This window comes from Cynocephalus volans, chromosome 8, assembly GCF_027409185.1.
Source record: "Cynocephalus volans isolate mCynVol1 chromosome 8, mCynVol1.pri, whole genome shotgun sequence".
In the NCBI taxonomy this organism is placed as follows: domain Eukaryota; kingdom Metazoa; phylum Chordata; class Mammalia; order Dermoptera; family Cynocephalidae; genus Cynocephalus; species Cynocephalus volans.
In genome coordinates this window covers 134,911,734-135,161,740 of record NC_084467.1, presented here as the reverse complement: position 1 = coordinate 135,161,740, position 250,007 = coordinate 134,911,734, and the positions used below count along the sequence as shown (strand labels likewise).

General features: G+C 39.1%; 3 protein-coding genes and 1 pseudogene across 11 annotated transcripts; 2 read left to right on the top strand and 2 right to left on the bottom strand.

The window, feature by feature from the left end:
- The first annotated feature begins 7,110 nt into the window (after positions 1 to 7,110).
- Positions 7,111 to 7,620, top strand: LOC134385049 (large ribosomal subunit protein eL22-like; annotated as a pseudogene).
- A 48,937-nt stretch (positions 7,621 to 56,557) lies between these two features.
- On the top strand, positions 56,558 to 169,087 carry ABL2 (ABL proto-oncogene 2, non-receptor tyrosine kinase). Of its 6 annotated transcripts, none has more exons than XM_063106220.1 (13): positions 56,558 to 56,971; positions 139,869 to 139,931; positions 141,150 to 141,320; positions 145,046 to 145,341; positions 147,970 to 148,242; positions 149,302 to 149,386; positions 150,547 to 150,724; positions 151,480 to 151,664; positions 152,610 to 152,762; positions 153,653 to 153,742; positions 158,803 to 158,976; positions 159,511 to 159,744; positions 160,054 to 169,087. In XM_063106220.1, the coding sequence occupies exons 1-13, from the start codon at positions 56,815 to 56,817 to the stop codon at positions 161,232 to 161,234; spliced, it is 3,240 nt and encodes a 1,079-aa protein (XP_062962290.1). In that variant the 5' UTR covers positions 56,558 to 56,814; the 3' UTR covers positions 161,235 to 169,087. The 6 variants fall into 6 exon arrangements, with proteins under 6 accessions (XP_062962290.1, XP_062962293.1, XP_062962287.1 ...); XM_063106221.1 differs by lacking the exon at positions 56,558 to 56,971 and adding an exon at positions 135,284 to 135,398; XM_063106223.1 differs by lacking the exon at positions 139,869 to 139,931.
- Positions 116,479 to 184,730, bottom strand: TOR3A (torsin family 3 member A). 3 transcript variants are annotated; one of them, XR_010024253.1, is made up of 9 exons: positions 184,454 to 184,730; positions 183,564 to 183,677; positions 180,865 to 181,130; positions 179,019 to 179,197; positions 173,413 to 173,537; positions 172,045 to 172,817; positions 171,802 to 171,863; positions 129,806 to 129,868; positions 116,479 to 116,564 (listed from the first exon to the last, which is right to left on the bottom strand). XR_010024253.1 is itself a non-coding variant. In XM_063106224.1 (6 exons), the coding sequence occupies exons 1-6, from the start codon at positions 184,728 to 184,730 to the stop codon at positions 172,567 to 172,569; spliced, it is 1,212 nt and encodes a 403-aa protein (XP_062962294.1). In that variant the 3' UTR covers positions 171,895 to 172,566. The 3 variants fall into 3 exon arrangements, 1 of the variants encoding a protein (XP_062962294.1); XR_010024252.1 differs by lacking the exons at positions 116,479 to 116,564; positions 129,806 to 129,868 and having other exon boundaries at positions 171,532 to 171,863; XM_063106224.1 differs by lacking the exons at positions 116,479 to 116,564; positions 129,806 to 129,868; positions 171,802 to 171,863 and having other exon boundaries at positions 171,895 to 172,817.
- Positions 184,731 to 188,686: 3,956 nt separating this feature from the next.
- Positions 188,687 to 237,504, bottom strand: FAM20B (FAM20B glycosaminoglycan xylosylkinase). 2 transcript variants are annotated; one of them, XM_063106173.1, is made up of 8 exons: positions 237,397 to 237,504; positions 221,826 to 222,337; positions 216,325 to 216,411; positions 213,633 to 213,742; positions 197,268 to 197,439; positions 196,868 to 197,059; positions 195,754 to 195,813; positions 188,687 to 192,798 (listed from the first exon to the last, which is right to left on the bottom strand). In XM_063106173.1, exons 2-8 carry the CDS (start codon positions 222,200 to 222,202, stop codon positions 192,567 to 192,569), a joined length of 1,230 nt encoding a protein of 409 aa, XP_062962243.1. In that variant the 5' UTR covers positions 222,203 to 222,337; positions 237,397 to 237,504; the 3' UTR covers positions 188,687 to 192,566. The 2 variants fall into 2 exon arrangements, 1 of the variants encoding a protein (XP_062962243.1); XR_010024246.1 differs by having other exon boundaries at positions 192,719 to 192,798; positions 195,699 to 195,813.
- Between the last annotated feature and the right edge of the window lie 12,503 nt (positions 237,505 to 250,007).

Here is a 250,007-nt window from a genome sequence, read left to right as displayed (position 1 = left end):
TCAATCCCCCTGTCAGCCAGCCACCAAAAAAAAAAAATTCTTTTTCAGTTTTTCATGTAGAAAGTCATATTGTCTCTAAAGAATTACAGAGTCATATCTTTCTTCAAATTCTTATATCTTTTATTTCTTGTCTTGCCTTATTACATGGCTAATGCCTACAATACAATAGTGAGTAAGAGTGGGGATAGTGGGCATTTTTGTCTTGTTCCTAGTTTTAAAGGTACAGGGATCTGAACCCTTGACTTTGATGTTATAATACCGTGGTGTATTTTGAAACTAGCCTTTATCAGATTAAGATGTTCTCTTGATTACTATATTACTAAGAGCATATTTTAAGTCATTAAGTTTGGGGTGGTTTGACCACAATGAAGGGAACGGGCTTTAAAAAAAAAAAAAAAAAGGAATAAAATGTTTGGGTGGTTTGCATATAGCCACAGAACTCTAGAACAATACCAATTATCTTCCAAAGTGGTGGTGTCAACTTTTGTTAGTAGTGCATGGGAGCACCTGTTCTGCATCCTCACCACTCTTTAGTTTTTGTCTATCTGGTACATGTGACAGGAAATGTAATTTTAGTTTTAGTTTGAATTTCCCTGATAACCAGTGACTGAGCATTTTCGTATATTTAGTGGCCCTTTGTGTTTTTTCTGTCACACAGTTATATATATCACAAATACCATTTCTAGATTATTGCTTGCCTTTTTCACTCTTTTTCTAGTGTATTTTGATGAACAGAAGGTAGCTGTATTAATCTATTTTTTGTTACTATGACAGAATACCTGAGACAGGTAATTTATATAGAAAAGAGGTTTATTTGGCTCAGGATTCTGAGACAGCTGCATCTGGCATGGGCCTCAGGCTGCTTCTACTTGTTACACTTTCCTCTGTGTAACCGAGGTGGGAAAAAGAGAAAGAGAGAATTCACTCAAAGTACCATCAATGAGGTCTGGAGGGACTGCCACACATCAGGGGAGCAGCAGCCCCGATCCGAAATCAGCCTTTCTTTTTGTTGACAAGACAAGGAAGTTTCACAAGAAAAATCAGTTGATTCAATCATCAAAGAAGGACATAAAAACAGGGAGTGTAAAACTAGTAACAGCACTAAATTAACAATGTGACATTCCAGAATGTAATTTGTAAAAAGCTAGGTTGATTCACCAACAAACAGCTTGTCCTTAGTAAACATTTTCTTTTCCACATACTCCCTACAGCAATTTCCTTAGCATATTTAAACAGCATTCAAGCAGTTTCCTTAAAATATCTTAAGAACAATCAGTAGGTTAAATAGTCAATAGTCATTCAAGCTGGAATCAAACCACCAACCTAAAACAGTCAAAGTGCACAATCCCATCCCTAAGCAGTGATTAGAATTAATTAGATGGCTTTTGCCAACCTTATCTATGGACTTTTGTCCCCTTACTCAAAAGCGTTTTGGCTCATTCATGCATTACCTAAAAGTCCTATTCTAAGATCAAAGGAGAATCAAGATTTCTAACCCACTACATCTACTTATGGCTAAAAGCAGCAGGCAGCCGGCAGGTACAAGCGGATCACGTGGCTAGAGGAAGAGAGAGAGAGAGAGAGAGAGAGAGAAAGAGAGGAGGTGCCAGGGTCTTTTAAACAATCAGCTCTCACAGGAACTAATAGAGCGAGGACTCAGTCACTACTCCCCCAGGGACAGCATTAATCCATTCATGAGGGATCCACTCTCGGGACTCAAACTGCCACATTGGGGATCAGATTTCCACATGACGGGGGCTGGCCCGTGGCTCACTTGGGAGAGTGCAGTGCTGATAACATCAAGGCCATGGGTTCGGATCCCACATAGGGATGGCCGGTTAGCTCACTGGGTGAGCATGGTGCTGACAACACCAAGTCAAGGGTTAAGATCCCCTTACTGGTCATCTTTAAAAAAAAAAATTTTTTTCTGCATGAGTTCTGGGAGGACAATACATCCAAACTCAATCAGTAGCAATATTTTCCTCTGTGGTTTGAGCTTTTTCTGTCTTAAGAAATACTTCTACCATGAGATCACAGAGGAGGTCTCCCACAATTCATTTTAAAAGTTTTAAAGTTTCGCTTTTCACATTTAAGGCTTTAATCATCCATTTGGAATTCATTTTTGCTTGATGAGGTAAGGATTTTTTTAAGGGGTTTAACTGAGCATCTTTTCTCAATAAATAGCTCTGTTATATATCAAGTTTCCATAGCATGGTCTGTTTCTGTGCATTCTCGTCTGTTCCGTTAGTTTATTTATACATCTTTTTGTCATACCACATGTTTTCAGTTATTGCAATTGTATGATAACATTTTTTATCTAGTAGGGTATGACCCTCTGCCTGATTCTTCTCATTCATAAATAGGCTCTGTCTCCCTATTTATTTAGTCTTCCTTAATGTCTTTCAATAAACTTTCACAAATTTCTCCACCAAGATCTTATACATTTTTGTCCTGAATACTTTAAATTTTTGTTTCTACAATAAGGCATCATTTTAAAGTAAATTTTCTTATTTTTTGCTGGAATAATCTTACATCCAGAAACTTTCCTAATTACCCTTTTTAATTTGTTTAAAGATTCTTTTTCAGGGCTGGCAGATTAGCTCAATTGGTTAGAACATTCTGCTGATAACACCGACATCCAGGGTTCAATCCCCCTATCGGCCAGCCACCAAAAAAAAAAATTCTTTTTCAGTTTTTCATGTAGAAAGTCATATTGTCTCTAAAGAATTACAGAGTCATATCTTTCTTCAAATTCTTATATCTTTTATTTCTTGTCTTGCCTTATTACATGGCTAATGCCTACAATACAATAGTGAGTAAGAGTGGGGATAGTGGGCATTTTTGTCTTGTTCCTGGTTTTAAAGGTACAGGGATCTGAACCTTTGACTTTGATGTTATAATACTGTGGGGTATTTTGAAACTAGCCTTTATCAGATTAAGATGTTCTCTTGATTACTATATTACTAAGAGCATATTTTTCTGTATATACTGAAGTAATTACACAGTTATGTGGTACCTAGCCTTCACAATGGTCCCTAATGATTCCTGCCTTCTGGTATTCACACTCTTATGCAGTCCCTCAAAACTTATACCAGAGTTGGTCTGTGTAATTAATAGAATATGGCAGAAGTGATAATACATCATTAGATTAGGTTATAAAAGACATTGTGACATGATGATAGATATATAGATCAATGGAATAGAAGTGAGAGTACAGAAATAAACACTACATTTATGGTCAATTTGTTCCAAGAAGGGTGCCAAGTTACAAAACTGGGGAAAGAATAGTCTTTTCAACAAATGACTTTGAGACAATTGGACGTCTACATGCAAAAGAAAAAAGTTGAATCCCCACCTCACATCATGTACAAAAAACAACTAAAAATGGATTAGAAACCTAAATGTAAGAGCTGAAACTGTAAAACTTAGAAAAAAAAATTGGCCTAAATCTTTGCGAACTTGGATTAGGCAATGGTTCCTTATACATGACACCAAAAGCACAAATAACTATAGAAAAAATATACAAATTATTCTTCATCAGAAGGTATTAGTATCCAGAATATATAAAGAACTCTTATTTTAACAGTAAAAAGGCAACCCAATTTTAAAATTGTCTAAGGATTTGAACAGATATTTCTTCAAAGAAGATACACAAATGGGCAATAAGCACATGAAAAGATGCTCAACCTAATTAGTCATTAGGGAAATGCAAATCAAAACCATAATGAGATACCATTTCACACCCACAAGAATGTCTGTATTAGAAAGACAAATAATAAGTGTTGGCAAGGATGTAGAGAAATTGGAACCCTCCTACATTGTTGATGGAGTTGTAAGATGATGTAGCCCCTTTGGAAAACGATTTGGCAGTTCATCAAAAAGTTAAGCATAGATTTACCATGTGTATGCCCATATTCACAGGATTTTTCTGAGGTCCAGATTTAAAGTGCATTCTTTCAAAGAGATTTTGAATTTGCTGTGCCAGGTGATTCTTTTTTGTTTTGTTTTGTTTTGTTTTTGGTGGCTGGCTGTTGCGAGAATGCGATCCTGTGGCCTTGAGGGTGTAAGGCTGCACTCTAATGAACTGAGCCAACTGGCCAACCCAAGACCACTTTAAATTAAGTTTTTAGGGCTGGCCAGTTAGCTTTTTCAGTAGAACATTGGTGCTAACACCAAAGTTAACGGTTCAGATCTCCTTACTGGACAGCCACCAAAAAAAAATAAATAAATAATAAACTAAATTTTTACCTAGGGATTTTGTTTTGTTTTGTTTTGTTTTCTGCATGATTAAGAAATTTAACAAAGACATGTTTCTCCTCCAACAAAGCTTGGGTTGAGACAGGCAAAAATCCCAGACCTACCCTTCTACATGATTTGTTTTTTCTTTTTTTCTAGTTTACCTGCTGAAGTGAAGAATATTTGGGGGAAGTTGAGGGTTACCAGATCCATGTACAGGTTTCCATCTGATCTTTCACGATAAGGGGCCAAGTTGTAGTTTTCTCCCCTGCTCAATGAACCCATTAGAATTCAAGCTTTAGGGGCCGAGCCCGTGGCGCACTTGGTAGGGTGCTGCGCTGGGAGCGCGGCGATCCTCCCGCCGCGGGTTCGGATCCTATATAGGACTGACCGGTGCACTCACTGGCTGAGTGCCGGTCACAAAAAAAAAAAAAAAAAAAAAAAAAGAATTCAAGCTTTAGGCCACCCATGTAGACAGATGCTCCAAAGTAAATATCGGCATCTGAATGCATTACTGATGTCAAGTTTAACCACCAACTCAGCCATACATTTTAAAGCTTTGTGTGTGTGTACACATATTGTTTAAAAAAAAATGTTTTTAATTGGGAGGCCATTAGGCTGAGATGGCTCCAGCACCTTGGGTTCCTATTTAAGCAAACTGAAGTCCAGTGTAAACAGTAAAATGAAACTTAAGCTTAATCAGTCACAAATCATCAACTGACTTCTAACTAGGGACTTTCCACTTTAACCAGTCAAATATATTTTCTTTGTCTGGCTTCCACCTATAATAGTTTTCTCTTTCACTCCCCTTGGTGGAGCACTGAACCACCTGTAGGCTGATGCTGCCCAATTCATGAATCGCTGAATGCTCAAATAAACTCACTGAAATTTTAATGTGCCTAAGTTTATCTTTTAATAGTTCATATGTATATCTATATGTGAATGTGTGTGTGTGTGTATACTCCAGTATTTTTAGTGTTCTATGCCGGGAGGATTTCTCTGTTCACCTAATCTGCCATAATGCCAAAATAAAAAATCTAACAAAGCATATGTTAATTGTGCAGAAGTTCATACACCCCAACTACCCCCACTAAAGAAAAAAATCTTTAAGTAAACACTACTCTCTGGGAAAATGTACAATGCTCATCTTGTGACGTCTTTTACCCTCTGGACATTCTTGCATCAATCACGGTTTAAGGAGCACAGTGGAGGAGTGAAAGATTAAATTGAAAAGGTAAATTGAGGTCACATTTTAAATACCCTTACATTTAAAAATAGGACTATAGGAATACTTGGGTTTCTAAATTGTCACTTTTGTGATTCAATAGATTGAAGTTCCATGGCAGACATACTCCCAATTGACAATAGTTATTTTTTTCAAGTAGATTTCTTCCTTCAAACTATTGAGTGATTCCTATGGACCTGACACTGGGTTAAGCTATGTGGAATAAAAGAAATGATAAAAGGCATGGTTATGCCCTTAAACAATTTATCAGCAAATCTTGGAAACATTTTTTTGTATGCAAATGATTACTATGTAAAGCAAAATATGGCAAGTACCAAATAGATGGAGAGAGCAGTCTGAAGACTGCTAAAGAAGTTCAAAGTAGGAAGTAGTACTTTCAGCTTGGAGTGTGGGTGGGGTGACCAGTTATCCCGGTTTGCTGGGGACTGACAGACTTCCTGAACACAAAACCTTCAGTTAGAAAAACAGGATATCCAGGACAAATCAGGACTGTTGGTCACCTAACAAAGGCAAGGATATAGGAAGAGTCAGAGAAGGCTTCATACAAGACAGGACATGGAAGTTGAAAAGGATCTTGTAGAGTTAGTTGGAATGGATTGGCTACCTTCATTAACACATTTAACATATATACAAGCTAACTCCCTCCTCTACTCTTCAATAGTTCTAGCAACTATCTAGTGATTCCATTCCTGTGGCAAAAGAAAAAATTACAGCAAATTTAGTTTAAACATCGAATTGACTTTTATTTGCCATTCTAGAATTGGACAACATCTCATTTGATAAAATAGATTGTGTGCTCCACTGATCTAGCAGAGAGGTGTTGGCATTATAGGCAGGAAAGGGCTGAAGGAAGCAGAAACAGAGAGCAAAACACAGATTGGTCATTTCATAGTTACATTTCTTATACTGTAGTGTTAAAACAGAGGGAACTTTCTTTTCATGCCACCTCAGGGAAACGGGGCCCTTTCTCATTGGTTTCTGTAAGTCTCCTGGGTTTTTGTTGTTGTTGTTGTTGTTTTTAAATTGGCCCATTTCAAAGTTCAGTTTCATTATCTGGCACTTACCACCAGTGACTCCATTCTGGTTTGGTCTGGTCTGTTGGGTATAGAGCAGGAGCTCAGTCCAAAACAATGGCCTCCCATAAATTTTGTTTAACAATTTTACTTTCTTTTGATTGTCATATGGTTTGAAATCTTTCATTCAGCCATTGGCTTCTCTTTTCACTACTGCATCTGTGTGTGCTAGACAGTTTTCTAGTTGCTATTGTTAAATAAGAATTATATGAGGCCATTGTTTTTTACTAAGTTCCTACACTAGACCCTAAATACCAGACTAAAGATCAAAATGGAGTCACCCCTGCTAAGTTCCACATCACCAAACCTAAACTATGTTGTGGTCTGACCTTCTGAGAAATCAGGAGAGAGATAACAGCCAATTTACCAAACGGGCTAGTTTAAATCTTCAATAGGCATGATAACGAATTTCTCTCTGCTAATCCTTGTACAAAAAAGATAGCTTGAAGTAAACTGATGTTAAATAATTAGTTATTTTTCTATTTTCTGTCTCCCTGTTCCTACCTTACAAGGAAAGTAACTTTGATTTGACCATTCTGGGCCTCTGCTGCTGCCATGGTGTCTGTGAAAAAGTTTGTGGTGAAGGGGGGCAAAAAAAAAAAGAAGTAGGTTCTGAAGTTCACCTTTGACTGCACCCACCCTATAGAAGATGGAATCATGGATGCTGCCAATTTTGAGCAGTTTCTCCAAGACAGAATCCAAGTGTGGTTGGTCTGTTAGTTCAGTTGGTTTTGATACAGCCTTCTACCACCAAGGTCAGGGGCTTGGTTCCCCATACCAGCCAGCTGCCCAAAACAAAACACATTAAATAAAAAGAAAAAACAAAAAACACAAAGTGCATGGAAAAGCTGGGAATCTTGGTGGAGGGGTTGTGGCTATGGAAAGGAGCGAGAGCACTGTAACTTGAGGTGCCTTTTTCCAAAAGGTATTAGAAATATCTTATGAAAAAATATTTAAAGAAGGATAATCTATGTGATTGGTTGTGTGTAGTTGCTAACAGCAAAAAGTTACCAGTTACGTTACTTCCAGATTAGCCAGGATGAAGAAGAGGTAGATGAGGATTAAAACTCATTTATCTGGAATATTTTGCATGAGTTCTTGAATAAAACTTGGGAATAAAAAAACCAAACCAAAACAAACAAACAAAAGAAAGTAAAAGGAAAAGACTGATCTGCTTTTTGTTCTGTCTCTACTTTCTTCAGCCTTATCTGAAGGCTCCTCGCTCACTGAAATAGTTATTCTATCTTATGTAATGAAGTGTTGCCCGATTCTAGAATTGCAATAAAGCCCATTGAGATATTTAAATTTGTTGTAATTTTGTCCTTTGATACTATATTTCTCTTCAATGCTGCATTAAATGAAAGCTTTTTGTAATTCCTCCTCCTCTCCAAATGTATTAAATTACAACAGAGGGCTGACCAGTTAGGTCAGTTGGTTAGAGAGCAGTGTTACAACACCAAGGTCAAGGGTTGGGATCCCCATACTGGCCAGCTGCAAATAAAAAAAAAAAGAATTACAACAGAGTCTTTATTTGTGACAATTATTTGTTGCCCTTGGGTCAACAATTAGAGAGAAGAAACATAAAATTGGTTTTCATTGAATACAGATTCTCATAAGCAACTGTTGACCCCACTTGAAACTAGAGAATGGAGAGGATATTCACTTACTTTGAATACGATAAACCAGGGCTTCTCAAACTTTAAGGTGCTTAAAAATTACCACCACCTTCCCCTATCTTGTTAAAATACAGATTCTGACAAGTGGGGCTGGAATTCTGCATTTCTAACAAGCTTCCAGCTGATTGCTTTGCTGCTGGTCCTAGGACCACACTTTAAATAGCAAGGCCCTAAAGCAAACAGGTCATGTCTGCAATTTGTATGTTCCCAAGCCTCCCTCTACTCTCTAAAATTCTTTTACATTGCTGTTAAGTCTGAAATTCCACCAATTACACATTTGTGAAACAAACTGCATATTCATTCACAATTTAATATTAATTCTTGGGCTGGCAAGTTAGCTCACTTGGTTAAGGTGTCATGCTGACAATACCAAGGTGCAGGTTTTGATCCCTGTACTGGCCAGCTGCCAAAAGAAAAAAAAAGCTTAATATTAATTCTTTCAATCAAATGGTTTTCCTTATATCTACTGAGTTAGAAACTTTAAGACAGGACATTGTTTGTTTGGTTGGTTGTTTTTTTTTGCAGCTGGCCAGTAGGGGGATCCAATCCTTGACCTTGGTGTTATAACACCTTGCTCTAACCAACTGAGAAACTGGCCAGCCTGGACATTGATTTTTACGGGTAAGAAAATTTTTTTTTTTTTTAATTAATAAGATGACTGGTAAGGGGATCTTAACCCCCTGACTTGGTGTTGTCAGCACCACGCTCTCCCACGTGAGCTAACCTGCCATCCCCATATAGGGATCTGAACACACACACGGCCTTGGTGTTACCAGCACCGCACTCTCCCAAGTGAGCCACAGGCCGGCCCTTGGGTAAGAGAATTTGAATGAGACATTGTATTAAAGGGTGAACATAAAGGTGTATGAAAGGATTCGGAAGAAGTGGGCGTTGGGCAGCTGCAAAGTATTGTGAAAGAAGAGACACCTGAGGTTGGGCAAAGGCAAGAGGGGGAAGTAGGAGGAGGTGAAGAAAGAGAGGTGAGAGGCTACCTATACAAACCTCAGAAGCCTTGCCTCGGGCCAGTCTGAGGAAATGTAGTGATCCTAATAAAAACAGCAAGTCTATTCCAAACTTTTTATACAAAGTAATATGATACATGTATATGTCAATAAAGATATATTGTTTTTTCTTAATTTGCTTGTGCAGTTGTGAAATGCAGGTCACTTTGTTAAATGTACAAGCCAGTTGAGACTCCAGGGAATATCTTTTAATAAAAATTAAAGATTCCAAGACAGGATTTAGAGCTAAAGGGAAGACTAGTGAATGACATCACAGAATGGTAGTGCCTAAATGAGTCAGAGATTCTGAGGTTTTATTCTTTTTATTCTGTGGATGAGGAAACTGAAAACAAGCAGGTTTAATTGGATTACTCACTGTCATTCAAATAGTTAATAAAATAGCTTGAACTTGAATACCTGGACTCTTGACTTTTATCCTTTGTTTTTTGACCTTGGTGTTATTAGCACCACACTCTAACCAATGAAGCTACCAGCCAGCCCAGGCCTCTTGACTTTTAATCAAGTGCTTTCTGTAGTACTACACACTAGTTCAAAAACCCTGGTTAACATTTCCCCCAAAGCTTTATATTTTTATTTCATTCAGTTCTTTTTTTAATGTACAGAAGCCTTTCTATGCTTAGTGATATTATACTTAATGGTCCAACTAATTTTGACTAGTTTTCCTGTTGTTGTTTTTTTTTTTGATGGGTTCTGTCTTCATTTCTAGGAGACTCACACAATTTTTTATCTATAAGTTCAAAACCAAAATGAGGCCATTTATTTTCTGAACATATTCCAGGTGTCACCAGGAGCCTTCCTTTTTAGAAAATAATGAGACCTATTTTCCTGTACTGAAAATGTTGGAGTAAGCAGGACTAAAGCCATGTTGGGACCTAAAACCGCATGGGCTCTAAAAGATTTTAAAAGGACCCAGTTTTTTTCTTGGCATGCATTTCTCTGAGTTCCCGCTTTTCCCATGGTTATTTAATATTTTGAATCTTGGTTATAGGGCAAGATGACATTATTTACATGAATGTAAAGTTGTTTTCTAGTCAGCGTGGAGCTGCAGACTTGCACGTACTACCCAGAGACCCTGAGGTAACAACAAAGATGGGAACAGAAACCAGACAGAGTCTCGGTGAGACTTTGCACCTGAAACCTTGCATGAAGACCTTGCTGCTCATGTGCCCCTCCCTCCTGCTTTTCATTTTCCTATCTTCTGTTCCCTCAACCCCCTCTTAAAAAACCCCTCAGTAAACCTGAGTCTTTGAGATGGCTTTGCCCTGGCCATTTTCCTTCAGGTTTACTGGAGAGATGGGTTAGCCTAACATTTCTCCTTCGATCACTGGCATTCATGAATAAAGCCTGTTACAGGGCACACTCAGCTCCTGGCTGAGGCTTCCCCAAATTGATATCAAGCACACAGGTCTGGCTACCTGCTCCCAGACAAAAGCAAACCAATCAAAAGTCAAATATTGGTAAAAATGGAAGTCAGCCTTTATTCACGAATACTAGTGACCTGGAATGTGGGAAGCGAAAAGCAGGAGAGAAGGAGACATGAGCTAAGAGAGGTCCGTGTCTATGGGTCAGGTACAAGGTCTTGCCAAGGCCTTGTCTGGTTTCTATTCTCATCTTCGCTGTTATCTCAGGACCTGCAAGATTTTCACTTGCTCTGGAGTAGAATCAACTCTTCTGCAAAGTCTCTTTTTGCATAGTTTCGCTTCACAGAGCTCTGGTGACTTGGCTGGTGCCCAAGGTCAGCTTCCAGGCATTTGGCTTTGATCACATCTCAAAACTCTACAAGTCTCAAAGAAAGAACTGTTAGCTTTACAAAGTACTGATTAGCTTCTCAGCCTTGTTTTCCTATTTAGCAAGCAAGATAAGAAGGTCAGGGGGCGAGAAGAAAGAGTAGAGAGAAAAAAGTGTCCTTTTTAAAATACCTCTCCCTGCAGCCCAGGTGGTTTTATGTTTATGGCTTCAGCCCTGCTCACTCCAACAAGCTGACTTCCATTTTCACCAATATTTAATTTTTGTATTGTTTTTTATCTAAGGGCAGGTAGCTGGACCTGTGAGTTTGATATCAATTTGGGGAAGCAATAGCCAGGACATGAGAGTGCGCTGTCACAAAAAGACGCCTGGTTTTCTTCTGAAATTCCTCCACCTACCATACTCTATGGCTGGATTTGAACAGCCAAAAGTGGATGTGAAATAGAAGCTAGAGCCAAATGAGATACACCTGTGAATCTTGACCTGCTGGCTTTACCTACTTTGCTAGGACACACCTAGAAGCATCTGGAAGGTAAATATTGAACAAATGAAAGACAATGCTACATCATGATGTAGATCACAAAGCAGTGATATTTATCACTAGAAATGGCACAAACTAATATGTTACCTTCTCAGGCTCCACTTTATTACTTATCGAAAGTGCATTATGACATCAGATTTTTATACTCCAGGGTAAATTTAACTCAATTTATTATGTTATAAAGAATAATTTGAATCTTATACCTCAGTGGTACTCTAAGGTCTCCAGTCTTTTTTTTTTTTTTTGCAGCTGGCTGGTACAGAAATCAAACCCTGGAGGTCTCCAGCCCTTGGGGTCTCTAGTCTTCTCCATTGCTGTAGAGGGCAAGTAAGCATTGTTTTGGTAGAAAAGCTCTCCAGAACTGCTGAAATCACATTGGGTAGAGAACAGACCATTCTGGCATTATAATTACAGTTTTGTAGAAATCTTAGGAAGATTTGTCCCTTTATGGGTGATATTCCTAAGGAGTTAGTAAGAGAATTAGAATCTCACAATAGGGGCCGGCCTGTGGCTCACTCGGGAGAGTGCAGTGCTGATAACACCAGGGCCATGGGTTCGGATCCTATATAGGGATGGCCGGTTAGCTCACTGGGTGAGCGTGGTGCTGACAACACCAAGTCAAGGGTTAAGATCCCCTTACCGGTCATCTTTAAAAAAAAAAAAAAAAAAAGAATCTCACGATAGGATGTCATAACCTCCTTGCAGTTGAAGGTAGGAAAGAAAACTGATACAAACATCCTTTAGGGTCAATATTAGCCTGGCAGGGGGGCGGGGGGGAACTTACCCGGATGAATCATAAAATTTTCCCATGATGGCAAATAAAATCATAGAATCAAAGAGATTAACTAGTACAAACTTGCATTTTGTAGATGATGAAAGTAATCCTTATGTTCTCATATACTTAATGTCCTGCCATTAATGAACTTAGGGGAAAAAACAAAATCTACACAAACTGTAAGAAAGTAAAAGAAGTCAGAGCCCAGAGAAATGGCAGCTATGGCATTCCATGTTTATTACCTCTCTATACTACTTTTCATACTATAAATTTCAGATAATTGTATAACCATTTAATGCCACTTTCATTCTTTTCTGGAGTTTAGAATAGCTGAGTTCAGACACCTTAAAACTGAATTTGCTACATAGAACCTAATAATACCTCACTATATAAATAAAGGGAGTATAAAGAAAAAATAATCACATCTGCAGGTGCTGAGGCAATTAAAAGAGAAGGTATAAATATTATTCACTTTAAAATTCATCAGCATCTCAATACAGATGCCTGTATTGTTTTCTAAGAAATTGCAAAGTGTAGAATGAGCCAAAGTGTTCAATAAAAAATAAAAATAACAGATATGAGGAAATTGTCTTTAAAATTCGTACTGTTTTTGCCTCATAAAGGATAAAAATCACTTCTCTTTTCTCTTTTATAAATGTTTCCTTTGATTAGCTTTCACGCAATGCTTATAGTGCTGAGAGTCCAATCCCCAGGAATCCTAAACTTCAAACACAAAATTCAAATGGAAAAGAAAATGCAAAGTTTTTCCCAATTTCCAGACGAACTTTCAGAAGTTTTGCTTTCCAGATACAATAAAAACGATTCAGGTTGGCTTAAGGATATATTTTATACTGATTAAAGATTTTTTAGATTTATTATAAAGAATTTTCTTGAATAATTTATTTATTTTGGTTTTGGCGGCTGGCTGTTACAGGAATCCAAACCCATGACCTTAAGGCTGCACTCTAACCTGCTGAGCTAACTGGCCAGCCCCTCTTGAATAGTTTGTTTATTTATTTATTTTTGGTGGCTGGCCAGTGTGGGGATATGAACCCTTTGACCTCGGTGTTATAATACTGTTCTGTAACCAACTGAGCCAACTGGCCAGCCCCTCTTGAATAGTTTAAGAGAAAAAAACCAGGGATCTTAATTTCTAGAGATTATTTTATCTTTAGATGATCAAATCCCTATGCAGCAAAATAATTTTGTTAAATAAAAATTATAGAAGACCATTGTTTTGGACTAAGTTCCTGCACTAGACCCCAAAAGACCAGACTAAAAATCAAAACAGAGTCACCCCTGCTAATCCCATATCACTGAGGTTGTGGTCTGACCTTCCAAGAAATCAGGAGAGAAAGGCAATTTCCCAAACAAACCAGTTTAAATCTTTAATAGGTATGATCCCTCTGCTTTAATCCTCACACAAAAGAGAGAGCCTGAAGTAACCTGATGTTAAGTAGTCAGTTATTTTCCTGTTGTTCTGTCCCCACCTTACAAGAAAAGTAATTTTGAAATGACCAATCTGCTTTTTGTTCTTTGTTTCTGCTTTCTTCAGCCTTTATCTGTCTATAAAACCAACCTCCTCTGCTCGGCTCTTTGGAACATTCACTCTATTTTATGGAATGAGGTGTTGCCCAATTCTAGAACTGCAGTAAAGCCAGTTGAGATCTTTAACTAAAATTTTTTTTTTTTTTGGTGGCTGGCCCATATGGGGATTCGAATCCTTGACCTTGGTGCTCTAACACTGCACTCTAACCAAGTGAGCAAACCAGTCAGCCCTATTTGTTGTAATTTTGTCTTTAACAATTTGCATTTGTGGTTAGAACGTTACAGTAATGACTCCCAAAGTATCACGAGTCCTTGTTTTCATAGTTCTTTGCAGTGTGATGTTGCCTCTCTTTCCATCAAAAGGTGGAGTCTATTACTCTGCCCTCTAGAATCTGGACAGGCCTGGTGATTTGCTTTGACCCATAGAATTTTTTTTTTTTTTGATGGCTGGCCAGTATTGGGATCCGAGCCTTTGAACTTGGTGTTATAACACTGTGCCCTGACAAGAGGAATTTGGCAGAAGTGATGTTGTATGAGTTCCAGAGCCTGTGCCTTAAGATTATTGGAAGCTTCTGCCTTCGCTCTTTGGCTGCAAAGCTGCCACATAAAGAAGCTGGCTGTTGAATGATGAAAAACCACCTGGAGAAAAAAGTCCCAGTCTTGAAGCTATCTCCACCAAGGTCAAGAAACAAACACTATGATGAGCCATGATCATAATCTTTACGTTACATTTTTTGCTAAATATGAAATAAATATACTGTACAATACACATATAAATAAACAGTAGGTTTTTTCTAGTATCCTCTAAGAGAATGCCTATAGTATGTTAACAAGCCTGGAGATTATACTGTAAAATGAACAGAGGGTGGAGGTCAGCAATGTTGTGTCATTACTTTAAAAGTCCTTAATTTAATACAGATAAGGCATGGGTCACCCTTTCTCCACTATCGTGTTGGGTGTGGTGGCCTCCCTTCCTCACCATGTCTTCTCACAAGACTCCAGGATCAAGTGATTCTTGGCCAACAAACCAAAGCAAAATTGGTCCATTCTCTGGTGGATTTGGATGAAAACTGGTAATAAAATTAGGTCCAACTTTAAGAGGAGACATTGGAGAAGAATGAAGCTGGGTCTATAAAGAATTGCAAATGAGGTGGCACACATATTTACCAATTGATCAATGTCACTATCATCTTACCATATCAAGCTGCAAATCTGGACATGTTTTATCAGAGAAATTCTTTGTTTCTGTGCTCTGCATGAGTAGATTGACTCTGTAATAAATACAACCTTTTGTTTGGGGAAGAGAGAAAAAAAAAAAGTATGAGCCAGAACTAGTGATCTTTGACAACTCCAAAGAAAAACCAGAAAAGCCAGTTAGATAGCTAGGGTCACAATCAGGTATGTAAGTGATGTAAGGAGCTAGTTTGGAAATTAAAAAAGAAAAAAATGGAAACAACATCTAAATTTAAGAGTAAAGAGAGAAAGATAGGAAATATAGTCGTTTGTTTTTTAAGTTATAGAATTTGTTTTCTGGCTGGTTCTTAATTATTTTGTTTGTGACATCAATTTTTGAGAATAAGAGGAAGATAAATACTGGAAATTTAGATAATATAGGTATTCCTATGCCTAAGCAGAAATTAAAGAATGCTGTATAGTCCCTTGGGCTTTGTGACTTTCTCATTTACATATTGCTTTCAAGGCTTTGGTTATAAACCAAACCTGTGCCTGAAGGTTAGTTCACTGGGTAAGAGCACAAAATTCACACTGGGCCTATATTTTTGAAAACAAGAGCACACCTTTCTAAAGGAATTTGTTGAATACTGTACAATAGAACTGAGGGTTATGTTACACCAGCAGGACTTTCTTTTCTTTTCAGTGTCACATTCAATAGAATTTTATTTGGAATATTTCCTGATGGTAAGACATCAGGATTTATGCTTAAATTTCCTATCTTTAAATAGGTTACCTTGGTCATGAGTCAGAATAATAGAGATATAAACATTCATTGCTCAGAGAAGTCATTAAGTAAACCCAGAAATGTTGTTGTTTTAAAGTTTACTCTTTTTTCCCCTAGCCCAAGAAAATGTATTTAATTGTTTTCTGAATCTCTCTAAAAGTATGGGTACACATCTCTCTATATTGAAATTTTAAGGTAGTTTTAATAAGATTTAATTTACATATAGCAAAATTCACCCTTTTTGGGTGCACAGCTTCATGAGTTGTGACAAATACAAGTCAAAGGATAATCACCAATATGATAGAAATGTAAAACATTTCTAGGCTGGTTAGAGCATGGTGTTATAACATCAAGGACAAAGGGTTTGGATCCCCATACTGGCCAGCCAGCAAAGAAACCACAAAAACCAGAAAACAAAACAAAACCTTTCTACAACTCTAAAAAAGTCCCTCCTGCCCTTTTTCAGTGTATCCCACCCCATGCCCTGATCTGATTGATCTCTGTATGTATAGTTTCACCTTATCTAGAATATCTTATAAATGACATGGCTTTTTTCACATAACAAAATACTTTTGAGATTAATCTGTGTTGTTTCATGCATCAGTAATTCATTCCATTTTATTGCTCAGTACATATGTTTTTCTATAAATATGCATCAATTTGTTTATCCTTTCTTAAACTGATGGATTACTCTTTTTTTATTGTGGTAAAATACACATAACATAAAATTTATCATTTTAACCATTTTAAAGTGTACAATCGAGTGGCATTTATTACATTCACAATATTGTGCAACCATCACCACTAAGTCCAGAACATATTCATTATCTCCAAAAGAAACTCTATACCTATTAAGTAGTCACTGCCCATTTTATGCTCTCTCCAGCCCCTGGCAGCCCCTAATCTACTTTATGTCTCTATAAACTTACCTATTATGAATACTTCATATGGGATCATACAATATGTGGCCTTTTGTGTCTTTTTTTTATTTAATCATTTTATTTCAATCCATTTTTTTGTGTTTTATAATGTTTCCAAGGTTTATCCATGTTGTATCATGTGTTAGAACTTCATTCTTTTTTTGGCTATGTAATATTTCCTTATATGGATATAACACATTTTGTTTATCTGTTCATCTGTTGATGGACATTTGAGTTGTTTCCGCCTTTTGATCATTGTGAATGGTGTTGCTATGGACGTTTTTACAAGCTTTTATTTGAACAACTGTTTTCAGTTATTTTGGGTATATAACTAGGAGTGAAATTGCTGCATCGTATGGTAATTCTATTTTCAATTTATTGAGGTCCTGCCAAACTGTCTTTCACAGAAGCTGCACCATTTTTTTGTTTGTCTGTTTTGTTTTTCTTTTTTTAGTGGCTGATCCCTTGCCTTTGGTGTTATCAACACCACCCTCTAACCAACTGAGCTAATTGGCCAGCCCTAGAATTTGCACCATTTTACATTTCCTACAGCAGTGTACGAGTGTGCCAGTTTCTCTACATCCTCACCGATACCTGTTATATTCCTTTTTTAAAAGTATAAATTTTATATATACTTTGTTAACTCCCTTTTAAAAAAATTATAGCAGTCCTAGTGGGTCTGAAGTAGTATCTCAGTGGGGGGTTGATTCGCATTTCCCTAATAATGTTGAGCATCTTTTCACGTGCTTAATGGCCATTTATTTATCTTCTTTGGAGAAATGTCTACGCAAATCCCTCACCCATTTTTAAGTTGGATTGTTTGTCTTTTGTTGTTGAGTTATAAGCATTCTTTATGTATTCTGGATAAAAGTTCCTTATTAGATATATGATTTGAAAATATTGTCTCTCATTCAATGGGTTTCTTTCCACTCTCTGGATAGTATCCTTTGATACACAAAAGTACCTTTTTTTTTTTTTAATATAGAATCCGAACCTGTATCAACCCTGCACTCTCCCCGTGAGCCATGGGGCAGCCCAAAAGTACCTAATTTTAATGAAGTCCAGTTTATCTATTTTTTATTTCTCTCTTTTTTAAGAGATAAATACTTTTGTTGTATGTAGTTTTGGTGTTATATCTAAGAAGCCATTGACAAATCCATGGTCATGGAGATGTACCAATATGTTTTCTCCTAGGAATTTTATAGTTTTAGCTTATATATTTATTTATTTAGTTTTCTTTCTTGGTGGCTGGTCAGTATGGGGATCTGAACCCTTGACCTTGGGGTTATCAGCACCACACTCTTTCAAGAGAGCTAACCAGCCAGCCCTTAGCTTGTATATTTATGTCTTTGATCCATTTTGAGTTAATTTTTGTCTATAGTGTGAGGTAAGGGGCCTGTCTTGTCTGTTTTGTGCTGCTGTAACAGAATACCAGAGACTGGTAATTTATAAAGAACAGAAATTTATTCTCTCATATTTCTGGAGGATAGGAAGTCCAAGATCAAGGCACCAACCAGTATGGTCTCTGGTTTCAAGATGGTCCCTTGTTGCTGTGTCCTCTGGAGAGAAGGAACGGTTGTGTCCTCCCAGGGTAGAAGGCCAAAGAGAGAGAGAAGCCACTCCCAAAAGCCCTTTTTATAAGGGCATTAATCTATTCATGAGGGCAGAGTCCTCATGACCTAAACACCTCCCATTGGCCCCACCTCCCAGCGGGTTGCATTGGAGATTAAATTTCCAACACACGAATTTGGGCAACACATTCAGATCATAGCAGGCTTCAACTTCATTCTTTTGCATGTGGATATCTAGTTGTGGGGAAAATAGGATAATTTAGTCAGGCTCCCTCAGCTCAGGATCGAGTCTTGAATGTGGTTCCTCACTGTAAACGGCCGATTCTCGCTGTGCTGCACCCTCCTGCAGCTCCTCAGGTGAGCGGCGCTGCTCGCCTGGGCCTGGTCCTGTGCCCAAGCACTTCCACCTCTGCCTCCGCACGGTCCGCCAGGATGAAGGGGTGATGAGCTGTCCTCTACCCAAAGTCCCAAGGGCTGGTGTAAGGAGGTGGGATGAGGCCTGCACTGGGAAAGGGACAGAAGGACCAAGATGTGTGTGTGCTGAATAAAGACTATTCCTTCTTCAACCACGGCTCCAAGGACCTTTTTGCCAGTTACCTAGCTCATAGACCTGCGTGTGAAGGGTTTGTGAATGGGCCCCAGGGGTCTGTGATCTAGCCCTAGATCTAGCCCTAGATCTACACCAGTTGTTCCAGTAAACACAAAGCAATGTTTTGTTTATTTTGTATTTTCTCATTTGTTCATTCCTGTTCTCTCTCTCTCTGTTTTTTTCTTTCAGCAGCTGACCAGTATGGGGATCCAAACCCTTGACCTTGGCATTATAGCACCCTGCTGTAACCAACTGAGGTAGCCAGCCAGCCATGTTCATTCATGTTATTACATGAGGGCTTTATGATAACTTTACATACAAAACACAAAATAACAACAATAATGTATATAATTAGAAGAAAGTGAGGACCAGGAAAAAGAACATATGCCAATTGCAGTAGATAGCATAGTTACTATCTCTGAACATCAAATTTGGCTCTGAACTTTTTGGCAGTCAAAGAGAAAAAAAAGACAAAGTAGTCTTTTAAGTCAACAATTTATTTAAACTACATTTTAACCATATAGTTATGAAAACAATATTCTGATTTTTAAATGTCTTTTTGGCAATGGTTATTTGAAAAAAAAATTAAGAGAAAGGATATATTTTCTATTTACTCAAATTCCTTATACATCAGAAGAAAACAAAACCAAAAAACCAACCCAAGTTTAGAATGCTGCTTCATTGCAAGAAAGGACATTTAGAATACTAATTCTTAATAAACTTAGTGCCTATTCCTTCCTTCAGTAATGGAGCAGCCCCAAGCCAAATCTTGAAGGGCATGTAGTTTGTCTTCAGCATTTCCTACCTCCCCTTTCCATGCCTCCCCTTAAGAAGCAAAACCTTCCATAACAGCCCCTCACCTTGCTGTGCCTGCCCTTCAGACATATTTAATTGTCTTGTAAATTGATCCGATAAACTAATCACTGCTAATATTTTAGCAGATGTGGGCTTATCAATGTGTTCCCTAACAAAATTGTATTCTGGGAAGTTATGAAACAGCATTCTATACAAAGGCAAGAATCTACAGGGAGTGATTTCAAGACATTGGCAGCTTTGTGATCAGGGTATTTTGGAACAGTTACCAAAGAAATCTTATCACATAGACACTTAGTTAGCAGCCTAATCCCCTATACAATTATAACTGGCCTGCACCTATAAAAACTTTCCCCATAATTTCAGAGATAAATGAGAATTGCCCTTCCTGACAGCATATGTGAAGCCTTTTTACAGGTGAACTTTGAAATAGTATAAAATAAATCCCTTCAGTGTGACAGCCAGACCATAGCATGTTGAAATCTGAGCTTTTTCTTTTATATAATCAGCAAACATCCCTCCAGCAATTTTATTTTTACCAGAATAACTTCAAATACAATCGTTTGGTGGATGAATGGATATTTACTGAGCACCTACCATGTATTAGACACTGTGCTATGTGGTTTCAAATGTGCATGAGCCCATTTAATTATTTTTACTACATCCATTCCTCTCTTTCATAAAATTCAGCCCAGTATTTACAATGTTTACAATCAAGTTCTGTCTGTCACTGTTTTTTGGTTTTTGGGGATTATTTCCTCTCATTTTGGTGGCTGGCTGGTATGGGGATACAATCAAGGTTCTAAATTTCATGTATATGTAACTAATGACTTTTAAGTTAAAATTTATTCTCTGAAAAAAATTTTTATTCCCTGTTTAAATTGCTCCTTCTTTCATGAAATTTCCATAACTAACCTCTCACTCTGTTTCTTCCTATTTTCCTTCTAAGATAACATCTCTGTTGCAGAAGTTGTGAGTTATTTGCCTAAGGTTTTTTGCAGGACTTTTGGAGTTAGTGTGGCCCAGCACAAACTGGGCTAAATTGGTTGAGTCCATAGACCTCTCTACTGAGCCCGTGTGAATATCTGATGGGTGACCTTTTGACATAAAAGGGCCAAAAACTCCACCTCCAGATCATGCTAACATCACCATTTTTTTAAAACATGCAATCCATGAAGAGGCATGCAGACAGCTTACACTTGTGCAGATCACTAAAGAACTTCCTCAAACCCTTTAACCAATCATAATCCCTCACAGCTTGCACCCCCCCTAACTATTTCCCCGTACATATCCCTTCTTTCCTGCTGTTGAGAAGGCAATTGTGAGATTTATTTCTCCCATTTTCTCACTTGGTTGCTGTATTAGTCAGGGTTCTCCAGAGAAACAGAATCAATAGGATATGTTATAATTATATGAGAGGGATTTATTAGGGGAATTATTTCACACAATTGTGAAGAAAAGTCCCATGATAGGCCGTCTATAAACTGGATGCTAGTAGCGTGCCTCAGTCCAAGTTCAAAGGCCTCAAAACCAGGGAAGGTGATGTAAGTTCTGGAACCCAAAAGCTGAAGAGTCTCGAGCTCTGATGTCTATGGACAGGAGAGAAGAGTGTGTCCCAGCTCTAGCAGATTGAGAGATTTTCCTCTGTCTTTTGTTCTCTCTGGACCCCCAACAAATTAGATGGTTCCCACCCACATTGAGGGTGGGTCTTTCCCACCCAGTCTACTCAGACTCTCATACTAATCTCTGCTGGAAACACCCTCACAGACACACCTAAAAAGATAGTTTTACTAGGTTTCTCAGCATTCTCTCATCTAACCAAGTTGACACCTACAATTAACCTTCATGGTTGCGATGCAAATAAAACTTTTTCTCTGCTGCAAAGACCAGTGTGAGTATTTGGTTTGCTGTGCATTGGGCAATGGGTCCTGTTGGGTACATATATATGAATATAATGAATGTATGATATATATCCATTAAATCATATTCCTGAGGTGAAAGACTACCTGTTCACTTTCATATCCTCTGAGACTAGTCTACTGCCTGGCACTTAGTACATAGAATCTTGTCAAATCTTTGTTGAATAATTCTTAAAGAAATTGCATAATGGTTTGTTGAACAGATCATTGTGATTAATACTTCATAAATGTATCTATGGATAGTCCTGGTGTTTTAAGTGACTAGGGAAAAGGGGATTAATGTGTGTACTTGACCTCCCCCAATAATGCCTTGCCCTTAATAGACACTTAATAAATATTTAATAAAATGAGAAATTGAAAAAATTATTGTGAGGAATACAAGGCTATATATGACAAGGTTTTATAAAAATACTTGTAACCAGAGATTCTGCTTCCCTAGTCCCTGAGTTTGGGTTTTACTCATGCCCTTGTTTTTCCCTATAATCTGAGACTCTTGGGGTATCCAGGGTAACAGTGCACAGAATTTCTTATTGTTATATGAGGTAGAATGCTGATGGCAAAATGGTAGCTGACCTGTACAGAGTGCTGGGCTGGTCCTCTGTTCTGGCTTTTGCCAAGGCACTGGCAGAATGGCTCATTCATAACAGTCTCCTCAATCCACATGCATGGCTGCCTTATGGGTCATAGCTGGCCCTGGAGCCCCAAATCAAGATGTGCTCAGATATTTGCCACTTCACGGACCCAAGGCTCTGGCTAATTTTTCTCTTCTTCTTACTGAGAGCCTGGCATATTACTAGTTGCCTTTGGCTTCAAGCCATTTTCAAATTTAGCTCCAAATAGAGCAACACGCTGATTTTCTAGTCTGAATATCCAGCCAAGCCTTTTTCATCCTCAGAGTTATAACCATCTCCTAAGTCTCGGGGCCCCACAGAAAGGAAGGAACAGCTCGTTGTTTACATTTATGACACTTCTTGCCATATGTTCCTTGGTTCCTGCCATGATATTCAGAGAATGAACAGTAACTACCTTTTAGGCAGCCAAGTAGGGGAGAATCTAGCTTGGATATGGCCAGCCCCCATACTTCCTATTTTTTATCTTTTGAGCATTCCAGCCTCTGCCTCTTCTTCCTCCTGGATCCTTTGCTACCTATGAAGGGAGGAAGAGCTGGTATCAGCCTTAGGATCCTCCTTTTTCTGGGATCACCTTTGTTTCTTGAAAGACTCTAAATATACATTAGATTTCATGTTTCTTTGTGCAGCCCTCTATAAATACCCATCTTTTCCAGACCAAATAAAGCATGCCCATAAGCTGCACAGTTCCTTATGGACTTAAGAGGCTTTAAAAATAATTAATTAACTAATTAATTATTTTAACAAACACATTGCAATTATATGTACTTATGGGGTACAATGTGATGTTTTGATACATATATATGTTCTAGGATGATTGAGTCAGGGTAGTTAATGTATCCATCGCCTTATGCATTTACCATTTCTCTGTGGTTAAAACACTCAAAAACTTCTCCTCTAGATATTCTGTAATATATAAAACTTAACTATTAACAATAGTCACCCTACTATGCAATAGAATACCAGAACTTATTCTTTCTAATTTTATTTTTTTTTAATTTTTAATTTTTATTATTTTTTTCTAATTGTAATTTTGTACCAGTTAGCCAACCTCTCCCTGTTTTTCCTCCTCCCTCCCCTCCCAGTCTCTGGTAACCACTGCTCTACACTCTGTATAATATTGCTGTGGATTGATCAAATTGTGTCCCCAATGTTCATGTATTAGAAGCTTAATTCTCACTGTAACTATTGAGGGTGGGAAATCCTATTGTGGTAATCCTGTTATGAGGGCCTTGAAGAGGTGATTAGATTGTAGGACCATGCAATAGTGAATAGATTAATAATAGTGGCCAGGGGCATGGTTCTGAAGGCTTTAAAAGAAGAGCACAGGAGATGTTACTCTCTCTACTCTGCCATTTTATGCCATGTGAGACCCTTGGGTCACTGTCACTACCACCAAGACCTTCACCAGATGTGTTCTCTGGACTTTGGACTTCCCAGCCTCTGAAACTGTAAGCAATAAATTTCATTTTCTTATAAATCACCCAGTTCCAAGTATTTTATTATAAGCAAAGAAATGTACAAATACAGAGAAGTAAGGTGTTGCTTATAACAAATACTTGAAAATGTAGAAGCAGCTTTGGAACTGGGTAATGGGCAAAGGCTGGAAGAATTTGAAGGGGCAAGCTAGAAGCATAGCTGCTGGTGGGAGTTTAGAAGCCAAAAAAAAAAAAAAAAAAAGAAGACAAAAACAGGGAAAGTTTGGAACTTCTTAAAGACTGGTTAAATGGTGATGAGCAGAATTCTGGTAGAAATATGGACAGTAAAAACCATACTGTGGAGATCTCAGATATAAATGAGAAGGAGCTTTTTTGGAAACTGGGTCAAAGATCACCCTTGTTATGAACTGGCAAGGAAATTGGCAGCATTCTGCCCCCAAATTAAATGGAATGTGGAACTTCAAGGTGTTGACCCAGGGTATTTGGTGAAAGAAGTTTCTAAGCAGCAAAGCATTTAGGAAGCTGCATGGCTACTTGCAACAGTTTAGGCTGAGTTATGGCAGAAAAAGCATGATGTAAAGCCAGAAGGTATAATTATAAAAGGGAAGCAGAGCATAAAGATTTGGGAAATTTGCGGCCTGGCCATGTGGTAAAGAAGCAGAGAGCATTTTCAGGAGAAAAATGCTATGATACTAAGAAGATTAGTACAAAAGAAAGGGATTATCAAGAGAAGGGGAAAAGGCCCTGAAGGCATTGCAGAGGCCTCTGGGGCCAACTATTCTATTACAGGCCCAGAGGCCTACGGAGACAAAATGGTCTCAGGAAACAGGCGCAAGGTGACCTCCACGAGCTTGCTGCCCAGGGCCACCTTGGGAAGATGCTTGTAGCACCAGCATTCCAGCTGCTTTGGCTGCTCCAGCTGTGGCTAAATTGGCCACAGGTGTGGCTTTACCCACAACTTTGAAAGATATAAGCTGGAAGCCTTAGTGGCATCCATGTGGTGTTAAGTTTTCAGGCTTGAAGAATTCTAGAGCTTAGAAGACTTGGGAGCCTCCACCCCAATTTCAAAGGAAGTATGGAAAAACCTGGAGGCCCAGGAAGAGATCTGTCATAGGTGCAGTGTCACAGCATAGGGCCTTCCATGCCTAGGGGAGCCCTGGGAGAGGGACCTCCATGGAAATCCCAGAACTGTAGAGGTACCAGAATGGAACTACAGCCTGGGAGAGCTGAAGCGTGGACCAAGACAAGGAAAGCTATCGGAACAGAGCTGCTTGAGGACTTGGGTGCCCAACCCTCACACCAGCGTGCAGAGGACATCAAACATGGAGTCAAGGTATATGATTCACCAGCTTTGAGGTTTAATGCTTGCCCTGCTGGATTTTGAACTTGTTTGGAACCTATTACACCTTTCCTTTGGCCTATTTTTCCCTTTTTGAGTGGTGCTGTAGGCTGGATTCCCCCCAACCTCATTGAAGCTTAATCCTCACTAACTGTTGAAGATGGGAAATCCTATTATGGTAATTGAAAGGTGGGGCCTTGAAGAGGTGATTAGATTATCAGACCATGCTGTAGTGAATAGATTAAAAATGGTGGTCAGGGCCTAGTTTGGAGGGCTTAAAAGGAGAGTGAGAATGAGGAGGTTAGTCTCTCTCTGCTCTCTCTGCTTCCACTGTCTTGCAATGTGAGACCCCTAGGTCACTGTAGCCACCACCGACAGATGGACTTTGGACTTCCCAGCCTCATAAACTGTAATCAATAAATTTTGTTTTCTTTATAAACCACCCAGTTTCAAGTATTTTGTTATAATCAACAGAAATGGGCTAATACAAATGGCAATATGTACCCTATATTTGCCCCCCATCGTATCTTGGAAGTAGATAACTTGTTTTGATTTCACAGATAGGGCTTTGATCATTGGACTTTTGAGTTGAAACAAGTTAAGACTTTGGGGTTGAAATGAACATATTTACCTGTGAGAAGGACATGAATTTGGGGGGCCAGGGGCAGAATGCTGCAGATTGATTGAATTGTGCCCCCCAATGCTCATATATTAGAGGCTTAATTTCCACTGTAACTGTTGAGGGTGGGAAATCCTATTATGGGGGCCTTGAAGAGGTGATTAGATTGTAGGACCATGCTGTACTGAATGGATTTATAATGGTGGTCAGGAGCATGGTTCTGAGGGCTTTAAAAGAAGAGCACAGGAGATTTCATTCTCTCTACTCTGCCATTTTCTGCCAAGTCACTGTCACCACCCTCAAGACCCTCACCAGATGTGTTTCTTGGACTTTGGACTTTACAGCCTCTGAAAGTGTAAGCAACAAATTTCATTTTCTTGTAAATCAACCCGTTCCAAGTATTTTGTTATAAGCAACAGAAACAGGCTAATACAATTATCAATTTTTTTTTCAGTTTCAACATGAGTAAGATCATTTGTTATTTATCTTTCTCTGCCTAGCTTACTCCACTTAACATAATGACATCCAAGTCCATCTATGTTGCCACAAATGACAGGATTTCATTCTTTTTTATGGCTGAATAATGTTCTATTGTGTATATATATCACTTTCTTTCTTTCTTTTTTTTTTTTTTTTTTTTTTTTTTTTGATCCATGTATCCATCATTGGACACTTAAATTGATTCCATATCTTAGCTATTGTAAATTGTGGTGCAATAAACATGGAAGTGGGATATCTCTTTGACATACCAACTACATTTACTTTGGGTATATACCCGGTAGTGGGATTGCTGGATCTTATGGTAGTTTGTTGTTGTTGTTGTTTGTTTGGTTGGTTGGGTTTTTTTGTGTTTTGTTTTGTTTTGTTTTGGTTTGGTTTTTACCATCTGGCCAGTATGGGGATCTGAACCCTTTACCTTGGTGTCATAACATCATGCTCTAACCAACTGAGCTAACTGGTCAGCCTCATATGGTAGTTCTATTTTTAATTTTTTGAGGAACTCCCATACTGTTTTCTGTAATGACTGTACTAATTTACACTCCCACCAACAGTGTAGAAGTGTTCTCTTTTGTCCACATCCTCACCAACACTTGTTTTCTTTTGTTTTATTGGTAATAGCCATTCTAACTGGAGTGAGGTGGTATTGTTGTTTTGATTTGCATTTCCCCAGGGATTAGTAATGAGCATGTTTTCTAAATACATGTTGGCCATTTGTATGTCTTCTATTCAGAAATTTCTATGAAAATCCTTAGCCCATTGTTTAAGTTCCATACATATTCTTGATATTAAGCCCATGTCAGAAGTATAGTGTGCAAATATTTTCTCCCATATTGTACATTGTCTCTTCACTCTGCTAGCAGTTTCCTTTGATGTGCAAAAGCTTTTTAGTTTGATATAATCCCACTTCTCTGTTTTTGCTTTTATTGCTTGTGCTTTTGAAGTTGTTAAAAAAAAATCCTTGCTCAGTGCCATATTGTGGATCATTTCCCCTGTGTTTTCTTCTAGTAGTTTTATAGTTTTGGATTTCACCATTAAATATCTAATCCATTTTGAGTTGATTTTTGTATATGGTGAGAGGTAGGGGACTAGTCTCACTCTTCTACATGTAGATATCCAGTTTCTGCAGCACTATTTACTAAAGAGACTGTCTTTTTGTCAATATGTATTATTGGCACCTTCGTCAAAGATCAGTTGGTTATAAGTGCATGAATTTATTTTGGGGATCTCTATTCTGTTCCACTGGTCTATGTGTCTGTTTGTATGCCAGTACTGTCCAGCTTTGGTTACTATAGCTTTGTAGTATGATTTGAAGTCAAGTAATGTGATGCCTCCTGCTTTGTTCATTTTTCTCAGAATTATTTTGGCTATTCAGGGCCTTTTTTGGTTCCATATGAATTTTAGGATTTTTTTTTTTTCTATTTCAGTGAAGAATGTAATTGGTATTTTTATAAGGGTAGCATTAAATCTATAGGTCATTTTGGGTAGAATAGCCATTTTAACAGTATTAGTTCTTCTAATCCATGAACATGTGTGATAGCTTTCACTTTATTTATATCTATTAGGTATAACAGTTTTTTGGTTTGGAGTTTTTAGGGTTTTCTATATACAGAACATCTGCAAACAGGGACAGTTTGATTTCCTCCTTTTCAATTTGGACACCTATTCTTTTTTTGGCAGAGGGAAGGCTGCTGGCCAGTATGCAGATCCAAATCTTTGACCAATGTGTTTTAACACTGCACTCTAACCAACTGAAATAACCAGCCACCCCCTGGATGCCTTTTATTTCTTTCTCTTGTCTAATTGCTCTGGCTAGGACTTCCAGTACTATATTGAATAGAAGTGGTGAAAGTGGGCATCCTTGTCTTTCAGCTTTTCCTCATTCGGTATGATCTTAGCTGTGGGTTTGTCATATATAGGCTTTATTGTATTGAGGTACACAGCTTCTATATCTAGTTTGTTAAGAGTTATTAACATGTAGGAATGTTAAATTTTGTCAAATACTTTTTCTGTGTCAATTGAAATGATCATATAGTTTTTGTCTTTCTGTTAATGTGGTGTATATCATTTTTTGATTTACATATGTTAATCCATCCTTGCATCCTTGGGATAAATCCCACTTGATCATAGTGAATGATCTTTTTAATGTGCTGGTAGATTTTTTTTTTTGCTAGTATCTTATTGAGAATTTTTTCATCTATGTTCTTCAGGGATATTGACCTATAATTTTCTTTTTTTGTTGTGTTCCTGTCCAGTTTTGTAATCTATATAATGCTGGCCTCATAAAATGAGTTGGGAGTCCATCCTCCTCAGCTTTTCGGAATAATCTGAAGAGAATTTGTATTAGCTCTTCTTTAAATGTTTGATAGAATTTGGCATTGAAACATCAGATCTTGGGCTTTTCTTTAATGGAAGACTTTTTATTATTGATTTAATTTCCTAACTTGTTGGTATACAGTTGTTTGTCATAGTCTCTTATGATCCTTTTATTCTGCAGTGTCAGTTGCAAGGTCTCCTATTCATTTTTTATTTTATTTATTTGAATTAATTGATTTATTTATTTGTTTATTTATTATTTAATTTAATTTAATTTATTTATTTGAAACCTAAATATAGGTTTGCCAATTTTGTTGACTTTTTTTAAAAAACCCACTCTTTGTTTCACTGATCTTTTCAATTATTTTTCTCATTTCTATTTCACATATTTCTGCTCTGAGCTTTATATATTTGGGTGTCTGGTGTTGGGTGCATGTATATTAACAATTATTGCATGCTCTTGTTGAATTGATCCCTTTATCATTGTATAATGACCTTCTTTGTTTCTTTTTACAGTTTTTGATTTAAAGTCTATTTTATCTGATATAAGTATGGCCCCTCCGGTTCATTTTTGGTTTCCATTTAAATGGAATACCTCTTTTAAGCCCTTCACTTTCATTCTATGTTTGTCTTTAATATGTAGGTTTGTCTCTTGTAGGCAGCATATCCTTGGTGTATCAGTTCATTTCTGTTGCTTATAACAAAATACATGAAACTGAGTAATTTGTAAGAAAATGAAATTTATTGTTTACAGTTTCTGAGGCTGGGAAGTCCAAAGTCCAGGGAATATAGCTGCTGACGGTTTTGGTGGTGGCGACAGTGATGGTGGGATATCATATTGTGAAAATGGCGGAGCAGAGAGAGGCACCAACCTCCTCATTCACTCTCCTTTTAAAGCCCTCCAAACCATGCCTATGACCACCATTATTAATTCATTCATTACATCATGGTCCTACAATCTAATCACCTCTTCAAGGTTCCACCTTTCAATTATCATAATAGGATTTCCCTCCCTCAACAGTTACAGTGAGAATTAAGTTTTGTGGGAAAATTCAACCCAAGGCATTCCATCCCTGGCCCCCCAAAACTCATGTCCTTTTTACACACAAACATATTCATTTGATCCCCAAAGTCTTAACTTGTTTCCACTCAAAAGTTCAAAGTCTAAAGTCCCATCTGTGAAATTAAAAACAAGTTATCTACTTCCTAGATACAATGGTGGGACAAACATAGGGTACATATTCCCATTCGAAAAGGGAGAAATAGGCCAAAAGAAAGGGGTAACAGGTCCTAAACAAGTCCAAAACTGAGCAGGGCAAGTATTAAATCTCAAAGCTGGTGAATCATGTACCTTGACTCCATGTTCAATGTCCTCTGCATGCTAGTGCAGGGTTTAGGTCCCCAAGTCCTCAGGCAGCTCATCTTCTATGGATTTCCTCATCTCAGGTGATGCTTTAGCTCTTGCAGGCTGGCATTGCACACTGGTAGCTCCACAATTCTAGGTCTCCACGGTGGTCCAGCTCTTATGGCTCCATTAGACATGGCGCTCATGGGGTTTATCTGCTCCAACTCTGACCCCACATTTATGCTTGGCATCACTCTAGCAAAAACTCTATGTGGTGAATCCACCCCTGTGACATATATCTTCCTGGGCCCCCAGGATTTTCCATACATCCTTTGAAATTGGGGTGGATTCCCAAGCCTTCAGATCTCTGACATTCTGTAAGCCTGCAGACCTAACAACACATGGACTCCACCAAGGCTTCTGGCTTATATTTTCCAAAGGTGCAGGTCCAGCCATACCTGGGGCCAATTTAGCCACAGCTGGAGCAGCCAAACAAGCTGGAGTGCTGGTGCGGGAAGCAGCTTCCCAAGGTGGCCCTGAGCAGCAAGCCTGTGGAGGGCACCTCAGGCCTGTTGCCCAAGGTCATTCTGTCTACCTAGGCCTCTGAGCCTGTAATGGAATGGTTTGCTCCAGAGGCTTCTGCAATACCTTCAGGGCCTTTCCCCCCTTCTCTTGATAATCCCTTTCTTTTGTAATAATCTTCTTAGTACCACTGCATTTTTCTCCATTCTCTGTTTCATACTTCTCTACCACATGACCAGGCTACAAATTTTCCAAATCTTTATGCTCTGCTTCCCTTTTAAATTCTGGTTTTATGTCATACCTTTGCTGCCATAACTCAGTGTAGGTTGTTACAAGTAATCGTGCAGCTTTCTGAATGCTTTGCTACTTAGAAATTTCTTCTGCCAAATACCCTGGGTCAGCACATAAAGTTCCACATTCCATAAAGCTGTTCAGCATGAACAGAATGCAGCCAAGTTCCTTGTCAGTTCATAACAAGGGTGATCTTTGCCCCAGTTTGTAATAAGTCCTTTCTCATTTACATCTGAGACCTCTTTAGACTGATTTTTTTTTTTTTTTTTTAAAAGATGACCGGTAAGGGGATCTTAACCCTTGACTTGGTGTGGTCAGCACCACGCTCACCCAGTGAGCGAACCGGCCATCCGTATATGGGATCCGAACCTGGGGCCTTGGTGTTATTAGCACCGCACTCTCCCGAGTGAGCCACGGGCCGGCCCTTTAGACTGATTTTTATAGTCCATATTTCCGTAAGCATTCTGGTCACCACCATTTAAACAATCTCTAAAACATTCCAAATTTTCCCTAGTTTTCTTGTCTTCTTCTGAATCCTCCAAACTCCTTCAACCTTTGCCCACTACCCAGTTCTATAGCTGCTTCCACATTTTCTTTTCTTTTTTTTTTTTTTTAAAAGATGACCGGTAAGGGGATCTCAACCCTTGGCTTGGTGTTGTCAGCACCACGCTCAGCCAGTGAGCAAACCGGCCATCCCTATATAGGATCCGAACCCGTGGCCTTGGTGTTATCAGCACCGCACTCTACCGAGTGAGCCACGGGCCGGCCTTGCTTCCACATTTTCAAATATCTGTTATAAGCAACACCCCACTCTCTGGTACCAATTTTCTGTCTTACTCCGTTTCTGTTGCTCATAAATAAAATACTTGGCACTGGATAATTTGTAAAGAAAATGAAAATTATTGCTTATAGTGTTGGAGGCTGGAAAGTCCAGAGTCCAGGGAACACATGTGGTGGAGGCCTTCATGGTGACAGTGATACAGGGGTCTCACATGGCAGAATGGTGGAGCAGAGAGCCTCTTTCGCATTTGTGTATCTGCTGTAATTTCTTTCTTCTTGATTAACTTAGGGATAGCCTAGAGTCTTGTAGTTATAATAAACTATTTTAAGCTGATAGCAACTTAACTTTGGTCACATAAAAATACTCTAGACTCCCCTCCCACTTTAAGAGGCTTTGATGATTACTACCAAACAAAATTCTGTGCTGTGGTTAACATTCCCAACTAGCTGCTAAGATCCCAGAAGGGTCTTGATGAGTCTTTTGAATGGATTAGTTCTTCCCTTCCTCCTTCAGAGTTAGCCTCCTTAATTCCAAAATCTCGGAGGTAATTTTCATAGCTTTAGCCTACATCTCTGCCCTTCATTAACAGCAGTGTCTGATGACTTGATTTTCTTTTTTTCACTTTTTTCTTTCTTTCTTTTTTGTTTTGATGTTGATTTTCTATGGCATCCATTTGGGATAAGTTTTTGGAGCAAAGTCTCTAGATGTGTATGATGTTGTAAGAATTCAAACTGTTGGGATCATCCTTTCTCTGGAGTCTAAACTGTTTTTTTTTTTTTTTTTACCAGAGAAGGTTGATGATTCTCTATATTCTCAAAAGTTTTGCTTATTTTTTAAAAAAATTTTAAGGTCTAAAATTCTTAAAAGCATTATCCTAAATGAAATAAGCCAGACTCACAAAGTTACATACTATATGATTCCATTTATATGACATTCTGGAAAAGGCAAAACTATGGGGACAGAAAACAGATCAGTTGATACCAGGACTTGGCAGGGGGTGAGGGAGGGTGGTGTTGATTACAAAGGGACAGGGCAGCTTGGGGGGAGGTGGACTTGTTCAGTGTCTTGATTGTGTTGATAGTTACATAACTCAAAACTGCACTTAGTGTACAGTTTTAATAAAGGGTGAGTTTTACTATGCATGCTAATATCTTCATTGCAAGGGACTGGCACATTGCCCGTCCTATGGGAAGTGTTTAGAGTGTGGTGGGTGGGGGAGATGGGCCCCCCAGGGGAACACTGGGACACAGCATGGACAGCTGATCTGTCCCCCAATGAGCACAGGCCCACTCAGTAGAGACTGGTCAGGAATATAGAACTGCAGGGGGTACAGTTTGCTGAAAAGACTCAGGCCCAGACCAGAGTTTCCACACAACTCAGGTGTACTGGACCTCACAAGACCTGGAAGTGCTTACAAGGTCAACAATTAAAACCTGAGCTGCACAAAAAGCCTTCCCCAGGGTATTAGCAGCAAAGCAACAAATTAGCTCAACTATAGGACTCAAGTGCTGGTCCCCACAAGAAGTTCCCCCATTTTAGAAGTAACCAAAGGACAACAAATTAGTTCCAGTGCAGAGTTTAAGTGGTGGGAACAGCAAATAATCCAACACAGAACTGAAAGAAAACACAAAAAACCCACAGATCAGAGACAAAGTTCTGATTTTAACCAGTAAAGGTCTAATACCACCAAAGAACATCTGTAAAACCTAGAAGAGCTGGAAGCACCCCAGGCTCCCAAGCTGGGGTGGGGGGCCAAGGGCCTCAGCTACACCCCACAATGTTCACAACCAACCCAGCAATAACCAAGCTACCCCTGGAAAATCCCCCAGGCTACCAAGCTGGAGTGGGGGAAGCCCGTGGGCCTCAGCCACGTCCCCTTAACCTCTGCAACCAGACTAGCAAAGGAGCCAGCCATAGGCCATGAGCCAGCCCCACCCCCCACCTTCACCTCTGTCCCCCCACCTTCACCTCCATCACCTTACCTTCCTCCCCGCTCCCCCTCCAAGTGCTGTGCAACATCTTAGAATATAATAATAATAATAATAATAATAAATTAATTTTATAAAAACCTTGTTTTAAAAATGGAAAAAATATTTTTCCCCAATGTTTCTCGAAACTTTTAAGAATCTACAAATGCTTCACTACCATTATAAAGGCATTTTCTACACAGTGGTTATTAATAACTCTTAAGACACTACCACTGGAGCACTGTATTGATACCTACTTGTCCCCTTCCAATATTGTCTCTTTTGGGAGACTTTCAGCAAATTGTCTTACTGAAATTTTATTTGTTTCTGGCTGGCTGGTTGGCTCAGTTGGTTACAGTGTGCTATTGTAACACCAAGGTCAAGAGTTTGGATCTCTATACCAGCCAGCTGCCAAAAAATAAAAAATAAATAAATAAAAATTTCCTTCTTTCTTTCCTGGGGGTAGACAGATCATTCCCAGATAATAGCTATAGGTTCTGGAAATCATTACTTCCACCACAGGCTGATTAGCCTTTCCCATGGACTGTGGCAGCATAACAGGTTGGGCATGTCTCCAGTGGCTTATCCAGGCTTGGGGTAATTAGACTTTTCTTGTACCAAGACTTGCCACAGTCCATGCTTCAAGGAGAGTGCTGGTATTTTTAGAAATTTTTAGAGTCTAAGTTAGAAACTTTAGAAACTACCTTTATTACATCTTCCTTATTCAAAACTCTCTGGGCATGGGGATCACAAAGAAATTAATGTCTTCATGTCTCTCTCCTACATATTTTGCCAACCTGGTTTTATTTATTTATTTATTTAGGCAGTTGGCCAGTACAAGTATCCGGATGCCAACCTGGTTTTAAAGACTCCTTTCACTCTATGGAAAATGGTATGGAGGTTCCTCAAACAATTGCAGATAGATCTACCATACGACCCAGCTATCCCACTGCTGGGAATATACCCAGAGGAATGGAAATCATCAAGTCGAAGGTATACCTGTTCCCCAATGTTCATCGCAGCACTCTTTACAATAGCCAAGAGTTGGAACCAGCCCAAATGTCCATCATCAAATGAGTGGATACGGAAAATGTGGTACATCTACACAATGGAATACTACTCAGCTATAAAAACGAATGAAATACTGCCATTTGCAACAACATGGATGGACCTCGAGAGAATTATATTAAGTGAAACAAGTCAGGCACAGAAAGAGAAATACCACATGTTCTCACTTATTGGTGGGAGCTAAAAATTAATACATAAATTCACACACACACACAAAAAAAAAAAAATGGGGGGGAAGAAGATATAACAACCACAATTACTTGAAGTTGATACGACAAGCAAACAGAGGAGACATCGGTGGGGGGAGAGAAGGTGGAAGGAGGGAGGGAAGTTTTGGTGATGGGCAACAATAATCAGCCACAATGTATATCGACAAAATAAAATTTTTTAAAAAATTAAATAAATAAAGACTCCTTTCAAGCTCAGGCTCTCACAGAACACTAGTGTCTATCCTACACATTAGCAGAGACTTTTAAGGGTCTATACCCACCATGTACTCTAGCTTTTCAGCAGCATCATAATCATTGCCTATAACATATCAAATGTTTCCCACTTTGGGAGTTTCAGTTAGTCCACTATACAGGTATGTGCTATATGGGAATCCATAAATTCCTTGGATAAGGTGACTGGGATAAGGTTCCTGCCTCCTCCTCCTGAATTTTTCAGAAACTCAAGATCTTAAGTAGTTCTCCTGCTTAAGTCTCTCCTATGGCAGAGACCGTTAAATGATCACCAAACTAGGGTTGACATACTCAGCAAATAAAAATACAGGACACTCAAATATTACATGGGACATGCTTATATTAAAAAAATTGTTTATCTGAAATTAAAATTTAACTGGGTGTTCTATATTTTATCTGGTACCCCTTCACCAAACCCATTTCGTCTCACTGGGCACACAGCTGTACTATATTCCCCAGCTTCCTTTGCAGGTAGGTGTGGTCATTTGAATGAGTTCTAATCAAAAACCTCTCAAGCACAATCTTCTTTGCTCTTTTTCTTTCTAGATAGAGAATCCATATGGTGAAGATGACAGAACCACAAGGTGGAAGGAACCTAAGTACCTAGATCATCACTTGAGCAGGAGTTGCACAGGAAGGTCACCCAGGAGAATCACTCAGGAAAGCCACTGGGTACCACAAACATGGCATGAACTATTATTTGAATAAAAATAAATTTTTATTGTGCTAAGCTATAGAGATTAGGGTTTACTTATTATAGCGGATAGCTTTACCTTAACCAATACAGAACACTGGTATCTTAAAGTGGAGTACTACTGTAACAAAAACCTAAAATTTGTAACATCAGCTTAGTGAATCAGCAGTTGGATGTAAGGAAACAGATACCCAAAACTGGAAAAAATGGAGACGTATTGTGCACTGACAAACATTTAGTAAAATGTCACTTGAACTAACTTAGATGGATGATGGTGTATTAGTCCGTTTCCATTGCTTATAATAAAATACTTGGACCTGGGTAATTTATAAAGAAAATAAAATTTGTTGCTTACAGTTTCTGAGGCTGGTGGTGACGGTGACCCAGGGGTCTCACATTGCAAGATAGTGGAGCAGAGGGATAATAGAAGGAGAGAAAGTCATACTCTCCTCTTCTTTTAAAGCCCTCAGAACCACACTCCTGACTACCGTTTTTAATCCATTCACTACTGCATGGTCCTACAATCCAATCCCCTCTTCAAGGCTCCACCTTTCAATTACCATAATAGGATTTCCCACCCTCTTAACAGTCACAGTGGGGGCAAAGTTTCTAATACATAAAACTTGGGGAACACAACTCAAGCTTCAATGAGTTTTGGGGGGACAGAATTCAATCCACTACAGATGGTGTGCCTACTGCATTTAGATCTAGAGCAGAGGGATTTAATTTTTTCCTTTCTTTCTTCCTTTTTTTTTTTTTGGTGCCAAGTGCCCCTTTGGCAGTTTGATGAAGCTATGGACCCCATTTCAGAGTAATGTTTAAGATATAATACATAAGAGTACAAGGAAACCAATTATATTAACAAATGCTTAGCAAAATACTTTTTAAAAATACATGATATAGCATCATATTTACATTTTTTGTTAATGCATTCAATAAAATCTAGGAGCATGTGATAATTCATTTTATGTGTCAACTTGACTGGGCCATGGGGTACCAGATATTTGGTTAAACATTATTCCAGATGTATCTGTCAGGGTATTTCTGGATGACACTAACACTTGAATCAGTAGACTGAGTAAAGCAGATTTGCTTTCCCAACGTGGGTGGACCTCATCCAATCCATTGAAGACCTGAACAGAACAAAAATGAAAGTAAGAGAGAATATGCTCTTTGTCTGCCTGACTGTTTTCAAGCTGGGACATCAGTCTTCTCCCGTCTTTGGACTTAGACTTGGGCTAGAACTTACACTGTCAGTTCCCCTGCTTTTCAGGCATTTAAATTCAAGCTGGAAATACATCATCAGCTCTGCTGGGTCTTCAGCATGCCGTTAGCAGATCTCGGGTTTCTTAGCTTTCCATATGGCATGGGCCAATTCATTATGATAGATCTATTTAGGGGCTGGCTGGTTAGCTCAGTTGGTTAGAGCGCACCATGGTCATGGGGTTTAGGTCCCCATACTAGCCAGTCACCAGAAAAAACAAACAAAAAAGAAGGTGTATCTATCTATATCTACTATATTGCTTCTGTTTCTTTGGAAAGCCCTGACTAATACAAGGCAGGTCTAATAACTATCATAATTTCAAAGAAGAAATAAGTGTATGAGTGTAAACAGTATTTTGAGGTATGTTACAACATTTATGCAACAACTATAATACAATATGAAAACATCCATGACATAACAATTGTTTTTGTTTTGTTTTTGTCGATAGTATGTCTAGTTTCACCATTACATGTGGAGAGAAGAGAAGGACAATTTACAGAAAACTTGTTTTCCTTTTTTTTTTTTTTTTTTTAAAGATGACCGGTAAGGGGATCTTAACCCTAGACTTGGTGTTGTCAGCACCACGCTCAGCCAGTGAGCGAACCGGCCATCCGTATATAGGATCCGAACCCGGGGCCTTGGTGTTATCAGCACCGTACTCTCCCGAGTGAGCCACGGGCCGGCCCAGAAAACTTGTTTTCCTAATTCAAAAGTCTTTGGACTTGGGGGCTGACTGGTTAGTTCAGTTGGTTGGAGCACAGTGTTATAACACCAAATCCAAGGGTTCAGATCCCCGTACTGGGCAGCTGCCAAAAAAAAAAAAAAAAAAAAGTCTTCAGACCATTAGGAGCCATATTTAGCCTTAATGGAGAAGACCACGTGTTGCCCAGAAATCCTGGATTTTGAGCTTGGTGCAAATACTGCAAGGGACTTTGGGTTGCCTCCCTCAGTGGGGAAAGAGAAAAGAGTGTGTTCTATGTATGGTAAAGGGGTGAAATGCATATTTGATGACCAGACGACTGAATTGTGACAGAGTTCTCTTCTTCCTGGGCACATAACTAGACTACATTTTCTAGCCTCCCTTGCAGTTAGGTGTGGCTATGTTTCCGAAAAATTGTATTAGTCTGTTTCTGTTGCTTACAACAGTTATACCTGAAACCGGGTAATTTGTAAAGGAACAGTAATATTTATTGCTCACAGTTTTGGAGGATGGGAAGTCCAAAGTCCAGGGAACATGTCTGGTGAGGGCCTTGTTGATAGCCAGTGACTCTCCACAAAGATGCAGGGTATCACACGGTGAAATGACAGAAGCAAGAGAGAGCGCTTCTTACATGCTCTCTATTTAAAGCCATCAGAACCGGATCCATGACCACCACTAACTCACCAATGGGTTAATCCATTCACTAGGGTGTGGTGCTCACAGTCTAATCACCTCTTCAAGACCCCATTTGTCAATGACCACAATAGGATTTCCCACCCTCTTAACACCGTCATTGTGGGGATTAATTTCCTAATACATTAAGCTTTGGAGGATGCAATTTAACCCATAGCAGAAATATAGTACCTTCTAGGACTGATCCATAAAAACCTCCCAAGAGTGTTACTTCATGCTTTTCCCTGCTTTGGGATGTTTGGAAGGTGATGATCTGCAGAGCAACCTTAGGAACCACATTTTCAAGATGGTAGAACCACATGATGGAATTTGGGTACCTGCATCACCATTCAGAAGAAATCTGCCTAAGAGAACCACTTAACCATGAACACACACTTCGGACTGTGAGGTTAATGAAGATTGTTAAACCACTGAGATTTTGAGGATTCACCTAAGGCATGGTTCTCAAAGTTTGGCCACCAGACCAGCACATCAATATCCCCTAGCAACTTGTTAGAAATCCAAATTTTCAGTCTCTACCCCAGATCTGTTGAAGCAGAAACTATGGCAATGGGGCTCAGCAAGTCCTCTGGGTGGTCCTGATACACACTGAAGTTTGAGAACCACTGATTCAAGAAAAAAGCTAGTGTTAACTAATAAAACACCCAAGTGAGCAGCCCCTGCTGGTATCATTTCTCACTGGTGCAAGGTGATGCTATTAACTACTGGTTTAACTCTACTGATGGAGAATACTGGTACATGACTGACCCTGATCTCAGTACAGGCCATGGTGGACCCTTGCGGGAGGGGGGTTCTTTTCACTCAGTGATAAGCTCATCTGAGATTACTTTTCAACAGCTTTTTCCAGATCTTAATATCCATGACTTCATAGGCCAAAAGCCACAGAAAGACTGTGTCAGGATCAACTCATCCTGGTATGCTTGGGACTTTCCTGGCTTTAGCACTGAAAGTCTTGTCCCAGGAAACCACCCAGTCCACGCAACCTGGGATGTTTGGTCACCTTAGTGTTGGTTGAAGTGCTGGTTCTGACCGAACCCTTTTCTCTTGAAAGAGTGAATCTTGGCTCAACGGGTCAGGCAACTTTGTATTTTCAACTTGCAAACACAAAAGTTCTAATTACACTGTCTTTCCCACTCACCTTTGAAGCCAGATGCGCTGATCGCCTCGTGGGGTCTCTGCATACTTTCTTCTGTGGCTGTGTGACTGTTGAGGAGATCACTTTTAGCACCAGTGGATGATGCGTCCTCCTAAAGGTGACCAAGGTAACTTTCTAGACTTACCTGACCAAAGCAGGGGGAGAGGCAGGGACCCTCAAAACATCTCCCGACTATTTAAACTTAGTAGAGGATATGATAGTACCCTGACTTTATAGTAAGGTAGAAAGTTAACTTTGGTGTGAATGACATGCAGTGAGAGTTCAGGAAAAGGAAAGGTAAGGGGTTCTCTTCCCTTCATTTCCTCGGGACTCATTCAGAGCACTAGTTTTCAATGGTGGGCTTCGGGTGCATATCTAAATTAAGTGGGGGTGACATTTTGGGGTAAAAAATCCCCCACTGATATGCCCTGGGTAGGGAAGAGGCAGTGATGGTGTATGTTATGAAAAAAGCTCAGGTGATTTTGATCTATCCTTTTTCCTTTGTTAATCATGGTATCAGAGCAGGGTTTCTCAACCTCAGCACTATTGACTTTTTAGGCCTGATAATTCTTTGTTGTAGGGGGTTATCCTGTGTGTTGTAAGATGATTAGCAGCATTCCTGGCCTTTACCCACTAGATGCCAATAACATCCCACCCTCAATTATGATAGCCAAAAGTGTCTGCAGACATTGCAAAACCAGGAGGTAGGGTTGCCAGAACAACTACAATATGTGGGATATGTACAATATGGGGGACATAATTACACTAAAAAAAATTATTGTTTATCTGAGATCAAGATTTAACTGGACATCTGCATTTTCATTTGCGAAATCTGGCAAACCTACCTGGAAGGCAAAATCACCCGTTTGCACTACACTAGAGAAAGGCTGAATATGGTTTATAAAATCCATAGATAAAAATAAAACCCAGTACAAGTTAATACCATCTCATGCAAGACGCATTTTAGATACATGCTTTAAAGAAAGACACATTTTTGATGTATACTTTATTATTGTTATTATTATTATTATTATTTCTGTATATACTTTAAAGAAACCAAGAGAAATTATTTGAACAATAGGGACTCAGAAATGTAATCAGCACTCATGAAACAATATATAGATTCTATGAAGGCAGGGATTTTTGTTTTGTTTACTGATTATACTCTGGTTTCTCTTCAGATCGTATAAATCTTTCGCCTTTGACTGATATATCCCAGCTTCCTTGAGCAGTGTCTGACATGTAGGAATCACATAATAAATATTTGTTGAATGAATAAATAAAAACATTGGTAGTGTTAAGTGTGGCATGAAAATGTCTCTATGGTTGTACACTTCCCTGTAAATAATGAATACGGATATCTTTATCCAAGAAGATGATTCTGTCTGTGTCACGTTCAGAATGCTACAGAAACAAAATGAAAGTACGATAGTCTAGTGAGAGAGAATTGAGGATAAGAATTGGAGCTAATTCAGTCCTATCCTTTTTCCTCTAAAAAAGAGATGGAGATCAAAATATTTTATTTTACTTTTACTTCAAATCAAGTAAATCTAAATTTTACTTTTGACTTTAAAATATTTTCTTCAATAAGGGAATTAATTCAGGCAAATAAATGGCAGTTCGACCAGCTCTGTCTCATTCCACGCCCCTTCTTTGCTCCCTCCCTAGAGTCCTTCCCCTCAGTGAGCTAGTACAGGAGTCCTGAATAGGCCTTAGATCCTGCCTGCTGCAAACTCATTAAAAACCTGGAGTTGGTTGTAGGATCAACTTCAGATTTGGGGATCAATTCTATTTTAAATAAGAACCTCAATGTTCAGGCATATATACAGTGACATGAAGTTTTACCAACTTAGGGAGGGAAATTCTAAAACGTTCTCAATGGTTTGGATTTATCTAGGACTTGATGATTAAGTGACCTCTCACACTGTCTTACTCCTACAATATGACCATGTTTCTTTGCAGAAAAAGAACGATTACATTTGAAGACAATCTCATTATTTTGTAATAGCTTGATAGCATCATTACAAGCTGGTTAAGCACATGGACTCTGGAGACAGATTACCTAGGTTCAAATTCCAGCTCTGCTACTTAGTAGGTATGTGACCCTTGGATAAATAGTTTAATATCTTTGTGCCTCCATTTTCTTATCTGTAAAGTGGTAGCAAAAATAATACTGTATATACCTTACAGGGTTGTTATAGAGTTTTTTTTTTTTTTTTTTGGCAGCTGGCCAGTATGGGGATCTGAACCCTTGACCTTGCTGTTGTCAATACTACACTCTATCAACCGAGCAAACTAGCAAGCCCTATAAAAAGTAAATGCATTAACATTTATACGAGACTTTGAACCCTTCCTAGCACATAGTAAATCCTATATAAATGTTTATTAAATTAAAAAGTTGAAAATTAAAATCACTAAAGTGGATTAAATGAAACATTGTGTGAACCCTTTCGTGAGTACTTTTAGGAGTAGGATAGAAAACATTTAGGTCCTTATAATTATAATTTATGTGTATGTGAGTCTGGAGGAGTGAATTGGTATGGGAGATAGGAAAGACAAAACTATTTTCTCAGGAGTTCACTCACAACCTATGATACTGTTCTGTGACCATCCTACACTTGTAAAGGCATTTATGCCTAAAGAATTCAAAACACTGTTTATGTATAACTACTAAGTGGGAGATTATAAGTAAGAATCATTTTTTTAAAATCTATAATATTTCCAAATTATTGACTGTGAGCACATATTTAACATAAAATGTGCACTTTTTCAGCCATTACAATTGAAGTATTGGCATGGTGTGACTTGCAATCCTCTATTTGCCCAACACTCCTTTCCCCAAGGACCACGAAAGCATTAAAAGGAGGATATACATTAGTTAGAGCATGGTGTTATAACACCAGGGTCAAGAGTTCAGATCCCCATACTGTCCAGCCACCAAAAAAAAGGAAAAGTAAAAAGGAGGATATATAGCATATAGAGCATGAGAATTCAAGAACACTGGAAATGACAAAAAAGGAAAAAAGAAAAGCTGGCCAGTTGCTTCATCTGGTTAGAGTGTAGTGCTGATACTACCAAGGTCCGGGGTTTGATCCCTGTACTGGCCAGCTGCCAAAAAAAAAGAAAAGAAAAGTGATATTTAATGATTTTTTTCCAAGGGAGACAGCATGGCATAAATTGTGGCCATCTGCATGGTCTCTGGAGCCACATTGACCACTTCACATCTCAGCTCCACCACTGCCCAGTTGAGTGACCTTGGGCTAAGTGACCTGCTGTGCCTCTGCAGCAAGAAATGGTAGCCATCAGCTAATGTATTATTTCACATTTCCTCACATTTCCACTGTCCTTTCTCCTCCCCTTGGCTGCCCTGGCTTTGCTTCTCCCAAAGAAAGCATTGGCACTAAATCCTTGCCTCTGACTCTGTTTTCCAGGGACCCCTAGATAAATTAAGTGCAATGGAGAAAAATAAAGCAGGGGTACAGGGACACAGAAGGCTTGATCTCTCTGTGCTTCAACTTCCTTGTCTGTTGTGAGGATTAAATGATGTAATAAACGTAAACCTTTAGAACAGTGCCTGGCACAGGATAAAAACAATATGAATTTTGACCATTATTAAAAATGTGGGAAGCTCTTGTTTCCTCTGTAGAGAAAGGAGTTGGTCCACTTAGGAAGAGAACTCTACCACCAATCAAGCTGTGCTGTGACTGGGCTTCCAAAGTCAACTTAGCTGTAAATGCTTCCTTGGGTCTGCCTGAGGACATAGCAGCAAGCATGACTTCGTGCATTCCCTACACCAAGTGTATTAGTTTCCTGTTTGCTGCAGCAAATTCTAGAGGCTTTAGGGGAGAATCTGTTTTCTCGCCTTTCCCATCTTCTCGAGCTGCCTGAAGTCTGGCTTGTGGCCCTGCTTTATTCCTGACCTTTGCTTCCATCATCACATCTCCTTTTCTCATTTTGGATCTTCTGCCTCCCCCTGTGCGATTGCTTTGAGTCCATCTGGATAATCCAGGATTATGTCCCCAGCTCAAGATCCATAATTTAATAACATCTGCAAGATTCACTTCATCATGTAAGTAACATATTCACAGGTTCCAGAGATTACGAAGTGGACATCTTTGGGGAGGGTGGTCTAACGAAAAGTTCATGGAAAGATTCGCATTATCTTTTGATCCCACAAACTTTTTGAAGTGTTGTTGTATTTGCTTATCACACTGGGCAAAGAATTTATCCTAGTTGTGGTGGACACATTTCTCTGAATCATACAGGTAATATAGGCCATTTTCTCACTGACGCTCTTTTCCCAAAGAATAACAGTGGGCCACCTAAAGGACATATCTTTGAAAAGACAGAGAGACAGACAGACAGACAGGTATAATATACTGTCTCTCATATGAATGAAGACGTGCTGATAGGAATAGTTACTTTCTGAGAGCATGCAAGGACTGTCTCAAACCTTGCAATGTTAAGGACTTGATGACATCAAAGTCACAGTAGCAACTCCCAAGAGAAGTAGAATTTTGGCAAGCAGTGATCCAGAACCTGGCAGTGGGCTGCATGGCCACTTCATGCTTTTGCATATGCTGCAAGATAACACATGAAAGGGACAAATAGTGTTAGAGCAGAACCCATAAGAACACAGGCTCTGGAGTCAGCTGAGACCAGAATCCCGGCTCTACTGGTTCTGCCGTCAACTAATTGGGTAATCTTGGATGACTTGCTTTAACTTCTCTGAGCATAACTTTTCTGATCTGTAAAATGGGGATAATAATAGCTCACGGGTTTGTTATTAGGATTATATGAGATGTGTGCAAACTGCTTGGCATAGTGTCTGACACACAAAATTAGTCCAGTAAATAACTATTACTATATTATTATAATTGGAGTAAATCTGAGGAAAGATATTAAAGTAGAATTACACAATCCAGCACGAATCAAAATATCCTATAATCCCCTATAAATCTCTCCCCGAAGCCCCACTCATGATAGCAGCTACCCCCAAAATTGTTTTTCTTTGTCTCTTTGGAAACTCCCACCTTTTCTGGGTCTCTTCTTCTCATCTCCTGAATCACTCCTGTCAGGCATCTCCCATATGGGTTCTTACTTAGGCTCGTTCCATTCTGCTTCTTCACCCATTTAATTGATAAGTATAACAAAGGCACAATACTGAGCAATAAAAAGGTCCTTTTATTTATTTTTTTATTGCAGCTGGCCAGTCCAGGGATCCAAACCCTTCACCTTGGCGGTATCAGCTCCATGCTCTACTGAGTGAGATAACTGGCCATTCCAGAAAGATCCTTTTAAAAGGGGACAGAAGTAATGGAAACAAGTCTGGGAATTCTCACAATGGTCTGTTTTCCCTGTCACTTCATTTATTAACCTCATACTCTCCCAGCTTGCAACCTTGTTCATGTGTGCCCCATGTTTGGAGAACCATATAAATTGAGCTTACTTATGTTCAGTTTAGAATTATGAGACATTTATTAGACTCTGATCTACGCTGTCTAGAGGAAAATGTATCTTCTCAATAGTGACTCGTCTGGAGAAGTCCTCAATAGCTACTAGCTATAGATTTCCTCTATCCAAGGAGGACATCTAGAGGCTACTTGTGATATAGTAGCCTATCCTGAAATGATTTTGCAAATTGTTTTCTTCACAGATCCAATCATAAATCATAAATCACAAATCCAGCAAGTCCAACAAGAATAAAAATTAATGTATAGTTAATATTTAAGGGAAGAAACAGACCTAAAGAGGTTACATTTATTTTCCAGGCACAGCAGAAGTACAGGACAGGGTACACTACAGAAGAACTTTTAAATATGATGGGTCGGGAGAACAGTTATGAAGAACACTTTGGGGGCAGTTGGGGAAATTTGAGCATTGAATGAATGTTGGTTGATGTGACTGAGATAATGCCAATTTTCTTAGGTGTAGTTAGGGCATTGTGCTTTTATAGAACATTCCTGTTCTTGGGAGACACAGGATAAGGTACTTAAGGGTAATGTAGGAGGATGTCTGCAATCTACTTTGATGTCTTAGCAAAAGGGATGTGTGTGTACACATGTGCAGAGAGACAGAGCAGGTGTGGCAAGCTGTCAACAGTTGGTAAATCTGGGGGAGAGGAATATGGGTATTTATCACACTGCTATTTCAGCTTTCCTTCACATTAACATTTTTTCAAAATAAAAAATTGGGAATGCAAAAGTATTAAGAAAAGTTACTGAAAATGTTACCTGAATTTGTATCGCAACCATTGTGACATATCTTGCTCTATGTTTTGTTCCTGTGTTGAAATTTAACTTTTTATTCTTAACATTCCCACCATATTGTAATCACTTAGATGGTTATCCTTGCTCTTTGTATCACTCATACAGCACACAGCAAACCCGAGTATTTGCTGATGTTAGGAAAAAAAAAAAAAAGATAGAAAACTTTGTAGTTCCCCATTTGTGTCGTGCTCTCTTTGATATTACTTAGGACCGGGAGGATGCTTCCTTCCTCCCTTTCCCCCACCGGCTGCCCAAGCTGACTCATATTTATCCTCCAGAATCCCATGCTAGGAGAAGCCTTCCTTGCCCTGCCTCTGTGCTCTTAGGTCATTTCCCCTGTCATAGCACTTATTGCACAGTATATACTAATTGTCTGTTTTCTTGACTGAATTCCCCTCTAGACTACAGTTTCCTGGAGGATGAAGGAATTTTGTCTGCCTTTTTACAGCTGTAAACTTAGTCCCTGATACAGTACCTGGCACATAATAGGAGCTTAATAAACACTTAGTGAATGAATGCTAGGGTGACAACTTTTTAGAGAGCCAAACTAGAATATAGCCATTCTAGAATATCCCCTCTCTCTATATATAACTATACACATATGTTATTAATTTAGTACAAAATATGAAAATAGATGTTTATTTGACATCAAAGGAGTTTTTATTAAAATTATGGTAAGAAAATTTCTTAGAAAGAAGTTATATATTTCCTAATACTAAGTTCTCTTCAGAAGGACTCTCCACTTATTGAATTTATCTTAATATTCTTATTATAGTTTTATACTTACTTCCCATTTAATACTTTTTGGTGATCAACTTATTTTATATACACATACCTCTACATGTGCGTCTGTATGTGTGTGTGTTTTCCTTTTTGCAATTCAATTCCTAACTGATTATTAGTCCTGTAAAGGAAAGCTACTAAGTTTATGTATGCTTACTTATATCTAGCCATTCTAACTTGTTGCATGAATTCTAAATCTCTTTAGTTGAGCATCCTAGATTTTCTAAATATACAGTCATAGCTATGGATAGTCAGATTCCCTATATTTATACCATCTCATTTTCCTATTTTATTCCATTATCTAGATTATGGCCTTGAAATTGTTGTACACATAACTTTGGGCACACAAAGACCTTGCCAATGGTTTCTATTAGCTTTATCAGTTTCTAGATCCTCAGTTTGTGCAATGCTCTTTTTCCTAAAGCTGGTAACCATGTGTCTCCCCTTCTCATACTTGAAAAGGCACTTTTTGGTAATGATACTCAGCTTTCCAAAGTACACATATTCTAGTTACTTAATCCAATTCTCATTTTACAGTGCAAGAAACTGAGTCCCAGTGAGATTTTCTGATACCTAAATAGTCACATGGTTCCACATTACACATTACCTTCCTTCTATTTAGTGAAAGAATTTATGCGACTGTGAGGGCTATTTGGCTGTGACATCTGTCACTCCATTGATTGCCAGGGTTGATGAAGCTGATCTGGCTGGCTAGGTGGGTGTCCCCTTCCTCTCCCACTTCTCCATCTGTGTCCCTCCTGAAGCTGTGCACTCAGTGGAAGAGGATGACCTTGCCATTCTTTGGTTAAGGGTAGACGAATAGCTGCCCTTCCCTGCTAGAACCTCCAGACAAGCTCTCAAGATTTATGCCAATTATGGGTTCAGAAAAATTTTAAATTATACTCATTTTTAAATATAGAATTGTATCAAGAAACTAAAGTTTATTGTTAGTATTTTTTCTTGCTGTCTAACTTGCCTAACTTCTTAGGATTACTTATTTCTTCATCTATTTCTTTTGTTTCTATCCTATATTTCTATATAAGAGATTCCTACATATTAAATTATATTATGCTAATTGCATTAATTCCTTCAAGAAATAATCATGAAACTGATGGTCAATTTTACCTTTTAAAGTTTTACAGTTGACCTTTCAGCTGCATTTGGAGCTTTGTTCTAGGTGTTGAGGGTAGAAGATGAAATGTGTTTTATGAAAGGTATGAAGACATCACAGTCCATTCTGCCATATCCATTGGTCAAAGCGACCCAGGACCAGTTCACATTCAAGGAAAAGAGAAATAGCCTATACATTTTGAAGCACATTGGATGTCATCATAAGTTAAACCTGTCTTTTTTAGAGAAAATGGTTTTAAAGCAGAGGATTTTAACAGAGGTAATATGAACTTATGAAATTGAAGTTGGAGGGCAAACAAGTTACAGTTTTAGTAAAAGGCGAGAGTTGTAGGTCATTTTTTATTGCAACCTACCCATCACAGTGAGCAACTCAAGGGTAGTCAGTTTTCACATCTCACCACCCCCAACTCCCCCTTTTCTTAGGCTCCTTATGGCCTCTTTAAAGATCATAAGACAGTTTTGGAGAAACAGCACATGAATTTCTGTTTTACTCTAATCTTTTTCTCCATTCTCACCCTCAATGTAATTTGCAAATTAGAAATGGATACTCTTTTGTCACACACCTTAAAAATATGGTGCTATGGCAGGCCAACATTTTACCTCTTTTCTATGGCAGGCAACAATGATAGTCATCTTACAAGCACAAGTCTAAGGAGGATTCTCCTTCTATTTCTATGAAGTAAAAATCTCATGCTTTAAGGAAACTAAAAAAGTCACCCAAAACTTTTATTATTGTCTTAGTCTATTTGGGCTGCTATAACAAAATACCTCACACTGGGTAATTTATAAACAACAGGAATTTATTGTTCACAGTTCTGGAGGCTGTGAAGTTCAAGATGAAGAGGCCAGCAGATTTAGTGTCTGGTGAGGGCCTGCTCTCTGTTTCATAGATGGCACCTTCTTGCTGCATCATCCTGTGGTGGAAGGGGCCGACATCTCCCTCAGGCCTCTTTTATAAGGGCACAAATCCCATTCATGAGGGTAGGTCCTCATGGCCTAATCACCCCCTAAAGGCATCACCTCTTAATACTATTGCATTGAAGATTAGGTCCCAACATATGAATTTTGAGGGTGACAAACATTTAGACCATAGCAATTATGAAAGCATCAAATCACAGGTAAACAAATCACACACTATCTTAGTCCATTTGAGCTGCTCTAACAGAATACGACAGACTGGATATTTGTAATGAACAGAAATTTACTGGCTCACAGTTCTGGATCCCCCTATGGGGGCTTTCTGTGGTGGCTCTTCCTCTGTGACAGGTCTCTTCCTGGGACCCTAGGCTGTACATGACATGCTTTGAAATCTAGGTGGAAATCTTGAAATCTACAATTTTCTGTATTTTCTAAATTTACTAAATGAGAATTACTCTGATGGTTTTCAATTTAAATTTTCAAAAGAAATATATTTGACAAAATTATTTGTAGAAAAGATAAAAAATAGAAATTTTAATGTTCTATTTTATTTAAAAAATATTTAATGAACGCTTTACACATATCAGGCACTGTACTAGTTGCTGGGGATACACTGGTGAATAAGCCCAACCCTGTCCCTGCCCTCATAGGGTTTAGAATCTTGTGAGGAAGACAGACACTAAACAATTAATTACAATAATGTGTAATAAATGTTGACAGGGTCACTACAGAAAAACATAGCCATGTGAAGGTAAGGCAATCCAGGAGGTGGGGAACTTCTCCCAGGGTAAGCTTTAGGCTAAGAGGAAAGAGATAGGTAGGAGTTAGACAGGCAACATGAGTAGGGGACTACATTTTAGGTGAGGTGAACATTGAGAAATAAATAAATTCAGCTTGCCTTTTTTGCAGAAAGCAGTCACAAAAGATGCAGTTATGATGTTGGAGAGGAAACAAGAATGCTAAAGAGGTCCAGCAAGCCCTCTTAAAGGAAAACCTGGAGCAATGCCTTTGCAGCTTCTTCATCTGCACTCACAACTTTGTAGGTTGCTCAACAGAAAATGTAGCGGTTCCTGCAGCCACTAAACTAGTTGGTATTCACTAAAGGAAGGCACTTACAAAGAAAGGCACTTCTGCAGGGTTTCCAACTTTTTTTTCCCTGAGTCTTTATTTACTGCAAAGTTTTCTCTCTAATTGTGAGAAATTTTATTACTGATCACTTCAAAACATTAATTTGCTGGGAAAAGTCCAAATGAAATAACACAACTTACTTGTTCTACTGATGCAATTCTCCAATTTACCAATTATTTATGAGTAACTTGCATTAAATAAATACGGTTGCACCAGAGCACTTCTGTTGATTGTATTGGTTGTATTGATTATGATTATGACAGAAAAATCAGCTCAAACTAGCTTAAGCAAAAAATGGATTGTAAACATTATTTCATCAAATCTCAGATGTCTGAAATTCTCATGCAGTCCACTGAGTAGGTTGAATTGTGTCCTCCAAAAAGATATGTTGAAGTCTTAACTCCTAGTACTTCAGAATGGGAACTTATTTGGAAATAGGGTCTTTACAGAGGTAATCAAGTTAAAATGAGGTCATCTAATATGACTGGTGTCCTTATAAAAAGAAAAAACTTGGACGTAGACATGGAGAGGACTTCTGGGATGCTGGTCATGTTCTGCTTTTGTATGCTGAAGACATGGATGGGTTTAGTTTGTGAAATTTATCAAGCAGTATATTTATGAACTATATACATATTTTTCTGATGTTATATATATACACACACACACATTTTTCTGTATGAAGATTATACTTCAATAAAAAGATGGAAAAATGAGAAAGGAGGTATTCACTTTTCTATTTTTTTGGTGGATGGCTGGTATGAGGATTCAAACCCTCACTCTCACCAACCGAGCTAACCAGCCAGCCCTTGGTATTGGCTTTCAAGTCAGAGAAAATAGCATAAGCAGGGGCACAGAGGCTTGATGAACTCACCAAGGAACAGCTCCTAGAATGGAAAGAGAAGCGGAATGCAGGAGTGAGAGGAAGCAGAGGAAATTTACTCAGTAGCGAGAGTTAAGATTGGCTTGGATTCCTTCCGATTCTAATAATCTATGCTTTTATGAGTAGCCCAAGGCCATGTAGCTAGTTAATTATAAAAAAAATGTTAAAACTCTGTGGCAGATTGAAAACACAGCTATAATATTTTGCTGGCCTTCCTATGAAGAGGCAAAATTTATTTCCCTGTCCTTTAATGTTTTTTGTTTTGTTTTGTTTTTGCAGCCGGCTGGTATGATGGGGATCCAAACCCTTGACCTTGATGTTATTATTGCCCTGTCCTTTAACTCTGGGCTGGCCTTGTGGCTTGCTTTGACTAATAGAATACAGTGGAAGTGATGTGAGAGTTTTGGAGCCTACGCCTCAAGAAGCCCTGCACTTTTGCTCTTTGCTCTCTCCCATCCTGAGACCACCATTCTATGAGGAAGCTCAGTGTTGTGGGTTGAATTGTGGCTCCCACAAAATTCATATCTTGAAGTCCTAACCCCCCAGTACCTCTCAGTGTGATCTTACTTGGAAATGGGGTCTTTACAGAAGCAATCAAATTAAAATGAAGTCATTAGGGTGGACCCTAATTCAATATGACTGATACCTTTACTGAAAAGGGGAAATTTGGACAGACACACAGGGAGAATGCCATGGGAAGATGAAAGCAGAGATAGGGGTGATAGTTCTATACACCAAAAAATGGCAGAGGCCAGCAAACCACGAGAAGCTAGGGGAGCAGCATGGAGCAGATTCTTCCTCATAGCCCTCAGAAGGATCAACCCTGCCAACATTTCAACTTCAGAGTTTTAGCCTCCAGAATTGTAAGACAATACATTACTGTTGCTTAAGCCACTTGGTCTGTGGTACTTTGTTACTGCAACCCTAGCAATCTAATACAACCTGTCCAATCTATCGGAAGATGAAATGTGTATTAGTTTGCTAGGGCTGATGTAACAAAGTACCACAGACTGGGTGGCTTAAATAACAGAAATTTATTTTCTTATAGTTTGAGAAGCTGGAAGTCTGAGATCAAGGTGTTGGCAAGGTTGGTTTCTTCCGAGACCTCTACTTGGTTTGTAGATGGTCATCTTCTCCCTGTGTCTTCACATGGTCTTCCCTCTCTGTGTGTGTTTTTGTCCAAATTTCCTTTTCTTATGAGGACACCAGTCATACTGGATTAGGGTCTACCCTAATGAGCTCATTTTACTTGATCACCTCTTTTAAAGACTCTGAATCCAAATACAGTCATATTCGGCGGTACTTAGGGTTAGGACTTCAATATAAGAATTTTGGGGGTTGGATGGGAAAGAGGACACAATTTGGGGAAGAGGACACAGATGTCTTACAGAGGAGAACTGAAACAGTCCAACTGACAGCAGCACCTACTGCCAGATACATGAATGAGGTCATCCTGTACCTTCCAGCCCAGCCGACCCTCCAACTGAATGCTGTTATATGGCTGAACTGGGGTGAGATCAGCAGAACTGTCCAGCTATCCATAGAATTGCACGAAGTAATAAATCACTGTCGTTTGAAGCCACTAGATTTGGGGGATGGTTTGTTATGCAGCAATAGATAATTGAAACAACCCCATTTCACATAAATTCTAAACCAGTCCCATGTCCACTACACTGTAGTTGGTGATAGGCTACTTGTTAAATGAATTGTTTCGTCAGCTATTTCATTATTACCATTAAAAAGGAAGTGAGTACTAATTTATTAATTTAAAATGAATAGATATTATTGCTAGCGGTAACATTTATGTAGCTCATTGCCAATTGTTTGAAATAGTCTCTTAATAATTTATAAGGTTTTTAAATCAAAGAAATATTGAATCATAGACTCTTGGGGCTAAAAGGAACAAGAGGTCATTTAATCCATCTCCTTACCTTCTAAGAGAATGACTTAGTCTATGTCAGCCAGATAAGAATCCTCCTCCTCCTTCCTTTCCTCTTCGTCCTCCTCATTGTTATCCAAAAAAACTTTCAGTGTCAATCTATAAATGGAACTGTATTTGGCACTCAATAGGCCTTTAAAGATTTAATGCAACAATGCAGAGAAAAACCACACATAAACAAAATCCAAACTATTGCATACACAAACAGCTTAAGAAAAATGCTATACACTTTTTTCTTCCGATTTATCTACATAAGCATTTTCAGCCCATGTAGATAAATATAGATGGAGATAAACATAACTATACAAGCATATGCATGTATGCAGCAAAAGAGAATATTTGATGAAACATGACAGCTCTCAGATATTTGAAGGACTGTCATGTAGAAGAAAGGTTAAATTTGTTCTGTAGTTACAGGGTAGAACTAGAACCAGGGATGAATTTTCAAGGAGTAGAAGCTTCAAGGAGGCATGGTTTAGTGAACTTTTTAATAATTAGAACCCTTCCATAAAAAGGGACTCCCTCACTGGAGTTACTGCAGAGGGGATTCCAGGAGATTAGCCTAGATAATCTCTAAATTTCTTTCCCTATGACACAGAACCACCTGTCAAAATTAAACATACTCATATTTGGGGGTTGTAGAGGAAGGTAAGTGGATTTCACAGGCAAAGAATTGTTACTAGCTATAGTTGTTTTAGGTGCGGACTGAGTCAAGTCCAGGGAAACTGCTAAGTCTCTATTGATAAGGCTGCGAATCTCTTATGAAGGAATCCAGATCTGAGTAGAATCCTGAATACTGTAGAAGAAGTCACTTGGGAGCTATATCGGGGAGAATATGATTATTGCAAAAGTCATATCTAAAAAGGAGCCACCCCAGAAAGAGGATAGTTGGATAAAGCATGTATGCCTGCCATAAGAAGGGTAGTGGTTGGAGGAACGGGAGACGAAGAATATTAGGAAACTGTAATCCAGGATATCCTAGAAAATAACTTTGAAACAGTGAAAATTTTAAACTCTGTACATAATGAAGCGGAGGGAGAGCACAGTCAAAACAATGAGAGAAAGAAATGATTTTTGTTTAGTAAATTGCTTGGTGCTTACAGTGAGGAACGTAGAAAGAAAAGGCTAGTAGCAGGAAAATCCAGAGATGACCTGAGCCTAAACTAACACTGTGTCCTATACAACACTGTTTATACAGATGTAGAGAAGAGGTGGCTATGAAATACACCGTAAAAACTGTAAAATATGGCAATAGCCTGGAAATACAGACTGGTGAAGACAGGGATTAGCGAGGTGTTGTTCACAAGCTCCTTGCTTCTGGTGTGATATTGCTCCTGTTACAGGGAAGATAGGGATGATGAACATCTGTGTCCTCAGTGTTCCTTGCCGGTGTTGGTGATGTATCTATCTTTCATGCCAACTCCTCCCCAGTGCTTGGGTAAGGCTGTCCCTGCACCACTATGCCCCATCCAGGCTATTTTCTTTTTCTGGTTTCTGCTCCTGCCTGGATCTCCCAGCTGCTTTCAATTCAGTTTGAGATGGTACTACTTGGGACTGTTCTAAATGTTGAGCGGTGGCAGTAACCACTACTTATGGTAATAAATCTTATGTAATTCTCAGGCAAGTCACTTTGGTTTGGTTACAATGAAGTGAAATATACAACTAGGTCTCTCTCTAGTCTATTCTCTTGGCCCTACCCCCTTCTTACAGTTCCCATTTCACTTTGAAAATGAAAGAGTGGAAAACATTTACAGGATCATGCATGTATCCTGTCTCCACCTACAGTACATTTGTTTTAGTCTAGATAGGATTTTAAGCATCAGCGGCAGGGAAATCTTCATATGCAAACCAAAGGTATTGGGCCAAGCCCGTGGCGCACTTGGTAGAGTGCTGCGCTGGGAGCGCGGCAACGCTCCCGTCGCGGGTTCGGATCCTATATAGGACTGACCAGTGCACTCACTGGCTGAGTGCCGGTCACGAAAAAACGACAAAAAAAAAAAACAAAAAACCAAAGGTATTATGTAATAGTTCACATGCAGGTAGCTGGTGATAACCAGGTAGGAATGACTGATAAAGTGATACACGATTCTGCATGTTTTTATTGGTTGGGTGGTGTTTTTGTATTTAGTTAGATGCAGAGTGGCAGGAGGAGGAGATTTGCCTAAATAAATCCTGTAGAATTTGTTCTATGATCTATGTATATACTACTTGAAGAAGTTAGGCTTGTAAAAGTTGATGAACTTTGAAAACATTACTTTTTTTGTACTAATAGTATATGCTTATATGACACATTATATGCCAAATACTGTTTTAAGTACTTCATACATATTAACTAATTTAATTCTCACAATAGCCCTATAAGGTAGTTTTATTTGTTATCATCATTTTACAGATGAAGAACTGAGACACAAAAAGGTTAAGTACTTTGCCTAAGATCAAATAGCTAATAAGTGTGAGAGCCCAGTTTGGAACCCAAGTAGTCTGGCTTCAGAGTCCTTGATTTTAACCACTGCACTATGCTATACTCATCTATTCTTACATACCATGCATAAATTAGCAGAGAAACCAAACCATTATCCCCAAATGGAAATTCTCTCAGATAATAATAATCAAACAATAAGCCAAATTCTGCCTCTATGATGGTCTTTATCCCTTATGAATGAATTGTTTTCAGTAGTTGCAAACACTTTGAGAATTAAAAGAACAGAAAGTATTTTAAACACATGAAAACTTTAATCCAAATGGAAAATTCATATTCCATTCAGTGCCACAGCAGAGTGTTTCTGTTCCCATTTTGGAGGTAATTTCAGTTATTTCTGGCCACACCCTGGATGGCAATGGAATAATTTCATAGCGCTCTTATAATAGTGAATATCTACGTCAGGGAATGGTTCATTGAAGGTCAGCCTGGTTCCATGTAAAGAGCTACATCCACTTCTTCCTTCAACCCTACCTTCTCAATGGTTGTTTTGTTCCTTCTTTGCAATGGCTCTCATCCTCTCTACTTTAAAGCAAATTTCACTGTGGTACCTCCAACAACTGATACTTTTTATAAAGCAAATAGGGAAGCCAAAGGAATAGCAGGAGGATAATGGGGGCTGGCCAGTTAGCTCCTTTGGTTCAGTGTTGATAACACCAAGGTCATGAGTTTAGATCCCTTACCAGCCAGCTGCCAAAGGGGGAAGAAAAAAAAAATGCACGAGGGTGGGGGTGGGGGTGAGTGGTGAATTGTGTGTGTGTATATATATGTGTGTGTGTCTGTGTGTGAATAAAGAACACTTCTCTTCTGCCTAATTCACTCTCTTTAGACAATAAGCTAAAGATGAGTAAGTTCCGACCCAGAAACAGGTCAAAGATATATTTTTTCTCCTTTGTGACCATGTGCTCAGTGTATAAAGCCTGCCAGTGGGAAGATTAAATTTACTGTCAAGGATCTTAAGGGAAACAGAAACACACGTGTGGATAGATGGTAAAGGAGTTCCAGAAAAATTCATGGTAATACAATATGAGGAATGGGGCTACAATAAGACTCTACAGTGCACACAACCCAGGCCAGTGCAATTTAACATCATTAAATAATTTCAAAAAATTAAAATGAAATGATAATGTAGCATTTTACTACCTTCATGTGAATTTTATACGATTTTAATTTTGACTCTAGGCCTGCTGCCGAAAAGGGTGTTTAAAGGGATCCTTCTGGGCATTTTAAGGATCCTCAACTAGATGGCAAAGACCAAAGGCCTTGTGCTTCTCTGCCCCAACTGTCCCTGCAACTGAGCTGCGCACGTGACTGATTTGACAGGTGGAGGTGGGACAGGGAAGGCGGGAGACCGACCAACCCGAAAAGGCGGTAGCGAGTAGCGGAGAACGTGAGAGGGGATCGGCTAAGGCGGATTCAGAGCGGTGAACGGACAGAGGGTAGAAAGACCTGGAGCAGCTGCAGACGCGCAAACGAGGTGGGCACTGGGGACCCACCCTGTGAGGAGGCGGGGGCGCGGGGCGGGGCCTCCGGGAAGCCCTCCCTCTGAGTAGCGGCGGTGACTGGTCGGGCGGGGGGCGGGGGGCGGGAGACGCTCTGTCTCACGCTCTTCCAGTGCTCGGTGGTTTAAAGATGGCGGCGGCGGCGGCAGCGGCAGCGTTGAGGGCGCGGGGCCGCCGGAGGGGGAGGGAGAAGCAGAATCTGTGAGTCGGCGAGAGGCAGCGCGGCGTCTTCTCTGAGGAGTCCGGGTGTGGAGCCGCCAGCGGCCAGGCCGCTCAGGGCCGGGGCCTGGGCTGGGAAGGAGAGGCCGGAGCAGCGCCAGGAGTTCGAGGCCGGAGCCGAGGAGGAATGTGACCAGGGGTCGGCGGGTGCGCGGGAGTACACGAGCACAGGGATGGGGCAGCAGGTGGGCCGCGTCGGGGAGGCTCCGGGGCTCCAACAGCCTCAGCCCCGCGGAATCCGGGGCAGCAGTGCAGCCAGGCCCGCCGGCCGCAGGCGAGACCCGGCGGGACGTACTACAGAGACCGGCTTCAATATCTTCACCCAGCATGGTGAGTGTGTCCGGGAGCTGGCGCGAGGGCGTGGGGGAGGCCGGGGGTGGGGTCGGGGCGGGGTGGGAGGCGGACAGGCAGCTCTAAGGGGTATAGGGGTGAAGGGGTGCCTGAGAGTGGGGGCGGAATCTGCTGCCATCTGGGCCAGTCACGGGAGGCGAGTCACACCCCTCCCCCCTCCCGTCTCCAGCCTGGCTGGCAGCTCCCGGGGGCGGAGAAGGAAAGAGAAGTGGTCTTAGGGACTGTGGATGGACTGTCCTCAACCCTGGGACGGGACTGTGCAAATGGAGGAGGACAGAGGATGGTATCCTCAGGGGAGGGAAGGATGAAGGGAGATATGAGCTCAGTCCCAGAGGTGGGAGTACAGACGGGTTGGTACCGAAGCGAACGTGAATTGTGCCCCAAGGGGTTGGGAAATAGGGACTGAATCTCAGGAGATTGTGGTGTGTAAGGTATATAAGTCAGGCGATGAGCAGTGTCAGGATAGTGAACTGAACAGTGCCTTGAAATACCGTTCCTTTTGACATTTTTTTGTGTTTATTTTTTCCAAACTAGAATTGAAGGGCTTTGCCAAAGCCTCTGTTCTGTGCTTTTGAGTAGGACACACAATTCTGAGACGGCTGGCAGGATCTAGAAGTTGGGGGTCATGGTTAGGACTTTGGTATGGATATGAACAGAAGTATTTCTTTGTATTCTGTGCGTGTGTGTATGCATGTACATATATACATGTATATATCTTGTATATAGTCTGGAACCTATTTGGTCTCATTATCTATGTATTTTTAGAAGAGTAGTCTCCGAATGCTTTTGTCACACATTCTTATCTGTAAAAATTTTGAGCACATATTCTCATTATGTCTGTACCCTTATTAATTATATACATGTACTACTGTACTAATGTTATGTACCTTATAAACATACACAGAAAAAGAATTTAAGAAAGGTCGAGGTGAAAAATAAGTATAATAAAAGTTCTAATCTTTTTTCTTTCCTGCAGCCCAGTGGATTCTTTTGCACCTTCTCAGAGGTGTACTTGTGCTACTTTTGAGACCACTTTTTTAGAGGAAGGAAGAATAGAAAAGGGGAAAAAACAAAATTGGCCCTAAGATCTGAGAGGGGCTGAAGATATCAGCGTGACTTCTATAGAAAGGACTAAGTAGTTGAAATTAGATAAGACAAAGCAAACTGGAGTTTCACTGAGGATGCATGTAGAAAATAATAAAGGATAAATGAGGCAGGGTGTTCTATACTGTACAATTTAGGAAAGGGGAGGAAGAAAAAGTGTGAACTATTTGAAATGGAGTTTTGGAGGAAGTTATACATGGTAGCATACTAAGAAAGAGATGAAACCAAGGATCTGTGGCTACTACATGATTTGTGTCAAAGAGTTCTGGGTTTGGATTTGGTGAATAATCTGAGTTGTTTCTTAGTGGAAGACATATAGGTTATTTGGGGCCATTCAAGCTTCACATGCCTGTTAAAGATGTGCTTGAGCATCTGTCCAAGGTATATGAACATTCTATGAAGGTGCTATATGAGTTAGTCTTTATTGAAATCACTTCCTAAAACATAGAAGGAAAGAATGGATTACTCGTTTTCAGGGAGGAAATCATTCAAGTAGCTTTGCTTTGTGGGAAGTGTTACTATGCATTAAACTTGGCGACAGTGATTCTCTTCCTCTAGTACCTTATTCAGGACATAAGATTTTCTGAGAAGGAGGAAGTCATGAAGAATGGAATAGGAAGAGATTTTGAAAGGACAGATAAGATTTGGATCTGTTGAGCAGGAAAAGGAAAGCAGGCTGGGCAGGAGAAACAACTTGAGCAGGAAAAATGGAAATAGATATAATTTATTGATGGGATGGTGACAAGACATCTGTCAGGAGTCTGGAAAAAAAAAAATCCAGAGCAAAAATTGGGGAAAAAATCATAGAGCAAAAATCTCAAGAGTCAAATTGGTCCTGGCTCTATCTGGCTAGATGATTCAGTCACCGTCTTTGGGTTTCTTTATAATATAAGAAGGTTGGATTGGATGATCTCTAAGATACGTTCTGGTTTTAAGATTTTATGATTCTAACTAAGAAACAGTAGGAAGAAAACTTTGAATAGTTTGGATGGGACTGAGCTAGTGAAAATCTGGCAGTGAAGTTTATATCAGTTTGCCTGATTGGCTAGTTTATAGAATATGTCAGAACCCGAGTATGAAATGCTGAAAGGCTGGCCTTGAGTGAAGGCAGTAAAAATAGAGAGGAGGGATAAGTTCAAGGGACATTAAATTCATTCAACAAACAAAAGTTTTTTTGAGCACCAGTTATGTACTGGGTTTTGGGGACGTTGCTATGAGCATAGAGTCCCTGGCCTAATGGAACTTAAAGAAGAACTTTGTGATTCGATATGGTAGATGGAAGACGAGAGATGACTTTGAAGTACTTAAGGGCATGAACTCTAGAGCCAGTTTGCCTGGATTTGAAACTTGGCTTGGCTGCTTATTAGCTGTGTGGTCTTGGACAAATTTCTTTTTAACATTTTTGTGCCTTGGATTCCCCATTCTAAAATGGTGATGAGAGTAGTACCTAGTATTAAGTGAGTTAATATATACAAAGCACTATATAGTGCCTGGCACATAGTAAAAGCTAAATATATGTTAGCTGCTGCCATTACTACTACTGCTATTATTAAAAATAGGGATGAGTCAAAGATGACACCAAGGTTTTGAACGTGGCTAATGGGAATGATAATGGTCTGTTGACAAGTTTGGAAGTTAGAAGCTGATTGAAAGGATGGGGATAGGATAAGTTTGTTGCCAAAGACTAGTATGAAAATAATGGAATGAGTAAATGTAGGAAACAAAGGTGAAGTAAGTACTGTTTTTTAGACAGAATGGGTATTTAAAAATTTTTCTATAGATCAGGGTTTCTGAGCCTTGACGGTATTGACATTTTGGGCTGGATGATGTTTTGTTGTGGAGGCTGTCCTGTGCATTGTGGGATGTTTAGCAGCATCCCTGGCCTCTATCCACTAGATCCCGGTAGCTCCCCCATTCTGCCCCTCAGTTATCACCAAAAATGTATCCAGACACTGCTAAATCCCCTGGGAAGGGGTGGGGATTATTCCTAGTTGAGAACCACTGCTTGGAAAGGTGGTAGATTCTTAATTGAATGAATAAATGAATCAGATTCACAAGTTTCTCAGTGGACATATCATTTGACATTCACATGAAAAATCTAGATCCTAGAACAAATATACAAATTGCTGTCTTGAGTTAGCATTATTCACGTATTAGCACATAATTTAATATAAGAAAGTTAGGTCTGACAGTTACCTGTAGGTTTCAATGTAAGTCAGACATTGTATGTAGTTAATCAGTAAAAATGTACATATGTTATAGAAATGGTTTATCAGTCTGTGATTTTTCTCTCTAGACAAAATGGTACTTTTTTCATTGTTAATATGTGGGTAAGCTACAATAATAATTTACCTTGCCAAAAGTGGTTTTTGTGAATGTAATTTAGAAGGAATAAAAATGATAGGGCCATTTTTGGTATGAAAGTAGTGAGTGCTATGTTACTTTTCTGAGTTCTGCTATTGAACCTTTTTGGTGAGCTGATGTTTTGTGACTAGTAATCTAGGGTTGAATACTTACTTGTCTTTTTAGTATCTGACATACCCTTCAACAGCTGAGTTATTTCACTTCAATTTCCTTCTGTCACTTATTTTCTGAAAATTCTATTAAAAATTAACCTCAAATTATGAAGTTTTGAATAATAAAATTTTTCTCAAATCATACCATTTTAAGTGATCTGATTTATTTTTTTCTTTTGGATCTATAGTTCATGTTTTAATCTCTGCAAAGTGAAGGATGTAGGCCCCTCATGTTGAAAACAATACGGTAGAAGGTACAGGAGGGCTGTTGCAAGAAGATTTTAATTACAGTGATCTAGTATAGTGGTCACTGATTCTTATGAGAACTAACCTTAATTTATTTATTTATTTTGTTTACAGCTGGCTGGTGCAGGGATCAAACCTTGGACCTTGGTGTTATCACCACCGTGCTCTAACAAACTGACCTAAATGGCCAGCCTGAAAACTAAACTTTTAAAAAAGATATCAGCTGTTAGATTTTTATTAACTTCCAAATCTGTATAAGTTACACATGTATAGTTATGTCTATATTCTTTGCAAAGTGACAAAATAAGTTGTGGTGCAGATTCTGTTATCACAGTTCAATTGACAGTAAGATTCCAGGTAAAATGATAAAGTCTGAAATTTCTTCGTAAGGGTCTTCAGCCTACTTTGAAAAGAAACCAAAAACCAAAACAAAAGAAAAACCAGCATTCCCCCCACCCATGTATGTTATTTTTTCTCTTCACTTCACTCTCTTTTTCTAGGGAACAATGCAAATAATAGATGTATGTAGTTTTTTAGAGTTTATGAAGACTTTTTATGCCTTTAATCTCATTTGACCTTTACAACTACTCTATGAAATGGGTGAAACAGGTATTAATCTTCCCATTTTCTAAATGAAGAAGAGTTAAGAGAATTAAGTAAGTGATTTCCCAAGTTAGGAGAATTAAGTGATAGAGCTAGTACAGGAGCTCAAGTTTTTTGTCTCCAAGTCTTGCCAAAGTGTAGAGATTTAGAGAATGGGGGTTTTAGAGTCAGAGAGTTGGATTCAAATATTCAAATCCTGCCTTGTGTCTGACTTTGTACATGATTTACTACTCCAACCTCAACAAGTTGTTGAAAGAATTAAATAATAAAATTATGGGAACTTCTTAAGGAAGTGCCAGGCACTAAGCGCTCAACAAATAGCAATTTTATTGTAAAGATTATGAGTTGTATGTGAAAATATTTTGTGAACTATTGAAAGCATTGCTGTTGTTATCATAGTGATGGCATGCTAAAGTGTAGAATTGTCTTTTAAGTCTTTATTTTCTTATCAAGTGACTCTTGATTATTACAGGACTTTCAGAAAGCAGCAAAAAGATAGGGGAATTTTGTGGATCTGAAATCACTTTAGGTCTACTTGCCTTTAAAGGTAAATCTTACCCTCTCAGGAAGATTTGTCTTTAGGGGCTGGGTGTTGGTCAGAGGATACATTGTCCATGGTTCTTGTGTTTTTTTCTTCCTTCAGAGAAGTTGAACCAGATATACTGGTCAATGCAAATAAAGTTGATAGAGACCTTATTCTAAACTGGCACCTTTGTTTACTAATTAATATTTAATGACTTTTTTTGCAGACTAAGTTTTAAATAAATTTTTATATTGTAACTTTTTCATCTGACATCCTTTAAGACCTATTTTTGCCTCTCTGTATTATTTTTACATCTAGTTGTAAAGTTTTTTGTTAAAAGCTTGTTTTAGTAGGACTTTTATATTTTTGAAGTTGTAAGTCAAATTGAGCTCTTTCTTAGTATGGCATGACTCATAGAAAGATTTCAAAATACTTAAAAACCTCATCAATCTTAACAGATGTCTTCTAGAATAGGTAAATTTGTAGTCTCACTGTAGATACTTCCCCAAGTCATATAGAACAGTTTTTCTGAAACTTTAGTGTGGAGACATTGTTAAACCCAGGTTGTTGGGTCCCACTTCCAGGGTTTTGGATTCAAGTGTGAGAAGGGGCTCTAGAATTTGCCTTTCTGACAAATTTCCAGGTGTTGCTGGTCCTGCTGGTTGGGACCATATTTTGAGAACCTCTGGTAATGTTAGATTTAGAAGAGTAATGGATCAAAGGTGATTCAAAGATTTTCAAAAAACGTAATGTGCTGACTCTGTTATACTTAACGGTAGCTCAAAAGTCCATTTTTCCCAAGTCTAGTGTCCTCATGCAAGTGCTCACTGTCTTATACCATCATTTTGGTGGTTTATCTCTAAAAGTTCATATATTGAAGTTCTGTTAAGAGACACATTTTTTTTTTTAACTTTTATTTTGTCGATATACATTGTGGTTGATTATTGTTGCCCCTTACCAAAACCTCCCTCCCTCCTCCCTCTCCTCCCTCCCAAGAGACACATTTTTGAGAGAATCTGAAGTTATCAGGGAAAAGGGAGGTAGGGAGCATAGGGTTCTGCTGACAGACTTGTGCTAGAGTATGGTGGGCTTCAGTTCCTAGAAGAACTGGGTATGAAATAATTGCCATTTATTGAGTGCTGTGTGCCAGGCATGTTCTATAGTACTTAGTATCTGTTTTTTCATTTAAACCGCATAAAATCCTACATGCCCAAATTGAAAAAAGATTAGAGACCGAAGAAATTGGGATATCTATTTGCAGTTCTATAGTTTTGGCATATAATGGTGCCTAGTTACCTTTTGGGGTATGTATATATGTATTTATGTATAGGTATATGTACGAGGGTTCTCCAGAAAGTTCATGGAAAGATTTGTATTGTCTTTTAATTCTATTTTTCCATGAACTTTTTGAAGTACCCTCGTATGTGTGTATATGCAAAGATTTTTAGGCTTTTTATTCCATCTCTTTTGAGACCAGTGATGAGGTTTTCATAAAGCCACCTTATGAGATGGCTGGTTAGCTCAGTGATGAGGTAGGCCAGGTTTGATTTGTAGTCTGTGGTTATGGATTGAGACATATATGATGGTCTAATGAAGGGAGCATAGGCACTCACCGTGTTATTTGGAGTCTCATGATAATGTTGAGCGACTGTCTTAATCTCTAGACTTAGTGTTACTAATATTTCTTCCTTTCTTTCTTTTTTTTTTTTCTGCAGCTGGCTGATACAGTGATGGAACTCTGAACCTTGGTGTTATCAGCACCACACTCTAACCAGCTGAGCTAACTGGCCAGCCTGTTGTTAAGGACTTTTATATTCCCCACCTTTCTGATGATAGGTTACAACTGCTTTTCTCTTCTTGGCTTTTTAGAAAATTATCAAGAAGATTTACAGATATCAGTGATAGTATATTACACTACTATAAGAGGATGAATACATTAAGCCATGTTTCCGTATGACTGTCAGAAAGAGTATAAAATATTAGCTACATATACCCTTTAATATTAGTAGTTGACCATACTGGTAGAAGATATTTAAAGAGCTACTGACTATATACTATTGTGTATATACAGGCAGTGAGATACTGATTGCATAAATATTTATGAAATGGCTCTTGGATTCTAAGATACTAGGTTGCAAGGATTGATTTTTTTACCTTGTATCCTTCACACAGTACCTACCACATAGTAGGTGTTCTTGAGTAATTGTGGAACAATTTTTTTCTTATTTATTCTACATACATACTTCCTTTTATATATTTCTATAATAGTGTCAATGACATTTCTATAAATGTCAATTAAAAACATAAAATGTCAAATATATCTGATTAGTAACAGTTTTACTTGATAAAACTTTGTAGGTAGCTATTTTTTTCTAGATATCAATATTTAGATGTAGGAGCTTATCTGCCAGGGTATTTATTTTGAGGATAAACAAATAATTTGGGGGGGAATTATCTTATAGACTGTTAGTATTAAAAATGAAGTACTTCTGAGATCTTATATTAAAATCTGTGTAGCCAGTTCAAGTGATATACTTATTTTATTTTATTTTTTTTTGGTGACTGGCCAGTATAGGGCTTGTACTCTGGACCTTGGTGTTATACGCCCCATGTTCTAACCAACTGGCCAGCCTCAAGTTGTAAATTTAGTTTATTATTGCAATCAATATACAACTTCTGGGCTGGCCGGTTAGCTCAGTTGATTAGAGAACAGCCCTGTAACACAGGTCAAGGGTTCAGTTCCCCCTACTGGTCAGTCACCAAAACAAACAAACAAACAAAACACACACAACTTATAAGGACCTTTTTTCCCCTTAGGTAATGTAGCAGAATTTTGTTTTATTTTTTTAAATTTTAGCTTAACATTTTAGAGCATTTTCTATACCTCTTTGTTCATTATTCTGTACTACTTGCCAATGTTAACGGCTCTGAGAGAACTTTTAGCTATAATTTAGACATAACTGCTGTACGAAAGAATGTTGCTGCTCAGATAGATGTTGATGAACATCCTCATGAAACATCTAAAAAGATAGTTTTGTGTATCTGTGTGTTTGAAAGTGTGGTGTTTTGGACAATAATTCTTGATTACTAATCACTACCTTTCTGTATTGTGTGTGTGGTTTCAGTATGTAAATTTGTGGTCATTATATTAATTAGAAAATTTTCTCAGTATTGTTTTAAATTGGACTGTCACTCAAACAAATGCATAGATAAATACTCATTAAATTAACAGTATCCTAAATTTAATCTTCGTTGCTTAAAAAAATAACAGCAACATTGGACTTTTTCCCCAACTTTTGTTTGTGCTGTAAAAGTGTTGAATCCACAGTGGTGGTACTGCCTGGCTCCTCCATAGTGAACTCTGCCGATATTGGCTTTTGACCCAGTAGAAAACAAACCTCAGCAGACCCTTACCATTTGTATTTCCTGGTTTGCTTTCACTTGATGTTGAAAACTTGTTTAGAAATCTTTCACTTGATGTGGTTAAGGTCAAGGAAATGTTGTGTAGCTTAATATAACATAGTATATACACATACAATTTTGTCGACATATTCGTTTCTCTATGCTATTTCCATGAAATTAAAATTAACAATACTGAGTTAGGAGTTAAGATTGCCACTTAGCATTTTGTGGTTCCAAGTAATTACTAACATTTTCCTAAACATTTTCCTAAAACTAACAGCACTAACAAGCACGACTCTCACCACCTGTTTTTATGTTTTTGGGGTTTGTTTGTTTTTATTTTCTTTATTTGTGCTTTTATTATCCATCAACTTCTTAAAGGGAAAAAGGGTTAATGAAGATTTTTGTTACAGTAGCTTTCTTTTATTAATTTTGAAATTTGCATTTTTAATTTCATAAAAATATACAAAGGTATCCCAATGTAAAAAAAAAAATGTAACAATACAGAAGCATATAAACTAGACATGAAAGTTCCCTTTGACATCCCTGCTACCAATACATACCATAGGCTCTTATTAGAGGAAACTACTGTTCATGGTTTGAGTGTTTTCCCAGAACTTTGCATGTGTTTACATGTATATGAGTATATATATTAATAATTCTCTTGCTATTTTATAAATGGCGTTATACTATATGAATTTTTTCCCCCAACTTTTTTTTTGTATTTAATATGTCTGGAAGGCCTTTCTATGCTAGTATGTGTAGATTTCTCATTGTTTTTGTAAGTTTTATAGTGTTCCATGCTCTAGCTATTTATTTAAGTACTTTCTTTCTTTTCTTTTCTTTTTTTTTTTTTTTTGGTCAAGCTGTTTCTTTTTTTTTTTTTAATTTTATTTTGTCGATATCCAATGTGGTTGATTATTGTGGCCCATTGCCGAAACCTCCCTCCCTCCTCCCTCTCCTCCCTCCCCCCCAACAATGTCCTTTCTGTTTGCTTGTCATATCAACTTCAAGGAATTTTAGTTGTTATGTCTTCTCCCCCCCCCGGTTTTTTTGTGTGTGTGTGTGTGTGTGAATTTATTTATTTATTTTTAGCTCCCACCAGTAAGTGAGAACATGTGGTATTTCTCTTTCTGTGCCTGACTCGTTTCACTTAATATAATTCTCTCAAGGTCCATCCATGTTGTTGCAAATGGAAGTATTTCATTCGTTTTTATAACTGAGTAGTATTCCATTGTGTAGATTTACCACATTTTCCGTATCCACTCATCCGATGATGGACCATTTGGGCTGGTTCCAACTCTCGGCTATTGTAAAGAGTGCTGCGATAAACATTGGGAAACTGGTATACCTTCGACTTGATGATTTCCATTCCTCTGGGTATATTCCCAGCAGTGGGATAGCTGGTCATATGGTAGATCTATCTGCAATTGTTTGAGGAACCTCCATACCATTTTCCATAGAGGCTGCACCATTTTGCAGTCCCACCAACAATGTATGAGAGTTCCTTTTTCTCCGCAACCTCACCAGTATTTATCATTCAGAGTCTTTTGGATTTTAGCCATCCTAACTGGGGTGAAATTGTATCTCAGTGTAGTTTTGATTTGCATTTCCCGGATGCTGAGTGATGTTGGGCATTTTTTCATATGTCTGTTGGCCATTTGTATATCTTCCTTAGAGAAATACCTACGTAGCTCTTTAGCCCATTTTTTTATTGGGTTGCTTGTTTTTTTCTTGTAAAGTTGTTTCAGTTCCTTGTATATTCTGGATATTAATCCTTTGTCAGATGTATCTTTTGCAAATATTTTCTCCCACTCTGTTGGTTGTCTTTTAACTCTGTTAATTGTTTCTTTTGCTGTGCAGAAGCTATTTAGTTTGATATAATCCCATTTGTTTATTTTTTCTTTGGTTGCCTCTGACTTGGGGGTCATATTCATGAAGTCTGTGTCCAGTCCTATTTCCTGAAGTGTCTCTCCTATGTTTTCTTTAAGAAGTTTTATTGTTTCAGGGTGTATATTTAATTTTTTAATCCATTTTGAGTTGACTTTAGTGTATGTTGAAAGGTATGGGTCTAGTTTCATTCTCCTGCATATTGATATCCAGTTCTCCCAGCACCATTTGCTAAAGAGGCAGTCTCTTCCCCAGTGTATAGGCTTGGTGCCTTTGTCAAAGATCAGATGGCTGTAGGTGTGTGGGTTGATTTCTGGATTCTCTATTCTATTCCATTGATCAGTGTGTCTGTTTTTATGCCAGTACCATACTGTTTTGGTTATTATAGCTTTGTAGTATAGTTTAAAGTCAGGTAGTGTTATGCCTCCAGCTTTATTTTTTTTTGCTCAGCGTTGCTTTGGCTATGCGTGGTCTTTTGTTATTCCATATAAATGTCTGGATAGTTCTTTCCATTTCTGAGAAAAATGTCAATGGAATTTTGATGGGGATTGCATTAAATTTGTATATCACTTTGGGTAGTATGGACATTTTCACTATGTTGATTCTTCCAATCCAAGAGCATGGGATATCTTTCCATCTTCTTGTATCCTCTCTAATTTCTCTCAGCAGTGCTTTGTAGTTCTCATTATAGAGATTTTTCACCTCCTTGGTTAACTCAATTCCTAAGTATTTTATTTTTTTGGTGGCTAATGTAAATGGGAAAGCTTTCTTGATTCCTGTTTCTGCATGTTCACTATTAGAGAATAGAAATGCTACTGATTTTTGTGTGTTGATTTTGTATCCTGCTACTGTGCTGAAATCATTTATCACCTCCAAGAATTTTTTTGTAGAGGCTTTAGGCAGTTCAATATATAGGATCATGTCATCTGCAAACAGGGACAGTTTGACTTCATCTTTTCCAATCTGGATGCCCTTTATTTTCTTCTCTGATTGCTCTGGCTAGTACTTCCAACACGATGTTGAATAGGAGCAGTGAGAGTGGGCATCCTTGTCTAGTTCCTGTTCTTAAAGAAAAGCTTTCAGCTTTTCCCCATTCAGGATGATATTGGCAGTGGGTTATCATATATGGCTTTAATTATGTTGAGATACTTTCTGTCTGTACCTAACTTATAGAGGGTCTTTGTCATGAATGAATGTTGAATTTTATCAAATGCTTTTTCAGCATCTATAGAAATGATCATATGGTCCTTGTGTTTGAGTTTATTAATATGGTGTATCACATTTATTGATTTGCATATGTTGAACCAACCTTGCATCCCTGGGATGAATCCCACTTGATCGTGGTGAATAATTTTACGTATGTGTTGCTGTATTCTGTTTGCTAGTGTTTTATTGAGGATTTTTGCATCTATATTTATCAAGGATATCGGCCTGTAGTTTTCTTTTTTAGTTATATCTTTACCTGGTTTTGGTATCAGGATGATGATGTTTGCTTCATAGAATGAGTTTGGGAGATTTGTGTCTGATTCAATCTTTTGGAATAGTTTTTAAAGAATCGGTGTCAATTCCTCTTTGTTTGGTAAAATTCTGCTGTGAATCCATGTGGTCCTGGGCTTTTCTTTGTTGGGAGCCTTCTGATAACAGCTTCAGTCTCCTTTATTGTTATTGGTCTGTTCAGATTTTCTACGTCTTCATGGCTCAGTTTTGGGAGCTTATGTGTGTCCAGAAATTTATCCATTTCCTCCAGATTTTCAAATTTGTTGGCGTATAGTTGTTTATAGTAGTCTGGGATGATTCTTTGTATTTCAGATGAATCAGTTGTAATATCACCTTTTTCATTTCTAATTTTTGTTATTTGAATCTTCTCTCTTCTTTTTTTTGTTAGCCATGCTAATGGTTTGTCAATTTTATTTATCTTTTCAAAAACCAACTTTTTGATTCATTGATCTTTTGTATTGTTTTTTGGGTTTCAATTTCATTAAATTCTGCTCTGATCTTAATGATTTCTTTCCGTCTGCTAACTTTAGGTATGTATTGTTCTTGTTTTTCTAGTTCTTTAAGGTGAAGTGTTAGGTTGTTCACTTGTCATCTTTCCATTCTTTTGAGGTGAGCATTTAATGCAATAAATTTCCCCGTTAGTACTGCTTTTGCAGTATCCCACAGGTTTTGGTATGATGTATCATTATTTTCATTAGTTTCAATAAATTTTTTGATTTCCTGCTTGATTTCTTCTTGGACCCATATCTCATTAAGTAGAATGCTGGTTAATTTCCATGTGTTTGTATAGTTTCCTGAATTTCATTTGTTATTGATTTCTAATTTTAATCCATTGTGGTATGAGAAAATACATGGCATAATTCTGATTTTTTTGAATTTGTTGAGACTTGATTTGTGACCTAATATGTGATCTATCCTGGAGAATGATCCATGTGCTGATGAGAAGAATGACTATTCTGAGGTTGTTGGATGGAATGTACTGTAGATATCTGCCAAGTCCAATTGGTCTAGAGTATTGTTTAGGTCTTGTGTTTCTCTGCTGATTCTTTGCCTAGATGATCTGTCCAATATTGACAGTGGGCTGTTCAGGTCCCCTGCTATTATGGTACTAGTGTCTATTTCCTTCTTTAGGTCTAATAGAGTTTATTTTATAAATCTGGCTGCTCCAACATTGGGTGCGTACATATTTATGATTGTTATGTCTTCTTGATGGATTAATCCTTTTATCATTACATAGTGTCCCTCATTGTCTCTTTTTATGGTTTTTAGTTTAAAGTCTATTTTATCAGATATAAGAATAGGTACTCCAGCTCGTTTTTCTTTTCTGTTTGCATGGTATATCTTTTTCCATCCTTTCACTCTTAGTCTATGTGAGTCTTTATGAGTGAGGTGGGTCTCTTGAAGGCAGCATATAGTTGGGCCCTCCTTTTTAATCCAGTCAGCCAGTCTGTGTCTTTTGATGGGGGAATTTAAGCCTTTTATATTAAGAGTTGTTATTGAAAAGTGTTAATTTATTCCTAGCATTTTATTGATTATTGTTTGGTTGTCTTAGGTGTCTTTTGTTCCTTGCTTTCTGATTTACTGTTTGTTTTCTGTGTTTGTTGGTTCCTTAGGTTGTAGATAGCCTTTTTGTTTGTTTTTCTCTTCATGAATGCCATTTTTCTTATACTAGTGGGTTTTGATTTTTCTTGAGTTTTTATGGCAGTGGTAGTTATTTTTCAGGAACCAAACCCAGTACTCCCTTGAGAATTTCTTATAAGGGTGATCGTGTGGTGGTGAACTCCCGCAGTTTTTGTTTGTCTGAGAAATATACTATTTGCCCTTCATTTCGGAGGGATAGCCTTGCAGGGTATTCTTGGCTGGCAATCTCTGTCTTTTAGTATTTTGAATATATCATCCCATTCCTTTCTGGCTTTTAGGGTTTGTGATGAAAAGTCTGATGTTAGCCTGATTGGGGCTCACTTATAGGTGATTTGATGCTTCTCTCTTGTAGCTTTTAAGATTCTCTCTTTGTCTTTGAGTTTTGCCAATTTGACTATAATATGTCTTGGAGAAGACCTTTTTGGGTTGAATATGTTTGGAGATCTTTGAGCTTCCTGGATCTGAAGATCTGTGATTTTTCCTATACCTGGGAAGTTATCTGCTACTATTTTGTTGAATATGTTTTCAATGCAATCTCCTTTTTCCTCCCCTTCTGGAATACCAATGACTGGGATATTTAAATGCTTAAGGTTGTCTTATATCTCTCTCATATTTTATTCAATGCCTTTGATTCTTTTTTCTTTTTTTTTGTCTTCTTGTGTTATTTCAAACAGCCTATCTTCAAGTTCAGAGGTTCTCTCTTCAACTTCCACAAGCCTGCTGGTTAAACTCTCCATTCTGTTTTTTATCTCGCTGAATAAATTCTTCAGTTCGGCAAGTTCTGCTACATTTTTTTTAAGGGCATTGATTTCCTTGTACATTTCTTCTTTCAGGTCCTGTATACTTTTCCTCGTTTCATCATGAAGTCTAGCTGAGTTTTCCTGTATCTCATTCAGTTTCCTTCGAAGTATCACTCGAAATTCCTTGTCAGTCATTTCAAGGGCTTCTTGTTCTATAGGGTCTAGAGCTTGAGAGTTATTATCCTTTGGTGGTATACTTTCTTGATTTTTCGTATTTCTGGTATCTTTTCTTTGATGTTTATTCATTGTCGCAGGGGATTTCACAGTCTACAGGTTTGACAGTATTGTCTGACTAAGATGTTGCTGGGGTTGCCAATTTGGTATGCCTACCTCAGTGACCGCTCAGTTGGCAACTAGTGCGTTGCGTGTGTAGTTGCCTCACGTCTTGGGCCTCTCTGGGGAGCCACCTCTCTGCTCAGCTTAGGCTCTGCCAGGCTGCTGGATCACGGGGCAGTACCGCAGGGTGGGTGGTCTCTGCTGAGCTTCCACCTCCCGTGCTGGACTTCTCCCTGTTCTGTTCGCTCTGGCCCGGGTTGCTGGCATGTGCTGAGGCACCGCAGAGTGTGTGGTCTTTGAGAGCTTCCCCTTCCCCTGCTGGATGTCTCCCTGCTCTGTGCGCGCTAGGCCGGGCTTGGGATGGAGTTGGGTGGTGGTGGTGAAGCCTACCTGCTGCTGGATCGCACGGCGTCCGCCCCCCCACAGGGTGTGTGGACTCTACGGAGCTTCTGTCTCCCCTGCTAGACGTCTCTGTGCTCCACATGCATTGGGCCGGGCTGCTGAATCCTGCTGCAGCAGTGTGGTCCCGTGGAGTTCCCGCCTCCCCTGCCGGATGTCTCCCTGTTCCTAGCGCACTAGGCCTGGCTGGGAATGTAGCCGGGTGCCTGTGTTGAAGCCTACCAGCTGGATCATGCAGTGGCGGCCCTACAGGGTGTGTGCTTTCTGCGGAGCCTCCGCCTCCCCTGCTGGACGTCTCCCCACTCTTTGCACACTGGGCTGGGCTGAGAATAGAGCTGGGTGGTGGCGGTGAAGCCTATCTGCCAGATCGTGCGACGGCGGCCCCGCAGGGCATGTTGTCTCTGCGGAACTTCTGCCTTCCCCACTGGACGTCTCCCTGTTCCATATGCACTTGATCTTATGTTTTTATAGTTTAAATCGGTTGATTTTGGGGAGAGAGTGACACTAGGGACCGTCTATTCCGCCATCTTGACCAGAAGTCCTCTATTTAACTACTTTCTTATTAATGAGTATATGTTTACAGAATTTTTTTAAACTCTGTTTTTCCTTCTGATATATATTTTTTTATATTTCTAATTTTAATATATCTGTAATTTTTACATGCAGTATTTAAGGTTGGAACCAACTTAATGTTTTTCCATTGTACTAATACTAATTAGTGAATATTCTGTCAATTCCCCACTGATTTGAAGAGCTATATTTATCATATATTAAATTCTTTTAAAACTCTCCTTCTATTGATGTTTGCCTCCTCCTGCACATTGTTGACATTCTATTTTAATTATTACAAACTTATATAGTGTGTATGTTTATCTGGATAGCTCTCCAGTCATGTTCTTTTTCAAAATTTATTTGTAAGTTGCATCTTCTTTTTTTTTTTTCCCTCCTGGCTGGCCAGTATACCACACTCTAACCAACTGAGCTAACCTGCCAGCCCTTGTTGCATCTTATATTTTCTAAAGTTCTTTAGGATCAGGTTGCTAAGATTTAGAAATTTTGATACTGATTGTATCAAATTATAGGTTAATTTGAAAGTGAATTGCCACTGTTGCATTAGAATGTTCTTATGTCCAAGAATGTGGCATACCTTATCCAGTCCAGGCAAATCTTTTTTGTTGTTCAGTAAAAGATTTTTCATTTTCTTTATATTGTTTTTGGACATTATTTGTTAGGCTTATTAGTGGGCGTTTTATAATTTTTGTTATTGTGAAGTGTAATCCTTCTGCATTACATTTCCTGATGCTTATTGCTACTACGTAGGAAGACTAATTTTTGTATGTTGATCTTGGGTCTGGTTGCCTTACTGTACTCCTTTCATTTAATTCTCTTTCTAGGTAGGCAATCATATTATTGTTTACAGTAGTAAATTTCTACCAACATTTTTATGTCCTTAAAACTGATATTTCTAAACAGCTTGTGGTTGTTTTTTTTTTTTTTTTTTTTCAGGATTATTTTGAGAGAGTATTTACTACCCATCCTGATCATACTTCTATGATACATAATATATTTGTTATAAGGCATTTGGTTGGGAGGAGGCATGGCAGAGGTAGTGGTGTGTTGCAGAGAGAGAGAGATCATCTATCCTTATTTCTTCTTCTTCTTCTTTTTTTTTTTTAAAGATGACTGGCAAGTGTATCTTAACCCTTGGCTTGGTGTTGTCAGCACCACACTCAGCCAGTGAGCCAACTAGCCATCCCTATGTAGGATCCGAACCCATGGCCTTGGTGTTATCAGCACCGCACTCTCCCAAGTGAGCCATGGGCTGGCCCATCTATCTTTATTTCTTAATGAATTCTGGTTATTACTAGTAGTAGTAACAACACTTTTTTTTTTTTACATTCTGTAGAATATCTGAAGTATATAGTATATATATCTGAAGTATATAGTAAATATATGTAAAGTGTTATATATATATATTTAACATGCATATAAACATATATGTTATAAATTTATCTTCAGAGAAACTCACTGATATATTTTAATAGGACAACTAGAGAAGTGGTATTTATTTCTCCACATTTTGCATAAAGAAATGTCATTACTGGTGGTTAGTATCTAGAATAAAACATACATTAATACTTAATTTGTGTTTTTGCATTGAAGGGAATGTTGAGTTTGGTAAATACATTTCTAATGGTGGTGAGTTTGCTGACGATTCATGTTCACAATGCTGTATCAGTAGTTGAGACCATTTGGTTAGAACTCTGCACATAAGTTTGTCAAATGTAAACCTTTTAACTATGGAGAAGATGTACTCTGTGAATAGTGTAGAGGAGTTCCAGAGTCTCTCCAGATTGCATCTGGACTTGTGTTTAGCTTTCAAATAAAAAAAATTTTTTAAATAACTCTGCTGACAACCCATTCACTAATTCTAAGACCAGATTCAGTGTGGAATGATTAATACTGTGAAACTGGTATTTTACCTTGAGGAGGTCTTTTATAAAAATGTTTAGTTATCAGAAGTTAATTTTCTGATACCAATAAATTCTTAAGTCTATTTTTAGTGTATGAAAAAAGTATATTTTTAAGTGAAAATATTTCAAACGTACAGAAAAGTACAGTATACAACATAAAAGAGTGCCAGATAACCACGACTCGGATTTAATAAAGTTAATGTATTGTCAATTTTTTTTTAAAGAAATAAAACATAGAGACAGTTAAATACCCTTTGCAGACCTCAAACCTATTCTTTCTTTTTACTCAGAGGTTAACACTACCCTGAAGTTGGTGTTTATTCCTCCCTTCCATGTAGTTACATTTTACTCCCTGTGTAATTATCTGTAATATGTATGTGTGTGCCACACACATGTAATTTTGTGTATTTGAAAGATTTACATAAATTCTATACCATATGTATCATCTTACAACTTGCTTTTTTCTACTATACTATGTTCATGAGATGTAGCTACATTGAAATACATATAATTAAAGTATTCCATCATAAAACTATATGACAGTTTATTCAGAATTTTTCATATTGTTTCTAGTTTTGTATAAAATAGATACTTGGAGTTTCTGTTTGTTCTGAATGGAAAATTCTTTTTAGTTACCGAAGTAATACACACAGACAGTTTAAAAAATCAGAGAGTATGGCAAGGTTTAAAATTTTAAAAAAACCCAGCAGCACCCTGTCCATCTCCTCTCTAGATTGGCATTGTACAGTATGGCAGCTACTAGCCACCATGGCTATTGAGCACTTGAAATGTTCCTTATCCTAACTGAGAAGTACTCTCACACTGTATCATCTCCAAAACTCAGCATGAAAAAATGAATGTAAAGTATCACATTAATATTTTTTATATTGATTACATGTTGAAATCATATTTTGGGTACGTCAGATTAAATAAATATGTTATTAAAATTACTTTTATGAATTAAAATTTTAACGTAGCTACTGGAAAATGTAAAATGACATGTGGATTATGTTATATTCTGTTGAATAGTGCTGCTTCAGATGGTAAGTTCTGTGAGGACAGTAACTTGTTCTCATTCACCACTGTAGTCTCTGTACCTTTAACAGTGCCAGGCACAGACTCTCAATAAGTATTTAAAGGAATTGATACATTCATCAAGTAGGGAGGGGGTATTTTCTTCATTGTACTCTCAGGAGTATTATACCTGGTATGTTACAATATAGATTTTAGTCTACAGAGTTCCTTGAACTAATCTGAGGTTTTTGGGGTTTTGTTTGTTTGTTTTTTGTAGTTATTGATCGGTAAAAAGTTACTTTAAATTTGGTTTTATGTTTTCCCTTTGATTACCCTCTTTTTAGCTTAACTGCGCTTTTAAGTCTTAGAATGAAAACCTTACTGAAATTCTATCTTTATCATTATGTTTTATTTTCTATTTTATTTTGTTCTGCCGTTAACCCTGCTGTTTAGAAAAATTCTAATGCTTTTTATAAGTTCTCTGATTGAATTGTTTCAAGTCTTCTGTTTCTTGAAATTATCAACTATCTTCAAAAGAAAAAGTCACCTTGGCCATGGATGTGATTGTGATGGTGGCTTCAGCTATGAGCAAATATTCTACCAAGCTAATTTCTTCTCAAGTATGAGGTCATGTGTATCCTTATATATTTAAATATTTCTTTCTTCTTGGCAGAGTATGAACTCTTCTATTTTATCCTTTAAAATTCTTCTTAAAGAGCTTGATAGGTAGATGTTTGAGAAGTCTGTGTTAAAGGATTACAAGGTGTTTCTGAATCGTTATTCATATACCTTTGGGTTTAGGTTGTCTTTCTAGTTTAGGAAATTTTGATTATTCCCCTGATTTTCACACATTTGCCTTTTCTATTTCCTGTAATATCCTTATATTTATAGATTAATTCTCACTGATCTCTTTTCTAGATCTCATAATTGTTTTTTCACTAGTATCAAATTTCATCAAATTTATTTCTGATTTGCTTGTGTTGAACTATTGCATACTCTGCAGTAGATGTCTTCTACCTTAGCAGTTTTCTGTGGGTAATATGTACTGGTAGGACTCTTGATTGTAAGCAGTAGAGACCAACTCCAGCTTATGAAATACATAGAAAACTTGCATGGCGATAGCAGGAGCTCAGGGAGCTCACGGACAGGAATGCAGCTAGGCTGGCACAGACACAGCAAGTGGAAGGCTGCTAGAAACTCAGGCAATATTTATTTTCTTTCTCTTGTTTTGGCTTCTGTTTGCTCTTTTTATTCTTCTCTCTTAGACATTCAGTTCATATCACACTTCCCAATTTTTTTCCCCTCTACTCTGATCAAGAGGACAGTCTATTATAAATGTTAATTTCTTATTCTTAGTTCCAGATTTCCAGGAGTGTCACTGTGATTGGTGGTCACATCACCTATAGGATTTCTCAGCCTGTTGACATTTTGGGGCTCAATGATTTTTTGTTGTGGGGGCTGTTCTGTGTATTGTAGGATGTTTAGTAGCATCTCTGGCCTCTACCAACTAAATGCCAGTAGCACTTCTCTTGCAATTGTGACAACCAAAAATGTTGTTATTGCCAAATGTCCCTGTGGGAGGTAAAGTCATCCCTGGTTGAGAACCACTGACCTAGAGTGTATTTGGCTGCTCTAGGCCTATGAGAAGGACATTTCAGGAGAGTCATTGTGAGCTGGGCAGGTACTCAAAAAAGCCTGATAGGTATTTTCAGTTTTTTGTAGTAACTCCATATAAATTTAACACTGCTTTTCATCATTGTTGGGTGTTGCATTTTAAAATCATTTTTTCTCATTGAAAATATTTCCTATTAACGTGCTTCTTGTTACTAAAATGTTCAACTGGAGTAGTAGTTTGCCATTTTTGGTCATTTCTCTGGATCTCTAAATTTCTCTGAATCTCCTGCTGGTTTGTTTGTCTTTTCCCTGACACCAAGTGTGTGTATATGTGTGAGGGTTTTGGTTGTTTTTAAGATAAAATTTATGATTTTGGTAGACAGACATAGGTGTAAAAATTCAGAACTGGATAAAACCTTAAAAATCATATATTTTAATACACTTGGTTTACAGATGGATAAACTGTTACTTGGCAAGTTGAAATGAGTTGGTCATGGACACGTAGCTTAGTGGTAGATATAGGGGAGAAAAAGTTCAGTAATATATGTTCCTTATCCATTGCTAGGTTCATAGCTGAGACCACTATGACAAAAGATAGATTAACAAGAGAAAAGCATACAAATTTATTTAAGTTTCTCAATAACATGGAGCTTTCAGAAGTGAAGACCCAAAGAAACCAGGAAACCTGTGTATTTTAATGCTTAGATTTGATGAAGAGTGGATAGTTGTACAAAGTATGGTTGAACAAAGGGGGGATGATTTAATGGTAATAAACTGGGGAAAACTTAGCAAGACCTGTTTGCTCAGATTCTTCTCAGTGTCCCTGTGTCTTCAGAGATAAGGACATTCCTTTCCTCCAGGTATGGGGAGGGCACCTCTGGAATGAGGGTCTGATTACCTGCTTCAGAGAGCAAGGTCAGAGAATTCTTTTAAAGCCTGCTTCAGGGGAGAAGGGCAGACGTCAGAGAGACCTTCCTCAGATGCTGAGGTGCCATGTTTTGCGCGTAGCATTTCCTAAACCTCATCATAGAGCATAGAAGGATTAGAATCTAATCAGGTTTTCTTGGTTTAGTTTCTAGTTATATTTTGTTCACATCTATTTTTTGCTTTGATAGTAGTATTATATAATATTTATTGAGGATATGTGCCAACTCTCCTGTAAGCTTTAATTATCTCATTTAATCCTCAGCCAATAAATGATGGGGATGGGTCTCAAGGTGTGTGTAACTCCAAAAGTTATTCTCTTAACCATTATGCTTTATAAAGGTTGGGTGCTTGTGTGCCACACACTTTATTCTACTGTCTCATTTAATCATCAAAACAACTCTGGGAGCTGTATGTACTCTCTGGCTTTACAGACAAAATGTTTAGCTGAGAGGATTGTCTCTTGCATTAAGGCCACACAGCTAGTAGATAGCAGAGCTTGACTTTAAGTTTTGTGATTTTCTCAATTCTGTGCTGCACCCAGGGGGAGATATCCTGTGCTGATGCTCACTGCCTTCCCAAAGCCTTCATGATAGTATAATAAAAGGAAAAATCAAATATATACACTTCACTTTATTAAGGTTTAATAAATACAACTGATTTGTTTACTTTGAGACTAGTCTTCATGTACTACTTTTGTGCCTTTCTCAGATATATTTTAGACTTGAATCTAAAAGGAATATTAATAAGAGAAACCTGGATAGTTACTGTTTCCAGGAAAATATTTCTTAAAAAAAAGTATGTTTAATAGATTACTAGAATGACTTCCCTGACCTTGATGTAAACAAATGTTTTACACTTGCAATTCTTGAAGCATTTGGGTATTCTAGTTGAGAGCTGTAACCATTTATAAGCATGCTGTTAACAGCGTGGACTCTGGTGTCAGACTATGTGGGTTTAGATCCTTGATTAAATTTATGATTTTGGTAGTTTGACATAAATATTAAAAAACTTAGAACCTGAAGAGACCTGAGAAATGACATATTCCTGGGAAAGTTATTCATTCTCTATGTGTCTGTTTCCTCATTTATATACTAGTCATTCTAATAATACCTACCTCATAAAGTTGTTGTGAGAATTAAATAGTCATTACATGTAAAATTCCTAGAAAGTGTATGGTGAATGGTAAATGCTCAAAAAGTGATAGCTATTAGTCTTTTTTAAAGTTGATTTTCTAACACTTTTATTGGTTGAAATACATTTCAAACAGTACTAAATACATTTAAAAACAATCTCAAAAATGTTAAGGCTGCAATAATTTTGAGACAATAATTTTACAATGTGTATTATATTGTGTTTAGACTTGTTCTGTGCCTAGACTTAATTAGTAAATTTCCGTGCTTCTGGATATATAGGTAAGTACAATATATAGTTTTATTTTGTTTTGTTACAGTACCAACATTCTGATTGGCTGCGTCCAGCACTTCGGTTAGGTAAATCACAATCTTTCTTTCCTCTCTCACAAAGGGCACTTTGAAATGATCCTCAAATACCTTCTCACGCATAGAGATAGAAAAGCTAGTTGTAGGGGCTTTAAAAAAAAAAAAAAAAAGAATGGAGAACAAGTTGAGCTAACTCACGAAGGTGATGGAAGGAAATGTTGTTATACTTGTATGTGGGTACACTGGGGATCATGGCACTTATGGACAGGAATCATTGTATAGCTGGGCCTCATGGAAACTGGAGCTGGTAAGCTATTCGAAATTAAGACTGCATGCTCTGTATTTCTCTTTCAGAGGCTGCATGATTTTGACATCTTTTTTGCTTTGTATATCTGTTCAGTTTTCTTTTCCTGGTTTCCTCTCCTTTTCCTGGCTTTCTTGGTTTCGGCTTGTATATGAAGTGTAATACCTACTCATCTCTTTATTGTGATAACTCTCAGTATATTCTTCTGGCATTTATCCTTGCTGCTAAATGGCTTAGTCTTTCTTTTAAAATTTAAAAATTTGTTTGTTGATTGAAGGGTCAGTACATTTATATGGTTCAAAATTCAGAAGGTATAGAAGTCTTCCTTTTTCCCTAGCCACCCAAAGTTTGGCAATCCAAATCACCAGTTTCTTGTATATACTTCCAGAAATATATTGAATTACAAGGGTAATTCAAAAAGTTTGTGTAAAAATGGAATTGGAAGATAATATGAATTCTTCCATGAACTTTTTGAAGACCCCTTGTGTGTATGCATGTATATATCCCCAGTCCTTTTTTTTTTTTCTTTTAGACCAGTGGAAACACTGTTTTGCACCTTGCTTTTTTTCATTTAATTTATCTTGGAGATTCTTCCATGTCAGTAAAGAAAGAACTTGCTTTTTTCAAAAATAAAACAATGGATGCATAGCATTTAATTGTATGGTTGAATTATATAACTAGGTTGTTTTCAGTCTTTTGCTGTTGCAAACAGTGCTGAAGTAAAAAACCTTGTATGTGTCATTTTAGGCATGTGCTAGTGTGGGTATAGAATTGAATTGGAATTGCTGTCAGAAGAGGTATGAGGATTTCAGAATAACCATTTATTGAATAAACTTTTATCCACCTTTTTGTATACTGAAGTCTTGTGTGCATTTGATTCTATTTTTGGACTTACTGTTGTGTTCTGTTGTATCTCTTCTGTTGATTTGCCTGTCTGATTGTGTGCCAGTATCACACTGTTTTAATTATTATACTTTTATAATATGCAGTATTGCATGGTTGTTAAGAGTATAGACTTAAGCTAAACTGCCTGGCTTTGATCATGCCTTTACTATTTCCCTAGCTATGTGACCTTGTCACGTTACATAACATCACTGTAATTTAGTGTCCTTATTTGAAAAATGGAGATGATAATAATACTTATAGTGTTGTTTTGAAGATTAAATGAGTTAATTTATATGAAGTGCATAGAATAGTGCTTAGCATGTAAGTGCTATGCAAGTATTAGTTCTTTCTTCTTTTGTTGCTGCTGTCCAGTAAGGCTAGTTCCTCTACATTACTCTTCATTTTCAGAATATTCCTGGCTATTCTTGTTTGCTTATTTTTTTATATTAACTTTAGAATCAGTTGGTCAGTCTAATCAGGATAGACTAGGTTATAAGTTAGTAACAACAACAATTCCCCTGCCCCAATCTTAGTGGATTAACACATCAAAAGTTTATTTGTCCCTCATGCTACATGTCCAGTGTGGATTGGGGGGGCACTTGGCAGGAAGTAGGCAGTGGGCTATGCCCATTTTAGATCACCCAGAGATCCAGGCTGACAGTCTATGAACATCATTCTAGAATGCTGGCAGTTGCCATTGCAGAAGGAAAGAGAGTGTGATGAATCAAGTGGAAGCTTTAAAAACTAGAAGGGACATATGAAGGCACTTTAAAAAGTTAATGGAAAAATGGAATTACAAGATAATTCGAATCTTTCCATAAACTTTTTGAAGACCCTCTCGTATCACTTCCTCTTATATTTCATTGGCCAAAGCAAGTCATATGGCCTCCCATAACATCAAGTGGACGGAGAAGGTGCAGTTTTGCTATGTATCTGGGAGGGCAGCTGGAAATATTTGATGAAGAGGTATAAAGACTACCAAGTTTGCTCTGCTGGTTGCTAAATATTTGGGTTACCCGTTATGTTATGTGCAACGCATTAACCTCCTCCCTTAGAAAACACACGTTTCTGTCTAATAACTACATTGATCTGAAACTCTAGACTCTCTGAGTGATGTTCAGACTCTGTTAATCAGATTAAGAGGAGGTTCCTCTTGGTCCAGACAACTGTAAATGAAACAGATAAGTTTCAGCTGGTCTGTTTTTAAAAATTATCTTATTAGTTTTTTTTTTAAGGCTCCTTGGGGAGTGGATAGGAGTGGAGATGTAAAGGGAACTTCCACTTTTAACCCTACATACATCTTTGTTTGAATTTTTTTTTTTTTTTTTTTTACTATGAGCATGTATTATGTAGAAAGAAATGTTTTAAGAGCCTAGAACAATCTACTGCAAAAGAATTCTATCTCCTATTTACAGTAAGTGAAATAATGTATAATGAATGGCATGGCCAGAGCTGGAACATAAGACTTAACTGTAACCCGTGCATTCCAGTATGCCAAGATTCCTCTCTTAATTGCATGGGCTTCTGAGTATAGCTTGTAACAATAATAGAAATATAGGTTTTGGGTTGGCCAGTTAGCTCAGTTGGTTAGAGCAGTGTTAGGTGATGCTGGTTAGCTCAGTTGGTTACAGCACAGTGTTACACCATCAAGGTCTAAGGGTTCAGATCCCTATACTGGCCAGCTACAAGAAAAACCCAGAAAAAATAAACAAACAAAATTCTCCTACTGGCCAGCTGCCAAAAAAAAAAAAAAAAATGTAGGGTTTTTTTTGTTGTTATTTGCAATGAACATTCAAACAAAAAGGGATAATTTACTTTGAAGAGGTTGACCTTTGGGAAAATAATAGTTAACAGTGAAGAACGATCTTAGAAAGTTACCTTGAGAGAAGGATCTCAGTGAGAGGGCAGTCTGTACTAACTGGTTTCAAATTTGAAGATCTTTTCTGGAATATTTAGTTTTACTTATTTTTAATTACTGAATTTTAAGTGGATAGCTTACAAAGTCAACAGAAGAATGGAAAACTTTTTCATTGTTTAAGTATAAAATATTAAAATACAGAGACCTTGCTTTGTCTTTAAACTAGCAAAAAGAAAAAATATATAAGCCGTTTATTTATTGCTTTCCTCCTTCACTTCTATAACAGGAAATGAAAAAAATAATTTTTCCTTATTATGAATGCAGTATATTTTATTACAGGAACATAAGTAAAAACTAAAACAACACGGCTGGCCCCGTGGCTCACTCGGGAGAGAGTGGCGCTGGGAGCACCGAGGCCGCAGGTTTGGATCGTATATAGGGATGGCCGGTGCACTCACTGGCTGAGTGTGCTGAAGACAACACTGTGCCGAGGGTTGCGATCCCCTGACCGGTCAAAAAAAAAAAAAAAAAACTAAAACAACAATTATTAAAGTTCTGGTGTATATTCTTTTAAAAACTCTTTCACCTGTACTGCTAACCAAAATGTGTACAAAGTGTATATGCAATTTGGGGGGAGCAGTTGGCTGCTTCAGGGATACAAACCCTCAACCTTGGTGTTAGAACACTGCGCTGTAACCAACTGAGTAACCAGCCAGCCTGTGAATTATCTTTTTTTACTTTAGATATTTTGAATCTTCTAAACTGGAAGTCTTAAACTAAAGGACAAAGGGTTTCGTTTTTTTTTTTTAACCTCTTTTTAGAACTACTTTCACACTTCTCCTCACACTATTTAGCATCCAATATTTTTGTCTTAAAATTTTTATTGTTATTTGTTTCCTCAGTTAGATTTAAGTTCCTTGAAGATTTCTGTATTCTCCATTCTGATGAGCTCATACTAAGTTTATTTAAGGACAATACATACATTAAGAGAAGTGATTGCAAGGAAAAAAAGCAGAGGACATTTCAACAATTATGTCAGGGTATAGACTTATCACTATTTCACTTATAGTCCAGCATTGCTGATATAACCAAAAACTAAGGAAGTAGATATTTGTATACAGATATTTAAAGTCCTTTTCTGTTTTTTAAGCTGAGGTAAAATATTCTTGTGATGTTAATTTTTTATGTGACCCTTTGAACAGAACATGCTTTAGTCTAAGGTATTGTTAATTATTGAAAACAAAAATGTGGAGGACAGCAGGATTATATTCTATTCCTTTAAAAATGTCGTGAGTTGTTTAATTTCTTTCAAGAAGAAAGAAGTGCGGGTTTCCTGTCTAGTTTTTAGGTGGTGATTTATAAAAGAATAGCATTCCCACAGCATTATCTGCTAGTTTGTAAATGTATGTGTTAACAGGTAATTAGTAGAAATTTTAATGGAACTAAGGCCCACTTTTTTTCTTTTCTTCCTAAAAAAATATTAATAGTTATCAATTGTTATAATGTAGATGAATAATAATAATATCTGTTAAATTGCATCGAATGATATTTGTCCCAGTGTGCTAAGATTAGTTTTTTCTTTACCATCTTTAAGTCTTAAAAGGATTTTATCAGTGACTCCATATTATACTTATGTTGACACGTGGAAATGAAAGCACTGATGTATTCCATAGCAGTTACAAGGACATTTATAAAACTATATTCAAATAAAGCTGAATCCTGAAGAACAAAAACAAACAAAAACAACAGGATTTTTTCTCACAGATATCCTACTTAAGTAGAGATACAGAATTTAATCTTCTCATAGTGTATCTGGTGTATTCGTGGCTTATAAGAGTTTTAAAGTCTGGGCATAAGTTGGTGATAAATTATAAAAAAAGACAAATTTCAATAAAGGAAATTTTAGTTAAAATGACAGGAAGTGGAGATACATTTTGAGAGAGAAAACAAGGTTCATCAAAAACAAAACAAAATCATGTTATTTCCAAAGGGAACATCTCAGTTATGCAAAAAGAGTTAACATAGCAGGCTTCAGACAGGTATTCTTAAAAAAGCCTGCTTGCAAGTTGGCCCTTGGCTGGGATCTGGGAACTTGGATTTTGGGAGGGTTTCCACCATTCCCACAACAGAGAAGAGTGGCCCACTGTACCTAAACTGTTTGTACAAACAATTTTGTTCATGTTGAACATCTTTCCTTCTGGGAGTCTGGAATTTTGGTATGAGGTAGGCAGAGAGAGCTTATGTGACCAGCCCCCAAGAAAAACCTTGGGTACCAAGTCTCTAATGCGCTTACCTTGGAGACAACCTTTTACATATGTTGTCATAACTCGTTTCTGGTGAAATTAATCATATTCTGTGTGATTCCACTAGGAGAAGACTTTTGGAAGCTTGTGCCTGGTTTCTTCCAGACTTTACTCCATGTGTCTTTTCCCTTCTTTGATTTTTTCTTTGTATGCTTTTGCTGTAGTAAATCACAGCCATGAGTATAACTATGTGCTGAGTTCTCTGAGTCCTCCTAGGGAATTATCGAACCTGTGGGTGGTCTTGGGGACTCCCTGACACAGGCGTGGATCAGATAAATTTATAATTAGAATCCACCGTGTTCATATAGAGCCTCTACATGGAAGCATGCAATGAATAGATGTCATTTTTTGTTTTAAGTTGTGCCTAAATAGGGTAGGAGATAGAATAAGTGAAAATAAAAGAACGTTTGGGGTCTGAAGGAGAGAAAAAAAGGCTCCTAATTTGTGACTAAGAAACTTCTGTCTGAGGTTCTCTCTCTGTGAAATTGGATCTTGGTGTCTAGCTATCTGCTAAGGTTCTGTACTTTATAGAAATTTTTTATTCTGGAAGGAGAGCTGAAAGTGAGAAAACATAAATGTGACTCAAGAAAGCAGTGTGATGTAGAAAGTACATAGATTTTGGAACTAGGCAGATTTGGCTTAAAATTCTGGTATAAACCATGTGATTTTTTGAACTCATGTTTCCTTGTTCATAAAATGAGGATGATAATACCTGCTGTATAGAGTGGTTTGAGAATTAAATGAGATAATGTATATAAAACTTCTCCCATCATGTCTTGCACATAAAGACTCACATTGTTAGTATACTTTTTCTGCCAGAATGTAGAGAGATTGGAGAAGTTTAAAGGGGAAAAAAGAGAAGATGAAGTTTATCTTTCTCTTCTGCTTAATAGTTTGACATGATGTTGTGTGGCAAAATTAGTGATAAGAGAAGAAACATTAAGTTTTAGAAAATGGAATTTTAAATTTATCTCCACAGTCACTCAGTGGGTGTTTTCATAGTTTAAGAACTAAGAATATCCTAAGTACAAAGTCAAGAAGAGAATGGGAAAGGCATACAAACTTTGTGAATGTTTTCTATACCTTAATGGTAATGTCATTAATTAGTTGACACCTGTGTGTTAGTAAGTTTCAGTAACTCAAACATATCCAACCCTGTTCACTCATCATGAATGCTTCCATGTAATAATGGGACAATTTGGATTAATTTATAGGTATGATTTACTGTTAGAATTCTTAGAATCCAGGTGTGGAAAAGATAGTGGCATCTTAAAACAGAATTGTATGATTCTGGTATGTATATGTGTTTTTCTTTTTTATAACTTTTTTATTTTGAAATAGTGTCAATATTATAGAAAAGTTGCAGAAATAGTGCAAAGAACTTCAGGAGTATATATCAAAATCACCTGGAAACATTTAAAAAGTGTGTGTTCCTATTGAACCAAGCAGATGTATTCTGGAGGAAAAACAAACACCGTCCATGATTATTTGAATATGCACATCAGGTTAAGAACTAGCTCACTATAATATAATGGTGAGTTTATATTCTTTTGGTGAGGGCAGAAGGACCCTTAAAATCAAGTAGGCTTAATTGCACAGACTTGAGGTGAATTTGATTTAGTCTTCAGCTTTTTCAATATATTATTTTATTATCCCCTGTGTTCCATTGTTGTTATTGAGAAAGTAACTGTCAGTATAATTGTTCTTTTTGGAAACAGTGTGTCATATCCATCTGGTGGTTTTATACATCTTTTTGTCTTTCGTACCCTGCATTTTCACTACAAATTAGGTATAGATTTATTATTATTTATCCTGCTTTGAAGTCTTTGTGCTTCCTGGAACTACAACAGTTTTGGAAAAGTCTCAGCAATTATATCTTCAAAGATTGCCTCTTATTTTTCTATTCTTTCCTTCATTAATGTTGTTTAGACATATGTTGGACCTTCTGACCTCATGTTGCTTAACCTCTGTTCCATATTTTCTATTTTTGTGTTGTACTATGCTATACTTTGTGTATTTCTTCCAAGTGCTCCTTTGCTGGTCTAGTCTGTTGTTTAATCCATCCATTGAACTTTCAGTTTCAATTATTATATTTTTCATTTCTGCAAGCTTTGTTTAATTCTTTTTAAAATCTGTCTGATCTTTTTTTTAAAATTGTGGTAAAATATATGTAACATAAATTTGCCATTTTAAAATGTACAGTTCAGTGGCATTAAGTATGTTCATATTGTTGTACTACCATCACCAACATCCATCTCCAGAACTCTTTTCACCGTTCCAAACTGAAACTCTATTATTTTTAAACAATAACTCCTCTTCCTTTCTCCCCTCAGTCCTGGCAACCATCATTTTACTTTTGGTCTCCATAAATTTGAATACTCTAGGTGCCTTGTGTAAGTGGAATCATACAGTATTTGGCCTTTTGGGGGGGTTTTTTTGTTTTCTTTCTTTTAAAAATTTTTATTGAATCATGATTGATTATACATATTTTTGAGATATGTTAATCAAATCAATATTATTAGTATATATATTGTTACAAATCGTACTTATTCTTTATGCCCCTTGTCCAATCTCTCCCCATCCCCCTCTTCTTCCCCGTTCCCACCACTGATAACCCTAGATTTTTTCTCTCCTTCTGAAAGAGTAATGGTTATTCTGTTGATTTGTTGCCTAGATGATCTGTCCAATGCTGAGAGGTGTGTTCAGGTCCCCCAATATTATTGTAGAGCAGACGCTTCTTCTGTCATTCTGGAATGGGCTTTGTGGAGAGAGACATCCTCTTCTTTTCTTGGTCTCTGCTGGTGACTCTCCTTGTGTCAATGCACTCCAGTGGCTGGTGGAACATCTGTGTGGTGGTTGTGACATCTAGCCACTTTCGTGGCAGCTGTGGTTACCGTGGTGGCTGTGGTGGCCCACCCACATGGAGGTGATGTTTTTGGCATGCTCCTTGGCACTGGCGGTGTGCCTGGTTGTTGGAGGGAGTCCAGTCCGCACTCCATACCTCAGGTCCCCTGGCAGGCTCCGAGATACTGGTGGTGTGCCTGGGCTGGAACTAATTTTTTGTCCTTTGCTTACTTCTAAAATGGGGGAACTTTCTGTGGGGACCAGTACTTGAGCTCTGTAGTTGAGCTAAATTGCTGCTTTGCTGCTGTTTCCCTAGCGAAAGCTTTTTGTGCAGCTCAGGGTTTAATGGTTGCCCCTTATAGGTACTTCCAGCTTTCCATAGACCTGGTGCACCTGGGTTGTGTAGAAACTCTGATCTGGGCCTGAGTCTTATCATCAAACTGCACTCCATGCAATTCTGTATTCCTGACCAGTCTCCTCTGAGTGGTCCAGTGCTGATTGGGGGGCAGATTGTCTGTCCTTGCTGTGTCCCAGCATTCCTCCAGTGGGCCTATCTCCCCTACCACCTGTGCTTCAAACACTTCCCATGGGATGGGCTGTGCACCAGTCCCTTGTGATAACTCACTGGCCTTTGAATGGCTCCTTTTTTTCAGTTGTCCTGGCTCCTCGCTCCTGTGTGGGTCCACAGGAACCCTATTAGTGGTCTTGCTGTCCTGTTGCCTCCAAGCAACTCCATCTGAAGAGCAAAGCTGTGGCTTTTGCTGGCTCCTGCTCTGTGCACTCAGCAGCTCCAGTCTTGAAGCAGCTGCTGCCTGAAACGCTCCAAGCAGTTTTTTCTTTCTCTCATCTTGGCTTCTCCTGCCTTCATGAACTTCGTAGGTTTCTCCTCCTCTTCCCCTGAGTTCTAGTGGCCCCAGCTTGGCCGTGTTGCTTTTTTATAGTTGTAAATTGGTTGATTTGTGGGAGAGAGTGATGCTAGGGACCATGTATTCCACCATCTTGGCTGGAAGCCTTGTGTATTTGGCCTTTTGCAACTGGCCTATTTCATTTAACTTAATGTCCTCAAGACTCATTCATGTTGTAGCATGTGTCAGAATTTCTTTCCTTTTAAGACTTATGTTTCATTGTATGTATTACCTCATTTAACACAATGCATTAGTTATATTTGTTGCTGAGTAACCAATTACAAAATTTAGCAGCTTAAAACAACCAACATTTATGATCTCATATGATTTCTGAGTGTCAGAAATCTGAGAGTGGCCTGGCTGGGTGCTTCTAGGTCAAGGTCTCTCAAGACTTTGCAGTCAAGTTGCTGGCTGGAGTTGCAGAAGGCTTGTCTGGGGCTGAAGGATCCATTCCAAAATGGCTCACTCACATGGCTGCCAGTGGGAGTCTTCAGTTCTTTGTCACATGGGCTTCTGCTGGGCTGCCTTAGTGTCCTCATAACACAAGAAGCTAGCTTCCCCCGGAGCAAGTGCTCCTATATAGAGAGAGAGAGAATAGAATGCCACAGAGCCTTTTATGACCTAGTCACCAGCTTTACTTCCTGAGTTCCTAATTTTACTCAGAGTAGGGAATTAAGAGCCGCTTCTTGAAGGGAGGGGTATCAGAATTTTACAAGAAATACCTTAGAACAATTCTAGTACTGTGTTAACGCTGATAGTAAAGTGGTTGACAATAAAGTGTTTTTTAACAACAAAATAAAACCCTAATTTAACGAATAATCTTAGGTGATAGAAGCACATTTTATCATCTCACAGGTTTTGATGGAGCTAACATTCATAGTATTTAAGTGGTGTCTGGCTTTGTTCTAGTTTATACATATGCGGGTACTTCAGAAAGTTTGTGGTAAAGTAGACTTGAAAGATAATACAAATCTTTCCATGAACTTTTTGAAGTACCCCTATCATTTAATCTTTTTTTTTTTTTTTTTTTGCAGCTGGCTGGTGTGGGGATCAAAACCCATGACTTTGGTGTTGTACGACTGTGCTCTAAGCAACTGAGCTAATAGGCCAACCCTCATTTAATCTTCTAACAACCCTGTAAGACAATAGAACCCTCTAGCTAGCACTGTAATAAAAGTACTAGTTGTTACATAGATAAATCAAGAATAGATGGGATACATAGTGCCATGAGAGGCAGTAATAGTGGAATTTTAAAGTGACGTTTGTTGATTTACTTGAGATTTGAAGGATGGGTAGGAATTAAATAGGTCAGTGGATAGGGTTAGGCAGAGAGAGGGAACAGAATGTATAAAGACCGTATGGATGGAGGAAGCATGGTAGTATTATTTTCAGTTTGTTTGAGTATGATTGAAAAGCTCTTGTATCCTTTGTATTCTTCAGTAGATTTTGCTTATTTGCAAAAATATGAAGTAGTCATTGTTTAGTTTTTATTTATATATAGGGTCTTGATGCCTTAAAAATAGTTGTTTAGTCATTTTTCTTCTCAAATTAGCAGAAATTATATGATTTGTAAAAAATTCACTTCCAAGCCTGTATCAGTAGTTTGTCAGATTCATTTTTGGTAACCACTGGCTCTTTAGAAAGCGTTCTGCTTAATATTCATGATTTGATTGTTGACATTTAGATCAGTGAAGTAGTTTAATTTACATAATAACTTTCTTTCCTTTAAATTATGTTATTAGGAAACTAGTAAAGAAGATTGATTTTCAGTTTGTAAATTCGTGCTCATCCTATGTAACAAAATTTTTGGAAGAGGTTATTATTTTTATTTTATTTTTGGCGGCTGGCTGGTATGGGGATCCAAACCCTTGACCTCGATGTTATAACACCACGCTCTAACTAATTGATCTAAGCCCCCTGGAAGAGGTTATTATATTTGAAACATTGGAAGCAATATTTTATCAAGAAACATATTTTTGTCTTGTAGGGCCCCCAGTGAATTTAAAATTATGAAATTTACAAAAACCAGTGTTAACTTTGCTTTGACCATGGGAAAAAAGATACTTTTTATGTGGGATTGTAAATGAATTCATTATGATTAAATACTTACGAAGTTTGATTTAGTGAGCCGAAAAGCTGTTCCTCACCAATCCACTAGGGGATACTCCGGTCCTTAGGAAGAAGATCCAGTTGCTGCTATAGCTTACACATTATCTCCTACTTAGTAAAATGATTGCTTTCCTGTTTGTTTATATATAAAAAAAGTAAACTTTAGGTCCAGTTTGGGCTATTAATTTGACAATAATATTCACCTTTAGAAAAAGTTTGCTGCATTTTAAAGTGTGGAAATTCATAGTGTGATTTCATTGCCACTTTTTCTGGTGTTGTCTCAAACTGATGTCCTTTAGCACTTTAGAAAAACTGATTATTATATTTTTTTTCTTCCTTGGCACAAAAAAATAATGGTTCTCATTTATTTTGTAAGTTGTGCTCTTCCTTAGAAGGTCAGAAAAGCTGATATTTGGTTTAAGTTTGTTATATTTTTCTCCATTTATGTATGCTATACTAAACATTTATTTATTTTAGAAAGTATGAAATATGACCTTAGATGCAGACAACACAGAGGATAATTCATGCTGCTATCAGAGACATTTAACAGAGTTTAATATTATTGTGATTTCTTTCAGTATGACTTCATGAATTAAAAAAAAATCTATAAAAAGTTGAATTCCATATTTAAAACAGCAAAACTTCAAGAAAAGGATTTAGGCCCTTGTATTTATTAGGAAAAGGTTATCAGGCGTAATGTTTCAGAAAATACTCTGGCTAAAAATTTACTCTTAATTTACCTTTCCTAACCTATTTTTAAAATTTCTTCTGTGTGATATGATTGTATACTTTTTCTGCATACTGTGACTGACACACATAAGTACTTAAAGGTTATGTGAATTGTCAGATATAACTCAATTCACCTGATTTCTGTTATTTATAAGTACAATAAATGAGTGAAGTTCTGTGCCATTATGACAGCATGATTTGGAAAATAGATATTCAAGCAGTGTAGGACAAGAACAAATATATGTATTTGTCTAGCAAAAATAAAGATGGTATAAAATTTACTGAGAGTCCATTTTTATAAGAGCTTGAGTGATAATTTTATAGGATATTATAGAGATAACAGTGTTGGGTGGAAGAGTTACATTTGACCTTCTCATATTGTGTTTTTTGTTTTATCCCTGATACATTCTTAATGAAATGGGGAAAGAGCTAGAGTGTTGGGATAATTAGGCCTTATTAGTTGTATATCTGGATAAGTTGACAAGCATGCCTACGATGCCAGCCGTATGTACCAGTGGTAGAATGAGAGCCAAGGTATTCCTATGGACTATTTTTCATATCTAATTCTGTAACTACTGAGTATAATTATGTTCCCTGCTGTGTACTACCAATGAGTGAAATATGATTGGTTCATATTTTGTTATATTTTGACTGTAGGGGAAAGGCAAAGTGTCACAGAATATCACCATTATTCTTCTACTTTTATACTTTGTTTGCTATAAAATGTATTTTTCATAAAGAAGGGAATATAAAAGCAAAAGAAAGGCCATTGATAGTGCTTTTGCTTAGGTCCAAACTGTTAGTTTTTATATGAAAGTTTCCAATTGATTGTCAAATTTTCTCTCTAATTTCAGTTGAGGGAGTAATTGTTCCATCTTTCATTTAACATGACATAGACTGTTTATTAGTAATTTTTAGGGAAAAGTCTTTTGTGATTTTTAAAAATCTTAGCATAGTATAGGATACTTAAGTGATGGGAGAATATGTGTATATAAAGTATGCAGAAAGATTATGGCTGTCATACTTTTATGCAACATCTAATAATAATTAGATCTAATTTAATAATTTAATATAGAAGAGTTGGAAAAGTATATAGCATTATCTAAATTTGAAAATTAAGTGCAATTGCCTATTACTTTATAGCTGGCAGGAATCAGTGCTTATTATTTCTAATTATGGTTTTTTAGTTCTCATCCTTTGTGATGTAATATGAGTATAAAGTACTGGGAAGTCCGTTAGGTCTAGTATTGGTCCATGAAGGATTTCATTACCATCATCATTCTGAGTTTTCTCTTCTGAAAATGACCTTCCTCCTGTGGCCTTCATGTCAGTTCTGAGGAGTACTATTTTCAAGAGAACTGGCAGTGGCTTTATCTAAATAGGGGAGAAGCTGTGGTTAGTAGGGATTATGAGAAGTGGCTGAGTTGCTGCTTCTAGTTTTCCCTTCTCAATCCATTTCCCACCCATCCCCATTACCAGTCCTAGGATCTTAAATTCTGGATACATTGGAGCAAAGCCTGGAATATTCTTTATTACTGATATCATTGGGGACAAAGTTTCTGCTAACAATGAAACTTTATGTGATATTATGAAATATATATTTGGTCTTCATCCCATTTCCTGGCAAAAAAGCATCCAAAACCCTTAGAATCTCAGGAGTGATAAAAGTGTCTTTTGTATGCTGATAAGATGACTGGTGGCTTGGGGCCCCTAGATAGCTTCTGGATGGGGGACTGGTCAGGGGAAAGACCAAGGCGTAATTAGAGGGTTGGAAGTTTCAGCCCCACCTCTCAGTCTCTGGGGAGGAGGGGAGTGCTGAAGGTTGAGTGGATCACCAGTGGCCAGTGATTTAATCAATTATGCCTATGTAGTGAAACCTCTATAAAAACCTATCAGGACTGGGTTTAGAAAGCTTTTAGATGGCTGAATGTGTGGAGGTTCCTGGAGGGTGTTGTGCCCAGAGAGGGCATGGAAGCTCAGTACCCCTTCTCTTATGCCTTGCTTTATGCATCTCTTCCATCTGGTTGTTCATCTGTATTTTTCTAAACATCCTTTATAATAAATGGGTAAAAGTAAATATAAAGTGTTTCCCTGACTTCTGCGAACTGCTCTGGCAAATTAATCAAACCCCAGGAGGGGGTCACGAGAATCCCAACTTATAGCTGTTCATCAGAAGCACAGATCATAACCTGTACTTGCAGCTGGCATCTGAAGTAGGGGCAGTCTTGGTGGGACTGAGCTCTCAACCTGTGGAATCTGATGCTATTTCCAGGTAGATATGTCAGAATTGAGTTAAATTGTAGGATACCCAGCTCATGTCTGCTGGAATAATCTGCAGAATTGCTTGTTTGGTGTGGTGAAACACCCCTACACATCTGGTGTCAGAAGTGTTGTGTTGAGTGGTATATTAACCCGTTTCTGTTGCTTATAACAAAATACTTGGAACTGTGTAATTTATAAAGAAAACAAATTTATTGTTTACAGTTTTGGAAGCTGGGAAATCCAAAGTCCAGGGAACACATTTGGTGAAGTCCTTGGTGGTGGCAACAGTGACCCAGAGGCCTCATGTGGCTGAAAATGGCAGAGCAGAGAAAGACTAACTTCTTATGTACTCTTCTTTTAAAACCCTCAGAACCATGCCCCTGATTACCATTACTAATCCACACAGCACAGTCCTACAATCTAATCACCTCTTAAGGCCCCACCTTTCAATTACCTTAATAGTATTTTTCACCTTCAACAGTTAGAGTGGGAATTAAGCTTCTAATATATGAACTTTGAGGACACAATTCAATCAATTCACAGCAAGTGGTGTGTGAGAGTAGGAAAAACACTTTGGGATTTTGTTTTCCCTATCCTTGGACTTTAGTAAAAGCATTATTATACCTGCTATTTGATGGCTGCTTTACCCTATATGAATGAACTAATGGATGTAGCTAACAACTTCCAAGTGACAAGTTGATTGCTAGTTAAGATGTAATATGATATAAGAGTAAGGGAACATTTAAAAGGAGAACATTTAACTTCTTGTGCTCTGAGAAATTTCCAAAGACTTTTATTAAAACACCCCAGAATAACATGAAGAATGTCATATTTTTGCCAATAGTGTTGAACATCTTGAGAATGCAGAATTGGACTAATTGGACTAAAAAGTTAATATAATTAAATCATTGTTATTACTACTAAATTAAAATTTTAAATTTTATTTAATTTTGAAAAGTTAACACATTAATATAGTTCAAGACTAAGAGGTATACATTTAATGTCTTTATATCTCTCTCCATTCAGCCACCCAGTTCTCTTACCTAGAGTTAATCATTATTCCCAGTTTAAATATAACATTTTTTAGCATTTATTATTTAAAGGACTTCTTTGGTATGCACGAATAATTAAAGTTGACAGCATAGATTCTAGAGTCAGACATTTTAAATTTTCATTTACTCAACAGTTATTGAGCACGTCCCAGGCACTCTCTTGGCACTGGGAATGTAGTAGTGAACAAATTACAGTCCTTGCATTCATGGAGATTGTATTGTAGTGGGTGGAGACAGGCACTAAGTAAATATTTCTTTACTATATCATATGGTGATGAGTTCTAGGCAGAAAAATAAAGCTGGATAAAGGGACAGAATGATAGTGGAGGTGCTGTTTTGGATAGGATGGTCAGAGAAAGCTTTTGGTGCGGTGACATTTCAGCAGAGAATATGATCTAAAGGAGTCAGACTTGTGGCTTTCAGGAGAAAAGCATTCCAGGCAGAGGACAATCAAGGGCAAAATTCTGGAGAGTAATTTATTTATTTTTCTTTTTTTGTGACCGGCCGCACCGAGCGCACCGGCCATCCCTATACAGGATCCGAACCCGCGGCGGGAGCGCTGCAGCGCTCCCAGCGCCCCACTCTCCCGAGTGCGCCATGGGGTTGGCCCCTGGAGAGTAATTTAAAGTAGAGGTGTTTATCCTTCCAGAACGGCAGAGGAAGCCAGATTGGCTGGAGAGGACTGACTCGGGGGGAGACCGGTAGGAGATTATATATAAAAGGAGAAAGTAGGTAAAAAAGTTGTGTCGGAGTAGTGATAGGCATTGCTGACAGCCTGTTCATGTAGGGGTTATATATTCATCATAAGGAATTATGATTTTAATCTGAGTGGAATGGAAATCTATTGAAGGGTTTAGATTTAAAAGGTTCAGTCTGGCTGCTTAGTGGAGAATAAACTCTTGGAGGCAGGGGTGAAAGCAGAGAGAATAGTTGTAAATCTAAAACAGCCATAGAATATACAACACTGTACTAGATACAGCGAGATTTATGAAATTTAATTAGGTATTATTTCTCCTCTAGATTTGATTTCTACCCATGAACTGGGGTAAGAAATAAAAGTGAATTAATAATGAATATTTATATTTTTAAATGGTAACTTCAGAAATTATAGTTAAACTCTGTAGTGGTTAAAATTTGTATAGATCTCCCAAGTATAATTTGCATCTTGAAGAAATGTTGTAAGATTCCCAAAAGAAACTCCAATACCTTTTATAGTTAAAACATGTAATATTTTTTTTTTAGGCCTTCCAAAAAGGCTGTGTTGCATAGTTTTGACAAATTAAATACTAGGTGCTATTTTTTCTTCTCCATTTTGACTAGATGACATTTTGAATTTGAAACTGATTTGTTTCTCCAGTGTGTATCAAATGCTAAAAAGTATTTAAAAGGGAAAATCCTTAGGGAGACTTTAAGTAAGCAGGTTGCCAATGATGAAAAAGTATATACACTATAGTATAAAAATGCCAACATGTAAAATTTAAATTTTTGAGTGACTGAATAATATATCTGATTTTGCTGGCAAACCTGCTATGTCTGATATTGTGGAAAGGAGGTGAAACATAGAAAATAAATCTGAAATTTGAGGATCTCAGAACTCTTAATATTTAACTGAGTGAGTTAAAGGTACTTTTGATCAAAAATGAAATCATGGATAATGGAGACATAAAGACCAGACATGTTAAAAATGTAGGAAATAGAAAAACAAAGACACTGAGAAGCACATTAAAGTATAAATAGTGTTGGAAGGAGAAGAGAAAAGAAAATGAAAGTTAAAGGGAAAGCCCAGCTTATTGAGAGTTTAAGAAAACTTTTAAATAAGGATTTGCTGGATCCAGTCAAGTTTCAGAAAGGCTTTGAAATGTCTAACATAGCTATGTATATATACACTCTCAAAAAGTCTCAAAAAGAACTCTGAAAATTCTAAAACGATTGTATTACTCATTAAGTAATTGTAGCCTAGAAGGGCATCACTAATGTCCTGTACTCTTAATATCTATTAATTTGACTTGCTTGCTGAGGCTTCCTAAAATACGACTTATAAAGTAGCTATTAAGTGTTTTAAGTTGATGGTTTTAGAAGGTAGTTTTTAAACTGTTAAAAAAGTGTTTACAGAAGGAACTTTGTCCACGGAAAGCAGTGTATGTTCTTATTAATAAATTCTGGTTATACCTTTTCATGTGTTTTTATTCTTGCCATAATCTTTATCTACAACTGCCTCTTTTAGTCAAAAATAGTGTAATGCTACCTTTAACGCCAATTGATGTACCTCAGTTTGGTTCATGGAAACATAAAGCTTTTCAGCTGAAAAACACTTTAGAGTGATCCATTGCTCCTTAATTTTACAGATAGGAAAATGGAAACACAGTGGTAAATTCCTATATCTAAAGAGCATTCTTTTTTTTATTTTTATTTTTTGGCTGCTGGCCAGTACAAGGATCTAACCCTGGACCTTGGTGTTATCAGCACCATGTTCTAACCAGCTGAGCTAACTGGCCAGTCCCCCACATCTAGTTATGGTCTTCTGACTTGCAGTTCTGTGCTCTACAACATTTTGCCTTATGTATGTTTTGTATTACAATTTTTTGCTTATTTCAGTTGTACATTAACAAAGACAGGGGTTTTCTTTTTTTTTGTTAAATTACTGCGTTGTCATTAATCAACTTGACTGCTTTATGATTACATATAAAGATGTACTCTTTATGGTGAGAAGGTGAACAGCCTTGTGATTGTCTTCCTTTAAGTGAAAGTCAACCTGTAATTTCTAGGCATATGTTATTTATCTAAACCTTTTCATCTTAATTGCCAGCTCTGTGGTTGTTTATTGCTTTCTTATTTATTTTGCTTTGAATTAACATTTTGTATATTTACATTTATTTAGGAGAGTTAAGTAAGAAAAGTATAAGTGGAAATTTTTCTGTTAAAACCTTATAGAACCTTATTAATTTTAATAAGAAACATCAGGCTTTGTAGGAATTCTAATTTATGGAATATTTTTGAGATACACAAAACTGGAAGCAGGTTGTCATAGTATTGCTGGTAAAAGTCATTGGGACACCTGATATAACAAGTAGCCAAGGATGTTTTTAATAGCCTTTTAATTTGCATAATAGTTGAAATAAGTTGAATGGAGAAAGTATCTGTACAGATAAGTTTTAAATTTTAAATAACTTTATCCCTGAAATCTTACATTATTTAACGAGCCAGATTTTTACAGATTTGTAGAAAAAAGTGTTTATTAATTCCTAACAAAAGAATATTTACTGTTTCCAAAACTTTGAGTTAATGAGGCTGTTAAACTATCAATAAATGTTGAACTTTAAAGCAGCCTATTGGTGTATAAATTGGTATATATAATGATTGCAGCTGAAGTAGAGGAAAAAATTAAAGCTGCTTGTAACCAAAATGTGCTCTTTGTGAAGAGTTGTGAAAGAAATTGCTTTCTTGAGCAGTATTTGATACTAATCAGAGGCAAAAATAGCCAGCTACACTGACAGTTGGTTAAAAGATAAATAACTGTCAGGAAAGTTACAACCATCAATGGCAAAGGAAAGAACACTTCACTCCTTAAGCAAACAGCATCTTTGTCATTAAGGTGATGCACACTGTATTTCTTGATTAGTCATAGCCAATACGAGTTTTGAAAACTTATTATAGGAAAAACATCAGTGCCTGCCTCACTTCCCTGAAAGAGAGATTTTAACTGAAAAGCATGCCATAAAAATTAGTTGCAATTATTAATAAATATAACTCTGTAGATAGTTTCTAAAAAAAGTAACATATAATGTATAACTTGTGTAGTATGCATAAAGCAAATGTACTTCACAGGGCCTGGTTTTCCAAAGCCTTGCGGTTTCAAATATTGACCTTGCAAAGGACAAGAAATTTTCGACAGGCTGTATTCTCTGTTGTAAGATAAAGAATTGTAACACAGCAAGGTTGCTGGCTCAAAGACAGGTTACTGATTGATATGTAAAGATATTGGGAAATTGCTGTAAGAAGAGAATGTTTGCTAAAATCAAGCTTTTGTTAGTGGATCGACTTAATTGCATTATAGAATGTCACCTTGCTTGTCTTACCGAATGTTACCAGCTTCTATTGTTAAACTTGTTAAACTGTACTTAGAAAAAACCCCACCTGTGTTCTCTTCCTGTAACTTCCTGATCTGGAGAATAAATGTGGGAAGAGAACCCCAATGTGGTTAATTTCCCAAATGGAAGGAATGCCTCTATCTTGAGGGTTCCAGGTGATTAACTCCTGTTCGGGGATTCTCACTGCACAGAAGAGATGGGCTTTGAGTAATCTTTGGCGGCTCTGTCACCCAGGGGGAAAGGGGTGACAAATCCATAGGAGGCAAAGCAACAACATGCAATCAAAAAGTTTTTGGAACTGAAAAGGATTATATGTTAGTTATATAGTCATTAGATTTAATGAGTGGTCATATTTAGCATTGGTAAGTATTATCAGATTCAAGCCAGTTTTGATGTTTTAAGGATTTAGACATGCTATTATTTTCTTATTTTTGAGACATCTTTCTTGTCCTTAAACATTTTGATGTAGGCTGGCTGGTTAGCTCAGTTGGTTACAGTGTGGTGTTATAACACCAAGGTCAAGGGTTCAGATCCCCCTACTGGCCAGCCGCCCAAAAACAAAAAAACTTTTGTAATGTGATATAGTGCATTCTTGTAATAGTATCATACTTTAAAAAATGACTGTTAAATATAATATATATCCTGTTCATCTTTTTGTTTGTAAGTTTTGTCTCCTCAATTCTGACAATATTGTAGATGTTTTAAAAATACACATTTTTGTGTAGATGTGTTTGTTGTAGATAAGTGATAAGTGTTGTAGATAAGTGTAGATGTGTTTGTTGTAGCTAAGTTTTAGTTTCCCCATTTGTAAAATGGGGTTAATACTGGTACTTATTTCACGGTATTGTAAAGATTAAATGAAATGAAATATGTAAAGTGTTTGGCACAGAGTAGATACTGGTTAAGAATGTAGACTTTGGGCCGGCCCCGTGGCTCACTTGGGTGAGTGCAGTGCTGTTAGCGCTGAGGCCCCGGGTTCGGATCCTATATAGGGATGGCCAGTGCGCTCAGTGGGCTGAACATGGTGCAGACGACACCGAGCCGAGGGTTGCAATCCCCTTACCGGTCAAAAAAAAAGAATGTAGACTTTGTGAGTTCAGATCCCAGCTCTGGCACTTATTTAGTTATATGTCCTTGTAAGTTATTTAACCCTTCTTAGCATCTTTATTCAGTCCTCTTGAGTCTTCCTTTTCCATAAAATATTGCCTGTGTTTTTAGCTGAATGATTTTTTCAGCCTGTTTCCTGCTCACAGAAATGTGGGGATGCAAAGGCCCCTTTTCATTTTGTACTGTCTCTATTATTTTTACCTTTTTGTTTTTTGAGGATTCTCTTACCTGTAGATGTCTCTGTTCTCTTTAATTTGGCACTGTTTCTGCTAGTACAGTTTTTGTGATGGGAGAAGTTACAACATTTTCATATTCTGATGGATATGATCTAGGGGAGGGAGAGAGAGAAAATGATGTAGAAGAGAGGAGAAGAATTGCTGGAGCTAATATCGAGTTCGTGATAGGGATTGGAGTTAATGCACAAGAGAGTGGTTTGGCTAGAGAAAAGAGAACCGATAATTGTTTATTATATATAACAAGAAGGAAGGCAGAGCATATATGTACAGATAGATGTTGGTACTGTAGATGGATTTAGTGGTAATCCCTGGAAGTTCTCTTCTGATTACCTTAATTTTCTTTCTTTCTTTCTTTTATTTTTATTTTAATTTTTTGGCAGCTGGCTGGTACAGGGATCTGAACCCTTGACCTTGGTGTTATAACACCACACTCTAACACCTGATTGCTTTAATTTTCTAAGCCAGGTCATCAGCTAAGTAAAAAAGGAGATGGAAGAAGGTATTCAAAGTTTGTAAAGGGAGAAAAGAGCATGTAATTTTCATCTAGAGAAGTGGGAGAGTGAACAGACTAGAGAAATATAGTATGATTACCAGGCAGTGTTAAAGGCTTATTTGAGGTTAAGGGTCTTGAGTTAAAAGTGAGGCCAGTCAGCTTGGTTGTATGCTTTTTTCCTCCAGCCACATTCACTTTAGGAGTGGGAGAATGGACAGAGAGTTGAATTTAACCAGGCTTCTTGGTTTGCAAAGTGAGTAGGAGTAAGTGATTAAAATGATGGATCATGGAACTCAAGCTGGGTAAGTAGAGGAGAGGACCTCAAGGGGTGAGGGACAGTGAAAAGATAGTTGGGTCAGTAGATTGGAGTCCCTGGTGGAGTCATATGATCATAGGAGTTCATGTACTAGAAGGAATGAGCTAGAAGGATAGAAGATAATATTTGAAAACAGTTGCACGAAATCGAGATTATTGAGAGGGTGCATTAGAGTGTGTGCCGAGGCAGGGTTACATTTAGTTCTTTGATCTTCACAACAACCCTATGATGTAGACAGTGTAAGCATCTTTATTCATGTTTTATAGATGAGATGACTGAGGCTCAGAGAGGTTGAGTAATTGTCTCAAGGTCACAGAGCTAATAGGTTGGGTACTTAGGACTTAGACCCCATTTATCTGATTCTCAGTACTCATCCCTCTACCATACTCTATATTAATTTTCTGAAAGTTAGTGACTTGTTATTTCCCTATCTTTTTACCTAAATGGCAGTCTCAAGTCAAGGTGTCTGAGAAAATATACATGAACAAAATTATTTTCCTTTTCAGGAATCTTCAGAGACTGAAGGTGATGTTATAGGGTTCACGGCTTCTATTATTACCTAGCTGATCTTACTGAAAACACACACAGAGGCTTAAATATGACAGTTTTGTTTAAACTCCCTTTCGTAAGGGGGCTTAAGGTGGGTGGAGGACAGAACAAGTAGGAATGTACTGTTCTTTAGGCAACATGCCTGAGCAGACAGCTGTGCTGTTAGAATGTGTCTGCCCAAATCCATGTGCATTCTTTCTGGAGGCAGTTTGCACCATTGCAAATTTCAAGGATAGTTGACTACTGAATATTGTCTGTTTGGAATACGATTTTTCTCACTCCCCCAGTGAAACAATAATTATCTTGCTTTGTGTTTTTACGGATTTAGCCTTGTGGTAGGAGGTAGACTTTGAAGAGTTCTTTAAATATGAAGGAAGAATGGGGGATTATTGTTAGATATAATATGAACTAACATTTACCATTTTTAATGTTTCCTAGAGTAGAAAAATGGCATGCCTAAATTTCAGATTTTTTAAAAATTATTTTAAATTGTGCTAAAATACACATAACGTAAAATTTACTGTCTTACCAGGTAATGTTTTAGTATGCTCTAGTTTTATTTTGATGGTATCATATTCTGTTTAAAATATTAATAGTTCCCAGGGGATGACTCTTATGTACTTTGGTCAGAGGAACTCCCCTTTCCTCTCTGTTATCTCTTTTATCTCCTACCTGCTCCTGGTACTGAGAATTTTTACTCCACTAGAGTGGAGTCTGATGATAGAACAAGGTGGTAGAGAGATGGTATACCTTAGCAGCTGATGCCTTCATGCAATATCTGTGAAACATGGAGCATATCAGCTTCTTCCTTCCCTCCTCTCTGGAGCCTTCATGACAGCTCCTCGGAGGAAGTGTATAGGAGAGCCTGAGTCAGGGTGTATATAATACTGATCTTGTTACTTCCTTGCTTACCACCTTTCATTGATTTCCTAACATTTTTAGGATGAGGTCCAAAATCCTTAGCAGAGCATTCAAGTCTTTCATAATTTGGTGCATGCCTGGTCTCATACATGCTCCCTAGGCTCTAGACATACTAAAGTACATGTAGTTCTCTGAACCTGCGTGTTCCTGGCACATAGTAGGTGGGCTAGAAATATTTCTTGAATGAATGAGTACATATATCACAGTTATACTATTTTACATGCTAATCTGCTTTTATTAAATGGCTAACTCTTGACTTTCTTTTAAGATTCAGGCCAAGAATCTTATTTCAAGAGGCTTTCTCAGGGCTGGCTGGTTAGCTCACTCAGTAGAGCATGGTGCCAGTAACACCAAGGTCAAGGATTCGGATCCCCATACTAGCCAACCACCAAAAACATTAAAAAAAAAAAAAAGAGGCTTTCTTTGCTTCTGTCTATACAGAACTAATCAACACTCTTGCTCTGTGATACAAAAACCATTCAGGCCACATATCTATTTTATAATAGCTGATTCACTTTTCTGTTTCTCTCATTATTATGTGAGGTTCTTGAGCGCTTTGTCTTATTTACCTTAGTACCCTAACTCTGGACCTCTTCGTCACAGGCACTTTTTATTACAAAAAACCTTTAAGATAGCTATTATTCTTGTTTCCTAATATTTACAATGTATAATGTTATATATTGAATATCCCTGGGTTTTCATTTCATTTCCTTCCCTTTTCAAGGTGAAAATTGCTTAGATGCTTGACTTGTGAAATAATCAGCATTCCAATGAGTATATGTCATAATTAATATAATGTGATTACCTGTTATGGGATTGTGATGTTGGGTAGGAAGCTGAAAATTGCAGAGTTCATCTTCGTGTGGAGGAATTATCTGAGCACTTTAAATAATTGGACAAGATTATATAAGCTTTATCTTCTAGATGAGTACATCTGAGTTTTGCACATTTTTTTTTTTAAAGGATGACTGGTAAGGGGATCTTAACCCTTGACTTGGTGTTGTCATCTTAACCCTTGACTTGGTGTTGTCAGCACCACGCTCTCCCAGTTGAGCTAACCAACCATCACTATATAGGGATCCAAGCCCGTGGCCTTGCTGTTATCAGCATCACACTCTCTCAAGTGAGCCACTGGCTGGCCCTGAGTTTTGTACATTTTAAACTGGTAATTTATTAAATTGTATTCCTACCTAAGATGGAACTATCGTTAATGCAGTTTTGTTTCCTAATTTCCACTCTCTTTTATCAGTGCTGCTTTTCTTTTATACTTGATTTCAAAAGTTGTGTAATCTGGGTATTCTTTAGAATTAATGATTTAGTCAGTGGGTGATACATTATTTGTTTCTGCAAAAAGGCTTTATCTTAGATGTTATTCCTTTTCCAAGTCCAAAATCTTAATCATTTTACTATAAGTTTTTATTCTCTCTGTTCCTACTTTTAGTTGTGAGATCATTTAGGTGAAACAATAGTCAAGGAAACTATAGAAGTCGTGGATTATTTAGGCATGAATTAAGTATTATAAAGATTTATTGATTGAATGATTGGCGGCTGGCCAGTACAGAGATCTGAACCAGTGATCTGGGTGTTATAAGGCTGCACTATAACCAGCTGAGTTAACTGGCCAGCCTCCTATAAAGATTTATTAAACAATTGTGTGAAAATTCAAATTTGTTTAGATTTATTTAGATAAAATTTTTAAATTAACAAGTTAGGTTGTGAAATTAAGGACATATCTGATCACTTTTTTCCTGGTGAAGGCCAGCTCTTCCGTCTTACAGCTATTTGCCTACAGCAGATCAGCTTTTATGAAATTTACTCTTTTAAAAATATATTTTATTGTTATAAAATCTACATAAATTTTTTTATTTTATCCAATTTTAAGTGTACAATTAAGTGACATTAATTACAATAACAGTGTGCAACTATTACTGCTTTTTATTTCTAAAACTTTTTCTTTGCCTCCCCCAAAAAAACTCTGGCCACCGTTAAGCAATAACTTCCCATTCTTCCCTCCTCATGGTCCCTGGTAACCTCTAATCTGCTTTCTGTCTCTATGAATTTGCCTGTTTTAGATATTTCATATAAGTAGAGTCATACAATATCTATTTTTTTGTGTCTGGCTTATTTCACTTAACATTTTCAAGGTTCATCCATGTCATAGCATGTATCAGAACATCGTTCTTTTTTATGGCTGAATAATATTCTATTATATGTATGTACCACATTTTGTTTATCCATTCATCTGTTGATTGACACTTAGGTGTTCCCCCCTTTTTGCTATTGTGAATAATGCCACAGGGAATATTGGAGTATAAGTATCTGCTTGACTTCCTATTTTCAGTTATTTTGAGTATATACCTAGGAATGGAATTGCTGGGTCTTAGGGTAATTGTTTTGCTTTTTGAGGAATTTGTAGTTTTCCACAGTGGCTGCAGCATTTTACATCCCCACCAGCAACGTACAGGGATGCATTCTTAGGAGATGATGCTACTTACAAGGTCTTTAACTAGTTATATGACCTTGGATAAGTCTTTTAACCTCTCTTTATATTTGTTAACATTTCTTTTAAAATGGAGCTTGAATTACACAATCTGTACAGTTTCTCCTATCTCTAAAATTCTGTGACTCTGGAATTACAGTGAATTGCCATGACATTTGAATTTGCAGTCCTTTTATGCCCACCACCCACATTTTTTTTTGGCGGCTGGCCAGTACAGGGATCTGAACCCGTGACTTTGGTGTTATCAGCACTACGCTCTACCGAATCCACCCCTTTTTTAAAGAGCAATTTAATTATACATTAGCGACAGAACTTTTATATGCATAGCAAGACAGGTGTATCCAGGACCCCAAATACTTTCTAATTCTTGTTTGTTAGATATGAACCTTTCAAAAAGTTAGTTTAGGCTGGCCCATTAGCTAAGTTGCTGATAACACCAAGGTCCAGGGTTCAATCCTTGTATAGGCCAGCCGCCAAAAAAAAAAAAAAAAAAAAAGTTTATTGAAGAGTCTTCCAGGTACATTTATATTGAAATATTATAAACTTTTATTAATTTTTACTCTGGCTATGAAAATTATGAGCTGGGCAGAAATTTGCCTTTTGCACAATCTGTCAAAAAGGTCTTGCCACATACACAATATCCACATTAGTGATATTATGTAGAATAGCATAATACGTAAAATGCTTAACGCTTATAAGAAAGAAGGTTGTTTTTTAAGAATGTAGCACTACTTGCATAAAGGTAATTGTTTCTAGATACTTAATGGAACCTCAATATAAAAGGAATCAAGAATAACTGCTAATTTCAAACCTGAAAGAAGAGTAGTTCTCATAGCAAAAAATGGAAAATTTTAAATAGAAGTGCATTTAGTTGGCATAAAGCAAGGGCTTTAGTCAGTTTAAGCTTTTGTTTTGTTTTGTTTTTCTTTTCATTTTTTTTGGCAGCTGGCCAATATGGGGATCTGAACCTGTGACCTTGATGTTACCAGCACCATGCTCTCCCAAGAGAGCTAACCAGCCAGCCTTATGTAAGCTTTAATATAGTTGTTCCAGTAGAATTTTGGCATATTGGACTTGAACCTTTTATTGCCGAAATTTGTGTATTCCATTCTATGTTTTATATCCCTGCAGATATATTAGTACAAATACATTTGCGTAACACCTCAAATATATAGCAGGTTATATTACACATACAATAAGTAGGGAGACCAGAGTTCTGGATGCCATATTTTGGGCATTCTATTAGAAGGCCATGACCCCCCAGTAGACTATAATGCCTTTATGAAAAAGAAGTTTTAATAAGAATTTTTCCCTTGGCTACTGATGACTGAACCAGGAGAAGACTATGAGTAGTTCATATTCTCTGATCAAAAAGCCACTTTTTAGCTGGTTACATAACCTATTAATAGTCTACCTCAACTTTGCAGGAAAAGGACTGGCCACTTTTTATTCTTAAGTATTTTAAAAGCTGATTTTAGCACTGGTGATTTTCCAGCTAGCTAGCTAGCTAGATTTTCTGAGATGATGATATTATTATTATTATTATTATTATTATTATTATTATTATTATTATTATTATTATTATTATTTGCCCTTGAGATATTAGATTTACAAAAGAGATAAACCATTTCAGCCCATTCTCTCCCCCCACTCTGAATTAAATTAATTACTTGCTATTAAATTAAGTGAATTAATAACTGTTCAGTTCCAGGTTCTTTAATCTACTGTTTATTGGGGTTTTAATAGATAGATAAGGAAACAGTAGTAGCAGCTAGTTGCCCTTCTGAATTCTGCCATTAGTCCTAAGACAAGGTACTCCCAAAGACAGTCTTCCTGAGGATGACAGTAGTTGGAAGGGGATGGTATGTCATGACTATTCTTGGAACTTCAGTTAGCTGTTTTTGTGCTTCTTTGGCAGACACCAGAAAGGTTGGGTTAGATCTCAGGGCATCTTTGGAATAATCAGGATGCTTAGTGTAGCAGCCTGGCTTTCATCCAGGGCTCAGTGCTCTGACAGTGTTTTTTGTTTATTTGTTTTTTATCTATCTCTTACAGTATTTTTAATCCTTGTTCTTCTTTTCAGAAATAGGAACCAGCTCTGTTTTTCTGCTGATTGACTTACTCCTAAATTTTGCACATCAAAAGCAGGGTTTACTTCTAAAAACTGCTCAACTGCTTGTGTTTCTTATGATAGGAAAATGTAACAACACTAAAAACTAAAACTGTTGCTAATAAAAGCCTTATAACTTTTGTTTTCTTGAATAGCACTTGAATATCCCAGATATTTGCCTTCATCTCCCAAGGAGAGATATTCTATGCATGTAGTTAAAAAGGAGTGTTGATTGATTTTGATGAATTTCTTATAATCTCTTTATAAGAAAATAGACTATAGAGACTATGCTAAGAATTTGTCTAGCATGTAAATCTCCTTTGTTCATTTGCTTCATCATTCCCTTTCATCAGTCTTCAGTCTCACTGCCTAGGGCATGAGCTCACACTCTCATTTACTAGCCTTACAAGACAACAGCATGCCACACAGTAGTAAAACGTCCTAGGATATCTGTCTGCTAGGAGACTAAAATTAAGAGGCAGATGTTTATTCCTTAAGGACATACATTTTAAGGAGAGTAATTCCTCCCTCCCATCTCACCCCTCAAGTAGCTAGTTTATTTCCTTTAGGTAGCTTCAAACTTGTCTGTTCTAATATTCTAATTAAGCCTCCAGATATTTATGAAGCTTTTATTATTGTGAAACATTCTTGGCAATGGAAGTCTGGTTTCTACCAGTTCCAAGTGACTGATGATGGCATTTCTGTTCTAAGGTGGTGCAAGCAACAGAAGCCCCATTCATATGGGGTCCAGTGAATAGGGTAGAGGAACTAGCTGAACATCTATCAGCCTGGTCTAGCATCTTGTACCTCTTTATTTTCTCTCTTTGGCTGTGGCCATGTATGTTTTCTATCTTACCTATTTGTGCCAAAAACCAAAAACACTATCTCATATCCTTTCTCCTGTTTTTGAAATAAAAAGCACTCTAAGAAATTTCACAGGGAGTAACAAAGGGGAAAGGCACTAAGGAGGATGTCAGGGGGATAAGGAGGATGTCAGTTGGACAATTCTCCACCTTCTTTTTGTTCAGAACCAGTAGAAAAGTTGAGAGGTGTAAAAAGGTTGTAGAAGGTTTTAAGACTACACTATAAACTGAATGAACTAATATTCACTCGTATATACATTTCCAAGTATTTCAAATTCATTCTCAGGTGTTCATACAAGTACAGGGGATATCAGTGAGGAATATCAAAGAAGAATTATAGTACTGGAAAGGCACTGGTCTGCTGGTATGGGGGTGGAGTAAATTTCTTATTCCTTGATCCAAGGTGAGGAGGTAGGAATAAGGGAATACTATGTTCCTCCAGGTGCGCAGGGTGGGGGAAAGGAAAGTCAGAGGGCAGCGAAAGAAGAGAGCCTGTTAGGACTGAAGGGAAATTCTGCAGCTGCTTGTAAGACATGGGTCAGTATATAAAAAATGGGAATTGCCCTCTTCTTCTTTACATAAAATTTGATGTAAACATATATATGTATATTTTTATTAATAGGAGGATACTGTTATAAAAATGCTGGTTTACCAGTATATTTGAAACCATTTGTTTTTCATACAAGTAACAATATCATACTTGAGGGTTTTCTTGAGACGGTAGTAGGTGTCATTGTAATTTATTCTTTCTTTTTAAAATTTTATGTTTTGTTTTTATATAGTCACGTATCCAGTCAGTGTTCAAATGTCATTCTTTTTCAGTTTGTTTGAATTAATATCCAAATAAGATCTGTACATCACAATGATACATTTAATAATTGATGTAATATTTAATAATATGATATTTAATGGAATTGATATTTCTCTTGATCTGTAAGTTCTGTGCCTTAACTCTTGGTATTGTTTTGGACAGAGTAAGTAAAGGGTTATTATTTCTAAAAAGCCATTAAAAGCCTTTCTAACTTTAAATTTGTTGCTGTGTTACTCAAATTGTATGAGCTATTTCCTAGAATATGCGTTTAAGATATTTCTTGATGGTTTTGGAATAATGCATAGGGAACTTTTTTTCTTTTAAATGAAAACTTTTCTTTATAACTTACAATTTTTAATAGTTAATAAATGTCCAGCTGGGGCATATTATATCTATATTTTACAATGCAGAGTACCCCATAATATTCTGCATAGACATTTGTCTGACCCTGATAATTTAGTATCTTTGGAAGAGATTTACTCACTTTTAGGCCATATATATTAATGAGGGACAGAATAGAGTTTATTGCATAATTTGAGGAATGCCAGCAGTGTCTAACTGCCTACTTGTTAATGTCTAAAATTCTTTCTTTGGGGCGATTTATTTTTAACTGTGTAACCTATTAAGATGTAAATATTTCTATGGTAGAAGGAGGGAGGTTCAGTGCCATTACTTGTATATTAACATCTTAATACAAGTTACTTATCAGATTATCTTTAAGTTCTAAGCCTCTAAGAGCAGTTTTACTGGAGACCTTGCCCTGGATGAGTAAGCACCCTCAACCATTAGTTCCTATGTAGTTAAAATAAATTGAATTCATTCTCTTCCTCCTATTACCTACCACTCTCCAATCAAAGGTAAAGTTACTTCAGTCCCAAGACTTTCTTGGGACAGTGTGTATATACATACATGTATATGTGTATACAGAGAATGGTAGGGGTATCACAGGGGGTTAAAGTCCTTGGAAGATAATGGGACAAATTCAGTAAGAGAGATCAGGAAAGGAGGGTACCTGACAATCAAGCCTTACTTTACAATTTTCCCTAGGACAAGACCTGATTAAGGAAGGAGTTTCCTTTTTTTGAAGTATATAGCATATATCAACTTTTAATTGTGGTCTTTGCTATTTGAAAATGCTGATAACATATTTATGTTTTTTTAAGGTGAATTAATTTACTTTTTACTTTGTCATGAATTATTTGGGGCTCTAGCTCTGTGATTAGTTTTAGTGAAGGTAAAGGTGTTTATTTGTGGTCTATATTGGGATTTTTCTTCTCTTTTTTTTCTCTTTTTCTTGGGGAAATATTATATAGCATTTGTGATCAATCATAGTTAGGTTTGAGTTTTTTTCTCCTATCATTGATTTTATTTTTCTCTTTTAGAAATGAAAAAATAAATTATGCAAGAATTTTCTGGGTACATGAAAACATGAACATGAAAAGTCATTCTTTGAGGTTTTACACAGCTCCTTACAGAATCTTATTTCTATTTCTTTGTACCCAGGTGTAGCATAATTAAGTACATGCTGTGCTTCACTTCATAACAGTATAAAATGATTTTATTATAACCACATCTCTTACTTAGACAGTAAGCTCCTTGAGAGCAAAGTCTCTATATCTTTCAGCTTTGTATTACTTATAGGGTCTAGCTAACAGTAAAACCCGACCATAAGTGGGGTACAAAATGTGGTATATTGTTATTAAGAGGTTAGTAAAATTATCAGCATGATTCTGTACAGAGGTATTCATTAGGTATAGAGGCAGCCGAAAATCATATTTATATTAGAACTATAGTCTCATGGACAGAATAGTTGCTGAAAATTTTTCAGATGAATGAGTTTCTATTTATATTAACTAACGTTAATACAAATAATTTAGGTTCCCACATTACATTTAATTCTTTGTTATTCTTAAATACAACTATGTTGGGGATTTGTATTGTATATTTTTTTTAGAGAAAGGTATTATTTACTGTTTCATCACCATGACTAAAATGATGCACCTCTGTTACCAGATTTTTCTATAGAGTTGGATAGAAAGAAAACAATGTTTTTAATTCAACAAGAGCTACTTCAGGTTATTTCCTATATTCCTATTTTCAAATGACTTTGCCACTTACATTTCTCATAACTCTTTAAAGTCCCTTGGTCTTAACTTTTGATGGCATATCTCTTAGTGGTGATATGCCTGGTATTTTGAGAAAGACTGGTTAAAACCTTTTTTTGTGCAACAGGCTTTATTCTTATTTGTGTTACACTTTTATGATTTCATTTCTATTTGATGGTTTTTATTTTATGATTTTCATTTCTAAATTCTCAACTTTCTGAAAAACTTAAGGCAAGCAGAAAATGGGAGAAAATTCTACCTCTGAGGTCTCTTAATACTATCCAGTATAACCAAACATTTCTGTTTAAAGATGTGACTAGTTTCCAGATGAAATTAGAGTATATCATCTTCTGTTGATATTGTAGAGAAACTTAATTATTGACTGCAAGTTGTTTAAGTATATTAACCAACTCTGTTTATTGATTTGAATATATTACTTTGTCCACAGAGTAGATTTCTACCATTGCTTATCAAATATTTTTTGGCATTATTAATATTACTGAATGAACTAGAATTTGGTTGAAAATTTAAAGCCTCAGTAATTGGACTACCAAGTCATGCTAGTTAGAGTCATATGGCAGTGTTCTTCATGCTTTTTTATTCACGTACTTCCTAAAAGAACTTCTAAAAACAATCTAGATGGGAAGAGTTTGTGACTGTAAAGGGATAATATGAGGGAGATATATCTGTTTTGTATCATATACAAACAAGTGGTGATTACATAAATCTACACTTATATTAAAATTCATAAAACTATACACGTAAAGAAAATAGCTATCTACTCTTGTACATATTTTGAGTGACATCTAAGAACTTTTCATTATAAGTTTAAATAATTGCAAATTATATCATTTTTGGTGTGTTATAAATAATGACATTTTAAAATGAAACTGCTACATCATTATTTTAAATGTATCCAGGAATCTAATTACCACAGCAATTTATTACTTACCATTTTTCATTAAAAAAAAAATACATAAACAGCTGAAAGTTGTAAATTATTCCTGTTTTTCTTTGGATTTCTATTTCTGTTCTGTTTCCATTATAGAATTTTACCAAGTATTGTGTCATAATTCTCTGTATCTAAAATAGGTATATGAATTGAAATTGAATTTTTTTTTTTAGTTTCTTAAAGCGTTAACTATTTTTATTATTGATTTAGGATTTTAACCTATTAGTACACAATCAAAACAACATGAATATGTGTTTTTGACAAAGGTAGAATTTTATTGGAAATGCATTAAATCAGCTATTGCTATGTAATAAATAACATGAAAATCTCAGTGACTTAAAACATTTCCTTTTTTCCCCTCATGGGTCTTTAGGTCAGCTGGAATTTGGCTGATCTCAGCTGAGTTTGGCTGGGTTCAGCTGGATTTGGCTCCAAGCCCCCAGGTATGTTCTGCATATCTTATAATCTTCTCATGGAGACAGCAGAAGCACAAGAGGGGTAAGAAACAAACACAATCAAAGCCTGTTATGGCCCATATTCAAAACTGGCATACTGGCCACAATTGTTGGCAAAGAAAGTCACATGACCAAGCCCAGCATCAATGGGGTAGGGAAATACACTTTGCCTATTCCAGTGGTAGTATCTCAAAGTCTTTTGGCGAAGGATAGGATGAGTAATTCAATAATGAGGAGCTAACCTATCCTGTGCCTTTTTAATGAGGTGTTTTTTCTCATGTCTGTAGATATTATTCATTAGAATGAGACATCTAAATTGAGATCTGAAGCAGTAGGAGTTAGCCAGGCAAAGTGGGTGTGGAGGTAATGGGCAGAAAATATTTGGGACTGAGGGAACAACATTTGCCAGAATAAAAGGGGGTTTGGGGAACAGCAGAGTTCAGTATGTCCAAAGCACAGGGTGAGAGGTTAGGTGTTTACCAAAAGAGAACAGGCAGGGGAGTAATGCAGAGGTCACTGCAAAAGAACCTTTTATGCCGTGTAATAGAGTTTAGACATTAACTTGAGTGTAGTTTGAGAAGTCATTGGCAGGTTTTAAACAGAGTAGTGATGTGATCAGGTTTGCTTCCTCTCTAGAAGAATAATCATCTTTGGCTGTTTATACCTATTAGATTAATGTTACATAAAACCAGAGGCTGACCAGGGAGGAGACCATTATAAAAACCCAAGTGAAGAATGAAGGTAACCTAAACTGAGGTAATGGAATTAGGGCTGGAAAGAGATGTTGTTGAGCCATGGAGAACTAATTTGAACTATTTTAGCCAGTGAGTAAATTAGTCATATTTGCTCATTATATATAATTTGATTATTAGAACAAGAACAGTTTTTCAATTAATATATGTCCTCAATCTTAAATTTTATAAAAGAGTATGAATGTTAGCATTATATGTTAAAAATGATTTGTAAATAGTAAAGTTTAATACAAATGCCAATTATTAATATTATACAGTATGTGCTCTTTTAATTCCTTGGGAAAAGAGTTAATAAGTGAATATTTCGTTATGTTGAGGCTAGAGAATTACTATTTAGCTATCTTTCAGTGACCTAGTGTGTATTGTATTTTATATTTCCCTGGCTTAACTGTTTGTCCCCTCCCCCTTAATCCAGAAAATTAAAAATACATACTAATCTGAAAGAAAAAATCTTGTAATTGTTACTGCTCTTTAAAGGCTTCTGATTGCCAACAAAGTAAATCTGGATTTCTTGGTGAGTCATTCAAGGCTCTCCAAGATCTGGTCCTTGCTTATCTCTCCTACTTTCATTTTCTTAGCAGTTCATTTCATGTATACATGCCTTCTGCACAAAAACAAACATAAACCCTGGAGCAATACTAATTTTTTGGTTTCCAGAATGTATTTTGCTGTTTCGATGTCATTAGTCACCCTTTACCTGAATGCCTTCTTCCTCATTGACTTTACCTTCTTTAGATGGTTGATATAAAAATGACTTGCTAGTGTCTTATAGTGGAGGTGATACGTGGGAGTACAGAATCTATCTTTCTGGTTTACTGATATGTCCCTGCTTCTTGTTATGGTTCCTGGCACAAAGTAGAAGTTCAATACGTATTTGAATAATTAATATATTGATGAATTATTATTGGTAGTTATGCATTTTAGAATTTCCTATTATTTGAGTTATTTTATTTTTTTATGTATACAGATACATTCATGTAATTCCATGAACAGAAACTATAGTGTGTATGCTTGTGTGTATGTATGTAAGCAGTTGTTGCATGCTTCCATAGTCTCAGTGAAACAGCTGACTGCTTGGATTACAAAGGATTGTATTGTAGATCTTTAGGAATGATCTAGGTTTATTTGTGAGTCCCTCCCTAGGAATGCGAATGCTGAGCTTGCATTGAAATCATTGTACCAGTTGCTAGCTACATTGACTTTGGGAATTCCATGAAGGAAAGAGGATTGGTACATTCCTTTCATCAGTTAGATACTTCTTTAACTTTTGCATGAACATAGGCAATGGTGATTTTCTGCTAAGATGCAAGGATCTTGGAATGCTGAATTCTGCATATTTTGTTTTTAGGAAGGACCTACTTTCACCTGAACTTTTTTCACAATTCTGAACAGAAGGTATTTATCTACATCTAAAGTAAATTTGAAAATTTAAAATTAAGGTGAGGCTGCAAATTCTCATCTGTAGGTATTGCTAAAATTTGGTGTTCTGCAATGTGATATTTACAACATGACTGTTTTCTTATACCTGGTATGAAAATGTGTTTCAACACATTTTTTGGTTTTTTTCTTTGGTAAAATTGACTTTTTTTGTTTATCGTATAGTTCTATGAATTTTAACATGTGTAAATTCAAATAATCCCATAGTCAGCAGAAGAATTTCATCACCCCAAAACACTTCCTTATGCAGTCCCTCTGCAGTCACGTCTTCCCTGACCTTTAACCCTTGGTAACCACTGATCTGTTCTCCATCAATATAGCTTTGTCTTTTCAAGAATGTCTTATAAATAGAATCATATAGTATGTAAACATTTGAGACTGGCTTCTTTGGGAAACTCAGCATAGTGCCTTTGAGATTCATCTAAGTCGTGTGTATCAATAGTTCATTTCTTTTTATTGTTGAGTTGTAGTCCATCAAGTAGATGTGCTACACTTTGTTTATTCTCCCATCCATTGAAGGACATTTAGGTTGTTTCCAGTTTGGGGCAATTTTGAATAGAGTTGCAATAAACATTTGTACATCATCAGTAAGTAATATGTCTTGTTCTCATCACTTTTCTTATTTTTCTCTTACGAGTATGGTAGGACTTCAGAGACACACTGGTGGCCAAGTTTTATTTATTTATTTTTAATTTATTTTTTATTAACATATTCATTATTACAAATCATACTTATTCTTTATGCCCCTTATCCAATCTCTCCCTTTTCCCCTTCCCTCCCCCTCTAATAACCATAGATTTGTTCTCTTCATCTGATAGATTTAACTCTTCCTCTGTTGATTTGTTGCCTAGATAATCTGTCCAGTACTGAGACAGGTGTGATCAAGTCTCCTATTATCATAAAGCAGATATTACTTCTATTACTCTGGAGTGTGCTTTGTGGAGAGAGAGGACGTCTTTTTTTTTTTTTTTTTTGGTCTCTGCTGGTGCCTCTCCTTGTGTCAATGCAATTGAGAGTCTGGCACACCATCTGCATTGTGGCTAACTGCTGCTATAGAAACTAGCCACTTTTGTGGCAGCCGTGGCAATTGCTCCAGCTATGGTGGGCTACCTGCGTGGAAATGGTGTTTTTGGTGCTCTTTACCTGGTTGCGACTGGGTTCAGCTTTCCCTGGCTCCATGACTCAGGACCACGGCTGGGCCCTGGGGCAGTAGCTTAGTTGTGGCTGGGTTCGGCTCCTCCTGGCTCCAAGCTCTATGCTCCATGCTCCAGGCCCCCAGTGGGGCCCAGGGGCGATGGCGGCATCTTGTCTAGTTGCAGCTGGGTTCGGCTTCCGCCATCTCCACACCTCAAGACCCCGGTGGGGCCAATACTTTCTTACTGGTCAGAACTACTTAATAGAAGCAAAACGAGTTCACTGCAGGCAAGCTGGTCAGGAAGGACTGTTACACTTTACTGTTCCTACATAAGTGCTCCACACAGCCCATCCTGAATTTCCTGTGATGCCAACATGGAATTTCCCCCCCATAAAGAACAAACAAAAGCATCTTGGTTGGAGGACTGGAGATGACTTCCCTGAGCATGGCCACTCTGGGATGGCACAGCCAGCCCCGGGTGGTCCTAGGAGCTGGCTGGGTGGTGCACTTGGATGCACATCCAGTGATGAAGTTTTAAATGTGAATTCCTCTATAAGGAACCTTGTGATCTTGGACAGGTTAATTACTTGACAGCATTATTATGAGAATTAGATAATTTTCGTTGATATATGTAAGTGCTTTACACATAATTGTGTCTAAACCTTTCTTTTTTCCCTCAATTCATATCTCTTCCCTGGAATACTAGTCTTTTGAGATGCTCAGTGAAAAGAGAGTGTATGAGAAAAGAAATCTGAGATATGCTGAATGCTGTATGCTGTAGCTTTCTTTTGGAGAGTTACTATGAACATGACTATATTAATGGGTTTAATAAGTTAGACATTTCTTTGTTGTAGGGCTTGTATTCAACATTTTCCAATCTTATCTGACTGGAGTACTTGGCTTGTGACATCTATTTAACCTACTTTTATGGAACACACTTTGAGAAATATTGACTTATTTAGTCTTAGTATGTTTTGTGTTGCTATAACAGAATGCCTGGGACTGGATAATTTATAATGAGCAGAAATTTATTTTTCACAGTTCTGGTGTCTGGAAAGTCCAAGATAGAGGGACCGGCATCTGGTGAGGGCCTTCTTGCTGTATCATAAGATGGTGAAGGCATCACCTGGAGGAAAGACAAAGAGGGTGAGAGAGAGATCACAAGAGGTCTAACTCACAGCCTCAAGCCCTTTTGTAACTGGCATTAATCCATTCATGAGGCTGGAACCCTCATGACTTAAACACTGCCCATTAGGCCCCACCTTCTAACTGTTGCATTGGGGATCATCCAACACATGAACTTTGGGGGACACATTCAGACCATAGCAGCATGTTACCCCAAATAGTATGGCCCAAGATAAATACTCATTATTTATCAAATACATATATATGATAATATCATTTAGTTTTGTCTTGAAATAAGCATTTAAAAATATATTAACTCTTATCTTGAGATAGGTTATGTGGTTTTATTAAGTCCTTCTGTTTTTTTAAATATTCTCTGTGTATGACTCCTTATCTCCATTTCTCAAGGAAGTTCTAGGCAGTGATTTGAAAGTTTGGTCCCTAGATCAGTAGCATCAGTATCACCTCTGAGTGATATTAGAAATGCAAATTCTTAAGTCCCACCCCAGACACTCTGAATCAGAAACTCAGAGTGAGGCCCAGTAATCTGTTTTTTCTAGTAGGTTCTCTAGATGATTTTGATGTGTGCTAAAGGTGGAGAACCCACTCTAGGGAATCATTCAATTGGAGTTATATTAGCAGAGCACAACACCCAGGAAGAGAAGATTCAGAGCATTAAGGTCTGACTAGAATTCATGAGAAAACCTTTTTGTACTATGTGTTAATGTCAAAAAGTTTTATAAAATACATTAGAACACAACACTAATACAACAGATTGACCATGTTATTGCCTTAACTTATAGTTTTCAAATTGCAGGTATTGAAATGAATTCAGTGGGAAGCTATTAGCAGTTGAGAAGATAGGGAAGAAAAGAAAAGGGAATGTAAGAATACATCACATGTAGTAAAAATATGTTTTATGAATCTTATTTAATTTGTATATGTTTGTGTATGTATATAATATCACATATATTTCTTACTGTGGATTATGGGTTGGGGACATATAAGGGGAAGCAGAGGTGTTGTAGAGGAAGGAGCACTGGATTCAGTCTGCAAACTTGGGTTTGAGTGCCATTTAGTTATGTTATGACTTTTGTCAATGCTCTGCATATCGTAGTATTGTTGTGAAGATTAAATTAGTCATTCTCAACTGGGAGAATTTGCCCTCCAGGGTACATTTGACAACTTCTGGAGACATTGGTGCACAACTGGGGAAGGGGAGCTACTAGCATTTAGTGGGTGGAGGCCAGGGATGCTGCTAAACATCCTATGATACATAGGACAGCCCCTCACAACAAAGAATTATCAGGCTCCAGGTGTGTTAGTAATGTCATGGTGGAAAAACCCTGGATTAAATGATTACACTGAAAAAATTATAAATTGTCATATACTGTACATAATATTTGTTTTACTATTAAGAGTATAGTTTAAGTATTTTTAAATACTCAGTATTATCTCTTATTTATTTATTATTATTATTTTTTAATTATTATTTTTATTATTGTTTTTTTGCTGCTGGCCAGTATGGGGATTCAAATGCTTGACCTTGGTGTTATATAACACTGTGCTCTAACCAACTGAGCTGTCAGTATTTTAAAGCATGAATTTTTATCATAAGATATAGCATATAGAGAAGATGAAGAAAATTAGACAAATCTTTGTAATCTTGGACAAGTTATTTACTAATAGGATTATTATGAAAATTAGATAATTAGATATGTACTAATTAGGTACATATTAATATAATAATTAGATATATGCTGATACGTTCCAAAAGGTTGGAATTTGATTGAAGTAGTATATTGATATATAGGAATGGTGCAGAAGTATATACTTAATACTTACACAAGTATTCTAAGTATTATACAAGTTACATATATAAGTATCATATATGGAAATTATATATAATACATATAAATGTTATATAAGTTATACAGTACAAGTTATATACATAAGTATTATAAAGTATTAAATACTTATACAAATATTTGTATGAGAACTTATTTTGCATCCATACAAGCAGCTTCAGAGAAGCCTGTGTTTATCAGCACCACACTCTCCCGAGTTGGAGAAGCCTGTATTTAAACATTATATCAGTTCCATCTCTATTATTTGAGAGATTAATATAATTCTGTATTAGTCTATATTAGTCAGGTACAAAAAGTATAGCAACTCATGAGGAAACCTTCAAGGTAATGTCACTCAGTTATGAAAACAACAAAAATGGCAAATTTGGAAGGGATAAGCCACCATATTCTCTAGCTCTTTATTAAACAGATCAATCTCTTCTTACCAGGAGAGATTAATTTCTTAAATTCATAGTCAGAAAATCAAGAAATCAACTGAATCAAAAATCCCATAATAAATAGCTGTTGCTGATAATTTATGAAACAGTGTCAGTACATTCAAGCCAGTATCTTGACTAGGACTGTTTACCACTCCACCAGCAAGCTGTGATAATCTTCATGTGTTCTATGACAATTTTACTATGCATTACCTTACTTGTAGAGAAGTACCAGAGACCCTCTCTGTGAATTGGAAAATTAATTGATCTGGGACAGTAGTGTATTAGTCCATTTCTGTTGCTTATAACAAAATACGTGGAACTGGGTAACTCATAAAGAAAAATGAAATTTATTGCTTATAGTTTCTGAGGCTGGGAAGTCCAAAGTCCAAGGGACACAGCTGGTGGTGGTGACAGTGACCCAGGGGTCTCATGTTGCAAGATGGTAGAAGCAGAGAGAGAGCAGAGGAAGACTAACCTCTCATGTGTTCTACTTTTAAAGCCCTCAGAACCACACCCAGAACACCATTTTAAATACATTCACTAGGGCTTGGTCCTGCAATCTAATCACCTCTTCAAGGCTCCACCTTTCAGTTACCATAATAGGATTTCCCACCCTCTTAACAGTCACAGTGGGGGCCGAGTTTCTAATACATAAAACTTGGGGGACACAATTCAAGCTTCAGTGAGTTTGGGGGGGGACATAGTTCAATCCACTACAATTTGCTTATAAGAATTCCACATTAAAGAGGTTATCTGTACTTAGAACATGTATTTTATCCACACTAAATTGAATCTAGTTTACATCCAAGCATCCAATGCAGTTTGATAGTTAGAAAAGGCAGAAACTTCACTGTTAAGGTCTGAAGGTAGGGCTTGGTTTACTTTCATTCTGCTCAGCCTTTTTGTCTTCATCAACAAAATAAACTAACATTTATATAGCCCTTATTTTGTTTCAGGATTGTAAGGGGGAGGAGGAGAGGGAAGAAAGAAGAGCTGGGGAGATACACTGTCCATTTTTAAATGAAGAAACTAAGGAACAGAAATGTTAAGTTAACTTGATGTGGGTCACACAACTATTAAGTGGTAGAACCAGGATTCAGATCCAGGGAATTTGGGTCTAGAGTCTATCTATGCTCTTAACTATCATGCTCTACTGCCTATTTTTACTCATATAACAGCTGCGTTGCAAGACTGTTATAACCAAATGAAATTTCACATGCCTCATTCTTTACATGTATTAGGTACTCAGTAAATGGGAGATGATATTATTATATAATCTTGTTAAAACTAGAGTTCTGTAAAGCATGACTTTTAAATATCTCTTTTTAAAACTAGAAAATTATTTATGTAATTGTATATGTAATCAGAAATGCATGCGTTTTAATCTGTTTTGTGTTGCTATAACAGAAAGACCTGAGACTGGGTAATTTATAAAGTAAAGAGGTTTATTTGGCTTACGATTCCGGGACAGCTGCATCTGGCACAGGCCTCAGACTGCTTCTACTCATGGCAGAAAGTGGCAGGCAGCCGGGGGGGTACAAGCAGATCACATGGCGAGAGGAAGCAAGAGGGAGAGAAGGTGCCAGGGTCTTTTTAAGAAATGAGCTCTCATGGGAACTAATAGAGTGAGAACTCACTCATTAATCCGCCCTCTCCCAGGCAGACCATTAATCCATTCATGAGGGATCCACACCCATGACTCAATCAGTTTCCAACACTGCCACATTGAGGATCAAATTTCCACATGAATTTTGGAGGGGACAACACATCCAAACTCCATCAGCATGTTTTAAATTTTTTCACACATAATAAGAGTAGGAGTTATACTAATATCATTTTTTTCTATTAATTCTATCAGTATGATGTATTATATTGATTTTCATATGTTGAATCAACCTTGCATTCCTGGAATAAATTCCACATGGTGTGGTATATAATCCATTTAATATGCTACTGGATTTGGTTTGCTAGTAATTTATAGAGGACTTTTGTGTCTGTATTCATAAGGAATATTGGTATTTAGTTTTCTTGTGATAACTTTGGCTTTATTTTTTTTAAATTTTTTTTGTTTTTTTCCTTTGGCTTTGTCTTTTCTTATAGTTATTCTCTACCATCCACTGTCTTATCATGGGAGAAGGTCTTATTTTACTCACCCATTTCTAGCCTTACATCAGAGATCAGTTTTACTACATAAGAGCAGAAAGCCAAACAATCAGGTGGTTGTGGGGGCCCTTAAAACATTCTGGTTTTAGCAAACCTGGACAAGTGATCTCTGGCACAGGAAGATATTTAATAAGGCATGTACACTTCTGCAGTACTGTTATGGTTCTCTTGTTCCCTGCTGTTAACAGGGTGGCTTTAATTGTTTTCAGAGTTATTGATTGCCCAAGATTTCAAGACTCATCAGTGCCAGAGGCAGAATTCTACTCCAAAATTGTATCTCTGCAGCATACCACATGGACTGTTCATCTGAGAAATGGGATAACAGTATCTTTCTAGCAGAGTTAAGGTGTTAGTAATAATATATACAAAGTACCTGGCTTATATAACCAAGTACTCAACAACTGTTAGATGTTAATTCTGTCCCATTCTCTGTCTTCTAAATTGCTCCAGAATATTGTGGTGCTCAGAAGTCCAGAATTTAAGTTTTGCTGCTATGGAGTTGGTATCACATTGCTTTTTTCTGCCTCTTACCTGTTCTTCTCTAATCCCCACAGTCTGGCTCAGCATTCAGGAAGAGTTTTGATGTCTGATTTACATTCTTTCTTAGACTCTCACAAATTTTATTAGTGAACACAATATTCTGCACTTCTATCATCAAGATAGAACCATTGGAAATCTAGCAAAACTGAAATGGAAAATTGAAATGAGTCATACTTTGGAGATGGTTTAAATACATAAAACCACTCCTTTCTTAGCCTGGCCCAGCTATCCTGGTGAAGAAACACTGCTAAGCTCCTGCTTGTAAGGATTCTGTATCTTTTGGATATCTCTAAAGGATTTTTTTTCTTTTTTTTTTTTTTAAATCACATACAGTTGTCACCTAATCTATGGACTTGTGGACTAGAATGACATTATTAGTAGTGGTGGTGGAGTTAAAGCAGAGTTTTTTGCTGCCCTGTGATTTTTATCTCACATCATAAGTCAAGCTTTTTGATACTAACAGATCTTCTAGTTAAAAATGAATTTAATAGAGTTTTATTAATTAAGATATGACATGAACTTTTCCATTACTTTTGTAATTTCAAATAGACTTGTTTTAAGCTGGAGAAAAATAGAGTTCAGCAATGAAAGCACAGGGGTTGAATCTTGAGTGTGTTTTTATAGATTATTTGAACACAATATATATACTAATATGTCCTAAGCCAAAAGAGTTTCGTAATTTGAAGTATGTTTTTTTTCTTCTTACCTCTCTTTAGAGGAGGACTGGGATTCTATTGCTTTGGGCAGCCGGTAGCTGCTGAAATATTAGGGTAATGAATAAGGTTCTTTGTTTCTCTTAGTTAAGGCAATTTGAAGCCTTTATTTTATTTTTGCGGGGTTATGAACCCATGACCTTGGTGTTATAAGGCTGCATTCTAACCAGCTGAGCTAACCAGCCAGCCCAGTCAAGGCAATTTGAAATATCTGAGTTCAGCCAGCAGGAAATAGCTTGCAGCCAGTACCCAAGAGTATATAGGGAGTGTATAAACACATAGCCATACTTCTTCATAGATATTGGAGAACTAGATGTACAGTTCTGAAACAGGAAAAACCAGCTTTTAAAAAAAATTTTTAGCATCACTTGAAAGGATTGTTATGTTACTAAGTTTTCTACAGGGTGTGACAGGTGTCCTAATAGAATAAAGTTAGAGAAACTTTAGAACTGTGAGAAATATTTCCTAATGAATACCTATACATACATTACTTTTTTGTTGAGAGGTTTGTGAGATGAGCCATATACATTGTGGGAAGACTATTGTTCAGCTCATTCTTTCTTTGAGGAAAAATCAAAAGGAAAGACAGTTTATTTCATTTTTGGTCCAATTAAGGTTGTTCTAAGAAGAGGTGAAGTTTTCCAGTCATATTAGAGAAAACATTATATTTTTGGATGGATTCAAAGTTCTGTCATGAACTATACAAATTTTAAAAAACTCTTCTCTGAGTCACTGTGCATCAATTTTAGAAAAATTTGTGATTACTTTGCTGCTGGGAGTAAATGGCAGACATTTCCAGTTTCCTCTGATGGAATGGACTGGTTGGTAAGCACATACATAGCATTCTGATTAGCCTCTTAGGTTTGACTTCTAAATGTCATCCTATGTATGGGCAGATGAATCAAGATCAGCCTACTTTGGGAACCCTGCTGTCTTCAAATTCTTCTCCAGAGAGTTAAGAAAAGGGCTATTCCAGGGTTTTTTTGTACCACTGTCTACTGCATTAGAGAGGCAGCCTAGTATACTGAAAAGAGCATGGGCTTTAAAGTTAGACAAAACCTAGGGTTTTGAATGCTGGTTTCACCAACTAGCTCTGGGACTTGAATAAATTCTTGACATTTCCTAACATTTGTAGGTTGGTGATAATAATGCCTCTTCTTTGGGGATATAGGGTATGATACTGTAAATTATAATATATCAAGAATACTTGAGTGCCTACTGTGTGCAAGTTACAGTGATTAATACAGAGGAAAATCCATGATCATGTTGTCTAATGCAAACAGCTGTCTGTTCAAAGAGTCTTATCTTAAAAGAGAGGAGTCCTTCTGAAATGCAAACAACTTAAAATTATCTCAGAACAACTACATTTTCAAAAAAAGTGCTAATGATAATTTAAGAAATAATGAGAAGGGGTGCCATTAGGGAAATGATATTACAATGATATTAATCTGTTGTATATTAAGAGGTTCTTGTGGCCAAAACAAGAATTCCTAAGTCCCACTCTAGATCACTCCTTTATCCAATTTCCTCTTTCAAGGATGACATCTGCACATGGAACATGTTTTATTCTAAATTTTGTTCATCCTTTAAAAACTGATAGATCAAAAAACAAAAAAAACCCTGATAGATCATTGAAATTGTTGTATATAGCCTTACAAATATATATAAATTACTTAGCCACTGATGGAGTTTACTTTGAAATTCTTTCATAAAACCTTATCACTTTTATAGCTCTTGGATCTTAGGAATCTGAATATCTAGAACAAAAATCTAAATGAAATAAATTTGCACATGTCCCAAACAAATCTATGGACTTAATTCCTTCTACTGCCAAGTTGTAAGTCTTAAGTTATAAGAATTGGTAGGTTATATTTTAATTTTAGCCTTAGAGCTAAAAATTGCTATAAAGATGTGTATTAGAGAACTTTAAGAATAAGATAAAAAACTGGATAGAAATATGTGAAAAATATCAGTAGTTATTTTTGGGTGATGGGATCATGACTGCATTTAATTATCTTAATTAGTAAATTTTTAAGATTCTAGGAAATAGACAAATATTGCTTTTATAAGTAGGAAAAAATGATGTGTCAAAACAAGTATTTATTAAATACATATGCTAGGAAAATGAATATGAATAAGACATGTAATCCCTGCTCTTAAGTGGGGATAGGGACAGGCAAAGGTGAAGTGGGGTCAGACATGTAAGTAATAATATTTTTTTGTATTGTGCAATATTTCCTTTCCCCAAATAATGATAACAATAATAAAAATCCATGTGATTATGGTACAGTGTAGAGTTATAAACTTTGTCTTAGGTATGGGAGAAAACACTTTCACAGAACAACAAGTAAAAGAGATAAAATATAAATCAAATATTAAATGGTGAATTCACTAGGTAACTGAAAGGGAAGAGTATTTTAGGAAGAGAAAATTGGCATGAACAAAGATCAAACAAATTGACAAGTTCAGAGAACTGCCGATAGATCTGTATATGGTTGAAACATAAGGTATAAGAAAGAAAGTGGTGGGAGATTGGGCTGGGAAGGTAAGTGCCAGACCATGGAGAATATTTTTGTATACCATGCTGAAGAATTTGTAATTTAATGCTGTATGTTAGTGAACTATCAAAGAGTTTAAGTAGGAACATAATTCGAGATTTGCCCTTTCAAAATATCAGTTTAGAAGCAATGTGGGTATTAGATTGAAGCAGAGCAAGGTAGAAATCAGGAAGATCAGATAGATGAATGTTGTAGTAGTGCAAGCAAGGAAATAATGAGGGTCTGAATTAAGACAGTGATAACAGATGGAGATGAACACATGGGTTTGAGAAATATTTAAGAGCTAGAATCCATAAGATATAGCAATAGAGGGAATTGGGGAAGAAAAAGGGATCTAGAATGATGATGAGATTTCTGGATTGGATGCCTGGGATATACCATTAACAACAACAAAACACACATTTACACAAATACATATACCCGAAGCAAAAAAGAAATGAACCAAGAATAGGAACAAAATGGGTTTTTAGTGCTTTTAGGCTAAGTGAATTTATCCATAGGCTATAAGAGTCAAGCAGTGTGTTATTCAGGAGAGTGTTTTGGGTTGGTGGCATTATGGAGCTGTGGTAGGCTGAAAAGTGCACCCTCAGAAGATATTCATGTCCTAATCCCTAGGACCTGTGAATGTTACTTTCTATGGCCCAAAAAAAGAAAAAACTTGTGGAGAGTGCCATCTTTATAGGTGTGATGGGGAGCTATCTTGGATTGAGTGTCCTCCCACAAAACTTGACACCCCCCCCCCCCCCCCGTGACAGTGGTAAGAGGGTGGGAAGTCCTATTATGGTGATTGAGAGGTGGGGCCTTGAAGAGGTGCTTAGATTGTAGGACCATGCTGTAGTGAATGGATTAATAGTGGTGGTCAGGGGAGTGGTTCTGAGGGCTTTAAAAGGAGAGCATGGGGCCGGCCCGTGGCTCACTCGGGAGCGGGTTCGGATCCCATATACGGATGGCCGGTTCGCTCACTGGCTGAGCGTGGTGCTGACAACACCAAGTCAAGGGTTAAGATCCCCTTACCGGTCACCTTTTAAAAAAAAAAAAAAAAAAAGGAGAGCATGGAGAGCATGAAGAGTCTGTCTCTCTCTGCTCTGCCATTTTCTGCGATGTGAGACCCCTGAGTCACTGTTGCCACCACCAAGACCTTCACCAAATGTGTACCCTGGACTTTGGACTTTCTAGCCTCCAAAACTGTAAGTGATAAATTTAGTTTTTTTTATAAATCACCCAGTTTCAGGTATTTTGTTATAAGCAACAGAAACAGACTAATACAGGATTTTATACTGGATAATTGAGTTGGGCCCTAAATGCCATCACAAGTGTAAGAGGGAGGCAGAGGGAGATTTCACACACACAGAGGAGAAGGCAATGTGAAAATGGAGCAGAGAGAGATTTGAAAATGCTGGCCTTGAAGATTGGAGTGATGTGGCCACAAGCCAAAGAATGCTGGCAGCCACTAGAAGCTGGAAGAAGCAAGGAATGGATTCTCCCTTAGAGCCCCCAAAGGGAGCTGTGGCTTTGCTGACACCCTGACTTTGTCCCAGTGGTGCTTGTTTCAGACTTCTGGCCTCCATAACTATGAGAGAATATATTTCTCTTGGTTTAAGCCATCTAGTTTATGGTCACAAGAGCCAATAGCCTAGAGTTTGTAATTAAAAGGAAGGGTGTGAATGACTTCACTTAGGGAGATTGCATTGAATGAGAAGGAAGGAGGAAAGAAGATAGAATTTTCTATTATCTGGCACCATCCAGAAATATGTTATTTTGGATTAGAGAGTATTTCAGAAACTGAATATAAAACATTATAATTATTACCACTTTTTTAATTGATAAAGAATGTTTTTGATGAAATGCCAATAATTTCCTTTGTCTTTTGTATAAAATGTTGAACAATGTTGATAACTTCTAGATTTGTGTCCTCAGAGGATATACAAGGGGTCTTCAAAAAGTTCATGGAAGTATTTGTATTTAATTCAATTTTTCCATGAACTTTTTGTAGTACTTCATAATTTACTTATATTGTGTTTTGTTCTTATAATTCTTTCTTTGATATTTGGATGTTACTTTATATTCATTTTGTTCCAAACCAGAGATTTAATATTTGTTTCCATCCTCTTTTCAGATAATTATCAAGTCTCTTCTTTAAAAGATTTCTTAAATCTGTCTGTTGTTCTCCATTTCCTGGTCAAGCCCTTATCATCTCAATTTAGTTTTCTGCAGCAGACTTTTAGTTATTCTCTTTAACTCGTGGTGGTCCACCAGGAGTATTACAGACCTGTATTCTTTAAATAGCACAATAAATGTATTACTACTTCTTACAAATGTCGAATGGTTCCATATTGCTTACTGTGATGCGTATGAACGTCAAGAACATCTGTCATTTGGCCCACAAATATCTCACCTTAGTTTATTTACACACACATACCCAGTTGTCTCTTCTAAACAAGCACAAACTCACTAAGCTGGATTAAGTAATGTGCCACCTTGGCCCCTCTCCAGAGTGTTGGTTTCTAAAGGTTCACTGGAAATGTAACAAGGTGGAGAAATTGTTTACTAGAAACTCTCAGAGACTAAGTTGTTTTTTTTTTTAAATCTTTGGGGAATATTTTCATAAGCAATTTGGGGTAGTACATGAGACCACCAGAGGACATGCCAAACTGCCTGCTGAGGTCAGTAATTCTGGCTAACTGCAGGGCTTATTGCTGAGTTAGACTCCAAGTTTAGGGCCAGAGATGAATTGTTCAGAACCGCAGAAGAGGTGTTCAATTAAGCACATGCACAAGAAGGAAGCATGAGCTTCTTATCTTCTCTGCTTTCCTTTCTTCCTCAGTGCAGTCTTCAGGCTTCTTTCTAAGTAAATGTTGAACACGTATTAAGTATTAATTATAAAAGCCTACCCAAGTTCCCACAAGTCTTGGCCTGGCTTGAACTTAACAATACTTCCGTTTTTTAAGTGTGTTTGCTTATATTTTTTCTGCTTAGAAAAATGTACTTTTTCTTTCTCTGTAATAGAAGATGTTGAATCTAAAGTAGATTGATATCTGTGGTTATGGACTCAGAGAAGCCTCCTACCCTAACAGGAGCAAATGCATCCCCTTTGAACTTTCAGGCGTATGACTTGGACAGATATGGAGCATGCATTCTCAACAGAGGTGATAACGTACTCACAACTTACGGTTTGTGATCTTCCAGAGCTTAGAGCTACCATACAAAGTCTTATCCTTTTAAAATTTAATTTCTCTTGTTAAGGGAGAAATTGAATTAAAAATTAAATTTATTTAAGTTGATTTAACTTAAATTTAATTTTATTCCTTAGAGTACTGATTATGAAAAAAAAAGTTGAGAAACACTGGTATAGAGAAAGAGAAAAGATGCTGTAATAGCATTTATTTTCTGTGGCAAGAGGTCTCATACTTACTGAATTTTTAAAATGAGATAAAAATTCTTTTTATTAATCATTTATTAGCAAAGCTTTTTGCTGGTTTCATTGGACAGAGAAGCATATTGATTCTGTACCTGTAGAAACTTAATCTTAGAAAGAAATACATAAAAACGGGAAGTAGTAAATTATAGTGTTTACTACGTATAGAAGATGTCCCAAATTAGTATAACAATTGCTGTTTTAGGCAAAAGGTGCTTTGACTTTAGACAAAGGAAGAGATTACTTGATCTGCACTGGTCAGAGAGGCCAGGTTCAAGGAGAATCTAGGAACTTGAATTACATCTTTAAAGAAATACAGGATTTGAGTAGACAGAGGGAGAGGGTAAGCACAGTCTTGATTAAAATGCCATTTTGATTTTTTGTGAATGTGAGAGTGTATGAGAACTAGGGAGCTATCCTACAACTACTATGATTGACCAACCTAAAGAGAGTCAATCTTAAAAATATTTAGAGGTACTTCTATTGCTTAATTTTATTTCTGTACCTTTGACTTCTTGTTAGCTGTATCAAATCTTCCAACTTGAGTCAACAAGTTTATTCTTACCTTTTAATAAGATTTAGTTGCGAAGTAGGAAGGCAACTCTTTTGGACTACAGAAAAAAGTAAAGTTTTAACTTACGGTGTCAAGATTGCATTTTGTGTGCATTTAATCTCATGTTAGGACCCCTTTAAGTACTTATCATTTGTTTTCCTGTTTTACAAATGAAAGTTGTGAGCTCAGAGGCCTAACTTTTTGAATGGCAGGGCCTAGGACTACTTAACACAGCCTAAGCTCTCAAATTTAAAAAAAAGAAAAGGAAAAGGAAAAAAAGCTTATTAACAAATAGGAACTGTAGTCTTTTTAATAATGAAAAGCCAATATTTGTTCCTAAAGCCTTGAGTTCGGGAAAGGAAGGGAAAAGAGGTGAGTGCTGAGAGTCAAGTAGCATAGTGTGGCATTGGTGAATTCTAAGCTCCTTCTTAGAATTCTAGTCAGCTGCTATGTATGGAGCTCGAGTGGTGAGGGTTAGTATTGGGCGGGGCAGCTGCCAGCTTAGAGATCACCTTGTTCTGACACTAGATGTGTTTCTTCATCTCAATAATAATGGAGTTGAACATGTTTTAAAGGTCTACCATTAGATCCTGAAATATTAGTTAAAGGACCCCTGAGAAGTACCTTTCTGTGCCTAGATCTTTGTAAGGTTCTCTGTTTCATGCTGATGTGAAAAGGGGATAGGTGGTCTGTGGTGGGATTGTTTGTCTGGGATGGCTCCAATCTAAGAGATATGTACAGTTATAAAAATGACAGCCTCTGTTGTGAGGCTGTTTGAAATTGAGGACTTACATAGGGAAGAATCAAACTTTTTTCTTTGTCATATCTAGTGATAAGAGTGATGTTAGATGTTGTATTTTACATATTTTCCATTTGTTGATTTTGATTTACTGCCTATGCCACTAACAACTTACAAAATAGGAAATATAAACAGCAAAAGAAATGGGAAAGTGTTTTACCTCATTAGGAATAAATTGAAATATAGTTAGCAAAAGAGATGGGAAATGTTGTACCTTTGCTGGGAAGGAAATGTAATTTTTCCTTCATCCCCACGAGGTCTTAGTTGGGATGGACCCCTAAAACAAAAGACAGATCAACAAGAGAAAAACAAACAAGTTTATTAATGCATGTAGTGCACATCACACAGAAGAAATCTCAATGAAAAGTAACTCAAATCAGTGGCTTAGAGCTCTAGTTTATATAGCATCTTTGACAAAGAATAAATTTGTAGAGAAATGACAGGACAAAGGAAAGACATTTTAGGATTCAAAAAATGGGAAATTGTGGGAAAGTAAATATATGGAAGGAACCAAGGAGTAAGGTTTGTTTGCAGAATCCTCTGGTGTCATCCCTGGGTTGATAAGTCTAGAGTTGTCTCCAGTACAGGGAAATTTATATCCCATCTTTAGGAAGAAAAGCAAGAGGATAGGGAGAGCTTTTCCTCTGTTTGTTGCTTCTCAGTTGCTTTTAGCTAAAAAATAATTTTTATGTCAAAGAGGCATATTTTGGAGTGACACATCTGGTTTCCTTCACCTTACTAGCAGGGACTTGTGAATGAAAATAAGTTTTGTTGTATGCCTTTCAAATTGTATGTCACCCTAGTGCAGTGAGCATTTCTATAAAGAGAGAAATTTTTGGAAAGATGTATCAATATGTTCTAAGAACCCCAGTGCATGCTTGAAACTGCAGATAGTACCAAACCATATGTATACTATGTTTCTTTCCTATACATACATACCTATGATAAAATTTAGTTTATAAATTAGTCACAGTAAGAGATTGACAGCAATAATAATAAAATAGAACAATTAAGTAAAATAAGGGTTACTTGAATTCAGCACTGCACTATTGTGATAGTCAATCTGATAACTGAGATGGCTACTAAGTCACACATTCCCATCCTTAACCCCTGGCAATCACAATGGTTTTGTCTTTTGGAAAATGTGGTCTTTTTTTACTGGCTTCTTTGGCAAACTTGGCATAATGCTTTTGAGAGTCATCCAGATTGTTGTGTGTATCAATAGTTTGAGGTATCAACAGTTCTTCCTTTTTACTTATGAGAAGTATTTCACTGTATGGATATACCACAGTTTGTTTATCCATTCATCCATTGAAGGACATTGAGGTTGTGTTCAGTTTTGAGTAATTAGGAGCAGAGCTGCTAAAATAGCTCTATTCGTATTCTCTTATTTGTGTGCAGGTTTTTGTATGAACATAAATTTTTATTTCTCCAGGATAAATACTCATGAGTGGGATTGCTGGGTCATATGACAAATCATGTATCAGTCCTTCATTCCTTTTTATTGCGGAATAATTTTATTTACGCATTCATGAATTGATGGACATTTGGGTTGTTTCCACTGTTTATTATGAATACTGTGAACATTCATGTATAAGTTCTGTGTGGACATGTGTTCGAATCCTTTTATTTTTAACCTACCGATATGATTATATTTGAAGTGAGTTTCTTTTAGACAGCCTATTGGTGAATTGTTATATATGCATTTTGACAATCTATCTTACAATTGTGTTTAGATCATTTGCATTTAATGTAATTACTGATATGTTTAGATTTAGGTCTCCCATTTTATTTTTTATGTTTGTTTCTTTTTCTCCCTTCCTGCCTTCTCTGAGATTATTTGAACATTGTTTTTTAGTATCCCATTTTAATTTATCTATTGTGTCTTTGGCTTTATCTCTTTGTTTAGGTTTTCTAGTGGTTGCTCTAGAGATTTTGTTATACATGTTGAACTTTTCACACTCAGATTCAGTATTTTACCACTTCAAGTGAGATATGGAAACCTTACCATCATATCGTTCCCTTTTCCGTTCTTTATGTTATAGTCGTTATATAGTATATCTGCATACATTGAAGAGTCCCTACAAGTGACGTTACACTTTTTGCTTCAAACCATCAAACTATTTTTAAAAACTCAAGAGGAGAAGAACAATATGTTACATTTACCCAGAAATTGACCAGTTTTGTAGCTCTTAACTCTTAATGTTCCAAAATTACCCTCTGGTATCATTTTCATTGTCTGAAAAACATCTTTAACAATTCTCTTAGAGCTGGTCTTCTGGCAACAAGTTCTTTCCTTCAGCTGGGTCTTTAACTAGTGTCTTTATTTCATTTTCATTTCTGAAGGATATTTTCTGTGGATATAGAATTTTGGGTTGACAGTTTTGGGTTTTTTTTCCCCCCTCAGCTTTTTCTGCTACTTTGTAGTCTCCATGGTTTCAAATGAGTAATCTGTAGTGATTTGAATCATTGTTCTCCTATAAGTAAGATCCTGCATTTTTGCCTGACTATTCTCTCCCTAAGTGATCTCATCCAGATCCATGGGTTTAAATACCATCTAAAAGCTGATGACCACAGCCAAGGATCTTCTCTGAGCTCCACATTTATATATCAAAGTGCTTAATTATATCTCCCAAGTCTACCTGTCCATGGTAGAACTTATGATATACAGACAGTCCCCGACTTAACGATGATTCAACTTAACCTTAAGTTTTTGACTTTATGATGGTGTGAAAGCAATATGCATTAAGTAGAAACTGTATTTAGAGTACCCATGCAACCATTTTGTTTTTCATTTTTAGTATAATATTCAATAAATTAAACGAGATAGTCAACACTTTATTATAAAACAGGCTCTGTGTTAGATGATTTTGTCCAACTGTAGGCTAATGTAAGTGTTCTGAGCATGTTTTACGTAGGCTAGGCTAAGCTATGATGTTTGGTATGTTAGGTGTATTAAATACATTCTTGACTTATGCTATTTTCAACTTACGATTTATCAGGACATTACCCTATCATGGGAACATCGAGGAATATCTGTACTATTACTGCTTCTGAGTGAATTACATGGCCATCTACCCAGTTACTCAGGCCTAAAACCTAGCAGCCATTCTTTATTTTCTCCCACCTCTGTCTTATATTATGTTGAAGTAATCTGCAAGCCCTATTGAGTCCATCTCCAAATCATATCTTTAAGTTCTTTTACTTTTCTTTTTCTCCACTGCCATCATACTATTCCAAGACCCCATTCTTGAACTACCTCATATTTTTCTGTTTCTAATTTTGTTCTCTATGTGGTCCATATTTTTTTACACATGGTAGCGGTCTTTTTTACAAATGGAAGTCAGACCATATGATGTCCCTGCTTAAAACTGTTTACTGGATTTCCATTGTGTTTGGAATAAAATTCTAAATACTTAAGCTCGTGATCTGGTTAGCCCCTGTTTACCTTACTTTGTTTCATGCTCCTTTTCTGACTTTCTCAACAGTAGTCACATTTTTCATTTCCTCTGCATACCAGGTTTTTTCTACCTCAGGGTTTTTGCACTTGCTACATTCTCTTTGCTCAGAATGCTTCCTCCCTCCCTTTCCCAGGGCATCTGGCTTAGATCCCTCTTTTGCTTCTGGCCTTAGTTTAAATGTCACCTTCATTAAAGTAGTGCACTTCCCCTGTTATTAAAGAGATTTGCAAACAATGACATTGCTACTCTTATCTCCTAATTCTCTTTTGAAAAGTAGTTATTTTTAATAAAAATACATATATTAATATATTGGTTTAATGTTACTTTAGAATTAATAAATAAATATTGATAAAATTTCTCAGTTTTAGTTTCAGATATAAATAATGATAGATTTAACCTACATAAACAGGCCGGCCCGTGGCTCACTCGGTAGAGTGCGGTGCTGATAACACCAAGGCCACGGGTTCGGATCCTATATAGGGATGGCCGGTTTGCTCACTGGCTGAGCATGGTGCTGACAACACCAAGCCAAGGGTTGAGATCCCCTTACCGGTCATCCTTTAAAAAAAAAAAAAAAAACCTACATAAACAAAAGGTTTTTGGAGGCCTCAGTAATTTTAATCTTTTATTATGGCAAAATTTTAGGTGTATAATTCAGTAGCATTAAATATATTCACAATATTGTACAATCATCCATTTGCAGAACTAGATTTCCAGAACTAAAAAAAATTCAAAATATTTCTTTAAAGTGGAATCATACAATATTTGCCTTTTTGTATCTGGCTTATTTCACTTAGTATAATGCTTTCAATGCTCATTTATGTTGTAGTATACATTAAAATTTCATTTCTTTTTATAGCTGAATAATATTCCATTGTATGTATTTACTACATTTTATTTATCCATTTATTTCATCTTTACTCCTAATTATAATATAAGCAATTGAAAATATAACTGTTAATCATTGGTAATTTAAATAGCAGATTTATTGATTAAATAGTAAATCATATGGTATAGAATTTACATATGGATAAACATGGGTTATGGGGCTCCTTTCCCACAATTTTTGTATAATCCAGAGAAGGAGAGATTCAACCTGGTATTTGAAATTCTGAGTCATTAATTGAGGTAACCCTTAGTCATTTGACTCTTGATTTTCCCATGATGTTGATAGTACTGGCTTTGTAAAGGTTAATTTCATTGAAAGCATAAGCTTTGATTTTTTTAAACTGTTGATAAGTACCTACATGAAAGTTGTTCTTTCCCTAATAAGGTTAAATTATAATTTTTTATGTTTCACTCTTATTGAAGGCTATTTCAGACCTGCCATCCTATTATGTTACTTTTACTGACCTAGAACAGTGGCTGGTACACAGTAGGTGCTCAATAAATATTTATTGAATCAATGAGTATTCTCAGCTACACAGTTACAAACTCTCCTTTTATATTATTTTTGAAGATCATACCACTTAAGTCCATTATTTGTAGATCTTGCCAGTTTAATTCTCATTGGGTACTCTCATTTTTAGGCTCTTAATCTTTTTTAACTTTGTTCCTATATGAGTGTATTAACAAAGATTAGGCTTTTAAAAGTTTTAACACTCAAAAGTTTTCAACACTTATCATGTCATGTTTTTAATCTTTATTGAACTATAGAGCCAAAATGTTAGCAGAGGCAGTTATTTCTTGGCTTCTGTACTCATGAATCAGATCGTAACTATTTCTTTGACTTTAGATTTGTGGTTTCTTGAACTAATTTAAGTGATGTAAAAGATGAGTCTTGTTAGGCGTTTCCTCTCTAAAGTGTATTTGGTGTTTACTGTAAACAGGTTTTCTCCAAGGAAACCTTTCTCTGTAGTCTCACCTCATAGTCTCCTTAGGAATGAAAACCCATCTACAAGTACTGATCCCTGCATTATTTTATTATTAAGCTATTTGTTACTCATATGTGTGTTTGTTTTTATTTTACTTACATATATAATTTTAAATATTCCCAGTTTTTGAAGTAACTCCTTCTGACTCAGTCTTTTGCTGATGACTTGACATTTTCCTTTAGGTTATCTTCCACCCACTTTGGGAGTTGTGAATACTTACCCTTTTATTATTTGTTTTCTGGCTGTAGAGTACATGAGTAAGTGTCACATGCATGTGGTATTGCTTGTCAGAGAGTGGAATTCTAAGACTTCCTCTTTACATAGAACAGTTTAACTTTAGTGCTTCTGGGCAGAGGTATGGTCCTCAGGACAGTTCTGCTTCCACCTAATAGTTATGGCAGCGATCAAGACATGTTGCTTTGCTGCCTGTGCATTGAGGCCTCAGAATCTGCTCTACCCAACTTGACAACAGGTATGGTTCAGAGTTGATAGTTTGGGGGTGGGTAGATAACCACAATAATCAAGTGTGAATGGAGATTTCAAAAAATTTATCTTATTTACTACTGTTACCATCTTCATTCTTGGTCAGTGAAGGTTTGTGTGTTTTTCCCCCCTCGCATTTCACAGTAGAATCTCAATAAGTGCTTACCTATTGAATGGAAGAATATGTGAATAATATGTAATATTTTGTGATATTAAGATATATATGGCTCAATGTGAAGAAATTAAGCTATTTTAAGAACTATTGAATAATTTATCCAACTATTTTATATAGTTTTTAAAAGAGGTATTAAAAATTGTAGCCACTTAGAGAATATGCAGTCAGATAAAGTAGAATTCTGGCAAGGTAAGTGTTTATAAAATACTTAAAAATGTCTAAACTGAAAATTTTATATATTAACTTCTCCAATTACTACCTGACAAATATTTAATTAAACTGATAAAAGTTATTGAATAATTAATTGGTGAAAAGTATCAAACTAAATTCAGGAATTATCTTGGAATTTGAGCTTTATTATTCTGGATTTTAACTTGCTTAATTAATCATGACAATTTATGCTGTACAAGTTGCTATTTATTTCTCTTTTGCTTTTTTTTTGTTGTTGTTGTATCCTGTAAATGTATCAATAGAAAAGAATAATAAAAATTACCTTTTCTTAATTGTGTTTATTTCTGCTACCTGAGCCCTTTACACACCATAAGTGAAAAATCTATCTCAAGTCCATGATCTAATCCCTTTTATAGCAGTGATTATTGGAAGATTAGTTAATTTTACCATCTAAGGTACCTAATTTATAGTAGTCACTTCACATTGTTCAAAAATAAAACATTCCTGGCCTACACACTTGCATTCAGGCGGGCACAGTACATCTGAATCATCCAGACATGTCTGTCTGAACTGATGAGGAAAGTGGCGTAGACCAGACAGACCCACTAGGTAACACTGTGACATTTAGTTGCTCTTCCCACAGCCTTTTGTTTCATTTTGGTTTTTGCCTTTATTGCTTAGCTTGTTCTCCCCCATTTAGTACTTTAACTGTTTGTGATTCAAAATACATGTTCATTCCTAGCCTCAGAAAAATATTAGGATGTTTATGTCTTTAAAAAAAGTTTTCCTTTTGTTTGGTGTTAATGGGTAGGATGGTTTTTAAATGGATATCCTGTGTGGGTGGATTGTACAGGATACTGTCCCTTAATTCTGTGAAAACAAAAGAATGAGTGGGAAGAAAGAAGAAAGGAAGGAAATAAGATCTTTTGACTTTAACTGAAAAGACCATAGAACCAGAGATGGGAAGAAGGGGAGTGGGATAAAATGAATTGTTTTCCAAGTTGTGGAGCTTTTAGTACTTTGGCCTCAAATATGACTTATCCTGTATTTATTACTTTGTATGTTTGATAAATATATAGTATTGTTTGGCCTGTATATATCTTTTAAATCAACATGAAATCGTGCTGTAGGTCTCATTCTGTTTTCTCCTTTTGTCAAATAACATGGTTTTTAAGAAGCTGACTTGCCTTTAACAGTCCTCCTTTGGGCTTGGAGTTCCCCCCTGTACAGATGAACCACACATTATAGGTGTGTCTTTGCATATTAACAGTCTGTCGCTCTCCTGTCATCCGTGCAGAATTCCTGCTCATCTAGTTTAAGTGCTCAGATTTAAAGTCTGAAGCCGTGCCTGATTCCAGAGATTTGTTTTATATTCTGTTCTCTCATAGTATTCTCTGTGAGTATGGCAGTACAGTAGTCCCCTCCTTATCTGTGGGGGATGCCTGAAACCACGGACAGTATCAAACCCTACACTGCGTTTTTTCCTACACGTACATACCTATGGTAAAATTTAACTTATAAATAAGGCACAGTAAGAGATTAACAACAATAACTAATAATAAAATCAAATAACTGTAGCAATATACTGTAGTAAAATTTATGTGAATGAGGTAATTCTCTCTCTTTCAAAGTATCTTATTATACAGTGCTCATCCTTCTCCTTGGGATGATGTGAGATGATAAGAGATGACCTACGTGAGGGGATGAAGTGAGGTGAATGATGAGGCACTGTGATACAGTTTTAAATTGAAAACTAATTTAAAACTTACGAATTGTTTATTTCTGGAATTCTCCATTTAATATTTTCTGGCTGTGGTTGACTACAGGTAACTGAACCCAGGGAAAGCGAAAGCACAGATAAGGGGTCCTACTGTGTACATGATTTATTCTTTCAACACATCTTTTTTGAGAGCCTAATATATAGGCACTGTTCTGGGTTCACTATTTACTGAACAAACAGACAAAAATCCCTGTCCTCATAAAACTTACATTCTAGTGCAAGGTGTTAGATAATATACAAGGGAACTTCAAAAAGTTTATGGAAAGATTAGTATGATCTTTTAATTCTATTTTTTCATGAACTTTTTGAAGTACCCTTGTACATGAATATAATAATAAATAGGTAAATTATACAATATGGTGGTAATAAGAGTTATGGAGAGAAATAAATCAGGAAAGGAGAAATGGGGGATGTGTTGTGAGGAGTAGATACATTTTAAAATAAGATAGTCAGAGAATACCATACTGAGAGGATAACATTTGTGTGAAATGTCAAGGGGAAATGATTTAGGGAGAAGGAAAAACCAGTGCAGAGGTCTTGAGGCAGGAGGAATGTACCTGCCATGTTCAAGCAATAGCAGGTAGACCAGTGGCCAGAACGAGGTGAGCTGGGGGAAGAATAGTAGAAGATGAACTGGGCAAGACAAGTTGTGAACAGCTTTGCAGACCCTGTAAGGATTTTGGCTTTTATTCTAAGATGGAGCCATTGAAGAGTTTTGAACAAATCTAACTTATGCTTTAAAAGATTTCTGGTGTCAATGGTTTGGATTCCTTACTAGCCAGCAGCCAAAAACAACAAAAATTAAAAATTAAAAAAAAAAAAAAAAAGGCTGGTATGTTGGGAATAGACAGTAGGGAGCAGGTTTAAAAGTATGGAAATCAGTAATCTAATGATATAATCTAGGTAAGAGATGATGGTGGTGACATGTGGTATGTGAGAGCAAGAAAGAGTCATGAATGATTCCAAGGTTTTTGGCCTAGACACCTGATAGAGTTGCCATGAACTAAGATAGGGAATGCTGTGTGAAAACAGATTTGGGGGGAAGAATGGAGAGTAATTTTGCATATTAAGCCATTTCTTTTAATATGGTGTTTTGTTTATTTGGTAGTCCTAAATTGGTTATCTTGGTATATAATATGGCTGTTCTCATTCACTATAACTCTGCATTTAAATAAGGAACAGGATAACTGCTTTAAATTAACTTTTCAGTATGTCAGAACATATCTTTAAGTTTATTATAACACAGTCATACATAATAACATTTTGGTCAATCACAGACTGCATATATGACAATGGTCCTCTAAGATTATATGGCTGTACTATATGGCTTAGGTGTGCAATAGGCTATACCATCTAGGTTTGTGTAAGTACACCCTATGATGTTCACACAACAACGTAATTGCCTTATGACACATTTTTCAGAATGTGTCCATGTTGTTAAGCAACACATGACTGTATTCGTAAAACAAAATGTAATTAACTGTGGAATTTTAAACATATATTTATTTTTTTGGCAGCTTGTTGGTACAGGGATCCGAACTCTTGACCTTGGTGTTATAACACCACACACTCTAACCAACTGAGTTAACCAGCCAGCTCTGTATATTCCTTTTAAGAGAAGGAAGGAATATGATGAAGTGAAACAAACTATAAATGTTAGGAGAATTACAAATCCAACCTACAACAGGAATTTCTATCTATATCATGTATCATGTAGTTGTGAAGTCAGTTTTTAAACATGGTTAATGTGACTTTAATGTACATCTCATTGTGTATTTTTGTATAATTTGGGCATCTATTTACCAGTTATTGAACACATATTATGTAACTCTTGATAGAAAACAGATAATAGTTTTTATCCCCAAGGAGCACATTGTGAAGTTTGGAAAACACACTTAAATACAGGATATTATAAATACAGAGATAAAGATAGAGGGTATTAATGCACCAAGTGTAATGCTTTTGAGAGCACAGGGAGGAGAAGCATGTGAGGTGTCCTAACGGTGGTTGTATTGGAGCCGAGTGTTATAAAATGAATGGATGAGTACTGTGTGCTTCCGGGGAAGAAAAGAGTAAAAAATTAAAATGAGTGGGTGAGAACCCATTCCAGATACACTGGACTGTGTGAACAAAGGTCAAAAGGTGAGAAGCAGCATGGTATATGTTAAAATTTACAGTTTGAGGTATGGAGTGGGAAGAGGTGAAGCTGGAGAAGTAGGCGGAGACCTGATCATGAAGGGCCTGGAAGCTTATGATAAGGAGGCTTCAGCTTGATGATGAACTATTGAAGAGGCTTAAGAAGAGTGACATGGTCAAATTTTTGTCTTAAATAGATCACTTTGCCAGCTGTGTGGAGGATGGATTTGAGGGAGACAAGACTGGAGGAAGTAGTCCAGGTGAGAGACGTTGGGTTTCTGAACTAAGGCATTGGCAATAGAGATGGAGAAGAGGGAATGGATTTGAACCAAAATAAAACCACAAATGCAAGGTTTTTTCCTTCAAATATGATAAAACCAATTTAAAATTAAAAATGAATGGAGGGAGAGAGACATAATAGAGAAGTGTTGTTACATGACATGGACAGTTGGATTGTTTGCCTTGGCAGACAGCCACCAAAAACAGTCCCAATGATCAAGAAAATCACTCCTGGAAGAATAGTGTATTTTTTGTATAACCAGCCTGGGCTGTAAGAATCAGGTGGTCTTTAATTAAGGTGGTATAAGGATCACCTGTTTATGTAGTATGACTAAAGGTAGGAACGGTAAAGCCTTGTGGAAAGAAGCAGGTCTTAAAAAGTTTCAACCACCACGGTAGAAACTCAACAAGTCCATTGGTAGTTATATATATCTGCAACCTTCAATTAAATTATTGTTATTTTACAGAAATCCACTGCCCATGAAAAGAAATAGAGTGAAAAAAATTGTTATCAAAACAATGAGCAATTACAAGCTATTATACATAGTGCATAGTAACATAAAGGTATTTTGGAATGCCACAAATATTTTGTATTAAATCAAAACATGTTTCTTTTGTTTAGCAGATAATTTTAGGATTTTTTTTTCTACAAGCACTATTTCTATAACTTTTTCCATATGTAAAAAGAGGGTCTGGATTTATACAATATGTACATATTTCTGAAATATAGTCTCTGTTGTCTTTTCTACAATTTTGTTTTATGTGGGGAGAGTAAGGGATGAAGGGTAGTTTGGGAGGACTTGTGAAACATTACTCTTCCTTTAAAACCACCACTACCACCACAAAAAAAAATCCAATATGCTATATAATATTAGTAGACATTTCTTTTTTTTCATTTTCAGAAAACCTTGCTTTTCCTATTTATTTTTGTCTGATTTTGGCAAATGTGTATAAATCAGGCCTCTCATTTTGTAGTCTATTCCCTGACTACCTTGTTATATTTTAAGCAAGTAAATTGCTTCCTCATGACACAGTGCCTGTTTGCTCATTCTTCATGACTCCACAAACTGTACAGTTCTGTCCCAGTCTGGAGCTGTTAGTGTGTGCCAGCAGCTGAAATACTGTGTATGTACTGAATTTGGAGGAATTTCCAGCTGTTGAGCTCATTGTGAATTCTCTTCCCTTTTTATGTCTTTCAGAAGCCTTGCACCGCCCTTACGCTTGTGATGTTGAACCCCAGGCACTGAATGAAGCCATCAGATGGAGCTCCAAGGAGAACTTGCTCGGAGCTACTGAGAGTGACCCTAATCTCTTCGTTGCACTTTATGATTTTGTAGCAAGTGGTGATAACACACTTAGCATCACTAAAGGTGAGGCTTCTGTGTAACATCCTCTCACTTTTCAGTTTTCATTAATGGTTAAGAGATAAAGGGACCTGTTTTATTTTCTGCCACTGACTAAAATTAGCTAGGTGATTTGGGTGCAAATACTTTTGGTTCATTGTCTTTTTTACCTGTGTATGAGATAATGCCCTATAATGTATAAGTCTACTTTTTAGGATTTATTAAGGATAAAATGAGATAAAGCACCTTAGAAAAAAAACTCTACAATAAGTACATAAACTTTCCTTGTCACAATTCTGTATTATATGTAATATGCCAATATTCATCTACCACAAAGGTAAGATTTACCATACATCTATTCTAATTGAACTGTGGCTAACTAAGATGAGTCATGTTGCCAGACCCCAGTGCTATTCAAATGTTGTCTGTGGAGTGACTACCTATCTGAGAACTGTTCATTACCAGTCTACAGTGAGATTAAGAACTTGCACCCAAAATGTAAGCAACTGAATCACTAAGCACACTGTTTATTATTTAGTTCAACAAACATTTTCATTTTTGGAGCAAGAGTTTCTGCATGAAGATAAGAGTCCAGAATGTGAAACATTGGGCTCTCATCTTCATGCAGAAACTCTTGCTCCAAAAAATGAAAATGTGTTTATATAGGTTAGTGAGAGAAATAGTAGGAAGGATTTCTATTGTAATAATATTCTCAAGAGAGTAGTAGTTTGTTTCAGTGGCAAATTCTTAATAAAAGGGAACACTAAGAACACGACCAAGTAAAATCACCCATTATTGATTTTTTAAACAAGGACAAAAATAGTGGATCTTTTATGAGAAAGAAATAGGAGTATGGGGACATTCTCATTGTGTGCATGAATTGGATTGCTAGTCTGCCTAAGCTTATTCTTACCTTCTGAACCTATGAAAACATCCTACTGGGAAAAAATGTGTTTCAGGATAATTTTTAACGAAATGAAATTGTAACTTAAATGATTATTTGTCAGATAGATGCCTTTTATTTGAAAGGTTCAGAATGAGGTATAAAATGGCAGTGGATATACCAAACTAAAAAGACAGGCCTCTCTCCAGTCGAGGAATGTTACCCTCATCTAAAGTTTTTAGGGGTCCCAGAGTGGGTGTGATTGATTACATGTGTGTATGTGCCAGAATTTTTCAAAGGCATAAGAAAAGTAAAAGTACATTATCTACTAGTGTCAATTTTAAAGATTTGGGGTAGTTTTGGGGGCAGGATGGTGATGATATGTGTAATGTAGGAGTGTTTATATAGTTGAAGGAAAATTTTACATAAAGTTTGAGGATAAAACAAAGAACTCTAAAGAAATTTTATAGTGTGCAGTAGTTTCTTTGGAATATAGTACACTCTATTTTACTTTTACTGATAACATCAGTGGAGAAATTTGTGAAGCAGTGACTCAGAACATTCTTTTCTAGGTATAATTTTCTTGTCAGTACTTTCCAAGTTAGCTCAGTCACCAAGGAACCATTGATAAAGTTTGTTAATTCCTCAGTTACCAGTTATAGCAACCGCTTGTGTGCAGCTCAAGAACTGAGATTCCTTTTATTTTATGGCCAACAGTTTCTTGTAAAACCTCTGAAATGCCAGATTTTTATATCAGGTTCTTATTAATATAAAATGTCATGCTAAAGTATTTTATTATTTTAAAAGATAAAAAGTATTTTAAAAATAAGATGACACTAATTTTATTTCCTTCCTGGAAGATGATATTTTGCTTGAATTTTAAAAAACAAATGTTCTCTGTAGGATTCCTCTGCCTATAGTGTCAATGTTTGTATCATTACTAGTCACCCCCGTCAATTTCCATGGTAGCCAAAACTTTCATAGTAGAAAATTTTCCTAACAACTGCCAAAAAGAGAAAAACAAACAAAAGCCTAGGGTGTTTGACTGTATCCTAAATACGATGACCTGTCATTTCCAGTTCTTTATTAAGAAGCAACAATATTATATATATGTAAAGTACTTAGTCTTTACTTCTAGTTCTTGTGGACTAATAGAGAAAAGCTACAGAGCAACAAGCTTTCTTCAGTTTTTCTAGCAAGATTTTTTTTTTTCTGTAAATATGGTTGGTGAGTATCCGTGCACTTGTGCATATTCACCACCACACTAGATACATTCCTATCTATCTGTATATATGTATATTTTATATACGTATGTGTGTGTTTACATTATTGTGTTTTATCACCCTGAATGTCTCATATCCAGTTGTCTCAGGTGAGATAGTAGGGTCTAATAGAAAGTATCCCATGGTAAATATTTCTGTAGGCCATTGGGAAAAGATAGATGGCTTCCAAATTAATCATTTTGCATTTTTCCTCAATAGCCTTGCCTGATAACTTCTGGGCCATGTGCTTTTGATTGATTTGGCTTTTTTTCTGCTTTCCGATATTGAGGATATAGTTGTGAACTCTCTAGGAAGGTTTGCATCTCTTAGAGACAAGAGCCTAAGGCACTACAAGGATTATTTAGATTAACATTTATTTATTACTAATGATATCTCTTTCAACTTCCGTGTTTTACCAAAGAAGCTTCTAGTCTGCTGCAAGAATAGAGACAAGATGAACGTTGAATTGTGATGTTCACAACTTTAATAGATAATTCAAGGACATTGAAGTTGATAGCAAAGATATACTAAGTGACTTGGGGTTTGAATTCCAACTTCAGAGTCAGTTTCTCTTTCTACACATTAATTTTAGAGGAATGGATAGGAGTAATTCATTTTTCATGGGGAATAGGAGGGAAAGCAGGAAATTATAACTGTTTTAAACTTGCGTCCTGGAAAAGATTGTGCCTTGGGAGTCCTCACTGACCACCCCGCACTTTTTGTTGCTTTGGATCCAAGTGAAATTTAGAAGTAACTTTATATTTCACATGTCTTATCCCCAATCCTTGATTATTGTTAACATTGAACCATATATATGAGATACATTCATTGATAAACTGTTTTGAGGGAAAGTGACTTTTATTTTTCTTTTGAAGAGTGAGCACCATGTCATTATCCAACCATTTGAGTAATCTTTCTTAGTACACTATCTTATTATTCATAGAGTTTCCTAAGGACATTTTTATGTGGTGTATAAATCTTTGAAAACCTGTAGGAGCAGGGCCGGCCCGTGGCTCACTTGGGAGAGTGTGGTGCTGATAACACCAAGGCCACGAGTTCGGATCCCTATATAGGGATGGCTGGTTAGCTCACCGGGGAGAGCGTGGTGCTGACAACACCAAGTCAAGGGTTAAGATCCCCTTGCCAGTCATCTTTAAAAAAAAACCTGTAATAAATGCCAGAAAACTCTCTGACTGCTTTTATGGTTTTAAGAGAAGCTAAAGAGATCAGTCAGGCTATGATGATCAAGCTAGAGAGATCAATCAGGGTGTGATAAGTAGACAAGTTTTTTTTTTTTTTTTTTAAGATGACCGGTAAGGGGATCTTAACCCTTGACTTGGTGTTGTCAGCACCACGCTCAGCCAGTGAGCGAACCGGCCATCCATATATGGGATCCGAACCCGGGGCGTTGGTGTTATCAGCACCGCACTCTCCCGAGTGAGCCACGGGCCGGCCCAAGTTTGTTTTCATTATTTAAAAAAAAAAATTTTTGGCATAAAAGTTCCTGATTCATTTTTCAGTGAATTTAAAGTTTGACAGTACAGTGCTTCAGTTTGAAATAAAATGTTAACATCTTTTCTTTCATTCTGTGATGATCTCATGGCTAGGTGAAAAGCTGCGAGTCCTTGGTTACAACCAGAATGGTGAGTGGAGTGAAGTTCGCTCTAAGAATGGACAGGGTTGGGTGCCAAGCAACTATATCACCCCAGTGAACAGCCTGGAAAAACATTCCTGGTACCATGGACCAGTATCACGCAGTGCAGCAGAGTACCTACTCAGCAGTCTAATCAATGGCAGTTTCCTGGTGCGAGAAAGTGAGAGCAGCCCTGGGCAACTCTCAATCTCGCTCAGGTACGAAGGGCGTGTGTATCACTACAGGATCAATACCACCACAGATGGCAAGGTAAGATTTGCCAGAGCAGCCAGTAACCACCTCTAGGTGTGGACTGGCAGCTCTGTAGAAACAACGTTCAGAATGACTAAAGTGGAATATAGTTTTTATGACTGACACGGAAGAAAATATTCTCCGACTTTGTGAGTTTGGGTTATTTGGCCTATTAGAGCTTGCTCTTTTCAAAAAATATGGTAATGGAAATTAAAAACAGTACTGTATTAATTTAATGATAAACTATATTCGAAGGTGAAGAAGGAAGGAAACTGCTGTATAAGTTAGCTGTTCTAATCATCAACATGCAAATATGCACCCCATACATTGATATAGAATTTATAAATTAACCTTCTATCTTTGAAAAATAGAATAATCTCTACCAGAAAGTTCACTGAGTATGAATTTAGACTTTTGAGACTGATGTTGATCATTATTGTATGTTCATATAAATAGATTATTCAGTCATTTAGCAATTTTTATGTTGGGAAGACCAACCATGTTAGAATGGATGTGTTAGAATGGAACTGTTACACTTCATAAACTATTAGAATGGGCTTATGTCTGTTCTTCTATTGAACAGTAAATTTAGGTTGAATTATTTTTTTCCATTCTTTCCCTCTCTGTGATATGCACAGTAGGGGGAAGCACAGGCTTTGGAATAAGCAGTCCTGGTTTGCTTTATAACTACGCCATTTATTAACTTTGTGACCTTACATAAGCCTCAATTTCCCTATCTACAATAAAATCCCACTTTATTGGATTGTTGTAAGGATTAAGTGAAATAATTTCTGTAAAACATAATGGCTGGTACAGAGTAGGAAATAAATGATTAGTTTTCTTTCTCTTTTGCACCACTATACAGACATAGTATGCTGTCTCTTGACTAAACCAAATAGAATCAGATAATAATGTGAATCAGATAATAATGTGAGAGAGGCCAGCAGTTTTACTTCTACTTATATACCCAGCAGAAATGAGTGCAAGTGTATACCAGAATACGTATGGGAATGTGCATGGCAGCATTATTTATGATAACTAATACTGGAAACACCCAAGTATCTAACAGCAGTGGAGTGGATTAATAAATTGTGGTATATTTACAAAATGGAATCTCATACCACAGAAATGATCATAGTAGTGCTACACACAACACCATCAGGGAAAACCATAGCCTACCACCTGCCTGCTTTTGTAAATAAATTTTCATTTTTATTTTTTGTGGCTGGCTGGAATGGGGATTCAAACCTGTGTCCTTGGTGTTATAAGGCTCGTTCTAACCAACTGAACTAATGAGCCAGCCTGTAAATAAAATTTTATTGGAAAACAACCACACCCATTTGTTGATGTATTGTCTATGGCTACTTTCTATTACTAGGCAGAACTGAGTAGTTGTGACAAAGACCCTCTGGCCACAAGCCTAAAATATTTATTATCTGGACTTTCACAAAAAAAAGTTTGCTGGCCTCTGCTGTAGATGTGTCTCACCCACACAGAGTAAAAGGGGTTAGTGGTTGCCAGGGGAGCGGGGGAGTGAGAATGATTGCTAATGCATATGGGGTTTCTTTTTGGGGTGATGAAAATGTTCTGGAGTTAGATAGTAGTGAGGGTTGGACATCCTTGTGAATATACTAAAAACCACCACTAAATTGTACACATTAAAATAGTGAATTTTATGGTATGTGAATAATATTGCAATTAAAGAGAGTGAAAGAAAGCAGACACAAAACAATACATATTACATGATTTTATTTGTATATAGTTCAGAAGCAGGCAAAAGTAACCTAAAAAGTTAGAAGTCAGTGTGGTGGTTACCTTTCCAGGGTAAATAGCTGGGAGGGCACAGGGGGGCTTTGGAGTACTGGTAATATTATAATTCTTGGTGTGGGTGATGATGTTTACATGAGTGAGTTTATTTTGTAAAACTTGTCAGTTCTCCGCTTATGAATTGTATACTTTTCTGTATATGATAAAATGAAAGTTTCTTTCTTTTTGAAAAATAACAAACTCTCTTGGGAGATAAGGCCAAATACTGCTGTCTTACTTTACACTTTTTGTTCCATATCACAAATTAGCAACTATTTTGTTAACAACGCTCTGAAATCAAATTGTGGCTCTTTTTTAATGGCCTAGGCACTCAAAAGCACATCCTAATAATACAAAAATTATAAGATATTTGAGTATCCTCCTCTTACCAAAAAAAAATCTAAAACGGGTTTTCAGATTACATTCTGTGCAAGATTTTTACATGTATCTCACAAACTTTTACAGGAGACTAAGTACCTACTTGCCTGCCTTAATCAGAGTGTCTCTTCATTTACCTGTCATATGTTTGGGTTCCACAGACTTGTTGCTTAAAAATATTTGAAGGCCAATGAGTTTGATGATTAAGATCTTACAAGTTTTTCCCCAAGGCTGAGCTCATTTAGAAGAATAGGAAGGGTGGTTTAAATAAGATTAAACTGAGATTCTGTGTTTCCCTTTGCCATCATCTTTTGACTCTTTCATTTACCTCGTATTAAATCTTTCATGTCAAAATAACCTCCTATCTTCATATATTCAGGCCAGTGAACTATGGGCTTTTGGGTTTTTTTTAAATTCTTAATCTTTTTTCTAGTTGTTTAGCTTTTCTCTTTTTCTCACCAGGTATATGTGACTGCTGAGAGCCGTTTTAGCACATTGGCAGAGCTTGTTCACCATCACTCCACAGTGGCTGATGGGCTGGTGACAACATTACACTACCCAGCACCCAAGTGTAATAAGCCTACAGTCTATGGTGTATCTCCCATCCATGACAAATGGGAAATGGAACGAACAGATATTACCATGAAGCACAAACTTGGGGGCGGTCAATATGGAGAGGTTTATGTTGGCGTCTGGAAGAAATACAGCCTTACAGTTGCTGTGAAAACACTGAAGGTGGGCTGCTGAGAATTACAGTTTTTAGGCATCTTTTTCTTTTGTGCTGAGTCACTGAGAAATATCAGCGTGCCCTTTTTTAACTTTGGAACACTTTCCACCCACTGGTGCCAAGCACATCAGCAGACTGTGATGATTAACCCTAGTGCCATTGCTGACAAGACAGTGGCAGATTATTCACTGCAATGCAGTGAAACCCACATGTGGGAAAGGTTTGTCTCTGGAGGCTGTTGATTTAAATTGTAGTGGGAGGTTAGAAGCGAATTAAAAGTTACAAAGGCAAAACAAGGTGTTTTGCTTCCTGAGAACAAGTCTTTGTAGAGAGAATTCTTCATGCATTATGTGAGAATCACGGAGCTCTTGTTCTGTCCTTTATCTCCCTTCTACTTGCTCCCCCATCTCCATGCAGTTAGATCACTTCTTCTTCTTCTTAATATTCACAGAAATCTTTTTCCTGATGCTACTCTATCTCTTCTTTAAGCATCCTAGTATCAAATTACAGGGTTGTCACTCATTTGAAGATGCACCCAGGGCCTTAGTCACTCTGGACTATCACTCATAAGGGCATTTCTTCAGCTGTGAGTGGTAGTCAGTTCTGTTTATTAAGCATATTCTGATGTGAAACAATAAGTAAAGACTTGCAAACATGCATTGCTCCCCTTAAGAAGAAGGAAAATAAACATGTAAACAGCTGACTGCTCTGTCTCCTCACTCAAAGACTGAGATATCTGAAGGAGTAAACTATCAGAGAACTGAATTATCCAAGTCTCCCAAGTTTCAGTTTAATTATAGGATATGATCACTCAATTTTGTTCACTTTGCTAACTTTTACTCCAGTTTCTAATATTGGGTAAATGTAAGGACATTTTTTTTTCTTAGTCAGACTTCTGTAGAGCATATTGGGTTGTGATAAGATTTCTTAAAGTAATATGCTAAAATATTAAAAAGACACTCCCTTTTACTTTTAAAGCTGAAGTTTTAGGATTGTGAGTTGACTCAAATGATTAAGATAGGGGTTTAGCCCTCCTTTTTTTCTTTCTTCCCTTTCTCTTTTTCCAGGAAGATACCATGGAGGTAGAAGAGTTCCTAAAAGAAGCTGCAGTGATGAAGGAAATCAAGCATCCTAATCTGGTACAACTATTAGGTGAGGAAGCTTGCCTGAACCATAGATTTCCTCAAAGATGCTAGCCCTCCAGCCCCTTGCTATCTCCAAATTCCTCGCGAATCACCATGGTAAAATCTCCAAGTGTGAATCCACTTCAGTAAATGGTCATTTTAATTAGTAGTTCTGTGTTTAAAAATAGCCCAAGAAACAGTGGCCTGGATTGATTTCTGTATATAAAACCACCCAGCTTGTGGTAATTGCCCCAGATTCAAAGTTCAGAACCATTCAAAATTGTACCAAACCAATAACTATCATGAAATATTTTTGCTAAATAAAGACACATTAAACAAAAGACTGTTGAAAAGAAGCAGAATAAAAATTGTAACTGCAAAAAATTATTACATTGTGTAATGATAAGTATAGTAATTATTCTGATTTGAGAATCATATATTGCACACAGGTATTGATATTCAATGCTGTACCCCACAGAAATGTACAGTCACTTATGTTTCAATTAAAAACTTTTTAAAATAATGTGACCATACCCCTCAGTTTACCTTTACAAGCAGGGATTGCTCTACTGTGATAGATTGGCTTCTCAGCTGTTTGTTACAAAGAAACCTTTGAATAAACCTTTCCCCTTTTAAAAATAGGGCCAATTTCTTTGGACGTTCAAATTGAGCCAAACTATCCCAAAGGAAATAGTTTCTTATTGGTTCCTTTAAGGAATCTGCCATATATCGGTGAAATCCTTGATAATGTAAACAATTAAAACCTTTTTACAAAGCATCATTACATTTGGGGTTCACATAGTCTTCAATATATGCACAATTGCTGCTACTTTTAGAAAAGCATTGTCAGCGTACAGTTGAGGAGGGCAATCATAGGCATGTACAGAATTCTAGAAATTGTGGTCTTCGTGGTCTCTTATTTAGTTAATACAAGTAACTGTGCTTTTGCTCAAAGAGCAAATACTGAAAGGTATATGAATTTCAAGAGAACAATATAATGGAAATGAAGATTCCCTTATCAACCAACTTCTTAATTTTTGCTACATTAATTTCAGGGAATGTGGTAGTAAGAGGGGAAGAAATTACTGCTGAACTAGACCTAAAAAATTGTCAAATTATTCTTGGCCAAAGTGGTTTGGAGTGTTTGAATACATACTAATAAAACAAGCTCTGTTCTTCAACTATCAGGTGTGTGTACTTTGGAGCCACCATTTTACATTGTGACTGAGTACATGCCATATGGGAATTTGCTTGATTATCTCCGAGAATGCAACCGAGAAGAAGTGACTGCAGTTGTACTGCTTTACATGGCCACTCAGATCTCTTCTGCAATGGAGTACCTAGAGAAGAAGAATTTCATCCATAGGTGTGTAAAACCTGCTTATTGCCTATGACTAACTGTGAAGCCATCTTGCTTGACATGCCTATGAAGGGGAGAATGTGAGAACCTTCCCAGAAATTTTCAGATGATTCAAGAAAGTAATTCTCCCTTTTACAGGGCCCATTATAATGTCATTTCCAATTTGTAAACTCTGGTTAAAGTATTAATGAGGGACCTTTGCTATTCTCAAAACAGAAAGCTGTCCCTTTATTTTGCCCAGCACCAAATCTGAGATCCTTTTGTTCTACAGTGGCTGAATTTTAAAATACCTTTCAGGGCAGCCCATTAGCTCAGTTGGTTAGAGCTCCACCTTGTAACACCAAGGTCAAGGGTTTGGATCCCCTTATTGGCCGGCTGCCAAAAAACCAACAAGCAAAAAAAAAATTGTTTTTAAAAAATAAATAAAAATAGCTTTCTGTCTTAGTAAAGAACTTAAAGCCTTATAGAAAAGTGTCTGTTGCTCAACTCTGAAACTATCCCAGTGTGCTTAGAAATAGGGACCCATTTTATAAAGCCTGCTTTATTCTGGCATCACATAGCTGCCTCTTGATGAGTACTCTACAAGGGATATATAATTACTGGCTTTCTTCCATGTTAGTTTATTATCATAAAATACTACCATATTTGTTAGCACTTACTTATTAATTCTGCTTGTAGCACAAACAACCAAGAGTAGAGCATTCATGACCATATTTCTTACGATCTGAATGGAATCACATTTAGGGTTCTCTTTCCCACAGAGATCTTGCAGCTCGTAACTGCCTAGTGGGAGAAAACCATGTGGTAAAAGTGGCTGACTTTGGCTTGAGTAGATTGATGACTGGAGACACCTATACTGCTCATGCTGGAGCCAAATTTCCTATTAAGTGGACAGCACCAGAGAGTCTTGCCTACAATACCTTCTCAATTAAATCTGATGTCTGGGGTAAGGTTGGAAGGGACTTTTTCCTGCGCGTGTCATTTTATTTTATTTCTGAATGCCCCAATTCTTTAGAGCTTCTCTTATATGCAGTGTTCAATATCCTCCTCTGCCTTTACCCCAATCTTTCTTCAGTCATTTAGCAAGCATTTATTAAATACCTCCTATCTGCCAGACACTGTGCTAGGAACTTAGCATAGAAAGAAGTATGAAGAACAAAGTTTAAAAAAATAAGTCTCTGCCTTCAGAATTCTAATGATCCTCTCTCTCTAAAGCTCTGTATTTTCCACATTAGGTTTTATTGCTCGTTTCCAGAGCTCTGTGACACAGAGGAAGGCATGATGGGGTTTCATCTAGAATTTGTCCTTGTAACAGATCCTGTTTCTACCTCCCTGAAAAGCAGTATAACTTAGTGGAGGCTTAGTAGACTGAACAAGTCTCAAAGTTTGGATTATGGGCCAATAGAAATAGTTGTAGGATTCTAAGTCTCTTTTTACCAGAAATCTCAGAAATAACTAACTGTGAAAATTCTTTCTTCTATTGTAAATTTTATCTGATTTTAAATGAATCCATTTTATTTTACTCTTCTGATATTAGCTAACTTTAAAACCATGAAACTCATTAAATGGATCAAAGACCATTCTAAGAATAGCTGGATTATGCCCCCATCTTCTTATATAGTCATAGTTTATTGTCGCTCATCATAGTAAAGAAAACCTAAATAAAACTTGAGAAATTTAAAGAAAACTTTTGAGATTTTCTGCAGCATTGCTAAGGCAGACGTTCTAGAAAGACAAGTCATGCTGTAAAAGGCACAAGAGTATATTAATGTTGTTACAATAGTGTATGAATACCCACAATTTGAAAGGGAAGTTACCTTACAATATAAAATAAATAATAAATCAGAGAAAAAACATTAAGCTTTTTTTTTTTTTTAAATTCCTTATGCAGCTTTTGGGGTACTGTTGTGGGAAATTGCTACATATGGAATGTCACCATATCCAGGTATTGACCTGTCTCAGGTCTATGATCTACTGGAAAAAGGATATCGAATGGAACAGCCTGAGGGATGCCCCCCTAAGGTTTATGAACTTATGAGAGCATGTGAGTATTTTTACATATTTTTAATTTTGAATGTTTAAGCCAGCAGTTCAAGATGGTTAACAAAATTGGAAACATTTCTCCTCTCAGTGTTGTTAGATTGAATCTAGTGTCATGACATTTCAAAAGTTTGTCATTGATCAACCAGTTGTTGTATCATATGATATTTCATAGAGTCTTGTTGGAATCCTAAGAATATTTATCCATGGCTCAAATATTGACCTAATTTCTCAAAAGTATTTGCATATTTAATAGGATAATAAGAAATTGGGTTTGGAAATTAAGGTGGGGGAGGGCTACTTTCAACTAGATATAGATGATTGCTAAAGGCTATTGAGAAAGCGTAATAACCTCTGTGATCAATAAGCAAAAGCATCTGACTGCTTTACAGTGAAAAAGTGGGAATGTAAGTCATGAATTAAATTACAGTTGTGTTTGAACATAAATCTTTATTTTCTCATTGAGCATTAGCATTCCCTACTGCCTTTTGTCAAATGTGAACTCTAAGCTCCTCCTTTTTGATATTGTTATATTTCTGAATATATATGTAGTTGATTAATTATAAGTTAGATCGAATTTGAAAATAGGTTTTACTTTCATTTTTTCAGTTAAAGAAAACTTGCCATTTTCTAAAACATCTCTTCACATTTCCTCATCCTTATACTTGAGGGAATAGGAGCTGAGGCCAAATAGAAGGGACCAGCCTTAGGAAATGAGTTCATTACACTCATAAGCCTGGAACCAAAAAGTGGCTGCATTACTATCATTGTGAACATGCTGTAACTCTACTTTAATAAACACACGTAATGATTCATGGAGCTCGTTATCAGGTATGCCACTGGATATATAATGACTGCAAGGAGCTTTTACTCTTTTCTTCTTTCTTTACGTAGGCTGGAAGTGGAGCCCTGCCGACAGGCCCTCTTTTGCTGAAACACATCAAGCTTTTGAAACCATGTTCCATGATTCTAGCATTTCTGAAGGTGAGAATCTAGTGGATTTACTGTTGGTGGCTAGTTCTGGGTGGCAGTGATAGTGATAATTACATTTCAAAAATCATCAGTTCTTGTAGTTTGGGACTCCATTTCAAGATATTAAATTAACTTTTAGCCTTTATTCTTGTGTTGCTTTTTTGCTATTTTTCAATGTGTCTTTTTGTCTCTATCTCACGTACTTAGTATCGAAATTATATTTTAATTAGAAATTAATTCAGTGTCTCCATAAAGAAAGTTAGTAAGTTTGGTAGTTCTTTAAGCATCAACACTTATGATGTAGAAAAGAGAAGAGGAAAAAATAAGTATAAAAAATGTCACAACTCCGTGAACCATATCCACAAAGGCACAACCAAGATATAAAAGCAATATCCAGAAATTCCATTTCTGAAAATTGATCTTAAGAAAATAGTTAAGAGTATAAACAAAGATTAAGCTACAAGGACGTTGCATTAGAGTGTAGTTTATAATATTGAAAAACTAAGAACTTAAATATCTAAGGGACTGTTAATTATTACATACAGATAATTAAGTTTTTAAAATTTTATTCTTAAAGATATTGACATGGAAAGGGACTTAGAATAAGTAGGTTAAGCTATCAACAGAGACAAACATTTATTTATTTATTTACTTATTTTATTGAATCATAATTGATTATACATATTTTGGGGATTCAACGTTGACATATGTTGATCAAATCAATATTACTAGTATGTATATTGTTACAAATTGTACTTATTCTTTATGCCCCTTGTCCAATCTCTCCCTATTCCCCCTCATTTCCCCCTCCCACCACCGATAACCCTAGATTTCTTCTCTCCCTCTGAAAGAGTAATGATTACTCTATTGATTTGTTGCCTAGATGATCTGTCCAATGCTGAGAGGTGTGTTCAGGTCCCACAATATTATCATAGAGCAGATGCTTCCTCTGTCACTCTGGAATGGGCTTTGTGGAGAGAGACATCCTCTTCTTTTCTTTGGTCTCTGCTGGTGACTCTCCTTGTGTTGATGCACTCCAGTGGCTGGTGAACCATCTGCATGGTGGTTATGACGTCTAGCCACTTTCACGGTGGCTGTGGTGGGCCATCCACATGGATGTGATATTTTTAGCATGCTCCTTGGCGCTGGTGGTGTGCCTGGTTGTGGATGGGTGGTTCAGTCCCTGGCTCATTGCCAGGGCTCCCAGGAAGACCCCCGAGGTGCTGGCAGTGTGCCTAGGTATGGGCAGGAGGGTCTGGTCCCCGGCTTTATCCCTGGGCCCCATGGTGGGGCCCCCAAATGGTGGCGGTGTTCCTGGGTGTGGGCGGATTTCTGGTCCCTGGCTCCGTGCCCTGGGGTGGGGCCCCAAGGAGCTGGCAGTGTGCCTGGTTGTGGGCGAGGGATCTGGTCCCCAGATTCATGCCCTGGGCCCCTGGGTGGGGCCTCGAGGTGCTGATGGTGTGCCTGTGTGGGCGGTGGGTCCAGTCCCCAGATCCATGCCCTGGGTCCCTGGGTGGGCCCCAAGGCACTGGCAGTGTGCCTAGATGTGGGAGTGGGGTCTGGTCCTGGCTTCAAGCCTCAGGTCCCCTGGCGGCCCCGAGGCACTGGTGGTGTGCCCGGGCTGGAACTAATTTTTTGTCCTTTGCTTACTTCTAAAACGGGGGAGCTTCCTGTGGGAACCAGTACTTGAGCTCTGTGGTTGAGCTAAATTGCTTCTTTGCTGCTTTTTCCCTAGGGAAGGGTTTTTGTACAGCTCAGGGTTTAATGGTTGACCTTATAGGTACTTCCAGCTCTCCAGAGACCCTGTGCACCTGGGTTGCGTAGGAACTCTGATCTGGGCCTGAGTTTTTCCATCAAACTACACCCCTTGCAATCCTGCATTCCCAACCAGTCTCCTCTGAGGGTCCTGTGCTGATTAGGGGGTGGATCGGCTGTCCTTGCTGTGTCCCAGTGTTCTCCTGGTGGGCCCGTCTCCCCCACTGCCCGTGCTCCAAACACTTCCCACAGGACAAGCCGTGCGCAGGTTCCTTGTGATGACTCACTGGCCTCTGAATGGCTTTTTCAGCTGTTCTGGCTCCTTGCTCCTGCGTGGGTCCATGAGAACCCTATTAGTGGCCTTGCTATCCTAGGGGCCACCAAGGCCCTCTTCTCCTCTGCTGCCTCCAAGTAACTCCATCTGAAGGGCACAGCCACGGTTTCTGCCAGCTCCTGCTCCATGTGGTCAGCAGCTCCAGCCTTAAAGCGGCTGTGGCTCACAGTGCTTCAAGCAGTTTTTTCTTTCTCTCATCGTGATTTCTTCTGCCTTCATGAACTCTGTAGGTCTTTCCTCCTCTTCCCCTGAGCTCCAGCAGCCCCAGCTTGGCTGTCATTACATTTTAATAGTAAATTGGTTGATTTGTGAGAGAGAGTGAGACTGGGAACTGTCTATTCTGCTATCTTGACTGGAACCAATCCTTTTCTTATTTATTTATTTTTTATTTATGTATTTATTTTTTAAAAAGATGACCAGTAAGGGGATCTTAACCCTTGACTTGGTGTTGTTAGCACCATGCTTAGCCAGTGGGTGAACCGGCCATCCCTATATAGGGATCGAAACCCATGGTCTTGGTGTTACCAGCACGGCATTCTCCCGAGTGAGCCATGGGCCGGCCCCTCCTTTTATTTAAAAGACAAGTGTATGGACACATATAGGCAGTTTCTTACTTTTATATATGATACTTCTAAAATTATATGCAAAAGTCAAACTTACTTGTTATAAACAGAGAGAGCCTATTCCTAGAGGGCTAAAAATACAGAATTCTTAGTTTCACTTGTCCATTAGGCACTATGATATAGTTCTGAAATTTTTTACATATATTTCAAATTTTTATTTTCCTTAATAGTTGAACAGAGTTAACTATTTAAGTTCAAGTTTTAAAATATTAGAAGAGGAAATCAGGCAAGTTGATTTTGTCTGCATCTCTTAATGATTTATCACATTGGGTAAGAAGAAAGGGAAGGGAGAAGTACACCACCAAAGTTTAATGAAATGTTTTCATCCTAGTCATTTGAAATATGGAACTATAGAAATAGGTTGGGGGGGCACATCTGGCCCTTTGGGCCAGATTGCATGGCTTCCTGTTATAACACTCTACTGTCCTTTGTGTGCTTTATTTCCAATGGAGTCCAAGTGCTAAAGTCACGAATATCAGCGAAAGAGTAGCATCCATTTGTTTGGTACTTTTATGTCAACTTTTAACTTCTGCTGAAGCCTTAGTTTAATATTTCTGCTTCTCTTGAAAATGTATTCCTTTAGAAAACCAACCCTTATCAATTTTCAAAGCTAATTTTAATTCAGAATTGCTAAACAAGAAATTTAACATTATTCAACCCACATTTGATTGATTATGTAATGTGGGGCAAGCACTGTACTAGGTCTAGAGACACAGATTAGATACAATTTCTGGGGCTGGCTACTTAGCTTAGTTGGTTAGAGCATGGTGATTGCTGATAACACCAAGGTTCAGGGTTCAATCCCTGTACCAGCCAGCCTCAAAAAGGGGGGGGGGGTGCTGGTTGGTTAGCTTAGTTGGTTAGAGCACAGCATTACAATACCAAGGTCAAGGGTTCAGATCCCCCTATTGGCCAGCCACCCCCCCCAAAAAATGACACAGTTCCTACATTAAAAGGATGTATTTATTAGTCAGTTGTAAGTGAAAAAAACCCAACTCAAAGTTTCTTAAGCAAAAAAAGGAAGATTTATTAACTCATAACCAAACCATGGAAAAGCAGGGATGATGCTAAACTGAGGATCAGTTGAAGCTGTGGACTCAAGTGGCTTCAGGTCTTTCTCCTTCCCCTCTCCCCTTCCCTCCCTCCCACAACCACTTTCATTTTCTCTTCTACTTCTGCACTGATCTCATCCTCACAATCTTCTAAGTGGCATGGGGCATAGTTACCAGCATTCTTGAGGTCATATTTTTAGAGCTCATGATCAATGAAGATAATGTCTGAATCTATCTGCTGTGTAGAGCAGCATAAATAGGATTTTCATTGTCATGGTTTAGGTTATGTGCCTACACTTGTGGCAAACTAATTTTTAAAATAATCATCAAAAAAGTTGTAAAACAATTATAAAATCTCACAACTTAATTGATCCTACCCGATTCCTTTTTGTTTGGGAATGAATAACAGAGTATGTCTTTGCCTCAGTAAAAGCCACAAAACCTATGGCCAAGTTTTAATCAGGCAAGGCTTACTAATGGATGAACGCCTTTTCAAGAGCCTAATTTGCTTCATTTGCATGACATGGAATGAATTGTATCTACCCTCCTTTTTAGTGCAAGGTACAACCTAAAACTCAGAGGTATCTGCAGACATCTGTCTGCTTTGTTCAGCCTGTGAATAGGCACACAGTAAACAAGGATATCCAAATGATCAATAAGCATGTGAAACCATGCTCAACGTCTCTCATCATCAGAGAAATAGAAAATAAAATCAAAATGTGATACCACTACAGGCCTACCAGAACGGACAGAATTAAAACAAACAAAAAAAACCCCTGATAACATCAAATTTTGGTAAGCATGCAGAGTAGCCAGAACTTTTATACACTCTCTAAAATTATACACTGCTAGTGGTAGTGTAAATTGGTACAGCCATTTTGGGACAGTTTGGCAGGACCCAGTTTGACATGTACCCACCAATTCTCCTGTGTCCATGCCAGACGTGCATACAATTGTGAACAAAAAGACATGTAGCAGATGTTTCTAGCAACATATTTATACTAGCCAAAAACTGAGAACAACCTAAATATCCATCAGGAGAAGCACAGATGAATTTTGGTATATTCAAACATTGGTATACAACATAGCAACGAGAAAGAACCCCTCTCACATGCAACACATGAATGAATCTACAGACACAATGTTGAACCAAAGAAGCCACACAAAAGAGTGCACACTCTATGATTACATTTATGTTTTATCTCTACTCTCCAGTTCTCTCTCAGTTGTATGCCTTTTCTGAAAAGAAAAACTCCTTTTTTCTGTTGTGAAATTGTTCTTTAATCAATGCCCTTGTCTTCTTCACAGAAGTAGCTGAGGAGCTGGGGAGAGCTGCCTCTTCCTCATCTGTTGTTCCTTACCTGCCCCGATTACCTATTCTTCCTTCCAAGACTCGGACACTGAAGAAGCAGTTAGAGAACAAGGAGAACATTGAAGGGGCACAAGATGCCACGGAAAATTCCACTTCCAGTTCAGCACCAGGTATGGGTCCCTAGGCAGGTAGACTCAAAATAGAAACAGCCTAGTTTAAGGAACCATGGGATAGGATGTTTTTATGCTCACTTTCATGCCTGTCTTAAGTATGGCATCTTTTTTACCTACCACTCTAATCCTTTGCTGTGCATTGTTAGTGTTAGAAGGCCTGACCTATCCATCCAAAATACAACTCTGCCTCCAGCTCCATTTCCTCAGGCTCTGGTTCCCAAATAGTTACCATCTCTACAGTTCTGGCAAAAACATCTTCAGCCTGTTAGATAAAGACAGGTTGTACGGCTGATTTTAGAGAAATGATGACTACTGAGGTAATAACCAGCAAGTTATTTTCCCCCATTTGTAACCCACATTGCATTTGTAACATTAATCACTGTGAAATGATAATGTATTTATTAGTTTCCTCCAAGTCCTACCAATACCTGACATCTAATAGATGCTGACAGACTCTTAAGATTCAGCCATAGTAACTTAAATATAATGGATTTACTTCTTTCACATTACTGATTGGCCGTTTCTCATCAGGGTTCATTAGAAGTGCTCAGGCCTCCAGTGGGTCCCCAGCACTGCCTCGGAAGCATAGAGACAAGTCACCCAGCAGCCTCTTGGAAGATGTCAAAGAGACATGCTTCACCAGGGATAGGAAGGGGGGCTTCTTCAGCTCCTTCATGAAAAAGAGAAATGCTCCCACACCCCCCAAACGTAGCAGCTCCTTCCGAGAAATGGAGAATCAGCCCCACAAGAAATACGAACTCACGGGTAACTTCTCATCTGTTGCTTCTCTACAGCATGCTGATGGGTTCTCTTTCACTCCTGCCCAGCAAGAAGCGAATCTAGTACCACCAAAGTGCTATGGGGGGAGCTTTGCACAGAGGAACCTCTGTAATGACGATGGGGGTGGGGGTGGGGGCAGTGGCACTGCTGGGGGTGGGTGGTCTGGCATCACAGGCTTCTTTACACCACGCTTAATCAAAAAGACACTGGGCCTACGAGCAGGTAAACCCACAGCCAGTGATGACACTTCCAAGCCTTTTCCAAGGTCAAACTCTACATCTTCCATGTCCTCAGGGCTTCCAGAGCAGGATAGGATGGCAATGACTCTTCCCAGGAACTGCCAGAGGTCCAAACTCCCGCTGGAAAGGACAGTGTCCACCTCTTCTCAGCCAGAAGAGAATGTGGACAGGGCCAATGACATGCTTCCAAAAAAACCAGAGGAATGTGCTGCTCCAACCAGGGAGAGACCAAAAGCCAAACTATTGCCCAGAGGAGCCACAGCTCTTCCTCTCAGAACACCCCCTGGGGATTCAGCCATTACAGAGAAGGACTCTTCAGGCGTGGGGGTAGCTGGAGTGACAGCTGCTTCCAAGGGCAAGGAGAGGAATGGTGGGGCACGACTTGGGATGGCTGGAGTCCCAGAGAATGGAGAGCAGCCAGGCTGGTCTTCCCCGGCCAAGGCTGCAGCAGTCCTCCCAACCACTCACAACCACAAAGTGCCAGTCCTTATCTCACCCACTCTGAAACACACTCCAGCTGACGTGCAGCTCATTGGCACAGACTCTCAGGGGAATAAATTCAAGCTCTTATCTGAGCATCAGGTCGCTTCCTCTGGAGACAAGGACCGACCCCGACGGGTAAAACCAAAGTGTGCCCCACCCCCACCACCAGTGATGAGACTACTGCAGCATCCGTCCATATGCTCAGACTCTGTGGAAGAGCCAACTGCCCCAACTGCAGGACAGCTCACATCAGAAACACAGGAAGGAGGGAAGAATGCAGCTCCAGGGGCAGTGCCCATCAGTGGGAAAGCTGGGAAGCCAGTGATGTCTCCACCTCAAGTGCCTCTGCCCACATCTAACATCTCGCCAGCCAAAATGGCCAATGGCACAGCAGGTACTAAAGTGGCTCTGAGAAAAACCAAACAGGCGGCTGAGAAAATCTCAGCAGACAAAATTAGCAAAGAGGCCCTGTTGGAATGTGCTGACCTACTGTCCAGTGCAATCACGGAACCTGTGCCCAATAGCCAGCTGGTAGACACTGGCCACCAGCTGCTCGACTACTGCTCAGGCTATGTGGACTGCATCCCTCAAACTCGCAACAAATTTGCCTTCCGCGAGGCTGTGAGCAAACTGGAACTCAGCCTGCAGGAGCTGCAGGTGTCTTCAGCAGCTGCTGGTGTGCCCGGGACAAACCCTGTCCTTAATAACTTATTATCATGTGTACAGGAAATCAGTGATGTGGTGCAGAGGTAGCCCTTGTTAATCTAGTGGGAAGATGCACACATTTCTGAGGGGAAAGGGAAACTTGTTTTCCTATGTTCTTGTTTTCAAAAAATGAAAGACTGATTCATAAGTGTGTTCATGTGAAGTACCTCAGATCCCTGAGTTCTCACGTTTACAGGTTCATCTCAAAAACAACAAAAAGCAAACCACATAAGTATAGGAGAGGCAAATTATGTAGGAGCAAGGCAGTAGTGGACAGGGTTGGAAACTGCACTGGAAAGTCAGGGAACATGTGTATGTCATAAGGAAAGAAATGCAGCCCATCCCTACCTGGAATGCTGTGAGGAGCTAGACAGGGCTGCTCCCCCCAAGGCTGTGGGGGCTTCACCCAGACAGTGGATTGGCTGCAGCACTCATTCAATACCACATGAAAGGGATTGACTGGGGCTTTGGTAGGTATTAAGGTGATTATGCTCCAACTCACCTAACCAATTTGGTGGGACAGAGAAAGGAAAGCTTGGAATGTACCGAGAGAAGTTCTGTTCCAGGCTGGTGGAAGCAGCTGTTAGCCTTGCTTCCACAACGTCATTGCTGCTGTAGTAAGAACTGCAAATGAAGTTGCTAGAATACAAACTGGGAAATGTAGCCCTATCTATATGCTCCTGTCCTATTTTCCATTGATGTATTGGTGCAGGAAGTAAAGAATGCTGGGAAGTTTAGTCAGGGAGATTGAAACCTCTTCCTAAAATATAAGATTTTTATTTAATTAGCAGAAGTCACTCTTCCCAGACTAGCATATTATTTCCTAATGGACCAGGACCTAGTTTTTGCTTGTTGGTGGCTATCTGTAAACCATAGGTATAGAGGTGTCCTTAGTGGTTCTTCTCTGTCCCTTGCTGGGCAGGCTGTCTTCCTTTATTCCTGACAGCATTCAGGGCATTAACCAACATTGATTTTGAAAATAGTGGTCACTACAGGTTCTCACTAGAGAATCCTCTTCTGAGGCTATAGTGCCCCTCCCCCCCCCATACTGACCATGTACTTGAGCAGCTATACATTTCTTTATCAATTGAAATACCAGGAAGATGGTCTTTTCTTGGAACCCAATGCCAGGCCCAGAGGCCTATGACTGAGAGGAGAAGCCGGCTTGGTTCTAATGGCTGTTTCTCTGCATCTTTCCTCTCCCTTATCACCTTAAGCCCAAGGAGGCATTCTCTCTATGGATTTGAAGAGAGTTACCCCCAAATTATTCTCATGTGCTTTTTTTCTTCTCACATATTATACTCCCCACCCCACCCTACCCCCACCCAACCATTGTGCTTGTTTGTACAGATCATACTGGGAATATTCTTTATTTATTTTGTCATTTCACCTCTATTTTAAGAATGCATAAATCATTTTCAGGGAGCACTAGTTAGATCCTGGAAACCTAATGACATAATCCTCAAAAATGTTTTGCCCTTGAAAAATAGGCCTTTCACTTCCCTACTTCAGTTATAACTGTGGAAGCTAGTTAGGATCATGTGGAACCTAATCTATTGGGTAGATATTATTAATATTCTTGGCATTGGGTCTAATTCCAATTACTGCCTCATTCTCATTTTAAAGCTTTATGAACACTCCCTCCTTCCCAAGGAGAACCCAATACATAATATTTTAATTTTTTTCTCCTAAAGGAATATTAGCTTAGGAAGATAGGATTTTCAACATTGAGCAGTGAGTTTACTTCTTGGCTGTCATTGATCCACTGTCAAGCCACAGCCCCATCTCTTAACCTGTTAAATGAAGGTAATCACACATGTTCTCAAGGGTGTTTTGCAAATAAGCATATAGCTGTCCCTTTGAGATCCTCTCCGGAAAGCTCTTTAGTGTAGTGTTATGTTGAATGGTTTTTCATTCTCTTTGTTGAGTAGGAGATATTAATGAAATTTAGAACTGCTGAGACTATATTAATTGGGCTAGAACAGAGGGAAACTATCTTTTGGATAGAATTTGGCATCTTTGACCGAGGAGGAAATTTAGTTTTCCTTAGAGAGGAAACCTTGATTCTTATTGCTGCTCCAAAGGAGGCCCAGGTTAAGAGAAGGATTAGAAGGGAGGAGACAGTACTGGGCAATCCTGGCAGGTGCTGGGTGATCCCTGTCATGTGTTACCTACAGCTACAGCACAGGCAACTAGTGATCAGGTTAATCTCCTTGTAGTGGTTGGAAGAGAACTTGGATTTTAAAACCAACAATCCTCCTCCCACCTTCTTCCCTCCCCCTCATCATACACATCCATAAACTTGAACTTGTTTTAGCAGTTAGCCTTTTATGGGTGGGGAGGGGAAAGCTAAAACTTTAGAATATTATGATGCTGCTTTTAAGTTTATCCCTGTCATTGTGGGTTGCAAGTTAATGGATTATAATTGTTTTTCAGGGGTTTTTTTGCTTTTTTTTTGGTTTTTTTAAGCTAGAGCTCTATTTTTTCTTGAGAGTTCTGCAAAAAGCCTTGGAGAAACACTACTGAGTGTATTTAAGCTCCCTGGTTTTCTCACTGAAGAACAATCTTAAGGGGATGGGGGCTGTGTCTTACTCAGGGCAGCACCTAGCTCTGTCTTGCCTACAGTGGGTGCTCAATAAATTCATAAATTGAATTGATTTTTCTCAATACTCTCAAGACTATTGTACTACACCCCATCCACATGTTGCTTGAATTGTGTAACTTCAGGGGTTGAGGGCTCAGGGTTCAGGTTAAAGAGGCACTGTCAACTTACTATAAAAGTATAATTTAGGTTTTTCCTTTTTCTACTTGAAAAGGACCAGCTTAAAAAAAAAAGTTTATGTCAATTAAAAGCTTTGAATTCAAAGGAAAGCAAACTGCTTCTAGAAACTAAAAATGTAGTTTAAAGAAAAGCAGATAGCAAGGGAAAAGGCCCTTGTACATGGTGTTGACAATGTTTGTAAATGGTTATATATATATATACATACCTTTGGGCTGCCACAGCTTGATTCCTTTCATGTACATGTAATATGACTTGAGTTTAGATTTCCTACCTTAAAATGCAGTGTTTTGTGTTGAATATTGTGCTTTACATAAAGTATTTTCTTAAAAGGCTTTGTGTAAAATTTAAACATATATATTTTCTTGTAGTCTTCCATCATGATTTTCAGAGATATAGCCTTAAAACCATTTGGCCCGAAGATTTTCAATTCCATGTTTTTCTAGATGACATCTACACGTAGAGGTCACTATAGTGGAGACCCTTTCCCAGCTGCATTTTAGGGTTTAAATTAGAAGTTTTCTTACAATTCGGTTGAAAGTTGGCTGGTAAAATAGTTCCAAGTTAATAAAACATGCTTACTTTGCTAAAGCACAGCCCATATTTATTTAACTAAAGTCATGGAGCTTTTGAGTTTAAAGGATGTAGTATACATAGTAGTTTAAAGTTAAGGCTCTACAGCCAGTCTAGAAGGCAACTCATTCAACCTGCCTAAGCCTCAGTTTCTGCACTGTAAAACAGGGATAATAATAGTAACTACCTCAGTGTTGTTTTAAGGATTAAATGAGATATTTGTAAGATACTTAGCTCAAGTGTCTGGCACACAATGAGCACTCCATAAATGTTAACTACTACTATTATTAACAGCCTAGTCCAGGGATGTACAACAGAATCCCCTAGGGGGGTTTTAAAAACTTATAAATTAGCATCACTCCAGATCAGAATTCCCAGTGGGGTTGGGTCTCAGCCAAGGTGTTTTCCAAGAATCTCTCTAGGTGTTTCCGACACTCAGTGCTGTCTGAAAACTGTCACTACTCTGACGCTTTTCTTTATAGATTCAGAAATTAAAGGAGAGGATGGTTAAGTTACATGTCCATTATCTCAAAACAGTTCATTAGTGGCAGAGACAAGGATTCGGGTCTCCTGACTTTCTGGTTGTAGGGTCTTGCCGGCATACCTGCTGCCTTGTGAGGCACTGCAAAAAAAGTGGCTCAGATAGACAATCAGTCTGCAAAGTGCTGCACACTTTCTAAAGCACGTGCTTTCGAAGGCACTCCCTGACCTTAAGGGGCTTAAACACTAAGTAATGGCAACACTAGCAAAGCAAGCATTCAGTAGAACTCAGTAAGCTAAAAAATTATATGGGAACATTTGAAGGACAGACCTCAGCAACACAGCAATCTGCACTTTGTAGAAAAGAAATAACAAGTTTAAAAAAAAAAAAAAAACTAGTCCTACATTCCTTTTTCTTAAAAAAAAAGAAAAACTTTATTGTTCAATATCATTTTAATGACTATGAGATAATGTATATGAAAGCACTTTGAGAAAGTATCAAATGTATTACTAATGTCTGTTCAGAAAATTAAAACAATTGATTAGATGCTGATTGACCTAAAAGCTTTTACCTGTGGGGGACCTGAAAATGCAGATATAGAATCTTCTCTGTAATTTATCACAGTTATAAATATGAAACTGCTAAATGAATATCTGCAGGTATAGTAAGTGTTTTGCTAAAGCTGTAGTTCATAGCTGAATAACTTCAGAAAAACTAGGGACCAACTTTTTGGCTTAATTCTGATCTTCAAAAAGTAGCAATGAGTATACTTCACAGTACAGAAGTTCTTCCAGGGAACTTAAGAAGGATGAGGCCTCTTACTCGAGAACATTTGTCCACTACATGCTCAGTCATTTCAGTATCCTAATTGTGGTGAGAACAGACTTGTTACCTGTTGATGTTGACAGTGTCTTTTTTAACCTATGTCCTGCATGGTTTTGTTGCTTTTTAGGGGTGTAGGTGGGAAAGGGGAGCTGGATGGCCATAGAACCAGTGCACTTTGGGAATTACTTTTCTAGGATTTCCTACCAGTTATAGATGACATTGACATTTATCATCGATCTTTACTTTTTTTTTCTAAGAATGAACTTAATTCACCTGTTAAATTATAAAATACTTAGTAAATTGCACTGATGGCTACTTTTGAGTTACAGCTACACTTCATTCTGACCTCTCTCACTCCTTCCATTTTTGCTACTGATATCATTGTTATTATCACACTACACCCCCACAAGAGTTCATATTGGGCTGACAGGGTTATCTGTATTTCTGTTCTTGATGATTTGGGGACTTCATCATCTTGCTTGCATTAACTTGCTCCACCTGGATTTGGGGTCCATCTCTGTGCCCTAAACATCTGTTATGACCACTCCTTTTTATGTAGGTGGGTCTAAGTTTCCTTTCATATATTGATAGACTCCAGCTATCTGCATCTCTTTCTTATTTTCTCTCAAGCCAATAGCTCAGTTCCTTTGTAAATACCTGCTTCAGATTGGGATATGTGGGAAAACTAGAGAAGGGGCGCCTGTACCTCTATGTGACAACCTGGGGAAATTGCTGCTAGACATAACCTTACTGGTCAGAGAGGAGAGACCTGGAGCTGATTCTAAAATTTCTCCCATTCTTAACAGTCAGGATATCTATACTGTTTGGATAAGAGTTCAATTTTCTAACTGCTAGACTTTAAAAAATCTAATACAAGGCTTGCTTTTCTTGGCAAGCCGATAGTGCCTGGAGTAACAGTTACTGTTAAGCACAACTACAGCTGGCCTGAACTTCACTGCCATTCCCTGTGGTCCTCTATTACTGGGAAGCATGGGTTTCAGGGCTGTTGAATGGGCTGCACTCTGCTCCAGAGCATTCACCCAGGTGACTCACTCAGCTCCAGCCTGTCTTTTGTGAGGTTTATCGTAAGGTTGAGTTTCTGCTCTGGAACTGCTGCTTTTTATGCCATGCACCTGAGGTGTATGTTCTGTCTTGAGTGTGTGCACGATGATGTTTTCTTCATTTCTAACTCAATATTGTAGATCCAAAGGACAGGAAATTAGGGAAGGTTCCACCCTGTGTATCCAGGGTAAGAAGATCCCATGTTTCTCCCTGGTTAAGGAGGCCTCCAGCAGGTCATCTGGATTCTAAGCTGACTTGGAGTGGCAGAGGTCACCCAAGTTAGATTTGTGCCTTCAGAGATAGGTCTCATGTGTCTTGCAGAGGAAAAGACTTGTCAGCTGCATTGAGTTTTGCAGGATTATTGAACTAGAACTGGTAGAAATGAGCTTCCCAGGTGAGTGGCTAAAGCCCCAGTGAGAATTTCCCCAGAGTGCTGATGTGGCAGATTTGTACTTTTCTCAGTCCCACTTGGTGAGCTGGGAGGACACTCCAACTGGACCCTTCCCTCCCTCCAAGTGCACTTCTTTTTTCCTATGTACAACCTTAATTTGAAATTATTTACCTCTCCTAGAAATATTATATCTTTTATCCTCCCCATTGCTGAGCAACCTGAACACAGTAGCAAAGCCCTGCTGTCTCAGCCAGAGGTGATGGCATGTTGAGTGAGTCTTCAAACCTGCAGACCATCTAAGGGGAAAGGCTATCTACTTTAAGTCAAAAGGCTAGGCACAACATTGTCCTCAGACCATACCATATTCAGAGAAGAATTGTGATACACTCCATGTCACTTCTGTGACATTCTTTGTTCATTATTGTACTCACAATAGCAAATTTTGGGGTCCTACATGTCACTCCAAGCTACTGAGCTGTATACATAGAGCTTGAGGTCTCTGGGCATGCCACTTAACCCTTTAGGACGTAGTGAAGGTGAACTGTCAATGGTAGCAGGATTTACAGAAGAAAATACAGGGAGTTTGTATGGTTGGAACTTGCTTAGATTTGTTTCTGAATCTAAGAATAGAAGTTTTAAGTCATGTAATTAGACACCAAAACTTTAGTTGGAGAATGGGACTTGTGGTTAATAAAATTTTCACATATATGGATACTTCATTTTCAGCAATTATAACACAATAGAAAAATATACAGGCATGCCAAATAAACTTATTCTTGATTCAGAAGATATTATAGGACCCTGCGATGCTTTAGTAGTAAATCCCAAATACTGTTTTGTACAATTCAGAAGTACTGTACCATGTATTGTGAGTGGCAAGAATGCCAGGAGACAGAGATGCTTCTGGTAGAGCGGGGCCAGATAAATCAGCTTTTTTCCATTTTGACAGCCATTTTTCACTGTGGCCACTTAGACTCCGTTATGAGAGGAATTTTCTGAGATCCTGGGAAATGACCTTGATTAGGCTGATGGTCCTTCAGGGAAATTAGTACTCAGAAACTAGAAAGGACAATGAGGTACTCTTCTTACAGTTCTGTAGGGTGTATGTTTGAAAGCCCTCACATCTCAGATCTACACAGACGGTGCATGTTTATGTCTGTAAGTGCACATATACTGTTGTGCTCATTGAGAAAGGCAGGAGTAAGTGGGGGCGGGGGGGGTCAGTAAATCAGATCTTTCCCTGTGGTGAGCAGAAGCAGTGGCGTGTTTGGTGTTTGGGGCATGAACAGGCCAACTGAGCTATTAATGCATACTCAGAACCCTCCCTTCCTTGTAGACTCTGCACTTTTCCTTCTTTGCAATTTGATTCTGTAATGACTATCAGGGGAGGAACCCCAATTTTATGCTCGCTTGGTAAAAATTAAATTTGAACGTTTCATGGTGGTTGACAGAACTTTGTCCTAAAACATGCTGATCCAGATTCTTTAAAATTCATTTAATGTTTATACCAAAGGTCCTGCCCCCACAGGTGTATGTGGTACACAGAGGGTGATGTCGCGCACTGTGTGCATTGCCAAGGGGACACAGTGAGATAATGTGGGATTTAAATGAAAACACGTGAATCATGGGTCACACTACCAGTGTTGTCAGGTATTTGTTCTTGTTGTTGTTAATATATTTTCAGTTGTTTTGTTTTTCTAATTTAATTCTCTCACTCTTGTCTGACTGTGAACTGCTAACAGTGTTAAACTTGATGTAAATAAATGAGGCCCTTGAAAGGGATTGCTCTCTGCCTGTTGTCTCACAAGGTTTGCCAAGTTGTGTTTTGTTTTAAATAAAGGTTGCAATATTTTATTGGCAAAAGTAAGCTTAAGATTGGAGTATTTCTCCCATGATTTTAACTGACAAGGAATCTAAGCAGAATTTCTCTCTCCTACATAAAAGACATCTTTAATGTAGAGAAGCTGATTTTAGCAAGCATCCTTCTGGCACATTCTTTGGAATATCCTCTGTGGGGGTGAATACTCATCCTTTGATGGATTACATTTTTGGAAATAGACAAAAGGCATCATCTGGAGCCTGGGCTGGTGTGCATAAGATAGGGTGCACATGTGTGTGTCTCCAACATGAGGTGACTAAAGTGAAGCTTAATTCTCAAAATCGTTTTGATGACAATTCCAAATAAATTCTAAAAATGTTTTGAACCAAAGTAGCATTAATAGAGTAATGAGAGACCCTCACAAGGGTAGGAACATTTTATTCTTCTTTGACTTGGTCTTTGTTTGTTTTTAAATGAATTATTGCTTTTAGAAGTAATTTTAACTAGGTAAGAGTAAAATATACACGAGACCCAATTAGAATGGCTGTTAAACATCAGTTTATATACCTCCTTATACTCTGTACCCTTTAGCCCTTTTCTCCCATCCATTCATCAATTTTTGGTTTAGTTTAGGAAGTCTTGTTTTTAGAATCATCCAAGAAGGATCTCCTGTTGTGATCTCCCTCCCTCTTTGTGTTGCTTGTAACATTTTCCACACCTGAAACTATGGCATTTGCTGAGGATATCAGTTCTAGAAACAAGTCATTAAAGCATAGAAGCTGGAATCACACTGCCTGGGGTTAAATCCCTACTTCTCTACTGACTAGCTTTGTGACTTTGAGCAAGTAGTTTAACAGCAGTTTTATTAGGTTTGTATTTTATGATTTATTTATTTTGGCAGCTGGCCAGTACAGGGATCCAAACAATTGACCTTGTGGTTTGTATTGTTTTATTCTTAAACACCTTGTTGACATTGTGATATAAGAAATCTATATTTGGTCTTTGTCCCCCATTCCTGACACAGCTTCTAAAATTCTTGGAATTTCCTGAGTAATAGGTTTTTGTCTTTTGTTCACAATCCCCTTTCAACCATATCCAAGGTTCATGCTAATGAGCTGACTTTTGGAGGACTGGGATTGGTTGCCAGAGGAAGCATTTATTTGATTAGAGGGTTGGAACTCTCAGCCCCACCCCCTGACCTTCTGGGAGGAAACAGAAGATAAAGATTGACTTAATCACCAATGACCAATGACCAGTTGTGCATACATAATGAAGCTTCCTTAAAAACCCTAAATGATGGGGTTCTGGGTTGGTGTGGATGCTGAGAGTGACATTCCTGAAGGGGGCATGGAAGCTCCAGGCAGTCCCCTGCCCCCATCCCCATATGTTACCCTATGCATCTCTTCCATTTGGCTGTTGTATCTTTTATAACAGACTGGTAATAGGAAAGTGTTTGAATTCTGAGCAAATTATCACACCTGAGGAAAGGGCCATGGGAACTCTTGATTTGTAATCAAGTTGAACAGAAGCGTGGGTACCTTGGGGACCCACTACTTGCAACTGGCATCTGAAGTGGGGCAGTCTTGTGGGACTGAGCCCTTAACCTGTGGGGTCAGAACTAACTCCAGGACATCCAGTAAAGCAGGACACATAGTTGGTGAATTAGAGGATCAGAGAATTGCTTGGTGTGGAAAACCCCCACAGTAGGTGTGTGTAGAGGAAAAGAGTATTCTGAACACTTTATGAAGATTAACTCACTTAATCCTCCCAACAACTCTATGAGGTAGGTACAGTTATGCCCAAGTAGCAATTAAGGTTAAACTGAGGTTAAACAGCTTTCCCGTGGACTCCAACCAAAGCAGTATGGCTGCAGAGAATGTGTTCAAAAGCACCGTGTTCTGCTGGTCCTGGTTCTGAACTCAGGAGGTTCAGATCCTATATTCATGACACCAAACATGGCTGGCCAGTGCTAAAACAATGTCAGCTGTTCTGTATCTCTGAGACTTAAAGACATAGCATGTATCCTTTAAAGTAGGTATTTACCGGGTTCAGAGCCTGGTGTGTAATAGGATTGAGTGGGCTGCGTATTCTTCCCAAGATGCTCTAGCCTGAAAGACAGTGAGCCAGCTGCTACAATTGGCCCCCATTTGATTGTGCCATTATGCTGAGTTTACTTTTGTCCCATGAGGGCTGTGAAACTCAGCTCTTTTAATTCATTTATTTGAATATTATTGAGTACTTAATGTGGCTCAGGCTAGGTACTCCCTAACCTTGAGGCATCTAAGTAAATGAGTGCAATGAAGTGTTCAATGGGGGAGAGAGAGCTGTGTTCCATTTTACAGGGGCTGAAGACTGGGAGGGCTTTAAATAAGACAGGACACGAGATTGACAACAAATAGAAAAGACCTGTCTGTTATATTCCAGATGTGTGGTAGAAGGGAAGAACCAAGAAAAGAGAAAAAACATAATGAGCACCACCTATATATTAACAGGCACAATGCCACACATTTACACATTGCCATTTAATCCTCAAAAATGACTGCTTTTTTTTTAAAGCTGGGAGTACACGAGTGAACGTTTTCGTATGTAAGAGCAACAATGCTGTGGAAACCTCTTCAGTAAGAGGTTGTGCTCAGCTGATGTGGTCCCAAAGCAAACAAGTAAATTAGCAGACCAGTCACATACCTTATCAGCTCCATGCATGTCAGCATGCCACCCCTGGATCCACCAGTCCCCGTCAGGATTACCTGGCATTTGAAATTTTGCTAAGTGAGCACAATTACTAGGTCTCAGTAAGAAAGCAGAGGATTTTAGAAAAATACAAAATTTTAATTTTTACATATGACATGGTAATGTCAAGCTCCCTAATTAAAAAAAAGAAAATTTTTTTCATTCTGCAGAACAGAATAAGTCTTAGCTCACACTGACCTGATTTTGAAAATATCTTCCTCTGTACACCTGTCGCTTCGGCCTGAGGCTCGTTGCTGATCTGCTCACAACAGAAGCTGCTGGGCTTTCCTCTGGGAGTAACAACTTGAAAGCCAGCCCACTTGGCCTGCAAACCTGAGGTGTATTCCCCACCACTGGGTCATGGAACTTCATTCTTCCCTGCTATGTAACCCAAGACTCCTGCAGCTTCTGAGGCCCAACACCCAAGTCCAGGCATCTGTAAGGAAGAGCTGAGATGTGAGACCATCTGTAGAGTCATAATAAGCCCTTGGGATTTGTTGATTTCCAACCACCTGGCCCACATTTTGGAATGCATGTCTTTAAGGCACCAAGTGATTTTAAGAATTGGCTCTGCTTCTGATTTAAGGCCTTTTACACATGAGCAGTGTATTAGTGATTGCTGGATGCCAGTCTGTCCCTCCCACAGCTTACAGTTCCAAACAGTGCTCTTAAAGGGTCCTCTTAGTGGGAAGAAGGCAGCTCCTGGAAGTCATCTAGCCTTCAAGGTAGGAAATAGTTAATTCTCTGGGAAATAGATTTGCAGCCCTGGGAAGAAAAGAGTTGTTGTTCTTTGGGGACATACACCATCATCTTGGCGATTTCATCCAAAGCCTCTTCTGTATATGGGAGCTCCTGGTTCTGGAAAGCATCCCGTGCACACAGCCTCACATGATGGTACTCCAGTGGCAAGAAGGGAACGAAGAAGTCAACCAGATTTTCCTTCACAAGACGGCTGTGGCCAAAGCCACTGTCTGAAATCAGGACCAAAATTACATGGAGTCTGACCTGGGGCTGAATTTAGCTGGAGTTTTAAGGTGTCCCCAAACCTAAGGCGTGGGCAAGGTTTGATCTCATATGCCAGCTCCAGGAGGGCTGTCTGCAGCATGTGTCAAGAACTCTGCTGCTCCATCTCCCTTAGGGAGAGGACCATGGTTAACTGTGGATATAGCTGCAGGGGAAGCAAGGAGAGTGGGGGCCTGACTGCCAGGTGTGCTTTTGTCTGATGGCCGAAAGCAGAAGGTGGAGCGATTTTACCCCTGGCTGGAGGCTTAGCCACTGAGGTTTCTGCAGTGAGACTCCTCAGAGTCTACAGGCTTCAGAGGCCACTGCCTGCATTTCCTGGGCAGGTGCAAACTTCTCTTTCAAAGCATTTTTAGAAAAGGAGTTCAGGCCTTCCTGGCAGTTTTCTTGTGCCTACCCAAAGATAACAATGTGAGATGATTATGGCATGTCCTCTGAGTCCCAAGTACCCTGTCTGCCTCATAAACACACGTTCCAACATATTACCCCCAACTGTGGCTCTCACCAGAGGTTTATTTTCTACATGGCTGGGAAGAAATTACTTACCTGTGGACTCCACAATCTCAGCCTGGAGGTGGGGCTCCAAATGTTCCATTGTAATTTCTTCCCGGGACCATCCAGCCTTAAGCCAATTCAGGACCACCTCATTGATGATATTGCCCCCAAGGTTACTGAAAGAGACGAGTTTGTTAACAGATTTCTTTATACTTAGCTTCTAAATGGGTTCCTCGACCACTAAAGCATTAGTGACTGGAAGAATGGAGGTTGAGGGGCCGGGGCCTTCTCTCCCCCAGGAGATCGTGTCCCAACCAAAAGGTCTGTACAGAAAAGACACTGTCCTGCTTTGCTCCCATCCTCCCTCTCTTGCTCCCTTTTGACAAACACTGAGACTGCACCAGGTGCAGGGAGCACAAGGGTGGGAAGACATGGTTCTTTCTCCAGGACAGTGTGGCAAGTGCTCATGTAGGAGCAACTAAGGTGGAGGAGAAGGTTGAGAGGGAGGGTGAGGCTTTGGAGCAGATACAGACCAAGTGATCAGACACAAGGCAGGGAAGGGCGTGTGTCCGGGCACAGATGTATCAGAGGGCATGTGAGGCTCAGGGCTGCAAGCGGTGTGGAGGGGCTGGAGAAGCACAGGCATGAAAGGTAGGCCAGGGCTAGGTGAGGAGGCCTCTGTCTGCCATGCACATGCATTTCAGCTTATGGGCCATGGAGAACCAATGAGGGGCTTTGAGCTTGGGAGCATGGGGTGGGGGGATGACTTGGTCAGCTTCACATCCAAAGATCATTCCAGGGCTAGACAGTGGATTGAAGAGGCACAGGATGGTTGCAGAAAGCCAGTCACAGAGCTTTTTGCCAGTAGTACCTGTTTAGAGGTGATGAAAGCAATGGAGAAGGGATGGAGGGGAGAGGATTGAAGAATTAGTGTAGGAGGCACAACTGACAGACCCTGTAACTAGTGGATGTGAGAAGTGAGAGAACGGAGGCCATCAGGTGTTGGCTTTAGGCTGCTTGCTGCCCCCTTAAAGTGGAATATAGGAGAAGGGTGAAGAAGAAAACACGTGAGTGTTTTTTGCTTGCCTGTGGTCTTTCTAGGGGTTATGATATCTTAGGCAATTGGAAATGTGAGTCTGAGCACAGGAAAGAGGATTGGGCTAGAGATACGAGGGAGAAAGGGGGTAAGAGAAGATGAAATTGTAGTGCTCCCAGCAGGGAAGCTGGATGGAGGTGGTGGAGACCTTCCGCTGGGCGCACTTTCGCTCGGACCCTCCCCAGCCCCTGTAGCTCCTGCTGTCTCAGCTCCCTGCACTCCCCTCCCTGGGCTGCAGCCTCACAGGTGCCTCCTTAGACAAACCGAGCCCTTGGCCATCTCCATGTCTGTGCCCTCACTCTTCACACCCTGCTTTATCTTCAGGTCCGGAGAGTGAGGGAGTGTAACAAGTGAAAGACGGGGAGGCAGGCGGCAAGTTAAGGAGTGGGGATCCAGTATCTCCACTTCTTTGACACCCTCAGGTGGATGGACTCAGCAGTCGGCTCCATTAGCATCTGAGTGCATCCTGTGCAGCAGGCTCGTGGAGGTGTGCGGTTACAGAGGGGCTAAGTGCATTCTCTCCCTGCCTGCTTCCACAGCTGGGTGGACAGAGGCTGGGGCACACACCCTTCCCTGCCAAGTGGTCCAGCCAGTGGTCCAATGCACCTTCCTGTAGTAGGGGCCAATGTGCCCCTCACAGCCAGAATTTACCAGGGGCCATCACCTCCCAGGAGGAGGGGCCTGGCAGGAACAAGGGGTTCCTACCCTTTACTCGAGGCCAGCTGCTCAGCCAGTCTTCCCTTGACACCTTCTTACAACATTCTTCTTCCTGAAGCTGCTTGTCCCTCTCCCCCCTGCCGCAGGAAGGCCTGGCAGGTAGGTCACCTGTGCATCCAGGAGTGGCCATAATCACAGCAGCTGAGGCGAGATTAGCCCCACAGCCAAGGGACTGCCCCAGCATGCATTCCCCACAGGAGGCAGAGGCACGTAGCTCTGCTTGCACCATATGGGCCAAAGGGCAGGCATCCAGGGTGAGGGGAGATGAATGGGGTTCACTTACCCAGCCCCAGAGGCACAGACTCCAGTGCCTGCCCCATTTCTACCCAGAAAACCACCCGACTCTAGCCTTCTTGAGAGCAGGAAGCACAGCCTCGTCATTTACCCCAGTGCCTAGTGTGGTGCTCAGCACATTTCAGGTGCTCAGCAAGTGTTTATGAAATAAGCAGACATCTCTGCACGTCTGTCTATACTACCTCCTCCTCCCTTCTGAGTTTCTCCTCCTGTTCTTTCCCGCAGCCAACATCTCTTTTCTTCCACCATACCACAGGCTTTATCTCATCCAAGACATAACCTGGGACCCCTCTCTATTCTGTCCCTCCCCTCCCCTCCCTCTCCTCAGGACTGCCACCCTGGCACCAACATCACACCTTTAGACAGATGTTGCTTTCCCGGAGCACCTCAATTCCTTTCCTCATCCTCCCAGGTAACCTGCTGACTGTGAGGTCTGAAAGGACCAAGAAGCCGGAAGGCACCTCTGTTGACCAGCCCTCTCCCCTGGCTCTGGGACAGGACAACATCTAATCTCACCAGCCCTGAGCCTCAAGGCCCCAAGGAAGGGGACTGAAGGCCTCTCAAGAACTAGTTGTTGGGCCAAGCCCGTGGCGCACTTGGTAGAGTGCTGCGCTGGGAGCGCGGCAACACTCCCGCCGCGGGTTCGGATCCCATATAGGAATGGCCACTGCGCTCACTGGCTGAGTGCTGGTCACGAAAAAGACAAAAAAAAAAAAAAAAAAAAAAAAAAAAAGAACTAGTTGTTACTGATAACCCCAATAACAAGCCCCAACGCTAACCTACTAAGTCTTTCATAGAGCATTTTCAATGCAACGGGGTACAAGGCCTATGATTCCATTCATATTTGTATAGTTCTTTTAATATTTCAAAACCCTTTCTATGTATACTTTGCCTGACCATGGTGCAAATAAAAAAGGCGTTCATTGCCCTCACACTTCACAGCTTCAGTGAGAAGAGGACAATAGCTCCAACCTCCAGGGTCCCTTGTTCCCGTGCTGCCACGTGACGCGTTCTCGGAGCCCTCTGTACTTGTAGTCAATGTTAGTTTTCTGTTACCCAGCCAGCGGGTCCCCTAATTCCTCCAACCCAGATGCAAGATAGGCTCTGAGGGCCGGGACACCCTAGCACACCACACACGAGGCTACCTGCTTCAACTGCCACCTCCTCCCTTCTGCTGCCATCAGATGCCACCAGTGGGCAGGCCAGCAAAGCCCTACAGCTCATTTCAGGCGGCAGGTTTAGGATTTTTTTCAGGATTAAACTGCTGGTCTTGCCCTAGTGTAACTTTGTCACAGGGGCAGTTTGAATCAGCTGTGCTTTCCTTTCAAACACAAGAACGCTTGCCACAAAGGGGGATAAATTGAAGCTCATCGTAGAAATCAAGTCCAGAGGCTCAAATATCAAATACACTGTCTTCCCCAACCTATCACTAGAATACCGAGAACCTGGGAGGTTTAGAGGCAGCTGTTTTGGGGGCTCCCTAGCCCAGAGTGATGGGGTGGGGCACTGGTGGTCGCTACCCTGGATGGCCTGGGATAGACTATGTCAGCCTGCCCCTCAGCTTCCCTGTGCTGGGGGCCTCTGGCTCTTGCTGGCTGGACACAGGCCTGCACCAGAGCCACTGGAACTCAAGGCCACATCTGAAGTGGCCCTTCAGATCCCTGTCACAGGTATGTGTCCTCCTCTCTGTCCCGCTGTGAAGCAGTCTAGCGGGGCAGCCATTCCCCACGCCTTGCCTCCACCCAGGCTTGACCAACTGTCTGTGACCATGTGGTCTCAGACATTCCACCAAGGGTGGGTCACTGGGAGAAAGGGCAGGGCTGGCCAGGAGACAGAGGGCACTGCCCACGGGTCAACAGCCAAAATACTACAAAGGCAAATGTTTGCCTGGACAGCAGGGTCACCGGGTCGCATTAGGCAATTGTGACTCAGGCGAGGGTGCGGGTTTTCTAAGCTGAGAAGCAGGCGGGAGAGTCAGCTATGCAGCACCACCCAAGGCTGGTGGGCCCAAGTCGGGGAACGGTTGGTGGCGCTGTGGCCACAAGCCTGCACGGGCTTGAGCCCACATGAGGGAAGAGCAGGGGAGGAAGCTGCTTATGTGCAAAAGTAAAGGGATGATCCCTGCAAAAGTGAAAGGGAGGCCCGAGTTGCGGTCCCCATGCTTTGCCCCGTGAGTGAGAAGGACTCGCTTCTGCAGCTACGGTTCAGAGGGTCCCCTGGACTCCTGTCCCCTCCCAACCACCACCTGGAAGGGCTTAGGTGGAGAAGCCTAAGGACACAAAGGTGATTCCTCCAGCCGGCCTCCTCTGCATTTTGGGGCCTCCACCTAATTCACTGCAACAGAAGGAGACCTGAGCCTGGCTGCCTCAGAAGGTTACTAGTACATAGTACCTGGGGATAGGAATTAATGTGAAGAATTTACTCCCCTTACCCTGTAAGTCTCCACAAGCCCCACTTACAGACCAGGAAGGATCTGCCATCAACACATGGAAATCCCACCGCAGCGACAGGCATAAACGCGTTCCATCCTGTGTGCACTGAAACCAGACCTGCCTTCCACATTCACCTTCGCACTCTCCAAGCCTGGACAGGAACCAGCCTCCCTCCCCCATCCTCATGGGGACTCCACCCTGCAGCCCAGGAAGGTCCCTCAGCAAGCAAGTGCTGGCCGTGGAGGGAGGGTGGAGAAGCAACTAGTTTGGCTTCCACTGAGTCCACAAAAAGCTGTTGTGAAGCATTCAAGTTGGGCCAACGGGGGCCCAAACCTGACTTCTGACTGATGGAGCCTCCATAAAAAGACAGGACTGGACAAGTCGTTTCTAAGTTTGCTTCCCGCTAAGCCCTTTCGCGAGCCTGGGGAACACAGTAGAACAAGGGCAGAGGAAACGCAGCGCAGTGGTTAAGTGACTGGGTCCGCAGAGCAGTGCTGCGAATACAATTGTAGGTACTGAGAGATGGTGCACGTTTCAATCAACACATTACACCCTGAATTTTAAGCCAGGGACTTCCTCTCATGGTCAGAGAAGAAACAGACCTTCCAAGCCTGGACAAAGAACTGGCCGTGTTGGACTTAGTGGGAGACTATGCTGTCCTCTGACCAGAGCTTCCTTGGGAATTTTCAAAGGTAGTCAGTACTTGATTTTCAGCCAATGAAAGCTGAATACCCTTCCAAGGGGGACCCCCAGTGTGTGGACGTCCCCCCTGAGGAAGGTACACACCAGCTGCGGAGTGTGAGGGGCCTAGCAGTCCTAAGAGGACCACGCGCACGAGTGGAGGGCTGCCGAGGGACCGCTCCTCCAGGCTGCTCTCAGTTCATTAGCCTGGCTTGGGGGTCAGTGCCCCTCAGCAGCGCATTGTGGGGTAGAACCAGGGCAGGAGCAGGGAGACCTAAGGCTTCCCAGCCCTGCTTCCATCCAAGCAGCCAGGCTTCTGTTTTCTGCAGAGGAGTTTGTAGAAAAGGCTCTGCAGGTGAGAGAGCGAGGCGGCCTCCGCTGCCCACTGATATCGTCCCCGCACCCGGCCCTCCTGGCTGTTGTTCCTCAGACCTCACCTGAGAAAGAGAAAGATGGTTCTCTGAGACTCAGCCCTGTGGCCCTCAGAGGACTGGTGTTCCAACTGCAGCCCAAGGACCTCCAGCAGCCCCGGGTGCAGCTTCTCAGCTTCATCAAAGATGAACAGGGTCTGGTGGCAGCGCTGTTGTGTCTCCTGGATCTGACCCATCAGCTGCTCCTGCACAGGACATAGGGAGCCGCTGGGGAACTGGGGGGCACACTGCCACCCTCCAGCAGGCATCGGCTTCCCCAGGGTATCTGAAATGGCCCACTTGAGGCTGGGTTCCACCCCTGGAACTACCAAATGCAAACCTCTGTGGGCAGGGCTAGGACATGTTCATCTAACAAACTTCCCAGGTGATTCTCGTGCACCCTGAGGTGGAGCCAGCCTGGGTAGAGGGGGAGGGCCCGAAAGGAAGTGGGGAGAAGCCCTTCTGCCCTTGAGAACAGGCCTGCTCTTTCTGGGACTAGGTCCCATTCTGGAACTAACCGTGAGCTCAACCTCTGCAGGGGTAGGAGTCAGGCTCTAATCCAGAGGTGACAGGCAGAGGAGGGGCTCATGTGCCCAGAGGCAGCCACAGCCCCCTGCCCTGAACTCCCAGGAGCAGACTGTCCACTGGCACCCAAGCTGGGCCAACCTCTCGGGGCAGCAAGTCTGCTGAGGGCCTGTCTACGGTCCAGCCAACCCAAAACTTGGGGGCTTCCACTGGGGGCTTTGCTAGTTTCCTCACCCCAGGCAAGATAGTAAACACTAATTGAAAAGAATATATTTTTTAGGGCCAGATCCTACCCCAGATCCCACACTCCCTGTCCATCTCTAGCCCCCTTGGACTCCGATTTCAGCTCCCTAATCACCCGAGTGTGAGTGTGTGTGAGTGTTTGTGTGTGATGTGAGAGAGTTAGTATACACGTTGGTTTTCACAACAGGGAAGTTGTGATCCACAGCAGTTTTGCCACAAAACCAGGTAGTTCTTCCTGAGAAGGCCCAGCTGACCGACCACCCATCCTTAGAACAGCTGGGGTTCAGGACAGTTTGCCCTGCCCCTGCCCTCCAGGGTCATACTGATTCTGCCAGGTGACTTGGGAATCTCTGTCCTCAAAGGCTTACACAATTTTCCTGGGTTAAGACATTCCAAATATTAGAACAGAAAGCCAAGGATACATGCAGTCATTTTTGTCACGCTGCAATAGGGGTTTGGTCATCTTCTGGCTTAAATACTACATTTCAACTTATTTTAAATACTGCATTTCTGTCCATCCACTTGCTGGAATATAATGAGCCATTATGGAAAGACACAGAAAATCACTCTTTTAAAAAAAAGGCAAGACATGGAACTTTCTGTCCAATATAATTACAGTGACACAAAACAACCCAGGGGAAAGGTTTGCCACCAGAGGAAGTATACCAAAATGCTAACTGCTGTTAGCTAACAAGGTTATGTCTTTGTGGGAAGATTACGATAAAGTTTTTGCTGTTCTCTTTTCCACATTTCCTGTGACATTTCTCTATTTCTATAACAGAAAAATTAATGTGTACTTTCTGTTTAAGCTCAGTGACTGGCCTCTCGTGTGGGGCGGTTGAAGAGACAGAGCTCAGGAGTGGTGTGTAGAACATCAGTCTTTCCTCAGGGTGCTCAGGGTCCCCTCTGTGTTTAGTGGATGCAGTGGATGTCTCTGTTACTGGTTCTGTCGCAATTGCCTCCAGTCCCCACCCCTCCCCTAGGCTTCTCCAGAGCCCAGCTCCTTACAGGGCAGAGCTGGTTACAGGGTCTCCCTCCCAGCACAGAGGCCTCATTCCAGTCCCAGCCCTGGCTGGCAAAGCCTGCCAGCACTGCCCAGCCTCACCTTGTACAGGTCCGTGTACTTGGGGTGGGGAAAGTGGAACGTGGCAATAAATATCTTGACGCAGTCACTCCTCAGCCCGTCCCGATACAGGCTCTCTGCCAGCATGCGGGCCACGAAGTTCTTGCCTGTGCCAGACCAGCCGTGAAATGACAGAGCCAGGGCCTTGTCTGGCTGGGGCATCTCTAAGTAGTGTCTCACTGTCCTCAGGACCAGCTCTCGGGCCAAATGCTGGCCATGCAGTCTCACTCTCAGGTCCGACTCTAAGCCTAGGAACAGGACAGATGAGGTCACAGTGAGAGGCGCACACACAGGCACATTCCCCACCAAGCTCAACAATGGCTGAGAGACTGAGCATCTCTGAACATCTCTGAGGTGGGATCGGTTATTCATCCTGTTGAGCCTCAGAACAAGAAGCCAAAGGGAAGACCTTGCAGCAGAAGGGATTCAAGGGCTATTTTTGAAGAGGCTAAGAAATCGAGATTGAACTCAGGAGGAGAATGGAATCACCTTTCTGAAGACCCTGAAGACACCCCAGAATGGTTGGCACAGACCTGTCTGGAGAAAGAACTCCACACCCCCACGCCCTCAGGTCGCTCCCATTCCTTTCAGGACTCCCTAAAATGTTTTATGGAGAAGCCCCATTTTATTCATTCTAATTCAGTTCCACAGGTGCTTGAGAGCAGCTACCACGTGCAAAGCCCTCTGCTAGGCCTTACTTCCTCTCAGCCATGAGGTTGCAGGATTGCGGGATGGGGGCTACCAGGAGTCATAGGGACAGGGAAGGTGTGCTGCCAGCTGTGGGTAGGGACTGACCACTCCGAGTCCAGGATCAATTGGTTGGGCACTTTGAGCCAGCCTGGAGAGAGTATTCTGGAGCCTGGAGGGTCAAGGTCTATTGTAAAACAATGGAGGTATCACACATTGCTTCAAAAGTAGTAGTGGGCTGGCTGGTTAGCTCTGTTAGTTAGAGTGTGGTGTTACAACACCAAAGTCAAGGGTTCGGATCCCCTTACTGGCCAGCCAGCAAGAAAAAAAAAAAAAAAAAAAAAAAAGGCAGTGACACAGAAAGGAAAATTAATATTTGCTGCTGTTTTCCCTGTACTCAGAACGGTGCTGTTTTTCATCTTCACAATAATTCTGCATCACAGGTATTATTATTCCCACTTAAAGATGAGGAAACAGAGACCTGAAAAAAAGCTGCCCAAAGTTTGGCAGCTAGTAAGAGGTGAGAGTAGGAATCCAGCACAGGTGTACTGATTCCCCAGCCAGGACAATTTGGATATTCGGGCCCTTGTGTAACAAAAGGCATGTTGAGGGCAGAGAGGTAACTTGCTAACTGCCTACCAAGGGTCTTATCCCTAGAGTTGGCAGAAACCCTGTTCCTAGACCCACTGTGTCATTGGCATGTTTGCCAATGAAGTGACCTAATATCTAGGGTGAGCCTCACTTATGGAGATTCAAAGAGTTGGTATCAGGAGAACTCTAGGCAAGAAACTGCTCCTGGGGAAAATACAGGAAACTTTTGCAAAGGACTGAAGGTCCTTTATCAGAATAGGTTTAGTACTTGGGGCTAAAGGTCACCCTCCTGAGAGTCAAAATGGCAAATTGACTGTAATATGCAAATCAGGCTTGCCACCTGAACTAATTAAAAAAATACACTGGAGGGAGGGTGGTTAGTTGTGATTCATAAGCAGCAGGGGAAGAATGCAGGCAGACCAGTATGGGGATTTTCAATCTGTGTGATGGTTAATATGTTTCTGGTTATAAGCTCATTCAATCTCCTATTTCTCTCAGGATGTGGAGCCACTGAGGCATCTGCACTTACCCTAGATAAATCAGGAACCCACATTGTATCACCCAGACATTTGTTGGCTAAAGGTTAAAAGGGACACTTTTAATTACAACCCACAATTTCTGATTAGTTCTCACTTGATACTCCCAACGCCCCCTCTGAGAGGTTGTTCTTCCTGTTCACAGACAAGCTGCTGTTGGCCTGACTCTCCCAAAGAGTCATAGAATATGCTGGATTATGAATTAATCTCTGCCAAACTCTTAGCACAGTGCCTGGTTCATGGTAGGGGCTCAATAGAAATTAGCTACTCATCTTCTTTCCTCCCTGGACACACATCCAGGGATGGCAGGAGGCCATGATGGTAGGTGGCAAATGAGCAGAGGAAAATACTTGGCCTAGACGGGACAGACGATGGCGATCAGAGAGGCCTGTCCTACAACTGGCAGTGTCCCCTCCCCCCAGCTGTCTTAGCTGGGTGTGACATGTTCACGGTATTCCCAAGGATCCCCAAGATCTATGAAACAAGCTCAGGTAGCCTGAGCCATTCAACTAAAGGGGTCTTCTCATCCGTCATTCAAGAATTTTGGTGCTTCATCAAAAAACAGTATGTTTTGGCCTCTGTTCCCAGAAGGAAGAATGCAAAATCCATTAGTGGCACCAATAATGTTGGTGTCACATTGTTCCCAGTGACAGAGGTTATTATTTCTGGAAAACCTGGCAGTTCAATGTCTTGCCCAAAGAAGATCCTCAAATAATTGCAGACCTGACTTCAATCTTATTGTGGCAATTCCTGCTTGGGGGGAGGCCGGGCAGGATAATGAAAGGTCCTTTGCACCCTAGCCGTTTCTCCTGAATTGCCTTCCCTCCCCACAGATCCCTAGCCCCTTGAGGCCATGCGGAGTCCAACCTGTAAAGTTGTTGGAGATCCTGCAATCCCCACTGTTGCAGCAGTCCTGGAAGCTGCAGTACCATGTGGTCAGGATATCCAGGTACTGCTGGCCCAACACGGGAAGGCTCCAGCCTGGAAAAGGAGGAGCTGTGAGACAGGGACGAGACCATCTGGTCCAGGACAGTGGTGACAGCCTGCCACACAAGCGCTCAGGTCCCAACTCCCAGCCTAGGCTCTGCCCCACTGCATGTCCTGAAGCACTGCTTCCGTAAGCAGCAGAGGAGGAAGAAGTACTTGGGGGGTGGGGACAGTCACTACTGTGTGACTTTCCTTAAAGCTATCAAAAAGTTGGGAAGGAGCAGCACCTTAGAATAACGCCAGGTGGTGGGCCGGCCCGTGGCTCACTCGGTAGAGTGCGGTGCTGATAACACCAAGGCCCCGGGTTCGGATCCCATATACGGATGGCCGGTTCGCTCACTGGCTGAGTGTGGTGCTGACAACACCAAGTCAAGGGTTAAGATCCCCTTACTGGTCATCTTTAAAAAAAAAAAAAAAAGAATAACGCCAGGTGGACTGTGAGCATGTCTGGAGGAGTCGGGGACAGGTGAGGTGGGGGAGGGCGGCCTGGCCTATTCCGATCCACCAGGGGGCGGCCCCAAAGATGGGAGGTGTGGGGGGGATGGGGCTTCCTGACCCGCGTAGGCTGCCCCTGCCCACAGCCGGGTGCCAGGGGCTGGGCGGGCGGAAAGCTGACTGATACGGCGCCTGTGCGGTGGCCCAGGCAGGAGCGAGGCTTTGACAACCGCGTCCCCAATTCCGCTCCGCTTCTGCACGTCCCCGCCCCGCTGGCGCCCGCGCTCCGCGACGGCTGGTGGGCCAGGCAGTGGGCCGCGGGGACGGAGTCTTACCCAGGGGACCCGCGGCAGCCTCCTCGTCCTCCTCACAGTCGCCGGGCCACACCTGGCAGCGGAAGAGCGCCCAGTACCGCCTGGAGAGGGCACCGGCCGCCCTCAGCCGCTCCTGCAGGCGCTGGAAGCCCGGCCAGGCCCATGCCGAGCCCGGCTCGTCGGCCGCCTCCCCCGGCCACGCCGCGCCGCCGTGCCCCGGCGCGCCCGGGAGCGGCAGCAGCAGCAGCAACAGCAGCAGGAGGCAGAGGCCCCGCGCGCGCCGCGGGCCGCGAAGCATGGTCCGCGCCGGGTTCCGGCCCCTGCGGCCGCCGGCCTCGCCGGGCTCCTTAAGTCCCGGGGCGCGGCGGGCGGGGCCGCACCTCCGACGCAGGCGTTGGCCGAGGACGGACGTTGCCATAGCGACCGGCTGGGCTGGGCGCGCGCTCGCCTCCGCCTGTCAGCTCGCCTCGTGACCCAGGCGGGGAAACGAGACCCGGAGGCCATCCCGAAGTATATTTCAGGCCCCGTCCACCCAGCTGGCTTCCAGGAAGCAGCCTATTTTGGGAGGTCATTGCGGTTGTGGTTGCCGAAGGTGAAGTCAGGCCTTGAAATGGCCACTGTCGGTCACTCCACAGCCTTAGTGGCCCATCTGAGGCCTACCTAGTAAGGACACCCATTCGTGCCCTGCCCAGTGTCTGCAGACTAACTTCCTGCCGACCTGTTCGATGAAGCTGGGGAACCATCTCAGCCAGGAGCGTTGTGTTGCCCAGGGGAGTCAGCTGAGTGGAGAAGCCCTGAGAAGAACGGGGGCAGCAGGGAGCCTGAACGGCCAAGATCGCTCTGGCTCCTCCGCAAAGGGAAATGAAACACAGCAAATAACCAGTAGGTTTCCGCAGCTGGGAGTCCGCCACAAGCGAGAGGAAGCCGATGGGCAGTCAGGACACATTTGGGTCTTGGAAACCTCCAGTCATGGGGAAATCATAACGTCTCACATCAGTGTAATTGTATCTCATGAAAAAGAAGTTAGGCTAAGTACTGTGTGCACTTTCTGTGTTGGCTAGGTTTGCAACTTTCCAGTGCTTGTGACTCAGCAGTCCATCAGACAACAGTGGCAAAAGACTTGAGGGCCTGTTTCCCCTCTGAGCTCCCTTCTTCATAATAAGGAGCACAGAACAAGTTTGTTAGATTTCAGAAGAGCTTAATGCACTTTTCAAAATCACCTGAGACTTACTAAAGCCAATGGCCTAACAACCATCTTGTCCTAGGAGGAAAATGCTGTCTAAAGAGATTAGGGGACTTGACTAATGTCATATGGTGTTTAGTGGCTTTGAGGTTGGACTCTCCAAAAAGTAAGGTGAATCCTAGCACCATGTTTCACAAACGTCACAGGCAAATTGACTCATCTGTTCATCCCAGTCTCTTGGATCACACTCAATGCCAGGGGTGCACCATCCTCAGCCACTCACCAAATCTGTGCCTGCCTTTTATTCAAATAGCTACAAAAACCAGTTAAGCACTGTTGTAAGGACAGCATGAGAGTTAAGTTGAAAAGCAATGTATTTTATTTCGCGTCCTAGCCACTCAGAGTGAATTCAAAATTAAATCCAAACTTTCCATAGAGCACTGGCCATGGCACCAGTACAGCATTAAGTGCAATCAAGCTCATGGAATCCTTCAGAGGACAGTTAACAATGAACACACCATAATGCTTATTAGTGACTAATTGAGTGGGTCCTACCATCTTCTATTTGTGTAACCTTGGGTGTTACTGAGGCCTCAATTTTCCCATCTATGAAATAGAGATAAGTCACCTCATAGGGATGCTGTGTAGATTAAATGAGCTAATTCAATGAGTGCATCATAAACACTCAATAACATGTTAACTTTTATTTCTGTATATGCCCAACCCTGGAGTAGGCTCTGCATGGTCTACACAGGACGCTTGGATGCCTTTAGTTAATACTGGTGAAGTTTATGGGTGAATTTATGGTGATAAAATTACTAATAGTAACAACAGTTTATTAAAATAATCCAAGTTTTAAGACTTTGTGGAAAGTTATTTATGTACTTGTAACTTTCACGTAGGGTTAACTGCTGATTTTTGAGATGTTTTGATTTGGATTTAGCATTTTATGGTAATGTGGGTAGCTGGGAAGTTCTTGGGCAACCAACTCGATTTCAAAACTTTTTTTTTCCCTAAACAAATAGAGGTAAACATTTTCAGCAGAGTCAGTCCCAAGAAATGAATCCAAACACCAGTTACTAGACAAGTCTCTTGAGTATTTCAAAAAATTGCTGGTATGTCATTCTTGGGGAGATGTCATGGATGATGGGGACGTCTAGAGGCTACTGTGAAAACTACATGCAGCTATGATTCCTTAGCAAGCATAATGATGCAACTCAAGTGCGGTCCAAGGACCCATGGCACTGGCATCACCTGGGAGCTTGTTAGAAATGCAGAATCTCAGGCCACAGAACTCCTGAATCAAAATCTGCATTTTAACAAGGTCTAAGAGAAACTGGGCACACAACACCTTTATTAATGTCACCTGAATGGGACCTAGCTTTACAACAGACATTCCCAGCCCCACTAAGACAATCAACCTTCTACCTTGAAAACAATCTTTGTGTAAAAATCAAGTCTCTAGCTCTACATAAATAAGCCTGGAATATAAAAAACAAATTCTGAAGACAAAATGAATGTTTCACAGTTCATCTATATATGCCAATGGTTCATTTGTTTTCATCTGTCACAGAGTACTTGAGGCATCACAGAGGACTGAGAATGTACTCTCAAGAGACAGGGCACACCAAGGTCTCCTGATGAAGGCCACAGGAGTCTTGAAGGGAGATTTCTGGTGACCTGGGTACTGAAAACACAGCACAGACCCAGGACGCTCTGCATCTTGTAAACGTACAGCTCTGCATTTTTGGAGTCGGGTTCTATACACACGTCAAGCCTGGATCAATCTCTTCACTTCAGTCCTGCCCACTCCTAGTCCCCCCACCCCGATGATTCTTTCCTGCTCCTTATTTCTGCTGTAATTAACTTAGTCATTTCTGAGGTATCTGATGCCTCACAGTTCTCTTTTGCCAGGGTAGACTATAGGCTCTTTGATGGAAGGAAAGTCACTATCATCTCCCTGGCATCCATGCTCACAGCGCAAAAACCAAATGTCTGTTGAAGAAAGACCCAACACCTCACAAATTGTGATTTAATACCATTATCCCCTGGGATTTATACTGCAACTTATTTTACAAAACCCCATCCATGGAAAATTAGTGGTTATGACCATTCTTGTCTGCTTTACAATGAGAGGGCTGCTAAAAATCAGTTTTACAGGCAAACACACTGGGTAAAATTACCCAGTAACAGAACCACCCTCGCTACTCCTAGCTGCCTTTTTCAAGCTCCAAAACCAGTCTGATATGTGGTGAGTCAGTGAGGAACGTGTACCAGGTTCAGCCACCCACATACATTCAAGTACAAATGACAGACTGGCACAAATATGCTGCAAATCAAGTAGAAATCTTAAGGACTCTACTTCGTTGTCTAGTTGAGGTCTAAGATGCTGGATTTCCATTTCAAAAGTTAAAAATCTGGTGTCCTAAAATTATGCTCAGGGTAACTGGCCCTCTTCCTGATTCTATGGTACTATGCTGACATGTTCTTCAGGGTTCATAATTCCTTACTTTTTTTTTTTTTTTTTGTGACCAGTAAGGGGATCACAACCCTTGGCGTGGTATCGCCCGCACCGCGCTCAGCCAGTGAGCACACCAGCCATCCCTATATAGGATCCGAACCTGTGGACTCGGCGCTCCCAGCGCCACACTCTCCCGAGTGAGCCACGGGGTTGGCCCCATAATTCTTTACTTTTAAGGAAGCTACAAGGAATGGAGTTAACTACTAAATACCGAAAAGCACCAAAGTGCTGGCCTGTTGGCTCAGTCGGTTAGAGTATGGTGCCAATAACACTGAGGTCTGGGGTTCGATACCTGTATCAGCCAACAAAAACAAAAGCACCTAAGAATGATCGTATGGAAAATTTTGGTATAGTTACAACCTGGTATGGGCCTTTTAGACTGGTGAGGAAATGTAAAGGTCTTATGCATCAGATATTGTGAAAGTTTAAGTGGATGCAAAATGTAATCTTCTGTTCCTAACAGAACGGGTAGGAAATTGGAACAGAAAACACTGGAAATATCCTAAAAGAGGGGGAAAAAAAAGAGGAAGAGGAAAAGATGACAAAATAATATTTATTGAAATTTTTATTCATTTTCTTTTCAGGATTGAAATCCATAGAACACATTAGAGATTTAGGTGAATATCTGTCTTGTCTTACCAAGTACAACCTCTATTTATGCAACAGCTCTGAGAAGAAATCCTTGGCAGATCCAAACAGAGGGAAGTGGTTCCTACACTTCCCATTTAAGCAATAAATTAGCTTTCCAGCAAATTATTGTTTCCCCCAAAATTTTGTGTTTGTGAGGAATACCTTAGTTCCTAAAAATCTATGGCAGTACAGTACCCAGCCCCTACTTTTTTGACCATCCAGACTTGAGGAACCAAAGGGAGAAAAAATAGCCTTCCCCATACAAAAGTTTCACAAAGTCAGGTCTACCTGGCTCACCAGCGTGCCTAGCCAGTGCTGCCACACCAGGGTTGCTCAGTAGGTGTCTGCTGAATGACGGTCTTTATGCCACTTAGGGTCCACACTCAGAGACTGAGAAGAGAACCTTTCACTAGCTTCAAGTCCTTCAGCAATGTAAGTCAGTGTTTCCCTGTGTCAAAATAAATATGTTTTTCTTGCTAGAATACATATATAACTTATATACATACATATACCTTTACTCACGTTTCCTGAAGCTCAAGCTGACAAGATGACTCATACAAGATAGCTCACTGACATAACGCTGTTTTACCAAAATCAGTTACTGGTCAAAGAAGAATACAGGGATGATTGAGAGTGGAGGTAGAAAGAATATGGTGGACAGGAAGGGGAGGCCAAAGCATTTTTTTAAAGAAAAGAAAAGATGTATTTCTTTGGAAGACAATGCTGTCTTCAGATGACATTGAAAAACTGTCATCTATAGGATTCATCTTTCCCAAAATAATATGCAATGGATGTACCTGGATTCTTCTATTTCCTTCTTAAATTTCATTTGACATATTAACCCTGAGTGCAAATAGGGAGAAATGTCTTATAAATACATTATTGAATACTCTGAACAAATGAGATCTTATTAAATTGTTTTATACAGAAAATAATTTACACTCCTTCCCAAACCCACAATGCAGTCACATATTAAAGAACAGTTTTAGAATGAAACCTCTATCCCCGAATTTCCCCGTTTGAACTTTGGAATAAACATTTTTAAGAAGTGGGAGGAGGGCAAGAAATGGCAATCAGTTCTGATTTTCCTAGTTTTATAATATTAAAATGTATTCACATCTACCTTTAAATGTTTGGTAGGCACACCTAACAGAGCTGACCAAAACCATCCAATGATTGGATTGTAAGACCTAGATTCTAATAAATAAACCATAAAAAGGAAAGTGTTACAAAACTTCTTAAAAAGAGATTTACGGGGCCGGCCCGTGGCTCACTCGGGAGAGTGCGGTGCTGATAACACCAAGGCCCCGGGTTCGGATCCCATATACGGATGGCCGGTTCGCTCACTGGGTGAGCGTGGTGCTGACAACACCAAGTCAAGGGTTAAGATCCCCTTACCGGTCATCTTTTAAAAAAAAAAAAAAAAAAAAAAAAGATTTACCACTTTTTCAAACAGAATTTAGTGTTTGTGAATTTTAGGGCTATAAGTTTATGGTTGGTTTTCTCCAAGATTTGCCTAAACATACTTTTCCAGCTTAATCCAATCCTGATTAGAACATAAATTTATATTCTCAGTGTCACTACTCTATTAGCTTAATTCTAACTTGAACCATTATATCTTTTAAGGTCATGAATTTGAAAATAGTAGGGAAAAGAATAAATGACACATTTTCTGCAAATGCTTTAAAGACAGGATGAGACATTTTCCAAAGCAGCCTTCTCTCCCGCTTTTTCCTTATCAGAATCTTTTGCCTCCAATGTTATGAAGTTCCCAGTTACAGAGAACTGTTATTATTCATTTCAGTGTGGCGTACTAAAGGCATCATGTGTTGAAAGAACATTAATCCATAATTTAGTTCAACTAACATTAATGAAGGAGAGTACAGCTGACTTCCTTCCTGCTGTCTCTGCCAGCTGGCTCCCAGAAGCTTTGGGGTAAGCACTATCCAAGGTATTCTCAAGCTGAATTGTGAATTTTCCTGGACACACACAGCAAGCAGCCTTAAAATTGGAATCAATGCCTCCTTTTGTTAACCTATTTCAGTGTTTTGTGCTAATAATAGCTGTATCTTAAATTCAATACCTTTTTTTTCTTAACTCAACCCATTCAAATGTCCATCTTAAAATGTATATAAAAAGTACAAAATTTTCCTAATTTCATGCTATTTTAAAGTATTGCAGGTTACTCATTTTTTCAATGTGAGAAAATTGGGACATAAATTCTAATTTTTGAAAGGGTGGTTGCCTAAACTGGTCTCCAGTGGTTGGCATTAAATCTGTTCAACCACAGAGTTTAAATATTAGTCTCTGCTTGACAGAAATACAAAACCAGAACAGCACCTAGAAACGATGCAGGAGAGAAACACCCAGCTCTGAGGACACAGGTGAGCGGGCACACGAGCCTGTCTTTCTCTGGCCCTGTATTCTACTACAGCTGCTTACATGTCAAAATCACTGTGCCAGAACACAAAACAAAACCTGTGCTTTAGTAACCTGAAATTTAACAGCGCTCAGAGGAGATGGAAGAATACTACTACATCATGGGTTCACAACTCCAAATGAGACTAAAAGATGAAATTAGGATTTGACATAAATCAAAATTTTAAGGCTCTTCCTGGTAACCACCTTAATTTCAAGGCTCAGAAGGCTTAAAATCTTTGTTTCCAGTCTTCTGCATGGCCCAGACCACAAGGTAAGTCCATCCACTAGCACAGTGTACACTATCATCTGTAGGAGTGAGCTGCCTTTGCTCACAAGAAAGGCACAAACAGGGTAGCCAATCTCTTGGGAACAGCAGCTTCAATGACCAAATGCCCTAAAGGCAGAAGTGGAAATTCATTTCGGAAAATAAATGAGAATGGCAGAGATCACAGGCAACCTGACTCTTATTCAAGGTATTGTTTCAGTTTGTCTTGTTAATTTGGAAAGGATTTGCCAGCTTTAGGCAAAAGGGAAAAAAATTAGTCTCCACAAGAGAATCATGCTTAGGTTGTAACAGTATTTTCTCTAGAGACAATTTTTTGGTTACTTTGAACACAACTATGAGAATGCAGATTTTACTGAGGGACAAAGCCATGTTTGCTTTTTGCACACCCTAAGAACCTAAATACAGGGTAACCTGTTTTTCACTAATTCAATCATCTCCCTAATTCTGGTTCTACCGAGTAGGTCTTTCTTCTTCCTTCCCCGACGGGAAGGAGAATACTGCTCAACTGCTTAAAAGCCCAACCATCTTCCTGCTTCTGCTCTTTCCTCCAATTCTATCTTAAAAACACATCCCCTCCAACAGAGCATGCTATTTTGGCTTGACAGAATGCAAAGTTTTATTTGCTGCCACTCTGTAGGAGGCAGTAAGCTTTCCAATTTGACTAGTTCTGGTAAAAAAGACACAAGAGACTGCAAAGTGTTTCCATAAAACCCACAGGTGTGGAGAAAGGACTGGAAGGTTCAACTCAAAACGCACAATCCAGAACCAGTCCCAGCATTTACCTATTCAAATGCCACACCTGTTTGTCCTTTGGCATGGGAAGTAAGACTGACCAACTATGACGCCCATTTTAGAATGGGCAACTGCCGAGGAAGTCAGAATGTGATTCAGCAGTAGCACCTCTGTGCTCTGAAACTTCAGGTCTTTGCTTTAGCTTCTACTACAGAAACACCAAAGACATCCAAGGCCACCCTGTCCCCTATCATCAGAACTTGCTGCTGGCCATTTCTAATCCATCTCAAACCATTTGGAATTGATTGTGCTGTTTCTCTACCTTTGTAAAAAGAAGTTTCACTTATTTTTGTATTGAGAATTACAAGTGGGAGAGAGGCATCCTGTCTTCCACCAGTACAGTGTCCATCCCAAACTGGTCAGTGCACTGCTTCACGGTGGCCAGGACACTCAGGAGCCGCTGGTCCACAGCATCCATATGAGGATCAGAGAGCACTGGGGAGATGGGGTCATGGGCCATGGCAGATTTTAAGGCAGACTTTAGCACGCCATTCTTTAGGCAATTCAGTCTGTTCCAGGTAGAAACTCGAATGCTGGAAGAGACAAAAGTAAAAACAATAATTATGTAAAATATTTTAATTTAAAAAATTATTTGTTTTAAAATTATGAGTAAGCCATTACCATGTTTTGATGTTTTCTGGGTAATCACAAACATATATGAAGATTTACACACATGCATTACTGTGCTATTTATAACAGGAAAAATGTGAAACAATCTAAATGTCCAACAATTGGGAAATAATTAAATTATGGCTTATCTATTCAAGGGAATACCATACAGCCATTAAAAATACTTTTGAAAATTTAGTGGCATGGGAAAATGCCCATGATATAATGTTGGGTGGGGGAAAAAAGTTAGAGGAAAAAAACTGTTTTACTCCAAATCTGTGGGGAAATAAAATGTGTGTTTGTGCAGAATGAAGTACACCACAATGTTTTTTTTTTTTTTCTTTTTAAAAGATGACTGGTAAGGGGATCTTAACCCCTGACTTGGTGTTGTCAGCACCACGCTCTCCCAAGTGAGCTAACCAGCCATCCCTACATAGGGATCCAAACCTGTGGCCTTGGTGTTATCAACACCACACCGTCCCAAGTGAGCCACGGGCCGGCCCATACACCACAATGTTAAAAGGATTTATCCTCAAATGTTAACGGGTAATTTTAATTTTCTTCTTCATATGCTTCTGAATTTAAAAAAAAAATTCTACCATTAATATAAATAGGAAAAAATTTATTTTAAGGATACACATTTTTCTTCATTATGTCACCAACTGCTAAGGTTTGAATGTTTGTCCCCTCCAAAACTCGTATTAAAATTTAACTGCCATTGTAACATTATTAAGAGGTGGAATCTTTAAGAGGTAATTAGGCCATGAGGACTCTGCCCTCATGAGTGGAGCTAATGCTGTTATGAAAAGGCAAGTTTGGCCCTTTTCTTGCCCTCTCTCTCTTTGCCCTTCTGCCATGTGATGACATAGCAAGAAGGGCCTCACCGGATGCTGGCACCTTGATACTGGACTTCCCAGCCTCCAGAACCATCAGCCAATACATTTCTGTCCCTGATAAATGACCCAGTCTGTGGTATTCTGTTACGGCAGCACAAAACAAACAAAGACATCAACTAAAGAGGATCATTTATCTCAAAAGAAAAGTTCATACCTCTCTGTGGGTATAAGGGAAATGACTAAGTATGCAGAAATGTCTGACTCTGCAAGAGGAAGTCTGTTCTGCAACTATTTTAAGAGTAAAGGAGATCAATCTTTGCGTAAAGCATGGAAGGGACAGACAAACAGACACTATAGTTTTTTAATTCCGAAATATACTCATACTATAAATGACCTGAGCCTCAGTTTCCCCTGTGTGACTAAGTTATCACTTTATTGTCTCTGACCTTCAAATTCACTCTTCAATATATGCTCTTCTTACAATGGACAGAATTCCTTTAAGTATCTGTCCTTTTAAGCTTTCTCAGTAGAGGGCGCTGGAGGACACTGCAGGAAGAAAGCTCTCAGGATGCTTCTGCCTACTGCATAGTGGACTGGTGTGGGCATGGGGGAAAAGTCACCCAATGGAGCTCTGTCCCAGTCACATTCCCAGAAGGTGCGGGGCTCTCAGTGACCTTGAAGCCTCCGCCTGCCTAGGTGATAACTTTCCTGAGGTCCTCTTGACAGGGCAACCAGAACCCTGAAGGCCACCTGCCCATGCTAGTATCCTGATTCCCTCTGCAGACCCACAAGTGTGACTTGCCTGTAGCCCAGAAGGTTCTTACTGAGTCATCCCTTCGTTTGCATGCCATGATGCCAGTTGCTGACTGCCTGGACCCCAACTTCACTCTGGAGGATTACTTCTGGCTTGCCCAGCACCTGCAAACCAGCAAACTTCTCTGCTATCCAATGTGCTGACATACACCTTCTCCATTGAAGTCCAAACTCTAGCCTTAGGGAGGGGATCCCCTTCTAAGTTTGTCCTTCCTGGGAACTTCCTTCAGCCCGTTTTCTTTTATAATCACTTTTGTATTAGAATTTAACAATTCTTTATATTAAATACCCCTGGTTAACACACTGTCTTTTCTCTCTCCTCGTTGGACCAAACTATAACACTATTAATACAAAAACATCTTCCTTCAAACATAAATACAATTTTTGATTATGTGTATCACTACTTCCCAATATTAATAAAGATAATTAAGCATTGTCTGGGTAAGCTGTTACTTTCTGCAGAATTTTGTTGCTATTTAAGAAAGAAAGAAAAAAAAAGAGCAGACCAATTGCTAGGATGGGCAGTCTTATGTGATATGAGTGTTTCTGGGAGTTGACCAGTATTAAGTGGTGCTCCTAGATTTGCTTTTCTGCACAGCCAAGCAAGGTAGATCCCAGCTGATTCTTGATGTGGATGCTTTAAAATTACACAAGGAATGATGATCTGAGAAGGAGCTCCTTAGAGCCCAGTCTTTATCTTGTTTTTGTGATTTACTTTTTTATTTCTTTGTTCTCTAACATAGATTTTAATAAAAATAAATTAAAAACTTATGGAAAAAGTTACTTTGGTTTAGGCAATTTCAAACTGAGATATGCAAATCCTAGGTGGTATGTAATACATGACTGAGAGGACTTGAAACCACAAGGTAAAACAGGTTCAGTAACTAGGAATACAGATTTTTACCAGATTTTTTTTTTTTTTTTTTGGTCAGGAGGTAGGGAAGGAGCAGAGATGATAATATTCTGACACTAAACCAAACGTGGATATGTATTACTGTAGAGACTACAAACTTTTAACCAATTTTAGAAATAAATTCTGAGCTTTGGGTTACCTGCCTCCACCTTTCCCTGATCCCCCATCTCAGGATCTTCAGGGGTTCTAGGCTAGAAAAGTATGAAAAGTGCTGCTCAGGTATCAGAAAGCTTTAAGGCCAAGAAAACTGATGTACTGTTACCTGAGCCTGGAAAGGAAGGCAATCCAGGCACATGTATTTGCTGGGCATAACTTACATGCAACACTGATAGAGAGGGGCAAGAATGCTTCTCTCATCCAGCGAGGGGTTCCCAAAGCTGAAAATTAAATTAAAATGTAGTGAATTAGGTGGAAGTTCCAGTTCCCTTCTTAGCATCAAAGCAACCGCAAATTCTATAAGAAACCCAAATGTGATCCTAGATAATTTCATGCTCCAGCAACTCAAATCACTTAAATTAAAAATAAGCAGGGCATGACCAGTTAGACACAAGATCCCTAACAGCCTGTACTTAAGTATCTAACAACAAATATACTCATTTACAAGGACCCTTTTTCCTGCCAAGGTATTGCAAGGTGCTGGAGCATAACTATGGTAAACACAGTGTGTAATTCACAGACCAAAGGGAGAACTTGAACACTCCTAAATCTGAAAAGGTTTTAAGGGATGGGAGATAAAGGCTATTCATATTAGGTTCCCACAAACAAGCAGATGGCTATTACTTGTAAAAAGAAGTTACACTTGTTCTACTCCAAAATTACCAATATCCTATCCCCTATAAGTATATAAACAGATTCAAACTGGAAAAATTGCCCACAGAGGGTGAGAAAACACTGATTCAAAGTAGATGTAACAAAAATCTTAGCAGGAAATGAGAGTTAGAAAAAGAGAACCAATTCTGGAAAAACTGTCCACCTTCTACTCTTTTCCTGGAAGCTCACTGTAGTAGCTGGAGAGTCTGGTAGACCTCAGTCTGTAAGCCCTCCAATAATAAAAGGCAAAGGTAACTTCTATGGTCTGAATGTTTGTGTCCTCCTCCAAATTCATACACTGATACCTAATCCCCATTGCAATAGTATTAAGAAGTGGGGCTTTTGAGAGGTGATTAAATCATGAGGACTGGCCCTTATAAATGGGTACCCTCATAAATTAGTGCTCCTAGGAAAGAAACAGTTTTCCATTTTTTTTTTTTAAGTCCTGAGACCTCTGGGCGTGGAGGGAAGGATGGGTGCCAACAGCCAGGACACCAAGTGGAAAAAGGAAGGGTGACTTCTATCAATTGTGTTCTGAATGTATTCCAGGGTACTCTAGAAAATGTTCTTCTTTTATACACAGAAACCCCTAACTGACAAAGACAGTCCTACTGGCATTACCTCTTGGCATTATCGAGAAGGATGAGCATACTGGCGCCTTCATCATCTTGAAAGCTCTCATAGTGATGGCGGTCAGCATTGCCAATCAGATAATCAAAGACAGCTGTGTCAATGATGTCCAAGAGGCGCGGGCCAGAGTCATAAGGGGACGTTTTCTTCACAGCATCGCAGTAGCTCTCATCGTACTCCCACCTGGAGGCAAGCAGTATCACCAGGGTTACTGAGTGCCAACACTGTACCTGGCACTGTTAAAAACAAATAGAAGATAGAGTCCCGACCTAGTGGATTTGCCCCAGACCCCATAGTTTTTATTTTCGGACAGAACTGCTGGCTCCTATACAGGGTTGGCATCTGGCCAGGCGCAGGGGAGAATCAAGCAGTGGCTCACAGGAGCATTTACCTGGCCAATTTGCCTTCTCGGTAAGTCCTGCCCCATGGGTGTCGGTGTTTCTGCAGAGGCCACACATCTGGAAGCCAAAGTGTGACAGATCCCTCCATCGTGTCTCCATCAGCACAGGCTGGCTCTGTTTCTCGGCAGTAATAACACTTCCCATAGAAACAACTATTGTTTCCTAAAGGACAGAAAGGACCCAAATACACTGAGGAAAAAATGAGGACTCCAAATTCTCCCTCACACAACGTAAAAGAGGGCAGCTAAGTAAACAGGCACTCTGAAAACAAAGATCTTGAACTTACTGTATTTCACACATTTATTTTCCCGTAGGTAATAAAAGCACATGGTGTAAAAAAAATTCAAAAGGTACAAAAGGATGAATACTATAAGTTTCCCTCCCACTCTGTCCCCTTCTACCTAGTCTCTCTCCCAGGAGTCAACTACATTACAAGTACCTCCTTCTGAGCTCAGTTTAATTGACGGAAGACAATGTCCTCCTTTTCATCATCAGGGCTGAGATTTTGGCCAGAGTACCAAAGGGAAGGAGAGAGGGGGCATGTGCTGGGCCAAGCTGTGGTCAGGAGTTTGGTTACTTAAGGGGGTTGGGAAGGGAAGAGTTAAGCAAATAAGTAAATAGACAGAGGATAATGGGAACCAGGTTTCTCACAGATGGAGAAGGGATTAAACATATAGAAAGGGAGAAGACCACAATAAATCCTGTGGTGTTGAACTAGAATTGGAGATAATTGGTTTGAATTGATGGTTTTAATACACACACACACAGATACAGAAAAAGATACAGATGTTATCTGTGTATGTATGTAAATATATACACTTCCTACCTCTGTCCTTCAAGAGAACTTGAAAACAATGACACCCAGGTAGTAATGAGCACACCTAGCACCCACATTTTAGTTTCTAAATACCATTTTAAAACTACATGAAAAGGAATTAGGGCACCTTGAAGAAACAGCTGACTCTAGGGCCAGGGCAGGAAAATACAAGATGACCCTGCACCATATTGTTACACCAGTTACAAAGAAATGCTAGGTGAGTAACAGGACCATTCCAAAATGACTCAGGAGCTAGTTTGTAGGGGTGAAAATATGAGACAGTTTGAGCATCAAATAAATAATAGTAGTAATAAACTGTAACTCTGAGTAAATTAAGTCTGTGAGTTCATAGTGATATAAATAAATAAATGTGTGTGTGTTTGGGGGGTGTTTTACCCTTCAACAGAATGACAACTAATAAGTCTAGAAGCAATGACAGAATTAAAAAATCACCATTTGGCAGCCCCTTCTTGCCACATTACACCCTGCCTCACTGTGGCAAGTCAGCACCAAGAAAAAGGCCTTCACCAGATGTGTTCCCTGGACGTTGGACTTCCCAGCCTCCAACACTTTACTCACAAGGAAAAAAGTAATGCCTTGTTAAAATCAAGGTGAAGCGGGGACCACACCGCTGCCACAGGATCCAGCAGCCCGGCCCAGTGCACACGGAGCAGGAAGATGTCCAGCGGGGGAGGCAGAAGCTCCGCAGAGACCACACTGCCGCCGCGCAATCCAGCAGCCCAACCCAGCGCGTACGGAGCAGAGAGATGTCCAGCAGGGGAAGGGGAAGCTCCGAAGAGACCACCTGCTCTGTGGTGCCTCTGCGAATCCCAGCAGCCCGACCCAGTGCATGCGGAACAGGGAGACATCCAGCAGGAGAGGTGGAAACTCGGCAGAGACCACACACCTTGTGGTACCACCCCGTGACCCAGTAGCCCGGCCGAGTCCAAGCTGACCACAGAGGTGGCTTCCTGGAGAGGCCCAAGACCCAAGGCAACCACACACGCAAGGCACTAGTGGCTAACTGAGCAGTCACTGAGGTAGCCATACCAAATTGGCAACCACAGCAACATCTTAGTCAGACAATAGTGTCACACCTGTGGACTGTGAAACCCCCTGCCACAATGAATAAACATCAAAGAAAAGATACCAGAAATACGAAAAATCAAGAATGTACACCACCAAAGGGTAATAACTCTCAAGCTCTAGACCCTACAGAACAAGAAGCCCTTGAAATGACTGACAAGGAATTTCGAATGATAATTCTAAGGAAACTGAATGAGATACAAGAAAACTCAGCTAGACAACATGATGAAATGAAGCAAAGTATACAGAACCTGAAAGAAGAAATGTACAAGGAAATCAATGCCCTGAATAAAAATGTAGCAGAAACTGCCGAAATGAAGAATTTATTCAGCGAAATAAAAAACAGAATGGAGAGTTTAACCATGAGGCTTGCAGAAGTTGAAGAGAGAACCTCTGAACTTGAAGATGGGCTGTTTGAAATAACACAGGCAGACAAAAAAAAAAAAAAGAAAAAAGAATCAAAGGCATTGAAGAAAATATGAGAGAGATATCAGACAACCTTAAGCGCTCAAATATCCAAGTCACGGGTATTCCAGAAGGGGAGGAAAAGGAGACTGCATTAAAACATATTCAACAAAACAGTGGCAGAAAACATCCCAGCCATAGGAAAAAATCACAGATCTTCAGATCCAGGAAGCTCAAAGATCTCCAAACGTATTCAACCCAAAAAAGTCTTCTCCAAGACATGTTATAGTCAAATTGGCAAAACTCAAAGACAAAGAGAGAACCTTAAAAGCTGCAAGAGAGAAGCATCAAATCACCTATAAGGGAGTCCCAATCAGGCTAACATCAGACTTTTCATCACAAACCCTAAAAGCCAGAAAGGAATGGGATGATATATTCAAAATACTAAAAGACAGAGATTTCCAGCCAAGAATACACTACCCTGCAAGGCTATCCTACCGAAATGAAGGGCAAATAGTATATTTCTCAGACAAACAAAAACTGCGGGAGTTCACTACCACACGACCACCCTTACAAGAAATCCTCAAGGGAATACTGGGTTTGGATCCTGAAAAATAACTACCACTGCCATAAAAACCCAAGAAAGATCAATACCCACTAGTATAATAAAAATGGCATTCATGAAGAGAAAACAAACAAACAAAAAGGCTATCTACACCCCAAGGAACCAAAAAATACAGAAAACAAACAGTAAATCAGAAAGCAAGGAACAAAAGACACCTAAGACAACCAAACAATAATCAGTAAAATGCTAGGAATAAATCAACACTTTTCAATAACAACTCTTAATGTAAAAGGCTTAAATTCCCCAATCAAAAGACACAGAGGGCTGACTGGATTAAAAAGGAGGACTCAATTATGTGCTGCCTTCAAGAGACCCACCTCACCCATAAAGACTCACATAGACTGAGAGTGAAAGGATGGAAAAAGATTTACCATGCAAACAGAAAAGAAAAACGAGCTGGAGTAGCTATTCTTATATCTGATAAAATAGACTTTAAACTAAAAACCATAAAAAGAGACAATCAGGGACACTACGTAATGATAAAAGGACTGATCCATCAAGAAGACATAACAATCATAAATATATACGCACCCAATGTTGGAGCAGCCAGATTTATAAAACAAACTCTATTAGACCTAAAGAAGGAACTAGATACTAATACCATAATAGCAGGGGACCTGAACACTCCACTGTCAATATTGGACAGATCTTCCAGGCAAAGAATCAGCAGAGAAACACAAGATCTAAACAATACTCTAGACCAATTGGACTTGGCAGATATCTACAGAACATTCCATCCAACAACCTCACAATAGTCATTCTTCTCATCAGCACATGGATCATTCTCCAGGACAGATCACATATTAGGTCACAAATCAAGTCATAATAAATTCAAAAAAATTGGAATTATCCCATGTTTTTTCTCAGACCACAATAGATTAAAACTAGAAATCAATAACAAACGAAATTCTGGAAACAGCATTTTACTTAAAGACATATGGGTCCAAGAAGAAATCAAGCAGGAAATCAAAAAATTGATTGAAACTAATGAAAATAATGATACATCATACCAAAACCTGTGGGATACTGCAAAAGCAGTACTAAGGGGGATATTTATTGCATTAAATGCTCACCTCAGAAGAATGAAGAGATGGCAAGTGAACAACCTAACACTTCACCTTAAAGAACTAGAAAAACAAGAACAATCCAAACCTTAAGTAAGTAGATGGAAAGAAATCATTAAGATCACAGCACAACTTAATGAAATTGAAACCCAGAAAACAATACAAAAGATCAATGAATCAAAAAGTTGGTTTTTTGAAAAGATAAATAAAATTGACAAACCATTAGCATGACTAACAAAAAAAAGAAGAGAGAAGATTCAAATAACAAAAATTAGAAATGAAAAAGGCAATATTACAACTGATTCATCTGAAATACAAGGAATCACTCGAGACTACTATAAACAACTATACGCCAACAAATTTGAAAATCTGGAGGGAATGGATAAATTTCTGGACACACACAAGCTCCCAAAACTGAGCCATGAAGAAGTAGAAAATCTGAACAGACCAATAACAATAAAGGAGATTGAAGCTGTTATCAGAAGGCTCCCAACAAAGAAAAGCCCAGGACCAGATGGATTCACAGCAGAATTTTACCAAACATTCAAAGAGGAATTGACACCGATTCTTTACAAACTATTCCAAAAGACTGAAACAGACGCAAATCTCCCAAATTCATTCTATGAAGCAAACATCATCCTGATACCAAAACCAGGTAAAGATATAACCAAAAAAGAAAACTACAGGCCGATATCCTTGATGAATATAGATACAAAAATCCTCACTAAAATACTAGCAAACAGAATTCAGCAACACATACGTAAAATTATTCACCACAATCAAGTGGGATTCATCCCAGGGATGCAAGGTTGGTTCAACGTACGCAAATCAATAAATGTGATACACCATATTAATAAAGTCAAACACAAGGACCATATGATCATCTGTATAGATGCTAAAAAAGCATTTGATAAAATTTAACATTCATTCATGACAAAGACCCTCTATAAGTTAGGTATAGACGGAAAGTATCTCAACATAATTAAAGCCATACATGATAAACCCACTGCCAATATGATCCTGAATGGGGAAAAGCTGAAAGCTTTTCCTTTAAGAACAGGAACTAGACAAGAATGCCCACTCTCACCACTCCTATTCAACACAGTGTTGGAAGTACTAGCCAGAGCAATCAGAGAAGAGAAGGAAATAAAGGGCAGCCAGATTGCAAAAGATGAAGTCAAACTGTCTCTGTTTGCCGATGACATGATCCTATATATCAAACAGCCTGAAGCCTCTACAAAAAAACTCTTGGAGGTGATAAATGATTTCAGCACAGTAGCAGGATACAAAATCAACACACAAAAATCAGTAGCATTTCTATTCTCCAATAGTGAACATGCAGAAAGAGAAATCAAGAAAGCCTGCCCATTTACAATAGCCACCAAAAAAATAAAATACTTAGGAATTGAATTAACCAAGGATGTGAAAAATCTCTATAATGAGAACTACAAACCACTGCTGAGAGAAATTAGAGAGGATACAGGAAGATGGAAAGATATCCCATGCTCTTGGATTGGAAGAATCAACATAGTGAAAATGTCCATACTATCCAAAGTGATATACAAATTCAATGCAATCCCCATCAAAATTCCAATGACATTTTTCTCAGAAATGGAAAGAACTATCCAGACATTTATATGGAATAACAAAAGACCACATGTAGCCAAAGCAATGCTGAGCAAAAAAAAATAAAGCTAGAGGCATAACACTACCTGACTTTAAGCTATACTACAAAGCTATAATAACCAAAACAGTATGGTACTGGCATAAAAACAGACACACTGATCAATGGAATCGAATAGAGAATCCAGAAATCAACCCACACACCTACAGCCATCTGATCTTTGACAAAGGCACCAAGCCTATTCACTGGGGAAGAGACTGCCTCTTCAGCAAATGGTGCTGGGAGAACTGGATATCAACATGCAGGAGAATGAAACTAGACCCATACCTTTCACCATACACTAAAGTCAACTCAAAATGGATTAAAGAATTAAATATACACCCTGAAACAATAAAACTTCTTAAAGAAAACATAGGAGAAACACTTCAGGAAATAGGACTGGACACAGACTTCATGAATATGACCCCCAAGTCAGAGGCAACCAAAGGAAAAATAAACAAATGGGATTATATCAAACTAAAAAGCTTCTGCACAGCAAAAGAAACAATTAACAGAGTTAAAAGACAACCAACAGAGTGGGAGAAAATATTTGCAAAATATACATCTGACAAAGGATTAATATCCAGAATATATAAGGAACTCAAACAACTTTACAAGAAAAAAACAAGCAACCCAATTAAAAAATGGGCCAACGAGCTACGTAGGCATTTCTTCAAGGAAGATATACAAATGGCCAACAGACATATGAAAAAATGCTCAACATCACTCAGCATTCAGGAAATGCAAATCAAAACCACACTGAGATACCATCTCGCCCCAGTTAGGATGGCTAAAATCCAAAAGACTCTGAACGATAAATGCTGGCGAGGTTGCGGAGAAAAAGGAACTCTCATACATTGTTGGTGGGACTGCAAAATGGTGCAGCCTCTATGGAAAATGGTATGGAGGTTCCTCAAACAATTGCAGATAGATCTACCATATGACCCAGCGATCCCACTGCTGGGAATATACCCAGAGGAATGGAAATCATCAAGTCGAAGGTATACCTGTTCCCCAATGTTCATCGCAGCACTCTTTACAATCGTCGAGAGTTGGAACCAGCCCAAATGTTCATCATCGGAGGAGTGGATACAGAAAATGTGGTATATTTACACAACGGAATACTACTCAGCTATAAAAAAGAATGAAATACTGCCATTTGCAACAACATGGATGGACCTTGAGAGAATTATATTAAGTGAAACAAGTCAGGCACAGAAAGAGAAATACCACATGTTCTCCCTTATTGGTGGGAGCTAAAAATAAATAAGTAAATTCACACACACACACACAAAACCGGGGGGTGGGGGGTGGGGGGTGGGGGGGGGGAGAAGACATAACAATTACAATTCCTTCAAGTTGATATGACAAGCGAACAGAAAGGACATTGTTGGGTGGGACGGGGGAGAGGGAGCAGGGAGGGAGGTTTTGGTAATTGGCCACAATAATCAACCACATTGTACATCGGCAAAATAAAATAAATAAAATCAAGGTAAAGTTTAAAAAAAAAAATCACCATTTGGCAACTATTATAATAACTGATTCAGATAAAAAAGATCAATAAATGCTGAAACTGGTGAGTGGAAGTTTGATAAGGAATGGAATATTTATATAGTTCTATCTAGAGTACCTCCCTACAAAGTACTTAGTAATTATTTACTAGTAAATACAAAATACTTATTAACTTTATACTGGAGAAATCTTGCAACCCACCATCTTAGTTAAGTGATAACATTATCAGTAATGGGACATATCAACAAATCTACATCATGTATCTCTTGATATGATGTACAGTAGAGAATAGCACAATATCACTTCTCTGGTATTTTTGCCAGAAATTGAAATCATGAGGAAACATCAGACAAACCCAAACAGAGATAGTCTATAAAGCCTGCACTCTTCCATAATGTCAAAGTCATAAAAAATAAGGACTGTAAAGAATTATTAAAGACTGACGTAGGCTAACAAGAAATAGTAATTGAACACAACATGTGACCCTGGATTGATCCTGGATTAACATAGGATATTACAGGGACTAGTGGCAAAATCTGAATAGGGTCTATGAATTAGATGGTGATATTGGGTCAATATTAATCTCTTGATTTTGATGGCTGAGTGTGGCTGTGTAGGAGTGTCCTGGTAGTTGGGAAATATTCACTGAAGTTTTAAGGAAGCATTAAATGGAATAATGGGGCATTCATGTCTGCACCCTATTCTCAAATGGTTTAGAAGTATTAACAAGTGCGAAATCTGGGGAACTCTGTAGGCTGTTTCTGCAACTTTTATGTAAATCTAAAATGATTTCTAAATAAAAAGTTTAAAAATTAAAAAAAATTAAAAGGCAAGTAATGTTTCTTCTGTCCCTCCCCCTACCCCACTCCATAAAATAGAGCTATCAAGCTAATTTCCTAAAATTTCTTTAAAAAAAACCTTCACATACTCCTTTAACTGTTTATGTTCTTATGTATGAGGGCACGTCGAAAAGTTTGTGGAAAAATAAGCTTAAAAGACAACGTAAATCTTTCCGTGTACTTTTTGAATACCCCTCATATGTGTGTCCTTGAGATAGACAACATTCAAACTTCTTAGTCTAATTTCCAATCTCTGGCACAGAACACATTAAATAGAAACTAATCAACTACACAGCCACTCACAAAGCTGATTATATCACTCTCCTGTACCTTAAAAACTTTTCTAGATAAATAAGACGATTATCTTCAATTGAAAGATATACCCCATTTACAATGTTTATTATTATAAAAATATAAAATTATAAATTTAACTTGATCCTATCAGATACACTAGCAGATCTTTTGGAGTATAACTAGGTATGATGATCTTAAAAGTCATAAGGAATAATAAACAAGAACTGCTAGAAAACACTTCAAAAAAAATAGCAGAGACAATTTTGTCCAGATATAAAAAATAAATTATAAAGTCTTGACAATTAAAACATTATAGACCAACTCATGAATAGACATGTCCAGAAACTGAGGCACACACAAATGAAAATTTATCACGGTGGAAAAAAGATGGACTCTTCAATAAATGCTATTGGGACAACTGATAACCATCTGGAAAAATTAAACAGTTGGATCCATTCTTCATTCCACATACCAGAACAAATTCCAACATATCAAAAATTTAAATGTGAAAAATAAAGCTATAAAAGTACTACAGGAAATAAGGTGGAATTCTTCCACAACATTAGAGTGGAGTGAACAAGGCTAAGACTGATCAATTACATTTAAAATAAAAAATTTCTATAAGGTAAGAAAATCATAAAGTCAAAATAAATTAAAAAATTAGGAAAGAATATTTACATCTCATATCACAAAGGGCTATCCTCCCTAGGCAGGAGCTTCTACAAATTGATAAGACCAATGACACAGCACGAAACAAACAAAGGATATGAAAAATCAGATAAAAGAAAACACAAATGGCTCTTAAATTTAAAAAAATGCTACCTATGAAAGACAAAGACCAAAAGTTTGAGAAACTAGGAGAAAGAGTCACTCTGATATGTTACTACTGAAAATATAAACTGGTTAAACATCTATATAGGTAATTTGGCCATACCTACCAAAGTTTATTTATTTTATTTTGTGTGTGTGTGTGTGTGTGTCTTTCTCTGGTAATTTATGTTATTTTTTCCCATCTCTTATTGCATTGTCTATGACATTTAGGACAGTGTTGAGTGGTATTAATATAATATATACTAATACTATATTAATACTGGGATACTTGTGTACATATTCTGAACAAGGGCATCCTTATCTTGATCTTGACTTTCATTGGATTGCGTCTGATGTTTCATCAAGTATATTTGCTGTATGCTTTATATCTAGTTTGCCAATAATTTTGGTCATAAAAATGAGTTAATCAGTTCTATTTTTAGGTATATGCCCAAGAGAATTGAAGACCTGTTTATACAAAAACTTGAGCATGAAGTTCATAACAATGTTACCCATAATAGCCAAAAAAAGTGGAAACAATCAAATGTCCATCAGCTGACAGGTAGGTGAATCAACAAAATCTGGTATATTCATACAATGGAATATTATTTAGCCACAAGAAGGAATGAAGTACTGATAGATGCTACAATACGGATGAACCTCAAAGATATTATTCTAAATAAAAGAAGCTGGACACAAAGGGTCTATGTTTGATGATTCCATTTATATAAAATGTCCAGAATAGGTAAATCCATAGACGGAAAGTAGATTAGTGATTGTTAGAGGACGAGGAAAGAGGAGAATGGAGGAGTAACTGCAAACTGACATGGAGTTTCTTTTGGGGGTGATGAAAACATACTGGAATTAGTGGTGATGGTTGCATAACATTGTGAATCTACAAAAAAGCACTGAATTGTACACTTCACATGGTGAATTTCATGGAAACTTATGGTGAATGTCTGAAAAGAATGCATTGGATTTTACCAGTTTTTTCTGCATCTATTGAGATTGCTATATTTTTTCTCTCCTAACCTGTTAATATAGTAAATTACATAGTAGATTTTTGTCACCTTCGCCATCATGGAATTCATGAAATAAAGTCTATTTATATAATGTTTAATTCCTTGCTGCTTTCATTTTATTAATTTTTTTTCTCTGCTTAACTTTTTAAATTTTTTAAATTGAATAATTGATTTTATATATTTTGGGGGTTCAACATTGACGTATGTTGATCAAATCAATATTATTAGCATATACATTATTACAAATCATACTTATCCTTTATGCCCCTTATCCAATCTCTCCCCGCCCCCCTCTCCCGCCCCCCTCCCACCTCTGATAACCCTAGATTTCATCTCTCCTTCTGAAAGACTAACGGTTACTCTGTTGATTTGTTGCCTAGATGATCTGTCCAGTGCTGAGACAAGTGTGTTCAGGTTCCCCACTATTATCATAGAGTGGATGCTTCTTCTATCACTCTGGAATGGGCTTTGTGGAGAGAGATATCCTCTTCTTTTCTTTGGTCTCTGCTGGTGATTCTCCTTGTGTCAGTGCACTCAAGTGGCTGGCAGGCCATCTGCACGGTGGTTGTAGCATCTAGCTGCTTTTGTGGCAGCTGTGGCTATTGTGGTGGCTGTGGTGGGCCACCCATGTGGAAGTAGTGTTTTTGGTGTGCTCCTTGCCTGGTTGTGGGAGGAGAGGTTGGTCCCCAGAATCATGCCTCAGGACCCCAGGTGGGCCCTGTGGCAGTGGCGGCATGCCTGATTGTGGGAGGTGGGGTCGGTCCCCAGGTCCATCTACTTTTACATTCTAAGATGGTGTTGCAGAGCAGTTGGGTGGGAGGGGGAGAGAAGAGGGAAGGAAATAGGGTGGGAGAAGGAGGAAGATGTGGGGGCATGGTTGAGGCCCACGGCACCCCTCTCATTCCTGCAGGGGAGACCAGGGGGTTTCCAGTGCTGGCTTGGTCGTTGCTGGGCTGAATACAGATGTCAGGGGGGTGTGGTTGAAGCCCTCAGCCCCCCACTGCCTCAGCTCGGGAGCCTGGAGTGCTTGCTGCAGCAGCTTGGTGGTCATGGCTGGGCTGGTTGTGGGTGTCAGGGGGACGTGTCTGAGGTCCCTGGCCCTCCCCCACCCCTGGCTTGGGGGCCCAGGGGGGTTCTGGTCCTTCTAGGTTTTATAGGTGTTCTTTGATGAAGTAAGACCTTTACCAGTTAATATCAAACTCTGTCTCTGATCTGTGGGTATTTTGTCTTTTCTTTTAGTTCTGTGTTGGATTATTTCCTGTTCCCACCACTTATGCTCTTCACTGGAACTAATTTGTTGTCCTTTGCTTACTTCTAAAATGGGGGAACTTCCCATGGGGACCAGCACTTGAGTCCTGTGGTTGAACTAGAGTGCTGCTTTGCTGCAGATTCCCTAAGGAAGGCTTTTTGTGCAGCTCAGGGTTTAACTGTTGACTATATAGGTACTTCCAGGTCTTGTGAGTTCTGGTGCACCTGGGTTGTTTGGAAACTCTGGTCTGGGCCTGAGTCTTTTCAGCAAACTGCACTCCCTGCAGTTCTATACTCCTGACCAGTCTCCACTGAGTGGTCCTGTGCTGACTAGGGGACAGATCAGCTGTCCATACTGTGCCCCTAAGTTCCCCCAGTGGCCTGTCCTCTTGCGATGACTCACCAGCCTCTGAATGGCTCTTTTTTTTAGTTGTTGTGGCTCCTCACTCCCATGTGGGTCCACAGGAACCCTGTGAGTGGTCTTACTGGCCAGAGGGCCACTAAGGCCCTCTCCTACCCTGCCACCTCCAAGCAACTTCATAGGAAGGGCACAGCTGCAGCTTTTGCCAGCTCCTGCTCTGTGCACTCACCAGCTCCAGCCTTGAAGTGGCTGGGATTTGAAATGGTGGGAGTGACCCTTTCTTCCTCTCATTGTGGCTTCTCCCACCTTCATGCACTCTCTAGGTCTCTCCTCCTCTTCCCCTGAGCTCTAGTGGCGCCAGCTTGGCTGTCGGTGCTTTTTAACAGTTGTAAATTGGTTGATTTGTGGGAGAGAGTGACGCTGGGGACCATCTATTCTGCCCTCTTGACCAGAAGCCCATACCTACCAAAATTTAAAATGCACGTGCCCTTTGATCTAGCACTTCCACTCTGGCAATATTTGCTTATGTGTGCAGTAGCATATGTACACGATAATTCTGGGCAACATTGGTTGTAAAAACAAAATATTGGAACAACATATAAATCTAATAAGGGACTGGTTAAATGAATTATGGTAGATCCATATAATGGAATATTTTTCAGCTGGTAAAACAACAAATGAGTGAAGAAGCTCTTTATATGTAATATGGAAAGATTTCTAAGATACATTAAGTAAAAAGCATAAGATGCAGAAGTATGTACAGTGGGCCATATGTTGTATAAAATAGTATAGTTAAATAAAAATATATATTCATATTTCATATAAAAAAGACAATGAGATTACTAATAGAGGTTGTCAATGGGAGGAAGGGAAAGGAACTAGATGGATGAGAAACAACTTTTCATTGTAGTCCTTTTAATACTTGAAAAAAATTTTTGAATTGTGGGAATGCATTACTGATTCAGAAAATTAAACAAAAATCAGAACAAAAAATGAAACACTGGTGTAGGAAACTTGTTGCCTACAGGATAAAATCCAAACTCCTGAGTTTGATTAAATAAGAATCTTCATAACTGGAAGGGAGTATGACATATTGATTTGGGGCCTGGGGTCAGGTTTCTGGGATTAAAATATAGACTAGTCATGAGATTGCAAAACTCTGGGCATGTCATTTCATTTCTCAAAGCATCCTCTGTAAACTGAAGACAATAATAGTTCCTCCATAATTGGGTTGTGAAGAGTAAATGAAACAGTCCATGGCAATGCTCATCACAGTGCCTGACACACTGCCAGAGACCTATCAATGCCAGCTATTTATTGATAGTAATATGGTCAATCTACCTTTCCAGATTTCAATATCCCCATTTTAGTGCCATCAGCCTGAGACTCTGAGACTATTTTCTGGATATGCCACATTTTAAAACTGGTTTTCTGATCACCTCAGTCTTCATGCTGTCCTGTGTGAACTACAAGCTGTGATAATAAAATCTATGCCTCCAGACCAGACTTTTCTCCTCAGTTGTAGTCTTTAGCTCCTAAATGACTAGTCATTTACACCTGGATGTTCCTGTCAAGAGAACAAAATATCCAAAATTAAATTATCTTTCTCCTTTTTACCATCCTAAGTGCTCCTTTCTGAAGTTCCTAAGATAGTTAACAGCTTCATTATTCATTTAGTCATCCAGTCCAGAAACTTGGGAATCATTCTTAATTTTTTCCTCTCTCTCCAAGGAATTTCAGGGCTGTGAAAATACTCTGTATGATGCTATAATGACATATACATGTTATTATTTATTTGTCCAAACCCACTGAATGTACAACACCAAAAGTGGACCCTAATGTAAACTATGGACTTTGGGTGTGTAGGGAAAGTGAAAGTAAATGGTCAGGCTCCCTCTGGGGTTTAGAATCTTGCCGAGCATTTGATATAAATATAACTGTGCTCATGCGCCCAGGTGTTCCTTGGTTATTGTCTGATGTAGATGCACGTGGGCACCCAGGTGTTTGTTCCTGGGTTATTGGACTTAAGTAAAAAGTATGAGTGGCTCTGATCCACAGTGCTGCTGCCCCGAGGATGCCCCAGGAGGGCCACGGGGAGGCCGCTACTGCTGCTGGAGGCTGTTGCTGCAAGCTGTTGCTGCCAGGGCCCCAAGAATGTTCCAGGAGGCCACCACCACTGCTGCTGGATCTGCCATAAACTGCTGCTGCTGCTGCTGCTGCTGAGGAAGCTGAGGACTGAGCTCGCGTTGGAATGAACCTGTCAACTCCGCTAACAGCTCCCAGGGTCTTTTCCCAATTACCTAGCTTGCAACCTGTATGTGAGGGGTCTGGTGACCCAGCCTGCACATGAGGGGTCTGTGACCCAGTCTGTACAATGGGTTTGAAGGGTCTGTGAGAGCTAGCCCGACAGGGTGATAATGATGTGTCAATGTAGGTTTGAGATAGGAGATCCTCAGTTTCCCTGAAGTCTGGGTCTCAGGCCATTCCTCTGAGTCTCAAACCACTCCCCAAGGTCTCAGGTCCCTCCCCTAGGCCCTGAGATAGAAGAAAGTTATTGTTGCATGTTGTACCTATTTCCGAGAACAAAATGCAGAAGAGACAGCAGAAGGCAAGTTCTATTGATTTCAGTGGTCGTGCATGTGCAATAAAAATGTCTTTGAATGACCCTACACTGGAGGTGCTAGAGAGCACCAAGTATATTTTAAGAATACTTGGTGTATATGCTGGAATTTGACCACTGCACAGGTGCCAAAAGAAACAAATAGCATGTGCAAGGCTGAGTTACATAACTAGGAACCACCCCTTTAGTTGAATATCCATAGAGAGCATGAATACATATAGAGAGCCAGGTATAAAAGACAGAATCCAGGACAAAAGCAGGGCTGCTCCTCATTTTCAAGCCAGCCTGCACTTTGCCTGTGAAGTGTGTATTCCTTAATCTTCTTCGCATTAAACTTGCTTTCACTTTCTACTTCGACTCTGCTCTTGAATTCTTTCCTGCAGGGGAGTCAAGAATCTGGTAGGGGACAGGGTTGAGGTCAGGTATCTGACCTCCCCAGACCCTCTCCTCCAGTAACAAGTTCATCAACTGTAACAACTGTACCACTCTGATGTGGGATGATGATAATCACGGAGGCTATGCATGTGTGGGGGCAGGGAGTATTTGGGATATCTCTGTACCTTCCTTCCTCTCAGTTTTGTTGTGAACCTAAAACTGCTCTAAAAAATAAAGTCTTTAAAACACAACAACAAAAAGGTTGTGGCTAAGGTCAGCCCATTATAAAAAACCTCACCCCCAGCCAAATCTCTCTACCTGCCCTATGCTGGAGAGTACCCAGAAGCTCATCATTCCCCAAACGCACCAATCCTACATTACCATCAGGTTTTTCTGACCTTGTTCCCATTATCACTTCCCATTATTTTGCCCAATTCCCTTTCTTCTTTGCTGCCTGAGTAAGTCGTACTGATTCTTCAGTACTCAGTCCAAGTGTTAATAACCTCCTCTACAAACCTTTTTCTGGCCTCTCCCTTCCCCATACTTCATACCACGTATGAGAGTTAACCTTCTGTGAGTCTCTGGAGAACAGGGTCCCTGGATTATTCTTCTTACTCTCTCTCTCTATATATATCCAAGCACCCACCAAGAATTCATGTTTGCTGAGCATAAATTGAACAACCAAAGTCGACTAGAAAATTTCTAAACCAAATCAGTGACACTGTGTATGCTTTCAGTTATCTATAAGAAAAGGATTTCCCAAGTCTTGTAAGTTTAAATTCTGAATGATGAATCTGTCACAAGTCCTTTAAACATTCTATTTTACTTCATTTTAAATGTAAACCCAACCAGTCTAGCTAAAAGCAAGGTGAAGTTCATCTTGCAAAGTCTGTTTCAACAGTCATATCATAACGCAGAGCACCATATCACTGAAAAAGAGTCATTGCGAAGTGGCTGAGACAAAAGTTTACAGTACCCTAAATTCTTCCCATTCTCATCATGCCCATGAGGAGAACAGGAATGAGAATTTTAGCTCAGATCCATTACCTCAGAGTGATAATGGAAAACAGAGGCCAGAGGCACCATAGCCAGTTACATGCACAATAAGTTATAGGCTAACCCGTGCAGAGTAGTAGGAGGCAGTGGTGATCTTCCAGGCCCAAATGCAACCCTACAGAGGAATTTATGACTCTCTTACAGAGTTGCCTTAAGGTTTCCTCAATTCTAAGGAGACAGTTCCCAAGAAAGCACGTGTATATGAAAAAAAAAAAAAAACTGAGCCAATGATATACAGACAATAAAATAATTTAGGCCAAATTCTGAGTTTGAAACTTAGCTATAAGACCAAGCAGAAGGAAATAAAATTATCACCCGTATTCACTATCAGTAAATGACCTCACTTCCTACTTTACAGACACAAGAGAGTGCACACTGGGGAAAGCTTTCAATTTCCTTCAGATCCATTTTCCCCAGTAACCTGCGAAGAGGTTGCCTGATTTGTTTTTGTATTCCCCTGAGTTCTTAATTCCTAAAAGCCATGACAGCTTGCTCAATGATGCCCCATTTAACATATTAACTAGTCCCCTATCTAAATGTCCTTTATAATCTCCTTACCTACAGTTAGGAAGGTGCTCAACAGCTGCTCCGTGGCAACAGGCTTGATCTCTGTCCGCAGATTAACAAATCTACCAACCACCAAGGGGGCTCGGCGGAAACCCAGAATCCTGGTTTGGAGGTTGAAGAACAGAAGAGAAAAATCTTTGGGGATGTATTTTAAATAAAAGCCTCAAAAATTATGGTTATACATGTTAGATGTGTAAAGGTATTATAGCTAGGTAGATAAATCTCACTTTTTAGAGGTATGTATATTTAGAAGTTTCGTGTCAAGATGTACGTAATTTATTTTAATATACTTTAGCAAAAAAGGACAAGGCAAATCTGGCAAGATGTGAACACTGCTAAATCTAGGGACGGTGCATTACAATAGTTTCTCTACTTTTGTTCATTAGAAATTTTCATAATAAAATTTAAAATAAATTTTAATAAAGTGTTAAAATCAATTGGGCTTAAACTCATACATGGGTTCAAAGCTTTGATTTAAAAAAAAGATGAAAAAATATTAAAAAAAGAAACAAACAAAAAACAAAGCTTTGGATAAAACAGCACGTTGACAAAAAATCATTCAGATTGATCTAAAAGAATAAACCCACAGGACAACTTAAATATAGATACATTTGAAGAAATTTCTCTCTAACAGCCTGAAAGTACTACCTTATGGTTGAAAACCTTTATTTTTGGTGGCTGGCTGGTGTGGGGATCCCAACCCTTGACCTTGGTGTTATAACACTGTACTCTAACCAACTGAGCTAACCAGCCAGCCTGTGAAAACAATCATTTTTTAAAAAATAAAATTTCCTGGTAAAAATTATATAATTATTGAAGAAAAGTTGGAGGGGCAGAATTTGGAACACACAGAAAATCTATAATGAAGAAAATAAAGATTATCCACAACAAATAAATATTTCCACAACCCAGAAATAACTACTGACATTTTGGCATATAAGCATTTTTTCCTTTGCATGTATATATAAGCACATACTGTCATACTTATGTCTACACATACAAATGAGATAATACTGTATGCAGTTTTAAATCCTGCTTTTTACTCATCACTATATCATAAACCTTTTCCCATGTCATTAGAAAGCCTGTAAAAATGGCTATGTAACAAATAATCCATTGTTTAGGGCTGCTGATTCTATCCTAAACCCAATCTTAGAAAAGCCAAAAAACAAAATCAAGGAAATAAACAGATCTGCCAAAATAACGTAAAAATAGAGAGAAGTCCCTAAGGCAAGAGAAGGTAGTTAAGTCTGAATATAACAGAGAAACAGCAGCCCAACTCAGAAAAGTGTCACGAACCATGGAAGGAAAAGAAGGTTGCACAGTATTTTTTCCCTCCATTGATCATTGTCAGGCCAAAGAACAGAGTCAATTTAGTGCTGACAGGCAATAATATTACAGTGGTACTTGAGACTGGCCAAGATGGCCATTAACAAAAGGGAGAAGGGGACTGGCCAGAGAATATCTTTCAGACTTTGAGGTGGAGAAGGATTTTTATTTTTTTTCTAATTTCATTTATTTTCTTTTTGTTTTGGGAGGGAAAGGACTTTTAAATACAAGACCCCCAAAACACAAACCATAAATTAAAACATCATATTTAATTAACATCAAAAGTAATGATTTCTGTACAAAGAATCCTTCACTCTAAATTGACAAATAGGTGTCCTGCTATGAAAAGATAAACTTTGTCAGGAACTGTGGGGAAATACAAAATAAAATAACAATGAGATATCACTTTACATATATTAGATTAACAAAAATTAGTATGTTGGATAATATAGAATATTGGTATGGAAATGTGGAACTGAGGATCTTCATGTGCTGCTGGTGTCCAATAAATGCGAAATAGGAAGGGGATTGAGATGAAGAAAATATTGTGAATAATTTTTTTTTTTTTTAAAGATGACCGGTAAGGGGATCTTAACCCTTGACTTGGTGTTGTCAGTACCATGCTCAACCAGTGAGCTAACTGACCATCCTTATACAGGATCCGAACCTGGGGCCTTGGTGTTCTCAGCACCACACTCTCCCGAGTGAGCCACGGGCCAGCCCTTGTGAATAATTTCTTTTAAAGTCTGTCAATGTGCTGATGAAAGAGCAGGTTAGAAGAGAAACTGGGATACCAGACAATTCATCTACAAGGTTCCTAACTAGCAACCTAATGAAAAAAATATTAATATTCCTAGTTAACTTGTAAACTTAGAATTCATATCTATTTTTCTTGTGGAATTATTCTGGCTTTTGAAGCTGTGCATTTTTGCCTAAAGAACAATAAAACTCATTATACATTTCATGCTATATGTTTCCAGCATATGGGGATAAGTCAGTATTACTTACTTAAAAATCAAACCAAACAACAAGTCTGCCAGGCCCAATTAATGACCAATTCAATTCAGGGATTTGATTTCAAACTTTGGTTTTCATCCTGCTATTTTATTTACCAAGAATATCTTCACTCATAATAATGACAGAGGGCAGGCCAGGAATGAAATGATCTAAAAAAGCCTGGAGTTAAACTTCTTTCTTTGGTATTCCTGGTGCCACCCAGATTATGAGGGACTCATACAAACTTAATGGAACTAGTAAATCAGCTAGCTAAAATAGGTAACAAGTCAAAGTTATTAGTGTTGCACCCATTTAGAAAGGAAACAAAATGAACATAACCTATTGTGATTACACATACCTGTCCAAATGAAAGGCTGCTACCTCTGCATTGTGTCTATCGTACCCGGCATATGGTTCCCCTTCTACCACATAGTCTCGGCCATACCTGCAAAGTGGTTGAGAAGCACAGATGGAGACATGAACTACATCAATACCAGAGGTGACAGCACAAGAGGTAGAATTCAAACTTTAGCAAGCCTGATTCTGCTATATAGACATCTTCTCTGTCAACCCTGAGACCGACTGTGGATTAGCATGAATTGCTAGTGTTTGGGGTGAAGATGAGGTGGGGAAGGAAAGTAGAATTCTGTATCTTCCTCAGCAATCACTTTATGAATAAAACATGGAATATGTTGTTTTTATCCCTCTAAAGAGCTTTCAATGTAGTTTAAATACAACTATAAGGTCACGTTCTGGAAGGCAAGGATCACCTCTGCATTGCCAACACAGCATTAAGCATATACTTGGTGCTCAATAAATGCCTACTAAAATGGTTATTAGACTGAACTGAAGAAATGAAGAAAAACTTGTACTTAAAATTTTTGTTTACCAGAAAGGCTTTGTTAAGGCTTATAAGAAATGTTCAAATTTCTTGACACTTCTCAGTTTTTGTTAATGAGAGGGCAAAGGTGCCTTTGAAAAAAGTTGTCTGAATAACCACTCTTATTCTCTCTTTTTAAGTTTCTGGTGATGTAGTAGAAGGAATTCCCAACTGGCAGTGAGAGCTGGGTGTGGCTCTGTCATAACCTGACTGGGTAACCTTGAACAAAACCTTTCTCTTCTCCGAATCTCAGTTTCCTTACCTACAATATTAGGGGCTGGACTAGAAGGTAATTTCTAAGGTCTTTTTCATTTCAAACTGCATTCTGCTGATTTTATATCATATGCATGATATAAACAAAGGATGATGAAAACTTGCATATTTCTTTCTACTAATCATTTAAAAAGATACAGTTTAAACCTGTTAGTTGGGAAGAAAAATATATTTAATTCACCTATAACCTCTATTTCTCACCTGCATTTCCTGAGCCAAAAAGAGAGCTAGCAGGCTTTAGAGGAGAACTGCAAAATAGAAATAAATTGAGATTGAACTAAAGAAGAGCAGTTCCACTAAGGACAGTCAGATCTTGATTGCTGAAAGAGCTATGGGGAAGTGGAAAACAGTACTAAAATTCAGTGATCTTCAACTTAAATGACCTTAGAATATAAAGGGAAATCGTGTCCACAAAACATCTTCAAGGTAAAGCGGTGAAACATTTATGTTAAAAGACAGCTATGCATCACCATCTAGTTGGGCACCAGTTGCTTCTTAACATGGTCAATACACCCAAACGTATTTTTCTGTTCCTAATGCAAAGGATTATTTAGGCTACCTAGTTTTATACTGGCTACCTCTAAATTAAAAGTCAATTTTTAAATACCACTGCAGCAAAAGCTGACATTATCTAAGCACTTTTCTCTCTACTACAGCTGGAGGACAGTCCTTGAATACTTTGCTTTTCTAGACTCCAGTGGAGCCACAGGAAGATATGTGGTGATATGCAGTACTTCCCTTTCAGTGAAACATTAGAGAACTTCCCAACACATCTGAAGGCTGCTCAGAGTGAAATGTAAAACACTAGAGGAATCTAGGAACTTTGGGGTGGACTAGAGAGGAAGGGAGGAAAGGAAAAGGAACAAGAATCAAAATGAAAGAAATGTACTGAAGCCAGAAGATCTGAATCCTTAGCTCATGTTTTGGCTATGTTAAATATGGAAAGTCAGAATTCTAGATCTCATTTTTCTCACCTGTAAAATGAATAGTTGGACTAGCCAATGTCTAAGGTCCTTTCAGAACTTCCTAAAATCACTCACTTAACTTCTACCCACTCTTAGGCCCTTCCCTTCTTGTTCCTTTTCTACCATAACTGCAGTCTTTGCCTGTTTAAGTCAATTTACTTCCACAATAGATACAGCTACATTGAAATAAAAATCACTTTTACAATGTAAGGCAAAATGTGTAAATGAAAGTGTCACTGTATCCCTATATATGTCATATACCTATACATATCTTTTATTTCTGAGAGTATGACATGGACAACCAGGCTCCACAAATGCTGAAACCACAAGTGGCTATTAAAGGAAGGTGCATGTCTTGACTTCACAGTAAGGACTTAGATCCTCCTCTCAGCAGTGATCAATCTTAAGTCTCTGACAAAGCAGCAAAATTCATACAGTACCTGCCAATAAATCACTCCTATCCTTCTGGTGAAGGACATCAGAGTCTGACCAAGGACATTAATTTGCACTTACCCCATAACTAAATAGCTTTTGAGGCCCTGGGGTCAGAACAGCATTTTGATAGGTGCTTAGGGACTGGAGTCAATTTCTACAAGCACTTAAACCTATACCTACCTTCCCCAACCTATGATTCTGCCTGTTATAAAGCAGCATGGGACAGTATATGCAGTAATTAGAGAGTTAACACCTACTGCAGAGATCCATATAACTTGCTGGGTGAGGGAGGAGAGTGCCCTGGGGCTGGAAGTGGACATGGGCTGTTTGGAAGATGGTGGCAGAGTGGGGGACCAGTTTGACAGGAACAAAGAGCAAAGGGAGAATAAGGCTGGTTATAGAGAAGAAGACCAGATTGTGAGGGGCTTGACCATTGTGAGAGGCTGGGTAGGCTGGGTTTTTTTATGGTGGGCAGTGGGAAGTCCCTGGATGTTTTCAACTTGGGGAGCACAGTGATAATACAGGTATTTAGGGGAAGAATGGAAGTGGTTTTCAAGATGATCAGGAAGAGGAAGGTAATGGGAAGGTTGCAGAGTAGTAAGAGATATGAGATGAAGCAAGTAGTGACTAAGTTTTATGCATTTATCTTTTGCCACCCACCCTACTCATCAGTCTGATCTCTCCTCTCTCCATTTATATCTTGTCCAAACACCCCAGAACTATCTGCAAAGCCCCTGGTCTAACACTGCACACTGTCAGGAATATCTGTCTTCTAAAACTTGCTGCTGTCCCATATCACCCTCAATTCTCCTGTGTACAAGTGGTGGGTGTGGAAAGGATCTCCTCTTGGTTAAACACAAAATGCTCATAACTCATTTCTTTCTATATAAACTTAATTCTTGTTTTTAGTTACCTTCCTTCCATCGTTCTGCTTAAGCTGCTAATGTCTCAGGCTACAAATCAAGAGGTGAAGACCATACTCCAAAACTAAATTAGCATTTTTGATGATGACACTCCACATCATCACACTTATGGGATGGCAAACAAACTAACATATGCAGCAGAATACAAGCTGCTTACAACTCTGACAGTTCTGGGTTCAAACCCCAGCTCCACTGATTACTGTGAGGTGATCTTGTGACGTTAGTTACTCTTTATAAGCCTCAGTTTCTTATGCAGATAAGAACTAAAACTGCCCATGAGGGTTAAACCTGCCCATGAAGGTTAAAAGCATTAATAGATACAAAAGTGTTTAGTGTAATGCCTGCTAGATGGTGTGCATGCAACAGAAATTAAATCCCAAGGCCCACATAACCATACTTTTTCCACATTACCAGCCAATCACACTTTCTATTCTCCAAAAATGTACTGCATTTTTTAACTTTCCTAATTTCCACATCTTCCAAAAATCATAATTCCAAGTTCCAGGCAAACACAGACACCTTCCATTTCTGAGATCCCAATACATTCGTTCTCTGGCTGCCTTTTATCTACTGATAGTTGGGCAATAAAGGGAGTTGAATTTTGTACAATTTTTTCCCATATTTCTTCTCCCACTCCTGCAAGAAAATCAAAGGTATGTTATAATTCTCTCAAAAGCTCCACTGAGGAATGAAAAAAATGCTTGGTACACAAAAAATTTCGACATTACAAACTTTGAAAATATTCACTGGTTACAAACTCCTGGCAGAAAATATACAAATCACAACCAACTTAACCTATTTCAAATTCATATACACAAAAGGAACTTTTTTAAAAAGTTAACTATACCATAGAATTGCCACACGAGTTATCTCTGTAGACTCCTAGAGAAGTCCAAGGAATCACTAACAACATATATACCTTTTGGTTACTGGGATAACTAAAATGGCCCAGTTCTTTGCTTAAAACAGGTGAAAGAAACAAGAAGATACACTACACACCTATTAGAATGGCTATAATCCAAAACACTGACACCAAATTCTTATGAAGATATGGAACAACAAGAACTATCATTCACTGCTGGTGGGAATGCAAAATGGTACAGCCACTTTGGAAGACAGTTTAGCAGTTTCTTACAAAACTAAACATACTCCTACCGTACGATCCAGCAATCATGCCTCAATATTTATCCAATTGAACTGAGAACTTATGTCCACACAAAAAACTGCACATGGATGGTTGCAGCAGCTTTATTCACAGTTGCCAAAACTTGGAAGCAACCAAGATGTCCTTTAGTAAGTGAACAGATACATAAACTGTGGCATATCCAGACAATGGAATATTATTCAGTGATAAAAAGAAATAAGCTATCAAGCCACAAAAAGATATATAGAAACCTTAAAATGCATATTACGAAGTGAAAGGAAGCAATCTGGAAAAGGCTATATACTGTGATTCCAACTATATGGCATTTGGAAAAGGCAAGACTATGGAGACAGTAAAAAAAAATCATTGCCATGGGTTTAGCGGCAGGGAGGAAAGAATGAATTAGTAGAGCACAGAGGCTTTTTAGGGCAAGGAAACTATTCCATATGATACTATAATGGTAGATACATGTTATTATACATTTGTCAAAAGGTATAAAATGCACAACACAAAGAGAGAACCCTAATGTAAACTGTGGACTTTAATAATTAATATAGGCCCATCAATTCATCAACTGTAACAAATATACTACAATAATGGAAGACGTTAACAATAGGGAAATATAAACTTGCTGTATTTTCCCCTTAGTTTTTTTGTAAACTTTAAAATGCTCACACACAAAAAAGTATATTAATAAAACAAACAAAAATGAAACCCAGGTGAAAGAATTAAAGATTCAGCACTAAAAGGGACATTAGTCACACATCCAAAACCCACTCCAACTCTGCATAACTCCAATTCTACAGCATCCTGCCCTGTGGTTATACAGTCTTTAAATTGCACATTTTTGGTGACAAGTTGCTTATTTCCCAACCAATTCATTTTAACACCTGGCACATGGTAGATAAATTAGAAATCAAGGGTAGCTTTAATTGTCAAAAACTTCAGTCTTATATGGAACCAAAACATGTTCCTGTAAGTTTCCCCTACTCAAAGAATCACAGAACCTTAAGAGCTAGAAAAGACTTCAGAGATCTTCCAGTCTACCTACCTCATTTTACTGAAGACAATATCGAGAGATGAGTGCTCTTATATTAATCCCAAATTAAACAAATCAACCAACTAGCACATAGGAGGGTACTTCAAAAAGTTCATGAAAAGATTTGTATTATCTTTTAATTCTATTTTTACACGAACTTTTTGAAGTACCCACGTATAGCTTCCAAGATGAAGACTTACCGTTTAGGTTTGAAGACAACTTTCTGTCCTCCTTCAAGTATCAATAAGGCTTTTAGCTGTGTCCCTTTGTAACCCACGTCAGCTTTAATGATTTTCTTGGTAGCCATGGCATGCATGATTGCCCCCAGCTCTGGTGTCTCTTCAGGGTACACTTCCCGGGGAACCACCCACTGGGCTGCAATCTCCCAGGGAGACTGCAAGGTGTGGTCCAGCTTAGGTGCCAACTCTACCCGCAAGCCAGTCATCATTCGGTGAAAAGCCCTCTGGTCCTCCCGGTTGGCAGCTGATGTATCTAAGTTGTCAATCAGGAAAACTTTGGTGAAGATAAAGATGACGAGGAGAATTGCTAACAGCACAACACGCTGCTTTAGCTTCATGTTGATCTCTTTTCCTTCTCCCCTGACCCACTCTCTCGCTCACTTATCAGGAAGAGCAGGTGGCGAAGGTTAGCAAGGAGATCCCATGATTATACACACTGGTCCATTTCTTCACTGAAGCGCCTCCCACAATTCCTGCAAGCCCGAATATAAAGCAAAACTCAATCAGAAAATTCAATCAGAAATGTTGTCCTTCCCCCCCTCAATTTTTTGCAAGCCACTACTTACCCTTTTAGCCTTACTAATCTTAAGCTGAGAAGACTGGATAATTTAAAATTAACTAGTCTGGGGAAAGACCTAATAAGAGCAAGGTACACTGAAAATTTTAAAGAAAATATTCCTGTTTTAATTGGAAAGCAGAGCCATGCAGGAGCCATTTGGCTGGCTACACACACGTAGTAGCCAAAACAAGGAAAAAAACAACAAAAGCAAGATATTAAGATATGTATAATTCCTTAACTTTCATTTTTACCTTTCAAAATCTATAAAGGACTTTTTAATGTCCAAAACCACCAGCGTTTGCTAACTTTCCAGTTCTCATCTTCTCCAAATATAAGTTTCATGACACTCTGTAAGACAGAAACTTCTAAAAATGCCAAAAAGGTGCAGAGGAGAGTAATAACTCTTTTTCCCAATCTAAATACCCAGCAATTCTGGATATGCCATATCTGCTGCTCATGTATTTAAATACAACACCCAGACATGTATATCTCTACTTAAATAGCTCCCCACTAATTATTTTTCAAAATTAAAATCCCTGTAAAATATGGATAATCAAATCTGGATAAATTAAGTAAAGGAAAAACATAATCCCTATACCATCTAGCTATTAGTAGAATATGACCAGAAAACTAATAAAACCTTGTACTATAGCAACACTACTAAGTCTGGAATGGTCTGGCACATAACAAGGATATTAATGCTGCAGACATAAGGAAGTTCTGCTTTGAGTGTGGGGCAGACCACACTCTAGGCAATTCTCAAGCTAAGAGATTCCAAAGACAAGATTTTTGCAAGGGTGTCAAGAACATGTAATTCAGTCTCATTTCCATGCCAAGAAGTTGCTTTCTACTCCACAGGGCCATTTAAAAACATGCACAAGCTTGCTGGTCTATATGCCTATAGACAGCACTGTACTGGGATAAGACAAAGATGACAAGAAGATAACAGGCTGTTGCTTCACTCTCCAATTTATTTAACAACTCAAACCATTAATCGAAGAAATAAAACCAATACAAAAGATAAGGCAAATAATTCAGGCTGAGACACTCTCACCCAAACTTGAGATTGCTCCCTAAATAACTGCTGGAAACGTATTCAAAAACAGCCTACTAGAGTAAGTGTTCTTAAGGGCAACACCTTGCAGTTAGCCAGCTGACGTGAAGTTATTCCCAGTGATTAATCACTTCTTTCCTGTTCAGAAAGTGAGAATTAAATTCAAATTCTAATTATCCCCAGGCACCTGTTTTGTTTGATCATCATCTCCCAGGGAGCATATAAGACTATTAGCTGAAACAAAGACAATTCAAGTAATCTAAAATGTAGTTGTGATGGTATCAAGTCTGGTGTGGAACTCAGTAAGACAGTGATTACGGATAACAGCAGTGCTAGGGGAGCAGATTTCAGAGATTTCTGCTAGTTCTAACATGACCTAAACCATACAACTTTTTCATTTGTTCAACAATACACGTCTTGGACTGCAGTGATAAAAGGCAACATGGGAATCTAGCTGCATCAGCAATCACTTCCTCAGCACCATCAGATGCAACTACCTATAGATGCAATACAATTCTGGCTCAAAGGGGTTAGTCAGCTTAACAGGCTTTCACTTTCTACAAAACATCCTTCAGGACTAAAGTCTGTTTAACTCAAACTTCTTTTTTTTTTTTTTTTTTTTTTTTTGTCGTTTTTTTCGTGACCGGCACTCAGCCAGTGAGTGCACCGGTCATTCCTATATAGGATCCGAACCTGCGGTGGGAGCGTCACCGCGCTCCCAGCGCAGCACTCTACCGAGTGCGCCACGGGCTCGGCCCTAACTCAAACTTCTAATGGTGTTCATTGCTCATTTCATTTAGAATAAAGAAAACCCTCCCTCAAGCTATATAAACATATCATATCCAAATATTTTGCACAAAGTCTAGGGCTGTTCGGTTTTTTTTAAATCATCAATGCAAGAGGAAGTTCTAGCAGCTCCAAAATTCAGATAAGACAGTCAAATTCCGCAATCCAAGTTTGTGTGCTTTTAAGTTTTGAAATCTCATTACCTTTTGAATAGGCCTCAGAACACAGTCATCAATTCAGGGCTGCAAACAATTCATTCACTCAGCTAGGACAGAAATTTATATTAAGGGAACTGAAGAGTGCAGTTGTTACATTATCTCAATATTTACATTTGCAGATTTGCAGTGAGGGCAGGTTAAGAGGCTGGACAAGTTTTCTTGTTTGTCATTAGTCACCACATCCTGGTAGAACTAGTGAGACTGCAATTTGGCATTGTTCTTTACAATTGCCTTTCATTTCCACAGCCACCAACTTACTTCAGTGCTCACTACCTTCTCATTGCACCACAGAAAGAACTGACTTCTGGGCCTCCAGGTTCTCCAATCCAGCCAAGATAGTGCAGCCATAATCATTTGTCTAATCACTCAACCACTTTTGATTCTACAAACTCCTCAGCAAGGTATTAAAGCACTACCCTGAATGGTTTCAAGCTATGCATCACACCCATTGTTCCTTTCTCTGCTTCAACCAAAATGGACCAAGTGAACATGTTCTGACCCTCCCCTTGAGGTGTAATTGCCCTGTGCCCCCGACATTCCTCACACTGGACCTCCCTCAAAATCCCTCTTTCTCTTACCCTTTCTTCCTATATTCTCCTGTTTAAAGCCCAATCCTTCTCTCAAGGCTCATCTCCAAAGCCATTTCTGGGCTTTTCTCACACTCTGTAGTAACTTCCTCCTTCTTTCGACCAGTACTTATTACATTCTGCCTTATATATGTGTAATATCATCTTGTATATAGTTCTTAATTCCCCTTTCAGAATCTTTGCTCCTTAGAATGATCCCCTTCGCTCCTTTAAGTTTGAGTAAGGGGAGGGTACTCATGCCAGTGTTTCCATGCTATATTACCTTCCTTTCTTATGTGAGACAATCCGCATACTATACACGCTGCAAACTGGATTCTTAGAAGACCCCCTATTTCAGATATTAAGGAAATAAAAGCAATATATCCCAAACTATTCATGAAAAGCTCACTAGCATTCCCAGAGGAGTGTGCCTGCTCTATTTCATGCCCTCACCTCCCCCATAAATGCTTTGAACAGTGCAATACTGTTCAGTTATATTACGGTCATTTATTTTAATGCTTCTGTTATATGGAACAGAGCCTACCTCAAAGAACGAATAGACTCAAGGTGATAACACAACTCAAAAAATGTTAAAAATGAAAAAGGCAGTGCAAGTGGTACATTTGTAAATAGTCTTCATAATAAAAGCTAGAATAAAGTCCCATATCGGAGTTCTGAAAAACAGACCTTTATAAGAAATTTTCCTACCAAACCCTGGTTTCACTCTCAGCTCCGTCAACTACATGGGGCTTGCTATGAGGCTCATTTACTTTCAGTCTTCACACAATACACCACCATCCTACAAGCCTAATAAATGTTTTATAAGGATGAACTTATCACTATAAAGTTGTTTTGGGAGAAGAGATATAGATTCCACAGAAAAATGTTAGGTCTTAGTGTAAAGTCCTCTGATCAAGAGTCTGACTGATGTTGGAGGACATATACAGAAAAACATATTGGTGCAGAGGTGTATAAATCATGTGATAAAATTCAGTGCACGTAGCTGCAGAGGAACATAACACTTGGCCCCAACACCTATTAGCTTACTAGGGGGTCCTACAGCCACCAGTGAGGTTCCCAAGCCTCATTAGTGGCCGTATCCCCTTGAATATTCCTCTGATTAAGTGACAACATCATGCTACTACTTCTGAGGTCATAAAGAAGAAATTCCAACTTTTGCTTATAGCAACTAAAAATGAAAATTTCAGTAAAACAAACATTTCACTTTTTTGTGTTTCTAATTCAATGGTCAAATCAGCTTCTTACCACATTCTGTAGACTGGATGCCCCCCACAACATCATTCCAACCTCATTGAAGCTTAAATCCCCACTGCAACTGCTGAGGATGGGAAATCCTATCACAATAATTGAAAGGTGGGGCCTTGAAGAGGCGATTAGATTATAGGACCATGCCATAGTGAATGGATTCATAATGGCAGTCAGAAGCGTGGTTCTGAGGGCTTTAAAAGGAGGGTGCATGAGGAGCTATCTTTCTGCTCCACCATTTCTGCCATGTGAGACCCCTGGGTCACTGTCGCCACCAGCAAGATCCTCACCAAATGTGTTCCCTGGACTTTGGACTTCCCAGCCTCCAAAACTGTAAGCAATATTTTGTTTCCTTATAAATTACCCAGTTCCAGGTATTTTGTTATAAGCAACAGAAATGGACAAATACAGAAAACTGGCACCAGAGAAGTGGGGTGTTTCTTATAACAGATACTTGAAAATGTGGAAGTGGCTTTGGAACTGGGTAATGGGCAAAGGCTGCAAGAATTTGAAGAAGGAGGCTGGAAAAAGCCTAGCTGCTGGTGAGAGTATAGTAAAGCCAAAAACCAGAAAGTCTGGAACTTCTTAGAGACTAGTTAAATGGTGGTGAGCAGAATGTTGACAAAAATATGGACAGTAAAGGCCACACTGAGGAGGTCTTAGATAGAAATAAATAAGAAGGAGATTTTGGAAACTGGGGCAAAGATCACCTTTGTTATGAACTAGCAAGGAACTTGGCTGCATTGTGTCCATGCCCTAGGACTTTGTGGAAGTTGGAACTTAAGAGTTGTGAACCAGAGTATTTGGCGGAAGAAATTTCTAAGCAGCAAAACATTCAGGAAGCTATATGGCTACTTGTAATACCCTATGCTGAGTTATGGCAGCAAGGGTATGACATAAAGCTAGAATTTAAAAGGAGAGCAGAGTGGAATTTGCAGCCTGGCCATGTGGTAGAGAAGCAAAGAGCAATTTCAGGAGAAAAATACAATGGTGTAGCTCAGCAACAGTTTGCTAAGAAGATTAGTACAAAAGAAAAGGATTAATAAGGGAAGGGGGGAAAGACCCTGAAGGCACTGCAGAAGCCTGCGGGGTCAAACCTTCCATTACAGGCCCAGAGGCCTAGGGAGACAGAATGGTCTTGGGGAACAGGCCTGAGACACTCGCCACGGGGTTGCTGCCCAGGGCCACCTCAGGAAGCTGCTCTCCACATCAGCACTTCACAGCTGCTTCAGCTGCTCCAGTCTTGGGAAAATCAGCCTCAGACATGGCTGGACCTGTAGCTTTGGAAGCTACAAGCTGGAAGACTTAGCAGCGTCCACGTGGTGTTAGGTCTGCAGGCTGGCGGAATGCCAGAGCTGTGGAGGCTCGAGAGCCTCAACTCTGATTTCAAAGGATATATGGAAAAGTCTGGGGACCCAGGAAGAGATCTGTCACAGGGGCGGATTCACCACAGATAGCCTTCACTAGAGCAATGCTGAACAGAGACGTGGGGTCAGAGTTGCAGCAAAAAAACCCCAATAGCACCATGGCAGTGGAGCTGTGACAGCAGGACTGCCATGGAGACCCCAGACTTGTGCAGCTACCAAAGAAGAACACCAGCCTGGGAGGGGTGAATATGGCCTGAGACCAGGAAAGCCATAGGAGCGGAGCTGCCCAAGAACTTAGGGATCCAACCCCCACACTAGTGTGCAGAAGACGTCAAACATGGAGTCAAGGTATGTGATTTGCCAGCTATAAGATTTGATGTATGCCCTGCTGGATTTCGGATTTGTTTAGGACCTTTTACCCCTTTATATTAGCCTATTTCTCCCTTTTCAAACAGAAATATGTACCCTATGTTTGTCCCACCATTGTTATCTTGGAAGTAGATAACTTGTTTTGATTTCACAGATGGGACTTTGAGGCTTTGGACCTTTTGAGTTGAAATAAAAGACTTTAGGGATAGAATGAATGTGTTTACCTGTGAGAAATACATGAACTTTGGGGGCCAGAGGCAGAATGCTGTGGACTGATTGAATGGTGTCCCCCAAAGTTCATGTATTAGAAGCTTAATTCCCTCTCTAACTGATGAGCATAGGAAATCCTATTATGGTAACTGAAAGGTGGGGCCTTGAAGAGGTGATTAGATTGTAAGCACCATGCCATAGTGAATGGATTAATAATGGTGGTCAGGGTGTGGTTCTGAGGGCTTTAAAAAGAGAGCACACCAGGAGCTCTCTCTCTCTGCTCCATCATTTTGCAATGGGATACCCTACCATCACTGAAGTCACCACCAAAGAAAGTCTTCACTGATGGATTTTGGACATGAATGGCATCACTGTGCACACAATAAGCACAAAATAGCCGCTGGCTTCATCTTCCACTCCAGCACCAAGCCCCTCTCCTCTTCCCTTTACCAGAAGCCTCCTGACTTAGACAGAAACAACTTTCCGGCTTCCACATCGGTGCAGTTCTCCATCCAGTTACAGCAACCTAATGGTCCCTCCCTCCATACATTTCACGCCCAACAACTAATATAAACTCTCGCAATTCCATTGTTGCTGCTGTCCTCCATTTTGAGGGCAGCTACGGGCTGCCGCCCACTTTGGGCGCAACCCAGGAGATTCTTTTCCTTTCATAAAGCTTGAACGGTACCCGGCATCTCGGCTCACTTTCTTTCATTCACCAGATGTGTTCCATGGACTTTGGACTTCTAGACTCTGAAACTGTAAGCAATAAATTTTGTTTCTTATAAATTACCCAGTTCCAGGTATCTTTGTTATAAGCAACAGAAATGAACTAATACACCACATAACGGAAATGTAGCATGACTTATGAATGTAAAGTACCACAAGGCAAATGTTCAGAATGAACATTTCATGCAGAGGACTAGTAACAAAGGAGATTTGTGGCAAAGGGGGTGAAAGTAACTAAATAACTAGTATATAATCATATCTATGCACACACTCTTCCTGCCCCCAATCCTGAGTAGAAACTACAAGGGCCCTTTTACAAACTTTTTCTTTGGTATTTGTTGGTTTCAGCAAAACTCTGAAGGTTTGGTGAATGTTAAGAAGAGGTAAGACCCGAATTTAATTAAGAGGTTTTTTTGTTGACTGTCTACAAAGATAGATACCAACAATTCCTCCCATTAAGAGGTGAAGTTTATTTTTCCTCCCCCTGAATATGGGCTGGCCTTGTTTGCTTTGACCAATAGAATGCTGTGGAAGTGACTGTGTGTGAGTTCTGGGACCAGGCCTTAAGAGACTAGACAGCTTTCACTTTCACTCTTTTGGGATCTAGCCACCATGCCAAGAAGCTGGGGCTAGACTACCAAATGATGAGTGACCTATACTGGAAAGACCTGACCAGCCCCTAGCTATTCTGGCCACCCCAGCTGAAGTGCCAGACTCGGAAATGAAGCTATTAAGGGCCTTCCAGTTCCAGCTGAGGTCCCAGATGAATACACCCACACATGTAACCCCAGCCTATACCATGTGGGCAGTAACCAACCAGCCCAAGCTGAACTACATAATTATAAGAAATAATAAATTGTTTTAGGCCACTAGATTTTGGGGTAGTTTGTAAAATCCAACATTCTCATATCTATTCTGCTCCCCATTCTTTTGGGGTTATTAAGAATATCAGGGGAGAGGACATAGGGAAATAAACTACGTGACTAAAAACAATTCTCTCATGGAGGGAGGAAACATTAAATTATCCATTAAGTGTAAATAAAGATTGGATTAATAAATTGTTAGGTCCTATTTGCAAATAATTATCAATGCCTTCTATGGAGCAACATATACAATATGAGAGTTATATGTCATTTCTATTTTTTTTCTACCTTCACTGTAGATGTTTAGCAAGACACAATTAAGCAGGTCTCTTAAAGGTGACACAAGAAGAAATAGATTCTCAATGGGATCATTTACTAAAATCCACTTACATACTTTAGAACCCTACTTAGACCTATGCAGAGCAAGACTAACCTCACACATTCACACAACTACACACACCCAGTTTATAAAGTCTAACTTTTATACTTCAGCCAAAGCATAAATAGTAGAAATCACAACCCTTTGGTACCAAAAAAAAAGAAAGAAAAAAAAGAAAAACAGACACACATTTTCATCCTGAGCTAAATCTCATATGCTGCCCTTTTGTTTTTTAACTGATAGTGATATTAGACCACTGTGCCACATTACTAGCTACCAAAAGTTTACATTCCCTGCCTCCTAGAAATAAATGCAGTCTCTACTGATGGTTAGTGGCAGTGATTATAAGTAAAATCAAGAGCATTCAGAAATCTTTCCATTTAGCATTGTGTACTTCCATCCACACAGTCAAAACCTCCAATACCAAACAGCATCAAGTGTTTGTTACCTGAATAAATGCTGAGTACCCCCAGAAAACCAGCTTACTCCTATTTTGCCATCTGCTGCCTACCACATCACATTATTCTTCCTTTTTACCTTCAAATGTGGGTCTTCAACTAAGAATAAAAACTAATATGAAATAACATCATTAATTATTATCTACAGATTATCTTCCCATTCTCTACTAATTCTCTTAAGAAATAGCTTCTTAATTCACCTTCCTATCCTAAATATAAGCTATCTATAGCAGAGGGGTTAAGAGCATGTACTCTGGATTCAGAATGCCTCGGCCTGAATGCTGGCTTTGTTTTACCACCTAATGCAGGACTTGGGGAAAAAGATTTAACCTCTAACCTCTCCAGGCCTCAGTTTCCACATGAAAAATGAAACAAGAACACTATTATCTAACTCATAGGGTTGTTAAAAATGAACGAGATTAGTGCCTGGACAACCCACAGTAATCATTTGTTAGTCATTATTACCACATCAAAAACGCAAACATGATCTCCTGAGAGGAGAAAGAATGACAAAGAAAATAACCCTCACTGGAGTCAATATCCCATAATGGTGTCTTCTCAGTTATGAAATCGGTGGGCTGAATACACACATTGCGTTACTTAGAGTTTAGTAGTAATTAATAGTCTGGTATCCTTGAACCAAATCCTTTTCTAAATTTGAGAAGGAGATATGATTGTAAGCAAGCAAATATCTTCAGAGTGAGCACCATGTGAAGCAGAAGACTAGGAGGCTGTCACTCACTTGACTGACTTGTTTCTATTCTCTACCAAGTTCAATTCTACCACATTCAATGTAACTGAAACAGATGGCAAGCATGAACTTATTCTATTTCACAAAAAAGGCTGAAATAGAGCACCTTTCACAACAGTCTTCAGTTTGGAAAATGAGTTCTGTTTTAAAGAGGACAACTGACACATGTCCTAAAGCTTGAAGAGTAACTTAAAGTTACAGGTATAGAAAATCTAATTCCCACATAGATCACACTGGTCCAAGTGTTAGATTTTTCTTACTGTTTTCACTTCCAATTAAACATTTTTTCATGTCTGTAAACTCAGAATCCCATAAGTGAAATCCTCTAACAGTTCTCTGTGAAGGAAGCCAACTAAAAGGATCACTAGGCATCTATGAAGCATTAAGGTAGCCTTTCTTCCTGGGTGTGAGAGTAAAAATGAAATAGGCAATATAAAGTGTTCCCTCATTGAAAAAAATTCAATTACTGCAACCCTGTCCTATTTAAATCTTAATTTAGGTCAACCCTCTAACCCTCTTCCTTGAAAATGAAAACAAAAAATTTTTTAGCTCATAATGCTAGTGACATTTGTTCTAAAAAACCAACACAAGTATTGTTCACTGATCTAGACACTCTGTGGAAATGTGTAAGAATTTGTATTCTGCTTTAAATGAGCCAGGTATAATGAAGCTAAGTTCTAGGTATTTCACTGCTTGATTGTCAGTCCATAACTACCACTTATATGGCATATTAAAGAATTCCTATAGTGTGGAAATATGGAATTTCCAAGTAATGTAACATTTTCCTTCACATGCTTTTCATTTCTACTGCTCAAGTCTACATTTCTTGGAAAGGTATATAAGCTTTATGCAACAACAGCACCTCACATTTTTAACCTTATGTTCTAAGGTGTGTCGAGGTGACGGCCCACAGGAGTTCACCTTTAGAAACAGTACAACCTCAAACAGGTCCGTATTGAAATTATGGCTGGGTGGCTCTAAGCACAAGCCCTTTGTTATATGAATACACACACACACATTTTGGGGGGGATACTTGTCTCTTCTACTATACTGTGAGTTCCTTGAGGACAGGGAATATGTTTCACTCTTTCTTTGTACTTAAAAGTAACCTAGTACAGTGCAGGGCATGTGAGAGTACTCAATAAATGTTTGTTGGATAAAAGGACTGAAGAGTAAAAAAGTGAGACCTTCATGGTTGTAAGAATTTATTCTGAACTGGCAACTCTGGCTTAAAGCTAACTTCTTTTATAGACATGAGGAAATAAGTCCTGCTATGTAAAGAATTCAGATATACAGTACAGTTAAAAAAAATGCAGAAATATCTAATACCAATTTTATGCACTCAATTTAAAATTGCTGCTTTCTGTATATCCTGCTTTCACCTTTCAAGGCCACTGCTATTGCCAGCCTGGTTCCTGGTATTGGCTGAGACTGACAGTAAAGACAATCTGGAAATGCTAAGAGGAAGAATGGAGATGGTCCAAGACACTGCTCAAGAATCATACTAGACAGAGCTGGAACCAGACCTTCCAGTGTTATTGGCAATGCTTTCTGAAACAAGAACCAACGCTAGTACTTCCATATTATTTTCTTTTTTCTACAGAAGAACTACAGGAACATAAACACACCAACAGAGAGAACAGGAGGTAGGGGAGGGGGAGGGGGAGGGGGGTTAAGAAGAAATTGGGTAAGGGACTCAAAGAATAATTACGATTTGCAATAATATGCTAATAATATTGATGTGATTATCACATATTGTACACAAATAATGGTAGTCAACACTGTATCCCCAAAATATGTATAATTAATTATGCTTCAATAAAAAAAATTTTTTTTAAATAAAGAGGAAACTAAAAAAAAAAAAAAGAAAAATGATTTGAGTCGGGAGAAGTATTACTCAAAAGCTATTGCATAAATGTATTTTACATGATTTTTTAACATTTAAGATGGCAAAATTAGTACAATCACCAAAGCAATTCATAAATTATGTCATATTGTGATGATTAACTTATCTTCAAAATAAAAGATGCTGGTGCTGTGTATTCACTGAAAAAAAAAAAAAAAATGCACCTGTACAGAGTGCAAGTTCACTATGTAAACCAAAGATAAGAAACAAGAAATGAACAAAAAAGGTCTTTGGGCAGCCAAAATAGTGGTTATAAAGTTCATATGCTTATACTCAGAGAAGAGCTGGCAGAATCTAACTCAGCCTATTTAGCTGTTTTACACTCAATTTCAGGAAGCAGAGTGATCTGGGTTCCTACTCCAAAGATCAGAAGCTGCAAATTTAAAAGAGGGCAGCAGGGACACTAACAGCAAAAGTGCAGCTTTTCCACCACTGAAAGAAGAGACAGACTGATATTAAAAGCAAATTCAATAATCCAAAAAGCAGAGGGGGCAAACAACCTACATTTTCCAATCACCTCAATGCCTTCCTTGGTTACTGTCAGTAATGGATGCTAGTAATTAGAGCAAAAAATTACCCTGAGACAATAAAAAAAAGGTTAAACTATGTTTAAAAGGAAACCAAGTATATAATACATTGTAAAAAAATTTCCACATCAAGTATAGCTAAAATAAGAATTTTCACACATAATACCTTATTTCCCAGCAACATTAGATAAAAGAGGCACTGCTATATACATAAAGCAGAAAGTCAACATTTGAGAGCAAGGAATTATAGACTTCACTGCCTCCCCCTGTACTTGGTTCTGTCTTCTTTATACATTTATAATTTCATATTCCTTGACCTCCTTTTATAATGTATCTAAATTAGCACCCTCTCCTCAAAAGGGGATGTTACTTTGCCAGAAAGTACAGACCTCACACACCAAAGCTCACTGTCTCTTTTCTGAATCATCTCTTATTTCATACTTCTTATTTCATCCTGGGATGACAGATGCACCCCCATACTCTTTAGGTCCAGAGACAGGCACTTCTCCTTTTGTTTTTGGTTAAAAGATCAAACCAGAAGTGAGATCTTTCCATTTTATCCTCTTCTAGGCAGCTCTAGCAGTCATGTTGACATTATAAAGTTGGTTAGAAGCTGGTTCAACTGCAAAGTAAAGCCTTCTGTTCTGTAGTCCAGGCCCATTCTAATGAATTTACTGGTCTTTGGGGGTTACAGAGGTAGCTAAAGGAAGGAACAGAGGGAGAGGAATATAGGTGTGGAAGGAAGAGCTATTGGAAAAGTGCTTCAGGGAAGGATAACTTCTCTCTCCCATCCACAAAATAAGAAATGAGAAGGACAGTCTGGGTCAGTGCTATCGGCATGACCATTACCAAGAGCTGTAAGTTCTTCTATTAATGTAAAAACATTGACTATCAACCCAACTGCTCAATTAGTCTAGCCAGAGCAGGCAGCAGGAGCAAGTATGTGAAGCTGCACATGACTGGTGCCTGCACTGGTTACTTCCAGGCTTCAGGTGCGTAGAACACCATACAATCACACAATCATGTATCTCAAGGCAGGTCCAGCAAATAACGTCCTTCACAGATACTCACTTCAACAGCATATTTTCAATTAGAATCTGAAACATGTTTTCTTGACTTTTTTTCTCTTTTGACAAAAAGAAGAACTAAACAATTTAGTATATACACTAGAATATGTCCCCTTTCCTCATACTGTTTTTCATTTTTTCATTCAACCAACAAATATTCCCTGTTCATCTACTATGCACTAACGAAGGCACTATTAGGTGCAGAGAGAAAGTACACCAATTATCATAATTATTACAACAAAATGTAGAGCCTCATTGTAACTGTGCTCCCCACCCCAGTCCACAAAACTACCTGGCTCTTAGTGCCAGAGTGACCTGACATTCAGCTTCAGAAGACTGTCTCCATTTTGTTTGCAACTGCAACCACAGAATACAAAGAGCAGCCTCCTGCTTCTATTATGAGATTGTAGCAGTCACCAAGGAATCACTGTGGTTAGTTATTTTTAAAAGTTATCAATTCAAGAGACGAAGTATCTGGCTTCAAAGTTTACACCACTGAAATGATAGTCACACAAAGTGTAGGAAGCTAAACTCTGTCCTGAAAGTAAACAAAGAAAATTTCATTTAGGAATTCAAAATTCAGGATACAAAAAGTAAAAGCTTTAAGGCTGTGTGAAAGAGTTGGAATCTACAAATGGAAATAAAGATTAAAAGTCAAAGAGTTATCAACTTAACATAAAATAATTATATAAAGGAGTATGAAAAATAAGATGACAGAAACAGTGATTTGTTTGTTCCTAATCCAAAGTACCCAGAAAGAAAGGCAGGGCATGTGTTTTCAAGTTTTTGTTTTTTTCACCAAATTGTAGCTATTTTCCTACTAGTTCTAGAGAAACAGAGCAAATCAATGTCACATTTTCATCAGCCACACAGAAGGAAAACTGTGAATGCCAAGAATTCTTGATCATCTTTTACCTCCATCCATATATCACTGCACTATATTGTGAATGAGGCTGACAGTCTGAATTACTTGCATGAGCCTTTTTATTCTCCACTGATGAGCAATTTCAAACGTGGAAGGGCCTCCAGTTTACTGATTCTATTTTATGGTTCTAGGTGCCAAAGTGCAACATCTTCACAAACTTTAGACAAGTTATTAATCGGATGCAAAACATTAATTTTAAATCTACCTTAGACTGGCTTTGAGTCTGGGCAAATAACGTAGCATCTTTAACACCTGATAAATAATACATGTGGAAGCGCTCTAAGCTTAGCTCAAAGGTCCTGCATAAATTCAAGAAATGTTTATAATAAATACATAAGCACACAGAGGTCTCTAACCCAATTAAAATAAATCAATCCCAGTGAAATTTATACATGAGTTTACAAGACAAGCAGGATAGGCATGGTCAATAAATGGCAATCTTAACTTTACCAGATACATATTTACAAAGTCCTTAAGTCTAAAAACTTTAGAACTTAAAAGCTAAAAAACCCCACATTCCTACGTTTCTTCCAAGGTGAGAAATCAAACAGCCAGAGGGAAAGTGGCTGGGTGAGGATAATACTCACAACTGGCCCTAGACTTTAGTTGCAGTATCAAGCATCTCTCTTTTCCCCAAATTATAAACTCCTTACCCATCCCAATGGTGATATGGCCTTTAAAAGGACTAATAATTCCATAATGATCAACCGTGCCCTGTCTCCTCCCCTTCCCTCCAACATCCTTATACCCCTCCTCTTCCTATCCGGAGACTGACAGGTAACAGAAGCCTTATTAGAATGAACCTCTTGTCAGATCCCATAATCAAGGACGCAGCTTGACAACTGTTCACATTCATGATTAATGGCAACGTTTCGGTTCGCTCTCAATCGCCGGGCCTCCACACCCGGAAATGAAATCTCAAGCGCAACCCACTTTGGACTACCATATCATTTCCTTAAGTTGTGTCCTACTGCGAGCGCCGGGCGCACGACCCCGAGGAGACTGCGGGCTCCCGGGCACGGTTGCCCCGGCCTCCCGCCTCGGGCCTGCAAGTCACTCGCGCTTCTCGGCCACGAGGCGGGTACCGTGGGGACCCCGCGAGCGCGCGCTCCTCCCTGGGCCGCCGCAACCGGCACTCGGCGGGACAGGAGGGCGGCACCCGGGCCAGGCGCCTCTGGGGACCACGCCCGGATGCGAAAACTGGTCACGGGAAGGACCCCAGGCGGTCCCAGGTAAGGCCCGCGCGTCAGGTGGGCCCGGGAGGTGGCGGCCCAGGCCGCGTCCCTTTAGCCGCGACCGCCCGCAGGGACGCGCGGCCCGGGGCGGTCTCCAAAAAAGCCGCGGGCCCGGGACCTGCCTGCGGCCGCTTGGGAACCACCCCGAGCACGGGTGGCCGGCCCCTCAGGGAGGCGCCCCGCCCCCAGGCGGCCCCCGCCCTGCACCGCGCCCCGCACGCGCGCGGGCCCGCACTTTCCCGCCCGCCGCGCTGGGGGCAGGGGTCGCGCGCCCTTTCCCGCCCCCATGCCGCTCACCTGTCGGGCCCTAGGCTCGCTCCATGGCCGCCCGCGAGGTGCGGTGCGGCGAAGCCCCTGCCGCCCCCGCCGCCTCCGGGGAGGGGGCAGCCCCACGCCGCGCTCACCACCCCCAGCCGCCGCCGCCACTGCGGCTCCCGCCCACCCCCGGCCCGGCCATTCCCTGGCCGCCTCTCCCGGCGCTGAGCCGGCCGTCCCACACCCACCCCCCGCCTCCGCGGCCCCCGACTGTTGGTACCGTCCTAGCGTAACGCCTTCCCTGCGACCAATCCAAGGGCTCGCTCGGCGCGGCCCCGCCCCCGCCCTCCGGTGGGCGGGCCCTACCGGACTCGCTCAGGACGGCCCCCTTAACCCTTCTCGTCCCGGGCCGGCTGCGCTTAACTCTAATCGCGCCGGCTCTAGTCTTTCTACTCCTCGGTGCCGTGCCGCCTCGCCCCGCTTACATAAACGGGCATCTCACTTCTCTCTCTTACCTTCGCTTTTTCTTTCCTGCTTTTCATAGGCAGGTAGGCAGCCAGGCAGCGGGACCGGAGAGTTGCGGTCCCCTAGGTCCCCTAGGTCTATTTGTGAGAAACTATTTCCTTCCTCCTTTGCCCTTTTAATTTGCCTTGACTTCTGCTTGGAGATTCTGCCTGTCTAAATGTATCCCCCCTTGCCCCAAAGAGGCCAGCCTTCCTACACTGAGTGCAAATCGCTGTTCATTAGGACCGGAGCAGAGCTCCCTGCGACTCACTTTTAGTAGCATTTTTAAACATTGTGATTCGTTTACTGTAATATTGTTTTACTACTGTCTCTTGCAATGGATTGTAAGCCCCATGAGGGCAGGTCAGTCACGCCTGGGTCTCCAATGCCTGGCATCCAGTAGGCTTCCCATACATGGTTTGAATGGAAAATTCCAGCCCCCTTAAGTTTGCTTTCCACTGACTCCTGTACAGAGCATCTGCTGTATAATGCATTCATCATTCTGTCTAAATTATATACTAAACTTGGACTTAGTGTGCCTGACTGATACATTATACTGCATGTTGCTCCCTGGGATAAGATGGGTGACGGGGGAAGGACCAAGCTAACACTTTTTTCAGGACATACAGTTCATGTAAGCAGCAAAGTATAGTGAAAAGAACTCTTCCTTACCAGCTGTATGATATTGGGTGTGCCACTTAACGTCTCTGAGCATTGGTTTTCTTACCTGGAAAATGGGAGGGAAGTACCTGCTTCACAGGGTTGTTGTGAGTAGTAAATTAGGACATGCGTTGGGAAAGTCCTTACAAATTATTGTGTAAAATTAGTTGTTATTCATGTGTGTTTCTTGAGTACTTACTATCAGAACGTCCTAGAGAGATAATTAGGCTAGACACCTACCCCAGACACCCTAGTTAGGGAAGCAGCATTAGTCACTGCAGAGTGTACAAGCAAATACAGAAGGCATTGTATCAGCCTTTTACTGGATGTAATTGAAAAGGCTTGGGGGTTGTTTTCTGACCATGGGATACACAATTCTTGGGAAAATGAGCTGGATGGTAATGAGATTCTACCTTATTTCTCTACACAGGAACATCAGTCTGCTGTAGTTGGCTAATCTCCCTGAACTTTGTTCGCTACATCAGGAAATCATAAAGCAAAAGGATAAATCAACAGTTCCTCTAAGATGCTTTACCCAAAAGGACTCTTCTTTCTTGCCTGTAACTGACAAGGACAACAAGGGCAGGTGCTCCAACTGTCACTGCCTTGGAGAAGGCCAGCTCATCCTGCCGCTTCAGCTTCCTGGACAAACGAGTCCCCTCTGTTCTTAAGGATTTTCAGAGAGGTGGTGGTGGAGGGGGAAAGGGGCTCACAGCCTCTCTCGGCAACCCAGTCCAGTGCTTGATTTCACATCCATCCTGCATGCTGCAAGGCAGACAGACACACTTCCTCCTCATCTGACCTCAGAGCAGGAGAGCCTGTGTCAGAGGCTTTCAGAAAGCAAATTGCTCTGTCCCCCAGTTTTCCCTTCACCAGGCTCCATCACCCAGGCTCTTTGTGAATGTGTGAACAGCACCAGCACCATAACTGACACTCCACGATGCCAGTTTCTGCCCCCTCCTCCTGAAGTGGGTTATTTCCCAACCAATCAACAGTCAATGTATTTTAAGTATTGTGAGGGATACAATCGTCTAAGAAGGACTACCACACAGGAAGCAGCTGCAAGGAACACAGGACACTTAAATTATACAGCCCAGACTCTGTGATTGCTGAAAGAATCAAAGTCCAGGAAGATAGTGTAGGCCGGCATTGTCAGGGAGGGAGGATTGAGGTGGGCAAAATATGTGTGGGAGAAGAGAGGAACAATATGAACCAAAGTTAGGCAGTGCTATGTGAACTTGTAACAGACATCCTCAGCAGGACATGGAGAATTCATTCATTCATTCATTCATTCATTTAACAAACGTCTACCAAGTGCCAGACACTGAGCTAGCCCTAGGCCATGCAGAGATGAAGAAGGCCTAATACCTACCCTTGAGAAGCTGACAGTCTAGGTGGAGCTCCCATTAGGAAGGTCTGAGCACTTTGTCAAGACTCCCATGATGCTCTTTGCACTATTCATATGATGTATTGGGGTGTCTTCATCTAATCTCCTCTTTGCCTTTCTCTCCCCTGTCCCCAAACTGCAAGGCTCTTAAAGACACAGATTGTGACTTTATTTCATCTTTATTTCCCTCTCATGGACTGCCCCTTGCAAAATACCTTCTTGACACTGATGTGTTGAAGCACACTGAGTTGATACCAGGGCAGGAATTTGGCTGACCCCTCCTGCCAGGGGCAGTAGACATCCTCAGCAGAGGAATCTTGGTTATTAGCCCTAGTGTGGAACCCTACCAGAGGCCTGCAGAATACAACAGGAACTCCTTTGCTTGGCATTCACAGTCCCAGTTTACCTTTCCAGGCCCATTTTCTGCTAATTCCTTTTTCTCCACCCTAAAGGGCTTACTTGCTCTCCTTTCCCTGCCCCCACAGATATGATCACACCAATTCTCACTCTGGGACTCCCACCTCACCCCCACCTGTAAAAATGCTATATATCTCTCAATGCCACTTGTTCACAAGGCCTTTCATTGCCTTTCCAACAGCACATGCTTTCCTCAGCTTCTGAGACCAAACACTTTATTTGTATCTCTCTTGTGATACTGTTTGTATTGAAATCTTTGGTGATCTGTTCCCCTGTATTGTAATGCCTTTAACCTCAAGGACAGCGTTGGGTTGACTTCTGTGTCTTCTGTAGTGCTAACACTGTACATGGCAGACATGCAACATTTGAAAGGGAAGTTTGAAGAGAACAGGTTCTGCAGGGGTGGGGAATCGAGGCCTGGAGGCTTATTTCTTGGTCCCTTCATCACTGTAAGTAAGCATTTTCCTTAAACTGTTTCAGAATTTCCAAGTCTCTGCCAATTTGCCAAGCCCCAGGACTCCAATAACAGTCTAGAAATCCAAAGGTATAAGGAGAGTATTGTCTCAAGGTGCCCGCATACACGAAGGTAAAACACACGCACATATACACACACACACAGTTTTTTAACCTAGTTAATATGTATGAACACAATGATGGATCCCCCTGAAACTAATTAATTCTAGGTCGAGCAAGTTGAGGGGAGCCCTGGGAAAGTTCATGCTGTTCCAAGGTGCTCGGAGCCTGGAGAGAGAGGGTGACAAGGAAGGCTAGTGAGTGAAGGAGACATGTATCCCTGTCTCCCTTCATTCCCTGCCAGGAGTGTGTGTTGTGCCTTGGCTGCCTCCAGGGCAGGTTTGTTCCCTGCATATGGCTCTCTGTGGATTGCTGCTTCTGCATTTGTTTCCCAACAGGGTAAACTCCTTTCTTTCATTTGCAACCAGCTCTGCAGAGCTGGGCCCAGCCCTCCCCTTGCTTATGGTAATGGACTGCCCATTTAACCCTTCACGTGGCACCTCTGTCAATGCCATCTAAGCAAACCACTCATGTCCCAGGGACAGCATCATAAACCTCATACAGACACACAGGCACACCCAGCTTCTCTGCTGAGACATTCAGGCTTTGTACTGTGAAAGTGGTGGAAGTCTTTCAGTTATTTTTTTTCAACGCTGGTCATATTTTTTTAAAAAGATTTATTGAGATATAACTTACATACCATAAAACTCACTTGTTTAAAGTGTGCAATTTGATGCTTTTTAGTATATTTACAGAGTTAAGCAACCATTACCATAATCTAATTTTAGAACATTTTCATCACCCCAAAAAGTAATATGGGCTATTTTCTCTTTTATTCTGAAAATATATTTATCTATTTAGTTTTGTTTTTAAAATATGCATGTTAAAAGTAAAAAGAAACATTAAGGTGAAAGTTAAGCTCCTAGAATTAGTAAGAATGCAGAGGAATTATTGCTCTCAAAGCTGTATTCACTTAACTGCCATCTATGGCTACAGTAATTTAGCCACTCCAAAATGTATGCTTTGTTGTGCTACATAGCCTTCAGTAAATGTCCGAGACCATGTCTTTGAACAGTTTCCAGTTGGTGGTGACTTTCTCTAATGCCACATATGGTTCTTCAATGGCGTGGGCAGAGACAATATAGCAAATTCCAGATTGCTAATTCCCACAAGGCAGTAATTTTCAAGCTAGGTTGGTACCCTATACACCTGGATATTTAATACACATTTTTTTGGTGTAATGGAAGTTCTTTAATTTTTATTGGCTCAATTTAATGCATGAAGTAATTGCATTAATTACTGCATGAAGTAATTGCAGCCACAGGGAAGTTCTGGTTTCCTCAAACTTCTCTTGGGTTGAGGCCCTGCTCAGAAAGCCAGGAAGCTTCTACCATCCATGGGTAACATGGTAAGGAGTTCAGCAGATGGCTCTCTGAGCCTCTCTTGTGGCTGACCCAGGCATGTGCTAGAGCTGCAATTTCAATGTGGCTGCATAGGAGGTTTAAAAATATCTCTATACCTGCCCCCATCCTCGAAGATTTGAATTTAATTGTCTTAGGAGTAAATCCTAGCAAGGATATTTTTGAAGAGCTCCTGGTTTATTCTAATTTGCAACCAAGGCTGAAAACCACTATCCTACTAGTGACTAAACCAGGATCACTTTACTAGGTTGAATCATATGAAACTGCCATCTTTATAGGGCAAAATCAGTTGAACATTGGCAGTTTTGTATGGTTCAATCTAATACACAGGCAATTGATTTTTATTTTCAGGGAAAGATGGATTGGTTTTTCAGAAGACCCTCTACTGGAAACCAGTCACTTCTCTCCAAACTCCCATCTGCAGTGGGCGATGGTGAGAAAAATGTGACAGGGAAGCCAGTGCCCTGTGCGGTCAAGATGCTGCCCCCTGGTGGACCAGACCCACTACATCTTTCCTTCTGGTGGGGCTTACACATTCAGAAGCCTGTGTCTGCCAGGCTGAAGGGAAATGAGCAAAACAGGCCAAGGGTGAGGCAACTAGAAGTGCTGAGGGAACATGACAAATCAGAGAACCTGGTCTCTCTTTCAAAGGCATTTACATTTAAATACATATATTTAAATACAGAGCAGACCAAATAAAACACGTATATGGGTTAAAATCTGGTCCTTGGTCCTACAGTTTGTGACCCTCTCCTAGGAGATAGATGTTTGTGGAAAAGGGAGGTGGCCCAGCACAGAGGGGGACAAGGTGCTCAACACTGCGGGACTATTAAGCCCAGGGAGAAAGGAGCCAATACTTCATTGTCATGCCTGGTGTGCCCCTCTGGGTCCCTGTGGGAGAAATGCAGAGGCATGACATGTGGCTAGGGAGGTCCCTCAGGCAAGGGAGTACAGGGGACCTATGAAAGGAGGGTGCGAGGATTTTCAGAGAGGTTAGCAAAGCCCTGTTAGAAATGGTAACACCAGTCTGGTATTTCCTCCGTGGCCATGCACAAGAAAAAAGGAAAAACAACAGTTTAAGACAGCATCCACCCTTCAACTTGTTTTTCCTCTGTATTCTGGTTCGCATTTAATATGCATACCACTCATCCAAACCAGAATCACCAGCTATCCTAGACGTGTCTTCCTCACCTCCAGCTCTGATCAGTACCAAGTTCTGCCAACTGGGCTCCTAAAGACTCCTCAAATTCAGCTTGTTCACTTCAGCCCCACCACCACTGCTCACGTTCAGACTCAATTTTCTCCCCTAGATTATAGCAATGGTGAATTTTATGTGTCAAGTTGATTGGGCCATGGGATGCCAAGTTATCTGTTTAAACATTATTTCTGGGTGTATCTGTGAGGGTGTTTCCAGAGGAGATTAGCATTTAAATCAATGGACTGGGTGAAGCAGATGGTCCTCTCCCACATGGATGGGCTTCATCCAATTCCTTGAGGGTCTGAATATAACAAAAAGGTAGAAAAAGGTTGAATTTGCTGTCTGCTTGACAGCTTGAGCTGGGACATTAATCTTCTGCCCTTGGCACTCCTGGTTCTCAGGCCTTCAGATCCAGACTGGAATCTACATCTTTGGCTCTCTGGCTCTCAGGTCTTCAAACTATACCTCTGGCTTTCCTGGGTCTCCAGCTTGCAGACAGCAGATTGTGGAACTTCTCAGCCTCTGTAATTGCATGAGCCAATACCTTATAATAATAAATCTCTTTCTAGAGAAATATATATAGATATATCCTATTGGTTCTGTTTCTCAGAAGAACCCTGAACAATACAGATTTAATGCTGTAAAATGAATGTTTATGGTCCCCACAAATTCATATGCTGATGCCCAGATTTGGAGGTGGAGACTTTTGGGAGCTAATTGGGTCATAAAGGTAGAACACTCATGAATGGGATTAGTGCCCTTATCAGAAGAGATGTAAGAGAGATGATCTCTCTCTTCTCTCTGCCATGTGAGGACACAGTGAGATGACGGCTATTTGAAAATGAAGAAGCAGACCCTCACCAGACATTTCATCTGGCAGCACCTTAATTTTGGACTTTCCAGCCTCCTGAATTGTGAGAAATAAATTTCTGTTGTTTAAGCCACCCTGTCTGTGATATTCTGTTAGAGCAGCCTGAACTGACTAAGACAATCTATTTTCTGTCTCCAATCTTCCCAGCTCAACCCGTTGCAATCCATGCTAGATAATTCAAGTAGAAAACTACCAATGGACAGACTTTTCAAAAAAGGAAATCTGAACCATATTATATACCTTACAACCCTTTAGTGACCTAAAGAATAAAGCCCAAGGTTCTCAGCAGAGCATGCAAAACTTTCAGGGCCGCACTTAACCCTACAGTCTTCTCTACCTCTCTTTCCACACATTTTACACTCTGGAAACACTGAACTGCTTATAGCTCTCCCTCATACCCCATGCTAGTTCATGCCTATATGCATTTGTTCAAGCTGTTTTCTCCGCCCAGAATTCTCTTCCCACCTTCCTGTAAATTCCCTTTCCACCTTACTCATCCTTTAAAAGGTCATCTTACTGAAAAGCTAAGTACCCCACCTCTCGAATCCCCTAGCATGCTGTGCTTTCCTCTATCTTATGTTGATTTGAGATCTTTCTTCTTTTTTAAATTTAGGCATTTACAGCTATAAATTTCCCCCATGCACCATTTTAACTATATCCTATGTGTTTTGGTATCTTGCGTTTTTGTTTTTATTCATCTCAAATTATTTTCTAGTTTCCCTTGTGATTTATTCTTTGATCCATTGGTTATTTAGGAGTGTGTTGTTTAATTTCTACATACTAGTGAATTTTAAAAATTTCCTCCTGTTATTGATTTCTAATTTCATTCCACTGTAGTGAGAAATCTTACTTTGTGTGACATTAGTCCTTTTAGATTTATTGAGGGATGTTTTATGGTCTAACACATGAGCTATCCTGGAAAATATTCCTAGTGTGCTTGAGAAGAATGTGGACTTTGTTGTTGTTGAATGGAATGCTCTATAGCTCTCCAGGTCTAGTTGGTTTAGTGCTGTTCAAGTCTCCTATTTCCCTGATAATCTACTTGTCCAGTTGTTCTATATATTATTGAAAATGGGGTGTACTAGTCTGTTTCTGCTGCTTATAACAAAATACTTGGAACTGGGTAATTTGTAAGAAAATGAAATTTATTGCTAACAGTTTCAGAGGCTGGGAAGTCCAAAGTGCAGGGGACACATTTGGTGAGGGTCTTCTTTGGTGGTGGCTTTATAGCAATGCAGGAGTCTCACATGACAGAAAATGGCAGAGCAGAGAGAGAGAGAACTTCTCATGTGCTCTTCTTTTAAAGCCCTCAGAACCACGCCCCTGACCACCATTATTAATCCATTCACTGGGCATGGTCCTCAGAATCTAATCATCTCTTTAAGGTTCCACCGTTCAATTACCATAATAGGATTTCCCACCCTCTTAACACTTTCACAGTGTGGACCAAGCTTCCAACACATTAAACTTTGGGGTGACACAATACAACCCATAATATGGGGTATTGAAGTCTACAACTATTATTGTTGAACTGTCTATTTCTCCTTTCAATTCTATCAGTTTTTGCTTCGTGTATTTTAGGGTTCTATTATTAAGTGGATATATATTTATAATTGTTATATCTTCTTCATGGATTGACCTTTTATCATTATAAAATGTCTTTCTTTGTCTCTAGCAACAATTTTTGTTTTAAAGTATATTTTGTCTAAGCCTGGCTGGTTAACTCAGTTGGTTAGAGCATGGTGTTATAACACCAAGGTCAAGGGATCAGATCCCTGTACTGGCCAGCCACCAAAAACAAAAACAAAGTCTATTTTGTCTGATATTAGTATAGCCATCCAAGCTCTCTTTTGGTTAGAGTTTGAATCTTTTTCCATTTTTCTACTTTCACCTATTTGTGTTTTTGAATCTAAAGTGTGTCTCTTGTAGATATCATATAGTTGAATTACGTTTTTTAAAATCCATTCTGCCAATGTCTCTCTTTTAATTGGAGTGTTTAATCCAATCAATGCAATTACAAATAAGGTGGGATTTATATACACTGTTTTGAGATTTGTTTTCTATATGTCTTATGACTTTTTCATTCCTTTATTTCTCCATCACTGCTTTTCTTCATGTTAAATCAATATTTTCAAGTATGTCATTTTAATTCTCTTGTTGTTTCTTTTACTACATATATATTTTTTAGTTATTTTCTTAGTGTTTTCCCTGGTGATTGCAATTAACATATTAATTTATAACGATGTAGCTCAGATTAATACCAAATTTCTTTCAATTGTATACAAAACTTTATCCCTATGTGGCTTTTTTCCCTTTCCCCTTATATGTGCTGTTATTTTCATATAAATTACATCTTTATGCATTGTGTGCCCATCAACACAAATTGGTAGTCATTATTTTCCTCTATCTTATAGCAAAATCATCTGTGTCCCACACCATCAGAAAGCTCTTTAAGAGCATGGGCTGTGTCTTATTCATATCTGTATACCTAGAATCTGGCAGAGTGTCTGGAACACATTAGGTGCTCAATGAATATTTGTTGATTGAAAATTAAATGAACTGAACACTGAGCTGGCCAACTCAGCTAGACTTTGATCAGCTTACTGAATAAAAATGCACAGGTGTTCAAACTAAATTCACATCATCATTAATTGTGATGCTTAGTATTTCTATTTAGTGAGTCAGTAATAATGGGTAATTAAGTTATTCTCCGGCAAATTCATTTTTTATAAGTTCTAGGAAAGGACTGGTTATATCAAAAACGTTTGATTTAATACCTCCTAGTATCTGCTTAGTATGTATATTGGAGAGGGAGGTGGAGGATGAATTGCTCCCTGGTTGGGTCTAACAGGTGGTGAGAAAGAAAGAGAGAGAAAGAGAGGGAAGAGTTATTTTGTGGAGGATGGATAGTTGTTATGAGAATGGTGCTTTTAAATGTGCTTACAGAAAGAAGCAAACCAACCTCCAAAACACTAAAAGGGAAAGCTTTTAATAATGACAATTGGGCAACATTATCAGAGTCAGCAACAAAAGAAGTTCAATGTGGGGCTGGCTGGTTAGCTCAGTTTGTTAGAGTGCCATGTTATAATACCAGGGTCAAGGGCTCGGATCCCTGTATGGGCCAGCTGCAAATAAATAAATAAATAAATAAATAAATAAATAAATAAATAAATAAATAAATAAATAAAATGAAGAAGAAGTTCAATATCATCCTTTCAAGGACCTCAAAGTACTGAAGTCTCGTGCAAGGACGAAATGATCTTGAATTTAGGCCAGTATCATCATGTTATTGATTTAGTAATAACATGATAATAAGAACTCCAGAGCTGAGTAACTTGCCCACGGTAACACAGCTGGTTAGAATAGAATCAGAGCTGGAACTTAGATTCCAAGGTACCCGCTGGACGTGGCTCTCTGATAACCTAGAAGCACCTTCTCACCTTGCTTAGCCCTAGCCCTCTCTGTCAGAAAGGATTTAAGTGTCTCTCTGAATCTGGCTAATGATTAGCTCTTTCAGCAGCGTGCCTGGCTCTTATTAAACAGAATACACTCTAGCGGCTTCCCATCCTGTAGGTATTATTTCACCCTTCTCCCTGGTAGGGTAACCTCTGGTAGGGGCTGGACATGCCAGACATTTGTTTTTCCAGCCTCCTGTGAATATAGAACATGGACACATGACTAATCCCAACCAACCCGACCTGAGGAGAAATCCCCTGGACGGTTTCTGGGAAAGGTTTTCCTTTCTATTAAAGTACCTGTGAAGTACCTAGGGTAGTCAAAATCAGAGACAGAAAGTAAATGGTGGTTGCCGGGAGCAGGGGAGAAGGGAGAATGGCGAGTTATTGTTGAATGCGTAGAGAGTGTTGAATTAAGTTTGGCTTAAAGGTTGTTTTGAACATAGTGAACTGTAACCTAACTTCATATGCAAACAGACTTTAACCTACTCTTGTAACAAGTAGCCAAGTCTCAGCCCATCATAGGCAGCCAACTCTTCAAACTGTGTTCAAATAAGGCAATGCCCAGCTGTAACCAATCCAGCTATTTCTGTACCTTGCTTCTGATTTCTGTACATCGCTTTCCTTTTTCTGTCTATGAATCTTACCTGAACACACAGCAGCCCCAGAGTTGTTCTGAACCTATTCTGGTTCTGGGGGCTGCCTGATTTGTGAATCGTTCTTTGCTAAATTAAATTCTCTTAAATTTAATTTGCCTAAAGTTTTTCTAACAACAGTTTCAGCTTTGCAATATGAAAAGAGTTATGGAGGTGGATGGTGGTGCTAGTTGCAGAACATTATGAATGTATTTAATGACACTGAACTATACCCTTAAAAGTGGTTAAAAAATGGAGAAAGATAAGTTACCAATGCCCAACTTCCTGCTTTTGGATGCAGCTTTGTGAATTACTCTTCTGTCTGGTGTCTTTCATCTAACATTATGTTTGTGAGATTCATCCATGTTGTGTATACTTACAGATCATTCATTCTCATTGGTGAATACAATTCCGTTGGGATAATATACTACAATTTACTTATCCATTTTTAATCTCAATAGATATGTGGATAGTTTCCAGATTTTTTTTTTTTTTTTTACATTTTCAAGGATTTATTTTCATTGAATTCATAAAAGAAAGACCCTCCCCAAGTGAAAGGGATTCAAAAAAAAAAAAAAAAAAAAAGAAATTCAATTACTTCTTAGAGCTCTAATGACAGTACTTTTTTGTAATTTTAAAAATACTCTGGGTGAACGTTCCTTTTTGCCTTAATACTGAAGAGAGTGTGGGGTAGGGAGCGTTCAGCAGAGGAACAGTATCGCTTTGTTCCCTTCCCCTCCTCAATAATTCCGCCTTAACCATTCCTGAGGTTATAAAATTTCTTCACTGGCATCATAGTCCAGAATTATGTATTTCCAACTACTTATCTTTTAACATATCATTTGGCATTGAAAGGTCTACACAATAATTTGCCTTTCTCTCCTGTTTCAGCACTGGCAAAGCTGATGAGCCTATGTCAAAGAAACTTATAGGTATGGACAGTAGAAGAACACTCAAAATTAATCTATATGGATATTAAAGAGAAAATTTTATAAAAAGTGTCATTAGAACATTATTATTATTATTATTATTATTATTATTATTATTATATATTTTTTACATTTGATATTCTTACATTTTGTTATAATGTGCCTAGGTGTAAATTTTTTCTTAACTCTCCTCTTTGCCAGTCTATGGGCCCTTTAATCTAAGACTTTTCATTCTTTTTTAATTCTGGTAAGGTTTCCTTCACTATTTATTTATTTATTTTTTAAAATTTTATTATGTCGATATACATTGTGGCTGATTATTGTTGCCCATCACCAAAACTTCCCTCCCTCCTCCCTCTCCTCCCTCCCCCACAACAATGTCCTTTCTGTTTGCTTGTCGTATCAACTTCAAGTAATTGTGGTTGTTATATCTTCTTCCCCCCCACCCCCGGTTTTTTTTTTTTTTTTTTTTTGTGTGTGTGTGTGTGTGTGAATTTATATATTAATTTTTAGCTCCCACCAATAAGTGAGAACATGTGATATTTCTCTTTCTGTGCCTGACTTGTTTCACTTAATATAATTCTATCGAGGTCCATCCATGTTGTTGCAAATGGCAGTATTTCATTCGTTTTTATAGCTGAGTAGTATTCCATTGTGTAGATA

Coding starts and splice junctions, on each gene's coding strand:
- TOR3A (XM_063106224.1), bottom strand. CDS start 184,730: ATGCTTCGCGGCCCGCGGCGCGCGCGGGGCCTCTGCCTCCTGCTGCTG. Junction 173,538..179,018: donor ACCATCTTTCTCTTTCTCAG/GTGAGGTCTGAG, acceptor CGTCTCTTTCAG/TAACCTTGGGGGCAATATCA. Junction 172,818..173,412: donor TGAGATTGTGGAGTCCACAG/GTAAGTAATTTC, acceptor TCCTGATTTCAG/ACAGTGGCTTTGGCCACAGC.
- ABL2 (XM_063106217.1), top strand. CDS start 56,815: ATGGGGCAGCAGGTGGGCCGCGTCGGGGAGGCTCCGGGGCTCCAACAG. Junction 56,972..139,868: donor CAATATCTTCACCCAGCATG/GTGAGTGTGTCC, acceptor TGTCTTAAATAG/ATCACTTTGCCAGCTGTGTG. Junction 150,725..151,479: donor AAGAAGAATTTCATCCATAG/GTGTGTAAAACC, acceptor TCTTTCCCACAG/AGATCTTGCAGCTCGTAACT.
- FAM20B (XM_063106173.1), bottom strand. CDS start 222,202: ATGAAGCTAAAGCAGCGTGTTGTGCTGTTAGCAATTCTCCTCGTCATC. Junction 195,814..196,867: donor CTTCTCGATAATGCCAAGAG/GTAATGCCAGTA, acceptor TTTAATTTTCAG/CTTTGGGAACCCCTCGCTGG. Junction 192,799..195,753: donor CCTCTCTATCAGTGTTGCAT/GTAAGTTATGCC, acceptor TGTCTCTTCCAG/CATTCGAGTTTCTACCTGGA.